Source organism: Leucoraja erinacea, chromosome 24 (assembly GCF_028641065.1).
Source record: "Leucoraja erinacea ecotype New England chromosome 24, Leri_hhj_1, whole genome shotgun sequence".
NCBI lineage: Eukaryota > Metazoa > Chordata > Chondrichthyes > Rajiformes > Rajidae > Leucoraja > Leucoraja erinaceus.
In genome coordinates this window covers 5,459,811-5,748,168 of record NC_073400.1, presented here as the reverse complement: position 1 = coordinate 5,748,168, position 288,358 = coordinate 5,459,811, and the positions used below count along the sequence as shown (strand labels likewise).

Sequence of the window (288,358 nt, the reverse complement as noted above, 5' to 3'; positions counted from 1 at the left end):
GCTTATGAGACCTATTGCTAGTGAATATGGAATCGTATGTTAGGTGGAAACAGATAAAAACTGCTGATTTAATTCTCTGAAAGACATTAAAGAAAAAACTAGTTATTTTAAGGACAATCCAGTAGTTTGTAGATGATTATCTACTCTGTGATGGATCTAACTGAACCCATCATAACGTGGTTCATAATGCAGGACGACTGAGAACTCTCAAACGTTTATTAAGACCGAATAAATACCACAAATAAAATAATACAATAAGATATTATAAACAACTATTTAAAATACTGTGTAATAAAGCAGCCTCTGCAGTTTAACAATTTTACACAGTTTGAACTGTTAACTGTGATTGCAACATCAATTCATGTTGGTAGACACAAAATCCTGGAGTAACTCAGCCAGACAGGCAGCATCTCTGGAAAGAAGGAATGGGTGACTTACGGGTCAAGGTCTTCAGATCAATTCATGTACTAGTGTCTAACCCTCTGAACAGAACACATGCCAGCAAAGTCGCAAACGAGACAGAAGAACCTGCAGATCATGTATTTTGAGATCTTGAGATTTGAGATCACACTCATCTCCCCGCTACCTTCAGGTAGAAGGTACAGGAGCCTGAAGTCTGCAATGACCAGGTTCAGGAATAGCTACTTCCCCACAGCCATCAGGCTATTAAAATCGGATCGGACAAAATTCTGAACATTAATAGCCCATTATCTGTTTATTTGCACTTTATCAATATTTAATCATGTGTGTATATATTTATATAATTGTATATATACACACTGATCTGTTTTGTAGTCAATGCCTACTATGTTCTGTTGTGCTGAAGCAAAGCAAGAATTTCATTGTCCTATCAGGGACACATGACAATAAACTCTCTAGAATCTTGAATTTGTAGCAAGAAAAATGATGGAGGAACTCAGCAGGTCAAGCATATCTATGAAGGGAAAGTAAAGGGTTCTGACACAAAATCCCGACTCAAAACATCACCCATTTGGTATTGTCACGTGTACCGAGATGCAGTGAAAAGCTTTTGTTTGCGTGTTATTCAACCAAATTCGATAATACTATACATGAATACAATCAAGTCATACACAAGTACAACAAATCAAAGAGAAAAGTAAAAGATAAGAGTACAGAACGTAGTTTTCCAGCATTGTGGTGTAACAATTCCAGAGGAAAAAGTCCAGTCTGCAATGAGGTAGGTTGGAAAATCGGTACTGAACTCTAGCTTACAAAAGGACCGCTTGGAAACTTGATAATGAGGGGAAAGAAGCTGTCTGGTGAATCGTGCTTTTAAGCTTTTGCATTTTCTGCCCGACAGAATTGGGGGGAAAAGAGCATCTCTGGAGAGAAGGAATGGGTGACGTTTCGGGTCAAGACCTTTCTTCACTCTCGACCCGAAACAGCACCCGTTCCTTCTCGCCAGAGATGCAGCCTGTTCTGCTGAGTTAGTCCAGCATTTTGTGTCTATCTTCGTTGTATAACCAGCATCTGCAGTTCCTTCTTACACATGAGATCAAACATATCTTTGGCTCTTTGCAGGCTGCCAAACTTTGTCCTGAAGTCGCCTTAATGTTATAATGTAAAACACATTCCCTTGAGAATTTGACTGATGTAGCCCATACTTTGATTGTATCTCAAATGTCCAAAAAACAGGCATGACATAAAAGAAATCAGTGAATTTGTTTATTGTCCCTCAGTGAAACATGATCCTGTTTGATGTTTTGATTATTGTCACAAACTATTATTTTATGGAAAGAGCTCTGGTTTTAATGGCATCTTGAGAAACTGATGAATGGGTTTTGCCCTACCAATGATTTGGACATTAACATATCCAAAGCCTTTGGGGCAGAATCCAGACTTGTTGGAACCAAAGTTGCTATTTGCTGTGAATTTGAGCCTTTTGGCCACAAATGCTACAAGGATTCAGATAAGAAAGCCGTGAATTCACTTCTCAGCTCACCGAGGTTTATTTACCTTAATGCATTTTAACTATCCAGCACCTCTTCTATAGTTTAATTTTAATTTAATTTAGTTTAGAGATAGAGTGTGGAAACAGGCCCTTCAGTCCACCAAGTCCACACTGACCACAATCACCCATAAATTAGCTCTACCCTACAAACTAGGGACAATATACAGAGGCCAATTACCCTACAAACCTGCATGTCTTTGGAATGTGTTTGGAAGTCGAAGTACCGGAGAAAACATGCGGTCACAGGGAGAACGTACAAACTCCGTTCGGACAGAACCCATAGTCACGATCGAACCCAGGTCTCTGGAGTTGTAAGGCAGCAACTCTTTCACTGCTCCAATGTGCCACTCTCCTGCACCACTGTGCTGCCCTCAATGTGGAGGACTGTAATGTAATTTGGACTCTATTCAAGACATCATTATTGAGTTCCATAGAGTTCCCTAGCATCAACGTCTTTCTCCACGGTAAATAAAAATGAAAAATATTCATTCAACATCTTGCCCATTTCCTATGCCTCCACACATAAATTACCTAATTGATCTTTAAGGGGCCTTATTCTCTCCCTAGTTACTCTTTTGATCTTAATATACTTGTAGAATCTCGGTGGATTATCTTATCTGCCAAACTATCTCATGTGCTCTTTATTTTATCTCTGTTTTCCTTCTTAAATGTACTTCTGCACCCTTTATACTCCTCAAGGACTTTACTTGATCCTAGCTACTTACACCAGATATATGCCCACTTGACCATCTCTTGTCATCCAGGTTCCATACTCCTGCCAGTCTTGTCCTTCCTTCTAACAGGAACACGATGGTTCTGAACTTTCGCTGTCTCATGTTTAAACACCTCACGCTTGCCCGACGTCCTTTTACCTACAATCAGCTTCCCCAATCACGTTTTGAATATTCTTATTTAATACCATCAAAATTGGCAGTGCTCCAATTTAGGATTTCAACTTCTGTATATGTCCTATCCTATTCCATAACAATTTAAAAACGAATAGAATGATGGTCACAGATCCCAAAGTTCTCCCCCACTAATACCTGCACTGCCTTATTTCCCAAGATGAGATCAAGTATTGCCTCTTTTTTGGTAGGGCCATCCACATATTGATTCAGAAAATTTTACTGAATGCACTTCATAATTTCTACCTCATGAAAATTCTGTCCTTAGCATAATGGCAGCCCCAGTAGAGGCCTGTAACAAGTAATGTGACAAGAGGGATCTTTTTTCTATCCCTTGAAATTCCCGATATCTCTGGTTACTTTAAATTGCAAAATAAAGTCCAGTACAAAATAATTCCATTATTATTTTCCGAAACTCATGTTCTATTGAACCAATGCTATTTTTTAAATGTCTGTTGAAATGTTTACTGTATATTTTTGCTTTTCTTGCTAGCTTTGTCTTCGACTAGCATTTTTAGTCTATTAATCATTTTTGAAAATCATCTGACTAGCCGCCCATTTAATTTTTTTTTTCTTTAAGTTTGAAGCCATGTTAACCTACACACTTATGCTTGTAGAAAATAAATTGCACTCACAATTGTCTGATGAAACATGTTCAGATTCAAGGGAGGAGAGGTTTGATAAATAAAGAAGAAAACTTTGCAAGAACTTTATGAAGGAGTGGTGAAGTGGAGCTATTTGGATTGTTTCATAAAAGAGCAGAGGCAATGCCAAAAGTTAAATGGCCTGCTTTGTGCTGTGTTTTAATTCTATGGTTTTGTGAAGAACAAAAGTTGTCATTTAATTTAACATTGTATTAAATCAGAGATTATGTATTTTTGTACACATCTTGGTGGATCATTCTGTTTGTTCATTTACTCCTGATGGAAATTATTCCTTGTTTCTGGAATGTTTTGAATGTTTTGTTCAGAATATTATAATGTTATCTCAACCCATTGAGGGAGCAAGGAAATAATTATGACAGATTACTTAGTATCTAAAAGGGAAAATACGTTAATTGTTTGTTTATATATTTTCATTAAATTGATGAAATCTTTCCACTGCAAGAAAAATATTCACCCTTGATTAAATTCTATGTCTAAGTGAACGTCAAAGGTAAAAAAGCTTTAAACCTATTGCAGAATATCCATTAATATTGTGTAGATTTGTATTCTGAAGTGGAAATGCCTAATACTCTCACTGATGCTAAATAAATAATGCACCACAGAGAGAAGTCAGTAAATATATATTAGAGAGTGTGGTGGAATAGACAGTGTGAAGATGATGAGTTTTTTGGATAAATTAGAAGAAAGTAATAGGGTATTGAGGTGTCTGAATAAGGAACTCGACCCAAAACGTCATCTATTCCTTTTCTCCAGAGATGCTGTCTGACCCGTTGAGTTACTCTAGCTTCTTGTGTCTATCTTCTGGTATTGCCTAACCTTCTGTGTTGCCTAACCTGGCTATCACAGCAATCGCATTGCAGCCATCTCATTAGAAACCTGCCTAGAGTCCTTTGTCCTTCCTACAACAGAAACTATTATTAGTTTGCCCTGAAAATTAAGGGGTGTTGCTTGTGCACTACATTACTTCCAGGTATTTAGTACTGTTATATGTTGGAAATCACATGGGCTTCCTTTTAAGTTCTTGCCAGCAGTAAACCCCGAAGCATCTGGTTCTTTGTTCTTTAACAGCAGAGATTTTGATGACATATGGTACTCATGGTGGTGGGTCACCTTGATTATGCTAGTAATATTGATGTTAAAAATTCAAACAAGGGCAGTGTGCAGAAGGTGCTGCCTTTGCACCTATTAAAGACTCAACATTTGTGATTCTGACTTCAGTATTGCATTATTGTATTAAGCCACGGTGTAGAGAGATCAAAATGCAAAATGTGTTCCAGTGAGTACTAGCTGTGACAAAGTAGGCACATTGCTTGATTCTATTGTCAAACAGGATCATAATGTGTTCACAATCATAGATACATATACGCCATGTGCATGGGCGAAATGCTAGGGTTAATACATACTTGACCTAGTTGGGTCCCGTTCCCCCAACGCAATGTTTAACCACTCACCCATAGCCCCCAACTGTGCAGGAGCAGCTGACGTTTTTAAAGTTTAAAATGGCAATAACGTAAAAAATAAGATCAATGTGAATGCATCTCACTCTCCCTCTTCAAAGGACAAAGGACTTTTATTATCACATACCCCAATTGGTGTAGTGATATTTGACGCCATTTGCAGCACAGCCCTCTATTCCCCTCCTCCATTATCCTCCCTTTCCCCAGCCTCCCCCTCCCCTCCTCCATTACCTTGCCATCCCTCTTCCTATCCCTATCCTCCTTCATTCCCCCTCATCCCCAGCACCTTCTTCCTTTCTTCTTCACCCTCCCTCTTTTTTCTCTCCTCCCCCTCTCTCTCCCGCACCTCTCCCTCCCTCTCCTTTCTCCTACCCCCTCAGTCACTCCCTCCATAAGCTATCCCCCCTCCCTACCCCCCTCCTCTCCCTCGATCCCCCATCTCCACCACTCCTCACCTTCCCCCCTATCCAACCCACACACTCTCCCTCCTCACCTCCCCCACTGCCTTCCTCTCCCTCTATACCACATCTCCTACATCCCCCACTCCCCCCTCCTCTCCCTCTATCCCCACTCCCTCCTCACACCTCCCCCACCCCTCCTCTCCCTCAATCCTCCCACCCTCTCTCCTCACCTCCCCAGGATCTCGATGTAAACCACCGCCGGCCCCGTTTTGTCCACCACATCGGCAATGAAGTTGTACTTGAGGCGGGAGCTGTGGGGGGATGTCGACGGGCCGAGCTGCGGCCTAGTCCTTGCCCCAGGTCCCGCTCCTCTACCTCCCCGCAGGCCTGGAGCAGCAGCGTTGCCGCCCCCAGCCACAGTGCCCAGGTCCCAGGTCCCCGGCGTGGCCTCTCCCCACCCTGGACCCACCGTAGCACAGATACCGGGCCCACAGCGCACGCTCGTGGCTGACGGGCCTCCCCAACTGCGCTACGCTGAGAGTTTTAGTAATATAGATATAGAAAAATATAATCTACAAAAGAACAAACTTAAGTACAATTGCCTAGTTGTACATCTGTCCAACACTGGGTCATGGCTGATGATGTTTGCTCATTCATCACTGTCTGTTCATGGAATAAACTGATCATTCATCCTGTTGGTGAATGTAAAATATAATTTCACAACAGTGTATCACAACTCATTTTTTATTTTCATATGCACGTCATAAATGGTAGAGAGACATTCCATTAGCCAAGCCTAGTGAACTTTGCGGTATTCACAAACGGTATAGTACTTGAGTGACAGTTGCTAATCATAGTAGTAGTTGCTGCTGGCACTTGTAGGTATGAGTGAGGCCAACAGCCAAAATAAACTGTTTTGCCACCTCGCACTTGAGCAGAGGCAAGGGATTTATAACTGCCCATCCTTTTGACAGAACAGCTGAAGTTCATTTGTTTGTATTTCGAACAATAGCACTTTCAACATTTTCGTATACCTGCAGTTAGATTGTGTGGAGAGGAATACTGGCTGATTATTTGCCTTTCCCCATTGCAGAGATATTAAACCCAATCGCTGCTTTGACTCTGGTAATGCTCATACACCTGAGTAAGAAAGTCAAGGGTTCAATTCTCACCCTAGAGACTTCAGCGCAATTCTGGGACAGTATTGAAGAAAGCTTGCTCCATTTGAAGAGTAGAAAGTAAATTCAAATGTATTTTAAACCATTCTGTATCATCCCAGGTTTGAGTAAGGGGATATATAAATGAAAATGGTTCCTTTTATTTAAGTGCTGAGAGATGTTAAGACATTACCAGCTAGAGGTGTAGAGTTAGTAATAAAATCTAGGAATGGAAATAAGAAAAGAGAGTGTCAGAGAAGGAAAGAAGAGTGAAATGTAAAGCCAGAGGGAGAGATACCTTTGCTGAATCCAGCAGGAAGGAAGAGAGCATAAGAGGGGTGACACTGACAGGCAGTAGAGGCATTCAGATCTAAACTTACCTGACATGGACAATGTCACTGTTGTTTGCCCAGAGACATGGCTGGTCTGCAGATTGATCAGCATATGCGACCCATTTGAGTTGGTGTCAGGATTCAGGAACAACTGCAGGAAGAACGTGGCCATGCTTTTGGCAACTGACCCGACTGATCTTCCATCCCCTTCACAATCGGGTCTGTCTACATGAAGGTGTTCTGGATCTGATACAAAGGGGCCAACGCATGCAACAAGATTCGGCTGGAGTGGATAGTGGAAATGGTACTCTCTGTCGATAACCAGGAAGAATTTGATCATCAGGTGTGTGGTGCAGTACGTGCTGCTGTCCACGGCGCAGGTGTGGCAAATCCCCACTCCTCTGCCTCAGCTATCACCCGACCCGTCTTCCAGTTCATTTGAGGATCAAAGATGGAGTGGGTCCAATGGGTCGCAACGCACGTCGGCAGACAATGGCAGCAAAAGCGAGCCCAAAGTCACCCTCATCCTGATGGCCACCTCAGATTCAGATTCAGATTCAGATACAATTTTAATTGTCATTGTCAGTGTACAGTGGAGAGACAACGAAATGCATTTAGCATCTCCCTGGAAGAGCGAAATAACAAAGAATTTGAAAAAAAAAAAATAAAAATAAATAAATAATAATAATAATAATAAGTGTCCGGGGGGGGGGGGGGGGGGGGGGGGGGTGGGGGGGGGGGGGGGGGGGGGGGTGGTGATGGGCAGTCACCGAGGTACGTTGTTGAGTAGAGTGACAGCCGCCGGAAAAGAAGCTGTTCCTCGACCTGCTGGTTCGGCAACGGAGAGACCTGTAGCGCCTCCCGGATGGTAGGAGGGTAAACAGTCCATGGTTGGGGTGAAAGCAGTCCTTGGCGATGCTGAGCGCCCTCCACAGACAGCGCTTGCTTTGGACAGACTCAATGGAGGGGAGTAAGGAACCGGTGATGCGTTGGGCAATTTTCACCACCCTCTGCAATGCCTTCCGGTCGGAGACAGAGCAGTTGTCATACCATACTGTGATGCAGTTGGTAAGGATGCTCTCGATGGTGCAGCGGTAGAAGTTCACCAGGATCTGAGGAGACAGATGGACCTTCTTCAGTCTCCTCAGGAAGAAGAGACGCTGATGAGCCTTCTTGATCAGAGTAGAGGTATTGTGGGTCCAAGAGAGGTCATCGGAGATGTTGACTCCCAGGAACCTGAAGCTAGAAACACGTTCCACCTCCGTCCCGTTGATGTGGATGGGGGTGTGCGTGCCGCCTCTGGACTTCCTGAAGTCTACAATGAGCTCCTTGGTCTTCTTGGAGTTAAGGGCCAGGTTGTTGTCAGCGCACCATGCTGCTAAGTGCTGGACCTCCTCCCTGTAGGCCAGCTCATCGTTGTTGCTGATGAGGCCAATCACCGTTGTATCATCTGCATACTTGATGATGCTGTTAGTACCATGTACAGGTGTGCAGTAATAGGTGAAGAGGGAGTAGAGGAGGGGGCTCAGCACACAGCCCTGTGGAACGCCGGTGTTCAGGGTGAGGGTTGAAGAGGTGTGCTTGTCTAACCTCATAGACTGGGGTCTGTTGGTTAGAAAGTCCAGTATCCAGTTGCAGAGGGAGGGGTCGATGCCCAGGTTACCGAGTTTGGTGATCAGTTTTGATGGTATAATGGTGTTGAATGCTGAGCTGTAATTGATGAACAGCATTCATGTGTGGCTGCATCAGGCTGTGCGTAAGCCGAAGCACATGGGCACCAAGTGCCGTTAGGGGACTGTCCCACTTGGGCGACCTAATCGGCGAGTTAAAAAGAGTGTCTTCAACCTTCCAGCTCGAGGGCACTCGCCTGGTAAGCCTGGATCGATCGTCCGCGTTGAAACCGTGAGCTGCATCGACCCACCGCACACAAACACACACACAAACACATCGCGAAGGCCGGGGCCAGGGAAAGATTCTATAGACGCTAAGAATTTCTGAAGAGAATTTGCATTGTTTTTGTGTTGTATATATCTTTTATTCTGAATAAAGTCTATTTTGGGGGGGAAAAGGGGTCCTTCTATTGCGATGGAATACACTGTTGGAGAACATTTCAGATAAAATATTAAACTGAGTTAAGGTGTAAGTGCACGCTAAGGGGCAGTGATGTAAATGATGTATAATTCCATAATCTTTGCCCAAGGTTATGAAAATGTATCCTCTGCATCTGTAAACCAGCATCAATAGCCAAAGTAGGCACATGTTGGAAGTAACTAATACGTTCTGTTAGATAGTCTATGCTTTTACTTTGCACGAAACCTATGACAACAATTTTATTGCTCCCTATTTTTCAGACTCCTAGCTTCATCTTAACATACAGTCAAATTCGAATTCACATTTATTGTCACATGCACCAATTAAGGTACAGTGATATTTGAGTTACCATGCAGTCATACAATTAAAAGAACACAACACAATTAAAAGAACGATAGATCTTAACATATGGGAACTATGGTGAACTTGGGAACTTCACTCACCCCCCTGCAGGAACTATACAACAGGAGGTGCAACTCCAGAGCAAACAAAATCATGGGAGACCCCTTCCACCCCTGCAACGGACTGTTCCAGCTGCTATGGTCAGGCAAACGCCTCCATTGCCATGCGGTGAGAACGGAGAGGTTGAGAAGGAGTTTCTTCCCAGAGGCAATTCGGACTGTAAACGCCTATCTCACCAGGGACTAACTCTACAGAACGTTTTTCCTTCCATTATTTACTATGTAAAAGAATATGTGTGTTATGATTGTGTTTATAATTTGTTTGGTTGTTTTGTTGTTTGTCTTTTGCACAAAAGTCCGCGAGCATTGCCACTTTCATTTCACTGCACATCTCGTATGTGTATGTGACAAATAAGCTTGACTTGACTTGACTTGACTTGAGTTGACATCCACCACAGTGATCGCTGTGATGGAAGGCAATAAAGTTCAGAGTCTTCCTCCTTTTCTTCACCCGTGTATGAGGCCTTGACCTTCTGTAGTCGTGACTACGGACGGCCCGATGTACAGGCCCTCTCGTCAGGATGATCGAAGCTCTGACGTCGGGATGGATGAAACACACTCACGGCTTTGAGTGCCCGAATCGGCACTTTCTTACCGGATACCGCAGCTTCTTGATGTTATAGGCCGCAGGACAGGCCAGCAGTCGGAGCTCTTCTCTGGTGATCCCCTGCAAGGGACCCCTGGCTCCGGGATGGTAAGTCCACGCCACGCCCGCGGCTAGAAGCATCCGCAAATGGCAGCTTCACAATGTTAAAGTCAGCAGGCCGGCGGTCAGAAGCATTTCTTATGGGTCCGCGATGGAAGTCCGCGCCGCGCCTGCTGCTGAAGCTCTGGGCCGTCTCCGGGAAAGGCCGCACCAATCCAATTTGTTAGGCTGCGAGAGAGGCGAAAATGCGACTAGGAGCAAAGTCGCATCTCCTCCGAGGTAAGTGACTGGACAGTCATATAACCACTCCTTGTTTGATGTTCTTTGCCTGGGGCAAGCAATGGCTAAATAGATACAGGTTGAAGGCATTTGTTGAAATGTGTTAGTTTGTTTGTGAAGCCTGGCCTAGCTATGTGGATTGCTCTGGTTCCTCCGTTCAAGAATAAGCATTTACTGCATGCACAGATTGGTGAGCCTGCAATCTCCCATATATTCAACACATAGGCATAAGCTTTGCATACAACATGATTGAATATTTACATTAAAGGCAGATACCCAGAAGCTCAGTTGTCGGGTCTGTGATTGACTTTGTTTTGTTGGTCACCAATGCAGATTTCAGCCTCCAGCACATTGTGACAAAGCTGGAATATATGAGGAATGCAAGGTCATGTAGACTTAAATCTATTCTTTGGTGAATAATGTCCTAATTCAGTTGGAATTCAGAATCAGCTATAACCTTTTTATCCTCTTGGAGAATATCTGAATCCCTTTTCACTGCGCGGTGAAATATTTGTTAAGACAGCCAGTAGGACCCAGTACACGCATGGTACTATTCACCTGCAAGTCGGCAAATTAGGTATGGGCCACCAGATGGAAGCTTCATGCTTATATATATGGGATTGTCAGGGCCTGCGTTCATTAAAGAGCTGGAACATTGCTTCTCCAGGATGTTTCAATGAGCCTCTGTAACATGTTTACCCTTCATTGTCTTTTTAGAAGAAATTCCAAGATGGTAGCTGTTTCTGAGGCTTTGCTCTGGAGAGACCCAAGGTGCTGTGGATAGCTGTTGTGTTTAGTTTGTGTGCCACAATTATGCACTTTTCCCTTTTGTTAGCATGGAAGCTATTAATGAAAGAAGGAAATGCAGCAAAGATAACTTTGCGTTCGAAGTGCCAGATTTGGAAAAAGGTGTGCAATCTTTCTTGAGATCTCTTATATATTGACTCAAAGAATCACCTTGTGTGGCTAACACAGCATCATTTGGATAAATACATGTGCACTTGCTCATAATGGAATATGACTGTTGTTAAGATTGAAAATAATGAAAGGTTTCAAAGGTCTTTTATTGTCACGTGTACCAATTTAGATACAGTGATATGCAAATTACCATACAGCCATACTAAACAAAAGCAATAAAAGACACACAACTACATAAAAGTTAACATAAACATCCACCACTGCGGATTCGCTACATTCCTCACTATGATGGAAGGCTATAAAGTCCAATCTTCTTCCTCTTTATGGAAACCCCTTAAATGATTGTCATTGTTAATTATCAGCAACAAAAATAGTCAACATGGTATATTAAAACATTACAAATTTATGGAAATACATGTGTTAGTGCAAGACTTGGGCTGCAATTGACGACTTTATCAAACTTTATCAAGAGTCCTTTCCCCACACTGAGATGTGTAGAGGAGAGATCTATAAATGTTTCATATGTTTCTGACGTCCCCTCCATATTTTGATAGTGATTTCCGTGCCTGATTGATGGAAAAGGATTAGCCCGGAGCCTCTTGGGCCATTACATGCTGTCAGATTGTGATTACTTTCTCTTCTGTCCACTCTTCAGGGAGCATCCCAGTGATTTATCTATTGTAAAGATCCCCAATCACATTTGAAAGCATTCCTCTGTTCCTCAGGAAGTCTGGAAATACTCAGTCAGAACCAGGCACTTTTAATAAACCCCCTTATGTTCTTCCTCCGGCATAAAAGAGAAGGAGAAAGAGGAGGAAGATTGGTGGACTGAATTAAATAACTGCAGCTCTTGGTGAACCAACTACCTGAGTGCTCTAGTCATAGACAAGAAGGACAGTTGTGGTGGAGTTGGGTATCACAGTGGTAGCTGGTACCAAGAGATTGAAGTGACTCCCAGGAGTGTTGACATGGTGAAGTTAAGGTCTCAGTTGTTTCATGTCTCTCGTTGCCTCTCTGAGCTCAGTAATCTTAGAAGAATCACAGTTTATGCTTTATTGGTGCAGTTTGAAGCTATCCAGCACCTGATAACCAACTCAACGTAAATCATTTTGGAAGCTGCGAGGTATTTCTTTCATTACCATCCCAACAAAAATAGCCATAGTTTGAAGCCAAAGGCTGCTTTTGACTGATGTTTGAGTCAACATGTGCAGCTGGAGAAGACTACAACAAAGAGTTTATGTGTAGCCAGCTGTTCAAGGTCAAGGTTGGATATGACTGATGTTTGACACAATGTGTGGTGCATAAGCAGCCCAAATCCCAAACGTTTCCATAACTTTTCAGCCTCTCAGACAACTGGCCCAAAAATACAAATAAGTGTGAGTTATGCTGATGAATGCTGAAGGCTGTTTTCATACAGGGAGACAAGGCAGAGATCTGTATTGTAGACCTCATCTGATACATGGATTTGAATGTTATGGCTGCTTGACATCAGGTGTTAGAAACATAGAAACATAGAAATTAGGTGCAGGAGTAGGCCATTCGGCCCCTCGAGCCTGCACCGCCATTCAATATGATCATGGCTGATCATCCAACTCAGTATCCCGTACCTGCCTTCTCTCCATACCCCCTGATCCCCTTAGCCACAAGGATTCTAACTCCCTCTTAAATTAGCCAATTTGGCCTCAACTACCCTCTGTGGCAGAGAGTGGAGATTCATACTCTCTGTTGAAAAAATATAATCGGTTTTAAAGGAGTTCACAGTTAGCTGGTGTCCTGGCAGCGGGAACATATTTTTCATCTAGCCTGTCCAACCACTAGAATTTTGTAAGTTTCTATAAGATCCCATATCAATCTTATAAAGTTTAGTGGCATTTGTTTCCAGATGCTGATAAGTGGTTCTCCATTGTTGGTCTATTTTTTTCTTATTGTAACATGGTATGATAGTTATTAAGGTATATAATAAGTTCACAGTTAGGGTGTTGGCAGCACATATTTTTGGCCACTGTAGACACATATCACATATTTAGTATCAATTTCCCTGCTATGTACAAAAGCACAGCATATGTCATTGCTGCTATGACTAAATGCAATCCTCAAACTCGTGCTCGTATTAGCAATTACAAAAACAAAAAATGCTGCAAATGTTCAGCAGGTCCGGCAGCATCTGAAGAGAGAGGCAGAAGCAGATATTTCTTCAAATTTGAAATTGTTCAATGTGAGAAGTGGTTTAGCCAGGCAGAGCTAACTCTACCTAATTGTGAACTGCGTATTTCACTCCATTCCCAATATCTCATCCTTGGGCTGCCTTATGAGTTGTATATCATGTGTACCTATTCTGAAGACCGTCATGAGAGTGCAGAATACATCTAATTTGATTTCTCTCAATTCGCAACTCTCCAAAAATCTTAGCGCTTCTTTGTCCCAGAGTTTCACAGTTCATCCATTAATGGCTGTGCCTTCACTTGTACAGAGCCTAAGAACTGTAATTTCTTCTTTAAATATCTCCCCCATTACGCCTCTTCCCACCTCTTTGAGGAATTCCTTCCATTTTACCTCACAAACCAACTTTTACAGTATTTCCTCCATTGGAAGGAATGACAATTTTACAGTATTTCCAATCTTCATTGGAAATATACTTTGTATCATTTTGCTGGTAAAATACAAATATTGTGCATTGACTAGTCCATTGACTACTAGCCAACCACATTTATTTGTTGCCAGTCATATAATCTCAGGGGGGTGAAAAACACGTTGATGAAAATAATAATTGGAAAAATCCAAGCCCTAAAGTGGCCAGATTCTTCTAATTTTGCACATGATACACTGGGTTAAGTTCTGGTGGCAGCATAGATGTTTACTGGTTATTCTCTGTCTCCTCATCTCTCTCTCTCTCTCTGTCTTACTCGCTTTGCTGTTTCATCCCCCTCTCTTTCAACATCTGTCTTGCATCCACGTAGATAAGAGGAATGATATTTTTCCATTAGCTCCATGTGTAAGTTTCCTCAAAGTCTGACCCACATTAATACTAAAATGTGTGATCTTTGATCAGCAGCACACAGCACCTTGGGGTATAGATCCTCCACCTGCTGCAACATTAATTGGCTGAGTTCCTTTGATTTATTTTGCTTCTTCCTGCTGCCGTCTCAGCTGCAGCTTCCCATTCTGGACTGTTCTTTCTTCCTGCATGACAAAGGAATGCCTTCACTTGTCAGTGTCTGACATTTTCGAAGAGAAAAATCATAAGGCGCTCTGTGGTCAGTAAAATACTCCGAGCGATAGGCAGTCTTGCATCATGCCAAGGACAACAATCATTTGTATGGGTCAGAAGGAACTGTAGATGCTGGTTTAAACCGATGATAGACACAAGACTTCTTCAGGCTGAAGAAGGGCTTCGACCCAAAACGTCACCCATTCCCTTTCTCCAGAGATGTTGCCGGTCCCACTGAGTTACTCCAGCTTTTTGTGCCTATCTTCTGTCATTTGTATGCAACAAGATCCCAGAAACACCAATAAGATAATCGGCAGATGGTTGACTGTTTAGCACAGTCCATGCTAGTCCATTAAAGATCTGCTTTTTCACAGAGTGAATGCAATGACTACTTCCTGGTTGATTGGCAACACACCAGAATTTCAATCAGACTCTTTCCAGTGAGACCTGCACGTGTGTGTGTCTGTGCCAGACGTGTATCACATGATAACCAACTCTGACAACACCTGGGACTAATGTGTTTGCATGTGCAGCACTGGGCTGGGGTTTCACGATAGCAAGAGGAATTAATAATGGCCAAGGTGTCAGGAACATCTCCTCTACAAGTTAAATCATTTCAGGTGATCCATTTGAGAAGCTTGAACATGACATTAAACAGATGTTAGCTCCAAAAGAACAGCATTACCTCATTACAGTGTTAGAAGTTCAGAGGGGATTATGGGCTCACATGGAGTCACACATCACGTAAACAGGCCATTCGGCCCAGTTTGTCGATGCCGACTAATGCGCCCCATCAACACTAGACCCACATGCCTGTGTTTGGCCTATATTGTATTGTATTGTATTGTATTGTATTCAAATTTATTGTCATTGTCTCAATTTGAGACAACGAAATGAATTTCCCTTACAGGCAGTATCATAAAAAAAAATCACAAAAAAATAAATAAATAATAAATAAATAATAAAACATATTAAAAATAAAATTGAATTTAAAAAAAAAAGCAGAAACACAGAAAGTCCACGACACAACATAACATAAATGGCACCAAGGTGAGGATGGCACCATAGTCCAGCCAGCCTCCCCTCCGTACTATCTCTTTCCTATCCAAGTAACTGTCAAAATGTCTTTTAAATGTTGTTATGATTTCTGCCTCAACTACCTCCTCTAGCAGCTCATTCCCTACACCACCACCGTATGTGTGAAAATGTTACCCTATTAAATGTTCCCCTTTTTTCTTAAACATAATTCTTCTGGTTCTTGATTCCCCTACTCTGGTAAAAAAGACCATGTGCACTTTCCCTATCTATTACCCTCATGACCTTCTCCACCTCTATGTTCACCTCTCATCCTCTTGAGCTCCAAAGGTGGTGCAACGTTAGATTTGCTGCCTTCCAGCATCGGTTTCAATCCTGACAATGAGTGCTGTCTGTATGGAGTTTGTACGTTCTCCCTGGGACCGGGTTTGCTCCGGGTGCTCCACTTTCCTCACACATTCCAAAGACGTACATGTTTGCATCGGAAATGTCCTCATTCTTCAGGGAACAGGGGTTCCCGTTCCCTACTATAGATGAGGCTCGCACTCTTCCATACCCCATAACACTGCCCCTCTCCCCCCATAACACTGCTCAAGGGCAGAGTCCCCCTGGTCCTCCCCACCCCACTAACCATCACATCAACAACAAGGAAATTAGGTGCAGAGTCCCGGCCCTTCGATCCTGCACCGCCATTCAATATGATCATGGCTGATCATCCAACTCAGTATCCCGTACCTGCCTTCTCTCCATACCCCCTGATCCCCTTAGCCACAAGGGCCACATCTAACTCCCTCTTAAATATAGCCAATGAAGTGGCCTCAACTACCCTCTGTGAAAAAAGTTCTTCTCATCTCGGTTTTAAAGGATTTCCCCTTTATCCTTAAGCTGTGACCCCTTGTCCTGGACTTCCCTAACATCGGGAACAACAAATAGTCCTCCGTCAGTTTCGCCACCTCCAACGTGACCCCACCACTCGCTGCATCTTCCCATCTCCCCCCCCTGTCTGCCTTCTGCAAAGACCGCTCCCTCCATAACTCCCTTGTCAATTCTTCCCTTCCCTTCCCTCCCACACCACCCCTTTCCCGGGCACTTTCCCTTGCACCCGCAAGAGATGCTACACTTGTCGCTTTACTTCCCCCCTCGACTCCACTCAAGGACCCAAGCAGTCGTTCCAGGTGCGACAGAGGTTCACCTGCATCTCCTCCAACCTCATCTATTGCATCCGCTGCTCTAGATGTCAGCTGATTTACATCGGTGAGACCAATTGTAGGCTTGGCGATCGTTTCGCCGAACACCTCCGCTCGGTCCGCATTAACCAACCTGACCTCCCGGTGGCTCAGCATTTCAACTCCCCCTCCCATTCTGTATCCGACCTCTCTGTCCTGGGCCTCCTCCACGGCCAGAGTGAGCAACACCGGAAATTGGAGGAACAGCACCTCATATTCTGCTTGGGGAGTCTGCACCCTGGTGGCATGAACATTGAATTCTCACAATTCTGTTAGCCCTTGCTGTCTCCTCCCCTTCCTAGCTCTCCCTCAGCCCTCGGGCTCCTCCTCCTCCTTTTTCCTTTCTTTTCCCCCCACCCCCCATCAGTCTGAAGAAGAGTTTCGGCCCGAAATGTTGCTTATTTCCTTCGCTCCATAGATGCTGCTGCACCCGCTGAGTTTCTCCAGTATTTTTGTGTACCTTTGTTTGCAGGTTAATTGGCTTCTGTAAATTGTCCCTAGTGTGTAGGACAGTGTTAGTTTACAGGATGATCACAGGTCTGTGGGCCAACGGCCTGTTTCCACGCTGTATCTCTAAAGTATAAAGAATACAGTCCTAGCCTGCCCAACCTCGCTCCTTAGCTCAGGCCCTCACAAATTCCTTGTAAGTCTCTGCACTCTTTCCATCTTAACAACATCTTTCCTGCAGCAGGGTGACCAAAATTAAACACAATATTCCAACTGTGGCCTCATCAACGCCATGTACAGCTGTAACATAACATCCTCACTTCAATAATCAAAATTCTGAACTAAAAACCGTGACGAAAGCCGCCTTAACCACCTTGTCTATCTGTAACGCCACTTTCAAGGAACTTTGTACTTGCATACCTAGATCCCTCTGCTATATAACACTCCCCAGAGACCTGCCATTTACAGCGAAGGCCCTGCCCTGGTTAGACTTCCCAAAACACAACACCTCACATTTATCTGCATTACATTTTATTAACCATTCCTCTGCCAACTTGCTCAACTGATCGTGATCTGTTGGGCAACTTTGGAAAACTATCTCGCTATCTCTTATACCGCCCAATTTAGTGTAATCTACAAACTTACCAATCATGTCTTGTGTGTTTTTATCTAAATCATTGACATAAACCACAAACAGCAATGGGGCCAGCATTGACCCTGAGGCACACCACTAGTCACAGGTCTCCAGTGAAAGACAATCATTCAACATCATCCCCTGCTTCTTTCCATGAAGCCAATATCCTATCCATTTGGCTAGCTCTCCTCAGATCCAATGCTACGTAATCTTCCAGAGCAGCCTACCATGTACAACCTTGCCAAATCCCTTACGGAAATCTGGTGACAGAGTAATAACAGATCTAGTCTCTTGTGGAATTTGCCTTGGCAAGCAAAGTTTTACTTATAGCAGTAGTGGAGTGCCAATGTAATTCTGACCTCCATAACTGAAGGTAATTATAATAAATAAGTCAAAATCTTGCAGATGCGGAAATTTTGAAGCAAACCAGAATGTTGGAAGTTGTGACGGAAATAAGTGCAGATGCTGGTTTAAATAGAAGATAGACACAAAATGCTGGAGTAACTCAGCGGGACAGGCAGCATCTCTGGAGAGAAGGAGTGGGAGGTTGCTCGCAGGTCCAAGCAGCATCTATTGTTTGGGAAGCAGAGTTAAGGTTCTGGGTCAAAAAACCTTCATCAGAACCAAAATGTCTCCAGCATTTTCACCCCAAAAACGTTGACTCTTGTTTTTCTTTCCACAAATGCTGCATGACCTCCTGAGTGTTTCCAGCATTTTCTGTGATTAGAATAGCAAGGTTTAAATCAGTCCAGTCAATGGAGATTGAAGGCCAGATAGAATCCTACTGAATGGAATGTTGTATTTAATTCAGCACAGAAGTTCTGAATGGCCTTAATACTAAACAGAAACTACAGATGGAAAGCATTAAAATGCCTGAGATGAAATAAGCAAGAAAAATTATTAAAAAGATGCTGCTTATTTGAATAAGTAGTTGAGTCCCATGTGTTAGCAATAGGACCAGTGCTTTTCTTGTTATATATAAATAATCGGCACCTGAGTTTAGGGAGCATAATTTCAAACAGTAGAGACTGGCGACAGGCAAACAGACCCGCCCGCCTGCCCCCTGTGGGCAGTTAATCTAAAGTTAACTATTCTGTTTAGTGTGAGATAAGAGGGACTTGGATATACACATTTATAAATCTCTTAAGGTTACACATCAAGTTAATAAGACAATTAACAAATCTATATAATACACATTTTTACAGTCTTTCAATCTGGGCTTCAAATTGCCGAACCAGGTCATACACCATCAAGTTAACAAGAAAAGCTGGATTAACAAGCATCTATATAAGGAAATAGTTTCGTTTGATCGGGGGGCTGGGTGGGGACAAGAAAGGGAAAAGGAGGAGTAGCCAGAAGGCTGGGGGATGGGAGGAGACAGCAGGGGGGGCTGAGGAAGGGGAGGAGACAGCAAGGACTTTTTCGACATGTCCCCGGGGTCAGACTCCCCAAACGGAATATGGGTGCGTTCAAATTTCCGGTGCCTCGCTGTGGCCATGGAGGAGACCCAGGACCGGATGATTGAAGTGCTGAGCCACCGGGAGGTCAGCTTGGTTATTGCTCTCGGCGAAACGATACCTCCGCTGTTCATATAGATCTGTAGAAATCTGTAGAATGAGAGAGTCCTCTCTCGCAACCATAGCAAATCTGTAAAATGCAAGAGAGTCCTCTGTAGCAAATCAGAATTGTCTCAGAAGTAGAGGCGTTGATATGCTTTCTTGATAATTGCATCATGTGTGCTGGATCCAGGAAAGATCTCCAGATATTTATACGCCCAGGAATTTGAAGCTTTTGGAACAAAACTGAAGGTCAAGGAAATTCATAATAGAACAATGTCTTCCTCTTCAAATGGATTCATAACCAGAGGTTGTTCTTTTAAAAATAATTGGCAGAAGTGTTAGGCATGTGAATGACACTTTATTAGAGCTAGAGGTTTATTAAAATCTGAAATGTATTGCCTGATAGGGAGGTGAAATCCATACAGGGAATATGATCTTGAAAATAACTAATTATTGGGGCTTTGGAGGAAGCAGCTAGGATGTTGGAATAAATTAGGAAATTCCTTTAGTGCAGGGATTTTTGAGGGAAAATCTCTTATTTGGCACCATTCATGGGTTTCCCTACCTTATTTGTCTCATTTACCCCTGGCAACTTTAATAGCACTTAACAATGTTATTTTATTTATTTATGAACAACTAATGATGAACAGATATACCAGAACCAAACACAGTCAGTCAATGAGAAAAAAAGTGTACAAATCCAGAATCAACAAATTCACCCCATGGGTAGGCAAAATCTACCCCCTGGGTAGGTGAAATTTACCCCGGGGGGTAAATTTACCCCCAGGTTGGGAACCCTTGCTCTAAGGCAAAGTAGTCACTCTAATTTAGTATTTTTCTTGTAGGAACAAGGAACTGCAGATGCAGGTTTATGCAAAAGGACACAATGTGCGGGAGGAACGTAGCGATTGAACAACTCCTCGGTGACTGCCATTTATTATTTTTTTTGTTTTTTTAACAAATCGTTTGCTATGCAGATTCAGGTTTATGCTAAAAAGGTTACAACTGTGCGGGACAAACAATTAGCGATCTGTATCTGATCAAGTTTTCTGGGGAACGTGGGTAGGTGACGTTTTGGGTCGGGACCCATTCTTTCTCCAAAGGTCCACTCCTCTTGCTGGCCTTCTATTCTCTCTGGACCTTTTTATTTCCAACTGCCAGCGTAACACCAACTGTTGTGCCTTCCCTACTCCACTCACCCACTACAATCTCAGCCCCTGTGAATGCAGAGCCTGCCACTCACTGTAGCAACAATTCCAACATTGTTATTAAACCTGCTGACCAGGATGGTGCTCTTGTGGTCTGGTAGGCTGAAGCCCCACACCAACTCCGAGACATCTCGTACCTACCCCCTTGACCAGGACCCCAACAGACTAATACCAGACCATCATCTCCCAGACCCTTTATGATTTAATCGCCTCTGGCAATCTCCCCTCCACACTTATCGTTCCCCTGCCCCAACCTTATCATTCCCCAGCCCTGCACTGCCCACTTCCATCTACACCCTCAAAGTATTCAATAATATGCCCTTTGCTGTGATTCTGTGTCTCTTTGAATATTTAAGAAAGAACTGCAGATGCTGGAAAATCGAAGGTAGACAAAAAATGCTGGAGAAACTCAGCGGGTGCAGCAGCATCTATGGAGCGAAGGAAATAGGCAACGTTTCGGGTTGAAACCCTTGGGTTTCAACCCGAAACGTTGCCTATTTCCTTCGGTCCATAGATGCTGCTGCACCCGCTGAGTTTCTCTTTGAATGTTTTTGTTTTGCCATAGTACTGGCATGATTATCTTGGGTGAATGCTTGGTATATATTATCTGTGTATTGTGTTTACAAGCTTGTTGTGGTACTGCATGGGAGAATTTCATTGATCTGTTAACAGTGCATATAACAATTAAACATGCTTGACTCTTGGATGTTTGTGAGAATGAGTGCTCACCTGTATCTATGTATACATGTTATCTATGTGTGCCATTTTATGAGTAGATGTCTCTGCATATATCCTTGCTGTGCATGTGTGCTCGTGTGTGTCGGTATGCTGTAGCAGTTTCAACTACCTTGTACTTTTGGCAAAGCCAAATTAATAATAATTTTAAGAAGGAATACAAAATGAACACTCTCTCAAACCATTCTTCATAGACCTAAGATAATTGGATGAAGAGGAATGGACATCATCTTGGGGTCAACAATTCCCCAGGAACTATCTCTTCTCTGAATGGTTTCTCTCTGCTGCTTCAACGAATTAGAAACTACCAAATACACGGCCGTTGTCGTAGTAACAGGCTCCGTATCACCAGGACCTAAAGCTGAGACTATGAAATCTCTCTCGTTCTCTCTCTGGCCTCGAAATCATTCATTGCAATTTTTTAATAGTTAATACAGCATTGCATGTCACCCTTATACTGTAAAAAAAACTCTACAATGATTGCGATTTTTCACTGCGAAAGGGAATTCTAATGTTCCCTGGTGCTGCGTTTCACTGCTTCACTCTCAGTGAACATTTTCTAAAGGTCCAGCAGATGCTGGCAATTAGTCAGTCAGCTGAGAGCTCATCAGCCAGTAGTAAAGGCCCACACACACAAACTATCACTAGCACTCAATCAGCTGCTGGACAGTATCGATTATGACCACACAGCAAGACCAGTTGTTTCAGGCCATGCTTCCACATTTAATGGGATACACTTGGAGAGGCTGATGGCCATTATCACCCACAGAACATATCCTGTGTTCAAGCTCTCCAGTGCTGGTAATAGGTGGTACTAATGAGAGTCTTTTTGGGAGGTCTCCATTAGGGGAAACTGGTGCAAAAAAAATCAACATCCAAGTCCTCAGAATGTATGTCTTTTTTGTGCTACATCAATAGGACCTTGCCTTAATTTCATTCATACCCGACTAGCACCTTTATATATTTTTCCCACTCATGCACCCACGCTACATTCTTTGTCTTCTTTTCCTTCTGTTTCTTTCCCTTTGCTGGTCTCATCAACAGCCCACGTTTCTCTCTCTCTCTCCCTCCCTCCCTCTCTCTAAAACCCAAAGTGTTGGAAGAATTCAGTAGATCAGGCAACATGTGTGGGAGGAAATGGACAGACAACATTTCGGATCGGGACCAAAACATCATATGTCCATTTCCTCCACAGATGTTTTCTGATCCACTGAATTTCCGCAGCACTTTGTTTTGCTCAGGATTTCAACATCTGCAGTTTCTTGTGACTCACTCTCTCTCTCTCTCTCCCTGTTTCTGCTGTTGTCTATATATTTCTCCATGGTCTCTGAAGCCTCTATCCCTTTCCTGCTCTGCTTCCCCCCTCATTGTGTGCCTCACAACCTTTCCTCATCTCTCTCTATGCTTCTCTTTGTACATCACACTTGCTTTCTCCTCCTATTCATGCCTCGCTCTCACTTCTGACGTCAAGGTTCAGTTTCATCTCGGCTCTTGGGCTTTTTGATCATTTTGATTTCTCAGCACCTAACCCTTCCGCACAACGTTAATGAATCTAAATAAAGGTGGAATGGCGCAAGGACCACGAGTACGATGAGATTATCTGTGCTGATTTTTAGTTCAGTTTCATTTGGGAATGACTCAAGGTCAGGAACCTTTCATTAACTGGTCATGTATGTAATTGGGTGAGTGTAGGTATCGGGTCATCTACATAATAATAGCACTAGCACCTCATTCACTCACACACTCAACGTAGTGAATAGCTATGACCTCCTAGTAAGTGTTCTCTCCCAGACCATTTCCTCTTTGTCTCCCAAAGGTGTAAAATCTGCAATAAGGCTCTTAATGTATTATCTTGCCATTAGCAGGGTCAGGGCCTCTTGTACTGACCTTCAAGGAGAGGGGTGGATGTGAGGGAGGAACTTAGAGAGTTGAAGGGCCGGCAAGCTCGGCTCTTTACCTCTGAATCCTCCAAGATCATCTTCCGATCCAGGGTCCGCCACGTGGAGCAGGATGAGATGTGCTCACGCTTCTACTTCCATAAGGTTCACAGGGGGAGCTCTGTGATCAACAGCCTTAGGGAGGAGGACGGCTCGGTAACATCCTTGCAGACGGACATGCTGAGGATCTGCAAATCCTTTTATACTGATTTGCACGACAGAAAGGCTTGACAGACAGCACCGCCTCCCAGAACTTCCTGTCCTCTTTCACGGAGGTCTTGGAGGACAGCAAGCGGGAGAGTTTGGAACAACCACTGACCCTAGAGGAGCTGACTGGCTCCATCCATTCCTTTGACTCAAGTAAAACTCATGGAAGCGATGGCTTATCGGCCGAGTTGTATTCGGCTCTTGTGGGACTGGCTGGTGAAAGGGAGGGGAGGTACGTCATTGGGGTCATCAGGTGAGCACCCTCCTTCTTTGACATTTCATTGATAAGCCCACAATGTCTCCAGAGGGCTCAATGGTGATACCTGGTGTCCCAGGTACTCTCACCTTCAGTTCCATACCCTCCTGTCTTCATCTTGCAGCCCAATTGTTATGTTTCCTTTTAATCCAAAGCCAATTGCTGCTTTTTTCTGCTGAATTTGACAATTACTTGATTGGAGGGAGCAACCCCTCACCCCCATTTTCTTCAATAGATTGGTCGTAGATGTAGCAACAAATCCCCTGCATCCCATTTCTACAGGGAAAATCTTGGTCTTCCAGCCATTCTGGGCAGCTTCAGTTGCCAGTTCAGAGTACTTGGTCTTTTTCCTCTCATAAGCTTCTTCAACACCATCTCCCCATGGTATTGTCAATTCCACAACGTATGCCAACTTGGCTGTTGTAGACCACAGGACCATGTCTGGCCGGAATGTTGTAGCCACAATGTCTGAGGGAAACACAAGCCTTTTTTTCCCGAGTCCACGTCCATTTTGCAATCCCGAGCAGGCTGCAGAATGCTTGCATCCTTTGATGTTATCTGGCACTGGAGGTTGGCCTGCTGGTACAATTGTCATGGTGGACATTTCCTGCCGATGTTTGTGGGGAAGCATTTGTGATCGTTCGCCTCTGTTCCAGGATTGATGCCAGCTGTCTGAGAACTTGGCTATGCCGCCAACGTAACGCCCCCATAAATCTGTCATTCTCAATCAGACCACACTATCGGCAGAGATGCCTGGGAAGACACCCAAAAAGGAATTTGGAAAAATAAGAGACTAAGTAAGGGTTGAGGTCAGAGAAAATATATGTGAGTACTTTTGTTCAAAAACAGATTAGAAAATTGCCAAATCTAGAAATGGATAGATTGTATGCCAAGTACAGCTAAAAACTCATGGATCTGATACCCAGCAGTTGGCAGTTTTATAAGAGTCAAGAGTCAAGAGTCAAGAGTCAATTTAATTGTCATTTGGACCCCTGGAGGTCCAAACAAAATGCCGTTTTTCTGCAGCCATACAATACAACAAATAGACCCCAGAACATAGCACTGCTATTTCTAAAACATCCATCACATGCTGTGAGGAGGCCAAAAAAAAACTTATCTAGCACTTCCCCCCCCCCGATGTCAAGTCAAAGTCGAGTGGCGATGGCGATTGTCACATCCATTAATCCACGCCGGGTGGTGCGAGGTCGCACACCGGGTTTTTGCGCGCTCGCAAAGTCCCGCGGCCGTTCCAGCCGCGCGGGGCAATGGTGTTAGGCCCCGCTCCAGGAGCTCTTCAACCCCGCAACTCGGGCGGGGGAAGTCGCCGTTGCAGGAGCCCCGAAAATGGCATGAATCAATTAAAATAAATGAAATAGCACTGCTATTTCTAAAAAGTGCTGTGGAATAGCTTCCCTTAAATTGAGTTTTGCTGCACATCTTAATCCAGTTTACCTTTTTGCTTTCTCTTCTTTCTAGTTCTCCATCCACTTTCTTTCTCAGTCAGAAAAGATAGCTACATATTATTGGGTTTTATTTAGTGATTGTAAAACCATCAGGGAACTTGCACAGCAGCTGATAAATGTTGAATAAAGTCACAAAAGAGTCCCACCAATTTATTTTTATGACACTGTCTTTCATATATGGGAATATTAATGAGATAAAACATACAATAACTACAGAAAATTAGCTGATAATTTGAAGATAGGCACAAAATGCAGGACAGGCTGCATCTCGTAAGGTAATTAGTCATGAGTGATAGGAGCTGAATTAGGTCATTCGGCCCATCAAGTCTACTCTGCCATTCAATCATAGCTGATCTATCTCTCCACCCTAACCACATTCTCCTACCTTCTCATAACCCTTGACACCCGTACTAATCAGGAATCTATCTATCTCTGCCTTAACTTGGCATACTGCCTTAACTCTATCTATTGATGGCCTCCACAGCCTTCTGTGGCAGAATTCCACAGATTTACCAGCCTCTGACTAAAGAAATTCCTCCTCATCTCCTTCCTAAAGGAATGTCCTTTAATTCTGAGGCTATGACCTCTAGTCCTAGACTTTAACTAGTGGAAACATCTGGATAGAAGGAATGAGTGACAATTTGGGTCTTCATTTGAAGGCAGCAAAAATTAATTTGTGCAGGTAACAAGTCAAATTTACATTGCTTCCTACTTGCGATGATCTCAGCATCCAAGCAGTGCTAATTGTGTTGTTGGTTAGCTTTTTGCATTAGCAAGGGGTCCAGGTGACTTGCAACAGTTAGAGATAACTTGCACTGATGAACACTAACGTGTATGATGAAGATAAGCAGCTACACTGCTACTGGTACACAATGGAATAAAGATACACACGTCCCCTGCAATACAACATAATGGAAATCCCCCCTTAAAAAATCAACCAAACTAACAAAAAGCTTCAAAAATTCTGGCCCTTATGAAATTTATGTGAAAGAAAGTAAATAAAGAAACACAATTTTTTCCCCCATTTCTGTCTGAAATTTATCTTTTACTTCATTGATGGAATCACCTTGCAAACTGCAGAGCTGAGACTCTCGTTCTAGCATATGTAGATTCTACTATGCTTCAACAACCACAGTTATAGTGCCTCAAGTCATTTGTTAGTCAATGTGTTCCAGGGATGTTTCTGTCAGGAGCAGTGACAATGCGAGTGAAGGTCAAGGGGAAATGGTGCGACTTATATTTGATGCAGATACTCAATGCCGGAAAAACGTGCTGCAATGTAAATTTTCCACATGCTATCCAAGTTCTTGTCTCATCTGTAATGGCTGCTGTTCGTGTGTGATCAGTAATGGCTGCCTATCTTGCTCTGATGAATTTTCAAGTAAACCACCTGAGTGAAAATGAGCCTTGACAACACATCCAGTGCCACCTGCCCTCTTAGCTTCCTCCTGCAGTTCCTTGTTTAGTGGCATCCAGTTTTAATGCCCCCCCTGTTTTTTAGCTTATTTCAAGATAGTGCCAGTTTGTACGATGTGATTTAGCACTAAAGCTAATATAACGCATGGATTTCCAGTAACCATAATAGCTTGTTTTATAATAGGTTGCTTGTTGTCACTATAGGAAAAGCTAGGTCCAGTGATAGATGTAAAATGCTGGAGTGTAACAGCGGATCAGGCAGCCTCTCTGGAGAACATTGATAGGCGATGTTTCGGGTCAGGACCCTTCATCAGACTGATTGTGGGGGGGACTGGAAGTGAGAAGAAAAACAGGACAAATCAGGACTGGCAGCAGATGACCTGAGGCATGGAGGTTCCCTGATAGGCTGATTGTTGGTGATCCCAAGAGGGATACATCATTGTGAAATGTGGAACTGGTTCACTGACTTTTAGTGGGGGAAGGGGGAGAGGAGCATTTGTTGAAGTTACCTAAAATTAGAGAATTCAACATTCGTACTGCTGGGTCAAAACAAATTCCATCAGATCCTGCCGCACTATTTTCGATAGACCTTAAAAGTGCCAAATGGTAATGTAATCAAAACAACATTTGAAAGAAATCAATTAGCAACTAAGCTAGAAGTAGCTGATGAGTCCTTTAAATAGAGTGTATTTTATATGGTGATGGATAGATTGATCTTGTCGCTGGCCGCAGGTTCAGCTGCGCTAATTTGTGTGAACTTTATTGTTGAGATCCAATTTCAACGAGCTGGTGTTAAATCAGTACTCATGATGTTTGACGTCACAGTTTGTTTACTTTCCATATTTCCAATGGGGCTTTGACTTTAAACATGCTGATACCTTTCACAACATGGCATATGATGTAGCTCACATTTCACGTGTGTGTGCTTGTGTGACAAATCTTCCTACATAATGGAAAATAAACAGCAGTGGTGAACTTTTTTGCAAAATGCTTCTCTTTAGTTCACCATCATAGGAACTGCATCAGTTCTAATCCGAAGGTTCGAATATCTCCTCCAATTCTGCATTTTTCCAAAGCTCTAACAATTCACTGAGCTGATAATATATTGGTAGTCATTGAGGGTAATTCTGTGGATGGTCCACTAATTAATGCTCTTCACATAGCACTATGAACAGCTACTGTGTCTCCGTGACAAGAAGGTCTGCTCTTTATAATACTTATTAGCTGTAAATGCTTTACGAAATCCTTTGGTTGTCAAGGAGTTTAATAACACTCTCTAATTTACAGGCTCCTGAGGAACACCTTCGGAGACGGACATCAAGAACCTCAAGGAAGATCATCAACTTGGTGAAAGACGTTCTTTGATCTGCCTGAAATGTGTTGGCCTCCCAGAGCAACAATATGTCATAAGTTCATAAGTGATAAGAGCAGAATTAGGCCATTCAGCCCATCGAGCCTATTCTGCCATTCAATCAAGACTGATCTTTCTTTCACTATCTGTCCCATTCTCCTGCCTTCTCCCCATAACCTTTGACACCCTTGCGAATCAAGAACCTGTTAGTCTCCACTTTAAAAATACCCAAAGCCGTCTGTGGCAACAAATTCCACAGATTCACCACCCGTCGGGGAATGTTGCCAACTAGCCCCTTCCAGACTGCAGTACATGCTGAGGGACGCACACTGAAGCTCGGTGCAGCCAACGCCAAGGCTCTGTGGGGGACGACCACAGTCTAGGGTCCTTCAGCTGCAGGAATTTGGGGGGGACAGAATCCAGTGAGGACGCCCCTGAAACAAGGGAAGTAATATCACCCCTGGGGACAACATGAGAGGCAAGGGTATTGTTTTGTTTCAAGGTAGGTGCAAACACTACTGAGCATAATACTAATGAAGGTACACAAAAAAGCTGGAGAAACTCAGCGGGTGCAGCAGCATCTATGGAGCGAAGGAAATAGGCAACATTTCGGGCCGAAACCCTTCTTCAGACTGATCGGGGGCGGGGACAAGAAAGGAAAAAGGAGGAGGAGCCCGAAGGCTGGGGGATGGGAGGAGGCAGCAGGGGGACTGAGGAAGGGGAGGATACAGCAAGGACTAACAAAATTGGGAGAATTCTATGTTCATGCCCCCAGGGTGCAGACTCCCCAAACGGAATATGAGGTGCTGTTCCTCCAATTTCCGGTGCTGCTCGCTGTGGCCATGGAGGAGACCCAGGACAGAGAGGTCAGAGACAGAGTGGGAGGGGGAGTTGAAGTGCTGAGCCACCGGGAGGTCAGCTTGGTTATTGCGGACCGAGCGAAGGTGTTCGGCGAAACGATCGCCCAACCTCCGCTTGGTCTCACCGATATAGATCAATACTATACTATATATATAATACTAATGAATCTAGACGCTAAGAAAGTCTGAAGAGTTTTTGCAGGTTTGTGTTTTGTATATTTTTTATTCAAGATCTTTCCTCATTTCTCCTTTCTTTAATTTTCTTTGTTTTTCCTACTTATCTTTGTTCCATTTTGTTTTGCATCTTCCATCATTTATTCTCTCCTGCTTTCTTCCCTTGACTTCTCATCCCTTTCCCCAGTTTCTCTGTGACTTAAAATGTATTTGTTTCTAAGATTTTCAACATAAGTTGAAAGTTAATTGAATATTTCCCTTTTCACTGATGCTCCCTGACATTCTGAGTATTCCAAGGTGTTTCCGATTTATGTTACGTTGGTCTTTTTCATAGAGAGGCATGCAACACGGAAACAAGCCCGTGGGGCTTTGGCCTTCTCTGCCATGAATTTCAAAAGCTCACCGAAATACTTCTGAAATATTCAGAGAGTACTTTTCTCAGGCTGCATGTTCCAGACTTCAACTGTACTCAGGATGACAAATTCTTCCTCAAGACATCTCTGAACCTCTTCGCCCTTACTGTAAACCTCTGCTCAGTTCGCAATAACCAACTTGATCTCCCGGTGGCTCAGCACTTCAACTCCCCCTCCCATTCCGAATCCGACCTTTCTGGCCTGGGCCTCAAACCATTGCCAGAGTGAGGCCCAGCACAAATTGGAAGAGCAGCACCTCATTTTTCGCTTGGGTAGTTTACACCCCAGCCATATGAACATTGACTTCTCCAATTTCAGGTAGTCCTTGCTTTCTTCCTCCTTTCAGTCCTCTTCCCAGCTCTCCCACTAGCCTACTGTCTCCGCCTCTTCCTTTCTTGTTACCGCACCCCACGACATCATTCTGAAGAAGGGTCTCAACCCGAAACGTCACCTATTCCTTCTCTATATAGTTTCTCCTCATAACTGAAAAATACGCAGGCAACATCCTAGTGAAATGTGTAGGAAGGAACTGGTTCAAACCGAAGATAGACACAAAATGCTGGAGTTACTCAGCAGGACAGGCAGCATCACTGGGAGAAAAGGAATGTGTGACGTATCTGGTCGAGACTCTTCTTCAGACTAGCTGCTGCAATAACAGCAGAGAATAGGGAGGATTCTGAGGTAAAGATCCGAGCTTGCTGGCCTTAAAGCTCCTCCCTCACATCCACCCCCCTCAACTGCAGAAGGAGCAGTTGACGGATCTGAAGAAGCATTTCGACCCGAAACGTCACCCATTCCTTCTCTCCAGAGATGCTCCCTGTCCTGTTGAGTTACTCCAGCATTATGTGTCTAACATCCTAGTTAGACACACCACTAGATTCGGGACAGTTGCTTCCCAGCTGTGATCAGGCAACTGAAGCATGTAACCAGTAAGCATTCGTATCCTGTTATCTACCTCAGACATGTAGGCCAAGGTCTATCTGTTGCTCAGTACTCCCTAGGGCTCTACCATTCATTAAGTCTATCCTAGCTTTTGCCCTCCCAAAATGCACCTCCTCACAACTTTTAGGATTAAATTTCATTTGCCATCCCTCTGCCCACTCTATCAACTCATTAGTGTCATTCCACAGCCAAAGACTACCCAATTCACTATCAATGCTAGCTTAAAAATATTGCCTTGGAAGATTTTGGCCTCAAAGCTGATCACATCCTGAAAAGCAACTAATCAGCATTAGTAACATTTTGTCAATTGTGTCTTTGAGGAATCATTAATAATGAAACTAAAAGTATTTGGAACAAGCTTGGAAATTATTTTCCGATCATACATTGGCAACAAAACAGCACGGCACTGTGTCAGTGTTTTAAACGTTGCCATAAAGATTGTAATTCCAATGTGAACTTTGCAAGGGTGTTGAAGGATTCTCAGCTGCAATGAAACATCGTGCCAGTTTCAATGCATACTGTTCTATTGATCTATGGAGGATCACACATCTGTTAGCACTTTGCCCTACAGCTGTGACCTCAGAATGTCGAACTTAAAGGGGGCAAATGCACAATGTAAGGATAATAAATGCAACTCGTTTCCAACTTCTGGAGGTTGTTGCTTCTTCAAGAATGGCTGCTGCTACAACAGCAGAGAATTGGATGAGAACTTACAGAATCTCAGTCCAGTTCAGTTTTCATCAAAGACAAAGTGCTGGACTAACTCAGTGGGTCAGGCAGCACCTCTAGACGACATGGATAGGTGACATTTTGGGTCGGGATCCTTCGGATTTTCTGCACCACTGTTATAATTGGTTTATACTTGGTTTATACTCTCTAGTTTAGGAGATTGATTTATAGAAACTTACATGTAAGGCTAGTGTGAAGTCCAGGACAAGACTGGATATGGGGGAAATCACAAAGTTTTTTCACACAGGAGTGGTGACTCTGGAACTCTGTACATTCATTGTCAATTTAAGAGGGAGTAGATGTGGCCCTTGTGGCTAAGGGGATCAAGGGCCAGGTACGGGATACTGAGTTGGATGATCAGCCATGATCATATTGAATGGCGGTGCAGGCTCGAAGGGCCGAATTACTCCTGCAATAATTTCTATGTGAAAAGTGGTACCTGATTTGACTGGATATGTCACAAAGTTTTCATGGTACCTCTGTACATGCAACAATAATAAACCAATGCCATACCATACCAATTACTTGCAATTATTGAAGGGACCTGAACTTTATTTCGCCTTCTTTCACAGTGAGAAATGTTTGAGGAGTCACTGTGGTGAATGTTCATGTTAAAATGTGTGTTATGTTGCTTTTTATTTGTATGAATTACTTGGCAAATGAAATTCCTCGTATGTTGCAAAACATACTTGGCAAATAAAGTACTATTCCAATTCTGAAATAAAGTACTATTCTGATTCTGATTATTTAGGCACCTGCAGTGCTGCATATTTCCTTCCACATCCCATACTTGCATGACCTTCACTCCAACACCCCCTGCCCAGCTTTATTCTTGAGGATTTGTACCCTCTTAGTCTAAAATAGAGAGAACGGAATGCCATGGATTGAACTTCCATCAACAAATTGACTGTAGATGCAAGGAATTGTAGATGCTGGAATCTTGAGCAAAAATAAAAACATCACCTGTTCATTTCACCAACAGACACTGCCTGACCCACTGTGTTCCTCCACAAATTTGTGTCTGGTGTTTGTACAACATTTGTGTTCTATATTGCCAGAGCACCAAACCTTGTTTGGGAAGCATTCACTTTCTCCCGCAGGTCATTACACATCCCGTTTTATTAGTAGGCTACCATGTAACAGGAAGCAACCATAGAGCAGGAGGGAATCTGAAGTCCCATGGACAGTGCACAGATAAAGAGGTGTAACAGGGAAGGGAGACAATCTACCACAGACAGGCCAGAAGAATATCCCTGACATGCGTTCATTCAAAAATTATTCAAGGATATCGCACCCATCAGTGGCTCAGCAGTAGAATTACTGCCTCACAGCACCAGAGACCTGAGCTCGATCCTGACTATAGATGCTGTCCATCCGGAGTTTGTACGTTCTCCCTGTGACCCTGTGTTTTTTTTCTGGGTGCTCCGGTTTCCTTCCACATTCTGAAGATGTGCAGGTTTGTAGGTTAATTGGCTTCGGTAAAAATTGTCAATTGTCCCTAGTTGGCAACTGTAATTAGCTTCTGTAAATGGACCCTAGTGCGTACGATGTGAAACTGGGAAAATATAGAACTAGTCCAGTTGAGTCTTCATCACAGACAAAGTACTGGACTAACTCAGCGGGTCAGGCAGCATCTCTAGAGGACACGGATAGGTGACATTTGGGTCAGAATCCTTCGGTGATCGTCGGTCAGTGTGGACTTGATGGGCCGAAGAGTCTGCTTCCATGCTGCATCTCTAAATCAATCTTCTAGAAAATATGAAATAACAAAAGAAAGTTAAATACGCTTGAAAACAGCGACAACCATTTAATTAAACTTAAACAATGCCAATTACCCAATACTTATCTTTGCCCCTAACACTCATTCCTCTGGTGAATGTAGTTGTCCATCACTTTAACCTGCTGCATGCTCTACAAGAGGATTTTGCAGTGTATGTGCTGGAATATTGCCACAACTTGGCAATCTGCTCCTGGAACACTTTCTTGAAATGCACTTTGACAGTAATCTTGGGCATGCCATGTTTGCACAGAAATTCCCAAAGTTGCTTTCAGTCATGTGGGGATAAGCTGCTGATATTACCTCAGAAAATTGGTGCCACTTTATTATTTTTTTAATTTCCTGCATGCCTGGGTGAACCTAAGAAAATATTTGTCAGTGATCCTCTTCCCGTGCTTTGTTGTCGAACTTCCCACAAGACTTAAACATTCTTCAAACCTACACTCAAGCTGCCTGAAGATTCCCCTGTTTCATTACGCCTCCTTAATCTTGTTAATTATAAGCTTGTATAATTAGTACCTGGAACCAAACATGTGCGCCTCTAATTTGTTCAGACATTTCAGCTTAATAACAATTTATCCCTGAGGCCTATTATCAGCCTCCCACTCCTCTCACACACTTCCACACAGATGAACACACCGGCCCAGCTTTATGAAGGTGACGTTGACCTTTCCTGACTGCCTGTCCCTCCTTGATCAGCACCACCACTACACCCGTTTGAAAACTGAATTCCTTTTTCAGTTTCTACCAACTCTTTGTTAAATTGACTTCCCTCTCTTTTATCTTTTAATTCCATCGTCAGAACTTCTGATTCCTCATCATTAAGAATAGTAGACATTTTGGGGTATGAATGAAGTATTTGATTCATTATTTTCCATTCTTTAAAGATCAACCCAAATGCCGTGAACTCCTCACCATTACTTCTCACTATCCTCCTCTTTCCAGAAATATAACTAACATTCTCTGGTTCCTATTTCAATAACCCATTTAATAACTTCCATATGTTATTAATATGAGTTTTCAGAGTTTTTCTTTGATGGTTCAGAATTAAAAATACTCGCTCTAGACCATGGACGGGGATCAGCAGAGAACTGATCCCTAAACTTCGCTGAGTTAGTTGAAACAGAGGCTTTTTGCTGAAGCTTTTGATCAGCCATCTGTGACAGTCGGGGAGTTAAATTACAGTCTATAGTATCTAATCTATACAAATCTTATTGATCTGGACGTCATTGAAAATTAAAAGGAAACTGCCACGCATATCACCAGCTATTCTTGATTATTAGATGGTTAGTTGAAAATTAACACTTTGTTATTGAGACTTTTATATTTATCGATGGTGATAAATTCACAAGTACTAATTGTTAGTGGAGGAAGGAACTGCAAATGCTGGTTTAAACCGAAGACAAACACAAAAAGCTGGAGTAACTCAGCGGGACAGGCAGCATCTCTAGAGAGAAGAAATGGGTGACGTTTCGGATCGAGACCCTTCTTCAGACTGGTTAGGGATAAGGGAAACAGGAGATATAGACGATGATGTAGAGAGATAAATAACAATGAATGAAAGATATGCAAAAAAGTAACAATGATAAAGGAAACAGGCCATTGATAGCTGCTTGTTGGGTGAAAACGAGTACCAATGGTTAGCTTGTTTTCATCTGGGATTCTAAGTACCAAAGCTGTTGTAACATCACAGCCACAGGAAGTCATTAGCTTCATGTAAGTACAAGCCTCAGTGCCCAGGCCATTGAGCAACCTTAATGTCTCATCTTAAGGACACTGGCTCTAATTTGTCCTTTTTGTCTATTCTTACTACTCTTCCGGGCATTAGTCTTCAGATCTTTTCTTCGACTTGCAATAATAATCTCCCCTCAAAAAATTCCAGCCCTCCAACACCTGTCACCTTTCCTACTCTTCCCAAGGTTGAATAATCTTTCAGCTGCCTCGTGCTGCCTCCTGCAGAACGCCCAGTCAGGCACTTGACACTGCCTCTGAGGAGGAGAAGAAAGCCCACAGTCCCATCGGACACGCACCACGTCCTGTCACACATCTGTTGTACACATTTGCTACCTGCTACCAACTTTGTAACATCAGCTGACTCCAACTCTTCCTCAGTGTATCCTAATACTCCTATTCTGCCAATCCCGAAAGTGGGAAGACGTAATGAATGGTGTTTTGTCCAAGACCTGAGAGCTATTAACAAAATAGTGATCCCCATTGCCCCTTTATGGGGCTGTCCCACTTAGGCGATTTTTCAGGTGACTGCCGGCAACGTGACAGTCACCTGAAAAATCACCTGTGGGACAGTGAGATAGGAGTTTACAGTTCGAATGGCCTCTGGGAAGAAACTCCTTCTCAACCTCTCCGTTCTCACAGCATGGCAACGGAGGCGTTTGTCTGACCGTAGCAGCTGGAACAGTCCGTTGCAGGGGTGGAAGGGATCTCCCATGATTTTATTGGCTCTGGAGTTGCACGTCCTGATGTATAGTTCCTGCAGGGGGGCGAGTGAAGTTCCCATAGTGCGTTCAGCCGAACCCACTACTCTCTGCAGAGCCTTCTTGTCCTGGGCAGAGCAATTCCCAAACCAGATGGTAATATTTCCAGACAAGATGCTTTCCACAGCCGCTGAGTAGAAGCACTGGAGGATCCTCGTAGACACTCTGAATTTCCTCAATTGCCTGAGGTGGTAAAGGCGCTGCCTTGCCTTAGTCACGAGTGCTGCGGCGTGTGACGTCCATGTCATATCCTCAGAGATGTGGACTCCCAGATATTTAAAACAGCTCACCCTATCCACAGTATCCCCATTTATACTCAATGGTGTGTACGTCCTCGGATGATGTGCCCTCCTAAAGTCCACATGTGCCCTCCTAAAGTCCAGGGAACTAGATGCAGCATTGCACTCAGCCGCCTTGCAGACTGTGGTATGGACGGCAGAATGAGACTAGGCGTTTAGAGATCTAAAGAACGCTATGGTTACTGCTCCGGCACTATGATTGCCAAACTATTAAAAGCCCTTTCAACTTTATGTAAATTAATTAAAGGGGTTTGCGACTGGGGTCCATTCCGCTGGTCATTCCGTGTCTTTACCAGCTGTAGTAAATGGCATGCCAGCCTGCTTGCGAGCTGCAGCGGCAACAGCTACGATGACAGAAACATCAAGCCCCATCGTTCTTGATCACACGTGTGTAGGGACTGTTCCTCATGCCATGATGTTATTATTGAACTCTGTAACTACACAGCATTTCACAGCCGCTAGAAAAACAAGATATGAAGTTATCCTTTTATCATATCCAAACTATATTTATCAATGATTACCTGCTATAAATCCAGCTACCTTGTACCACTGCCAGAAGAATGATGTGACCATGATTGTCTGTTGCTTATCTAAGCCACTGCTACTCCCCAGCTGGACTTACAGAGTCATCCAATTGATAATCCTGACTTGGTCCTATGGCTCTTCACACCGACCTAGCGATGACAGGATATGCAGTGGTCACTCCACACCAAGTGTTGGAGGCATATGCTTTAGCCTGCTCAGGCAGAAACGTCTGCTCAGGCAGCTGAGCTGTATGCCCTGACTCGCGCCTGCATATTGGCAAAAGATAAAAGTATTAATATCTACACGGATTCTCGCAATTTGTTTGGGGTTGTACATGACTTTGGGCAGTGATGGGAAAATAGAGGATTCATCACATTAACAGGAAAGACTATTAAGCATGATAAACTGGTCTTAAATTTATTGGATGCTATTCAATTGCCACCGCAAATTGCAGTTATTAAATGCAAAGTTCATACACCATCGGATGATGATGTATCAAAGGGAAGCAGATCAGCTGATTATGTAGCCAAACAGATTGCCCTCAGGCAAACCCCGCAATTACAAGCGGTTAAAATTCAGTCTGCAGCACAAAGCATTGAAGTAGCCCAGTTACAGGATGCCCAGAGCCCAGCATCACTCCAGGAAAATGATTCCTGGAGCAAAGCAGGGTGTTATTAAGGCCCCATTGGCTGGGTCCACCCTGATGGTTGGGTAGTTTGCTCCAGGAGCCTATTTTTGTCCCTGTCACGCCTAGTCATGGACAGGCTCACATGGGAAAAGGGGGTGTAATGTCAATTTCTAACTTTTTCAATGTCCAACTTTCCGTTGCCATTTCTACACGGGAATGTGGGAGTGATCTTACGCAGACAAAAGAACGGATCTTCCAGTCGTTATTTCCAGTTTTATTGGTTCTTTATTGAAGTAGTTGTCGAGACAAAAAGATGAACATACCAGATCCTCGTTATTCTTGTACAAATTGTAGCTTTCTGTTCCTACTATCTTGTAAGAACTGTGTTCTCTCCAACTCCCGTGGCTGGTCTGATCTGGTCACTCCTCTCTAACTGTGATGTATGTAACTCCCATCTACATATCAAATGCCCACCCCCAATCATTCAAAACAATACTGCTGGAAATATGTAGACAAAATAATATAATATGCCAACAGTAATGAGCCTAAGCATGAATGGCTCCTACAGGGGGGATGGCACACGCATTGTCCCAGCAATGGTTTGCACCAGGTGTAACAGTCATAATTGATAAGGTTGCAAGAACACGTCTGGTGTGTCAACAAAATATTAGAGGGAAGACGCCTGCAAAATTTGATCATTTACCACAACCTGAGATGCCTTTTGAGAATTTGCAATCTCTCCATGATATCATTCAATAAAACCTCAAAGCAAATCTGCAAAGTCTCCGCTTTTCATTTTCCATTAATTTCCCTCTAAATTAATTTCTTCCACACTACTCTTCAATACTGCCAAACTCTATCTCACAACAATTGTCTTGGCTGGTTTCCCTAACCACACATCAATTTAAATAAAACCTCCAAATAATGTAAATCTTCCTCAAACCAATTCCAGTTAGTTCTCAAACTGCATCCTCTACTCAGTGTATTGATCATTTAAAAAAATGTCAAACCTCGCTATCCTGCACAGTTGCTCTTTCATAGTTGTGTTACACACTAGTCCCGATGTTTTAATTTTGACCCAGTGGACATGACCTTTCCTCCATTCCAGGACCTTAAGGCCAATGCATGAACTCAAAGTTCATTGTACAATCGCAAATACCTCTCCAATTTCAGCAGAAGTGGGCCAGGGATTCCAAGGGATCAGTGGGGATGTTGTAATTTGTTTTATAAGGAGGCTTTGAGCATATCATTGGATCCCTTACTCTGCCCGCCCTGACTGTTACCATGACAAGGCTTGATGCAGGATATCTGTTTTAAGAATTTAATGTCAGGCATGCAAACCTTGGGAATGAAAATCAAAGAAACTGCAGATGCTGTAATTCTGAACTCAGGAAATGCTGGAAACACTCAGCAGCTCACTATTACCATCGGGCAGGAGGCACTGAAGCCTGAAGTCCCTCACCGTTTGTTTAAGAAGGAACTGCAAATGCTGGGAAATTGAAGGTAGACAAAAATGCTGGAGAAACTCAGCGGGTGAGGCAGCATCTATGGAGATAGGAAATAGGCAACGTTTCGGACCGAAACCCTTCTATTTCTATTTTAAATGGCCTAACCCTTATTCTTAAACTGTGGTCCCTGGTTCTGCACCCCCAACATCGGGAACATGTTTCCTGCCTCTAGAGAGTCAAGAGAGAGTCAATAGTCTATTTAATTGTCATTTGGACCCCTGGAGGTCCAAATGAAATGCTGTTTCTGCAGCCATACATTACACACAAATAGACCCCAGACACAACATAATTACATTTTACATAAACATCCATCACATAGCTGTGATGGAAGGCCAAATAAACTTATCTCTCCACTGCACTCTCTCCCCCCCGATGTCAGAGTCAAAGTCAAAGCCCCCGGCTGGCGATGGCGATTGTCCCGCGGCCATTAAAGCCACGAACGGGTGGTGCGAGGTCGCACACCGGGTCTTGATGTTGGAGCCCCCGGTGTGCGCTCGCAAAGTCCCGCATTCCAAGCCGCGCGGGGCAGTGGTGCTAAGCCCCGCTCCAGGAGCGCTTCGACCCCGCAACTCGGGCGGGAGAAGTCGCCGTTGCAGGAGCCCCGAAAAGCGGTCTCCCTCCAGGGAGCCGCGGGCTCCCGGTGCCGCCGTCCGCAGACCCGCAGCAGCAGCCTCCGACTCAGCAGCAGCAGCAGCAGCGGCAGCGGCAACGCTCCTCCACCGCTCCACCCGCTCCGGTCTCGGCCAGCTCCGCGACGGTGAGGTGAGTCGGCACCTGAGTCCCCGGCTTCTTCCTGTTGGAGGCCGCTCCTCGTTGCGGCCCCAACGACAGCTGAGACCCGACGAGAAAGGGTCGGGTCTCCAGTGCAGGGAGAGATTCAAAAGTTTCCCCCCCCCCCACCCACCCCACCCCCACCCCCCCCCACACACACACCTAAGGGTTTGGACTCTAGCGTGTCCAAACCCTTAATAATGTTATATGTTTCAATAAGATCCCCGCTCATCCTAAATTCCAGTGCATACAAGCCCAGTCTCCATTCTTTCAACATATGACAGTCCAGCCATCCCGGGAATTAACCTTGTGAACCTACGCGGTACTCCCTCAAATGCAAGAATGTCCTTCTTCAAATTTGGAGACCAAAACTGCACACAATACTCCAGGTGTGGTCTCACTAGGGCCCTGTACAACTGTAGAAGGACCTCTTTGCTCCTATACTCAACTCCCCTTGTTATGAAGGCCAACATGCCATTAGCTTTCTTCACTGCCTGCTGTACCTGCATGTTTACTTTCATTGACTGATGAACAACAACCTCCAGATCCCGTTGCACTTCCCCTTTTCCTAACTTGACACCATTCAGATAATAATCTGCTTTCCTGTTCTTGCCACCAAAGTGGATAACCTCACATTGATCCACAAATTGCATCTGCCATGCATCTGCCCACTCACCCAACCTGTCCACGTCACCCTACATCCTCATAGCATCCTCCTCACAGCTCACATTGCCACCCAGTTTTGTGACATCTGCAAATTGGGTCATATGCAAATCGAGAATATACTCCAAAATTGGAACATTGTGGAACCAGAAATATATTTTTCGATTAAGAATATGTCCCAATATACTTATTGAGCCATCTACACTTTTGTTTAAGATACAAAAAGCAGGAATAATTCTGCGGGTCAGGCAGCATAACTGGAGAAAAGGAATAGATGACGTTTCGGCTTAAGACCCTTTTTCAAACTAAGTGGAGAGGGAACCGAGAAACATGGAAAGGTACATATTTAATCAAATTAATGAAAGATATGCAATTAGACAGATTAAAGCCAGCACAATGGTCCATTGTTGGCTGTGGTAGGAAGGTAGCAACGAGTAATACAAATAGTGACACTTAGCAGGACGACAGTGAAACTAATATGACGACTATGGTGGGTGAGGGACGGAGAGAGAGGGAAGCAAGGGTTACTTGAAGTGGGAGAAATAAATATTCATGCCGCTGGGTTGGAAGCTGCCCAAGTGAAATATGAGGTGCTGTTCCTCCAATTTACGTTTGGCTTCACAGACAGTTCCAATTCAAATTCAGCAATTCAAATGAATTACTTGAGTAACGGCCATCGCTGAAAATACATTATGGCTAAGGTACTCTGTGCCTGAACCATGTATGTGTTGACATTTTAAATGGATCAGGATAAACTCATTGTACTAAGTGAAGTATACATTCTTCATATAACAAATAGTTTGCATTTATCAAAATGTATAAATGTCTTAAAAGGCATAAATGTGCATCTACGGGAACTGCATAATTGCAGGATGTATGTTTCTTCAGACCTGGATCCCTGGTTAGAATGATTCTACTTTGTTTTCTGGCAGTTATTGGCTAAATGCATTGTTTCAGTTTAGTTTATTGTCGTGTGCTGAGGTACAGTGAAAAGCTTTTGTTGCGTGCTAACCAGTCAGCAGAAAGACAATACATGATTACAATCCAGCCATTCACAGTGTACAGATACATGATAAAGGAATAACGTTTAGCGCAAGGTAAAACCAGTAAAGTCCAATCAAAGATAGTCCGAGGGTCCCCGATGAGGTAGATAGTAGTTCAGGACTGCACTCTGATTGCGGTAGAATGTTCAGTTGCCTGATAACAGCATTGAAGCCCATTGGGAAGGTCTCATCTTTGAACTGTGGTCTATATTGAATTGGCTGATCTTGGCCAGGGGCAAATCATCTTCTACGATAATTCACAAAACTGGGGCCCAGCAAGAACGCATCCTTAGCCCTATATCATCATCAGCAGCACTCGAAACGAGTATGACTTCTCCTCTCCTCTACATAGGGTTGTCTACTTGTGGGTCTGTAGAGGCCAATCCGCAATCCACACACCTTGGTGCAACGTGGGCAGTGGAGACTGGCAGTGTTTGGTAGTTGTCAAGCCCCCTTCTCTCTCTCTCTCCCCTTACGGTGCTGTCGCTTTGTCTCTGTGACACGGCGTAGCTCAGTTTCATGACGTTCAGCTCCTTCCTGCATGGATTTCCTCCAGGAGCGCCTGTCCAGTGCAGTGTGCTCCCAGTTGCTTGATGTGATGTGGAATTTCTTCAGACTGTTCTTGACGTTGTCCTTGAAGCGTTTCTTTGGCCTGCCGGGGGCTCGCCGACCTTCCTTCATTGAGAGTACAGGATCTGTTTAGGGAGACGTGTGTTGGACATGCAGACGCATCCACATACCTGTATACCATACTCCATATACACTCATGACTCTGCAGCCCAATACCATTCCTACTTAATCTACAAGTTTGCAGATGACACCACCGTAGTGGGCTCGATATTGAATAATGACGAGACAGAATGCAGAAAGGAGATTCAGAACCGTGTAACTTGGTGCCAAAACAACAACCTGTCCCTCAATGTCAGCAAGACATAGGAGCTTGTGATTGAAGTAGTACACACACCCCAGACTACACTGATGGCGCCAAAGTAGGGATGCTCAAATGCTTCAAATTAATAGGAATAAATATCAGCGGCAATTAGCCTTGGACTAACCACATCAAAGCTACAACCAACAAAGCACGAAGATGTCTCCACTTCCTTGGAAGTTTTGGAAATTTGGCATGTCCCCAACATCCCTCACCAACTTCTATAGATGCGCCATAGAAAGCACTTTATCAGGATACATCCCAGCTTGCATTGGGAACAGTTCATCCAAGACGGCAAGAAATTGCAGAGTTGTGGGCGTAGCCCAGACCATCACACAAGCCAGCCTCACTTCCATCGACTATACACTTCATGCTGCCTCAGCAAGGCCGTCAGCATCAAAGATCTTATTGCAAAGCAAGATGGCCCACTCCTACGCAAAATACGTAGTACGGTCATGGGCAGATTCATGGGTGATTATAGGACCCATTTTAGCAACCAGCCTCCGCCATCTTGTTCCGCCATCTTGTTCCGCCATCTTGCTTCCGGCCAAAGATCGGATCTTTGCTTCCGCCTCCGCTCCCGTATCTTCGCAAGTCTTTGACTTGGGCGGGGAGAGAGGGGTGCGCGGCCCGGGGCAGCGGGGAGAGGGGGTGCGCGGCCCGGGGCAGCGGGGAGAGAGGAAGGGAGTAGTGCAAGTGGGGTAGTGGTGGCGCAGGAGGGTTGGGTCGGGCCGGGGGAGGGAGAGAGCAAAGATCTTATAGCGGAGCTCCGCGATAAGATATTTGGGAGAGAGAGGTGGGGTAGGGGCCGGGGTGCAGAGAGCATGGGGAGAGATGTGGGGCTGGGGGCTGGTGGGTTAAGGGACTACAGCATAGGAGGGGGGGAGACATTGTAGTGGGGTGGGGGGGAGGCGAGGGAGTGCCGAGGGGGGGGGGGGGGGGGGGGGGGGGGGTTGAGGGGTGGGGGGGGATAAGGCCTAGTGTGCGTGAAATTGCGGGGAGGTTTACAATGTTTATTATTTAATGTCCCTTGTCTAGTCTGAAATAAAGTTCATCATTGGATATAAAAATCAGACGAAATATAATTGTGTGTGTTATATGATTATATACATTTATATCACATTCATGAATGTGTGTTTATAACCATTTTATTCTTTAACAAGAATTAACAAAAGTATGAACTAACAGAATTATGAATCTAACCCTATATCACACACACAAACTGTTCCCCCGCAACGTTGATTACACTGCGAGTCGGGTCAGGTCGGGTAGGTTCCGGTTACTAAAATGGGCGGGGAAAAATACCCAGGATTCCCTCCGTAGCGTACTACACGTCAGCCCATTGCATTTCGCAGGAGTAGCCTATCTTGCTCCGCTATAGGATCTTTGGTCAGCATAATCAGCGTCCAGTCTCACCTCAGTCACTCCTTCGTGTCTCCCACTCCCATCAGGGAAGAGGCACAGAAGTTTGAAAATGCATACCTCCAGATTCAGGGACTGTTTCTTCCCAGCTGTTATCATGCAACTGAATGGTCTCTCATTAGCAAGAATCAGTCCTGACCTCTTGGAGACCTTCGAGCTATCTTTAATCAGACCAGATAACATGTTTCAATCATGTTGATTGAGGGAAAATTATTGGACAGAACACCTTTATTCTTCGAAATAGTGCAATAGGATCTTTTGCATTCATCTGAAAATTGGACAATTTGCATTCATTTAGGAATTCATCAGATCTTTTTCATTCAACTGAGAATTCAATTAGGATCTTGGTTTAGCATTTCATTCACTAGAGATGATTTCGGATTAAACAGTATTTCTTCAGCATTGTATGGAGAACATTCACCTGGATAACGTGTTCAGAGAGTGTGGAATGGTACTGCTTATTGATGCAGGGGCTAGAGCATTAGTACACAGCCACAGGTAGCACATCATGGCCACCTATCGAGATTACACTCTGGTCAATCCACCTAGATGAAGAATGGTTAGTCGGTAAAGCCAGTTCGATCTAAGGAGCCGTTTCCTCTGTCAGCCTATGATATCAAGAGAGGAAGTGGGAATCTTTAAGGATACGAGAAGCAATATGGGTGGCAGTGGCAGCAAAGCTGGGTGGCAGTGTGAACTGTGAAGAGGATGCTATGAGGATGCAGGGTGACGTGGACAGGTTGGGTGAATGGGCAAATGCATGACAGATGCAGTTTAATGTGGATAAATGTGAGGTTATCCACTTTGGTAGCAAAAACAGGAAGGCAGATTAATATCTGAATGGTGTCGTTGGGAAAATGGGAAGTGCAACAAGATCTGGGGGTCCTGGTTCATCAGTCACTGAAAGTAAGCATGCAGGTACAGCAGGTAGTGAAGAAAGCTAATGGCATGTTGGCCTTCATAACAAGAGGAGTTGAGTATAGGAGTGAAGTGGTCCTTCTGCAGTTGTACAGGGCCCTAGTGAGACCACAACTGGAGTATTGTGTGCAGTTTTGGTCTCCAAATTTGAGGAAGGACATTCTTGCTATTGAGGGAGTGCAGCGTAGGTTTACAAGGTTAATTCCCAGGATGATGGATTGATTAGTAGGACTGGATGTTCCAATCCCTAAGATTTTCCCTACAATTGACATTCTTGGGTATGAACACTAGGTGATTTTGCCACCAAATAGACACATCTTTAGTTGTGTACCTCAACGTCACTGGGTGTTTCGGCCTTTTATCACACGACACCCTCAGTCGAGGCAGGCCCACCGCAGGGTGATCAGCCCTGGGTGTGTGTCTTATTGTTAGCCTCTAGATGGCCACGTGGCAGCCCAGACAGCATCTTTCCTCTTCAGCCACAGCCAGTGACTGCTCCATTCGGCAGCCTTGGCAAGTTCTTTTATTGCCCTCCTTTGTGCCGGTCCTCTGACTCCTACTTCCCTCAGGAGCCTTGCGGTGGAACTGGCTACAAAGCCCCTGCACCCCGCCTCCACTGGCCACACCCTTACACTCCAACCTCTCTCCTCTGCCTCTGCTGCAAGGTCTGAATATCAAAGCTTTTTTCTTTCATAAGCCTCATCCACCGCCTCGTCCCAGGGGACCGTCAGCTCAATGATGGTCACGCCGACAGGAGTTGGACCAGAGAACGAGGTCTGGTCGCAGGTTGGTAACTGCGATTTCAACTGGGAACGAAAGCCTCGGGCCTAGGTCAACACGCATTTCCCAGTCCCTGGCTGTGTTCAGTGGGCATGAGTTGAGAGACGAGGGGTTAGTCCCCCATTTCTCTCCTTCCCGGATGAAGGATGGTATTTGCGGGAATGTTATCTGGGCATTGATAGGCATGGCGTTGGTGGTAACTCTCTTGCACTCGAGTTCAGCTGCCAAACACCTCAGCACCTGGTTGTGTCGCCAGGTGTATCTGCCTTGTGTTAGGCTGGTCTTACAACCGACCAGGATGTGCTTGAGGTTTGCTGGAACTGCACACAGGGGGCAGGCTGGATCCTCTCCCAGCCAAAGATTTAGGTTTGTGGGGGAGGGAAGGACGTCACATCTGGCTCTGATAATGAAGCTCAACTTATTTGACTCCATGCTCCACAGCTCTCTCCATGTGATCTTCCTCCTCTCAACACCATCCCACCTCATCCAGCGGCCTTGTTTGGCTTGGGACATGGCTTTGGCACACCTGGCTGCTTCTTCCTGATGGCGCACCTCCTCCACCACCAGGTGCCGACGTTCAGCTGGAGTAGCCTTTTGCCAGGTAGGTTTCATTGCTCCCAGGCCAAAGCCCCCTCGGCCTTGTTGGACATGGCCCACTATGTCCCGGTGTCGGAGGGCAGATTTTGCATCCAGTGCCACTGCTGCTGGAGTCCATTTCTTCCCTGTTGCTAGGGTTGGAGCGACACCTCTTATTATTGGGTCCCGGGATTCTGTTAGTGTCATGTCCAGCCTCACTTTGGCACATTTGTATTCATCCACCAGGCTTGAGACTGGCAGTGAGAGGGCTCCATTCCCATAGAGCCCTGTGCTGCTGAGGCATCTCGGTAGCCCAAGCCACTTCCTCACGTGAGTTCAACAGTCTCTCCAGCTGGTTGACATGGGATAAAGTGACCTCGTAGATGGTAATTGGCCACATGGGTCGGGGCAGTCGACCGAATTGAAGGCACCAAAGCTTCAGCTTCCCTGGGAGAGCAGTGTTGTTGATTTGCTTGAGGCCACTGATTGTATCCTGCCTGAGTTGTTCCACCTGCTCTGCATCCTTGAGGTATGCGGTGTACCATCGCCCGAGGCTTTTGACAGGCTTCTCCAGGACAGTTGGTATTGTCTTGTTATTGATGCGGAACCTTTCGTCAGTGAGCCGGCCTTTGACGATGGAAATACTGCAGGATTTGCTGGGTTTAATCTCCATCCGTGCCCATTTGATGTTTTCCTGGAGTTTATCCAGCAGGCGTTTGGTGCATGCTTTTGTTGTTGTTATTGTGGTCATGTCATCCATGTACGCACTGATTGGAGGAAGATGCAGCCCACTCTTCAAGCGTTCCCCTCCGACCGCCATTGTGATGCTTGAATGATGAGCTCCATTTCCATGGTGAAAACCAGAGGAGAAATGGTACAGCCTGCCATCATGCCTACCTCAAGGTGCTGCCAGGCGGTGGTGTTGTCCTGTGTTGTGACGCAGAACTGGAGGTCCTGGAAGTAAGCTTTTACCTGCTTTGTGATGACTTCTGGGATCTGGAAGAAGTTTGGGAGTATTGTGTGCAGTTTTGGTCTCCAAATTTGAGGAAGGATATTCTTGCTATTGAGGGAGTGCAGCATAGGTTCACGAGGTTAATTCCCGGGATGATGGTACTTTCATAGGTTGAGAGAATGGAGCGAATGGAGCACTGGAATTTAGAAGGATGAGAGGGGATCTTATTGCCCACCCTCTCATCCTCCCCTTCAATAAGATCCCCTCTCATCCTTCTAAATTCCAGTGCTCCATTCGCTCCATTCTCTCAACCTATGAAAGTACCATCATCCCGGGAATTAACCTCGTATGAGTATAGACGCTGGGATGTAATGTTAAAATTGTACAAGGCATTGGTGAGACCAAATCTGGAGTATGGTGTACAATTTTGGTCGCCCAATTATAGGAAGGATGTCAACAAAATAGAGCGAGTACAGAGGAGATTTACTAGAATGTTGCCTGGGTTTCAACAACTAAGTTACAGAGATAGGTTGAATAAGTTAGGTCTTTATTCTCTGGAGCGCAGAAGGTTAAGGGGGGACTTGATAGAGGTCTTTAAAATGATGAGAGGGATAGACAGAGTTGATGTGGACAAGCTTTTCCCTTTGAGAATAGGGAAGATTCAAACAAGAGGACATGACTTCAGAATTAAGGGACAGAAGTTTAGGGGTAATATGAGGGGGAACTTCTTTACTCAGAGAGTGGTAGCGGTGTGGAATGAGCTTCCAGTGGAAGTGGTGGAGGCAGGTTCATTGGTATAATTTAAAAATAAATTGGATAGGCATATGGATGAGAAGGGAATGGAGGGTTATGGTATGAGTGCAGGCAGGTGGGACTAAGGAGAAAAAAAAGTTGTTCGGCACGGACTTGTAGGGCCGAGATGGCCTGTTTCCGTGCTGTAATTGTTATATGGTTATATGGTTAAATTAATGTGTTCACATGTAAGATAATTAAGGGATTGGACACGCTAGAGGCAGGAAACGTGTTCCCAATGTTGGGGGAGTCCAGAAGTCCACAGTTAAGGGGTAGGCTATTTAGAATGGAGATGAGGAAAAACCTTTTCACCCAGAGAGTTGTGAATGAATCTATGGAATTCTCTGCCTCAGAAGGCAGTGGATGCCAAGTCTCTGAATGCTTTCAAGATAGAGCTCTTAAAGATAGTGGGGTCAAAGGATATGGGGAGAAGGCAGGAACGGGGTACTGATTGTTGATGATCAACCATGATCACAGTGAATGGCGGTGCTGGCTCGGAGGGCCAAATGGACTACTCCTGCACCTATTGTCTATTGTCTAATATGCAGAGAGGGGGATATTGGTGAGGAAGAGAGAAGAAATGTAAAAACTGACAATGTTTTCCCTATCAGTTAAACAAGTACTTAGGTACGTTGGTACTTTGGTTCTGTCTTCACTAAGGAAGACACAACAATCTCCCAGAAATACTAGGGGACCGAGGATCTAGTGGAAGGGAGGAACTGAAGGAAATTCACATTAGTCAGGAAATAGTGTTGGGTAAACTGTTGGGACTGAAGGCAGGTAAATCCCCAGGGCATAATGGTCTGCATCCCAGAGTACTCAAGGAGGTGGCCCTAAAAATCGTAGATGCATTGGTGATCATTTTCCAATGGTCTATAGACTCTGGATCAGTTCCTGTGGACAGGATGACAGCTAATGTAACCCCACTTTTTAAGAAAAACAGTGGAGAGAGAAAACGGAATTATAGACCAGTTAGCTTGAAATCGGTAGTGGGGAAGATGCTTGAGTCGATTATTAAAGATGTTATAGCAGCGCATTTGGAAAGCAGTGACAGGATCGGTCAAAGTCAGCATGGATTAATGAAGGGAAATCATTCTTGACTAATCTTCTGGAATTTTGTGAGGATGTAACAAGTAGAATAGATAAGGGAGAGCCAGTGAATGTGGTGTATCTGGACTTTCAAAAAGCCTTTGACAAGTTCCCACACAAGAGATTAGTGTCCAAAATTAGAGCACAAGGTATTGGGGGATGGGTATTGACATGGATAGAGAACTGATGGGCAGACAGGAAGCAAAGAGTAGGAATTAACAGGCCCTTTTCAGAATGGCAGGCAGTGACTAGTGGGTTGCCGCAAGGCTCAGTGCTGGGACCCCAGTTATTTACAACATATATTAATGATTTAGACTAGGAATTAAATGAAACTTCACCAAGTTTGTGGATGACCCAAAGCTGGGTGGCAGTGTGAGCTGCGAGGAGTTTTCTATGAGGTTGCAGGATGACTTGGATAGGTTGGGTGAGTGGGCGGATGCATGGCAGATGCAGTGTAATGTGGATAAATGTGAGGTTATCCACTTTAGTGGCAAGAACAAGAAGGCAGATTACTATCTCATTGGTGTCAGATTAGGAAAAGGGGAGGTGCAACGAGACCTGGGTGTCCTTGTACATCAGTCACTGAAAGTAAGCATGCAGGTGCAGCATGTTAAATGTTTTCAAGAGAGTTAGATATAGCTCTTAGCGCTAACGGAATCAAGGGAGATGGGGAGAAAGCAGGAATGGGGTAGTGATTTTGGATGATAAGCCATGATCATCTTGAATGGCGATGCTGACTCGAAGGGCCGAATGGCCTCCTCCTGCAGATATTTTCCATGTTTCTATCCATCAATTAGTTCTTCCTCTAAGCCAGGGGTTTCAAACTACTGGCCCGGGGGCAGAATAGACACCCCCTCCCCCCCCCCCCCAGACCAGACACACCTCAGACCAGCCCCCCCCCCCACCCCAGACACGCTCCAGACCAGACACCCCCCCAGACCAGACACCTCTCTATAATGAACATTAACAAATTCAAACTGTGCTCGCAGCTGGCACACAGACATCTAAATGACATGAATATCACAACTGCCCAGAACTGGTCCCTGATGTTGACAGGCTGGTTAAAGCCAAGAGATGTCAGGCGTCTGGAAGCAGCAAGTGAAAAATGAGTGAAACTGTTCGATGCACCGCGACATGTAAGTAAATTCATTATGAAATATTGAGTGTCATAATATTGTGATTCATTCAGTTTCTGACTATTCTATTGTAAATGTAATCACTTCAATACAAATTTGAGGCTAACTGTGTTCTTTGGCTGAGTTTGATTGCAGGAAGCAGGCTAATATAAATTAGGTGCAGTTGTGCAGCTAACATTTACAATTTGTTTTGGTAGGTCTACATTTATGTCTGCTAATGTTCGATTTCAAATGGTTTATTAATGGAAAGGATGTAACTCCCAAAACAATCTGAGCTAAAATAGCATCGTTTTTTTCTCTCTCTCATCACAACTTTCTTGTAGCCTACGAGTTAATATCAATCATAAAAGTAATGCTTGCTAGGCAATCTTCTTCATAAGAAACAACATTCTTAAAGTGAAACACTTTGTAGTTAGAGCAGAGACTGAGGCAGGTTGAAAAAACAAAGGAAACGAAAGCTGTGGGAGTATGCGAGCGTGCGTTCGCACGTATACAACTGATCCAGCCCGCATGAAGTCACATTTTGCCCAATCTGGCCCGTGAACTAAAATGAGCTCTCAGCCTTCTTCCAAGCTCTACGTCATGGAAATAAGTGGTTGTTTTTGCAAAGGCATTTATTATTTTTTCAGTTCACTTAGGTTCCCTCTCATGTCATGATGTTCTATGTGAGCGTATGTACATCTAAACACTAACATCCTGTCATGTCTGGAACAGCATTAAGCATGAACACCTTTACAAATAAATCCCATAGATTGGGATGTTTCAGACACCTGCCTTCTTAGGTGGATGTAAAAGAATGAATGGTATTATTGCAAAGAACATGTGAGATGTTCTGCTGACACGGGCCATTATTTGCTCTTCAGCTACCCTTAATAAAAATGTATCATCTGATTCAGATTCAGATTCAGATTACCTTGTTGCATCTGTTTCCTTACCTTGTGTGTTCGTAGGACTTGATGTGTGTAAATTACCTGCCGTGTTTCCGATGTTACAACGCTGACTGCACTTCAAATGTACTTCATGTGATATCCTAAGGTCACAAAACTGCCCCTATAAATATGCATCATTCAGTGGGGGAGGCAGCAGATGGAGACAATGCAGGTTACATGGTCATACAGTGCATTCCTGGCAGTCAGAAGTGCTTCTAATTGAGTGAAATTTGAATCAATTAGTTTAATTATATTTAATTGCACATTAGTAGTTGATGTATTAGTAACAGCAGACCCAAATTTGTAGTGTGACAGTGACAAATTGGGTTATAACATACGAGTTTTTCTGGGCTTCATAATGTGTGCATTTAAACATCAACACATGATTGATCATCTTATAAGGCACATGGATCGAGCAATTACTGACTTTAAAAGTACAGTGAATATTAAGGCTGATTCACGAAAATTAATATCATGCTTTTATAATAATATATTAAATAGAGAATTACCCCCAACAGAGGCACTAAGAGAAGATTGGGAACATGAACTATTGATAAAGATCCTGAAGGATAGATGGGAAAAGTATCTGATGAACACACATAAGTGTTCCATTTATGCAAGACATCATTTAATTCAATTCAAACTATTACATAGACTATATAATTCAAAAACGAAGTAGAATAAATTTTACCCAAACTTTTCTCCCAGATGCGATAAATGTCTGTTTCAAAATGCTAATATAACACTTTCATTTGTAGGATGTACAAAGTTGAATAAATTTTGGAGCGATATATTTGATATATTTACAAAGCTTTTCAAGTCAAGGATAGAACCTAATACAGAATGGATTATATTTGGAATAATAATAGAAAATATATCAATTTAAATAAAGACCAAAAAGTTTTTTTAAATTATGAGTTAATAATTGGAAATGAATTGATACTTAAATTTTGGAAAAATACAGCCATACCAACTGTTAAAATGTGGATTAGGAATATGACTGACATAGCACGCCTTGAAGAAATGAGACTCCGACTAATAGATAAATATGACCAATTCTTAAGGAGTTGGTCCCCTTTTATCGACTTTTTGGAATCATGTGATGCAGCGGTACCGTAAAGATGACTGACTTCAGGTCAGGTCGTGGATAGATTTACATCTCCGAATAAAGATTTGAAAATTTCTCTTTTAAGGGTCTTTTTCTCCTATTTCTACTTTCCACTTTTTCTTTTCTTATACACACACTTCACGTTTTTCTATTTTCTACTATTTTTTTCCTCTTTTTCTCTTCTCCATTTTCTTCTTCTTGTCTATCTTATTTCCTTTTCAAAAACATAAAACTAGAGGTTGTACATAGAATGTATAATTACGTTTTGACATAGTTGGCACCTAAAATTAGGTCCCACTGTATTGTTTTGTATTGTACTAACTTCAGATAAAATAAACAAAAAAATAAATAAAAATAAAGTACAGTGTTTCACATTACTTTATTTCACCGCCCAGTAATCCCCACACATTAACACAATCCTACGCACCACAGGTCACGGGGAGAACATACAAACTCCGTACAGACAGCACCCGTAGTCGGGGTCGAACCCAGGTCTCCGGCGCTGCGAGAACTGTAAAGCCCTTGTCCCACTTAGGAGACCTAATCAGCAACCTCTGGTGACCTTGCCCGCCACCCAAGGTTTCCATGAGATCACCAGAGGTTTTGGTCACTCTCCCTAATGGTCGAAAGTGGTTTCCGCGTGATCGAGGCTTCATCTAGGTTGCTGCTATTTTTTCATCATGATTAAAACCGGCCTCGACTAAAAATTGGTTGCCGTTTTAAAAATCGATAATTTTTTAGTCGCAGGTCTAGTCGAAGCCGTTCTTCATAGTCGAAGAAGGTTTTCAACATATGCGTGGGAGGTGGTAGGAGGTTGCAGGTCACCTCGACCTTGATTTTATTTTTGGGTGGCGGGCAAGGTCACCAGAGGTTGCTGTTTAGGTCTCCTGTGGGACAGGGGCTTTAGAGGCAACAACTGTACCGCTGCGCTACCGTGCTGCACTTGCTGAATCATAACTTTAAAAAATCCATCGGCCAATTCCTATTGCCTTGCCTTGGCAATTCAAGTTCTTATCTAGTTACTTCTTAAATGTTGTGAGAGTACCTGCTTCAACCTGTTTCTCAGGCGGTGTAGCCAAAATTCCAACCACTTTCTGGGTGAAAGTCTTCTCTCCCCTAAACCTCTTACCCCTAACCTATGCCATGACGAGTTAGAGATACGTAACAACTGTGACTTTGGATTCCTTAGCCAGCGGAAATGCACTGCTGATATCTAACTAGTTGAGGTTCCCTAGAGTTTTGTCTGTTTTATTGAGTTCACTTCAATGGTTTAGCAACTAAACACGTTATTAAAAAAAATAGATACTGATTTCATCAGAGACCTTGTGAACTGTGGCAAAGGATACACCACTAACTCTGAGGCAAAGCTGACAGATAGGCAGGTAGGTGTAGATTCAATAATAATAATAATAATAATATATTTTATTGTCATTGCACATAAGCGCAACGAGATTTGGTATGCAGCTTCCAACCGATGTCATAACATAAATAAATAATAAAATTTGGTTTAGATGTCCCGAGAACATGGATTGTAAAAAGAACAGTAAAACAGTCAAAACAACACAAACAAGGATACAGGATAGCCAAAAAGGAACCAGCACAAAGAGACGCAAATGGGATCTCCCAGTTTGTGAAGCAAGAATAGTCATATAGTCACACAGCATTGAAACAGGTCTTTTGACCCAACTTGCTCATACCAGCCAACATGTCCATCTACACTAATCACCCCTGCCTTTGTTTGGCCCATGTCCCTCTAAACCTGTCCTATCCATGTACCTGCCTAATTGTTTCTTAAACATTGCGATAGTCGCAGCCTTAACTATCTCCTCCGCCAACTTGTTTCCACACACCCACTGCCCTTTGTGTAAAAAAGTTACCCCTCAAATTCCTATTAAATCTTTTCTCCTTCAACTTAAACCTATGTCCTCTAGTCACCTACTCTGGGCAAGATACTCTGTGCGTCTACCCGAACTATTCCTCTCATGATTTTTTCCACCTCAATAAGAGCACCCCTCATCCTCCTGCACTCGAAGGAGTGGAGTCCCAGCCTACTCAACCTCTCCCTATAGCTCAGACCCTCGCATCCTGGCAATATCCCAGAATAATATAGAGTAATTGAATGTCAAACAATACTTTAGTCATGTACTGGAATCCTTTATACATCATTGGAGTTTCTTGATGCTGGATACAGTACAGTTTAAGGAAAGACTACAGGCAAAATTAATAGAGGTCCAGCAAAATGTCATGCAAAAACAATTAAAAAATAATGATGGACCGGGCAGCATCTCTGGCGAAAATGGGATTGGTGATGTTCCGGGTCAAGAGCCTTCTTCAGACTGAGAGTCAGGGGAGACGGAAACTAGAGGAATGAAAAGGTACAAGGAACATATGAATGAACGGTATAAAAAGAACAAATCAAGGCCAGCAATGATGATCAAGGAAAGATGGAGCCCACTATGGTCCATTGTTCACTGTGGAAAAGAATGGTTACAAAGTGAAACCAAGCAGGACGGCAGTGAAACTAGTCGGACGACCAGGGTGGGAGAGGGATGGAGAGAGAGGGAATGTAAGGGTTACTTGAAATTAGGGAAATCAATATTCATACCGTTGTGTTGTAAGTTGCCGAAACAAAATATGAGGTACTGTTCCTCCAATTTGCGTTTGGGCTCACTCTGACAGTGGAGGAGGCCCAGAACAGAAAGGCCAGTGTGGGAATGGGAAGGGGAGTTAAAGTGTTTAGTAAAGGTCCTGTCCCACTTGCATGCGATTGCATGCGTCTGGCGCGACCAAACGTGGTCGCTTGAGGCGTATGGGCCGCGCCTCCCACGAAAATTCTGCATTGAGGGCATACGCAGCGTCTTGACGGCGTACGCCTAGCGCGTGGCGTTGCGCGATGACGTCACAGCCCGGCATGCCATTGCGTGATGACGTCACTGCCCGACGCCGTGCAACGCCCAAATTCAATCGGCCCGCCTCCTGCCCAGCTGTTTGGAAGTATGATGCAAATTACGTCACGCGCGAACTTAGCGCTAACTTAGAGCGAACTCCGCTTCCGTTTTGGTCGTGCCAAACGCATGCAGTCGCATGCAAGTGGGACAGGCCCTTAACTGAGAGATCGTGTAGGCCAAGGCAGGCAGAGTGAAGGTGTTCAGTGAAGCGATCGCCCAGTCTGTGCGTGGTCTCACCGATATATAGGAGTCCACACCTGGAACAGCAGATACAGTAGATGAGGTTGGATCATCGTTGCTGGCTTTGATTTGTTCTTTTCGTGCCTTTCATTAATTTTTTCTTTGTACATTTCCACACCTCGAGTTCCCTCCCTCCTGACTTGCAATCTGAAGAAGGGGTTCCACCAAAAACATCACCTATTCCTTTTCTCCAGAGATGCTGCCTGGCCCGCTGTGTTACTCCAACATTTTGCGTCTATCTTCGGTGTAAACCAGCATAACCCGCTGATATTTGCAGCATTTTCTATTTTTATTTCAAATTTACAGCATTTACAGTTTTTGCTTTAGGACGTGTATCCCATCCATCAATGTTGTGAATAAAATGCCTGCCACTCTCTACAGTCACAAGAAGAATTATCTTAATTTCATAGAATATGGCACCTCAGGAAGTTGGTGTCCCATCTTTTTGAGGGATCCCAACATTCCTGAGAATTGGATAGCAACTGAAGGTTTTCTATTTGTTTCCCTACCATTCTCTTTACAGAAAAATGCTTTCTATCCTGCCCAGTGCACCAATTTCATTGCTTTTTCCATATCCCGCAGTCTCACGAGTTATTCTCACTTTCCCAATTAATGGATAAGTCAGGGTGCAGCTTCTGCACTAATTAAAACTTACCACAGAGCAGTTTGAAGAGCGAGGACTAAAATTCTCAACCTTTTCATTGAAGCAGGAGTCTATTTTCTTGTATTTATGAGCAAAATGAATTTAAATGCACAGGCACTCAGAGTTTTGCTTGCCGTGATCATACTTGATCCACTGACTGTACATAGCTTTTATATCTAGTGGAAAGATTGGACCTCGTGTTTAAGGCAGTGAGATAGTTTGATCCGTTTGATAAGAAACTGTCGAAATCAGCATCAAATTGGCGCGTTCAGCCATTCAACTGAAACAAGGCTAAGCTGGTAGGACACCCGGGAATTAATTAGAATTACACCTCTGCAACTCATTGAGGTTCAAAACTGGGTGAGTGATTAGATCAGAGCCCCTGAATCTAAATCAACCCAAATGAAGGAGAATGCCTGACTAATGTAATTTGTGTTCTGGCCTGGATCTCGCTGTTGTGATCGGGGATTACTGTGAAGCCAATTTATGCTTCAGTTGTACAAAAACCAACAAAAAGATTTCCTTACGAGCACAATTATGTTGATTTTTAATGTGCCTATTCTGATATATATGTTGTGGGGCATTTTGACAAGTGGACCATTTAACAAAATATGTGTAGAATTCTGAGAGGCACGTATAGGGTAGATAGTAGAACACATTTCCTCATAACAGAAGGAGTCTGAAATGAGAGGGCATAAGGGTAAGGGGTAAGAAGTTTAGAGAGGAGTTGAGCAAGAATGTTTTTACCCAGTTGATGCTAGGAATCTGGAAGCACTGCCGGAGGGGATGCGAGAGGCAGAAACTTTCACAACATTTGGAAAATATCTAGGCAAGGACTTGAAGCAACGATGCCGAGATGGCCACAAACCAAACGCTGGTAAATGAGCTTGGTATAAATGGGTAATTGCTGGTTGGCATGGACATGGTGGGCTGAAGGCCCTGTTACTATGGTTGCATAACACTATAACTGTGGATTAACCCATGAAGAGGTAAAACACCATTGTTAGTCAATGAGTAATTGTGATGTGTCGTACTTCCTTCTTTACAACATAATTTATGGCTCAGAAGTGCATAACAATAGTTCATTAAGGGCACATCAGACAACACTGTCTATTATCCATTACTGTTTTATCCAGTTGATTAATCAGCCAAAACACCCCCTGAATAATCTCCTCACCAACTATCTTTGCATCCGACCCTTTGTTCATCCCTACAAGCCTCCTGGCGGGAGACCTGAGTGTGCAGCCATGCTCCTGGCTGAAGCTCGAAACCAGGGAATCCCTCAACAGGAGCCACAGTCTTAGAATAAGGGGGAGGCCATTTAAGGTGAGGTGAGAAAAAAAATTTTCACTCAGAGAGTTGTGAATTTGTGGAATTCCCTGCCACAGATGGAGCTCTAGGGGCTAGTGGAATCAAGGGATATGGGGAGAAGGCAGGCATGGGTTATTGATTGGGGACGATCAGCCATGATCACAATGTGAACCACACACGAGGCTGCGCTGCCCAAAACACGGGCAGTTTAAGTGTGACCGCATTCTGCTGGGCGGGTGGCGGGTGATCCGGTGGTGTACATGGCGAGAAGAAATCCAAAAAACATTCTGATCGTCAGGGTCACCAAATGTAGTGAGGCCAGATGGGTCGAGCAAAATTATTTTTACTTTTAATAAAAACGAACGAAAACCCGTGAAATACGTGTGCCTGACTGCATTAAGCTCCTGTTGCTGGGTGGCGCACTGACTAACTGACAAACCCCAAAAGCCCGCAAAAACCAACATCCCGCGGTCACATGACCGTACCAACCAATGAAAAGGGTTCTGCCCTCTCCACCCCACCACTAGGTGCCGCTACAACAGGCTAAATCCACTGAAAACCAAAGATCCTATACCAAGCAAGATAGACCACTCCTTCTAAATGCAATGGGCTGATGTGTAGTACGAAACGGAGAGGAACGTGGGCCTTTTCTTCATCCATTTCAGTAACCCGACCCGACTCGCAGTGTAATCAGCATTGCGGGGGAACAGTTTGTAAATTATAATTCTGAAAATGAGGAGAAGATTTTTCCCAAATAACTCTTATTTTTACGAGGATGTTTCCGTAACTGGCTTCCATCTCCGCACGAGTATCCTATGGGATCTTTGGTGCGGAGACGGAAGCCGGTTACGGAAATGGGGCCAAAAATTACCCATGAATCCGCCCATACACCGTACTACATCTTTTTCGTCGAGTGATTTATCTTGTTTGCTATGTGATCTTTGCTGAAAACGAATGACTCTTTCAGTGGCCTGTTAAGTAGACCCATTCCAATACCTCTTTCTGGGTTTGGAGGAGCTTGGGTTAGGAACCGGCAAGGTTCTGAAACATCTTCCACACCTGAAGTATCTGTGTTCATCAGTTCCATCCGTTTGAACCTCCCTAATTTCAAATCTTCTGCCGTTCATGCCATCAGCTGAGTAGGTGCTAAGCTCTGAATTCACTGCATGAATCTCGCCACTATTCCGTCTCCATAAAGCCCTCTTTATAACCTATCTCCGTGAGCAAGCTTTCTTCCTTTTTGGTTTACTACTACTTTATGCAGCCTGGTGTATCAAGGCAGTGAAAAGCTTTTGCTAAAGCCCTTATATCAATAAAAGTTGCTGTTATTATAAATAAATTACTGTAAATCCTAACATTTTTGTTGAGTTTTCTCCACTTTCCGTTTGGCCTAATCATAAAGGCATTCCCCACAAACCATTTGTAATTCTCAAAGTGTTCAGGATACTTGCTATGCAGGAAGGACATCAATCATTGAGTGAATGCTTAACGTGTGCATTTGACACTGAATTTTGTGAGTAGTGGATTTTTAATCGAGACGGTGTCTGCATGCGTGTTTACTGTGTGCCTCTGTAATGCTTCCTGCTGCTTCTTCACTGGGTACATGCTGAGTGCCCAGGACAGCTTTCACCTCACATTGGCACTGATGGTACAAGTTTGCAGATTGGCTCTTGATCACTGAGGGGAGTCGATTCAGACAATTTAATGGCATGCTCTCATTCACAACAGGAGGGCCTTGTCCAGTTAGGTTGCCATGGGGAATCTGCAGGTTCCTGTTTAAGCCACTCAGTCTTAAAAGAGAAATTAGATCAAAAGATCACAGCCATGCTCCATCTTGTCAGGTCCAAGCTTTTTTGTTGCTATGCCAGTTTTCCACCTTTCATCTCCTCAAAGGGTCGATCTTGCTGAGATTCAGTCTCGAATTGCTGTCAGCTGATTTCCACTGTCAACCCTAGGGGTCAGGGGAAGTAAAGCACTGAAAGAGATTCCACCTCTACATCAGCCCCTCCAGCATAGACTTTACTCTCGGGCCAGTGTCCGTACACATGTACAGCCCTCCAAGCGACATCAAGAAGTGAGGAGCAATTTGTCTTTGATCCTGAAGACAGACACAAAAAGCTGGAGTAATTCAGGGACAGGCAGCATCACTGGATGGAAGGAATGTGTAGCGTTTCGGGTCGAGATCTATCTTCCGACTTTATCCTGTTGTCGGGGTGAGGGATACTGAACCTTACCTTGAATGCAAGTCAGAGCTGGGTTATCTAGCCAGCCTGACAACTGATGGAGCAGCATAGGAGCATAGGTTGCGAGAGGTCAACAAGTCCCATGATCAATCAGTCTGTGATATTGGCTCCATTTTTCGTTCTCCATTCTCACAGCCTCACCTGCTGAGCTCTCTTCTGCAACATTTTATCTCCTTTGCATTATCACTCTAACTGTTGCCATTAACTTGTCAACCGCTACTTACAGTGCCCTCCATAATGTTTGGGACAAAGACCCATCATCTATTTATTTGCTTCTGTACTCCACAATTTGAGATTTGTAATATAAAAAAATCACAAATGGTTAAAGTGCACATTGTCAGATTTTATTAAAGGCCATTTTGGTTTCACTATGTAGAAATTACAGCTGTGTTTACATAGTCCCCCCATTTCAGGGCACCATAATGTTGGGGACACATGGCTTCACAGGCGTTTGTAATTGCTTAGATGTGTTTAAAAGCCTCCTTAATGCAGGTATAAGAGCATTCTCAGCACCTAGTCTTTCCTCCAGTCTTTCCATCACCTATGGAAACTTTTATTGCTGTTTATCAACAAGAGGACCACAGTTGTGCCAATGAAAGTCAAAGAAGCCATTACGAGACTGGGAAACACGAATAAAACTGTTAGGGACATCAGCCAAACCTTAGGCTTACCAAAATCAACTGTTTGGAACATCATTAAGAAGAGAGTACTGGTGAGCTTACTAATCACAAAGGGATTGACAGGCCTAGGAAGACCTCTACAGCTGATGACTCTCTATAATAACGAAAAATCCCCAAACACCTGTCCCGACAGATCAGAAACATTCTTCAAGAGTCAGGTGTGGATTTGTCAATGACCACTGTTCACAAAACACTTCATCAATGGAAATACAGAGGCTAAATGGCAGGATGCAAACCACTGGTTAGCTGCAAAAATAGGATGGCCAGATTACAGTTTGCCAAGAAGCACTTAAAAGAGCAACCACAATTCTGGAAAAAGAACGTGGACAAATGAGACGAAGATTAATTTATATCAGAGTGATGGCAAGAGCAAATTATGGGGGAGAGAAGGAACTGCCCAAGATCCAAAGCATACCACCTCTTCTGTGAAACACAGTTGTGGGGGTGTTATGGTCTGGGCATGTATGGCTGCTGAAGGTACTGACTCACTTATCTTCATTGATGATACAACTGCTGATGGTAGTAGCATAATGAATTCTGAAGTGTATAGACACATCCTATCTGCTCAAGTTCAAACAAATGCCTCAAAACCCATTGGCCGATGATTCAATCTACAGCAAGACAATGATTCCAAACATACTGCTAAAGCAACAAAGGAGTTTTTCAAAGCTAATAGATGGTAAATTCTTGAGTGGCCAGTCAATCACCCAATCTGAACCCAATTTGAGCATACCTTTTATATGCTGAAGAGAAAACTGAAGGGGACTAGCCCCCAAATCAAGCATAAGCTGCATGGCTGCATTACAGGCCTGGCAGATCTTCACCAGAGAAGACACCAGCAACTGGTGATGTCCATGAAGCAGTCATTGCATACAAAGGATATGCAACAAAATACTAAACATGACTACTTTCATTTACATGACATTGCTGTATCCCAAACATTATGGTACCCTGAAATGGGGGCACTATGTATAAACACTACTGTAATTTCTACATGGTGAAACTAAAAAGTATAAAAATGGCATTCATAAAAATCCTGAACACAGGAAAATTAAGCTGTCAGTATCTTGGCAGCATAGCCTTGAAAAGAACACTGAGCTCTCTAGTTAGATAAGAGACAGAACTTGGATGAGTGACAACTCGAAAGAACATGGAGATCTATGTAATCAGATAAGAGCCAGTACTTGGATGAGTGAAAACTTGAAAGAACTTCCTAGAATATTTTTGAAATAGCTTTTCGGTTTTAACAAATATTAACCTTCGAACATTGAAACAAAACTAGTGCAAAAAACAGGCAAATTACACATCGGGTACACAAATTTAATCCAAGAGGAGTTAGCCAAAGTGGCGCAGCCCCCCTCGTTTCCAAAAAAATCGTGCAAAACATTAGAGGCGTCTCTCTGTATTAAGTTTACATTCCCATCCCTTATCTGACAAAAGCCGTTCTGTTTAAAAGAATATTTGTTTCTGTGGGGACCAATTTGGAGAATTATCAAGCTAGAAAATTCCCCTGGCAGATTTTGTGAACTGGGACTGGGAAGGTTTGCAAAAGTCGTCTTCTGTTGTAGTGAGAATTTAAAATGAACAAAGGGAGTAGTTTAATGTAATGGTAGGCGGGCTAATGTTCAAAATAGGAGTGGTCTGAGCTGTGATTGGCCACCTCCCGCTTCTTCTAAAGATAGGGTCGCCATTGCAGACATAGGGTCTCGATAGGACCTCGAGAGGACTTACTGGTACCGGCAATGTTCTCCGAACTCTTATTAGCGCTTTCTTTCTCTGCCTTAGCCCTTATCTCCTATTACTCTGCCCACTGGCATTCCATCTGAAGTTCTTTCCATTCTTTTAATAGCTGTGTCTTTATTCCACAATTCAATTCCTCTTTTACAGGCGTAATTCATCCAACCACTATCTCGCATCTCCACCCATTTCTTTTCTGCTTCACTCTCTCTCTCTGCCTTCAATAGTCTCCACATTCCATATGCCTCCTACTGGCCAAGACACATTACTCAAATGTTTGGTCAATTTATAATTCAATATTCTATAATCCTTGTGTTTAAGAGGGAACTGCAGATGCTGGAGAATCGAAGGTTACACAAAAAAGCTGGAGAAACTCAGCAGGTGCAGCAGCATCTATGGAGCGAAGGAAATAGGCAACGTTTCGGGCCGAAACCTGAAGAAGGGTTTCGGCCCGAAACGTTGCCTATTTCCTTCGCTCCATAGATGCTGCTGCACCCGCTGAGTTTCTCCAGCTTTTTTGTGTAACCTTCTATAATCCTTGTTGTTCTTATGAAACAAATAACACATGTTGTACAGCCGTCTTTCCGTCACTCATATCCAAATTATTTCCATGTCTATCCAATCTTCCACATCACTTCTTAGTACACAAATTGTAACAAACTTTTTCAGCCTGTTAAGCCCAATCCTTTATTTGTAACAAACCTTTGCAGTCTGTAAAGACCAATCTGGCTACTCTCTCTGGTAACAAATTTGAAAAAGTTACTTTTATAACAACTAAACCAGGTTCGCTTCTTAATAAACAGACACCACACAAACTGTTTGGTAGACCAGTTCAAAACTTTACTTAACATCGGCCGATGGAAGGGAGCGAGAATTCCAGCTAAGTGACCAATGTAGACACTCAACTGTCCCCGGTCCTCTTCTCTGAACAACAGAATTACATTGCCTTAAATAGGGTTTTTTTGTCCCCTTAACACCTTCCACAGACATTAATCATGTCAGAGGTACAGGAAAAGGTTTCCACAGAATGCATCACATCAAAGGCCTTTTGTTTACATGGTACAAGATATACTAAAAACATTGACCATTTGCTTTATCATTTTATTTCCACTTCCCTGGTTTTTCTTTGTCACTTGGTCCCTCATAAACATAGGCCATCTGGTTTATTGCCTCTTGCTTCAAAGATGTGACCACCTATGTCTCTCTTCCTCTATCACCTCCTCCCCCATAAACATTGGTCATTTTATCTCCACTTCCCTGGTTTTTCTTTGTCACTTGGTCCCTCCTAAACATAGGCCATTTTATCTCCACTTCCCTGGTTTTTCTTTGTCACTTGGTCCCTCATAAACATAGGCCATCTGGTTTATTGCCTCTTGCTTCAAAGATGTGACCACCTATGTCTCTCTTCCTCTATCACCTCCTCCCCCATAAACATTGGTCATTTGCTTTATGGCATCTCACTTCAAAGATTTGACTTGCTATGTCTCTCTTTCTTGTTGTCACTTCCTCACTTGGGAGACAATGTTATGGTATTTATTATCCCACACACTGCAACCTTAGACAAGCCTAATTTGACACTAAATATAAACTGTAAGCTAGCCCTGAAACCTATTTTAATTTTTTCCTTATTTTTGTAACTTTATTTGGCTTCATCAAATTCACAACGGTCTTTTCAAGACACATTGTCTTTTCAATACACTTCTTTTCAAGACACCTTGTCTTTCCAATACACATTAGTGACAAAGACTTTGTAGTCTGCCGTGTCCAATCCTTTAATTGTGACAAAACCTCTTTAGTCTGCTGTGCCCAATCCTTTATACATTTCTAATACACAAGGCAATCCTTTACACAAGTGGTCTTGCCTTCGCTGTCTGCTTCTAAGGATCTTGTCTGGAACCAGGCCAACCTCAGACTGAAGAGTTTTTTTTACCGGGGGCTTCTTCAGGAGGCCAGACGCAAAGGGTCCGACTAGAGCTCAGTTTTCTCCCCTTCAGATCCCGGTCAACTTCACCCACTTACTCAGTCATCTGTTGCTGGTCCCAGCGAGATCCTGCCTACTACGCCAAATGTCAAAGTTCCTTTCTTAAAAAGCAGATAGCAACAAAAACTGCTAATGGTAAACCGTGGCAATCTTTAATTGATTCATCAGACGGGAGTGGCAAAGATCTACAATGAGCACAAACGTTGCTCAGTGCTTCTCATACTCCACTCACAGAACAAAGGAAAGTTAGCACAATTATACTTTTTTTTATATCAGTAAAACACTCCTACCAAGTCTGAATATGGCATGACTGAAAGATTCTGTAGCCTTTCACAATATAGGAAAGCTGGGTCCAAATCAAGCTCATCCAATAACAAGTTATTACTTATCTCTGGAGCGTCAGCTATTTTTTTCAACCTTGTCTTCTTTATGACCTTGAATGAAACACATGTTATTACTGCATGCTGCCATTTTAATGTCTTTATGGAAAAGACAACCTGCCCTCCATTTGTGTTCCATATAATTTACAAAGTCATTCAGACTTGGCACCAAGCCATTCTTTTGTCTACTAGATCATGCTTTTGTAGAAGAACGACTATCTTAGATTTGACTCTTAGCTCTTTCACACAGACCACAAAACAAAAGAAACATCTGGATAGAGACAGGGCAATTGAGAGAAATATACTGCATGCAAATGTGAACCAATCTCTTCCTTTCACAAGCAGATTGATAAGGTAGGCGGCATGACTTAGATATCAAATGTGATATTGAGGGATTGAATAATGAAATGTGAAAGATCATGAATAAACTAATCAGACACAGATTATGCTCATAATGATCTGATGATCAGATGATGCCCATGATTTGTGTGGACTGTTTTATTAAAAGAAAACAGAAGAGAGCAAAGGCACTACCTGTACTATATAGAAGTTAAAACGGATAGGAAAGGGACTTGTGGCAAAAGATTGGCAGATTAATAATGTGTTTCCAGTACTGAATAAATGAGACGAGGGATGTGAAAACCAATTAGTTTACCGTTGGCAGTAAGAATAATGAAATTGGTATTCAAAGAAAGAAAATCTGAAAATAAAGTCGGCATCGATTTCAAAAGAATAGTCTTGCCCATCCTTTTGAATTATTTGAAATAAATTAGGGCAGTCAACGCATAATAAAATAGAACTTTATTTATCCCAGGCAAAAAATTGGTCTGCCAACATGGGGATGTGCAGACTAGAGAGGAGAGGGGTGGGGATTGGGGGAATCAGTCTACCCCACGACAGGAGAGGAGTTGTACAGTTTGATGGCCACAGGGAAACAGGATCTCTTGTGCAGGCTCTTGTGCTTCATCTTGGTGGAACCAGTCTGTTGCTGAAGATTATCCTTAGGTTGACCAGTGTGTTAAGGAGTGGGTGAGCTGTATTGTCCAAGATGGTCTGCAGTTTGAGGAGCATCCTCCCCTCCATGACCACCTCTAATGATTGCAATTTCATTCCTAGGATTGTTGTGGGTCTGCACTTTTTTGGGATGGTTATTTTGTTTTTTGTTTAGAAGAAATTACTAAATGCTGCTTCATGCAGGAGGACCGTGGAGGTAAGAGTAGGCAGTATCATCCGTTGAGCACTCAGCTGTTCAATAACTGTTAAATATGCTATATTTAAGAGGGAGTTAGATGTGGCCCTTGTGGCTAAGGGGATCAGGGGGTATGGAGAGAAGGCAGGTACGGGATACTGAGTTGGATGATCAGCCATGATCATATTGAATGGCGGTGCAGGCTCGAAGGGCCGAATGGCCTACTCCTGCACCTAATTTCTATGTTTCTATGTCTAATAAGCACATTTGATCAACGTCACATTTCTGCATGATCATCACAACTCCTAATTACCTCAAAATCCATCACAACCTCCAGCTCTCAGTGGTACGGAATTCCAAAAATAAGCAAACCTCAGTGGTTCCTCTTCATCCCAGACTAAATGATCCTTTCGATCAGTGGGGCACAATTTCTATGAGGCAATCGGAAACACTTTTGCTGAGCTCTGTTTGGTGCATGATTAAAACCCCAGATTTAAACCCAAAGCGCCCACAGTAAATTCAACCCTGAACCCAGTCTGAGACCTTGTATTTTTCTCCCCATACGGACCTGTTCCAGCCTAAATATTTTGCAGAACACCAGTCCTGACACTGAATCAGATGAGTCTCCACCCAAAAACCACTCCAATCTCAGCTGAGTCATGTATCCACCCCCTCATGGCCAAATGTCACCATCTGATCCTGGCACTGAAACTAGTACCAGGGAGAGGGCAATTGCAGGCAGTGTTCCCTGTCCACTCTCAGAGTAAGGCATTGCCACCCCATGTGCATACCCAGCCAAGACTAAAGTTGACATCCAAAATACCTCAGCCACCCCACATGATATTTGCTCAGCAGCTCCCAAGCTAAATGTTTATCTAACACAGAAGCACACTATTGTACTTCCGGTGGCGCTGGTGCCAGCAGCCTCCACCTTCAGCCGGGTATCTTTTTGTTTTTTTTTTTTAGTTATGTTGATGTGTGTTTTTTATGATTTTTTTAATGTCTTTATGTGGGGGAAGAGGGCACAGTGCGGGGGATACCGTCCTGGATTGGCGCGGCCTTTCCTGCCGGGATCGACCGGAGCTCCAGCAGCGGCGGGACAGCGCTGGAACATCACGGGGCTGGCGATGCCTTACCGGGGGTCGCCGTCTGGAGCCCGGAGTACTGGACCTGCTGCACCGACATACTGGAGCTGTGGTTTGCGGAGCTCCCAACGCGGGCGGCGCTGATGGACAGCGCGGGGTCCTGTGACTGCCCGGCTCGACCTGCGGACTCGGGAGCTGCAGACTCCGGCAGCGGGAGGCGGCTGATCAGGAGGTCTGGGCCGCTGAGGAGGAGGATGCTCACCGTCGGGGTTCGGCGTCGGCGTTCCACCAGCCCGGCGTGAGGGCCTGAACATCGGGCCACCCGGGGCGGCGACTGCGGGTGCTCGGAAGGCCCCGACCACGGATGAACACGGAGGGGAGGCTGGCTGGACTATGGTGCCTTCCTCACCTTGGTGCCACTGTGTTGTGTTGTGTCGTGGACTTTCTGTGTTTGTGCTTTTTTTTTAAATTCTATTTTATTTTTTTAATATGTTTTAATATTTATTATTTATTTTTATGATACTGACTGTAAAGGGAAATTCATTTTGTTGTCTCTAATTGAGACAATGACAATAAATTTGAATACAATACAATACAATCTTACACAAAATTAATGTCACACATGTATTTGCTCTTAGCAAGCTCATGTAGGTAGACAGGATGTTCTGGAGCAAGTTTCACCAATGCTCTCCAAATACATTTTGATGAAAGGACACCCAATGACTTTTCCCAGACTGAAGGCAGTTTGTGAATAATCAGGTATTTAACCTGTTTAGAAAGCAATAACAAGCACTCTGAACTCTCAACACGTTCAGCATTTTATTTGCAAATATTCAACTATAAAAATGTAATACAAATTCTATTAACATTTTACTACAGATAATTAATCCTGAGAAGTAGACTGTTTTGGAAACCACAGTTGGTATGTTGGTCAAAAAGGATAAACAACCCAAATTGCTGCAAGTACACAACAGGCAATTATCAAACACATGGGGAGAAGACAGAAAATAAAGTGTTTTTTGGGCCACTTCAAAATTGAGCTTAAGAATACTGTTCTACTCAGTTTAAAACACACATGAAATACAACAAAAACCAAATCCCATTTACATGATTACCATGACTATTGTATAAATGGGAACAATTATTCACTTTGAAGACAAGCACTGAACAATATGCAGTCAGTACTCCCTTGATCATCAGAAGTCCTGTCGAATATTTTCTTTGTTCTCATCCCCTTGCTGTTGTTTCATCTTCTTTATTTCACCTTCGAGCTGGACAATCGCTCTCTCAATCTCGTAGTTCTTGCTAACTAACGCTACCCAGCTGGAACAGAAGAGTGAAGAGAGCTGTTTAATCTTGAAAATTAGATTTCTTGTTACTGTTGGGATAAAGACTGATCGCTCATTTGCTTAGACGATTAATGTATCTGCTCAGAAAACACACCATGGCTCACTTTAATTCCCAGTATTTGCATCAGACATTCTCAATACATGCAAAACCAAATGAACATTTTCAAATATTTGTTTAAAAAAAACAGGTAGTTCTGCTATACTGGAATAATTGCAGCCCAAAGCAACCTCATGTTATTTTCACTACCATTACAAAACCAGTTAGGGCTGTACCATTGCGCAGCAGTAGTTACTGTCTTACAGCGCGTGAGACCTGGGTTCAACCCTAACTTCAGGTGCTCTCTGTACGTAGTTTGTACGTTCTCCCCGTGACCTGTGTGGGTTTTCTCCGGGTGCTCCGGTTTTTCTCCCACACTCCAAAGACGTACAGGTTTTGCAGGTTGATTGGCTTCGGTAAAAGATTGTAAATTGTCCCTTGAGTGTAGTGCTATTGTACGGGGATCACTGGCACGGGCTCGTTGGGCAAAGAAGCTGCCTCCATGCTGTATCTTTAAACTAAACTAATTACAAAACCAATTGTGTCAATGGGGAAAATGAAGGTTAGGGGTTAGAGTTTCAGACTCGCTATAATAAAGTTATTTCCCCCACAGGATTTTCAAAACTAAAGGTTTGTTTAATAGGTACATTTATATTTGTTACAGAAAGCTAAAAATACTAGAGCTGTAGGGCACATTGTTTAATAGAATATCTGTGCACAAGAATCAATAGAAGTGATCCTTGTCAATTTCTATGGCCACCCAGGGCGAAAGTAGCAGCTGCTTTAAGAGACAATGGTGTCTGAATACTACAGGGATGTTATGTAGAAAGTGATTTTCTTAGACTTTATTCCCTCCAAGACAGCTTTGTTTTCTGCTTGTAAATTTCAAAAGTAATTGAAGTGGTTCTCTAGTTCCTGATCCAAATCGTGTGATAACCAATTCAGCTTGCAACAAAGAGATCCCCAATTCATCAATCATGTTTATCCAACTTCCGTAATGAAAGCATGCATTATAGCAGAACTACCTGTACTCAACGCTTGCCTCATTTACTAGACTGCAACATTTCCACACAAGTTAATGACCATGGTGATGATTATCATTATAATTGGCCACAGCCAACTCAATAATAGTATCTACTGTAACCGTTATTCCAAGTGTGGACTCTTATACATCGGCGAGACCAAACGTAGACTGGGTGATTGTGTCGCTGAACACCTTTGTTCGCCTGGGTCTACCTGCTCTCCCAATTGCCAAACACTTTAATTGCCCTTCCCATTCCCACACTGACCTTTCAGTTCTGAGCCTCCTCCTTTTGTCAGTGTGAGATCAAATGCAAATTGGAGGACAGCACCTCATCTTTCGCATAGGCGGCTTACAACCCAGCGGTATGGACATTGATTTCCCTAACTTCAGGAAACCTTTGCATCCTCCCCCTTTCCGTCCCTCCCCCACCCTGGTCATTGCACTAGTTTCACAGTGGTCCTGGTGAATGTAATTGTCTGTAACTCATTTTCACCCGGCCCACAGCTAACAATGGCCTGTTTCCTTTATCATTGGTACTGTTTTGTATATCTTTCATTCATTTGTTCTATATCTCTCGTTTCCCTTTACCCAGACTCTCAGTCTGAAAAAAGGGTCTCGACCTATTCCTTTCGCCAGAGATGATGTCTGACCCACTGAGTTACTCCAGCTTTCTGTGTCTATCTTCGGTTTAAACCCAGCATCTGCAATTCCTTCCTACATAATTATATCTATTTCCCTAAAGATGGGACCTTGTCTGAATTTTTCCACTCTTTCCTAATGTGCGGTTCTTAGCACTGGGCCTATCCGGTTAGAACAGAAAAGAACAGGACGGAAAGTTAGGACCTGTGAAATGCAACTGACCTTTATCACACACTACCAATTGCCAGTGAGCATCTGGGAGCTGATAAACTTAAAAAAACAAACTAGCAACAATAGACAACAAGCCTCTCCTTTAACAAATGCTGTAAAAAGCCGAGACCCTTCACATCACAAGGAAAGTACTTAGCCAAATAAGTCATCTGAAAATGCAAGATGCAGACTGATGGTTATACACTCGTTCCACTCACTTATCACAGCCTTTTAAACATTCTCCTTTAACTGTTGGATTCAATTTGTTTTTAGTTTGCAAACGTCTAAGCTCTTTTTCCTTCAGCAGATCCTCCAGTAACAAGTTCCAAGGTCTTTTTTTAGTTAGGTTTATAGTTCAACATGTGAAGCATGTTTTTATTTCCCATTTTCATTGATCTTTTTCCAACATTCCCCAACATCCAAATGTACTAAATTATGCAAACTGCAGTACCACTGGGAAACAATGCATAAATTAAGCAGATGAGTTGACTGATATCACTCCCATGTATTGTCCAGGTGAAGCTCTGCTGGAATATATCAGACAGAACTCTGGAAAAGTACTACCTTAACTGCCAATGTGCCAATGAACAAGGCAAAGACTCAGCTGGTCCATTATGCCGAGTTGTAGCATGCACAGTCCTGCCAATTGAACTGTGCGGACATTGTTTTGCAGCTAAAAAAATGCATTTCTGCTGTGGCCCAACCACAGGCAGGATGCAGCAAAAATACTTAAATCATCTTTTGGTAATTGATCAGGAGTCTTGTAATTATGTGTTTTCCTCAAATGAGCTCCTTTACACCATTTCCTTCCTGGGTGATGTTTGGGTTGGGACCCTTCTTTAAACAGATTTGGGGGGAGTGGGGGGGAAAGAAAGCAAGCTAAAAGTGACAAAGCAGGTAATAGTTTGATACAAGCGAGGGGGGGCTTTTAAATTGGACAAAAGCTAGAGATGACAAGACAGAAGGTGTGAGACAAAAAATTGAAAGGATGCTAATTGTGAAGCATAGAATTATATAGTTACCTAACATTGGAGAATTCAATGTTCATATCGTTGGTTTGTAAGCTTCAAAGTGGTTCCTCCACTTTGCCTCACTCTGGCAATGCAGGAGGCCCAGGACTGAAAAGTCAATATGGGAATGGGGAGTTAAAATGGTCAGGATCCAGCAGGCCTTGGCAGACCAAGCACTATTTGTAGTTAATATTTTGCTCAATAAGTCAGATTTCATTTATATTCAAAATGATCAGAATAATGACAACACAATCATATAGGTTGTACACATGGAGAATATTCCAGATTTTCTGCAAAAAAAAAAAAGCCTTCCCAATGGCTTAAACTGTCCTCATAATTACAATATGCATGACAAATGCAAATCAAATGTTGTAAATATCCTAATGAGCAATTACTTTGCTAATTTTACCCCAAGGCTTTCCACCATATCCAAGATGAAAATCAAAAGCATCACAGCAAGTGGGGAAACTTCTACATTCATTGTAGCACCCATTAGACTCACGTAACCTCAGGACAAAGTTTAAATAACACCCCATCCACCCAGCTAAATACTGAATCTCCTCCAGCACTGGTGCACCATGATGGCAGAGTGTACACATTCGCAGTGCTACATAATTGATCACCAGGCATAAAATAGACAGTAGGGATAAAATACAATTTTCAAGCTGCCAAGTTGAACTAGAGGTGATGACTCCGGGGTAAATGCTGGGATTTCAACTAGATTCTATGTATTAACGACTTGCCTGAAAAGACCAGCATAATGTTTGCAGACACTGTAACAATAAGCGCAAAAATACATTCCATGAAGAATACAGTGCAGAGGGATTTAGGCGTTTTAAATAGTAGTTAAAAGGATGGTAAATTAATACAAAGTAGACAATGTAAATTAATTCAATGTATTCCACATTAGTGTGAGAAATAGAATTGGATTGAAAGAATGTGATGTTAATTAATTATGGTGTTTGGACAAATCCGGGTGTTCTCATCCGAGAAGGAAAGTTGGTATGTGATCTCAATATGCCTAGTGGCAGAGGGGAATGATGTTAGACGAAGTTAAGAGTAGGAGACTTTCACTAAAGTTATACAGGGCTTTAGTGAGACAATCGCTAATGCAGAACTGTGGTATTTGATCCCTTTGAATGAAGGATACACTTGAACTAAGGCAGTACAGCAAAAGTTAATGGGATGAAGGGGTTGGCCGATGAGAAAGGACTGAGCACAATGGGTCTACGTTCATTGCTGTTTTAAAAGCTGAGATGTGATTCTGTTTAAACATATAATTAATTGCAGCGAGCTTGAGAGAAAGGCAAGTCTAGTCAGGGCATTGATTTAGGATTAAAAAGCAAGAATTTTGGACTAGAAAAGAAGAAAATAAAGGGGATCCTGTACACAAGTGGAATAAAGGTGAATGGTCGGTTCAGCTGTGGCCTCACTGACTGCAGGACCAGGCTTATGGCATTATATGACCAACTCCTGCAGTCAACCTGCATCTTTATTTACACAGTGCATGGTAGAAACTCCGAGGTTTGTAAGACGGCACCATCTAAATCCCCATCACCTGGATGTACTGCTGGCCCCATGGGAGCTGCTAATCATGAATCATCCCTATTTGAAAGTGTTCACTGCAACATGGGCAAAGTTCTGTAACACTCTACATATCACAAAGACTGCAAGAGTTCAAGAAGGTGGCCCATCACCACTGTTGCGTAGGCGAGAACCAAAACACTGGCCTTTGCAGCAACACATAATCAGAATGAGTGAATTAATAAAAGCAACTAGGTACACACAAGATGACAAAGGATTTCAAGAGGTATAATTGTGATGGGGTAGGTATCATTTTACACTCCTCCTTATAATTTTGTGTCAGAGTCATACAACACAGAAATTGCCCCATCAGCCCACAATGTCTACACTGACCATTTGGCCCATCTTTACTAGTCCCATTTACCCACCTTTACTTGCCTATTTAATTTTCTAAATGCCTATTAAACATTATAAATGTATTCTATTCCACCATCACCTCTGACTGTGCATTCCAAATAACAACCATGTACAAATATTTCCCCCCAGATCCACTTTAAAACTTCTTCCTCTCACCTTAAACCAAGCCCTCGTGCTTTTTATACCCACACGCAATGTGCTTTTCAAATATTGTTAGGAAATTATTCTTACACAAATGAAAAAAAGAGGTTCGGTGGTCATTTGCTAAGCTCTGAATTAGTTTGACTTCAACACAATAGATATCATGTATACCATTCCTACAATGGACTAAATTTGGCTGCTTTGGAAAGAACATATGGCAGCAGCTACTGGTTCACTGTGCAGTCCAAAAAGCTTGAGTAGACTGCCTATATTTACCAGCCTGAAAAACAATTTGGGTTTGTTACAACAGAGTAAATGTTATCCACAGAATTGCATCACAAAAAGTTAGTAAGCACAAAAGAGACAGGTCAAAATAAGGTGCGGAAGCAGGTAAATAAGACTGGTTAACACACAACAAAAGCTTTTCACTGTACCTCAGCACACGTGACAATAAACACTAGATCAACCTTAATCTTTTGATTACCACCTGACAGAAAAGGGCATCGGATTCATGAGAAAACAGCATTTTAATGTTATCCAAATCAATGCCTTATCTAAAGTTTGCATCATTGTGAAGGACAATAACCGTACATTGAGAGAGGAATTTGAAGGATTTAGACAAAAGCTCCAAAATTTATCTACACAGTTTATGTAACTTAGCCATTTGGATCCGGTTACAAAATTGCACAATAATAATTCTCACTTATTACCACCTTTACTGTAGCAAGGCATTACAAGACATGTGATAATTAGCAAACAAATTTTTGATGCTGAACCACGCACAAATACTATGTAGATAACCTAGCTTTTGGTTGTTGAGGTGGTGGGAGATGGCATGCAAGAATTATTTTTCACGTGGGTTATAATACAAGAATCATTGAGAAATAATATAAACATGATTTACTATTTGATATACCTTCAATGCAGAATTAACCTTTTGACGTTTGTTGTCCAACTTGGCACAACCTTATCTTACAAGGATCGATTAGTTGGCTAGAACGATCAACGTAGCCAGATGCACAAAGGCCATACATCAGAAAACAGCTCATTAAGAAATTTAGAGCAAAGGTTACCTTGGAGATAGTATTTTTTCTATATTTAGCTAGTTCGTTTCAACCAAATAAATGACACTTTTCTGTCATTTCTCATATTCCCTGAAATTTAAAAAAACAACTGGAGTCACCTACTCAAATTGCTTTCATCCCCATCAACCTTTGTCAATACTCCAACCAACCTCACGTTCCTTATTTTCCAATAACCCAAACATCAACTATCTATGATGAACTTCCTCTGTTCATCAAGATTCCACGTTTCCACTATAGTCCAATCAGAACCCTTTTCATTTCAATAATAAAAACTTGATCTGGCCAGGTTTCTTGTAATCCAACTATCCTTGCCTGTGATAGATACAAAAAGCTGGAGTACATATCCTTGCCTGTGCCCTTGATCCTTTTAATGCAACCACTGTATCCTAGCCTGTCCCTCTTCACTCATTGTCCACCTCATCATATAGCTTCTGCTCTCTCCTACACCCAGGTCCAACTTTCCTGAAATGTAAAAACGTTTTCATCTAATCTATCCAATTATAATGAAAGGTCACTGGCCTGAAATCTGCCAAACTTGCTGCATTTTTCCACTAGTCTATAATTTCAGATGTTATACATCTTCATTATATTGAATTGTCCACAGCCTTTCAATTGTACAATCTGTATCCCCTTCAAATCCAACTGTTAGTACTCCTCTCCCAGTTTCTTACAACCCAAATATCTTTGGTCCAAAAGAAAAAAGAATGCGGAGATGGGGATTAGACCCAAAATAATGAATGTCCATTTTCCTCCACAGAGGACATGATGAGTTCCTCCAGCAGCTCTCCTTTCTCTGCTCTAGGTTCCTGTATCAGCAGTCTAATGTGCCTCCATCTTCTGTCCACATTTTGATTTAATTAGATCCTCTTGTTCCTTTTCCATCCAATGGTCCAACGATCCACTGTTCCCCCATTTCATTGATCAGCTCTATTATTTGGACATTTGGCCTGTCCATTGTTCTGCCTCACATCTTGTCAGGCTAACTATCCTATCAATTATTCCTTTTTCCTTTTGAACTACTCATTTATAATTATATTCCTCAGTCCTTTGATTCAATTATACTTTTCCTCCACACCTCTTCATTTATCATCAACCACCAGTTCCTCTTGATCCAAACATCTATTATCCTAATTCTTTCATTTAACCATCTTGTCCTCTACAGCCTACTAATCTAACTGTCTCTTTGTTGCTTTTGATCTTTTAGTTTCCTTTCCCCTAGTTTCATTCGAATCAGCAGTCCTTGCAGTTTGTTTTAATCTATCTAACCTCTTTCCTCCTTTCCATCCTGGAACCATTTAACTTGCTCTGACCTTTCAATTAATCCCATCACTGCACTATGCACTGGAATCTGCCATTTCACTGCAGCTGCTCTGCACATTCATTGCTGGTTCTCTGTGCACATGGCTCTTGCGCCATTCATTCCACACTGGTAATTCCGTGACCATCTAATTGAACCATCTTGTGGATTTAACTTCCTTTTTCATAAACGTGACTTCTACCACATATTTCTGCTTCCAAAATAAATAAAACACACTTTTTGGAAAAAGAAAATTTTGAAAAAACAACGTCAGAATATCTTTCTTTCACCATTGTATACATCACCACCTTTTTTTTTTTTTTCCTCTGCAATTACTCAAGTACTAATCCTCAAGGATGACAAGTTTTCAATTTACATTACCCAGAGCATTCCAAATGTAAGTCAGCTGAAGATGAATATAGCCACTGCACACCAACACTAAGAGTAAACAGATATTTCTCGCATTAAGCCGTTTTATTCAGCCTGCCAAAGTTATTTTATATGGGATGCAGACTTGCATAGCAGGGCCACATGTAAACAAAAAAAAAGTGATTATTCTCATATTAAAAAAACAGCTATTCATTGTGACTATTGCAGTTTTATCAGGGGCTGCACTGCGGTTGGAGATGTCTGGATTGACTATCCACAGTACTGTAAGGCCAATCGCTCCACTCTCAAACATCCTTGCAGATTTTCATTGTTGCCATTCCAAGGCATCCACACTGGATTCCTTTTTCCCCCAGTGGTGGAATTTCAAGATCCCAGTTTACCAGCAGTTTCTCTAGGAACTCTGGATATAGACGTGTACCAGGATGGCACACTTACAGGCCTAGTATTCTGTCCACCACCAGCAAGACTGCACTAAACGCAGCCCCCTCTTAATCTCCAGGCTCACAAAATTCAGCAAATGAAACAAACCAACTAAAATAGGACACAGAAGTTTGGCCTTCAAGAAGGAAATTGCCTGGGAAAGGATTGCAAAGTCTTCATCCTTCTCCTGCTTTTTCCCCCCCACTGGATTGTGCCATAATGGAGGTTGGGCTTTTGTGGGGCCTTATGCTTGAATTATTCATTTAACTGTTCACTTCTCTCCATGCATGTGAGATAGTTATGCATGGGTTGCAGCAAGCTCTGATTTGGTGGTGGGTGTGTGGGGGGTGGCGTTTAGCATGTGGCGGTATCACAAAATATTGTGGATCACAACGTGTGTGTGTGTGGGTGTGTGTGTGTGTGTGTGTGTGTGTGTGTGTGTGTGTGTGTGTGTGTGTGTGTGTGTGTGTGTGTGTGTGATGTAACCTTGTCTGTAGCAGGATGTTTTCGCTGTTTAGCATATTTGAAGTCCTGTATTGTAATTGCTCCAGTTGGCATCTCATCATTAGGTACGGAAGGTACTGATACTGCCATGGGACGTGTACTCAGCATTGAGCCAGGACTAGTTTAACAGCAATAGCAGAATGAAGGACATGCAGAGCTATAACATTGCAGACCATGCAAGTGGTCCACAGAACATCATGTATGCCCAGAGTTGTGACTGCAGGAAATGTACCAAATCTATCGCATTTAGCATGTGGCGGTATCACAAAATATTGTGGATCACAACCTTCATGTTAAGGCAGAACTTGTTGTTACAAGAAATGCACAGCTCATGCCATGTTCAGATACTGCCAGATAGACCTGCAACTGGTCAAATTTAAGTCAAGATAAATTAGGAACCACCCTACCATCCACTGCATGCTATCTTTCACCATCTAATGCAAATATGGCATGGTATCTCGAAAGACCTGGCCAGCTGCATGAGTGATGATACTATCTTCTTACTTTGTGATCAACACGGATCCCACATTCAGTGTATTCTGGGGAGTCAGTCTGCCCCACGACAGAAGGGGGAGGAGTTGTACAGGTTGATAGCCACAGGGAAAAAGGACTTCTTGTGGCGTTTTTTTTTTTTTTTTTTTTAAGTTTTTTTATATCTTATTTTGCATATTTATAGTTAAAAGTCTCGTTATGTTTGAGGAATTAATTCTTCAGCTCCATACATGGCACAATATCTGTATGCTGTATGAAAGGGGTGTGAACAATAATTGTTTCCTGAATCAATTGATCATGTACAAATCTGGAGTAGGGATTAGCTTTCCTACTGGCAGCTTTCGAACCACGAAATAAGTAAACTTGCAAAAATATGTTAAGACGCATCAGGCTGCCAAAAGTACTCATCACCCTATCAACGTGTACAGCAAATTCTACATTCCAACATTATTTCACTCACTTGGATTCCATTTCTCGAAGTTTACTGCCAGCAGCAAGCTGGTCGTTTTTCCTCAGCCAGTTAAGGTCTTGAATTTGTTTTCTGAATCAAACAGAATTGCACATTAGATGTAAACACAATTAGGAAATTGGTAATGTAGATTAAAGAAAAATGTTCCTCAAAAAAAAGCTGAAAATCAAAGAGGATTTTCAAGTGCTTGTGCATGAAGCTGGCCGGTTTCTTTCCCTTATACAAGGTACATGTTGGTGACACTCAGCATTTATGCTCAAATGTGACCTGTGGCCAAGCTGGCAAGACTCTGGACATGACCTACAATACTTCATGCTAAAGACAACACCTTCAGTACTGAAGATAGACACAAAAAGCTGGAGTAACTCAGCAGGACAGGCAGCATCACTGGAGAGAAGGAATGGGTGACGTTTGGCAGGAACGTCACCCATTCCTTCTCTCCAGAGATGCTGCCTATCCTTTACTCCCACTATTTGTGTTTATCGTCGGTTTAATCAGCGTCTCTAGTTCCTTCTTACACCTTCAGTACTGAAGTGGGAAAAAAAGTTTGTGTACACGATGGAAGGAAAAAAGTTTAAGCACTCCTTTATGAGGTCACTGCCATAAATAATTTCAGAAAGCCTTGTATTTAAAAAAAAATCTTCCCACCGATACTGAGGGCATAAGGGCTTTAGGAAATGTGCCAAGAAACGCATGCAGCTTGCAGACTAGACATCATACCATCTTAGAGAAAAAGAATCAAAAATCAGCCCTTCAGGTGAAAGCACTTCCTCACTCCTGATGAATCAGTCACACCTACAAACAGGTTCAGCAGCGTCTACTTAATTGTTTGAAATTCAGTTCAACTGATGAGATTCAGTTTAGAGAGTCCAAGTTTCAACATTTTGTTCTGGTCAACAAAGAGTTTATTTGCCATGCTGAATTAAAGGATTTACTTTATACAGCTATAAAGGAAATTGAGCAGAAAAGCTCAAAGTTATGTATTCAGTACATTTCACAGTTCACATTCAAAACCAAACATGCCGTACAAATATAGTACCATACAGGCAGGTTTGCAAAGATGTTTAAATGCATTGTTGTTCTGTTTGGTACCATCCCTCACAACGCCTTTCTTAATTATGATTTCAACTTTCCAAGCAATTTTGTCAGCAATGAACAACAAACAGTTTGGGGCTTAGCTACAGGAAGACTTAGAACTCCAGATATAACACAACAATGTGTAGAACACTCCTAAAGCAAGGCATTATCACAATCATTTTTCCAAGGAACAGACGACAAAGTTTCATGCAATACACCCAAGAAGCAGAAGCAGCAGAACATTCTGAAGGACTTTAAACACCAAATGCGATAGCATTTTATAATATCATTAAGATTAAATATGATGGTTATAAAACAATTTAATCCTATATGATTCTGTGGTTTATCCTGCAAGCATCTGCAATCAAATGCCTGCAGCCAGTTCAAAAATATGCACATGCCAAAGATTGCGTTATGGATAGAAGAGATCCACCCTTGCGAGACTGTAAATGTCTTATTTCCATAACCCAAGGGCAAAGAGTCATTCACCATCCCCTTCATTGCAGAAATGAAGAGGACTGATAAATCACACAGGTGCACAGAAGCAGCAACCACACACAAATCAGCACAGCTCAAAATACTCACCTGAGCTTCTGCAGTTCCTTCTGAGCATTTTCAATCATCTGTACCAGATTGCTAATAAGAATGGAAGAAGGGAAGGGAAAGAAGAAACTTAAGACTATGCAAAGTAATTGTTTGATTACCAAATAATTAGTTACGTATTAGGCAAACAGAAATGTCCAGAAATGACCTTAATTCTCTTTCACCTTGGGTACTAACTCTCTTTCCTTGGGAATTGGTTTGAGGGTACAAAGTTTATGACCTCTATATATACTCTCTATCAGAAAGACTACCTTGTTCCACTTTCATATTATTGCTCAACCCTGCTTCTGCTTATCTGCTATTGAAACCTCATTCAAATCATTGGCACCAAGAGTCTCAATCAAGTATGGTTATGTTTTCGGTGCTGTCTGACTATTCTGCATTCCCAAATGGCTAGGCACTGACTTACTAGATAATAATTGGTACATTGGCTCCCTTTCAACTCAGCAAACACCAGTTCCCATGTTCATTTCCACTTACCAGAGCCTTGTTTCCATGTTGTATAACATCTAATAATAAAGTGAATTAGAAGTGTATTATAAGAATAAGTACCAATAGCCCAGAAAATCTGATAGTTTAAGCACTAAAGTCCCAAGAATGCTAGATTGTTGCAGTTTTACTGCACTTTGTACCTTACTCGAGCTCAAAAACATTGCTGCATGCATTCATTTTAACTTCTCAAATGCTTTATTAAAAATGTTTTATTAAAATCATACTAAAGTCAAGTTAAGGATCTTTAACTTAAGTGGAATTTACAAGGAACTGGAATGATTCTAAATAGAGACATCATCCCAAACACATTTCAGCGTTTGGAACAATATTACTGCATTCTCCGTGACTACCTGGTCCACTCATATCACCCCACCTACCTCTTCCTAACAACTAGCACTTTCCCCTGCAACTGTAGGAGGTGCAACATTCCCCACTATGTTTCCTCTTTCATCTGCATTCTGGGATCCGAATAGCTCTTCCAGTTGAGGCAAATATTCATGTACGGCTCCACCAACCTTATCTATTGCATTTGGAACTGATGTGGCCTCCTCGACAAGGGCAAGAACTAGATGAGTAGTTTGCAAAGCACCCATGCTCTATCTATAATAGCCAGTCAGAGCTCCAGTTCCATGCCATTTCAACTCCTCATATTGATCTGTCCGTCCTCAGCCTTCTCCACCACCAGGGTGGGGCTCAATGCATATAGAGGAACAACACCTCACATTCCACCTGGGTAGTCCATAACCCAAATGGCATGAACGTTGAATTTTCACATTTCAGGTAATCCTTACCTCCAATGTGGGACAGGAGCATGAAAACTGACCACCATTTTCAACAACTACTTCTTCCCAGCAACCCTTATGCTCTTGAACACTAAACAACACTAACCTCTGCAACTATGATCTTCTATTGACCATGTCTTTGCTTGCACTGTTGACTTAGGTTTTGCACTATTATGGTTACCTAATTTTACCATTATTAGTTTATTATATTATTATATATTTATGTATGTGCTATTGCATATACAGACTTAGAAACATAGAAATTAGGTGCAGGAGTAGGCCATTCGGCCCTTCGAGCCTGCACCGCCATTCAATATGATCATGGCTGATCATCCAACTCAGTATCCCGTACCTGCCTTCTCTCCATACCCCCTGATCCCCTTAGCCACAAGGGCCACATCTAACTCCCTCTTAAATATAGCCAATGAACTGGCCTCAACTACCCTCTGTGGCAGAGAGTTCCAGAGATTCACCACTCTCTGCGTGAAAAAAGTTCTTCTCATCTCGGTTTTAAAGGATTTCCCCTTTATCCTTAAGCTGTGACCCCTTGTCCCGGACTTCCCTAACATCGGGAACAATCTTCCTGCATCTAGCCTGTCCAACCCTTTAAGAATTTTGTAAGTTTCTATAAGATCCCCTCTCAATCTCCTAAATTCTAGAGAGTATAAACCAAAGTCTATCCAGTCTTTCTTCATAAGACAGTCCTGACATCCCAGGAATCAGTCTGGTGAACCGTCTCTGCACTCCCTCTATGGCAATAATGTCCTTCCTCAGATTTGGGGACCAAAACTGTACGCAATACTCCAGGTGTGGTCTCACCAAGACCATGTACAACTGCAGTAGAACCTCCCTGCTCCTATACTCAAATCCTTTTGCAATGAAAGCTAACATACCATTCGCTTTCTTTACTGCCTGCTGCACCTGCATGCCTACCTTCAATGACTGGTGTACCATGACACCCAGGTCTCGCTGCATCTCCCCCTTTCCCAATCGGCCACCATTTAGATAATAGTCTGCTTTCCCCGTTTTTGCCACCAAATGGATAACCTCACATTTATCCACATTGTACTGCATCTGCCAAACATTTGCCCACTCACCCAGCCTATCCAAGTCACCTTGCAGTCTCCTAGCATCCTCCTCACAGCTAACACTGCCCCCCAGCTTAGTGTCATCCGCAAACTTGGAGATATTGCCTTCAATTCCCTCATCCAGATCCTTAATATATATTGTAAATAGCTGGGGTCCCAGCACTGAGCCTTGCGGTACCCCACTAGTCACTGCCTGCCATCGTGAAAAGGACCCGTTTACTCCTACTCTTTGCTTCCTGTCTGCCAGCCAGTTCTCTATCCACATCAATACTTGTTAAGTTGTAGCGAGTAAGAATTTCATTGTTCTATTGTTGGAACGTATGGCAATTCAACAAGAATCTCGATTGTATTCCCCCCTCTTTGTCATTTCCGATCCAAATTTGGTCCTCCCACATTTGCTGCGTCCCATGTCCCACCCAATCACCCATTTTTATACACGCCCACTCCTCACCCCAACCCAAATCCATTTACCTACTACACAACACGTCTCCCACCAGATCTTCTTGCCCTTTATCTCTCTCCCTTAACTGTTCCCAGTTTCACCGTATCAAATTCTAGCACTGGTAAATTTTGCGTCCCCACATCAACCTTCAGCAGCTGTTTCCACCTTCACCCTCCCATCTACCTTGTTTTCCCTCCTTGCCTGCTTCCACCTTTCACTCGAAGGCAGACACAAAATGCTGGAGTAACTCAGCGGTACAGGCAGCATCTCTGGAGAGAAGGAATGGTTGACGTTTCGGGTCGAGATCCTTCCTCAGAAGAGACCCTTCTTCAGAAAATCCCTCTTCAGAAGAAGGGCCTTGACCCGAAACGTCACCCATTCCTTCTCTCCAGAGATGCTGTCTGTCCTGCTGAGTTACTCCAGCATTTTGTGTCTGCCTTTGATTTAAACCAGCATCTGCAGTTCTTTCCTCCACCTTTCACTCTCCTGCCTATCTTCTGACTTCACCCCTTCCCCACTGGGCTTCATCTGCCCGTTCAGTCACTTACTGAGCCATCTGACCCCTCCCCTCTTTACACTGGCAAGCTTCCCTCTCCACTCCCAGTCCTGATGCAGAATCTCGAGACAAAGAGTTGACAATTTTGTTACACTTCCTCACAGGTCGCTCAAACCAGAAGATTTTGTGCTTCTGATGTCAGTATCTGCCATCTCTCGTCCTCATTTAATCATTATATATTCCTGCATATGTATCCCATTGTTTTTATTTTGAGTAAATATAAATGGGCACATCTAAGAATGTTTGTAACTTCAACTTGAAACGGAACTATGGCTGTAAAGAAATACTGCAGATTTGTCCATCGACATTTTTTTTCCTTCCAAAACACAAACAGGAAGTGCTCAGGTCTGAAAGCACTTGAAGAGCATGTTTCAGGTCAAGGTTTTGTCATGACTAGGTGCAGTTGACGGGTAAACATGCTGAGATGCAGAGCAAGGGAAGGGCAAAGAAAACAAAAGATCTCTGACACAGTTGACAACCAGACTGTTTGAATGACAAAGGGAATGTTTGTGCAAAAATCTCACAACAGGTTTAGGTTTATTATTGACACATGCATCGAGGTACAGTGAAAAGCCTTATTTTGCATGCTATCCAAACAGATAAGACATATCATACAGAGCTGGTCGTAGACTGCCGTAAGCAGGGTTGAAAGGCTAGGTGTATGCCCATCGAGGTTGGCTGCAGAGGTTTTGCAGGGCAAGCGCTCTACAAAGCCTTGAGTGCGCTGGGAATCAACGGAATGGAGAGGAGAAGAGCCATCAAGAACACAACAGAGACAGCGGAGAAGGCCTCCAGATGGCTCTGGATCAGGAGAAGAGGTCCATGGGGAGGAGCGAATGCCACCTGAACACGTCGTGGTCTGATCAACCGCAGCTGGGTCGCCTGGGTGGGGGTGTCTGATGTTGAAAGACTCGAAACACCCAATGACCCCAGCTTACATCACTGATGATTAGTTCAGGAGCATCAATAGATGTATTTTTTATCAATTACATAGGCACAATCAGTTCAAACTCAAGTGCAATAGGTAAGGCAATGGGGAAGATACAGAGTGCAGAATATACAGTGCATTCGCAAAGTATTTAGACCCCTTCACTTCTTCCATATTTTGTTACGTTACAGCCTTATTCTAAAATGGATTAAAAAAATTTTTTATCATCCATCTACACACAATACCCCATAATAAATAAGCAAAAACAGGTGATTAGAAATGTTTGCAAAGTAATTAAAAATAAATAACGGAAATATCACATTTGCATAAGTATTCAGACCCTTTACTCAGCATTTTATTGAGGCACCTTCGGCAGCGTTTACAGCCTCAAGCCTTCTTAGGTATGACACTACTAGCTTGGCACACCTGTATTTGGGTAATTTCTCCCATTCTTCTCTGCAGATCCTCTCAAGCTCTGTCAGGTTGGATGGAGAGCATCGATGCACAGCTATTTTCAGGTCCCTCCAGAGATGTTCGATCGGGTTCAAGTCCGGGCTCTGGCTGGGCCACTCTAGGACATTCACAGACTTGTCACGAAGCCACTCCTGCATTTTCTTGGCTGTGTGCTTAGGTACGTTGTCCTGTTTGAAGGCGAACCTCTGCCCCAGTCTGAGGTCCAGAACGCTCTGGGGCAGGGTTTCATCAGGATCTCTCTGTACTTTGCTCCATTCATCTTTCCCTCGCTCCTGACTAATCTCCCAGTTCCTACCACTGAAAAACATCCCCACAGCATGATGCTGCCACCACCATGCTTCACCGTAGGTATGTTATTGGCCAGGTGGTGAGTGGTGCCTGGTTTTCTCCATTCGTGACGCATGGCATTTAGGCCAAAGAGTTCAATGTTGGTTTCATCAGACCAGAGAATCTTGTTTCTCACGGTCTGAGAGTCCTATAGGTGCCTTTTGGCAAACTCCAAGCGGGCTGTCATGTGCCTTTTATTGAGGAGTAGCTTCTGTCTGGCCACTCTAACATATAGGCCTGATTGGTGGAGTGCTGCAGATACAGTTGTCCTTCTGGAAGGTTCTCCCATCTCCACTGACCAAGGCCCTTCTCCCCCGATTACTCAGTTTGGCCGGGCGGCCAGCTCTATGAAGAGTCCTGGTGGTTCCAAAGTTCTTGCATTTAAGAATGACGGAGGCTACTGTGCTATTAGTGACCTGCAAGGCTGCAGAAATTGTTTTCTATCCTTCCCCAGATCTGTGTCTCGACACAATCCCATCTCGGAGGTCTACGGACATTTCCGTTGGCTTCATCGCTTGCTCTGACTGTCAACTGTGAGACCTTATATAGACAGGCCTGTGCCTTTCCAAATCATGTACAATCAATTTAGTTTAGCACTGGTGGACTCCAATCAAGTTGTAGAAATATCTCAAGAATAATCAATGGAAACAGGAAGCACCCAGTTTTGAGTGTCATAGCAAAGGGTCTGAATATTTATGTAAATGTGATATTTCAGTTGTTTCTTTTTAATTACTTTGCAAAAATTTCCAAACACCTGTTTTCGCTTCTTCATTCTTGGGTATTGTGTGGAGATTGATGATATAAAATTTAAAAATAAGACTGTAACATAACAAAATGTGGAAAAAGTGAAAGGGTCTGAATACTTTCTGAATGCACTGTAGTTCTCAATATTGTATTGGTTTCTTAGAGAAAGTCAGATGTCCTCAATCGGGTACAAGTAAATCAAACACTATCTATGCTTATAGAAGGGCCGTTCAGAAGCCTGACAATGGTGGGAAAGAAGCTGTTCCCGAGTCTGGTGGCGTCAGCTTTCAAGCTTCTGTACCTTCTGCTGGATGGGAGCGGCCAGAAGGAATGACCGGTGTTTGATAAGTCTTTGATTACGTTGGCTGCTTTTCTGATGCTGCGTGAAGTATAGATGGAGTCGACGGTGGGAAGTCTGGTCTGAGTAACGGACTGGGCTACATCTACAACTCTGCAATTTCTTACGGTCTTGGCAAGAGCTACGAAGTAACCCAACAGTAGGTTTTCTATGGGCTTCTGTAGAAGTTTATTAGAGACACTGGAGACATGCCAATAAATATAAAATACTGATCAAAATTACCAAAGGAGCATAAAGGGAATCTGCAAAGAAAATAGAAGTGCTTCTTATCACGTGCTCAATTATTCAGTCTGGAACAATCGAGTCTGTTCCTCAAACCTGTATTGAGCTTTGTGGAAACCATGCAAGAAAGACAAAGACAAATGGGAACAGGAATGAAATGGTGAATTATAGTGATTGGAACCATAACACGCCTAGACTGACAGGACAGTCACATGATGTGGTTTGCTCTCCAGTGTAGAACTAATTCAAAGCAGTATAAATAAATGGATGCATCATGTAAAACAACTGTTTCTGGAAGGTGGGAATAAAATAAAAAAAGACAGGCATCTGCTTTCAGGCAGAATAATTATGTGTTTCTTGCATGGTAGGCAGGTCCAGATGCAACACATGGGATCCAGGGTAAGTACAAAATTGGCTTTGTGATAGTAGACAGTGATAATTCAACTTTTCAGATAGAAGGCCTGGGAAAGTGGAGTGCTGCAGAGATTAGCGTGGAATCCCCTTCTGTTTATCATACGTGTTAACAAATTAGATGAGAATTCTGGTGGCATGATTTTCAAATGACTCCAAAATCATCTAAGATTACAGCTGGGTAGTGATTACCAGAATTAAGATGGCTTATTGCACTTGCACAAAATGCTGGTTAGACAATAATATTGTGTGCCGTTCTGGTCGCCATATCAAAGTCACGATTAAGTGGAGGCAGGTTCGTTTTTATCATTTAAAAATAAATTGGATAGTTATATGGATGGGAAGGGAATGGAGGGTTATGGTCTGAGCGCAGGTATATGGGACTAGGGGAGATTATGTGTTCGGCACGGACTAGAAGGGTCGAGATGGCCTGTTTCCGTGCTGTAATTGTTATATGGTTATATGGTTAAGCTAGAGAGAGTGCATAAAAGACACACAAGACTTCTGCCGGGACTGAGGGCTTAACTTATAAGCAGGAAATGGATAGGGTGGGTCTGTTTACCTTGAAGCAGAGGATGGCAAGGGGTGGCCTGGGGATTTATAAAATTATGGACAGAGTGGGGCATGGATAGGGTAATCAGTCTTTTTCCCAGGGTAGGAGAGGCCAAAACTAGAGAGCATAGATTCAAGATAAAAGGAGAAAGATTTAAAAGGTGATCCAAGGGTCAGGTTTTTCCACCGAGGGTGATGGGTACATAGAACAAGCTGCCTGGGAGATGGCAGGTGCAGGTACATTTATAACGTTGAAAACATATTTGGACAGGTACATGGATTAAAACAGTTTGGCGGGATAAGGGCCAAATGCAGGCAAATGGGATTAATTTAAGATAGGCATCCTGGTCAGACAAGTTAGGCTGAAGGAGATTTTCCTTGCTGTACAACTTGATTCAATTAATGTATTTTAACTTGACTCCAATTTCCTTCTTACAAATGTACGCACTGGATTAATATAGGTTTCACCAAAACTTTCTCCAATTATGCCAAACATGCTATCTTATAAGCAGAAGGTAGACAAAAATGCTGGAGAAACTCAGCAGGTGAGGCAGCATCTATGGAGCGATGGAATAGGTGACGTTTCGGGACGAGACCCTTCTACAGACCTTATAAGCAAACGTGTTTTCTACACAGCTCTTTCATTCTGTTCAAAATCCTGACTGACCATTCTTATATTTTACAAAAATGGGATTTGCTACTGTCACTAAAGGTAATGACACATAGAAAAAAGGAACTGTAGTTGCTCGTTTACAAGATGAAAGACACTAAGGTGCTTGAGTCCAGTCTGGGGAAGGGTCGCAACCTGAAACGTCACCTATCCATGTTCTCCAGAGATGCTGCCTGACCCACCGAGCTGCTCCTGCACTGTGTGTTTTTAAATGTAATAACACTGCAGCTATTCATAAGAGATAGACCAACTCAATGAGCACAGGGATTCAATCTCTTGTCCTTCCTGGTACATTTGATACACCTTTGCACAAAGCAGCAATTTTAACAATTAAGCTCAAAGCAGCAATTTTAACAATTTTTACAAAAACCCTACCTCATACTCAAATCAGCATTGTTTGCAGGCACTGTAATTGTTTACATAAACTACCCAGTAACAACATTTCCCAGCTCCCAACCAGCTTCAGGGTTCTGGTACCACAAGGTGAAATGTGCGGATGCTTGCTAATAATTGCAGAGATTTCAGTTCCCTTCATAGTTCCTCAGAATATGGGGAAGTTTGTTAATGAATGGAGTCTGACCTGAATAACATTCATGCTTGGGTTTGTGTACAGCAACTAAAATTTACACCTCACATTAGGCAATGACCATCACTCCCAATGACATTCAGTAGACCAAATTGAGCTGACTCACAGTTGGGAACTTCAGGGTCCACGCGGGTATTATTTCTGATCAGCACTGGAGTTTCTGATCACAATATTGGGGGATTTACTTACAGGCAATGCCTTCGACTGTCAGATATCTTCCTAATGCTGCAGGATAACATGTAGTGAATAGCTAGTTTAAAATTATTGGAGCGGCAAGTATGGAATTGGGCATTCACAAATCAATGACGTTTTAGAAAGTTAAAAAAAAAAATTATATTACAAGTAGACAAGAAACATTTGTATTGCTACTTAGATTAATAGAATTAAAGCTGAGATCCTAAAATTCCACTACAGGCAAGACAGGCTAAGTGGATTTCTTCTGCGCTACATTTTCTATGGTATGTGCTACTCTATTCCAATCAAACATACGTACTCATTATAGACTTTCCATGCATTTGACCCATGCTGTGACATCAGCTCCAGATTCTCGATTCTCACCGCCTGGTGTTCAAGTTGTGCCATGGAGTTATTCACAGATTCCTGCCAAGCAGTGATATCATTCTTCTGTCCCGAAGATGGAGCAGGCAGTTCGTACCTGTAAAACAATTAAAAAAATACAATGACTGTAAAGGTTTCTTTTCTTTGACGGTTTTCTTCCTCGTCACTGAATACTGGGCATTTTCAGTTGCTGCTGACATATCTCGCAAGTGTCAATTCCCCTTGAGTGTATACATTAAAATGTATACCACCAAATATACCTTTTATGATATAATGAAGTACCCACCAAATCAAATCCCATTCTGGTGACAGAAACACAGTTAACATTTCAAGTCAAAGACCCTTCATCAAAACTAGAATCGAGAAAAAACGTATACTTAAATTCTGGAAAAAGATAACAGTCCCCACAGTGAAGATGTGGATCACAGAAATGACTGAGACACTACATCTAGAAAAAATAAGGCTTGTCTTGAGTGACAAACCAGATCAATTTTTCAAAATATGGTCTCCTTTTATTGAATTTCTTCAACAACACAATGGTTGAACACAAACTCAAAGCCGACGCTAAGGTTGGGTGAGCGGGCATATGGAAGGGCAGTGGGATATATCTCCGCTTCTTTCACTTCTTCGTTAGTTCTGGGGTTTTCATGCTTTCTTTTTTGTGTCTTTCTCGAAATTCTTCTCTTTTTCTTTTCTTTTTTCTTGCCCTTTTTTCCTTTTTCTCTTTTTCCAATTTAGTTATTAGTTTATAAAATGTTAAAACTGAAGCAGTACGAAAATTGTATAACTGTTATGTCGATTACTTTCTCCTTGTACAATTGCTTCTAATAAAACACATTAAAAAAAACTAGAATCGAGAGAAAACAAGTATATTTAAGTTAGAGAGCGAGACTTGAAGAGAACAGAAAAAATGTGTTAATATGTAAATCAAGTTGTTAACACAATTTTTTCACTTTAAAATTCAGATCGGCAGCTTAAGTATTGTTGCTCCTATAATTTTCTTTTAATCAGCCGTTTCTTTAAACCAAGAACTGAAAACTTTACACCAAAGGTAACAGTTGTCTGACTGGACAACATTAATACAATTGCAGCAAATTTCTTTAGTATCCAGCTTTGGTCTAAAACACAGGTTGATCAAGCACCCAGATACCAAAACATTTAAAAATCACAGGCTTCAGCTGAGGCAGTGCCTCCAGTTCCAGGCACCATTTTGGTAACAATATCAAAGCCTTGGAAAGGGTACAAGGGAGATCTATTACAATAGTATCAAGGCTGCAGGACATTTATTACTCAAAGTGAAGTTGAGATTTTTCATGTAATAGAGAAGATAACAGCACGAGCTGAGGGTATCAAAAGCATGAAAAGCTTTGAAAGAATACATAAGCACTTGTTTCTCCAGACAGAAGGCTCATTACCAAGGGGGTCTGATCTCAATTAATGGGGAAACGAGCCTGAAGTGAGAAGAGAATATTTCTTCAGTGAATTAAGAGGATTTGGAATTCACTGACTGGTGATCAAAGTAATTCATAAGGGGACACTAGGCTTGGCTTTGCCATAAGAGCTGGAAAATGCAACCGATTGGCAAATGTTTCAAAGAGCTGGCACACAGGAAGCTAAAATGGCCTCATTTTGCACAAAAAGATGTTATCCGCTTATTCATCCAATCATTCACACATTAGGGATCATAGGGTGAAGTATGGATTTCACAGACTCTTCTGATCAGAATTCAATTCCATGTGAATGAACTTCTTCAAATCATTCTCAGTTATTGTTCTCGATGGTACAAGTTCACACTTTAGTAACGTGCTTTGTTTAGGTCTGTTGTTCACTCACCTCTTCATACTAAGCAGTTCCATTGGCTGGCGAGCTGCAAGACGTTCAAATTCATTCCTCATGATCTCAGTCTATAAAAGGAAGTTAAATAAAATTGATTATCTTTTATGACATGCATAACTATTCTATTCAAAACTATTTCCCTATGGTGTTATATCATTCAGTCATACATAATAAAATGGCAGAATTAACCATTGGTTTGTGACTATTCCAGTTTGTTGTTATATCACATAATTTGCAAGAGCTGGTACATTAGTAAAATATCAAATCAGGATTTTTACTATTTTGATTCCTATACACAACCTGAAGATGTTTCCCTTTTGCCCATCTTGAATCCGTATAATTTTAAAGGTATCTTAAGCAAAAGGGCAGATATAACAGCGAGTTATCTGTCTCCTATGGATTGTTCAAAATATCAGATTACTCAAATTACATTTATTTGATTAACGATTAAATTATTGCTTTTTAAACTGGAGTTACTAACTGCAACAGATACGTGCACATCCTGGCCCACAGGCAAACAATGACAGAACCACACAACCTCTTCTTAACTTTTTCACCCTGGTCATTCCCTCTTCTTCCCTCTGCCAGAAGATACAAAAACATGAAAGCATGTACAGGTGCACAACCTTTTATCCGAAGATCCAAATAACGAAAACCTCCGAATAGCGACATTTTTTCGGTCCTTGAAGAAAGGTCCTTGAAAACGTTCACCGAGGGCGGCCCGCAGAGGTGACAGCGGAACCTCCGGTCGTACCTCGAAGAAAGGGGAACAAAATCCCCATTCATAAATGAGAAGGTGAGGGTATATTGCGCGGGAGGGTTAATAATTGACAATATGCTGCTACCTGCCAGCTGAGTTAAAAAGTTCCCACGGTAGACTCACGATACACAGTGTATCGTGAGTCTTGCGTGGGAACTTTTTAACTCAGCGGGCAGGCAGCAGTAGATTGTCGCTCCCTTCAGTTTCACCCCACCTACACCCCTCTGCTCCCCGGCCATGTGTGTGACCCCTTCCCTCCCCTCTCCAGCTCCCCGCTCATTGCACCGGCGCGGGGGCTTTGTACTGTCTTCACGTCGCGATGCTAGCAGCACAGTGCCAGTCACCGAAGACGTCAGGACCAACGGAACACCGACCCCCAGGCCCACTGCAAGCACGGAGATCCCAGATCAGCAACTCCAGCCCAGCCCCGTTCCAACTCCAGAGGAACACGTTCCCTGTATGGGCAGAAGCTGATGGCGTGCAAGGGGTACGTCTTGTTCTTGGGGTGGCGCAGCTCGGGCTGTGGGCGAACTGCCACTTGTCGCCATAGCGGCCCATCGGGGAGCGGATTCCTCTGGAGTTGGAGGGGGAGGGGGGTATTGTGCTGTTTGATCGCCCCCTACTATTCCAGGGACAGGGAGACAGGACATTCACCGAGGGCGGCCCGCAGAGATGACAGCTGAACCTCCGGTCGGTCCTCGAAGAAAGGGGAACTAAATCCCCATCCATAAAAGAGAAGGTGAGGGTATATTGCGCGGGAGAGTTAATAATTGACAATATGCTGCTACCTGCCCGCTGAGTTAAAAAGTTCCCACGGTAGACACGATACACAGTGTATCATGAGTCTTGCGTGGGAACTTTTTAACTCAGCGTGCAGGCAGCAGCAGATTGTCGCTCCCTTCAGTTTCACCCCACCTACACCCCTCTGCTCCCCGGCCATGTGTGTGACCCCATCCCTCCCCTCTCCAGCTCCCCGCTCAATGCACCGGCGCGGGGGCTTTGTACTGTTTTCACGTCGCCGATGGCAGCAGGCCAGTGCAGTCACCGGAGACATCAGGACCAATTGGACGTCGACCACCAGGCCCACCGCAAGCACGGAGAACCCAGAGACCCACAGCCAGCAGCAGCAGCCCAGCCCCGCTCCAACTACAGAGGAACCTGGGTTGCGGATGACGGGGCGCAGCTCGGGGCGTCGTAGGGGCCCATCGGGGAGCGGGTTCCTGTTGGTCCTGACGTCTCCGGCCACCTGCTATCCTCCGGGAACTGTACCGCCCTTGCAGGAGAGTGGGGTTGTTTGTAGTTGCAGAGGGAGGGGGCAAGAGCGGTACAGTTCCCAGTCTCAGCTCCAGTCCAGGGGGTGGCCGGAGACGTCAGGACCAACGGGACAGCGACCCCCAGGCCCACTGCAAGCACGGAGATCCCAGAGACCCACAGCCAGCAGCAACTCCAGCCCAGCCCCGCTCCAACTCCAGAGGAACACGTAGGGGCAGAAGCGGATGGTGTGCAAGGTACGTCTTTCTTGTTCTTGGGGTGGCGCAGCTCGGGCTGTGGGCAAACTGCCACTTGTCGCCGTAGCGGCCCATCGGGGAGCGGATTCCACTGGAGTTGGAGGGGGAGGGGGTATTGTGCTGTTTGATCGCCCCCTGCTATCCCAGGGACAGGGAGACACAGCGGCTTTTTAGACTGGTGGGCAATCACTTCCAAAGTTCTGCCCACACAGTCAGTACACCTCTCCTACACTGCATTTCATACAAACATTTATTCTGCAAGAAAAAACGACATTGAAGACTCAAACTCGCGACCGAGTAACTGCCGGGATCAAGGCGCAAACTCGCGACCTTGCGGATATGAGCCGAGCACTCTACCACTGAGCCAGCCATTAAAATCTACGCTAAAAAATTTCCATTCCGAAGACCGACAAATTCTGAATTACGAAAAGTGTCTGGTCCCAAGGCTTTCGGATAAAAGGTTGTGCACCTGTACCACCAGATTCTGGAACAGCATTTCCCCTCTTATCAGACAAATGAACAATCCTCCCATACGCATAGGCCCAATCTTCTAACCAACTGCATTGCAGACATTGGGCTATCTGTGTAACTGTATTGCTACAATGTTGTAGCATTCTGGTATTTCACCCTTTGCACCACTGCTTGTACTTGCATATGGCTTGATTAGGTTTAGAGATCGTGTGGAAGCAGGCCCTTCGGCCCACCGAGTCCGTACCAACCAACAATCACCCGTTCACACTAGTTCTACACACTAGTGTCAATTTACAGAATCCATTTAACCTACAAACCTGCACGTCTTTGGAATGTGGGAGGAAACCGAAGCAACTGAAGTAAACCCACGCGGTCACAGGGAGAACGTACAAACTCTGTACAGACATTGCGGTACTAACTCTACCGCTGTGCCATTGCCCCTCCCTGATTGTACTATGTATAGTATGGATATTTGCCAAACAAAAGCTTTTCACTGTATCTGGATACATGTGGTAATAAAACCACAATATTAAAATTGGTACACGTCATATTTATTTTAAGAACTAAACTTCCATTATGCCTACGTTTATGCAAAATCCAACGATGCTCATAAACATCATAACCTGTGGGCACAGAACCACTCTAATTGCAGATGGCAACAGATCTGTGGGGAATTTGAAATACAAGGGACAAGCAAATAATGTTTGATTGGAATGGAAGCAAATTTCTGCTAATAGAGATACCATTTAAAGTAGGACGAAAATCAAATAAGCGCATAGTATGCACTGCTGAGGAAAATAGATTAAATGCTTCCATCCCAGAGACTAGAGTAATAAAATTAAGGTTGGCAATCATTGTTTAACTGAGGGAGTGACATTGTCGGTGACGCCATCTATTGGTGGAGTGGCCAAGATTCACCCAAGTGGATGGAAATAAAATGCCCTCTGGCATGATGTCAAAGAGAAGTCAAGTTATCTGCAATGTCCTAGCTAAAATATATTCCTCAATCAAAGGCACAAATCACCACTTTCTGGTCATTAGTGTATCATCATTCATGAAACATGGCAAGGCTCAAATTTAAATTTAAAAAAAACTGCTGACACTAGAAAACTAAAAATCAAAAAGTGCTGCAAACACTCAGGTCAATGGAAAGAGAAACAGAATTACTATTTACTCTTCCTCAAAACTGGAAGAGAAAAACAAATTTAAGTGGCAGAGAAAGTGGAAGGGGACTGGACCTCAGGGAATACAGGCGCTCCCCAGCTTACGTGCGGTTACATCTGATTTTAAGCTATGGCCAAGAAAGCATTCCAACATCCCTACTTCCTTAGAAGGCTTAGGATGTTTAGCCTAACCCCAACAACCCACCCCAACTTCTAAAGATGCACCATAGAAAACATTTTATCTGGACACATCACGGCCTGGTTTGGGAACAAGATCACAAGAAATTGCGGAGAATTGTGGACGTCGTCCATACCATCACGCAAACCAAACTTCCTCACATTGACTCCATCTATACTTCATGTTGTCTCAGCAAGACTGCCAGCATAATCAAGGAGCAGTCTCACCCCGGCCACTCCCCTTCGTCTCCTCTCCCATCAGACAAGATGTACAGTAGTTTGAATCCGCAATACTTCCAGATTCAGGGACAGTTGCTTCCCTATTGTTATCAAGCAACCAAACTGTCTTCTCATCAGCTAGAGTGTGGTCCCGATGTCCCTCTATCTCATGGAGACATTTGAACTTTCCTTAATCGGACTTTATCTTGCACAAAATGCTGTACCCTTTATCCGTGCACTGTGGATGGCTTGATTTTATTCATATACAGTCTTTTCTTTGACTGGATAACAAGCAAACATTTTTTTTTTGTGTACCTTGGTGCAAGTGATAATAATAAATTAAACTTAAAAAACTGAACTGGAGATAGATGATATCCTGGGATGGGGATTTGCTACAAACAATCAGGAGGGTTTAAACGAATTTGGCGGGGGATGGATCCCTGGGGAGAAAGGAAGCAGATAAATAATTTGGGGCAAACCTAATACTCAACTTTTAGTAGACAAGACAGTCAGAAGAAAGACCAATTGTGTATACAGCATGTATTTCAATATAAGAGGCTTAACAGGCAAGGAGGACAAAGTCAGAGGATGGATTGGTTCAGGGGACAAAGGTGTCATAGCCATAGCAGAAACACGGCTGAGAGAAAGGCAGGACTAGCAGCTCAGCTTTCTAAGCTGAAGACGCTATAGGCCTTGGCTGTACAGGAGAGAGATTGTCTTTTGATGAGGGAGGACATAACGGTGCTTGGAGAAAATAGTCGAGGGAATTATCCAAATGGTTATATTGGTAAAACTTAGAAACAAGATGATGATCTTTGATGGGACCGTATTATTGGTCCCATGCCTATAGTCAGCAGAAAGTATAGAGGAGCAAATGTGTAGGGGGGGGTCGCAGTTAGCTCTAATAATAACTAGACTAAGTGGGACATGTTGGGTCCCAGCATCACATGGGAGGACTGGTCACCAACGCAATATTCCGCCTCTCCACCAATTCCAATATTGCTCGCCAATGGGGGGTGGGGGGGGGAGGGGGGGTCTGTTGCGCTAGTATGGGTGTTGCGGGCCGAAGGTACTGGTTTCCAGAGGGGTAGATAAAGTGGTCAAAAAGGCTTTTGGTACATTGGCCTTCATCAGCCAAAGCATAGAGTATAGAAGTTGGGAGGTCATGTTGCAGTTGTATAAGTCGTTGGTGAGACCGCATCTAGAATATTGTGTTCAGTTCTGGGCATCATGTTATAGGAAAGAGATCGTCAAGCTTGTAAAGGTTTAGAGAAGATTTACGAGGATGTTGCCAGGACTAGAGATTGTGAGTTAGTTTCAGTAGGCTGGCCTTGGAGCGCAGGAGGATGAGGGGTGGTCTTATAGAGGTGTACAAAATCATGAGTGGAATAGATCGGGTAGATACACAGAGTCTCTTGCCCAAAGTGGGCGAATTGAGGACCAGAGGACAGGTTCAAGGTGAAGGGGAAAAGATTTAATAGAAATCTGAGGGGTAACTTTTTCAAACAAAGGGTGGTGGGTGTATGGAACAAGCTGCCAGATGAGGTAGTTGAGGCTTGGATTATCCCACCATTTAAGAAACAGACAGGTACATGAATAGGAAAGATTTGGAGGGATATGGACCAAGCAGGTGGGACTAGTGTAGCTGGGACATGTTGGCCAGTTTGGGCAAGTTGGGCCGAAGGGCCTGTTACCACACTGTATCACACTATAACTCTCTCTCTATGACTCTAAAGATGTTTCTTTAATCAATATATGTACAGAAGAGAGGGCACAGCACGGGACATCATCTTCAGAACAAGGGTGGTGAGTGACTGCATTGTCACTCGGGCTGGAGTTTCAGACCAGTGAGAATAATTCTATTAGTTTTTGAACAGTATTGAAAAAGTTAGCACAAGTCCACAAGCTAAAGTTCTAAATTGGGGCAATGCAAATTTTGGAGTTACAAGGTGGGAACTTGCAGAGATCGCTAGGATGAGACTGTTTGCAGATTAAGGATTGTCTAGTAAGTGGGAAACTTTCAAAAGTGCAATAGCAAGAGTTCAGGGACAACATGTTCCTGTGAGGGTAAAGGACAAGGTTGACAAGTTTAAGGAACCCTGGATGACAAGAAATATTAGGCTCTGGTCAGAAAAAGGAAGCAAACATCAACTTTAGACAGCCAGGATCAGCGAGTCCTTCGACAAGTATAAACATACAAGAGCACTCTTAAGAGGGAAATAAGGAGGGAAAAAACATGAGATGGATCTTGCAAGCAAGATAAAAAGATCCAAGAGATTCATCAAGTATATATTAAGAATAAAAGGGTGGCTAGGGAGAGAACAGGGCCCTTTAAAAATGTGTGGAGCCACAGAAGATGGGCGAGATTTCCAATGAATATTTCGCATCAGTTTTTACTATGAAGATAATGAGAACTAAGGATTAGAGGCAAATGAGGTGTAAACTTTGGGACTATATACCTATTGCCAAAGAGGTGGTATTGGCAGTTTTGAAGCACATTAATGTGGATAACTTTGCGACTCCCAACCATGTCCATCGTCTGACCTGGTGGGAAGCTACGCAGGAAATTGCAGAGGCCCTTCGGAGATATCTGGATCACTTTAGCCACAGGCGACATACTGGAAGACTGGGGGGTGGCTAATGTTCTACATTTACTTAAGAAGCCAGGGAGCTACAGGCAGGTGAGTCTGACATCAGTGGTAGATAACATACTGGAGGGGATTCTGAGAGGCAGAATCTACCAACATTTGGATAGACAAGGAATGATCACAGATAGTCAGCATGGCTTTGTTCATGGTAAATCATGATTCACAAATTGATTTGAGTTTTTTGAAGAGCTAACCAAGAGGACTGATGAGGGCAGGGTGTTGGATGTTGTCTATTTGGAATTTTGCAAGGCCTTTGACAAGGTCCCTTATGGTAGGCTAGTCTGGAAGGTTACATTGCATGGGATTGCAATGTAACCTTCAGTAAAAAAGTATAGTTAAAACATTTGCTATATTTAAGAGGGAGTTAGATGTGGCCTTGTGGCTAAGGTTCCATTGCATGGGATACAAGAAGAGGTAACTAACTAGATACATGATTGGCTTGGCATTAGCAAGCAGAGGGTGAAGATAGAAGGTTGTTTTTCCAGACTGGAGGTCTGTGACAAGTGGTGTGTTACAGGGATTGGTACTCGGTGCATTGCTTGTGTAAATTATTGCATGATAATGCACATGGCATGGTTAGTAGGTTTGCAGATGAAATTATAAAATAAGTGGTATTGAAGATATTTCATCAGTAGGGTAAGTGGGCTGAGGAATGACAAATGATGTTCAGTTCAGATAAGTGCGAGGTATTGCATTTTGGGAAGTTATACATGAGTTGGACTTTCACAGTAAATGGTAGGGCCCTGGTGAGTGTTGAAGAAGAGGGAACAAGTATGTAGTTCCCTGAAAGTGGCATCACAGTTAGATATTGTGGTGAAGATGGCATTTGACATACTGGCCTTCTTCATCAGTTCGGGCACTGATCATAGGAGTTTTGATAAAATGCCATAGTTGTACAAGGTGTTGGCAAGGCGCATTTGGAGCAGTGTACAGTTTTGGTTACCCTGCTATAAGAGAGACATCATTATGGATAAATTGCAGATTTACATAAATATTGTCGAGACTTGAGAGCATGAGTTTTAGGGCAAAGGTTGGACAAGATATAATTTTATTCCTTGAAGCATAGGCGACTGAGGGATGACCTTATTAAAAGGGCATAGATAAGATGAATGCAGTCTTTTTCCCCCAGGGTAAGTGAAATCAAAAACTAGAGGGCATAATTTTAAGGTGAGCGGGGGAAGATTTAAAAGAATCAGATTGGCAACTTCTTCACAGGATGTTGAGCCGTCAGAGAAAGTGGTTGAGATAGGTACAATAACAACGTTTAAAAGACATCTGGACAGGGTACATGGATAGGAGAGTTTAAGATGCAGGTCAAATGCAGGTGATTGAACTAACTTAGATGCATATCTCGGTCACATGGACGCTTTAGGCCAAAGGACCCATTTCCGTGCTGTATTACTCAGACTCACTTCAAATGCTGAATAGTCAGGAGTAGGCAAATAACTCAGGTAATTCTTTGTGGGTCGGTAACGTCTGGTCTCTTCTTCCACAAGAGCAGCTGCCTGAAAGATATGAATAAAACAATGAGATTCTGAATATTAAGGACACTCCCCGACAATTCTAACAGGAATGCAATAGTATAATGTTATAGTAGACTGATGATTAAATTAACACACAGAACAAAGCTGAAATCAAATGTATGCAAACCAAGGCACTATTATTCACTCTATTCAATGGAGCAAATTTCTTGCCTGTGCCAAGTTTGTTCATTTCAGGAAGTGGCAGCTCTACCCAAGATTTTTATTTGGGTATGTGTGAGTGGGAGTTACCGGATAAGGGACATAGGAGTAAATGGGATTTAAAAAAAAACTATTACAAATGATCTATACCCAAAGACTAAACTATCTTTTCTCTTTACAAATGACAATGGATCCCCCATGCATTTTCAACAATTTAGAATACTGTTATATATTTCAGATTGTCGTAGTTGTAGCTTTTTCTTCCCCTTTGTATCTATGAAATATAGTTTGGCCATTAGAGCAGATTAAACATGGACAAGCGAAGGTAAACAAAAATGCTGGAGAAACTCAGCGGGTGAGGCAGCATCTATGGAGCAAAGGAATAGACTCTGAAGAAGAGTTTGAAGAAGGGTCTCGACCCGAAACGTTGCCTATTGAGTAGGAAGGAGGGTTTCGACCCGAAACGTCGCCTATTCCTTTGCTCCATAGATGCTGCCTCACCAGCTGAGTTTCTCCAACATTTTTGTCTATCTTCGATTTTACCAGCATCTGCAGTTCTTTCTTAAACAAACATGGACAAGCAGTTGCTTCCCTGGTGGTTTAGGACATTGAGTGCACTGAGAGTGAGATTTTGCCTTCTTAATTGAAACCAATTTTAGTTTCCAGAGATAGTGATGACATGAATGACATGATGACATGAACTAACTGTTCTGCTGTAAATTGCATAGAAAATACTTTCCAATTCAATTCACCAAAAAATCCCTTAGTTCATAAAAAAAAAAATCTGGGGTTGGTCCTGGTACAAAGACAATTTCAAGCACAAAGACAGTCTGCTCTTTTGGAGAGTAAAACTTCTACCATCACTAATACTAAATTCAACGCCTGGGAAAACCAAGACACAGAAAAGGTATTCTGCTTTATTTAAACAGAAGGTACAGTATAATTGCATACATAAACACAAATGTCAAAATATCTGGCTGGACATTTTTACATTTTAGCTTAGATTTATTATGTTTCCAGTTATTCCATTTTACGTTGAAGTTATTATAATTGGAATTAGGCTGCTATTTTTGTCGTTTCTAAAATTATAACAAGGATAAGTGCACATTGATTTCAACTGTTTTTTTTTATTATTACAATCTAGCCATAATGATCTCATGAGCACAGAACAACTTTGCACATTTTTTGGATAAAACTTCCAAAATTATATCCAGATGACTATAATAAGACAATGTTTATAAATTTGAGTTTGAAATTAACGTTTTGCTTTTTATCTTCAAACATCTATTGATTTACTGTTTAAATGCACATCATTAAATGTCAAAGCAACTGTAATGCCTTTGGGTGAACAGTTAGTGTGACCCTGGCTCTGGAGATGAGGTGATGTAGTTTGAGTAGTTCCCCATTTGTAATACTGATTAGAATATAATATTTGGAACAATATTGTGCCATGAAGCTGATAAGGTTCACTTCTTAATAAACAGACAACTCACAAAAATGTTAGGTTGACCAACTCAAGCTTTACTGATCATTGGCCAGCGGAAGTGACGGGGATACACCAGTCAAGTAAGCAAAAGACACTTGACTTCCCCGTGTGCTCCCACTTCAATGAACAAAGTTTTGCATGGTGTTTTATACTGTGTTGTCACTTAGTCACATTCCAAAGATGTTAGTCATGGTCAAGGATACAGTCAATACACATCACCACATGGCACGTCTGAGCTTGTCTCTTACCAATTAGTAGACACATTTCAAAGGCATCTTATCAGTTGGTACTTCCAAGACATTTCAAAGGCAGCTGTCTCTTATCAGATTATACTTTCGGGACAAGAAATTTCAACGGCCTCGGTCATTGCCTCAATATACCCCAGCCTGAAACAAGCATGGGCTTGACTCTCTCTCTTGGAATACAAGCTACAACCTAGTCAAGTCTTCCACCATGTATCTTTTATATATTTAAAAGCATTTTAAAGCCGACAAAATGCGTTAGAACAATGACACAACCATGACGTAGTGTTGTAGGAAGAGAACTGCAGATGCTGGTTTACATCAAAGATAAACACAAAACACTGGAGTAACTCAGCAGGACAGACAGCGTCTGGATAGAAGGTATGGGTGACATTTCGGGTCAAGGCCCTTCTTGCACCCTGCACAGAGAGTGCGTCTGCAGTAGACTCACTGGTCAGAAACATGCCTTACATTCCATCATAACACAAGAAAGTGAGAAAATAGGAGTCGGGAAGGGGTAGGGTGTCACCTGGTTCCTCAAGCCTCCCTGCAATTTAATATATGACCATAGTTGATGTATCCGAGGCCTCAATTGTTCTTTGTGCCAGATTGCCATTGTTCTTAATCCCCTGATCAAAACTTTATCCAATTTACACTTTAAATATTTCCAATGACCAAGCACAACTCTCTGGGACACCAAATTCTTGAGGTTCACCTCTCTATGAGAAATTTCTAGATACTTTATTTTTAAATCGCATCCCCATTTGCCTGGCTCGAATTGGAGATAGTTCAAATGAGATCATGCAGCAAACATGGAAACAAATTTTTGAGGGCAGTCAATCTGAGGATGATCCTCCAAACTGCCTCCAGATTCAGAATCAAAGCTTTGGTAAAGTTATAAAAGGCTATGTACACATTTCTTTGTTGATGTTCATTGTGGTTTCCTTGGGGTTGTTATACAGCAATTTATGTCGAAAGAACATTGGTTAGGCAGCATTGAGAGTATTGCTTGTAGTTCTGGTTGCCCCATTACAAGAAAGATGTCGAGTTTTGAAGAGGGGTTTACCAGAATGCTACCTGGTTTGAAGGATTTTTGCTACCGGGAGAGTGTGGAAGAAAATATTAATATCCATCCTTACTTAATTTTGATTGGAATTGAACAAGCTAACAAAAGGGTGCTTGGATGCGACAATAGGCAGCTCTCGCTTGACCAGGTGTAGAAGAGGTTTGTGGGAATCAGCAAAGTAAGATTAAACATACTACCTCTTGTCTGGGAATGTGTTGAAGTGTGGATGGTAAATGTAAACATGAAATATTAGAGGAGATAAGGTTTGTTTTTCCTTTGTGAGAAGTTACAGTGGATCACCCACACCCCCTATCGCTAGTAGCATAGAAATTTTATTGTGAATGGGGGGGCTTATGATTGGTTTGGAGAAGGGATGGTGACGCGGGCCGCATAAAAGATGAGATAGAATAATGCCAAGATGTCCTTGTATTGTGTTTGACGTATTAACCATGTTGAACTTGTTGAATAAGATTGACACAAACAAAAATAAATAATTGGTACCCATATAGTTGATAGCATTTTCCGTATAGTAGTATCTAACAATAGTAAAAAGTTGTTTACTGCACGGAATAACTGTCGGCTAATTCTGCTGTGAAGTCAGAGAACTGGTGAGCTATTAACTGCCGCCATCTCTCCATGATGCAATAAAGTCTCTTGAAGCAAACCTGCAAAGTCTCCGCTTTTCATTTTCCTTTAATTTCTCTCTAAATTAATTTCTTCCAGAGGGTGGATAGACTTGGATCATTTTCTCTGGAAAGTCAATGGTTGAGGGGAGATTTGATAGATGTATATACAATTTTGAGAGGCATAGATAGGGTAGACAATCAGAACCTTTTTTTCCCCCCAGGATGGAAATGTCCATCACTAGAGGGCACAGCTATAAGGTAAATAGGGAAAGTTGAATGAATGAACACTTTATTGTACAGTAGAATTCTTTGCTTGCATACCCATGGTGTGCAATAGTCGCCGCTTAAAGGGTGCTTACCAAGTTACTAAGCACCCCCGCGCCCGGTGTGCTTCCCCCTAGCCGGATCCTCCTTTGTTCCTCCCCCCCGCAGCAGCGTAAACGGGTCTGCTTCATCCGTCGGTCTGTGCCCTCAAACCGTCCTACTAAGCACCCCCTCCAGACTTCGTCGTCCCACACTGGTGTTTATGCTCTACTTAAGCCTCCTCTGGCCTTTCCTCAACTAAACCTATCAGCACAAGCCACTTTTGTCTCTCTTCTATGTTTGTCCCCCAAAATATGCCATGCTATTCCTTCCCCAAGATTGTTTCAATTTATCCCCTGAGGTCCAAACGAAATGCCGTTTCTGCAGCCATACATTACAAACAAATAGACCCAAGACACAACATAATTTACACTCCATCACGCTGTGATGGAAGGCCAAAAAAATCTTATCTCTCCCTGCATCTCCCCCCCCCCCCCCCCCAATGTCGGTCCGTCAAAGCCCCCGGCTCGATGGCGATTGTCCCACCCATTAAAGCCACCGTCCGGGTGATGCGAGGTCTTCACTATGTTAGAGCCCCCGGGTGCGCTCGCAGAGTCCCGCGGCCATTCCAAGCTGCGCGGGGCGGGCTGTAAGGCCCCTCCCAGGACCTTCGACCCCCGCAGGCGGGAGAAGTCGCCGTTGTGAGAGCCCTGAAAAGCGTCCCTCCAGGGACTGGCGGCTGTTTATCCGCCAGACCCGCAGTTGCAGCCTCCGAATCTCCGGAGGTCAGGCCGCAGCAGCAGCTGTGCTCCACCACCTCAACCGCTAACTCGGCCACCCGCGACGGTATCAGTCGTCGGCACCAAGCCACTTTTCCTGTTGGAGGCTCTCTTCAGCCCCATGTTTGTCCACAAAGTAAAGGTCGGGTCTCCCGTAAGGAGAGATTTAAAAGTTACCCCTCCCTATTCCCCCCACCCAGTCATCATACATGAAAACATAGACAAAAAATAATAAAAACGCAGACTGGCTGCAGAGGCCGCTGCTGACGAGAGTCGCGCCGCCTACTGTGTAAGTAATTGTAGCAAGCTCCACAATTCTGGGTAAGTAAGTTTCTTATGAATTCCCTATTCAGTTTCTTCACACCTATTTATACTGGCAGCGTTTAATTGTCCTTCACCCCCCACCATCTCCTACAAATGGAAACATTCTCTCTTTCCGCACTATCAATATTTCAAAAGACCCCGATCAGATAATGAGTTAGGTTTATTTTCCTCTTAAGAGACCCAGTGTAGCCTTGCCATGGTCTTATACATGTATAATATGACTTTCCTATTTTTTGATGCAATCCTACAAATCAAGTGACAGGATTCCTTTATGGTCTTACTAAACGTGATACTTTATTTACGGTAGAACTTTATTTATCTCAGGAAGGAAATTGATCTGCCAACTGTCATAAAACACAAAATATATGAAACATAAAATTAAAGTGACGAGTGGGAAAGATTGTGGATGTGCAAAGATTGGGGGTGGGTCAGTCTACCCCACGACAGAAGGGGGAGGAGTTGTACAGTTTGATAGCCACAGGGAAGAAGGATCTCCTGTGGCGTTCTGTTCTACATCTTGCTGGAACCAGTCTCTTGTGGAAGGTACTCCTCAAGTTGATCAGTGTGTCATGGAGGGGGCGAGCTGTATTATCCAAGATGCTCCACACTTTGAGGAGCATCTTTCCCTCTAAGACCGCCTCTCATGAATCCAACTCCTCCCCCAGGATGGAGCCAGTCCTACTGCAGCCTGCGGCCTTCGCCCTGCTGCCCCAGCACACAACAACAAAGAAGATGGCACTGGCTACCAATGATTGGTAGAACCTCGGCAGCATCTTACTGCAGACGTTGAAGGAGCTGAGCCTTCTCAAAAAGTACAGTTGGCTCTGTCCCTTCTTGTACAGAGCCTCCAGCCTTCCTGGACCAGTGCAGTTCACTGTCCGGGGACACTCCAAGGTATTTGTACTCCCTGATGAACTGCACATCCATACCATTGATGGAGACAGGGCACAGGGGTATTCCTCTCCACCCAAAGTCCATCTCTAGCCCCTTAGTCTTGTAGGTGTCCATCTTACAACCTTTGGTGCAGCTTTTGCTTTGTACTTAATCCCTTTATTCCTCCATCCACCCACAGCTTCCAAGTAATTCCCCCAATTTTTCCTGTATGATCTTATTAAAAATTTGTAGTTATGCCTCTGCCATCTATTCCTCTGACTCATTTTTAATCCATGGAAATAATCCAAATGCAGGCTAGGGATTGGGGGTTTACACTTAGAATCAAAATATCAGAAATGAACTGTCTATTAAATTAGGTGAATGAAGCTCAAGACCAATCTAAGAGCTACTGAACAGGCTCAAGGGTTTTAAATAAAAGCATGTTCCATTTTATTAATCTCCTTATGTCTATCCCATCTCTCTGATCTAATCATTGATTCATATCCCTTCATTCCAATTTGCAAAATCTTGTTTCAGATTTTCCCAGCCAGCTGAAACAGAACTGGATTCTATCCTGCTGGAAATAGACACAAAATCCTGGGAAGCAAAGAATAAAAGATCATTTTAAAAATCAAGAGCCACTGATGCCACTTGTGAAAGCCTACACCTGTCACCTGTGTGAAAGGAACCTTTGAGCCTAGATTGGTCGAATCAACCACCACATTGCAACATAATAATCTATATTATAATAGTCTTCGAAGAGAACTTCACCAATATATATTATAATATAGATTATAGTATAATTATATAATCTATATTATTACTATAATCTATATGTCATGGTCTCACTCGAGAAAGAATGTCCAACAACAGCAATGAACTCATTGCACCTACTGAAAATATGTAATCACCTGGAAATGCAACAAAATGATAACATTTTAATTTTAGAAACTGTTTCAAATAGTTGACACAAACACCACAGGAAAAGGAGAAGACAACTTATAAAAGTACTATTTTATGAGGCCAGAACAACAACAGGGGGCAATAGAAAACTCAGCTCTAGATCACACCTTGTTGAATCCTGGCAGATTGACTGCAGAGATTGTCATATGTATACACATGGTTCCGCTCCTTTCATAGAGTACAGAGAAAGGGGAGAGCGTTTCAGTTTCAGCTGTTATATTAAGATCACTGTACCAGAGCCAATAAAATCATGGGAGACCCCTTCCACCCCTGCAACGGACTGTTCCAGCTGCTACGGTCAGGCAAACACCTCCGTTGCCATGCTGTGAGAACGGAGAGGTTGAGGAGGAGTTTCTTCCCAGAGGCCATTAGGACTGTAAACTCCTATCTCACCAGGGACTAACTTTTACTGTACCACTACTGCTTTTTAAAAAAAAATTGCTGTTTTTTCCCTTTTCTTCGTTCCGCCCACAATATTTAATATGTAAAAGAATATGTGAGTGTTCCATTTGTAGTTTGTTTGGTTGTTTGTTTGTTTGTCTGTCTTTTTGCATAAAGTCCGCGAGCATTGCCACTTTTCATTTCACTGCACATCTCGTATGTGTATGTGACGAATAAACTTGACTTAACTTGACTCTCTGAATTTTAGGTAAAAGCTATTCACTCTGAAGAAAGGTTTCGACCTGAAATGTCACCTACTTCTTTTCTCCAGATATGCTTGTAGATTAACCATATTAGTCTGCCTTTACTATATCTATCACCACACATATTATGCATGCTGCACATTCCATATGTAGTCCAGTCCGGATCTTCATCCCTACTATTGATAACAGTACTTCAGAATCTCACGGTCAGACTTGATGCTGACTATGGAAACGATAGCATGTAGTGTTTCCTCCGCTTGTGATACAATAAGGACTATAAGTTGTTACTCCTGTGTATGGGTCTCATTACACAACATGGTGTCAGAATGTTTGGACCCCTTACTCGCCTAGTTTGGTTCCAGTTTGTTTTTTCCATTCTGTTTGTTATTTCGCTATGGCTGCTACGTTTCGTAAGCCTGAACTGCTTGTGTTTGATGGTGACCTCGCTGAGCGTGGGAGCATCTTCGAAGAGGACGTCACCGTATATATCTGTGAAGCACATCATGGGAATGCAATGCCAGACATTTGTGTATTTATTCTCCTCAATTTGGCTTGTTCTGAAGCCATTCGACGTGCATGCCGATTCCACTAGGCTCTCGCCCAGGTAAATCCCACGGGTGTTCAGATCGTCCCAGCGGAAACTTATTAAAATATTTCAGATTTGTGAACAATTTAAATAAATAACTCAAGAATTAATGAATCAAATTTTCAGATAAGGCAATTTTTGACGTCATGGCGTAAATCTCGATCGGAATATGTAAAATTTTCACCGTTAGCGTGTCGTGTTTTCGAGGAGTTGTGAATCACAGACTAACAAACAAATACACAAATAAATTAATACACATGCAAGATCAGAGTTTTATAATTATAGAGATATGGTTCAAGATGAACTTATCCATGATGCAGACCTCACTCTGGAAAGGGCGAAACACCGCACGCAAACACAGCCCGCCACCGCCCGCCCCTGCCCACAGAAAACAGCCCTCACTCTGCTGCTTCAGCTTTATACGTGGCACCTCTGGACCGGCGGCTTCTGTACGTGTTCACGGGCTCAGCCCCGCCTCCGAGGATTTATTCTCCAGCAGGTGCAGGAAGCGGTGTTACATGGCGACTGACAGGCGAGAAGACCAATCTGCTGATCTCACGATTTTTTTAACTTTTGTAATCTTCCACCGATTGGAACAAAACTTGGTGCGCTTGGAGCAGAGGAGAACAGTGAGTACGGCGGCGAAAGAATCCTAGCGATATTGGGTACCGTTTTTGCGCAAATTAAAAAACGAAGATTGGAAGTGGTCAAGATGAGAGTTTTAGTAATAAGATATAGATAGATAGATAGATAGATAGATAGATAGATAGATAGATAGATAGATAGATAGATAGATAGATAGATAGATAGATAGATGTGGGAACTGTGGAGGTTCACATGTTGGCATTTGTGAACTGTGCTCTGCCTATGTGAACTGTGCTTTTCCTATGGAAAAATTTGCCATTATTGCAAACGCAGAAATCACTTCATCTGCTGCTGTCGCTCGTGTGGGAACAGAGTAGAGACAAAGCAATCTGTACACCTGCTACAGCCAGAACCTTCCCACGTAACTCTAACAGAAATCCCTCTGCCTAACAAGGATGTGCTGCCTGCTATCGATGGACTGAGTATCAACATACATTTCTTGTCAGAGTTGTCTTGCAAACACCGAGATCTCATGGTCACCCTCCTCATTAATGGAGCGAATGTTATTGCTAAACTCGATACTGGAACTAGTTGCAACGTTCTAACCTCATGTGAGCTCCAGAGGATGCAGAATGCTCAATTCATCAAACTACAATTGCTGCTACGTTACTCCCTAGAGATGGGGGGGGGGGGGGGGGGGGGGGGGGGTGGGGGGGGGGGCTGTGCTCGTGTGGAAAACAGAGTAGAGGTCACCCTGTTGCTGCCTGCTATCGATGGACTGAGTATCAAAACACCGAGTCGAGTTACAGTGCCATCTAGCGTCGTGTGTATGTAATCTGAGCTTCTTTATTGTCCAAGAGAAATTGACTTCTCTGCTAGGCACTGATGCCTGTAATGATTGAGCTCTAGCGGCTAGTGGAATCAAGGGATATGGGGAGAAGGCAGGCACGGGTTATTGATAGGGGACGATCAGCCATCTTCACAATGAATGGCGGTGCTGGCTCGAAGGGCCGAATGGCCTCCTCCTACACCTATTTTCTATGTTTCTATGACCTAGGCTTGGTCACCTTGGGTACAGAGGTTCATCTACTGTCTTCCGCACATGGCTCCACTGAACAGTTTCTCTCACAATACGGAGATCTCTTCAACGACTAGCTTGGCAAGCTTCCCATCAAGTGCACAATCACGACTGACCCAGAGGTCCTTCCCACTGTGTTCCCCATGCTCTGCGGGATCGCGTCCAAAAATAACTCAACAGGATGGAGACTCTAGGTGTGATTGCTCCTGTTGTTCATCCATCGGACTGGGTCTCAATAGCAGAGGGCATTCGACACTCTTAAACAACAGATGTCTTGTGCCCCCACCCTCACTTACTTCGATGTTAAGCTGCCTGTTGCACTAACTTGCGATGCCTCCCAGCCTGCCTCCAAAACAACGGCGACAGCAACAGACCTGTTGCCTATGCTTCTCGCAATATGACTGACAAGGAACAACATAAGCGCTCAGATTGAAAGGGAGCTGCTTGCGTGGTCTTCTACTGCAAGAAATTCAATGACCTTATCTTTGGAAAAATAGTCACAGTTGAAACCGACCATCAACCACTGATCAGCATTCTGAACAAACTGATACACGTTGCTCCAGCACATCTCCAATGTATGATGTTACAGCTACAGAAGTATGACATTGCTCTGATTTACAAACGTGGCAAAGACATGCATTTGGCTGACACCCTGTCGCGAGTTCCATTTAAAGACCTGCAAGAAACCACCAACAGATGATGACAGCTTCATTGTCATGATGGTCTCCTATGTTCTTTCATCCTGTTTGGAAGGCCTGGCAGCCCAGACTGCTGCTGACGATACCTTACGTTACTCTCCTCTGTCATACAGCACGGGTGGTTGGAGAAGCAATACAGACTACCACTCCAATTCGGCCCTTCTTCTCCATTTGTGACGAACTAGTACTACAAGTTGGTATTATCGTATAGGGCCACAAAGCCGTAGTTCTTGCCTCCCTACACAAAAAATACTTTGATGCCGTCCATGGGGGAGACCCAGCCACAGCGGCCACTATTCCAAGAGCGAAAATCATGTTTTTCTGGCCTGGAATGACTGATTATATACTTGACAAGGTAGAGTCCTGTGCGGTGTGCAACAGTTTGGCACTGCACCAACCAGAGCAGCCACTTCTCCCACACCCGGTTCCTGGCCTCCCATGGTCCACTGTGGCAACTGACATTTTTGATTGGCATGGTAAACAATACTTGGTAAGAAAGTTGGCAGCGCGACTCACCCGTTGCAGCGGCCCCTACAGTCTGTCTTTTTTAAATTTTTTGGCTTGTTACCTGTAGTGTTGGTGTTTTTTTAATACTGGTTTTAAATGTGTATATGTGGAGGGGGGGGAACTTTTAAAATCTCTTCCCTGTTCGGGAGACCCGACCTTTTTCCTGTCGGGTCTCCGTTGTCGTTGGGGCCTAGCACCGTGGAGCGGCCTCCAACCTGAACGACCCGGGGGTTCAGGAGACTGCGGAGCTGCGGACTACTCACCATCGTGGGGCTGGCCGGCCTCGGAGCGTGGGGAGCGGTGGTGACTCGCTGCTGCGACTCGACTCCTGGGGCTCGGAGGCTCCAGCAACGCAGCCACAGGTACGGTGGACTGTGATATCGGGAGCTCGCGGGTCTGGGTGGAGAGACTTCCCGGAGCTCCAGCAACGCGACTTCTCCACCCCGTGTCGCGGGGTTGGAGCAGCCCGGAGCGGGGACGTACATCGCCCGGCACGGCTTCATGGCCATTGGACGTTACAGCGCCCGCCGGGGGCTCCAACACGGTGACTTTTAGACCGGGAGCGGGGCCGTAAATCGCCCGGCACGGCCTAAAATGGCTGTGGGACTTATCATCGCCCGCCTGGGGCTTGGACATCGGGAGAGAAATGGAGAACAGGGGAGAGAAAATACTTTTCCTTTCATCACAGTGGGTTCACTGTGATGGATGTTTGTGTGAATTAAATTGTGTGTATGTCTGTAGGAAATTGCCTTTGTTTGTATGGCTGTGGAAACGGAATTTCGTTTAAGCCTCACTGAGGCTCAAGTGACAATAAATTGTATTGTATTGTATTGGTCTTAGTCGACTCGTACTCCGGATGGTTTGAAATTGATCTACTCCGTAGCCCCACCTCTGCAGCGGTAGTCCAAAGGCTGGCACGCCACTTCTCTGTCCACGGGGCTCTCTATCAACTACTTTCCGACAATGACAGTCAATTTATCAGCCAGTATTCAAAGACTTTGCTAAACGCTGGGACTTTCGTCAGAGCATCAGTAGCCTCGAATACCCAGTCAAACTAGCTGGCTGAACATGCTGTAAGGAGCGCCAAACAGTGATGGAACGATCCCACAGAGCAGGATCTGACATTTTCCTAGACTTGCTTAACATCTCCCGTGACCCTGTACTGGGTTCATCCGCTCAGCGCCTGATGTCAAGACAGACCCGAGCCACACTACCTGTGGCAAAACAGACATTAGAACAGCACATTCGCACATCAACCGAAATCCAGCCCAAGCAATAACAAAAACACGACGTTCAAAAAAGATGCCACGACAAAACGAGCAGACCACTTCCACTACTAGCCAAAGAGACAAGTAGTCCGTCTGCAAACAGAAAAGGGTCATGACCGCCTTGGTGTAATATCTGGAACTGCTCCCGAACCACGTTCATATCTGGTCAATGCCGACGGCGGCATCTACAGACATAATAGGCAGCACATCCTGCCTGTGAATGACCCACCACCACCTCCGTACCATCCCGACCGCACAAGCATACTTCCACCCCATCCAACGTCTCCGGCCCGACCATGCTACCGTTGCCTGCCACTCCTGATCCGATCGTCTCGCCTACGACTCGCCACCTCAACCCCTGCCAAGGTCTCCGGTTTCGTTGCCGGCGATGCTGCTTCATTCTCCTGCTCCTGTTCTACCACCGACCGATCTCATCTCTGGTGAAGGGAGGAAATACAGGACTGTACCTACACATGCAAGTCGCTCCTGCAAACCTAACCCAAAGTGCCAGGATTACGTTTGAACTGCCTTTGGTTCTATTCCCTTCAGTTTCATAATGCTCCGGGCTTGGGGGAGGGACCACGGGGAAATGGAGGAAAGGACTTTGTGCCTTCCCACACAGTGCAAGCTTTGATTCGCTGTGTGGGGATGTTTAACCCAAAGTCTATAGTGTGTTAGTCCTGTTTTTTTTTATTGTATGGCTTATGGGAATTCATTCCTGTGCCATCTGGCACACGTGACAATTAAATTTATCTTGTATCTTGTATCTTGTATGTCCATATATTTTGCATGTGATTATCATATCTATTTTATTATGGGTTAATTCCTTAAGAGGAAGGATGTAGATTAACTAAATTAGTCTGCCTTTACTATATCTATCACCACACATATCATGCATGCTGCACATTCCATATGTAGTCCAGTCCGGATCTTCATCCCTACCCTGGACTATTGATAACAGCATTTCACCATCTCACGATCAGACTTGATGCTGACTACGAAGACGATCACATGTAATGTTTCCTCCGCTTGTGTTACAATAAAGACTACGAGTTGTTACTCCTGTGTATGGGTCTCATTACATAACAATGCTGTTTGATCCAGAGATATTCCAGCTTTTTGTGTCCATCGACAGAATAAAGATTGTTTGTTTGATTCACCTCATTTACAAATTTATTTTTAGAAATGTCCACCATATGCAATGACAATGTGCTCATCAACATATCTACTCCCATAGGAGATTTGGTATGTCGCTGAATGCTCTATCAAACTTCTACAGGTGCAGGGTGGAGAGCATCATGACTGGCTGCATCACAATCTGATTTGGTAACTCAAAAGCCAAGGAATGATGGAGGCAGGAGAGATTGCTAGTCATTAACCGCTCTCCGATCCCCCCACCATCAAAGGAATCTACAGGAGGCCCTGCCTCAAAAAGGAAGCCAATACCAAAGGCCTATACCCCAATGGGCACACGCTCATCTCTTTACTACCATCAGGAAGCAGGTACAGGAGCCTTAACATCCACATTCAAGAACAGCTTCTTGCCAGCAACCACCAGACTCTCACAACACTAACCACTACCTTTGCGACTATGATCTTCTAAGGACTTTTTCGTTGTACTACAAACTTGAGTTTTGCGCTGTTATGGTCTGGTTACCTAGAATTACATTATTAATTTATTATATTATTGAATATTGTATGTTTATTTGTATGTCATTGGCATTAATGGCCCTGTTAAACAGCAGCAAGTCAGAATTGTTCCATTGCCAGTACCTATGGCAATTAAACTCTTGACTCTCTTGACACACGAGACTGTAAATGATGGAATCTAGAGCAATAAACAAAGTGTTGGAGAAACTCAGCGGGCCAGGCAGCATCTGTGGAGAGAGATTGAGAGACGAAACTTCTCCACAAGGTGGTAATTCAATCACATGTAGGAATTAGGAAATGGGAAAAACCACCCGAATTAAAGGATAACCTCTTGTGGCTTTTTAACGCCATTCGTGATCACCCTGTTCGTACGGTCCTTTCCTCTGGCCTCACTCACACACCAGCTCCGGCCAGTTCCAGCGCCACTGACTGACAGTACCGGTTGACCACCTTGTCCCTCTCCCAGCCTCACTCCATCACAACCCCAGTGGGTTTACTTGGCCCGCACATCCCATCGATCATCCAAATCCATATTTCCCCCCTCGGACACTCACCGCTTCCCGGACACCCGGAGCGTCGTAACCCTGATCAAAGTAGGGCAGCGCGTCCACCACAACATCACCGGCGACTGCAAGAGGGCCCGCCATCTTGATCCGCGATCAGCGCACCGCGCCTGCGCGCATTCTCGCGGCAGTGCGCTCTTTGAACCACCGCGCCTGCGCGCACTTCCAACCGCCGCAGACGGCTCCAAAGCGCATGCGGTCGCACGACAACGAGTCACACTGCGTCTGCGCGCACTTCCAATCGCCGCTGGCCCGGTAAACGGAGTGACGCGTAACCGGCCCCAGGCTCCAGAGCGCATGCGCAGTGGCTGTGGCCGCACGACAAATACGCGCCTGCGCGTTGCCCGAGGGTTTTCTCCTATGATCTCTGCGTGCGGTGCGCATGCGTGAAGAGTGCGGGCTCAAAGTAGCGCGTAATGGCGGCGGCGTCTTCAAACTGTGAGTGTTAGCCCACACACCAACGGCTCCTAAATGTCCCAAACCGCCCCACAACATGTGAACAGTTCGACATTGTGGCCGCACAGCGAGCGGCGTGACCATGTAGATGTGGTGTCAACATTAGTGTGGGGTTTTGAGGATGGGACAGGACAGCGCAGCAAGAAGATGTAGATGAAGAAGGGTCTCGACCCCAAACATCACCCATTTCCTCTCTCCAGAGATGCTGCATGTCCCACTGAGTTACTCCAGCATTTTGTGTCCATCTTCGGTGTAAATCAGCATCCTCCCTACCTACACAGCAATAACACGTCCCCTTCTCGCTTTCAAAATAGTGTTTGGGTATCGATTGCATCTACATCGACCAGAGAGGCTGAGTAACATTTCGCTTCAAATACCCATGCACTCTTTATCAGTACTGTATTGCTGCTTGCCTCGTGTCTGGGGGGTATTTGCGCGACTTGAAGGTATACCTGGGGTGTATTTGCGTGACTTAAGTGTCACCAATAACATTAAGCTGGAGTCAAAGACGGTGTGAAACTTAAAAATAGGCTGACTTCACAAAGCGGCAAACTGGAGGCCGCATTTAGTAGATTCAATCCTGACCTCCGATGCTTTCGATGTGGAGTTTACATGTCCTTCCTATAACTACATAGGTTTCACCAAGGCACATCCGTTTACTCCCACATTCCAAAATAATGCATATTGGAATGTTAATTGGTTAATTGATAGTTTACGATTATTTAAATGGTAAATGTAGCTTCAGAAGCGTTTTCATTTTGCATGTTAAAACTCACCTCAGAACCATGGGCGATTTTGCAATTTCACTGACCGGTTTTTCACTTTTAAAACTTTTCATATAACAAATGAATAAAGATAAAAAAAGTCAATAATGCCTTACTTTTGATGAAATGCAGCGAGCAAACGCGATAATTCCCGATATTTTGGATCTTTAAATCTCCACGACAAATGTCCGCTAAGCACTTCTGCTGTTTTTGCACCTTCAGCTCCCTCTTGAATTTACCTTAGTTTCTATCTTTCTTTTGGACTGTAAATTTAGGTAGCTGTGCCTCACGGTCACCCCGACTGGCACAGTAAATTGCAGCTCAAAAACTGTCCGTTTTCGATGTTTTTAACGGGTGTGAAAGTACGTGTTTTCCCATTCACTAACATGTACCGGAAGTCAAGCATGTCCTCCAGTTGAATTTTGCGGTCACGTGGGTGCGGATCTACACTCCAGTTACCTTTCGTGAAATCACCCTATTGAGATTGTATTGATCTTGGCCAAGTTGCAATGCCACCCTTGTTCATATACTCCATTGAAGAAAGACTTTTCCCTACTCTCTATTCCCTTCTTGGCTTTCCTATTGTCGGTGGCCATCTTGGTACCTAGTATAACATAAATGTAACAAATAAAGCTTAAATGAAATGTATCACAAATGACAATTAAATGTATCTTGTATCATAACACACAAAATTAATAAAGGACCAACTATGGTATCATTAATTTTACATCCATATTATAGACTATTTTCAACATTAACAGAATCAGTCTTGGAGCCAACACTGCTGGGAGATGTCATTCTGAACAAGAGACAATTTTGTTCTGCACTCTTAGGGCAAGGACATCAAATGGCCTTGACAGTGTGGGAGATTAGATCACAATGCTGCCATTGAGGTCCATGCCAATAGTCAAATCCAAAATGGCAGACCATTTGCCTGAATAGAAACAGGGAGGCTATGGATGGCAGTCATGTGAGCTTCTGTTCAACATAATAACCAATATTAGGTGGCCTCCACCAACGCTGTGGAGGTTGATATCTCTGTCATTTCCTGTTAAATTACGATTGGGCCCATAACTTCCAGGAATGCAGATACACACCATTTCCCAAATAGGAAAACTAAGCTCCAAACTCTGTGCAAATCTTTGAGAAAGGTTGGACATGGTTCTCAGTGATATCTTTCACAGATTTACTGGCAGACTAAATTCTTAATCACAACAGACATCTTCTGTAGACTATTTATAGTGGTCAGGCTAACAGTGCTGCTGCCTCAATGAGCCAGATACCTAGGTTCAATCCTGACCTCGAGTGCTGTCACTGGAATTTATATGTTCGCCATGTGACTTTAAGAGTTTCACCTGAGTGCTGCTATTTCCCTCTGCATCCCGTAGTAGTTCACAAGTTATAGGAGTAGAATTAGGCTATTCGGCCCATTGAGTTTACTCTGCCATTCAATCATGGTTGATCTCTGACTCCTAACCCATTTTCCTGCCTTCTCCCCATAACTCTTGACACCCATTCTAATCAAGAATGTATCTATCTCTGCATTAAAAAACACCCACTGATTTGGCCTCTACAGCCCTCTGGCAATGAGTTCCACAGATTAACTACACTCTGACTAAAGAAGTTCCTCCTCACCTCCTTTCTAAAAGAGCGCCCTTTAATTCTGAGGATATGACTGCTGATCCTAGACCCACTACCAGTGGAAACATCCTTTCCACGTCCACTGTATGCCTTTCATTATTCTGTAAGTTTCAATGAGGTCCCCCCTCAACTTTCAAAACAGTGCTGTCAAACACTTGGTAGAATCTGGAAGGAGTTGAGAATCTGGAGAGACAAATTGAATTATTGTAGGATTTGTTTAAAATAAATGGACGATAGTTGTAAATATAAGAAACTGCAGGGGCTGGAATCTTGAGCAAAAAACAAAATGCTGGAGGAACTCAGCAGGTCAGGCAGCATCATTGTTGAAAAAGTGTCCTGACCCAAAACATCACATGTCCATTTCCCTCACTCCATTTGTCTGAAGTTGCCTCCCGGCAGGCTACGGAGAAACCTGGCGCGGGGGATACATTGCAACTTTGTAAGTGCCCTCTATGTCATGACTATTTGGGCATGCAAGCCAAGAATTTCACTGACAATAAAGTATTAATTTATTCATTCCCAACTTGAAACGCCCTCCATCCACTTCTCCCATTCCATCAGTGTGCAGAAGGGTCCCTAAACATTGTTCTTTTCCTTCCACAGATATTACCTGACCCGCTGTTCCTCTGGCAGTTTGCTTTTTGGTCAGTGGTCGATGCAGGCTCAATGGGCTAAAGGGCCTGTTTATTTGCTGAATCTCTACGCCTTTATGCCTATTCCATTCCCCTGGCTTGGTTACAGTCCACTGATGTCTCACCATGTGAAATACAATCTTATGGTAGATTAATGTATATGTCAAGTGGAATTACTTTTCCCATCCACAGCCCCTCACAATGCCTCTCTGGATAATTTAAACAAAGATGCACTGCTTATAAGTGCATTGTAATGGTATACCATAATAAAATAGCTGTAAGTATACGTGTGCATGTGAGTGCTCGGGCTTCGTGTGAGGGAGCTGTGCTGACAATGTAAGTAGTAATGGGTGATTCCATTCTTAATTTGACCAAACCAGTGAGGTCATTATACCCTCTCCTGCATTACAAAGGATACAAAGGACATTTATTATCACCAATTGGTGTAATGAAATTTGACTTGCCATTTGCAACACACCAATAAAAATTAGACACAAAATTAAAGAATTTAACAATAAACATAAAAACATCCCCCCACAATGATTCCCACTGTGAGGGAAGGCAGCAAAGTCCAGTCCTATCCCCTGTTCACCCATGGTCGGGCCTATTGAGGTCGCCGCTACGGCAGCCCGATGCTTCAGGCCCTTCTCGCCGGATGATGGAACTCCGGCATCGACAGAACCCTCTCAGCAGCTTGGAATGTCTGGAACGGCCGCTTCCCACCCGGAGACCGCGGCTCCCGAAGTCCACGGGCCGCACTGGTAGGAGCTCCAACACTGGCGATCTCGGCGAGAGATCCCAGGCTCCGCGGTGTTTAAAGTTCAGCACCGCCCCGCAGCTGGATGCTCCACAGACCGCAACTCCGCGATGTTGGAGTCGGCGGTCTCAGCACTCTGGAGCCTACCGCACGGCCACCCGGGTAAGACATCGCCCGCTCCATGATGGTGTTTCAACGCTGTGTCGAAGCTGAAGTCTTGGCCGGTCCCGGCAGGAAACGCCGCTCCAGTTCCGTTGGTAGGCTGCGAGGAAGGGGCGAAGATACGGCTCGGAGAAAAGCCGCATCTCCGACCAGATAGGGACTGAGAAAAACAGTTTCCCCCTTCCCCCCACCCCCACATAAAAGACTAGACCTCCAAAACAAACACTTTTTAACTCACTAAAAAAGAAAAAAAAGGGTGAAAGGACTAACAGCTGTTGGCAGGGCAGCCATACTCGACGGCGCCCCCTACAACATGTCATTAAACTTGGTGTGCAGAAATTAATCTACTAGTTCTTTCTCTTGGTGCTTAATTTCGACATGGGCCTATCCCAATGACCCCTGTTATGAAACATCCCTCTTTGTCCACTTCATCATTCTGGATCTCATTGTTTGCAGCTAAATATCTCTCTGCCATCTCCCCAGTGCCATACATCCTGTAGCCATCAATGCGCACAATGAAACAACGGAATGACTTCCAGTATTGGTGTGAAAGAGGTATCTGCTGACCATTCAAGGGTGGGTTCGTGAAGTTATTTACTGCTCATTCAATGCCACACCTTAAAAGCAGATAAAATGACATGTAAAGTTTTTAAAATTAAAATAATGTTTTAAATTAAGTAGGAAAGATTTGGAGTGATATTTGTGCATTCAAAAGGGATTGGGCCAAATAAGTGCAAGTCCATCTCATTTTATAAGGTAGATGGGAGATTATTTTGGGAGTTGAAGACTGGTCTTAACCCGAAATGTCACTTTCTTTTTCTCCAGAGATGCCTGACCTTCTGAGTTACTCCAGCATTTTGTGTCTACCTTCAATGTAAACCAGCATTTATAGTTCCTTCTTACACATTGACTTCAGGAAGAGTAGCAGTACACACACTGCAGTATACATTAATGGCGCCGAACTAGAGACGGTCGAAAGCTTCAAGTCCTTGGGAATAAATATCACCAGCAATTTGTCCTGTACCAGCCACATCAAAGCCTAGGCCAACAAAGCACACCAACACCTCTATTTCCTTGGAAGACTTAGGAAGTTCGGCTTGTCTGCAACAACCCTCAAGAACATCTGCAGATGCGTCAAAAAAAACATTTTATCGAGATGCATTACAGAATAGTTTCAGCTCCATCAAAGACCAAGAAATTACGGAGAATTGCAGTCACGGTGGCGCAACGGTAGAGTTGCTGCCTTACAGCGAATGCAGCACTGGTGATCCGGTTTCGATCCTGAGTACGGGTACTGTCTGTGCGGAATTTGTATGTTCGTCCCGTGATCTGTTTGGGTTTTCTCCAAAATCTTCGATTTCCTCCCACATTCCAAAGACGTACAGATTAATTGGCTTGGTAAATGTAAAAATTGTCCCTAGTGGGTGTAGGATATTGTTAATGTGCAAGGATCGCTAGTCGGCGCAGACCCAGTGGGCCGAAGGGCCTGTTTCTGCGCGGTATCTCTAAACTAAACTAAAAACCTAGCCCAGGCCATCACGCAAACCAATCTCCCTCCCATTGACTCCATCTACACTTCACGCTGCCTCGGCAAGGCCCCCAGCACAATCAAGGACCAACCTTACCCCAGTCACTCCCTCATCTCCCCCTCCCATCAAGCAAGAGGTACAGAAGTTTTAAAACGCACAGCTGCAGATTTAGGTACAGTCATTTTCCAACTGTTATCAGGCAGCAATAGGTCCTCTCATCAGCTAGAGTGCGGTCCTGATTTCCCATCTACTTCATTGGAGACATTTGAACGATCTTTAATCTGACTTTTCTTGCACTAAACATTGTATCCTTTATCCGAACACTGGCTGATTTGATTTAAATCATGAATAGTCTTTTCTTTGACTGGATAGCACGCAAACAAACGCTTTTCACTGCACCTTGGTACTCATGGCAATAATAAACTAATCTACCCTACTCTACCTAATGAAGATGAGTTGCTTTAGCCAAAGGATCAGCATAGTGAATTTGTGGAATTCATTACCACAGATCGCTGAGGAGGACAAGACATTGGCTATTATTAAAGCAGAGATTGATAGGTTCTCTACCTTTCCTTCATTATCATTGCTTTTTGCATATCTTCCATTCATTTTCCAAAGTACCGTCAACATCTCTTGTTTCCCTTTCCCCCGACTCTCAGTCTGTAGAAGGGTCTCGACCCGAAACATCACCTATTCCTTTACTCCAGAGATGCTGTGTGACCCGCTGAGTTGCTCCAACTTTTTGTGTCTGTCTTTGATTGATAGGTTCTTGATTGGTAAGGGCGTCAAAGATTACAGGGAAAAGGCAGGAGAGTGTTGAGAGGGATAAATAAATCGGCCATGATCGAATGGCGGAGTTGTCTCGATAGGCAAAATGGCCTAATTTTGCTCATATGTCTTATGGAGTTTCATCGTGAACAAGTTTATAAGATGGAGCTATGAGTTCTACAGGGTTATTCCCTGGGACAATTACCAAGATGAACATCACATGCTACTGATAAAATATTCAACCTGAAACAGAGCAAGGGGTTGTCTGCAACCAGCAACCAAAGGTTGCAGCTGGCATATTCTACAACAATGTATTGAGGGATGTGCTGGGTTGCTGAAACTTGGTACACCCTCCTTAAGAGCCCGATTTAAGGTGCTACCATCAGCATACACAAAGGGGCAGGGACCTGTGTAAAGTTGCTTAACAATTATTTACTCGGGAATGTTTGTGCAGGAAAATCTTTGTCACGCTGATGTAATGTACGTAGAGTGGTTATGTTCTGAGAATTTTATGAATAAAGTACATTTCTGAAATCAAAAACTTGATTCCAGAATCTTCTACCTCATTGGTAAGAGTGCTGCTGGGCTAGAAAACAAAGTAACCAGCCAGGATTCAGACCTTCTTCCTTTTACTGTGCGGACAACAGAAAAATAATTGGGAGTGTTGGTTGAGAAAGGGATCTGTAGCAGCCTTGATGAGGGGTCATTCTCCCCACGCTGGTTCAATGGCCAGCTGAGTAGCCTCAAGGGTGATGGTGCAATAGTCATGTTGAAGCTGAAGGCTGGAAAAAATATTAAATTTTGTAAACATTAAATTGCAAATGATGAAATGATAAGAGGCAGATATGAGAAGCTGGACATCTATATATATATGTAAGTGTGTTTCTGCGTTAACCTAGTGCTGGCCTAGTACTGAATAGCTATTCAATACTCAGAGCATGTACATCATCATGTCTTATATCTTTTCCTTGGTTCAAATTCACAACATGGGATACAATTGAATGCCTCATTTGCACGGCTACCTTGAGGGAAAGGAATTCCCAGAGCCCAGAGGATATATTTTATTGTGGACTATATGACATTGTGTGCTGCTAGGATCAGAATGTCTGCCAGGCATAGTGATTCAGGGCATATTATTCAGTGAAAATTTGACCATCAATTTGCATTGGATTGCTTCAAATTGATCCCAGCAGACATGCACCAAGTGCACTGTCAATTTCATGTCAGGTTTTGGCAACCTTTGGGTCCTTTTCTGTCTCTAATTAGCTGCAGAGAGTAAGAACTTACAGTGTTCTCGGCAGCTTACAGCAAGAATAAGGCCATGCCATTAGCAGGCATTCTGGAGGTTGAAGTTCAAAAGAAAGGTTTCAATTCAACTCGGACTGTTCGCTTACAAGAATTATTTTAATCTCTAGAAAAAAATACGTTTACGTTTTGGCTATACGCTTACTCCATATGCTGCATCCCACTAGTTTACTTCAGACACAGGTTTGAATGATACTATGACTGAAAACAGGCATGGATGTGGAGATGAATATTTTAAATGACTTACAGGAGGACATTTCTTATCTGGAAGGTGAAACTTAGAGGACAATAAGAACCCAGTTCTGCAGTGGAAAAAAGGTACAATAGAACTAAGGCAGCAATGCTGAAGCAGGAATAAACTTTGAGCTATTTTACTGTGTTCCAACATCCTTTTAAATCATGGGTTGATTTGTTTCAATGCCATTTAAAGTCCCAACTCTACAAAAAATATTAATGCCCATGCCTAACAACAAATTATAAATCCCAATTTTGTTTTCTATGTATTTACCTTATCAAATTGGATCTGCAGAAAACTTCAAATAAGCCCTTTAGACTAGTCAAATAAAAATATGCCTAGCCTGTGCAACCCGACCCATTAATTTAACTTTTTGCCATGGTGAATATTCTGGTAAACACATACTGCAGTTTTCCAAAGTAAACTGTCATTCCTAGATACAAATGGTTTCTTCAGATAAGATTTTTTTCACATTTGAACATTGCTGTGTTTTGAGGCTTGGACAACAGCTTCACTGAATCCTACTGCTTCTCTGCTGTCAATGAAAGACACTACTGTCACACATGTTAACTCCACTAGCTTTCAGTAGACTTCAGTGATTATGCAGCAATCTGTCAATCAGCCGCGCCCCAAATGAATGTATGCCTTTAAAGAACTGCAAATGAGGGTGCTCAATGCATTTCACTGAAACTGAACAGCAGCAGGTTGTTATTCAGCAAAGATCTAGTGTCATCACTGTTTTTTAAATGCTACTGCCAATTATCAACTGAGCATGTGTTGATACCACTGCACCTGCTATATGTGACCAGTTTAAGTTGCTGTATATAATTTTTAGCCCTGTGCTTTGTACTGTTCCGAACGTCAAATTAATGTATGCACCATTCAGGATTCATTGCGAAGATCTTTTTTTTTACTGTGTTCAGAATGCTTGTGGGATGCGCACAATAGTCATGAGGAGACTATGAATGTGGCTAAACTATGCCAATGTCTCCGGGTGCTTAATCTACAGACTACTATGGGACAGGGATGAAATCTCCTCAAGATATTCCTACTTTGAAGAAGTTCTCCTCTCTCTCCGACGAGAGTTCTACAACACCCTCTCTCACTGATCCCCTTCTGTGGAGTCCGAAGAAGGGTCTCGACCCGAAATGTCACCTGTTCCTTTTCTCCAGAGATTCTGTCTGACCCGCTGAGTTACTGCAGCTTTTTGTGTCTATCTTCTGATCATTAAATACCGTTATCTAGTTAAAGAATAATGGGTTTTAAATATATAATATTTTACTTGAAAGATGAGATGGTGTTCCTTAATATTTCCACAAATGTTCAAGCAAGTCCATACTACACAATTTGGTGAGGTAATGTGGTTTCAATATCACTAAATTTGCATGGGTTGGAGTCAGGATTAATCCATATATACATCAATAAGAAACAATCCTTCATATTACTGTTTTGTTCTTTGATTTTCCTGCCTGGGTGCTAGGGAGCCTTTAATATTGCACTGGCTTTGAAAGTGCTGAATCCCTGCTGCAATTTATATGGCCTTGCTAGTTTGATTCATATTAGTTAGAGTCCTCAAGATCCACAGTACAAGACCAGATCAGACAGAAGACAAGTGAAAGGGAAACATATTAGTTAGATGAATAAACAAGCTGCTGAAGGAACTCAGCAGGTCAGACAGGATCTATGGAAGGAGATGGACAATGTTTCTGATCAGGACCCTTCTTCAATACTAGAGTAGAGGAGATTTATGAAGAAGGATCTCGACCCGAAACGTCACCTATTCCTTTTCTCCGGAGATGCTATTTGATCCACTGAGTTACTCCAGCTTTTTGTGTCTATCTTTGGAGTAGAGGAGAGATATCTAGTAGAAGAAGGTGAGGGGACAGTGTGGGACAAGAGCTGGTAAATGATAGGTGGAGCAAAATACAAAATTCTAGAGGCATTTTGTGGGTTAGGCAACATCTGTGGAGGGAAGTGGATAGATGACATTTTGAGTCTGAAGAAGGGTCCCGGCCCAAAACATCTGTTCATTTTCCTCTACATTTGTCAGGCCTGTTGAGTTCCCCCAGCACTTTATTGTTGCTCAAGATTCCAGTTAATTGCATCTCCAAGTGAAAGGTGGTATTGGTGTATTACTGTAAAAAATACCAGAGTGCAGAAACACGCCATCTTTTATTTAATTGATGACACAATTGTTGTTAAACGAATGACGGATAATGATGAATCGGAGTATAGGAGAGAGTAGTCTGATTGGATAGTGCTAGAACAACCGCCTTGCTCCTGACATTAGTAAAACCAATGAGCTGGATGTCGTCTGAGGAAGAGCCAGGCCGATGATCCATGAATTTGTCTTCATTGACAGGGAGGCAGTAGAGAGAATCAATATCTTCAAGTACCTAGGTGTGCATATCTCTGAAGATGTACCTTTGGTCCAGTACACTGATGCAAAGCTAAAGAGACCCTATCAATGCCGCTACTTCCTTCAAAGATTGGGGAGATGCAGTATCTGATCTCATCTGTCTGTACATGATCCATATCTCTCCATTCCCTGCACTTCCATGTGCCTATCTAAAAGCCTCTAATATTGTTTTTTTTAATTGAACTTATGTTATCTATAAATTGTGTTTATAGAACTGTGATGCTACTGCAAATAGGAATTCCATCATTCAGTTTCTGGTAGATAATTAAACACTCTTGACTTTTAACTCTTGATCCACATTGGTCATTGCAGATAATCTATCAAGGTGTATCCCTGCATTAACAGCGAGGCCCTGCGGAAAGTGAGTGGAAGGGTAGATCAGATCTAACCACTTCGTAGAGATGCTAATGAATGTTTGGAGTCGATTAGTCGGTGGGGTTGCTGACTCCTGTTTGGCAGGTGGGGGATGGAAGGGTGGAGATAACAATGATAACTATCAGTTGGGGGGAGGATCCTCTGTAAACTGTAGGAAGGAACTGTGGATGCAGGCTTACCCCGAAGATACACACAAAATGTTGGAGTAACTCAGCGGGGCAGGCAGCATCTCTGAAGAGAATGAATGGGTGACATTTTGGGTCGACACCCTTCTTCAAAAAACCCGCTGAGTTGCTCCAGCATTTGTGTCAATTCTTTGTAAACTGTTCATTCCACCTAACTGCTATTTGCTAATCAAACCCTCCTCACCTGTATTAACCTATTATAGCTTGCCTGCTCTCTCCCCTTCCACCACCCCACTCCATCCACCTTTTTATATTTTCCCTCTACTCGTTCAGTCTAGACAAAGGGTGTTGGCTGTAAATTTCCCTCCACATTTGTAGCCTGGATTGATAATATAGTACACTAGTTTTAAGAATCAGTCTATCAACTGGGCAATCAGTTGAATATATGGAAGTGAACTGTATATAATCTGTAGCACTAGCTGACCTAAAGCTGGATTTTTTTCATCCTATTCCACTAGTTTTCATCTGCGGGAGAATCTAGGACCAGAGATCATAACCTGATAATTAAAGGACGTTCCTTTAGGAAGGAGATGAGGAGGACTTTCTTTAGTCAAGAGGGTGGTGAATCTGTGGAATTCATTGCCACAGACGGCTGTGGAGGCCAAGTCAATGGATATTTTTAAGGGAGAGATAGATAGATTCTTGATTAGTACAGGTGTCAGGGGTTATGGGGGAGAAGGCAGGAGAATGGGGTTAAGAGGGAGAGATAGATCATCCATGATTGAATGGCAGAGTAGACCTGATGGGCCAAATGGCCTAATTCTGCTCCTTCCACTTATGAACATATTCATTACGGTAGAAATAATTCTTAATTCCTGTCAGTAATGATAGAGCTTCTTTCTTTATGGTCACAAGCTCATTCGTGTACTTTCTGGGCCAATAACACTAAGCGCTCTCCTGCTGTTGGAAAACTTAGGAATTTATTTATGAAAAAATAAATGCTTTAACTGTAATCACTCAGCACTCCCGTATTTGTAACATTTTCTAAATTTACTTAATGTACAGTATTTTCAATGCTACATCTACTGTGCTGAATAAAATTTGATGCAACCTCAGCACTGATCCATATACATAAACAAGATCTCATTGCACTGCAGTGGATTTGACAATTTGTTTGTTAATTACATTGTCAGACTTATGGAGATTCAAGTATAATATGCATCCTATTAGTCACAGTCTCGATATCAGATCTCTATATAAACAGCTACTGAATATATTGTTTCCACAACAATATAATGCTGTTCTTGGTTCCAATTACATATTCAAGTGCACTGGAGTGAACCAAGTACACTTCATGTCCAGAACTTTATGAATTATAAAATGGTGTCAGAATGATGTGTACCCTACCACATGCTGTGCCATAGGTATTAAATTAATTGTTCAGCATGGTGTACACAAATAGTTCATTTCAGTGCACAATTCAGATAGTCTTGCTGGTGCTTCACAATGGCTGGTTTCAATATATACATTGTGTTTAAGAAGGAACTGCAAATGCTGGAAAATCGAAGGTACACAAATTTCGGCCTGAAACGTTGCCTATCTCCTTCGCTCCATAGATGCTGCTGCACCCGCTGAGTTTCTCCAGCATTTTTGTGTACCTTCAATATATACATGCTATGTTCAGCATCATTTTCATCATCATATCTATATATCTATCTATGTATATGCTGTTATTGTCAGAATTTCAGTTGCAAATCTACGTCCCAGATCAAAATCCATGATACAACAGGATACAGGTTGCCTTCTTGTGATGCGAGCCTTGAAGCGCATTTCATACTCAGACGAAAGCAAGTCCCTTTCTCAAACCTCCAGAGCTTCAATTATGTATTCTTATCTAACACCAATTAACATCATCAGAGCTAAAGCTGTTAGAACAAGGTATGCATGTTGGAGTGACCCCCTGCTGTACGTAAAAGAATCAAAATCATTGTAAGATGAAAGAGTTATACATAAATCCCTTCTTGGTTAAAAGTGGAGATCAATGAGCTCTGAAGATCCTTGGTTTTGGCAGGAAGCATGTCACGCTTGAGGGAGTCAAGATGGAAGTGAGGATCTGTGGAAGAAGAGAACAAAGGTAGATAAAAATACATCCTACATTCATACAAGAAATGAGTCATCAAAGAATTAAAAGAGAAGGTACAGAGAATGTTTACAAGGATGTTGCCAGGGCTGGAGGGTCTGAGCTATAGGGAGAGGTTGAGCAGGCGGGACTCTATTCCTTGGAGCGCAGGAGGATGAGGGGTGATTTTGATGGAAAATCATGAGAGGAATAGATCAGGTAGGCCCAGAGTCACTTGCCCAGAGTAAGTGAATCGAGGACCAGCGAACATAGGTTTAATGTGAAGGGGAAAAGATTTTATGGGAATCTGAGGGGTAACGTTTTTGCACAAAGGGTTGTGGGTGTATGGAACAAGCTGCCAGGGGAGGTAGTTGAAACAGGGACTATCCCAACATTTAAGAAACAGTTAAGACAGGTACATGGATAGGACACATTTGGAGGGATGTGACCAAACGCGGGCAGGTGGGACGAGTGGAGCTGGGACATGTTGGCCAGTGTGGGCAAGTTGGGGTGAAGGGCCTGTTTCCATACTGTATCACTCTGACTATATTTCATTAATTCTGAACTGTAATTTGAACGAAAGACAACTTTAAATAGCTATTTAAACCAACCTTATTGATTGGATCATTACAGCCAGGTCCAAGCCAGGTCTCAAATCACCATGGAGATAGAAATATATCCATGTCCTTTTTGAACTCCCATTGTACTTACTTGTACATCTTTGTACAAAACCCTTGTGAATTGATGCATTAACCTGGCATGTACATCAAAGAGGCTGAACTTCAGGAATATTGGATCATGTGTCGAGACTTAATGATGTAAAGTAAAGATTTGTCTGAGATACTAGAAATCTATTACAGTGGAGAGGTACCCTGAACCAACATCTCAAAACGGGGGAAGAGAAACTGTTGAAAGCAGCGGCAGACAAGCGGGCGCGCAGAGAGGAGCGCAGCAACTTCAACAAACCAGAGACCACACACAAATGTGACCTTTGCCACAGAGAATGTCACTCCCACATTGGTCTCTTCAGCCACAAACGACGCTGCTCCAGCCAAGGTTTGGAGCAAGCAGCCAACAACTAGGATGCATCACCCATGGTCAGACTGAGGCGGGCCTACGATTACAACCTAAAGAAGTGCAACCTATAATAATGCACTGTAAATATTCACAACAGGCCAGATTTTGCCGTAAGTGGAAATCGAATGATTCCCACATTTCACAGGCTTTTATTTTCCCATGTGCTTCCTATCAGGATTTGTGTGGAAACGTGCTCTCTGCAGGATTTCCAAATTCATTTTTGGGATCCAAGTGAACAAACAAATGTGTGTCCCAGACCAATTAGAATAATAATTATTGAAAAACATTTTACCAGGATGTGCTAATTATGCGATTAGTTCAGTCAAATCGGAGGATACAAAGGCACCATGGCCACTCCTCTCCTTTCCCATCAGACAAAGAGTATAGAAGTGTGAAAACGCACACCTCCAGATTCAGGGACAGTTTCTTCCCAGCTTTTATCAGTCAACGTAATCATCCTACCTCAACCAGAGAGCAGTGCTGAACGACTATCTTTGATGACCGTCAGGTAATCCTTGATCAGACTTTGCTGGCTTTACCTTGCACTAAACGTTATTCCCTTATCATGCATCTATACACTGTAAATGGCTTGACTGGAATCGTGTATTGTCTTTCTGCTGACTGGACAGCACACAGCAAAAACTTTTCACTGTACCTTGGTACACATGACAATTAACTAAACTGACTGAAAAAAAAAGATCCTGCAAGAGAACGTGTATGGCTAATGTGAATGAGCACATGGTATAGTGTGTGAAAAATGAGTCTCTTTGGTTGAAATAAATTATTTCTTGAATGGTGGGACACTTATAAATGTCCCACAGGATGATCTTGGTAATTTGGTTCACAGAATGTTAATTTGCAAGAAATTAGGAAGACAAATGGAACAAATGTTTGTGGTGACCTCCTCCATTAGAGCTTTTCCATTGCCCAACCAGGTTCAGGCTTTAGGCCGGGCCGGCGGTCAAAGTTTTATACTGTAAAAGTGAGCTCCCCTCCAGGGGAATGGTAAGTCGGTTGCTGAAATTGTTCTTCCCCGGGTAGGGGATTTAGACACCATGCGCCTTCAGACTTTGATCTCCCATCTAATGTGGAAGGATTTCTCTCCGACAGTCGATTGTGAGCTGAAGTTCATCGCAGACACGGTGGAGGCGATCAAAAAAAGTGGCTGACGAAACGGTTTTCCCCCTCATGCTTCAAAGTAAATGTAGTAAAACCATGTGGTTTCAATGAGACACATGAGATTCTGAGAGGAATTGTTTCCTCCAGCTGAAGAATTCAAAACTAGAACATAGAACAGTACAGCACAAGAACAGGCCCTTCAGCCCACAATGTCTGTGCCAAACAGGACGCCAAATTAAACTAATCCCATCTGCCTGCTCATGATCCATTACCTGCATAATCAATGCACGTATTAAAAAGCCTCTCAAACTCCACCATTGTTGCCGCTTGCACCATCATTCCCAGCAGCAGGTTCCAGATACCCAACATCCACCGCATAAAGAAACTTGCCCCGCAAAAAATAGAGGGGGAATAGATGTTTTTTAAATCTGCCATTTAACAGTGAGATGAGAACACCATCTCCACAAAGGTTTGTAAATCTGTGGAATTCTCTATTTCCAGCAGAATGGATTTTAGCTGTTGAGTATTTTCAAGACTGAGAGATTAGATTTTGACCTTTCCATAAATTGCCGGGTGCACCATTTGGGAATAAAAATGGATGAGGCAGGATTATTAAATGATGGGTAAGTTTGACAGTCAGTAAGGCATTCTCTTGATCCAGTTTCTCCTGTTCGCACTCACCTATGACCTCAGTACATCCCTCCTGTGCAGGGAGGATGCTGATCTTAGTGCCTGTCCGCTGAATGAATTGGAGGAGGTTTGCCTGGCGGAGCTCTTTGGTCAGATCTTCCAGTTCACAGTGTTTCCTCTGCATGAGGGAAAAATAAGTTGTTAGTTTAGTTTCGTGATACAGCGAGGAAACAGGCTCTTTGGCTCATCGAGTCCACACCGACCAGCAATCGCCGCGCTCACTAGGGACAATTTTACATTTATGCCAAGCCAATTAACCTACAAACCTATACATCTTTGGAGTGTGGGAGCAAACCAAAGATCTCGGAGAAAACCCAAGCAGGTCACGCAGAACATACAAACTCCGTACAGACAGCACCCGTGTTCAGGAACGAACCCGGGTCTCTAACACTGTAAGACTGTAGCTAGCACTGGGCCACTGTGCCAGAATGAATAGGGTGAGCAAAGTCTCTCATCACCAGAATGGTAGCAGGACTCAGTGTTTTTAACACCAAGATTACAGATAATTTTGTAAAATTTGAGACCACGTAAGGCCCTGTTATGACTAGCACAAAGACAACACGCCCGACATCTTGTAAGTAAGCTTTAATCTGAACAACCCACGGAAACTTCTCGAAGGCCACCTGACCTCAATCACGAGGCACAGGCATTTATATTAAAGGGCACTGGCATTTATATTACATATACATCACATCTCCCCCTTTACTTTAATTACAATTCTCCCCCTTCCCTTAAATTACCTAACATCTCCTCCTTCAATGTTGGTCAAAACTAATAACTTGAACCTTTAATCAATTTAATGTGGATAAAGTACCCCAAATAACACAATGCTCTTCATACTACAAAACTATAAAATAATTGCCCAACAATTTTACATAACAAGTCAAGTTGGGGGTTTTGACAATCGCCCACTTCTCGTGCAAGTCGTATTTCCAACTCGTTCTGTGTGTATTTCTGTTGTGTGCGATTGTGGCTTGGCTCGCTTTGAGCCGATTCCCCCACCACAGAACCTTGTGATGCGGGCTGTGATAGTTCTCTCGAATCTGGGAGACTAGCTCCTTCTGGGAGAGGGGTTCCTTCTTGTGGGAGAATGTTCGCACTTGTCTGCTGCGTGTTGCCAGGGCATGGCTCAGCTGCTTTGTGCGTAGGTCTATGTCCTTCCTGTTTCTCCAGAACTCAGTACCGCTCGGTGTAGAGATGACGTAGCTCCGAGGGGACAGGTTTTCTCTTGCAATAAGGCCACGTTGCCACTTGGTTGGTTTGGCATGAAACATGGTGTTGGTGCTCCAGGCGTGGCAGCGGCTCGGCGTTGCCTTCTCATTGAAGTATGCTGCACAACTGTCCCCATTCACGCATTGACTCAATCACAGCATCAGTCACGGTGTCAATGTAGAAGACATCAACATCGTCGTTCACTGCCTCAGGCAGCGGTGAAGTGTTCATCTGGAACTCAACGTCGCGGACGTCACGGCTCCAGTCCCCGGCCTTTTGTCTGATTAGTCGGTCATATTGTCGGGGACGAGGGCGGCTGTTGGGCGCTCTATTTACCGGGCAGTCGGGGGATCTGGAAAGATGTCCAATCTCTCCGCATGTATAACATCTCATGTACTGAGCAGGGCAGTAGTTGCCTTTATGCCTGCGGGTGCATGAGCGGCAGACGGTATCCTTACCAGAATCACTGATTTCTGTCTGTGGTTGTCTGGGTCGCGAATCCCTGCCTCGGCCCCATGGGCGACTGGCACTGTCCCATTTCACGTAATCAACAGTCTCTTCGGTGTCGATGGCGGTTGGGGCAATCTGCTTCATCTGTTCGGCTGCTGCTTCAGTTATCAGACACATGTCACTGCATTTTTCCAGTGTTAAATCATTGCATTGTAGTAGTTTTTCCCGGAGTGGCTGGCTGGTGATGCCGCAGACAATTCTTTCTCGCAGCAATGAGTCATGGATAATGCCAAACTCGAAATCTTTGGCTAAAGACTTCACTGCAGTCAGGTGGCTGGAGAAGGTCTCCCCTCGCCTCTGATTACGTGTATTTAAAGATATATCTTGAGGCAGTTAAGTTCTTTTTTGGTTCACAGTATGTCTGAAACTTATTCTTCAGCGGTTGTATTTTGTCATTTTCTTCCTGGGCAAACTCAAAGGTCTCATAAATCTCCTGAGCTGCCGGCCCGGCAACGTGGAAGAATGTTGCACAGCGAATTTTATCTGGTTTATTTGTTAGTTCTGTTGCCGCCTTGTAGAGCTGGAATGCCCTTATCCAGTCCTTATAATTCTTGGCCAAATTTCCTTGCATGGAGAGTGGCCCCGGAGGCTTGAGTCCTGCCATTCTTTTCTTTAGTTTGTATCCCACTTCTGACACCATGTAAAGTTTGAGACCACGTAAGGCCCTGTTGTGACTAGCACAAAGACAACACGTCCGACATCTTGTAAGTAAGCTTTAATCTGAACAACCCACGGAAACCTCTCGAAGGTCACCTGACCTCAATCACGAGGCACAGGCATTTATATTAGGGGCACTGGCATTTATATTACATATACATCACAATTTACTTCCTTACATTTTACAAATGGAAAGAGTATTTTGGTTGAATTGTACCCAATGTTATAAGATCTGTTAGAGCAGATGTGGGGAAATTATTTTGTTTGTTGGGAAAGTAAATGAAAGGAAGTCTTGTGTGGCTCTCACACAATCTTGTAGCCTTCACAAACTTTTGTTCTGCTAAAGTATGAACATTACTGTAACAGAAACAAAACAGCCCGTTTTATACAGCAAACTCACACTAACAATGACCTGAAACTGACTGAGGTATAAATATTGCTCATGATATTGAGAGAATTCCCTTCACCACTTTGAAATATATAGGATGTATGTTCTATTAATTCTAAATCAGCACACAGGATTTCATTCTAAACCTTTATCTTCTTCCCCCTTCCCCTTCCTTTTCCCTCCCCCTCTTCCCCACCCCTTTCCACCTCCATTCCCTCTATCCCCTCTCCCTTTTCCCTTCCTCCTTCGCCCATCCCTTACCCCCCCCCCCCCCCCCCCCCCCCCCCCCCAATTTCCCCCCCACTGTCCCCCACAAAAATCTGCTCCTCCAGTAGCGTAGAACTTCCTCAGTTTCAAACCAATTTTGCTCATGCTATCATGGCGAGCTTGTATTCACAGGGTTCTGCAAAGACATGAGAGTGCATCCACTGAGCTCCACCTGGCTCATTTCTTAAATCAGGAACAAGCGAATAAAGTTGTATTAGAGGCAGGCCACTCAGAATGAAAATTGCACTGCACTTCTTCACATAAAGATTAGTGAAAATGTAGGACTCCCTCCACAGAGCTATGAATATCAAGGCTACTTGGAGCTTAGAAACTGAATAAGATTGAAGAAGCCACGACATTTTGAACAAAGAATTTGAATGTGGTTGTTGGTTGGTAAATCAGCCCGGGAGGCTCCATATCCTGGTTTTGTTTCTACATTACAGAACTGAAAGGACAATACTTGATTCTTTCCAATCTAGTTTTCCATTGGAATCTTCTTATGGAGAACATTCCTGGTGATAGGGTAGTGAAGGCAGTCATGATTTACGAGGTCTATCCAAGATCAAAGGGAATGCCACAAATCGCTGGAGTAATTCAGTGGGTCAAGCAGCCTCTCTGGAGAACATAGATAGGTGAGGTCTCAGGAGGGGACCCTTCTTCAGTCTTCAGCAGCAGGAAGAAGGGCCCCGACCCCAAACATCACCTACCTATGTTCTCCAGAGATGCTGCTTGACCCGCTGAGTCACTCCAGCATACTGTGTCCTTCGTTGGTAAGACAGCATCTGCAAATACATTATTAATGGGAATGCAATTGCCCAAATTGCCAGGCTGCTTTACACCAGCTGATTTTCCTTTCCATGGAAATCAGGATATACATATCCCTAAATATGCACTTTTAATAAGTCTGGAGAGTTTGGTCTGGGGTTTGTCAGTTGCTGTGGGAGACTGGTGCACGGACATCCCATCATTCAGGCTTCATTCATGCATTAGCCAAATTAATTTTAATTCTCTGCAAGTAATCCCACCACAGCACATGCTACTCATTGAGATATCTGGATAGACTCATATGATGAAGTACTATAATAACTAGCACAGCAAATAATGACACCACTGAGTTTTTAAAGGTACTAATCTTGCTAAATATTGACCTGAGACACCACATAGCAGATTATTTTACTGAGGTGTAATTATTTAATTCAGGCTTAATGACATAATTCTCTATTGAGTTGTCATCTCAATGACCTTCAGCCTTCAAATAAACTACATCAATTTGCATGTGTGAAAAAAAATCAGAATCCAAATATATATGTTGTAAAATATTCCCCTGAGTTGCAGACAGCAGTATCTGGGAATTTAATCTTTAATTCCCAAGCAATCCAGAACAGTTCCGGTAAGCTAATGTCCTAGTGGTCCACAAACAAGTCAACAATTAACTGCCAAGGTTTCATACACCAGGAAGTTGTTTAGTGCCCTGAGGAATGATTGGAAACAACCTCTTGATAGATCACATTGTCAGCCTTTAACAAAATGTATCCCATATATAGTTACATTTAGAGATGCAGCGTGGAAATAGGCCTTTCGGCCCACCGAGTGCACCGACCAGTAATCCCTGAACAATAACACCTTCCTACACTCTAGGGCAACGTTGCTCAACCGGGGTTCCCCGGAACGCCAGGGGTCAGCGAGTGGTCGCTAGGGGTTCCGAGAAATAGTGATAAATAGGCTAATCATATGTAAATGCATTTTTGAGTCATTTTTGTGTTTAATTTCATGTTCACAATTTTATTATACACGTACGGCATATTTAACTACGCCTATTTAGCAATGTCTATACGCCGCCAGTTTGAAATGGTCATCAGTGGACAGGAGCCGTACGTGACGGATTTGTGTATCATCAAGTGACTCACTCGAGTACAGACACATGCACGGTCTCCATCAGTCCTGTCTGTGCTACCTGGTGTGCAGGTACAGTCCCTCAGTCACCCACGTTATTTAATAATTTTTACCCATCATTTAGGGATGTTATATTAATTTTTTAAATGTAAGTATGTTTATGTGTATTTTTGTTAGTATATCAAAAGTTTATGTATGTTTTTGTTAGTTTATGAAAAGTTTATGTTTTGCCTCAGTTTTGAACAAGCAGTTTGATTTCAGTTTTTTTGCATCGTCAATAAACTTGTGAAAAATGTACGTTATTTTTTGCTTAAACCAGTTATCAGAAAAATATATTATGTTTACCTTATGAACTTTAAGTTTATGAAAGAGAAAGAAAGAGATTAATAAAGATATAGAATAAGTTTTATGTAGGGGTTCTCTGAGAGATGAAAATTATTAAAATGGGTTCCACAAGGGTAAAAAGGTTGAGAAACGCTGCTCTAGGGACAATTTACAATCTTTTCCCAAAACTAATTAGCCTGTAAACCTGTACGTCTTTGGCAGGTGGGGGGAAACCGGAGCACCCGGAGAAAATCCACGCAGCTCACGGGGGAGAATGTACAAACTTCATACAGACAGCTCCCGTAGTCAGGATTGAATCCAGGTCTCTGGCACTGTAAGGCAGCAACTCTACTGCTGCGCCACCTTGCATTAAATCAAATTCAAATTCACATTTATTGTCACCAATTAAGATGCAGTGATATTTGAGTTACCATGCAGCCATACAATTAAAAGAGCACAACACAATTAAAAGAATTATAGAAACTAACATAAACATCCACCACAGTGATCACTGTGATGGAAGGCAATAAAATTCAGTCAGACTTCCTCAAGAGGATTTGAGTACATTTTGCTCCAATTATTTAGAGTCCTACTGCTACTGCACCTGGAATATTGTGTACAAATGTGTTATTGCTGCAATTTATACTTGGTAAATTTAATTCTATTGACGTTCATTAGAAGTGAATGTTGGGAGGTGAGTATCACCGTGTTTGCACCCAGTAAATGGTGAATTTTCCCCTCACTGTTAATGCGTTTAAGGAAGGAACTGCAGATGCTGGTTTAAACCGAAGATAGACACAAAATGCTGGAGTAAGTCAGCGGGTCAGGCAGCATCTCTGGAGAGAAGGAATGGGTCGAGACCCTTCTGCAGACTCAAGAGGATTTGAGTACATTTTGCTCCAATTATTTAGAGTCCTACTGCTACTGCACCTGGAATTTGTTTTCCATGTTTACAGAAAGGTATATTGCAAAAAAGGGAATGCAGCCAAGATTTACAAGGTTGATTCATAGGATGGTGGGTCTGTAATGTGAGATATTAAGCAGAAAGAGATAAAATTCTCTTGAGGTTAGAAGACTAACGTGTGATCTCATTAAAATGTACAATATTCTTGCAAGACTCGATGGAATAGATGTGAAATGGATCTTCCATCTGGTGAGGTGTCTGGTCTTAATATAAAAAGTCAGTCATTCAGGATAGAGAAAATAAAAATAAAGGGTCTCGACCCAAAACTTCACCCATTCGTTCTCTCCTGAGATGCTGCCTGTCCCGCTGAGTTCCTCCAATATTTTGTGTCTATCTACTATTAATGTGTTTAAGATGGATTTTTCTAACATTATAGCTCACACTGCCTCGCAATGTTTCACAAATCTGTATTGTTTCCAACTACCATGAGCTTTACAGATCTCTGAGAAGAGGTATTTACCTGAGAAGAGGCCTCATGTATATCCATTACCACAGCCTAGTATAGGAAGTTTCAAAAAGCACTCACTAGAATTTCTCTGCTGATCTCTTGCTTTTCTGTTCAGAAGCTTGTTAAAATTCACCTCTTTAACCAAATTGTTGTCCTCTCTCCTCTTTTGACTTGGTCAGGATTGTGTAAACATGTTGGTTGATCAAACAATCTGATGAAGGGTCTCGACCTGAAGCGTCACAAATTCCTTTTCTCCTGATATGCTGCCTGACCTGCTGAGTTACTCCATCATATTGTGTCTATCCTGGGTCAAACTTCTGTCTGATTATCCGTGTGTGAGGCACATAAGGGATGTATTTATAATTATGGATAATGGATATCCGGCAACAAAGAAGGATAAGCCAGCAGTAGTATACACTGTGATCTTATGTCATTTCATAACATTGAAACATTGAAAGAACATAAATGTCAGTTGTTGCTATTTATATGAACACAGTGAGGAAGCAGAGGGAAAGAAATAAGGTTACAGTCCATAGACCACAGTACAAATGCCCACCATAAGCTCTATGGGCGTTGGCCATCTCAGCCTTCCACTCAAACTCAGCCAGTTGTAACTGCTAAGGATGAGCTGGGTGGCTAGTGCATGACTTATTGCCCAAGTCAGCAATGGTACAATGGTACAGTAGGGGGTGACAGTGGCTTCAGAGTTACAGACTCGTACAACACGGAAATGGGTTCTCCAGCTCACTGAGTCTAGTTACTCAAAAATTCAACATTAGTCCATCTTATTTTCCCCACCTTCTCATTACTATTCATTTACACGCTCAGTGTGATATACAGTGGACAATTAGCCCACCAATCTGCACACCTTTGGGATGTGGGAGAAAAAGAGCAGCTGCAGGAAGCCAACATGGTTGCAGTGAGGATCTGCAAACCCTGGAGCAGTCTACCAGCTGTGCCACTATGCAGCCCAGTTCCATACCCTGCCGCTCAGGTTTATACCAGTGAGGGCTTGTTTATTGACCACAGCGCCACTCCTTTCAATGTGTGATCAATGATAAGCAAGAATTTGAGTTACTCTATTTTACTTTATTTTTATGCAAACAAAGATCTTCGGAGCAGACTGAGGTAGTGTATCAGGAAATGCCATTGTTGGGAGCCCTCTCGTCTTCAAGGAAGTCTTTGGTGGGTATGGGCTATGTTTGTCCATCTGTATTCATTCTGGGCTAGAAGGCATTGCATGGCAAATGTCGGCTGTTGATGAGTTTAGTTTAGTTAGGAGATACAGCACAGACATAGGCCCTTCGGCCCACTGAGTCCACACCGACCAGCAATCCCCGCACACTAACGCTATCCTACACACATTACGGACAATTTGCAATCGTACTATCCCAATGAACCAAAGTAACCTGTACGTCTTGAGTGTGGGAGGGCACCGGAGATCCCGGAAAAAACCCACACTGGTCACAGAGAGAAAGTACAAACTCCATACAGACAAGCACCCATAGTCAGGATTGAACCCGGGTCTTTGGCGCTGTAAGGCAGCAACTCTACCGCTGTACCACCACGCTGCCCAGTGGAGTTGTACCAGTGGAGCAGAGTATTTCAGAAGAAGAGTCTCGACCCAAAACGTCACTTGCTCCTTTTCTCGAGAGATGCTGCCTGGCCCGCTGAGTTACTCCAGCATTTTGTGTCTATATTCGGTGTAAACCAGCATCTGTACCTCCTTCCCATACAGGGTATTACAAATATCTGAATAGTAGAGTTTAGAGAAGCATTGATGGTAGAAGAGAAATGGACCAGAAAGTGCGTACGGCTTTATCTGAATTCAGAACAAAGCCTTGGCCTCAGTTGTTGCAGTGATTGTTCATCATGTTCATAATAATGGTCTGATTACATTATTATTTAACTAACTGTGAAAATGGCCCCAAATTACAGTAATCACAGCTGTGAATAGGGCCTTTAATGTAATGAGGACCTGAACACACCAGCTTAGACCTAATCAGCTGTCCTTTAATCTCCTTTGTAAATCATGCATTGAATCTGAAAGTTAACTTTCACCCATTACAATGTATAAATATATAATACTAAAGAATCTCATTTCGTGGGCTAATGACATGTCTGTTACTGGGCTCCATATAACATGGAAGAAACCTTTAATGTAACCCTTCATTTTGAAAGGCTTTGTATAATGAACAATCAGTGCCAACTCATTTATTCTGACATCAGGCAGCTGATTAATAACATTATTCCAGTCAGGTAAAGAGTACAGAGATTTACAGGACATTGTGTTCACTTCATCCCCTGACGGGGGAGGGGGAACCAAGATTTGGAACGGCTGGATGACTGACGGACTTGCTGGAAATGTTGCAAGTTTGTGAAACATAGGGAAAGCAGTGTGAGCTTGTTCATCACAGTTGTTTTTACTGAATTTGATGAATGTTTCGGCAATATCCTCCAAGAGTAGCTGACATCACAAAGCTCACAGCCATTGTGCCAATTTGAAGAACAGAAGCTGTCCTTAAGGGCTTGTCCCACTTGCCGACTTTTTCGGCGACTGCCGGCATAATTGACTGACGCATCAGGTCGCCGAAAAATTTGCGGTGTGATGCGGCAGTGACGACATACGACGCGCGATGTTTTTTCAAGTGTCGCAACATTTTTTTTCTCACCGCTGGATTTTGAAATGTTCAAAATCTTTTGGCGACACTGACATGATGCTGGCAGCCACCGAAAAAAATCACCAAGCGGGACAGGCCCTTAACGTTGGCAAATGCAACCAACTTGCGCAAGAGTAACCAACAACATGAGCTTAGTTTAGAGGTACGGCGTGGAAACAGGTTCCTCAGCCCACTTAATCCACTATGACCAACAATCCACACACACTAACACTGTCCTACACACATCAGGGACAATGTACATTTATACCAAGCTAATTAACCTACAAACCTATATGTCTTTGGAGTAAGGGAGGAAACCGCAGATCCAGGAGAAAACCCACGCAGGTTACAGGGAGACCATACAAACTTCATGTAGACAGCTCCAGTAGTCGGAATTGAACCCGGGTCTCTGGCGCTGAAAGGCAGCAACTGTACCACTGCACCACCGCGCCGCCCATAAGAATGGCCGGTTCATTTGGTTTTGGAGGAAGTTTGGCACGCAACAGGACTACAAGACTGTTCTCTCAGCTCCTCATCAACATTAGGTAGTCCAAAATTAACTTTCCCATCAACCTCAACAAAAAGGCAGGCAACTACACATATTTCAACTGGAATATGGCTCTCTGACTGTGCAAGTGTTATGGGGTTGTGGGGGTATGTGGTTGCATTCCAAGAAAATAGTCCATTTTGCCATTTTACTTTAACGTGAAGCTATATAATCTGCGCATGCATCAAGAACTGTTAGTTGAAAATATATATTTTGTATTTATTCATTTACTTTTTTTCTCACAAATCCCATAAGAGCAAATTTCATTTCATATCTTAATTTTTTGGTTACTGATTTGTGATTCTATAAGGGTAATTGTTTGTTACCCAAGCATCCATAACAAGGGGGGCATATACTTGTTGGACCAAATAACCTCCTCCAGTTTCTCATGTGAGAAATATGGGAACATTGTGAAGCAATCAATATACCGCACATGAAGATAAAACTGAACAGAGAGTGGGTGATGACAAAAGATGATCTTATAACATTATCATATCAGTGCTGAGTGCAGTCCGTGGACGCCTTCTGCGCCAGAATCAATTCTTACTATTTTTAGGATGTATTAAAGTAGACAATATGGGAATTTCTGATCAATAAGTGTGTGCTGCAAAATGAAGTCTCATTTTATGAGATTTTCAGGACAGCTTTGAATTTGCAAATGTTAAAAAAAACACGTAATGGACTGCATTAAATGACTTTTGGAGTTTGCTGAAGTGTCAGCTTTGATAGACACAAAATGCGGGAGTAACTCAGCGGGACAGGCAGCATCTCTGGAGAGAAGGAATTGGTTCAAACACGCTTCATTGATGTCATTCTCTGTGGTTCAGCACATTCATAGAAATGTGCCCTAATGCACTGAGGTCAGAGAGTCATAGGGCGATACAGTGTGGAAACAGGCCCTTCGGCCTAACTTGCCCACACTGGCCAACATGTCCTAGCTACACTAGTCCCACCTGCCTGTGTTTGCTCAATATTCCATGGCCAAACGTGGCCTGTCCATGTACCTGTCTAACTGTTTCTTAAATGTTGGGATAGTCCCAGCCTCAACTACCTCTGCTGGCAGCTTGTTCCATACACCCATCACCCTTTGTGTGAAAAAGTTACCCCTCAGATTCCTATTAAATATTTTCCCTTTCACCATAAACCTATGTCCTCGATCCTCCTTGTCTGGGCAAGAGACTCTGTGCATCTACCCGATTTATTCCTCTCATAATTTTATACACCTCTATAAGATCACCCCCTCATCCTCCTGTGCTCCAAGGAATAGTGACCCAGCCTATTCAACCTCTCCCTATAGCTCACACCCTCTAGTCCTGGCAACATCCTCGTAAATCTTCTACGAACCCTTTCAAGCTTGACAATATCTTTCCCATAACATGGTGCCCATAACTGAACACAATACTCTAAATACGGTCCCACCAATGTCTTATACAACTGCAACATGACCTCTCAACTTCTATACTCATTCCTTCCCTAACCCGGATGTGGATGCCCTTCATTTGCTATTTCTTGCTCCTTTGAACGGCATGTCAGCTTGAGGCCACATCTGCCCGATTAGAGAATTCCAATGGCCATTCTCTTTCCCTTTGGCCTCTGTAAATTACCTTTGGTGTAGATCAACTGTCGATCCTGAGAGGAGTTGATGAGAATGTGGTGGAATTAGAAATGGGAGTAATATGGGAATAGTGTACGTTAGTGATGGTGGTTGGTGTGGACTTGAGGACCTGTCCAAGGTGCATCTCTCTATCAACATTTAACAAAAACAGTTTGACATGCTTATGGATAGTAAAGGTTTAGAGGGGTCAAATACAGGTAGATGGGAATAGCTCAGGTACACATCTTGATTGGCATGGAGAACTTGGGTGGAAGGGCCAGCTTCGGTGTTGTACAGCGCTCTGACTCAAAAGGGGCAGATTTGATTTGATTTAATTTATTATCATTGTCTTCAATGAAGAGACAACAAAATTATTTTTCCCTTACAGTCATACAAAAAAATAAAAAATAAAAAAAGCACAAAACACAGAACACAGTAGTCCACAACACAAACATCCCCACAGCAGCACCAAAGTTCCCCACTGTGAGGGAAGGAACCACAGTCCAGTCAACCTTCTCGCCGATGTTCCCCAATGTTCACCCATGGTCGGGGCCTCCCAAGCACCCCGTAGTCGCCGCTACGGGCGGCACGATGTTCAGGCCCTCTAGCCCGGAACCTCTCGTCGGCCACCTTCCACCTGAGTCCCCGGCTCCCGATGTCCACAGGCCGCGCAGGGCGGACATTCGCGCTGGCAACCCTCGGCAAAGGGACCCAGGACTCTGCGATGTTAAAGTCAGCGCCGCCCGCGTTGGGAGCTCCGCACTCACAGCTCCGCGAAGTTGGAGCAGCGGCCCAGGACTCCGGTGCTCAAAATGGCGATCCCAGGAAGGCCTTGCCCGCTCCGCGATGTTTTCAGCGCCTCGCCGCCGCTGCTGAACCTCTGGTCCGGTCCCGGCAGGAAAGGCCGCGCCAATCTAGTTGGTAGGCCGTGGGGGGGGGAGGGCGAGGACGCGACTCGGATAATAGCCGCATCCTCACCAGGAAGCCACTGAAGGACAGTTTCCCCCTTACCCTACCCGCTTCCCCCCCCCACATAAAATACCAAACAAAACCTGAAAAACTAAAAAAACACACTCTAAACATAACAAAATTAAAAAAATACAGCCAGACCATGGGCAGAGGCAGCTAGCAACAGCGCCACCGGATGTCCAGATGTCTCTTATGCTTTCGACATTTGGTCAGACCATGATTAATCTGCTTATATTTTCAGTTCTGCATTCCCATCTTTCACCCCCTTGCTTAGCCGCTATTGCTTCAAAAATATTAAATAACTGCATCCACCACCTTTGTGCTAAAGAGTTCCAACGTTCCACAACTCTTTCGGAGAAACATGTGTGCTTCATCACATGTCTTAAATGGGTGGCACCCTTACTTTGAAACAGTGATCCCTTTGTCTAATTGTGGATGTCCCATGGCATCTCTCAAACAGCATGATGAGGAAGATGATTGCTTACTCACTAACCTGCCCTGAATGGAGAGATGTAGAAAGAGCAAAACAGAGGAAAATGGAAGGCAAAGCATGAAATTGAGACAAGGAGGGAGAAAATAAGGGCTTCCAATTTGATGAAAAGCATTTATGGGAGGATGAATGAAGTAGGCTTTGTCTTGATGCCCCATTAAGAACAATCAGCAGACTGTTGCAGATGAAATAAACACCTTGGACAGCACCTGGAAATGCCAGAATAGGGCACAGTCACAACATAAATAGAAGAAGAGGCCTCGGTGAATCATTTTGATTTAGGAGAAGCCCCCATTTTGTTTATTAGTGAAGAACCCGCATAGAGGATCCGATCTAAACAATAACATCTTGAAAGTTTTTGAATTTTAAAAGGAAGGAATTGATGTTTTGATTATTTAAAAATTAAAACACAGCTTTATTAAAACTTAAAGGATCATTAGCAAGAAACTTGCCATGAACGAAGAGTAATACAGACTGTTGCAAAATCAATGGTTACATTATACAAGCTCTTAATTACTATGGAATAATTGTATATCAGTTTTTGAAGTACACAGGTTCAGTTTTGATATCAACCTGATATAGAGTGGGGTTTGGAAGGGAAAGAGACCAATGTTTAAACTTAGCCCTCAACTATATTGCAGCATATAATGCACAAGGAATCGCATCCAGCGAACAAAATAATCTATATTTCATTGCACTGGATAACTAGACTACAGAAGCCGTCCTCACCTGGGACTTTGCCTGTGGAAGTGGGCCGAGTTTATGCAGGCAGGGAGAGTAGTGTGACTGCAGTTTCAGTCATGAATCACCCTGAGCTGGTTGTTCTGAATTGGGGGCAGAGGTGTTGCCGCCTCTGGGTCAGAGAGGGGTGGATGGGAAATCAAATGGCAACTGAATCAGACCTAGGGAGCTGAACTGAAGGGGTAACAGGTAGGCACTATGGGTGAACTGGCTTGTATTTACTGCACACTCCTGATCCAATTGGTTTAAGGTCAGACAGCACAGAAACAGGATCATCAATCCATTGGCTCTGTGCCTATTTAGACCACGCCAACACTAATTCTATTTATTCTCCCCCACATCCCCAACCATTCCCCCAGATTCTACCACTCTCCTGTGCACTCGGGACAATTTATCATGGCCAAATAACTAGGCAAGCTGCATATCTTGATGGTGTTGTGGGAAACCCACAGAACCCACACACTTGCAAGATTAGCCCCATGTCCCATATCTCATTGTCCCACAAGTATGGTTCCATACACCTACACAATGAGCATCTATAGACAATAGACAATAGCTGCAGGAGTAGGCCATTCGGCCCTTCGAGCCAGCACCGCCATTCAATGTGATCATGGCTGATCATCCCCAATCAATACCCCGTTCCTGCCTTCTCCCCATATCCCCTGACTCCGCTATTTTTAAGACCCTACCTAGCTCTCTCTTGAAAGCATCCAGAGAACCCGCCTCCACCGTCCTCTGAGGCAGAGAATTCCACAGACTCACCACTCACTGTGAGAAAAAGTGTTTCCTCGTCTCCGTCCTAAATGGCTTATTCCTTATTCTTAGACTGTGGCCCCTGGTTCTGGACTCCCCCAATTCTAGCCACTGTCTGTATAAATGTGATCAGTTTCCAGACCACCTGTATCAAGTAGCTAGCTCCCTCCTCTGTTCACTTCTAATAAAGGGTTGTCATTGTTGTCACGGCATCACTTTGTAGTTTCAAAACCCCACCCTGCTTGTAAAGGTCTGAATGACAATAAAGGAATCTAATCTAATCTAATCTAAAAAAGAATGGGTCGACTGGGCTTATATTCACTGGGATTTAGAAGGATGAGTTTCTTATAGAAACATATAAAATTATTAAGGGATTGGACAGGATAGATGCAGGAAAAATGTTCCAGATGTTGGGGAAGTCTAGAACCAGGGGGTCACAGTTTAAGAATAAGGGGTAGGCCATTTAGGACTGAGATAAGGAAAAACATTTTCACCCAGAGAGTTGTGAATCTGTGGAATTCTCAGCCACAGTAGGCAGTGGAGGCCAATTCACTGGAAAGAGAGTTGGATGTGGCTCTTAGGGCTAATGGAATCAAGGGATACGGGGAGAAAGCAGGAACGGGGTACTGATTCTGGATGATCAGCCATGATCATGTTGAATGGCGGTGCTGGCTCGAAGGGCCGAATGGCCTACACCAGCACCTTTTTTCTATGTTTCTGTGCAAATTCCATATATTCAATGTAAGTAGAGTGTTAGCTATGATAGTTTTATATAACATTTTTTTAAGGTGTTTATTGATGATGGTTAAAGCTTTTAAAGCTCTATATTTCATATTTGGGGGGATATGTCAGGTACAAAGGTGAGGACATCAGTGGTAGCCATGCTGTTTTGTTATCTGCAGGAAGTCCATACCTCACTGATAACAAGGACCTGGTATCCATGAACACACATCTTTAGGAGAAGAAGGCAAGAATTCTCTAACACTGTTACCATGGAGAATATACTGAGGGATGGTCCTCCCTGTAATACTGCACAAAGACAAAATGGAAAGTTCGACCAGAAGAAATCCCTGCCATGGTTCTTTGGGGAATTGCTAAGGCGGTGTGAGCCACACAAACACAGGCAGGTCACTGGCACTGCCCCTGCCCCACAGCCTTGCACAGACTGACCTGAATTACATCTTCCACCTTCCCAATGGCCGCCTCCACCAGCCTCGCGTTCTCCTCCAGCTGATCGGCCTCCTGGCATTTTGCCGTTATCTCCTCCTTCGCCTTCACAACCTTGTCCCTCAGGCCAGGGCTGGATTTGACCTGTTCCCGTTCCCTCTGGGACTGGGCAGCCTGCGTGCCGGCCTCCAGGACCTGCGCCTCCAGCAGGCAGTGCCTCAGTTTCTCCTCGCATTCCGCCAGCTTCATCCTCACCTCCTCCATCTGCTCCTTCAGCTCTTCCCCATGGAGCTGCTCAGCTTTTAGCTCGTTCTCCCAGAACTCCACTTCCTCTGCCTCGGTGTTCTTCGTGCTGACCAGATCCTGGAGGTTGATGATCTGCTTGTTCACCTCGGGATGGCCATCCTCCTCCGCCAGGTGCCTGATCTCCGCCTCAGTCGACTCTAGCTCAGCTTGGAGGCTCTGCAGCTTCTCCTTTTGATCGTGGAGCAGCTGATTCAAGTCCTCTCTAGGGGACTGAGCAACACCTGAGGCCTCCTTCCCAGTCTCCGCATCGTTGATGTTGGCCTTGGCCTCCTTGCCCTTCCCGAAGGACTCCAGCCACTCCCGGGCCCCTTCAGCAAAGTTCAGGGACTTTCTCTTGGCTTCTTTCAAGTGGCTGCGTCTGTCGTTTTTATTCCACAGCTGTGCCAGCGTCGGGAGGCTCTGGCGGTGGATGTTTCTCTCGGGCCCTTGGGCCTTCTCTGGAGCGGGTCGCAGGCCAAGAGAGGGGCCAGTGCGATTGAGAATCAGCTGGACATCCTTGGCCTGCTGGCCCCACTTACTGAGCGATGGCAAGAGCTTCTCATCTGGCGTCAAATGCCTTTCTACGTCTCTCCACTTTTCCTTCAGTATGTAACGTCCAGTGCGACCTGTTTATAAGAGTGGAAAACTGTTGATATCATGGTGGGATACCCCTCCCACAGGACCATGGGTTACCCCTAACCATGGGTTACCCCTCCCACAGGACCATGGGATACCCCTCCCACACGACCTATTCAAATATTTACAAAACTATTTAATATGAAATCATTCAAAACAAAACCCACCACCATCATACAAATATTCTTCAATATCAAATATACTATTAAACAACTATTTCCTCACCCTTATTAAGGATGTATTCCACCCCCAGTGTTCCCAGAAATCCCCCAGAGTGCCATGAACAGGGTGTAGTCCCTCTCTAAAACCACCCAGACATAAACGTACCCCGGAAAAGGGGCGGGCAGCCGGCTCCCAGAGAACCATGGAGTAAAAGCATTTTGTTTTTTTTATAATAAAAAAAAATAAAATAAAAAGAGAACCATGGAGTCCCCTTCCCAGAGGACGGTGGGATGTTCCTCCTGGAGGCAAATCTTCCAAAAGACCAGAGGGAAGAGCATTGTTGCATTCACAGTAAAACTCCATTGATCCAGCGTGCTCAGCATACACTGTTGCTGAACCAGCAGATTTTCTGCATAGGAATTATTCCAATTCCAATTCTGACACTCTTTTAATTCACGCTATTAAAAGACATTCAGCAGCAGAATAATAAATTTTCCAGTGGATCTGGTAAGCTTCATTGGAATGGGGGACATGAAGCCAGGACATTCTCAAGGAGGTGGGGAAAACAAAACCAGGTGACTTTTGAGGGAACGTTTACTTTAGTTTAGTTTATTGTCACGTTTACCGAGGTACAGTGAAATGCTTTTGTTGTGTTGTGTGCTAACCAGTTAGTAGAAAGACAATACATGATTACAATCGATCCATTTACAGTGTATAGAAACATGATAAGGGAATAACGTTTAGTGCAAGGTAAAGCCAGCAAAGTTCGAGGGTCACCAAAGAGGTAGATAGTAGTTTAGCACTGCTCTCTGGGTGTGGTAGGATGAGAAGCAGGGTGGGTAGTTGCTGAATCATCAGGGCCCAAACAACCGGATAGTGGAATATTAGTGGAGTTTTATTGTTGAAGCATCTTTTGCAATGCTGAGATGATCCAATATGGCTCATGGAATGTGAGGCACTGTGGAGATGTGCTCAGCTTAGAAAGTTACTCTTTTCTATAATGCAAGACCCTGGCGACAGCAGTGAGATAAATCTGGTCTATGATTTAGTGAGGGGTAGCACTGACCAAGATACCAGAGAAAACTACGCTGTTTTTCCTCAAAGAGTCACGAGTGTTTAATAGTCATGTGTACCAAAGGGTGGAACAACTAAATTCTTACTTGCAGCAGCATAACAGGCCTGTAAACGCAAAAGTATAATAATCAAAATTTAATAAGTTTAATAAGTCGCCGTGGGAATGGTTATGGTCAGCTAAGGGAGTGGCGGGGATCTTATTTAACATTCCATCTGGGTGTAGTGCAGTTTGCCCTCAGTACCCTGTGTCAAACATCAGGTGTGGTAAAGGCAGATAATGTTAGAAACACTCAGCAGGGCAGGCGGCGTATGTGGGAAGAGAAACAGAACCGATGTTTTCAGGTTGAAGACCTCCCCTATCATCAGAACTCAGTGTTCTCATCAGACAGAATGTTCTGACATAAAGTCTGAAGAAAGGTCTCGACCCAAAATGTCTCCTATTCCTTCATGTCAGAACATTCTGTTTGATGAGAACACTGAGTTCTGATGATAGGGGAGGTCTTCAACCTGAAAACATTGGTTCTGTATGTCCTGCTGAGTTACTCCAGCATTTTGTGTCTATCTTCGGTGAAAACCAGCAACTGAATTTTCTTCCTGCTCATGTTTTGGCAAAGATTCTTCAACCTGAAGTGTTAACGTTATTTCATCAGATCTGCCGAATATTTCAAAAAATATTCTGGTTTTATTTCTGTTTCCACCATCTGAGGTTTTTTTATTATGTCCGAGGAGAATCTTGAACTCACACCCGTGAAACTCGCTGAGAAATAAATATCTCGGACAGTAAGTTTAATGGTGCTGGCTAGGGAAACATAGAAACATAGAAAATAGGTGCAGGAGTAGGCCATTCGGCCCTTCGAGCCTGCACCGCCATTCAATATGATCATGGCTGATCATCCAACTCAGTAACCCGTACCTGCCTTCTCTCCATACCCCCTGATCCCTTTAGCCACAAGGGCAACATCTAACTTCCTCTTAAATATAGCCAATGAATTGGCCTCAACTACCTTCTGCGGCAGAGAATTCCAGAGATTCACCACTCTCTGTGTGAAAAAAGTTTTCCTCATCTCGGTCCTAAAAGATTTCCCCCTTATCCTTAAACTGTGACCCCTTGTTCTGGACTTCCCCAACATCGGGAACAATCTTCCTGCATCTAGCCTGTCCAACCCCTTAAGAATATTGTAAGTTTCTATAAAATCTCCCCTCAATCTTCTAAATTCTAGCGAGTACACACCGAGTCTATCCAGTCTTTCCAGGAAAGGGTTGATGGTGGCATTCAGGACACTATTTGTGTGTACAATTGTGATATGGGATCTGTTGTGTCTCAATGAAACAAAAACACAGGTGAATCTAACCTTGTTTAAGTCAGTGAATGTCCCTGCTTTTTTGTGCTCACTGTTTGGGAGCATAGACTTAAAACATAGAAAAATACTGTACATAACAGGCCCTTCGGCCCACAGAGTCTGTGCTGAACAGGATGCTAAGACAAATCTATAATTCTCTTAAACGCCACTATATTATCTGCCGCCATTATCGTATCAGCCTGTACCAGCAGCGCGTTCCAGGTACACACCATCCTCTATTAAAAAAATTTGCACTACACATCTGCTTTACACTTTTCCCCTCTCACCTTAAAGTTATGCCCTTGAGTATTTGATATTTCCATCCTGGGGTTAGGTTCTGACTGTCTACCCCATCTCTGTCTCTCATAATTTCACATACTTCTATCAGGTCTCTCCACAACTTCCGATGTTCCAGAGAAAACAATCTAAATCTGTCCAACCTATCCCCTGTAGCCAATACATCCTAATCCAGGCATCATTCTTGAAAACCTCCTCTGCCTCCACACTCTTTCCCACGTCTCCACATCCTTCCTGTAATGTGATGACCAGAACTGCACACAATACTCCAAATGCAGCCTAACCAAAGCTGCACCACCATGACTTCCTGACTCTTATAATCAATGCTCCAACCAATGAAGACGCACATACATTGTGCCTCATTTACCACTCTATCTGCTTGTGTTGTCACTTTCCAGGATATAAGGACCGCAAGATCCCTCTGTACAACAATGCTGATAAGGGTCATGCCAGCAATGGTATATTTTCCCTTTACAGTTGTCCTCCCAAAGTGCAACACCTCACACTTTCTCGGTTTAAACATCATCTGCCATTTCTCTGCCCATTTCTGTAGCCGACCTACACTGTATACTTTGTAAACCTTCCTCACATTCCGCACCCCAAGCAATCTTTGTGTCATCTGCAAACTTACTAAACAACCCATCAACGTTTACATACAAGTCATTTATATACATATATATATATATCAGATATGTCAGAGTTAGACATTTGGGAGTAATCGATTTGATAGCTATTGTGAACATTTCCTTTATGAATTTCCAGCTCTGCCGCACATTATTTTAGGAATAACCTAAAAGGCAAGCACCACAAGCAGATATAGGATTCACTTGGTCCTTCATATTAGCAGATGAAAGGTCCCATTCAAAATAAACACTGACATTAAATGGTCAACAGAATGCCATAATGGTCCACAAACCTGTCTGTTCCTCATTAATGCTGACTGTAATTCATAATAAGTGGTGATATGCACAATTAATTTCCTAATGGGTTACTGCACTCCAAGATGCACCAGGGATTGTGCGAGTTGCAGTGGCTGTTGGTTCCAGCAGAGGGAGCCCATGCCGCCTTATCTAGTCATAGCGACATTAGATTGGCAACATGGCATTAAGTTCCCTCTTCATGGTTTGCTGACGTACCATGTCTCTATCTGCCAGCAAGTGGAGGCATGTTTAAGAGCGTGAGGCTCCAAGGTGTCCCCTCAACTAGACGAACAGATTAGACCTGTTGCTAATTAAACACCCACTTCAGTTTTGTCTTCTAATAAAGTCAAACTCCTCAAAGAATTGCAGGGCAGGTGAAAGGGGATCAAACCCAATCCCATTCCCCCTTACATCCCTCTCTACCAACAACATCTTCTCTCTTGCCCCCTCCATTGGCGGGGTGAGGGCACAGGCAAGGAACAGCACCTCATATTCCATTTGGGTCGCTTACAAACACAATGGTATGACCATTGAATGCTCCCATTTTAAGTAATAATTCTGCCCCCCTTGAAATGATATAAAAATCTGTCACTACAGTGAAGATTGGTGAAAACAGGGCCGCGACGTGAACGCTCTTTCCTTGACCTCCCCCCGGAGCAGTAAGGCAGCAGCACTAACTGCTGTGCCACAAAGATGCTCACTTGGGGTATCATTTAATTATTCTATTTCTGCCTGCATCGACTCCATGCAGGCAGAGGGTTAGATGTATTTTGATGTGTTAGGAGGCAGGGTCTTGACAAAACTGTTTTTGTTCACCATTTCCAAGTCCACTTCCACTCGGCCAATAGAAGCAGCTTTCTCATCTGATGCTCCCGTAACATGGTTGGAGCTGGGGAAATTGGTGATCCACTGTTGCCCAGTCTACCCGGTGCTGAAGGAGAAGGAAGCCAATGCCCCCTTTCAGGGAGATGGCCAAAGGCAGAGTAATAGATTGCTTGAGCTAAAGTCAGAAGGACCAGCAAACTACTTTCGAGCCGAGGACGAGGCCTGGTTGGAGTCTCGAGGTTGGGCTGGAGTCTCGATCGGAGTGGGGCCAAGGACAGAGCCTCGGGGTGGAGACGGGTCGAAGACAAGATTGGACCGAGAGCGGATGAGCCGCACTTGCATGGAACAAAGGGGGGACCCAGCGGTGGTCGGGGGGGGGGGTCGGCATGGGGGGGGGGGGGGGGGGGCGCGAATAACAATGGTGGAACCCAGCGTGGGGGTGGGGAAGGCCAAGAACAAGGGGGGACCCAGCGTGTGGAGAGGGAGCCGAGAGCTAAGGGGGGACCATTGTGGGGGACGAAGGAGGGTGAGTACTTTTTGTAACTTTGTCAGTGCCTTTGTGGCGACTCTTTCGTCCACTGTGCATGCAAAAACAAAGAATTTCACTGCATCTCGCCAGGTACAGGTGACAATAAAGTATCATCATCATCATGTTTGGAATGCTCCTCAACACATAGACTCACAGCCAATGTTCTCACATATGGGTATCACATATATGTTAGATGAATCAATATTCATACCACTGGATGTGTGAAAAATTCCTTTCCCACAAACATACTCCACAACCACAAATTGCCCGCAGTTAAACTCAAAAATACCGCAGACTGCGGAAATCTAAATAAAAACCGAAAGTGTCAGACTCGCTCAACAGATCAGGCAGCACTTGTGGGAAAGAGGAAAAGAGGTGGCATTTCATGCAGAAGACCCAACATCCGGGCGTTCTTTAACCTGAAAAGTTAACTGCCATTTTACCACCTAAGATGCTGTCTGACTCGCTGGGTGTTTCCAGTATTTACTGTCCTTATTTCTGAGTCGTGTGTGCCATGTAAGTACACATGGGATACGTGCCATTTTAAAGATAGTCCATGATTGTTTTGGCTCTGCAGAACCATTCTGCAGCCCAAGAGAGCCTGCTTATATTTACGTTCTGGTGAATGGCCATTTGATTTTGCCATCAAAGTGACTAGAAATGTATAGACAGGGAACTGCAGATGCTGGTTTGCAAAAAAAGACACAAAGTGCTGGTGCAACTCCACGGGTCAGGCAGCATCTCTGGAGAAATGAATAGCTGATTTCCGGAAGGCCAGACTAGAAAAAAAAACAGGTGTGAGACAAAAGGATTGAGGATTACACAGAAAAGCTGGAGAAACTCAGCGGGTGCAGCAGCATCTATGGAGCGAAGGAAATAGGCAACGTTTCGGGCCGAAACCCTTCCTCAGACTGATCAGGGGTGGGGGTGGGTGGGGACAAGAAAGGGAAAAGGAGGAGTAGCCGGAAGGCTGGAGGGTGGGAGGAGACAGCAGGGGAGCTGAGGAAGGGGAGGAGACAGCAAGGACTAACAGAATTGGGAGAAGTCGATGTTCATGCCCCCGGGATGCAGACTCCCCAAACGGAATATGAGGTGCTGTTGGAGGAACAGCACCTCATATTCCGTTTGGGGAGTCTGCATCCCGGGGGCATGAACATCGACTTCTCCCAATTCTGTTAGTCCTTGCTGTCTCCTCCCCTTCCTCAGCTCCCCTGCTGTCTCCTCCCACCCTCCAGCCTTCCGGCTACTCCTCCTTTTCCCTTTCTTGTCCCCACCCACCCCCACCCCTGATCAGTCTGAGGAAGGGTTTCGGCCCGAAACGTTGCCTATTTCCTTCGCTCCATAGATGCTGCTGCACCCGCTGAGTTTCTCCAGCTTTTCTGTGTAACCTTCGATTCTCCAGCATCTGCAGTTCCCTCTTTAACAAAAGGATTGAGGAGTTGTGAATTGTGAAGCCAGAGGAAGGAATGTAGGGAGAGGGGGAGAGAAGAAATAGGTACGAATCCAGGTGGGGCACAGAAGAGGAGCAGGGGAAGAAAGAGGGGTGAGGGGGCAAAGATAGAAACTAAATGCTGGAGTAACTTAGCGGGACTGACGGCATTTACGGAGAGAAGGAATGGGTGACGATTCGGATCGAGACCCTTCTTCAGACAGAGTCAGGGGAGAGGGAAACCTAGAGGTCAGAAAAGATACAGAACAAATCAGTGCCAGCACTGATGATGCAGAATGGTTCACATTTGGCTGTGGATGAGGTGATAACAGAGGGATATGAACAATGAAAGCAGCAGCCCGACTAGGTTGGGGGATGGCACGGAGAGAGAGGAGAAATCAATATTCATACCACTGGTTGTAAGCTGCCCGAGCTAAATATGATGTCTATTGAGCTAGTAAGAATTTCATTGTTCCATTGCTGGTACAAATCACAATTAAACTCTCTTGAATCTTGAATTGACTCTCATGTGCTGATTCCACCAAGTCTCGCATTGTAGTTGTTTTACTGTAAATTGCTTTAAGTATGTAGGTGAGTGGATGAATGTGGGGGAGTGGATGTGAATGTGCAGAGCATAAAATGGAATCAGGGTGAGTAATGTTTGTTGCAGAGTGAGAATTCACTGTGCCCCATCGTGGATTGTATACCATGTTCGATCCCACCCCATGCATAACTCAAAGCAAACAGGAGTTAAATCCACAGTGAATACAACAGGGCCATCATTTCTGGCTATAATTAACCCCCCAGCTACACTTCCCACGCCACCCGCCTGTAGCCTCTCCTGATGAGGGCGATCCGATATGTTTGCTGTTCAGCTTCTTGTTTGTTTAGTTTAATGTAGTTTAGTTTACCATATAACCATATAACAATTACAGCACGGAAACAGGCCATCTCGGCCCTTCTAGTCCGTGCCGAACACTTATTCTCACCTAGTCCTATCTACCTGCACTCAGACCATAACCCTCCCTTCCTTTCCCGTCCATATACCTATCCAATTCATTTTTAAATGATAAAATCGAAACTGCCTCCACCGCTTCCACTGGAAGCTCATTCCACACAGCCACTCTCTGAGTAAAGAAGTTCCCCTCATGTTACCCCTAAACTTTTGTCCCTTAATTCTCAAATCATGTCCTCTTGTTTGAATCTTCCCTATTCTCAATGGAAAAAGCTTATCCACGTCAACTCTGTCTATCCCTCTCATAATTTTAAAGACCTCTATCAAGCCCCCCCTTAACCTTCTGCGCTCCAAAGAATAAAGACCTATCTTATTCAACTTTTCTCTAACTTAGGTGCTGAAACCCAGGCAACATTCTAGTAAATCTCCTCTGTACTCTCTCTATTTTGTTGATATAGTTTAGAGATACAGCGCTGAAACAGGCCCTTCGGCCCATTAGATCCACGCCGTCCAGCGATCCCCGTATATTAACACTATTCTACACACACTAGGGACAATTGTTACATTTATACTAAGCCAATTAACCTACAAACCCATACGTCTTTGGAGTGTGGGAGGCAACCGAAGATGTCGTAGAAAACCCACGCAGGTCACGGGGAGAACGTACAAAGTCTGTACAGACAGCACCCGTGGTCGGGTTAGAACCCGGGCTTCTGGCGCTGTGAGCACTGTAAGGCAGCAACTCTACCGCTGCGCCACCGTGGTATCTCACGGTACCAGGTGGGAATGCTTTCTCCTTACCCATGGCCTGAGCCAGAGCAATGACAACCTCCTGGCACGTGGTCTTCTCGTTGACGCCACAGACCACTCGCTGAACCCCGTCCACCCACACCTTCAGCTCCATGCTCCAAAGGTCCAGCCGGCCGTGGGACGGGGAGAGGGTGGAGGGAACGAACACCCAACGTCAGACCTTCATGAAGATCTTCAGTCTGTGTATACGATGCCTCACAGTGTGAAGTCAAATCTGGGGGATGAAAAGACAGGCGAGGTCAGAGTTCGAGCTGCTGGAGATGGGGCAGCTTTCAATAATCGAACACACACCTTACATCTAATAAAACACAGGGCACAGAACAACACAGCAAAGGAACAGGCCCTTCAGCCCAACATGCCCATGCCGAACATGATGCCTATTCAATGTAATCACTTCTGCTGCATGTCATTCATATCCCTCTAATCCCTGAATATCCATGTGGCTATCTAAAAGCCTTTTAAACACCACTATCATATCTGCTTTCACTACCTCCCCAGGCAGCAAGTTCCAGGCACACACCAGACTCTGTGTGAAGACTTACCCCGTATAGCTCCTTTAAACTTTCTCCCTCGCGCCTTACAGCAATGCCCTCTAGTCTTTGACATTTACAGCCTGGGGAGGGACTCGAGGTCATAGGTCACCATGAGGATACAGAATGTTAACCCTGAAAGTGGAAGGAGCTGGTCAAATCAGATTGTTTTTGAAGTTATCCATCGATCATTTTATTAGGTCAATGAAGGTCAAAAATCTCTCTGGAGGTAAATGTTGTCTGCGGCATCACTGCCCATGTCATTAGAGGCAACTCCACACTGGGGCAAATGCAAATGCCGCTGAAGGGTCAGGGGTCAAAGTTCCTGCTGGACACTAAGACCTAACTGGGCACAAATTTGCTGCACTCTCACAATCACACAGCAGGAGTTGTTTTCATAATTGTATGCAAGTATTTCTCGCCTCTGGTGGTGCTGAAGATAACCTGCTGCAATGTTACTGCTCCCGTAAATGTATTGATGCCTCCCTGCTGATGAGCTATTGATTCCACACAGCTATGCAGTGTAACTGTATGGGATTGTATATGTCAGGTTCCACATGACCTAACTATTGTTGCCAAGCTGACAACTGATGGTAACTTGACATATGAAGTCCAGTACAACACTGTTAATCTGTCCACCTCGGGCCGTTGCGAGCGGAAGGGAACATGATATGATATGATATGCCATTTATTGTCACTGTACATATACAATGAAATTAAAAGCTGCTCGTACTCAGTGCATACATATAATTTAGTACAAAGAACAAGAAACAGAAAACAAAAACAGAAGGGAGAAGGGGGGGGGGGGGGGGTGATAGGTGCACAATTCTGCGGCGCTATATACATATATACAGATGGAAGTCCGGGTGTTGGGCTGTGAAGTCGGTGCATGTGTGAATTTGAATTAAGAGTAGTTATAATTTTCGGAAAACAACTATTCCTGAGTCTATTTGTCCTGGATTTGATGCACCTATAGCGCCTTCCAGAGGGCAGCAGGTCGAACAGTCCAAACGCAGGATGGGAGCTGTCTATGATGATCTTCTTTGCCCTGCTAAGGCAGCGGGAGGTGTAGATATCCATCAGGGAGGGGAGAGGGCAACCAATGATCTTCTGTGCTGTCCTAGTTACCCTCTGAAGCCTCTCCCTGTCTGCCATGGTGCAGCTGCCATACCATGCTGTAATGCAGTATGTCAGCAGGCTTTCGATGGACGAGCGGTAGAAGGCCTGCAGCAAGTTAGAGTCCAGGTTGTGCTTCCTGAGGACCCTCAGGAAGTGCAGCCGCTGCTGAGCCTTCTTGATGACCGCTGTCGTGTTGTCAGTCCAGGAGATATCAGCAGCGATATGGACGCCGAGAAACCGGAAGGTGTTGACCCTCTCCACACACTCGCCGTTGATGTGTAGGGGGGCTAAGTCGGTGCTGTGCCTCCTGAAGTCGACAATGAGCTCTTTTGTTTTTCTGGTGTTCGTGCCTGCAGCACACGCAGCCGCCGGCCCGCGGCTGAACCCAGGACTCTGGGCACCGCCGCCAGAACGTCGTCCCAGCCACCGGAGCACTGTCCCAACCCCCGGACCGGATCGCCCTCACGTGAGTACCGTTCCACCCTCAGGCTGGGCCACTCCAGCGGGAGTGCCGTTCCACCCTCAGGCTGGGCCACTCCAGCGGGAGTGCCGTTCCTCCCTCGGGCTGGGCCACTCCAGCGGGAGTGCCGTTCCTCCCTCGGGCTGGGCCACTCCAGCGGGAGTGCCGTTCCTCCCTCGGGCTGGGCCACTCCAGCGGGAGTGCCGTTCCTCCCTCGGGCTGGGCCACTCCAGCCCCTCACCATGCCGCTCTCACGGGAGCACCGTTCCATCCAAGGAAAATTTCGTTCAGACCGTAAGGTCTGAATGACAATAAAGGAAATTCAATTCAATACAGAGCCAGATTGTTTTCTGAGCACCAGGTTGTCAACTTCAGGACTTCCTCTCTGTAGGCTGCCTCGTCTCCCTTTGAAATAAGTCCGACTACAGTAGTGTCGTCAGCAAATTTGACGATGCGGTTGTTGTTGTGGGCCGGACTACAGTCGTAGGTGTAGAGACAGTATAAGAGGGGGCTTAGCACACAGCCCTGTGGGGAACCGGTACTCAACCTGCGAGTGGAGGAGAGGTGGGGGCCAAGTCTCACAGTCTGGGGCCGGTTTGTGAGGAAATCCTTAATCCAGGCACATGTGACAGTGGGGAGGCCGAGAGTGACCAGTTTACCAATGAGAATGTCCGGAATGATTGTATTAAAAGCTGAGCTATAATCCACAAAGAGCATCCGGACGTAGCTCTGCCCCTGCTCCAGATGGCTCAGCACAGAGTGGAGAGCTACGGTAATGGCGTCTTCCGTGGATCTGTTTTGGCGATAAGCGAATTGGTGTGGGTCGAAGTCTGGTGGTAGATAGTCGTGTATCAGCAAACTATGAGCCAGATGCCGACTCCCATTGGGATTTCCGAATGATTGGAAAATGGATTATAGGAGTTTTACTGTGCATAGTTTCTATTTATTTGTTGCGGTAAAGGATATTTATTCCCTGTGTAGTTCCAGAGTTGCTGTTTATTCGGCAACGCCCGATTTACTCACGAGGTTCAGATTCAGATTCAATTTTAATTGTCATTGTCAGTGTACAGTACAGAGACAACCAAATGCATTTAGCATCTCCCTGGAAGAGCGACATAGCAAATGATTTGAATAAATAATAATAAGTGTCCGGGGGGGGGTGGTGATTGGCAGTCACCGAGGTACGTTGTTTAGTAGAGTGACAGCCGCCGGGAAGAAGCTGTTCCTCGACCTGCTGGTTCGGCAACGGAGAGACCTGTAGCGCCTCCCGGATGGTAGGAGGTTAAACAGTCCATGGTTGGGGTGAGAGCAGTCCTTGGCGATGCATTTCGGGATGGCATGGTGGCACAGTGGTAGAGTTACTGCCTTACAGACCCTGAGACCTGGGTTCGATCCTTACTACAGGTGCTCTCTGTACGGAGTTTGTACCTTCTCCCCGTGACCTGCGTGGGTTTTCTCCGAGATCTTCGGTTTCCTCCCACACTCCAGAGACCTACAGGTTAGTAGGTTAATTGGCTTGGTATAAATGTAAAATTGTCCCTTGTGTGTGTGGGATAGTGTTAATGTGCAGGGATCGCTGGTCGGCGCGGACTCGGTGGGCCGAAGGGCCTGTTTCCGCGCTGTATCTCTAAACGAATCTCTAAATTAAAAGGTAACTGTGCCAATTCATGTTTGTTCAGCAATATGTGGGTTAAAATCAACATGGTGTCAGGTGGCAAAGGATGATTAGATCCCTGAAGACCTGTATGGAGGACTGAACAGGTCTAAAGGTTACTCCAAATCTCCAAAGAGAGTCATTATTCTTTAACTCTGCCCCAGCTCCCCTCCCTGTCAGGGAATTAATGAACTGCAGATCTGTGCTGACACTGTCTGCCTTCTCCACATGTCCTGTGCAGGAATTAAGCAGACATCTCAAACAAAAAGTGTCCTCTCTCTAATCTGAAATCTCATCAGCCGTACAGATCCTCTTTTAGAGACGTCCATCTTTCAGCAAAGACAGATTAAATTAAAAAAACTAATTACAGCAGCAGCTCGTCCCTGACTTATAATCAAAACAATCAGAGAGACGGAGAGACAGCCTCTTGAAACTGTTCCACCAAATCATTAGATCATTGTTCATTCATCTGATGCAACGGTCAAAACACTAATCTATTCCATAGAACGCACTCTATCGGGGTGCATCACACATTAGTATAACTGCTCTGCCCAAGGCTGCAGTGAGTTGTGAACATAGCCCAGTCCATTCAGTCTCGACCCCCCAACCCGCACCCCTCCCATCGACACCATCTACACTTCACACTGTCTTGCGAAAATAACCAACACAATCAAGGACCATTCAGCTCTCCACCATTCTGTCTTATCCTCTTTCCCTTTGGGCAGGAGTTGCAAAAGCTTAAAAACCTGGACCATCTGATTCAAGAACACGCACAGTGGCGCAGCGGTAGAGTTGCTACCTTACAGTGCCAGAGACCCGCGATTGATCCCGACTGCAGGTGCAGTCTGTATGGAGTTTGTACATCTACGGTGGGTTTTCTACGGGTGCTCCGGTTTCCTCCCACATTTCAAAGACGTGAAGGTTTGTAGGTTAATTGGCTTGTGTAAATTGTCCCTAATGTGTAGGATGGAACTAGATATGAGTGATTGCTAGTTGCGGACTTGGGGGGCTAAAGTCTACGCTGTGTCTTTAAAACTAAACTCAAACTAAAGCAGCTTATTTTCTGCTGTTATCAAATGGATCTGCCATATGCTCATAAGGGCATGAGTAGATTTAGGCCATTTGGCCTATCAAGTCTACTCCGTCATTCAATGGTTGATCTATCTCTCCTTCCTAATCTCATATGCTAAGGATGAATTCCTGTGCTTCCAAGTAATCAATTTGCAGCAGTACTTCCACTTTTGTTCAACTGCATTTTCTCTGAACTTGTAACAATATCTCCTACACTCCATTATTTCTTCGTTTTCATTACCCGATATATTTACGTGAATAACGCACACATCAAAGATTGCCTTTGATTCTCAGTAAGCAGAGCAATAACAAACCAACACAATTTCCCCTCAATTTTCAGTGGATCCCAGCATTTGCAGCCTTTAGAGGGAGTGAATGAGACCTCCATCCCTGTATTGTGCAAAATAATGAGAGCATCCGATGGGCTGGGTGTCACGGTGGGACAGATGGAATAATGCAAGTGCATCCTCAGCTTTTGACTGGGTTTGTTTAAAAGTCAGGGCTTAACTTGTCAACGGACATGCATTGTCTAATGGATGCATGTCCAACAGTGGATTCTGGCTCTCTCCAATATTTAAATCCCTTTTTTTTCTGTCCAGTGCAGGAGACAAAACCATCCTGGATTTAAATCTTTTTTTTTACCCAGCTGTCAAGAGATTAACAAAGAAAGAGCAGATTTGTTTTGTGCAGACTGACCTTTGACTCTCAAAGCTTTTTGTCTCTATGAGGTATAAATTGTAAATAGCTGGGATTATGAGTGTGAAAGAAGACCTACAAATGTAATATAGTGGTTATCCAAAGGCTCTAATCATTTGAACAGGCCCTGTCATCAGCTGCAGGATCTACAACTGGAATCATCCATTGTTTTTATCTGCACTCTGGGCTAAACACTAACATGGAAGTAACCACTGACATAGCTTAGCATCAGGAACGCTAATGATGGAAAATTGCTTCCTTTCGATTTTCTACTGCAAATGAATATTAGGAGTCTTCCTTGCTCTGTCTTGCTGTTTCAGGAGGACTGATACTGTGTGTCTTTCGATGGACTAAAGAGATCAGTAGGTGGTTGAAAGATAGGAGAAATAGATTAAAATGTCAGGCATGAAGTAAACTGACAATTAAAATACATTTGCAGCATAAACCCGGGCAAAGGCGCAAAGAGTGATAAAATAAACTGCGTTACTCCAGCATTTTGTGTCTGTCTCACACATTTCATCTCCCGACAGACAGACACAAAATGCTGGAGTAACACAGTGGGCCAGGCAGCATCTCTGGAGAAAAGGAATGGATGACGTTTTGGGTCGAGACCCTTCGTCAGGTCTGAAATTCACAATCCAGCATCCACAGTATGAGCCACCACAAACTGGAGGGCCAGTCTGATTGAAATAAACATGTACCCAAGAGAAGTCAGTTCAGCTCAAATCAGTAAAGAGTGGTGGATCCCGCACTGCATTTAACATGAAGATGGACACAAGGATAGAAAAGGAATAGGTGACATTTCGGGTCGAGACCCTTCTTCACTCCTGCACAGAAGACCCTTCTTCAGTCTCGACCCAAAGCGTCACCTATTCCATTTCTCCAGAGATGTTGTCTGATCCGCTGAGTTACTCCAGCTTTTTGTGTCTATCTTCAGGATTTAAACCAACATCTGCAGTTCTTCCTACCCTGAAGTTCACATATTCAGTACTGAAATGAGGTCTGCACTCATATCAAATGACCAGCGTTACCCAAATGAAGGTCCCAGTCAATGTATCAAACCTTCAAACTCCTGTGGATTGAACCCTGCCAAATTGTTTCTTATTGTCCGTTAGGCTCATAAAATAACACTGCCTTTCAATCCGTTTCAGGCATTTACAGCTTTACATGGAGAAAGAGATATGTTTTACCAAGGCCAATGTCCATTAACTGATACGTAACCAAACAGCATTTGGCAGCTGGCGCCTGTATCTTAGATACATGCAGGAATTAAAAGGCGGCTGCTCTCAGAGGAACAGATTAAGCACACACACAACCTGTACCCCATGCTTACCATCACTCGTGCTAAATACCAGGGGAAGTCCTAAATTCATCCATGGGAATAGAGTATTTTAAATACCAAACTTGTTTAGAATTGTTACTACCTCAGTGATGCCTTGGTGTAACAATTATTTCTGCTGCCTCACAGTTCCAGTGGCCCAGTTCAATCCTGAGCTCAGGTACTGTCTGTGCAGAGTTTGCAGGTTTTCCTGGTGACCATGTGGGTGTCTGCTAGGCGCTCTGGTTTCCTCACACATCCTAAACATGTGCAGGTGGGTTCCATGGCCGCTGTAAATCATCCCACAGTGTAGATTATTGACAAAAGAAGCAACTGGGCATATGACAGTAGGAGTGCAAAGAAATAAGGTGAGGCGGGAATGCAGTATTGAGAAGGTAGACAAAAATGCTGGAGAAACTCAGCGGGTGAGGCAGCATCTATGGAGCGAAGGAAATAGGCAACGTTTCGGGCCAAAACCCGTCTTCAGACTGAAATTTGGCCCGAAACGTTGCCTATTTCTTTCGCTCCATAGATGCTGCCTCACCCACTGAGCTTCTCGAGCATTTTTGTCTACCTTCGATTTTCCAGCATCTGCAGTTCCTTCTTAAACATGCAGTATTGAGAGCTTAGTTTAGTTTAGAGACACAGTGCAGAAACAGCCCCTTCGACCCACCGAGTCCACACTGACCAGTGATCCCCGCACATTAACACTATCCTACACACACTCGGGACAATTTACATTTATACCAAGTCAATTAACCTACAAATCTGTACGTCTCTGGAGTGTGGGAGGAAACCAAAGATCTCGGAGAAAACCCACGCCGTTACGAGGAGAATGTATAAACTCCGTACAGACAGTACCTGTAGTCAAGATCGAAACCGGGTCTCTGGCGCTGTAAGGCCGCAACTCTAACGCTGCACCACCGTGCCGCCCTTAGCTGGCAGCTTGTACCGATCTGATGGTCACCTTCTGTGCTGCAATAAGTAAAGGGCCTGTCCCACTTGGCCGTCATTTGCGCATCTCGCAGACGGCCCGCAAAGATTTTGTACATCACAAAATTCTGCGACGCCGCACGTCACTGCCTATGTCATCACGCACCATGCGCGCATCATGTGCGTGTCGCGATATGCGCGTTGTGTGTCATGATGCGTAAATTATGTCGCGTAAATTACGCACAAATGACGGCCAAGTGGGACAGGCCCTCAAGACTCATTTGAACTCACCAGAGACACAATTTTGTCTGTAACAAATTTCTCTCATCTACCTCCCTGCATCACACGGCTGAACGGTCGGTCCAATGCTCAGACATCCCTTTGTTGCAACTCAAATGCAGGAAGAGATTCACAATCCTTGTGAGGTTTTCTTTTCTTTAAAGGGCTCTGCCTATTTTTTAGACAGCTTCAAATGGGTTGCACCAAAACATCTGAAACAGAACCATTGTCAACATGGTAAAGAATGTTGAAATTTAAGGGAAATTTTAAGGAGCGCGTGAGATAAAGTATCAAAAACTCTGCAAACATTTGGCAACTTGGATGCTTTGTCGAGTCAAAATAAGATATTAACTGAACCGTGCTTGGCAAGGGTAAAGAAATCCAAGGTGCTGGATATAATGAGTGCTGAAGTCAATGCAACAGCTTGTATTTATGCAAATCCTTTTAACATGGTAAAATGGATCCATGGAGTGACATCAAACAGAATTGAACATTGAGCTATGTTTGGAGAGATTAGGGCAATTGACAAAAAGCTTAGATGGAGGCAGGCTTTCTGGAGAATAGAGAGATAAAGGGAAAGAAGTTAAGGAGGGAATCACAAACGCCATGGGAGAGAGTTAAAGGAGATTGCAGCATCAAGGAGTGCAAATCAATACATTTTAAACCTGATATTTTTCTTGACGTATCACAACTCTGTGCACAAAGGGGATTGTGGAGTACAAGGCTGGATCTGGACAGGAAAGAGTTGGATCAGTGGTTATGAATGTACCTATTTGATGTTTCTATAGATTCTATGCTTTATAGATAGAGCTCTTGGGGCTTGTGGAATAAAGGGATAGGGGAGAAGGCAGGCAGGCACGGGTTATTGAATAGGGACGATCAGAGTGAATGGCGGTGCTGGCTCGAAAGGCCGAATGGCCTCCTCCTGCACCTATTTTCTATGTTTCTATGATGAATGTCAATGCTGGTGCTGTGTGAGAAACTGGCTTCCTTGGCTGCACTGTATCACCCTTCTCACTGCTCATTGTCCTGGCTTACCTGATGAGCATTTATTTATCTGAGTGTACCTTGGCCGTGGTGCACCATCGTGATGGATGTCTTTCTCTTTCATCCACTCCCTGCACACTGAGAGGCAATTTACAGAGGCCAATTAACCTACAAAATCCAACACTTCTTTGGGATGGAGGAACAAACCGGAATAAACCCACATGGTCACAGGGAGAACGTAGAAACTTGCACCCAAGGTCAGGATTGACCGCAGGCCTCTGTCTTCTGGTTCCTCATCTACTTGCCAGTGAAACTAGTTTCTCCTCATTCTTTCACAGGCTGTCATCAACATACATAAATGTATACAAAAGATATGCAGTCTCAGACTGAAGAAGGGTCTCGACCCGAAACGTCACCTTTTCCTTTTCTGCAGAGATGCTGTCCGACCCGCTGAGTTACTCCAGCTTTTTGTGTCAATCTTCAGTTTTAACCAGCATCTGCAGTTCCTTCCTACACATTTAGTCTGAGGAAGGATGTGTTGGCATCGGAGAGGATCCGGAGGAGATTTACGAGAATGATCCCAGGAATTAGTGGGTTAACAAATGATGAGCGTTTGATGATTCTGGGCTTGTACTCGCTGGAGTTTAGAAAGATGATGGGGGAGCTCATTGAGACCTACAGAATAGTGAAAGGCCTGGATAGAGTGAATGTAGAGAGAATATTTCCACTAGTGGTACAGTCTAGGACCAGAGACCATAGCCTCAGAATAAAAGTACCTGTACGTACCTTTAGAAAGGAGATGAGAAGGAATTTCTTTAGTCAGATGGTGATGAATCTGTCTTATTCATTACCACAGAGCTGTGGAGGTCAAGTCAATGAAGGTGGAGATTGACATATGCTTGATTAGTATGGGTGCCAGGGGTTATGGGGAGAAGGCAGGAGAATGGGGTTGATGGGAAAGATAGATCAGCCATTTTGAGTGGCGGAATATATTTGGTGGGCCAAATGGCCTAATTCTGCTCCTAGAATTTATGAATTTATAATCCATGAATTTTAATTTAACAATTGATGCAGCATATTTTTATGTACATTTTGTATGTTGATGAAAACCTGTGAAAGAGAAAGCGAGGAGAAACTGGATTCACTGGCAAGTTGATGAGGAAGTAGAGGATAGCTTTAGGATAATCTACAAAATGACACAGTGAGGTGCAATGATCTGTAATGTCCTGCGTAGAAGGGTGGTGGAAGCAGATTCTTTATTAACTTTCAGGAAAGGTTGATGTGAATATGAATGAATACCTCTGCCATCACAAGCCACCTATCCTTCAGAAAATATAGACCTATGATTCAGTTAATGGCAATGTCTCGGATTTGGTAGCTAAAATGAAAGTGCACTGTTTTAGCAAGAACAAGGACAAGATTCTTCCTTCTTCCGCCCTATGTTGTGTCTCTGTAACTTTGCCGCATGCTAAAATGACAGGCCAGCATACAGGTGATGCAGCGGTAGAGTTCCTGCCTTACAGCGCCAGAGACCCGGGTTCGATCCTGACTACAGGCGCTGGTCTGTACGGAGTTTCTACGTTCTCCCCGTGACCTGCGTGGGTTTTCTCCTAGATCTTCGGTTTCCTCCCACGCTCCGAAGACCAACAGGTTTGTCGGTTAATTGGCTTGGTGTAAATGTAAAATTGTCCCTGGTGTGTGTAGGATAGCGTTTATGTGTGGGGATTGCTTGTCAGTACGGACTTGGTGGGATGAAGGGCTTGTTTCCGTACTGAATCTCTAAACTAAACTAAAGTAACCATACAAATACTGGCATTGGATGTGAATTGTGGAATGGTTTCTGTAATGGAGACGCACCTTTCTTCTATCCTACCACCACCTTTACAGGCTGAGTCGCACCGATTCCACATAATGGTGGATGACCTCTCTCCTGAATTCCCCTCATCTGCAGTCCAGGCAAGAATATATGCAGTTTATAGATTAGATTGGATTGGAAGAAAACAGCATGGAAACAAACCCATCGCTTCTCTGAGTCCACATCAACCAGTGGTCACCTGTTCACAGTTCCATGTTATTCCACTTTCTCATCCACTCCCTACACATTCGGGGGAATTTAGAGGCCAATTAACCTATAAACCCGCACGTCTTTGGGATGTAGGAGGAATCCAGAGCACCAGGATGAAACCCACGCGGTCACAGCGAGAGCATGCAATCTCCATACAGACAGCACCCGTGGTCAGGATCGAACCCAGATCTCTGGCCACTGTGCCGCCTACTGGTTGTACATTTTACAATTGCTCAGTGGCCACGATGTGCAAAAAGGATTCCATGTTGTAACTGGGCCTTTAAATGAACGGCACACGCATGGCGGTGTTAAAGGTGGACCTGCAGTCTGCAATCTATAGCAGTGTCAGCAGACATACATGTCCATGCTGGAGGTAGACAAGAATGCTGGAGAAACTCAGTGAGTGAAGCAGCATCTATGGAGCGAAGGAAATAGGCGACGTTTCGGGTCGAGACCCTATGTCCATGGTGGAGGTGCCTTCAGATTAAAGGATCTGATCACCTGTGGCTTTTTAAGGTCACATTGTCATGGGTGTTACCAGAGCCTTGATTTTATCAAAAGAGAATTTGCATTTACACATTAATGCAGTATTTCTGAAATGAGTGGGCTGTTGTAATGGTAAAACCCCTAAATTTGAGATTCCGATCAACAGGATCTACCAGCATTTGGCAAGGCAAGGACTGATTAGGGATAGTCGGTAAAGCTTTGTGGGTGGAGAAACTGTGTCTCACCAATTTGATTGAGTGTTTTAAAGAGGTAATCAATGTGATTGATGAGCACAATGTATTTGACATTGTCCACGTGGCCTTTGACAATGTACCACATGGTAGGCTGCTCTGGAAGATTAAATCACATAGGATCCAAGTGAACTAATCCATTGGATACATGAGGCCCTCACTCGTGTCTCCTCGGTACCCCACAGTTCCGCCCTTGCTCCCCCTAGTCCTTTCCTTCCACCCCATCAGCCATCGCATACAACACATAATCCTCCGAAATTTCCACGACCTCCAACGGGATCCCACCACTAGCCACATTTTCCCATCTCCACCCCTATCCGCCTTCTGCCGAGACCGTTCCCGCCGCTACTCCCTGGTTTACTCATCCCTGCCCACCCAAACACCCCTTCCCCAGGTACCTTCTCCAGCAACCGTAAAAGATGCCACACCTCTCGCTATACCTCCTCCCTCCACTCTGTCCAGGGACCACGTCAGTCCTTTCGGGTTAGGCAGAGGCTCACCTGCACCTCCTCCAACCTGATCTAATGTGTACCCATTGTTCAAGATGTGGACTCTTATGCATCGGCGAGACCAAACACAGACTGGACGATCATTTCGCGGAACATCTTTGCTCAGCCCGCCTGAACCAACCTGATCTCCCGGTTGCTGAGCACTTTAATTCTCCTTCCCATTCCTACACAGACCTTTTTGTCCTCAGTATCCTCCATTGTCAGAGTGAGGCTAAACGCAAATTGGAGGAACAGCATCTCATATTTTGCTTGAGCCGCTTACAGCCCAGTGGATAGACACAGAAAGCTGGAGTAACTCAGCGGGACAGCCGGCATCTCTGGAGACCCTTCTGAGGGTCGCGGCCTGAAACGTCATTCATTCCTTCTCTCCAGAGATGCTGCCTGTCCCGCTGAGTTACTCCAGCTATCTTCGATTTCAACCAGCATCTGCAGTTCCTCCTTACAGCCCAGTGGTATGAATATTGATTTCTCTCACTTCACGTAGCCCTGGCATTCCCTCTCAGTCCATCCCTCCCCCACCCATCGCACTAGCTTCTCATTTTCCCCCTACAAACAGCTCACAATGGCCTGTTTCCTTTATCATCATTAGTTTTTTGCATATCTTTCATTCATTGTTCTTTACCTCTCCACATCACTGTCTATATCTCTCGTTTCTTATAGAAAGGATGTCATTAAACTGGAAAGGGCACAAAAAAGTTTCAAGAGGGTGTTACCAGGTCCGGATAGCTTGAGTTACACAGAGAGGTTTGATGGGCTAAGTTTTCCCACCTACTGCGCAGGAGGCTAAGGGGTGACCTTATGGGGAAGTATAAAATCATAAGGGGGATAAATAGCCACAATCTTTTCCCCTAGGTAGGGGATTCTAAAAATAGAGAGCAAAGGTTTAAGGTGAGAGTGAAAGGATTTAAAAAGAGCATTTTTTTCATTTGTGGGGTACATAGACCGAGCTGCCAGAGGAAGTGGTAGATGTTTTAGTTTTTTTAAAGTTTTGATGCAGTGTGGAATCCGTGCTGACCAGCGATCCCCGCACACTAACACTATCCTACACTCACTAGGGACCATTTACAATTACAAACATTGACCACCTACAAACCTGTAAGTCTTTGGAGTGTGCGAGGAAACCGGATCACCCGGGTAAAACCCACGCGGTCACAGGGAGAACGTACAAACTCCATACACACAGCACCCAGCTAGTGCGACTTGGGTGGGGGAGGGATAGAGGGAGAGGGAATGCCAGGGCTACGTGAAGTGAGAGAAATCGATTTCAAGAGGATTTCATAGCAAGAGGATTTGAGGATTTGAGTATAGGAGCAGGGAGTTTCTACTGCAGTTGTACAGGGTCTTGGTGAGACCACACCTGGAGTATTGCGTGCAGTTTTGGTCTCCAAATCTGAGGAAGGACATTATTGCCATAGAGGGAGTGCAGAGAAGGTTCACCAGACTGATTCCTGGGATGTCAGGACTGTCTTATGAAGAAAGACTGGATAGACTTGGTTTATACTCTCTAGAATTTAGGAGATTGAGAGGGGATCTTATAGAAACTTACAAAATTCTTAAGGGGTTGGAACAGGCTAGATGCAGGAAGAGTGCTCCCGGTGTTGGAGAAGTCCAGGAAACGGGGTCGCAGCTTAAGGATAAGGGTGAAATCCTTTAAAACCGAGATGAGGAGAACTTTTTTCACACAGAGAGTGGTGAATCTCTGGAACTCTCTGCCGCAGAGGGTAGTCGAGGCCAGTTCATTGGCTATATTTAAGAGGGAGTTAGATGTGGCCCTTGTGGCTAAGGGGATCAGAGGGTACAGGTACGGGATACTGAGTTGGATGATCAGCCATGATCATATTGAATGGCGGTGCAGGCTCGAAGGGCTGAATGGCCTACTCCTGCACCTAATTTCTATGTTTCTATGTTTCTATGATATTCATACCACTGGCACTGTAAGGCAGCAACTCCACCACTGCATCACCATATCACCCTGGATACAATTGGTACAATGACAACATTTAATTAGGACTCTTGGAGAGTTACATGGTTAGGAAAGGTTTGAAGAGATGCGAGCCAGGCACAGGCAACTTGGGTACACAAAATTGCTGGAGAAACTCAGCGGGTGCAGCAGCATCTATGGAGCGAAGAAAATAGGCGACGTTTCGGGTCGAAACACGACCACAGACAACTTGGACTAGCTCGGTTAAGCAACTCGCTCAGCAGGGACGGGTTAGGCCAAACGGTGCAGCTGACCGCACGAGGTGGAGAGGTAGCCTGAACCAACATCTCAAAACGGGGAAGAGAAACTGTTGAACGCAGCGGCAGACAAGAGGGCGCGCTGAAAGGAGCGCAGCAATTTCAACAAACCAGAGACCACACACACAAATGTGACCTTTGCCACAGAGAATGTCACTCCCACATTGGTGTCTTCAGCCACAAACGACGCTGCTCCAGCTGAGGTTGGAGCAAGCAGCCAACAACTAGGATGCATCATCCATGGTCAGTCATGACCTAGTGGGGCCCTGACCCTGAAGCTCTGACCCTGTAGCCACAAAACAGATTACAAATACTGATGTTGAAGCATGTCAATCAACATGTCTTAAGAAGGGTCTCGACCTGAAGCATCCCGCATTCCCCCACAGATGCTGCCTGTCCCGTTGAGTTACTCCAGCTTCGGATTAAACCAACATGTCTTAATTTTCTGAAGAAGTGGCCTGACCCAAACGTCATCTATGCATGTTCTCTGGAGATGCTGAGTTACACCAGCTCATTGTGTCGTAATTGATCCATTCAGCATGGTCCCCCTGGCCCTCGCATTATTGCAACTAATTGATCCCGGCTTTTTGCCTCCACCGAGCTATCTTTAACTTGTCATGTGTAAACTTCTCAGACTAAAGTACTTCCTCAGATCCGACAGAAACCATTACTAATTAAGGTTCTGGAGCTGTATTTGTTTGTTCTATTTAATTTGTACATTAGTATTCTGCATTATCCTTTCTCCATATCCTATAGTATGCTGACCCCTGATTTCCAAGCTGGCAGTGGTTCAGATAACGGACAGCCTCACCTGGTCCAGGAACACCACTGGGACCGTCAAACGGGCCCATCAGCGACTGCACTTCCTGAGGAAACTAAAACAGGCCTCACTCCCCACCAACATCCTCAGGACTTTCTACAGGGGCACGGTGGAGTCTGTACTCACGTACTGCATAAATACGTGGTACTCCACCTGCAACTGTTCGGACAGGAAGGCTGCAGAGGGTAGTGAGGGGAGCAGAGAGGATCATTGGCGTCTCCCTACCCTCGGTACAAGAACTGTTCCAGAGCCGCTGTCTGAAGAAAGCACAGAGAATTGCCAAGGAAAAACTGCACCCCCTCCACGCACACCTGGATCTCCTGCCATCAGCAAGAGATATCGTAGCATCAAAGCCGGACACGAGGCTGCTAAACAGCTTCTACCACAGGCTTGAGGCTGCTAAACAGTCACTCTGCACCCACAGTCACTTGACTTGACTCTGCGGCTGGCACGGACACTTTAATACTGGCACTGGCCACTCAAATCAGCGGCCCCGGACATCTTTATGATTGATTTATTGAATTTTAACATTGTGTTTTTTTTACCTGCTTTTAACTATTTATACTGTTCCATCAGGGACTGGATTGTTTTTAGTGTTATTATGTGTGAAGTGTTTAAATTTCATGTGCGATGCTCTGCTATTCACTGGGAAACGTCTTTTCATTTTGCACTGTAACAACTGTTGCTTGCAAGATGACAATAAAGGTTGATTGAGAGACACAGCCCCATGGTGCATGGGACATGGGGCTCAATTCTGACATGAAGTGTTGTCTATGCAGCACATTTCCTCTGAGACTGGGTGGGCTTCTTTCAGGTGCTCCAGTTTTCCTTCCTACATATCTCCAGTTTTCTCCCTCATCCCAAGGATGTGTGTGTGGGTTGGTTGTTAATTGGCCTCTGTCAATTGCCCCTAGTTTGTAGGAGTACATCTGGGAGGAATTAGTGAGAATGTAGAAGGATTAAAAAATGTAGAATCAGTGTAAGTGTGTGATTGGTGGTCAGCGTGGACCTGGTGCACAGAAAGAGCCTGAATCCATCCACGATTTCTCCATGACTCGGCCATCCACCACCGCTGCCTCTCTCCTCCCTTAAATTGGTGGGGACCAGGATTGGGGAACTGTTCAGGAAACAGCAGAAGTAACTGCGAGCGTTGGAAATCAGAAGTGAAACTTATATTGAAGATAGACACAAAATGCCGGAGTCACTCAGCGGGGCGGGCAGCATCTCCGGAGAGAAGGGATGGGTGACGTTTCGGGTCGAGACCCTTCTTCAGACTGAGAGTCGCGGTGGGGAGAAAAGAAACATATATTGATGGACACATTCAGCATCAGAGAATGACAAGCTAATGGGGTGGAAGATTGCAACCTCCACGTGGTCCGCCCTGTTTCGACTAATGCAATCAACTCGACGTGCACAAACGGAAGATCAAATAGAACAAGTTGTCCTACAACTTTAGGCTGTGCACGCCACACAAAAGAAGAAGAAGACAAGCTACTATAGCACAATAGCAGGTTGTTTGGCCAACTCGCTAATTTTGTTGCTCAAAGAGTCTTTATCTTCATCATTAACTGTTGTTCTCCTTGGACTCAAAGACTTGTCATCTTTATCGTAAACTGTGGTCCCCATTTGCACAGATGCTGCCTGATTTGTTGTGTGTTTCCAGTAATTTCAGTTTTTATTATAATGTTAGTCAGTCTACTTGGCCAAATGCATTTAGATGAAAAGGAAATACAATTGAAATGCCCATAAACCTAAACAAATGATTGCAATGTCCATGAAATGGAAACTCTCAGGCTTTTGTTTGGCGGGGGGGGGGGGGGGGGGGGGGGGGGGGGGGGGGGGGGGGGGGGGGGGGGGGGGGGGGGAGGGGCAGGCCAGGCCATACTAATGGCCACAAGAATTCAATTGATTAATTTACAACAGAAGATTAAAGTGAGCATATTTGTTTGCCAGCCTGTAGGATGGAATTACAATTGTATGATAGTTTGCTAGATATGAATTATAATGATCTGAAGCCAAGGATGGTAAATGTAAAAACTACAGCATGTGACCCGTTTAAACAACAAAAAATAAAACCCTGACCAGTGATTAACTGTTCACTTTTACTGTGAGCCACATGACTGGAACTGCTGACACGCAAGACTGATTGGGAGAGAATGAAGGGTGTGTCACAATCTGTTTGATTTGGCTGTTGTTGATACTTTCCAACTAACAACCCATCAGGATGTTGATAACACGCTGGGCTGAACAACGAAAGAGGATGTTTAGGGTTGATAAATATTCTTATTTGAAGGACAGTTGTAGATAATCTTGGTGAATGGAAGAGATAACATACAAAGTGAAATACTTCATAAAGATACTGTGCATGGGTTGGATCCACACAAGTGTTGGTATCAAGATACGATTTTGTACATTAGGTTCTAGGAGCAGAGATTGTGAATGGGGGGCGTGATGGGGCTCTCACTGGGGGTGCGGGTCTGCGGGTAGGAACTAGTATTGGGATTATTGCTCTAGTATTGGCATTATTCATGTGTGGATCTTTTGTTTATTATATATTATCTATGTATAGTTGCAGGCATTTAATGCACCTGTAAATACAAATCTCATTGTTCTGTTGTGGGTACATATGACAATTAAATGCTCTCAGCTCTTATATTAAAGGCAAATCATATTTACACTTTCCTTACAGGGAGCCCACCTTAAACCACCCTTCAATATTGGACTGGGACCTGACCAGGCAGGATCGCTCCATGTAACTCTGAAACAGACCACACTTTACATTGTGAAGATCTGCTTATATGCAGGGCACCTGAGGACAGTGCGGTCCGCCAAGCGTTGATGAAAGTCTCAGGCGTGATGCCCAGCTGTGCAGTAGTTGCTGGCAGGTGCCAATGTCCATGTCTGTGCTCCCCACCACATGTATACATGTTGGACAAATGGGGAATTCAGAAGGAAGATTTCAGACGTACAGGCAGTCTCCAAATTTCCATTACTTTTCACATTTTTCTGCACGATCTAAATTCAGGACAATGGTGTACTATTCCCTACAGTGCATACAGAGTCCGCCATTTCTTCCACTACAAACTTGACCTCATTGGCGGTGATGAGCTTCATACAAGGCCCCGTAAAATGCAAAACCTTTCTATAAGCCTTTTATGTCCACATTTACCGAGCCTGCATTTGACTCTGCCAAGAGAGCAGATTGTTCATTTGCTGTACAGGGCGGAGATTTATTTATGAAGCCTACCATTGCTCACTGGGGATGTGGTTTTTGTCAGGCTACATAATAAGCCTGTGTGCCAAATTACTGCTAGTATGTGGATAATGGACGCAATCTGTGCAATAGAGGCTTGGTGTGTAAACCAGCAGCGACTACCTACCAGATATTCCATCAACTTCTTTATTGGGGATTGTAAACTGAAGAACTGGTCTCTGAAGAACTAATTGTCAACAAAATAGAGAGAGTACAGAGGAGATTTACTAGAATGTTGCCTGGGTTTCAGCAACTAAGTTACAGAGAAAGGTTGAACAAGTTAGGGCTTTATTCTTTGGAGCGCAGAAGGTTAAGGGGGGACTTGATAGAGGTCTTTAAAATGATGAGAGGGATAGACAGAGTTGACATGGATAAGCTTTTCCCACTGAGAGTAGGGAAGATTCAAACAAGGGGCATGACTTGAGAATTAAGGGACAGAAGTTTAGGGGTAAGATGAGGGGGAACTTCTTTACTCAGAGAGTGGTGGCTGTGTGGAATGAGCTTCCAGTGAAGGTGGTGGAGGCAGGCTCGTTTTTATCATTTAAAAATAAATTGGATAGTTATATGGACGGGAAAGGTATGAAGGGTTATGGTCTGAACACAGGTGTATGGGACTAGGGGAGAATACGTATTCGGCACGGACTAGAAGGGTCGAGATGGCCTGTTTCCGTGCTGTAATTGTTATATGGTTATATGGTTAATTGATGTGAATGTCACTTCTTTGTAGCACCTGAATGGTAAATTGCAAAAACAAAATTCTCCACAGAGTGGATTAGGGTGAGAAACTAGTAGAAGAATTTTTTTTTTTTATGTTATTTATTGGAGAGAGCAAGGCAACTAGTTGGCACTGTTTAATCATAGAGACTACATCAATGCCAATCCCACCAATTAAATTGTTGTTTTTATCTCCACGGACACCACCGGTCCTCCTGAACATTTGATGCTTTTATTCTATAGTTCTACATAATCCATTTTAATCAAAGCTGATCTATCTCTTCCTCCTAACCCCATTCTCCTGCTTTCTCCCCATAACCCCTGACACCCATACTAATCACAAATCAATCTATCTATCTCTGCCTTAAAAATATCCATTGATAGTGTTCTGTGGCAAGGAATTACACAAAATCACCACCCTCTGATTAAATAACTTTCTCCTCATCTCCTTCCGAAAGGAACATCCTTTAATTCTGAGGCTATGACCTCTGGTCCTAGACCCTCCCACTAGTGGAAACATCCATTTCACATCCACTTTATCCAAGCCTTTCACTATTTGGTATGTTTCAATGAGGTCCCCCTCATTCTTATAAACTCCAGCGAGTACAGGCCCAGTGCCGTCAAACGCTCATCAGATTGAACCCATTGATTCCTGGGATCATTTTTGTAAACCTCCTCTCTGGATCCTCTCCAGAGCCAACAAGCCCTCCACCATCTGGCCCCCCCATATCTCACTGACCTCCTCTCCCCCTACTCAGATCCACATCAGCCGGTCTCCTCTCCATCCACAAATCCAACCTCCGCAGTTTTGGGGACAGAGCCTTCTCCAGGGCAGCTCCCAGGCTCTGGAACTCCCTCCCCCAACTGATCCGCAATTCCGTGTCCCTCACCATCTTCCAGTCCCGCCTCAAGACCCATCTGTTCACCTCTGCCTATCCTTAGCCCCACGCCCCCCTCCCTTTTCATCTGTGCTTGAATTGCCTCATATTGTGTTTTGAATTGAATTCTGTCTTTAATTTGTGTACTAGTCATGTCTCTACTATTTATTTCATTCCCCTTACATGTTTTTCCTCTACTTGCTAAATTTTTGTAAGGTGTCCTTGAGACTCTTGAAAGGCGCCCATAAATAAAATGTATTATTATTATTATTATTATCCTTCCTCAGATGTGGTGCCCAAAATGCAGCCTGACCATGATGTGATCATCTGTGGGATCATGGTCGAAGGGGAGGTATGAGGAGGTGTCGGAGAGTTGGTGTCCATCAGGCCCCAGCACTGTAGAGGTCCACACATCAGAGAATGTTATACTCAGTGGAATGTCCACAGCAGTGCTCATTCTTCTACCATTAGGGATTAGCTCTAGTTCTTCCCTAAGTTCCTGCCTTTAATCATCCACAGCCGCCTGCTCCCCACAACCTAAATGCCTTCCTGTACCCTACCCAGTCTCCACCTGGGCAAGTGTTCTAACACATTGAGGGAGGTGAGCCCTGTAAACATTGTAGACTTGCATGGGGTTAGAAGGGTGGCCATGGTGCCCCTGCCTCTGTCATTTCTCACTTAAATCAACACGAGTTTAGGGTGTAATTACTCAAATGCCAGAAACAGAGTTTGCCTTATCTTATACACAAAGTATAGCCATCAAACATCACAAACCTTTCAATGATACGTGTACAAGGACACCCAGGTCCCTTCAAACAACAACAGTTTTCAATTCCTCATCACTTAAGAAATTCTCTGCTTTCATTTCCTTCCATGGGGAGCTGAGTGTGCTAAAGAATGTTGCCAGCTGGTGCATTTAGTGCTGACCCTTTGCATTTTGTTTCTTCCATTGGTCATGCCTGGCCCACCTAGGCCAAGGTGTAAAGAGGGTCTATTTTAACTTCCTTCTCTGGTTCTGGATGACCTTCATTGTTCTAGCTTTTCAGTAAACCACGCCACTTCTCCCAATAAGAACAGGCAACGTCTCCAGAAGAATTTACCATTTCATCAACAAATCGCTGTTCCTTTGTTGTGGCTAAGCCTAAACCCTGGGATTTCCTTCCGAACAACACTGCAGAAGGAATGCAATGATTCAAGATGATGGTTCCTTACCAACATCAGAAGGCTATTTGGGATGGGCAATATATGCAAGTTGTGTAAGCAATATCTAAATCCTAAAAGTGAAGTGGAAATAAAGGATGAAGGGCATTCAATGTGAATACATGCTTAGTGGCGAGGTATTATCTGCTCACAGCCTATGAATATACAGGCAGTGTTGGTTCCTCCGTTTTAACCCTCAATTGTTTGTTAATGAGGAAAGAAAAATAACATCCAGCTGGATCTGCCCATTTAAACCAATATCCACCTTGTTCTTAAATAGTAAACACAAAAGCTGGAATAACTCAGCGGGCCAGGTAGCATCTCTGGAGAGATGGAATTGGTGACTTTTCGGGTCGAGACCCTTGTTCAGACTGAAGAAGGGTCTCGACCCATTCATCCCCTCCAGAGATGCTGCCTGACCCGCTGAGTTACTCCAGCATTTTGTGTCTATCTTCGGTTTAAAGCAGCATCTGCAGCAGCTTGCTACACATTTGCTCTGAAATAGACGGGCAATCCCATCACGTGCCCACTTGCTTTTCTCCGTTTGTCGGAGGTTGACTATTCGTCACCTCCCCTTCCCAATGATGTCGCACGGGATTCAGTCTGTGCCCCTTCACTCCCAAACAGCGCGGCGACATTCAGTCCGCCCCCTCCCATTTCTCCTTCATGTCAGTCTGTGAGGCTGCCAGTACATCAGTACCTCCCCAACAATCAACTTGAGCTTCACATTATGGCCCAGCATATTCCATTACCCGACCCATACAGACACCAGTTAGCCACATCACACTTGCACCCCAACAGTTCCCTTTCAACCTCGCTAAACCTTTTATAAGAAAATTAACTCTTAAACACTTTGAAGTGATCCATATATTCACAACATTTTGAATTGTATTGCATTGTAAAATGTACTCTCAATCAAAAACCTCATTCACTCCAAATACTTGTAAATCACTATGATGCTGATCAGCAAGAACAGACTTTAAAAAACGTGCCTTCTGTACTTACCGGTGTGGTTGGGAGTCCCAGGAGATATATATTTTTTACAATGTCAGACTATCCAGCCAGTGAACAGATAGACAATCTTGAAGGACTGCCTCTATGAGGATGCCGTGATTGCGTGATTGCAGGTGCTTCCAAGTGTTCCACACTGACTCCTGCCATGTATTGTTGCATGCAGCAGTAAGAATCCTAGGCTGCAGCTCTGTGAGCAGACACCAGCCTCCTCGCTTGTTTAAGAGCCTTTGCTATCGCCACAACTCTCCCGCTCCTATGAGGCAAGGTGGCTCCTTTGGAGAAAAAGGGGAACTATCTGAACTGATTGCCTGTTGTGTCTGTGGCTCGGGCCGAGGTGGTTTGCTGGCTTCAAGCCAGTTACGCGCATTCAATCCTGTGACAGTGGTGGGTTGGCCCACAAGAATAATTAGCAGGAATTACAGATTGAGAGAGCTTTCTACTGCAGCCTAAACAGAAGTAAACGGGCCTTAACCCATTAAGCACTCTGACTGTGCTTTATCAGTAAAATGCTAGTTGCATTCATTAACCCTCTCACTCCCAGTCCATCCAGCCACACTCCACTATAGAAAGGTTAAAAAATGGCTGATAGACACAAAATGCTGGAATAACTCAGCGGGACAGGCAGCATCTCTATAGAGAAGGAATGGGTGACGTTTCGGGTCGAGACCCTTCTTTAGACTGAATACTTGGCTAGTCAGCTTGCCTGCAGGGTGGATGTTTCTGCTGGTCGGGGTGTCTGAGGCTAAGGAGGGGCAGCTTTAGAATAAAATGTAGGCTGTTTGTTTAGGACTAATGTGAGGAGAAGTTTCTCCATGGGGACACGAGATCACAGATCCTAGGACGTCGAACGCAAAATTGAACTGCTGGAAAAATAGCACCAGGTTCGGCAGCATCTGTGGAGGGAAATGGACAGGGGATATTTTGGGCTGAGACCCTTCTTCAGACAGAGAGGTTTTTTCATGTTGAAGGTGGTGAACCTTTTGAAATCTCTACCCTGGAGACCTATTAAAGCGTATTCATTGTGTTCATTGTGAACAGAGATTGATAGATTTCGGGACTTTAATGGAATCATGAGAAGTGGGGATCGGGGTGGAAAATAGCTAAATTGAAAAAAAAAACTTGCAAATGCTGGAAATCCAAAGTAAGTAAATTCTGATGAAGTGCCTTTGGCCTGAACCATGGACTCTATTTCACTTCCCACAGATGTGATCTGAGCTGATTAGCGATTGCAACATTTTCTGTTATTTTGCTGCAATGGGTAGTGCTGCTGAGATAAATCAGCCCTGATCCTGGTGAATAGTGGAGCAGGCTCGAAGGCACGGGAGTGGCATTTAATACTCCTGTTCCTATTTCTCATGTTCTTGTGCAAAACACAAAGTGTTAGAGGAACTCAGTGGGACAGGGAGCAACCGTGGAGAGAGTGGACTGACAATATTTTGGGTCAGAACCTTTCTTCGGACTGGAAAGGTTTAGAGGAATCATAAGGACATAAGTGATAGGAGCAGAATTAGGCCGTTTGGCCCATCAAGTCTACTCCGCCATTCAATCATGGCTGATCTACCTCTCCCTCCTAAGCCAATTCTCCTGCCTTCTCCCATAACCCCTGATACCAAACTAATCAAGAATCTATCCATCCCTGCCTTAAAACTGTCAATTGACTTGGTCTCCACAGTTCCTGTGGTAAAGAATTCCACAGATTCACCACCAGAATATGGGTCAAACACAGGCAAATGGATTAACACGATAGGTATCCTGGACAGCATAAGTGAGTTGGGCTGAAGGGCCTGCTTCTGTGCTGCAAATGAATCTATGAATCTAGAGACAACATTGGAGTCAGGCTGAGTGAATTGCTCCGCTGTTCAAAGGGTTGAGATATTTGCAAGTACCCATAACCCCACCCCCAATGCACACATACCCAAAGCAGAGAAAGAAGGTTAACGGCTCCATTTGCACCTATTCAAATGCAAATTCCTAAATGATTCATATTAAAGCACTACTTAGCAATTCAATAGCTGCAGTTTACATCCACAATCTAGTCTGTGGAAAATCTGAGTATTTTTATGGGAATTAGTGTTTGTTCATTCTTCCCCATATAGCACTAGTGATCTTCCTTTGATGTCAATTCCCCCAATTGAAGAATGCTAATCTGTGTTTAAACAGATTGCTAGATAAGAGAATGCACAGAAAAGATGGTATTCCTTTCATTCCTGTGTTAACGGAAATGGCTGTCCAATTATTCCCCCAATCTTCATTCTTCCCCTCGCTACTTTGCAGAAATTATTTCCTTTATGATAAGCATCAAATTCTCTCAATTTTTTACAATTGAATCAGCTTTCGCCCCTACATTCGGTACTTTGCAGGTTAGTAACAAGGTTGACATTCTGGTGTAGCAGTTAGTATTGCTGCCTCACAGCTCCAGCCTCCCAGGTTCAATAGCAATCTCAGGTGCTGTCTGTGTGGAGTTTGCACGTTTTCGGCAGGTGACGTAGGTTGTCGCCGGTGCTGACTTTGTTTATATTTTCTTGTTAAAGTATGATTCCATTTCAAATTTTATGTCGAAGACGGGTCCAGTCACCGTTTTTTCGGCTACCTGCTACGACTATGACAGTCACCGGCACTCGCCTAAAAATAGCCTAAGTGGAACAGGCCCTTTAATGGCTTGATTGTAATCATGTATTGTCCTTCTGTTGACTGATTAGCACATAACAAAAGCTTTTCATTGTACACGTGACAATAAACTAAATTGACTGACTCCTTCAGTTTCCCCTCACGTCCCCAAGGCATGCTAGGTGATAGTGAAAGAAGAAACTGCAGGTGCTGGTTTACGCCAAAGATAGACACATAATGCTAGAGTAACTCAGCGGGACAGGCAGCATCTCTGGAGAAAATGAATGGGTGATTTCAGTCTGAAGAAAGGTCTCGACCCGAAACATCACCCATTCCTTCACTCCAGAGATGCTGCCTGACCAACTGAATTACTCCAGCATTTTGTGTCTATCTGAGGTGATGGGCTAATTGGCTACTGCCATTAATGTAGGCGGGTGGAAGTTGGATGAGGGGTGGGTGTGGAGAGTTCATGGAGACGCAAGAAGAAAACCTACACGGATGTAGATGGTAGAGGTAGAGTTAGTGTATCTTTGCTGTGCGACTCGATATCTCGAGTGTTTTATTGCCAAATGTTCAAAAACAGGAAAATGAAATTCTTACAGCAGCAAGACAAGTATGTAAATATAATAGATGCAAAAAACTGGAGTAACTCAGCGGGTCAGGCAGCATCTCTGGAGAAAAGGAATAGGTGGTGTTTCGGGTCGAGACACTTATAACCATATAACCATATAACAATTCCAGCATGGAAACAGGCCATCTCGACCCTTCTAGTCCGTGCTGAACACGTATTCTCCACTAGTCCCATATACCTGCGTTCAGACCATAACCCTCCATACCTTTCCCGTCCATATAACTATCCAATTTATTTTTAAATGATAAAAACAAACCTGCCTCCACCACCTTCACTGGAAGCTCATTCCACACAGCCACCACTCTCTGAGTAAAGAAGTTCCCCCTCATGTTACCCCTAAACTTCTGTGCCTTAATTCTCAAGTCATGTCCCCTTGTTTGAATCTTCCCTACTCTCAGTGGGAAAAGCTTATCCACGTCAACTCTGTCTATCCCTCTCATCATTTTAATGACCTCTATCAAGTCCCCCCTTAACCTTCTGCGCTCCAAAGAATAAAGCCCTAACTTGTTCAACCTTTCTCTGTAACTTAGTTGCTGAAACCCAGGCAACATTCTAGTAAATCTATCTTCAGGCGGTTTAAAAAAAAACTGCTGTCGAGGAAGAAAAGGAGGGCTTTAAGGCCTTCCTGGTGGGGGGTGGAGGTGAAGAGTGACTGAACATTCATAGTAAAGATGAGGGAGTGGTGGCTCGGAAAGCGGAAGTCATTAAAGAGTCGAAAGGCATGTGAGATATCTTGGGCATAGGTTGGGAGAGATTGGACCAGGGGGGATAGGATGGAGTCGAGGCAATTATTTCATGTCTGACAGGAGCAGGCAGAAACAATGGGTCTGCCGGGGCAGTTCTGTTTATGGATTTTGGGGAGAAGGTAAGACCATTTAAAATAAACTGCAGTTGAGGAAGAAATGGAGGGTGCAGTCTGAAGAAGAGTCTCGACCTGAAACGTCACCTATTCCTTTTATCCAGAGATGCTTTCTGACCCACTGTTACTTAAGATTTTTGTGTCTACCGTCAGTTTAAACCAGCATCTGCAGTTCCTTCCTACACAACTCTAACAACTCTTCTCTTCCCATCAGAACTGCCCCCTCCATCGACTCTTTTAAGTCGAGACTTAAAACTCATCTTTACTCTCAAGCCTTTCTTGATGTCCTCTGAGGGAGGGCTATATGTATGTATTTATGTATGTACTTAATCTATAAACCACTGTTGTATAACGTTGGTACCTCCACCAATGTGCAGCACTTTGGTCAACGAGAGTTGTTTTTTAAATGTGCTATAGAAATAAAAGTGACTTGACTTGATTTCTCATCGCTTTTATTTTTATTCTTTACTCTTTCAGTGTCACATCATTACCATTATTTCATTGAACAATTGAGCAAAGAATCATTATTTTTGTGTAGGAGTGAACTGCAGATGATATTTTAGCAGATGCAAGAGGAGGAAATTATGGACAATTATGGGATTAGACCTTACAGATGTGGCTTTACAAGGAGATTTGTGGCATTTTAACATCATAGTCATACAGTACTGAAAGAGGCCCTTCGGCACAACAAGTCTATACTGTCCAACAAACACCCATCTACACTAATCCTGTTTTATTCACCTTTCCCCACCCCCTCCACCCCACGTTCCCATTAACATGGAAAAATGTTCCCAATTTTGGGCGAGTCCAGAAACGAGGGGCCACAGTCTTAGAATAAAGGGGAGGCCATTTAAGACTGAGGTGAGAAAATACTTTTTTACCCAGAGAGTTGTGAATTTGTGGAATTCCCTGCCACAGAGGGCAGTGGAGGTCAAGTCACGGGATGGATTTAAGAGAGAATTAGATAGAGCTCTAGGGGCTAGTGGAATCAAGGGATTTGGGGAGAAGGCAGGCATGGGTTATTGATTGGGGACGATCAGCCATGATCACAATGAATGGCGGTGCTGGCTCGAAGTGTCGAATGGCCTCCTTCTGCACCTATTTTCTATGTTTCTATGTAACATTTCTTAGATTCAGTCACTCACCTTTTCACCAGAGATTATTCATTGTAGCCAAATAATCAACCAACCTGTAAGTCTTCGGGATGTGGGAGGAAACTGGAGCACCTGGAGGAAACCCATGAGGTTGCTGGGAGAACGTATAAACTCCACGCAGACAGCACCGGGCGGAGGATTGAACCCGGGTGGCTGGAGTTGGGAGGCAGAGACTCCACCAACTACCCTATTGTGCTACACCTTGTAGTGCTGTGAATTTATTTGGCCCATCTACCTCAAGTGCAATGTGTTCACGTGATGGTTGATATGGGACAAAGGAGAGTTATCAGCAGAAGTCCATCTTAAAATATTTGCCTTCACAGATGACTTGAAAAACTGACATTGTTTACTTTTAGAATACTATGGAATCATAGTCACAGAGTGATATAAATAGGCCCTTCTGTCCAGTATATCTATACTGACTCTTTTGCCCATCTAAATTAATCCCATTTATCCACATTAGGACCATTGGTTTTTATGCCTTGCCCATTTAATTGTATCTGATTGCACTATCTCCTTTGGATTTAGAGGTACTGTCGGAAAAGGTGCTTATAGGACTGAATTTCCTGCTGAGTTGGGCTAATTTACATTGACATATTGGAGGAGTTCCAGAGAGTTAGACTATGAATGATTGGAATTAATTTAGATATCAGGGAGTTTTTTTGCAGGGGGATAGTGAGCTTCTAAAAGCTCTGTGTGTGTGTGTGTGTGTGTGTGTGTGTGTGTGTGTGTGTGTGTGTGTGTGTGTGTGTGTGTGGTGTGTGTGTGTGTGTGTGTGTGTGTGTGTGTGTGTGTGTGTGTGTGTGTGTGTGTGTGTGTGTGTGTGTGTGTACGTGTGCACGTGTGTACGTACGTGTGTGTGTGTGTGTGTGTGTGTGTGTGTGTGTGTGTGTGTGTGTGTGTGTGTGTGTGTGCGTGTGTGCATTTGTGTGTCAGCTATGTGTGTGCGTGTGTGCGCATGTGTGTGTGAGCACGAGCATGTGTGTGTGCGTGCGTGTGTGTGTCTGAGTATGTGTCAGCTGTGTGCTTACACATGTGTCAGCTGTGTGCGCACACGTGTATGAGCGTGTGCGTGTGTGTGTTTCTGTGTGTGTGTCAGCTGTGTGCGCACACATGTGTGTGTGACCGTGCGCGTGTGTGTGTGTTTGGTGACACTCTGCCTGCTTACAGGTAACTGGCCCTATTTTTGGCTGGGCCAGTGATCACTAACATACAAGGTCAATTAATGAATACCTGAAGACCACGCAGCCAACATGATCTCCTGGACTAGGTCTAATTACATAAGGTGATGGCGAAGAATATTTTCTCTCACTTGGCACTGGTTTTCCTTTTCATATTTTTATTTTGCTTCTCGCCTGTGTTTCATGGAAGCTGAGGGAGGGGGGAGGGGACGTGGTTACATGCGTGCGGGCTAGAAATGTCTAGGTATGAAGCCACAAACATCGTAAGACAGACCTTGCCTGAGTGAGCAACACCGGAAATTGGAGGAACAGCACCTCATATTCCGCCTGGGTTGCTTGCGTCCGGTTGGCATGAACGTTGAATTCTCCCAATTTTGCTAGCCCTTGATGTCTCCTCCACTTCCTTAACCCTCGAGCTGTCTCCTCCCATCCCCCCGCCCTCGGGCTCATCCTCCTCCCTTTTTCCTTCCTTCCCCCATCAGTCTGAAGAAGGGTTTTGGCCCGAAACGCCGCCTATTTCCTTCGCTCCATAGATGCTGCTGCACCCGCTGAGTTTCTCCAGCATTTTTGTGTACCCCCCATTCTTTGGGTTGGGTTTGGGGTATGAGGATAATGGGAGGGGGGAGGGGGAAAATGTAGGGAGGGGTTGTCGATCATGTCTGAAAAACGATCTCAACCCGAAATGTCACCCATTCCTTCTGTCCAGAGATGCTGCATGTCCCGCTGAGTTACTCCAGCATTTTGTGTCTAACTTCAACCATTTGTTTAGCCCCTGGGGAAATAAGCGGCAGTGACAATAATTACTGCAGGTTCTCCTCACCATTTCTCCAGACCACACATAGGCTGAGTAGACCGTTGCTCCCCCATTGACTGACTGGCCTCCTTTCTTACAGCAATTCCACACTGGATTTCTGCAATGCGTCTTTCAGTCAGCCGTTATCTTTTGCCTTGATCTATTTGCAATGTAGTGTCTGCAGTTCCAGTTTAATGCACCTTGGACTGGAGAGAAGAGAAGATTAATGAACATTAAAAAAAAACACAGTTGCTGGAGATTTGATGTAAAAACAGAAATTGCTTCCAATAATAATCAGCGGGCCAGACTACATCTGTGGGGCGAGAAACAGATTTTATGCCTAATATCAAAGATTAAGACTAATCCTCGGGTTTTTGACGAAGCATTGCCTATGTTTCTGATAGATATGAGCCAAACATGGGCAAATGGGATCAGCTCAGATGGGGCATTGTGGTTGGCAAGGACCAGTTTCTTCCCAGCTGTTATCAGGCAACTGAACCATCCTACAGCAACTAGAGAGTAGTCCTACTATCTACCTCATTGGTGACCCTCGGACTATCTTTGATCGGAGTTTACTGGCTTTATCTTGTAGTAAACGTTATTCCCTTATCATGTATCTGCACACTGTGAATGGCTCGATTGTAACCATGTATTGTCTTTCTGCTGACTGGTTGGCACGCAACAAACGCTTTTCACTGTACCTCAGTACACGTGACAATAAACTAAGCTATGTACATTTATGACTACAAACTACAAGAATCAGAGATTTTATTTCATCAAGATTTCTTTTTTGGACAATATTTCACCTTGTCCTTGAAATGTACAGACTTTGTCTCAACCAATACAATGCAGCTGAGGTAAACTCACTGTTGAAACACAGTAATTGAAAGTAAAACTATGAATTCCTTACTGTACCTTTCTAATCAGAAAAGTCAAAGGAGAATTATGGTACAATAAAAACAGAAAATACTAGAAATGCTCAACAGGTCAGGCAGCATCTGTGGAAAGAGAAGCATGGGTTTGTGTTTCAGCAGAACTGGGAAAGAGTCACTGCATTGTAGGGCATTTGATGGGGTTTAGAACAATGAGGGGGGACCAGATCTAAATGCACCAAAGAGTGAAAGGCTTGGATAAAGCGGATGTGGAGAGGATGTTTCCACTAGTGGGAGAGTCTAGGACTAGAGATCATAGCCTCAGAATTAAAGGACGTTCCTTTAGGAAGCAGATGAGGAGAAATTTATTTCACCAGATGGTGGTAAATCTGTGGAATTCTTTGCTACAGAAGGCCGTGGAGGCCAAGTCAATGAATATTTTTAAGGCAGAGATAGATAGATTCTTGATTAGTATGGGTGTCAAGGGTTATGGGGAGAAGGAGAGAGAGATAGATCAGCCACGATTGAATGGCGGAGTAGACTTGATGAGCTGAATGGCCTAATTCTTCCTATCCCTTACGTCCTTATGATTCCTCTGAACCGAAGAACGGTTCCAACCCAAAATATTGTCAGTCCACTCCCTGTCCCACTTTGTTTTTTGCGCAAGAACATGAGAAATAGGAACAGGAGTATTGAATGCTACCTCCGGGCCTTCAAGCCTGCTCTACTATTCACCAGGATCAAGTTCACATTTAGTTAGTTCACATTTATTGTCACATGCACCAATTAAGGTACAGCGATATTTGAGTTACCATACAGCCACACAAGTAAAAAATAACACAATACATGATAGAGTTTAACATAAACAGTGGAATCAGCATTCCTCACTGTGATGGAAGGTGATAAAGTTCAATCTTCCTCCTTTGTTCACCCTCGGTCCGTCCGGGGCCTTAAGGCAGAGATAGCTAGATTCTTGATTAGTACAGGTGTCAGCAGTTATTAGTACAGGTGTCAGCAGGCAGGAGAATTGGGTTAGGAGGGAGAGATAGATCAGACATGATTGAATGGCGGAGTAGACTTGATGGCCTAATTCTGCTCCTATCACTTACGACCTTACGACCGTAAAGGACTGGGGGAAGGGTGGGTTAGTCAGAGGGGTTATCTCCAACAATGTGAGGCCAGGGTTGCTGTGGGGAAATCCTGTAGCTGAAATCATCTGGTTGATAGCTTAATTTTCAAAGTTACGGTGAATTTATAACAAGATGAAGCTCCTGTAACGTACCTCAGCACTGCTGACTGTTCAGATGCACAGATGGTGAGGTTGAGTGATGTGAGTATTCCACAGAGCGTGATGCTACCACAGTGAACTGGTTACCAACACTTACCCTCTAAACTGGAGAAATAGCCACGTATGTACATAATGGATGAGGCTGGGGACCTCCCAATAAGAAATTATCACACCACGTTTTTTTTCATTTAAAATGCAGTAATTAATATGGATCTTTAATTTTCTTCTCAAAAAAGGAGAAATGATTATGCTATAATTAGCTCTCTGTCATCCCTTACACTGAGAATACACGAACAGCTTGGAAAACGAAATAAGAGATATTGGATTACAATGTTGACAGTCAGAATACTTATCTAAGAAAACACTGTGACAAATGGCTGATGAATGTGAGAATTTTTCCCACACAGTGTTGTGCTCATTTGCCAACCTTTACTCATGCTGAACAAAAATGGCACTTGCCTTGTAATTAGTCATTAAGGAGCGATCGGAACAACGATTAATGCCTTTCGTGAGGTAATGAATGAAAATTAATGACCGTAATTTGACATCATTGTGAATTGGAAAGTGTCCCCCATTGAGTATTGTCAAGCTGTTTCTACCAAAACACCATTGTCAACTGCGTTACCTCACATCTCCCAACTCAATAGCATATGTCAGTTAATCAGGATGTGGATGGGAATGGTGCCTTTGTTTTCATGTTTGATCTCTGCTCCCATTAACCACGGTTGCTACACTTCCTTACTGAGGCCCACTCTTCTGTGTGTGAGTCAGCACCCAACTATCTCGAATGGGTATATTGACCTCATGAAAACTACAGCACAGATTCAGGATATCAGAAGATAGACACAAAAAGCTGGAGTAACTCGACAGCGTCTCAACCCGAAACATCACCTATTCCTTTTCTCCAAAGATGCTGTCTGACCCGCTGAGTTACTCCAAATCTTAGTGTCAATCTTCGGTTTAAACCAGCATCTGCAGTTCCTTCCTACGCATTCAGGATATCAGAAGATATACACAAAAAGCTGGAGTAACTCAGCGGGTCAGACAGCACCTCTGGAGAAAAGGAATAAGTGACGTTTCGGGTCGAGATCCTTCTTCAGACTGCATCTGCAGTTCCTTCCTACGCAAAATTATTTTTATGTGACTTTCGCAAACAGCATTAGGGAGAATCCACATATCATATTAATGCTATTAAAAGAGTGATGGCATTTCTAGCCCCTTTATCCCTTGTCTGGAAATCCTTCAGTTGTCAAATCCGCAGTCACGCATCAGTTTTGGTATTGCAATTCCCTCCTTCAACTGAGATGTAATTGATTGTATACAAGGGGCCAAAGTTGGGATCTGTCTGATTTACGAGACCCTAAGTGAAACAGTTAATTGCTGGACTCATTGGTCAGAGTCGCTGTTATCGTTTATCCAGATGAAACAGGATAATGGCATCAAGAAGTGGAATATAACATCGAGTGCTGCTGGAAGGTCATCAACTTGGTGAAAGACGCTCTTTGGTCTGCCCGAACTTTGTTGACCTCCCAGCAGAGCGCGATGTCTGTCGGGGAATGTTGCCGACTGGCCCGCTGCAGACTGCAGGAGTACGTGCTGAGGGACGCACTGAAGCTCGGTGCAGCCAACGCCAAGGCTCTGTGGGGGAGGACCAGTCTAAGGTCCTTCTGCTGCTGGACATGGGGGGCAGGGTGTGGTGGAGACGCCCCTCAAAATAAGGGAAGGGATTTCACGCCAGGGGGGGCCACATGAGTTGCAAGGGCGTAGGATAAAATTGTGTGACTTGTGTAAACACTATTGAATGTATGTATGGCCTCCGAGATTGTCGGAAGATTTTTTTGCACAGTTCCTGTATTGTACATATTTTTTTTACTTGAGTTAAGTTTATTTTGATTATATTATAAAAAAAATAACTGGTGCAGTGCATCAGATGTAACTCTGACTGATCTCTGGGTGGAACAGGATGTATTATTGCCCAGACATAGGAAGTCAAACATTAGTGCTAATTTCTGCAATCCCATGTTGACTCGCGCTACTGCTGAGCCTTGTGATGTGAAAAGCTATAATGCAGAGGCCAGCAATGTCCGAACCCAGTCCCTACTGACAAAGGACCATGTGCTCCCCTCACCCACTCAAAAAAAAACAAAGCAAAACCCATTAAGCTTTGTCAAAAGATGGAAATTTCCAGTGGAGAGATAAAGCCAACCAAATCTGTTTCATCTCTCTGCTGTGAACAAAACATCACCATTTTTCAAATCCTATTTGGCTGATGCTTTGTCAATGAAAGACAATAACCATTCAAAGAGGTGTAGCAGCCCACTTGTGCAGTAAGTGAGGTTAGTAATTCAGCACACAAGCCCTGCACGGTGTCAGTGAGTCATGCAGATGGAGCAGGAAGCTGCACTGGGCCACATTTGCTCAAACCTAATGGGCCTGTCCTGCTTAAGGGCCTGTCCCACTGTACGAGGTAATTCAAGAGTTCTCCCGAGTTCTCCCCTGATTCGAGCTTATGTAATGCACGTAGCGGGTACGTAGGAACCCGCTACGTACATGTAATCGAGAGAGGCCGAAGGTAGTCGAAGGTAGTCGTAGATAGTCTTCATCATAGTCGAAGGGAGGTCAAAGGAGGTCGTCTTCACTCTCCATTATTCGGTGTCCAATTTTCCTGAAGTTAGTCCTAGCTAGTCATAGCTAGTTGAAGCTAGTCTTCAACATAATCGAAGGAGGTCTTAAACATGTCATTTTTTCAAACTCTTCTAAACTCGCCCATTAGGTCGCCCAAGTGGGGCAGCCCCTTTATCCTAATCTGAAAGAAGTCTCTGGTGAACTCTTTTGCCATAGACTCACAACAATCTACTTTTCATTTCCATTTGGACCTAAATCAGCCTTTGTCAACCTTTCAGATAGAAACATAGAAAATAGGTGCAGGAGCAGGCCATTCGACCCTTCGAGCCTGCACCGCCATTCAATATGATCATGGCTGATCATCCAACTCAGTATCCTGTACCTGCCTTCTCTCCATACTCCCTGATCCCTTTAGCCACAAGGGCCACATCTTACTCCCTCTTAAATATAGCCAATGAACTGGCCTCAACTACCTTCTGTGGCAGAGAATTCCAGAGATTCACCACTGTCTGTGTGAAAAATGTTTTCCTCATCTCGGTCCTAAAAGATTTCCCCCTTTTCCTTAAACTGTGACCCCTTGTTCTGGACTTCCCCAACATCGGAAACAATCTTCCTGCATCTAGCCTGTCCAACCCTTAAGAATTTTGTAAGTTTCTATAAGATCCCCCCTCAATCTTCTAAATTCTAGCGAGTACAAGCCGAGTCTATCCAGTCTTTCTTCATATGAAAGTCCTGCCATCCCAGGAATCAGTCTGGTGAACCTTCTCTGTACTCCCTCTATGGCAAGAATGTCTTTCCTCAGATTAGGAGACCAAAACTGTATGCAATACTCCAGCTGTGGTCTCACCAAGACCCTGTACAACTGCAGTAAAACCTCCCTGCTCCTATACTCAAATCCTTTTGCTATGAATGCTAACATACCATTTGCCTTCTTCACTGCCTGCCGCACCTGCATGCCTACTTTTAATGACTGGTGTACCATGACACCCAGGTCTCGTTGCATCACCCCCTTTCCTAATCGGCCACCATTCAGATAATAGTCTATTTTCCTGTTTTTGCCACCAAAGTGGATAACCTCACATTTATCCACATTATACTGCATCTGCCATGCATTTGCCCACTCACCCAGCCTATCCAAGTCACCTTGCAGCCTCCTAGCATCCTCCACACAGCTAACACTGCCCCCCAGCTTTGCGTCATCCCCAAACTTGAAGATGTTGCATTCAATTCCCTCGTCCAAATCATTAATATAAATCGTAAATAGCTGGGGTCCCAGCACTGAGCCTTGCGGTACCCCACTAGTCACTGCCTGCCATTGTGAAAAGGACCCGTTTACTCCTACTCTTTGCTTCCTGTCTGCCAGCCAGTTCTCTATTCACATCAATACTGAACCTCCAATACCGTATGCTTTATGTTTGTATACTAATCTCTTATGTGGGACCTTATCGCAAGCCTTCTGAAAGTCCAGATATAACACATCCACTGGTTCTCCCTTATCCACTCTACTAGTTACATCCTCGAAAAATTCTATAAGATTCGTCAGACATGATTTACCTTTCATAAATGCATGGTGACTTTGTCCAATGATTTCACCACTTTCCAAATGTGCTGCTATCCCATCTTTAATAACTGATTCTAGCAGCTTCCCCCACTACCGACGTTAGACGAACTGGTCTGTAATTCCCCGTTTTCTCTCTCCCTCCCTTTTTAAAAAGTGGGGTTACATTAGCTACCCTCCAATCCTCAGGAACTACTCCAGAATCTAAAGAGTTTTGAAAAATTATCACTAATGCATCCACTATTTCTGGGGCTACTTCCTTACGTACTCTGCGATGCAGCCTATCTGGCCCTGGGGATTTATCGGCCTTTAATCCATTCAATTTACCTAACACCACTTCCCGGCTAACCTGGATTTCACTCAGTTCCTCCATCTCATTTGACCCCCGGTCCTCTGCTATTTCCGGCAGATTATTTATGTCTTCCTTAGTGAAGGCAGAACCAAAGTAGTTATTCAATTGGTCTGCCATGATCAATTCACCTGTTTCTGACTGCAAGGGACCTACATTTGTTTTAACTAATCTTTTTCTCTTCACATATCTATAGAAGCTTTTGCAGCCAGTTTTTATGTTCCCTGCCAGTTTTCTTTCATAATCTATTTCCCTTTCCTAATTAAGCCCTTTGTCCTCCTCTGCTGGACTCTGAATTTTTCCCAGTCCTCTGGTAGGCTGCTTTTTCTGGCTAATTTGTACGCTTCATCTTTTGTATTGATACTATCCCTGATTTCCCTTGTTATCCACAGATGCACTACCTTCCCTGATTTATTTTTTTGCCAAAATGGGATGAACAATTGTTGTAGTTCATCCATGCAGTCTTTAAATGCCTTCCATTGCATATCCACCGTCAACGTCTCATACCCTCAAAGTTACCTTTCTTTAAGTTCAGGACCCTTGTTTCTGAATTAACAATGTCACTCTCCATCCTAATGAAGAACTCAACCATATTATGGTCAAGGTCATTATCTTGCCCAAGGGGCCACGCACAACAAGACTGCCAACTAACCCTTCCTCATTATTCAATACCCAATCTAGAATAACGTATTCTCTCAAGTCAAGTCAAGTTTATTCATCACATACACATACGAGATGTGCAGTGAAATGAAAAGTGGCAATGCTCGCGGACTTTGTGCAAAAAGACAGACAGACAAACAACCAAACAAACTATAAACGCAATCATAAACACACACATATTCTTTTACATATTAAATATTGGAAGGAAAAACGTTCAGTAAAGTTAGTCCCTGGTGAGATTTACAGTCAGAATGGCATCTGGGAAGAAACTCCTTGTCAACCTCTCCGTTCTCACAGCCTGGCAACGGAGGCGTTTGCCTGACCGTAGCAGCTGGAACAGTCTGTTGCAGGGGTGGAAGGGGTCTCCCATGATTTTATTGGCTCTGGAGTTGCACCTCCTGATGTATAGATCCTACAGGGGGGCGAGTGAAGTTCCCATAGTGCGTTCGGCCGAACGCACTATTCTCTGCAGAGCCTTGTTGTCCTGGGCAGAGCAATTCCCAAACCAGATGGTAATATTTCCGGACAAGATGCTTTCCACAGCCGCTGAGTAGAAGCACTGGAGGATCCTCGGAGACACTCTGAATTTCCTCAATTGCCCGAGGTGGTAAAGGCGCTGCCTTGCCTTACTCACGAGTGCTGCGGCGTGTGATGTCCATGTCATATCCTCAGAGATGTGGACTCCCAGATATTTAAAACAGCTCACCCTATCCACAGGATCCCCATTTATCCTCAATGGTGTGTACGTCCTCGGATGATGTGCCCTCCTAAAGTCCACGATCAGCTCCTTCATTTTTTTGATGTTAAAGAGGAGGCTTTTATCCTGGCACCAGTGCTAGATCAGCCACCTCCTCCCAGTAGGCCTTCTCATGATTGTCTGAGATCAGGCCCACCACCACAGTGTCATCAGCAAACTTAATTATTGAGTTGGAGCTGAACCTAGCCACACAGTCATGTGTGTACAGGGAGTACAATAGGGGGCTGAGGACGCAACCCTGGGGCGATCCTGTGCTCAGGGTGAGGGACTTTGATGTATTCCCTCCCATCTCGTTGGTTCCTCTACATGTTGGTTTAGAAAACTATCCTGCATACATTCCAAGAAATCCTCTTCCTCAGCACCCTTGCCAATTTGATTCACCCAATCTATATGTAGATTGAAGTCACCCATTATAACTGTTGCACGCATTTCTAATTTCCTGTTTGATGTCATCCCCAACTCCACTACTACTGTTAGGTGGCCTGTACACAACTCCCACTAGCGTTTTCTGCCCCTTGGTGTTTCGCAGCTCTACCCATATCGATTCCACATCCTCCAAGCTAATGTCCTTCCTTTCTATTGCGTTAATCTGCTCTCTAACCAGCAACGCTACCCCACCTCCTTTCCCTTTCTGTCTATCCCTCCTGAATATTGAATATCCCTGGATGTTCAGCTCCCAGCCTTGGTCACCCTGGAGCCATGTCTCCGTGACCCCAACTATATCATAGTCATTAATAGCTATCTGCACATTCAACTCATCCACCTTATTACGAATGCTCCTTGCATTGAGACACAAAGCCTTCAGGCTTGTTTTTACAACACTCTTACCCCTTATACAATTATGTTGAAAAGTGGCCCTTTTTGATTTTTGTCCGGGATTTGTCTGCTTGCCACTTTTACTTTTCACCTTGCTACCTATTGCTTCTACCCTCATTTTACACACCTCTGTCTCTATGCTCACACATTTAAGAAACCCTTTCCCTTTAACTCCATCCTCAATGATCCCATTCGACACCCCACCCCCCTTACTCAGTTTAAAACCACCCGTGTAGCAGTGGCAAACCTGCCTGCCAGAATGCTGGTCCCCCACCTGTTAAGATGCAATCTGTCCCTTTTGTACATTTCCCCCTTCCTCCAAAACAGATCCCAGTGATCTAACAATCTAAATCCCTGCCCTGTGCACCAGTTCCTCAGCCACACATTCAGGTCCCGTATCTCCCTGTTCCTGCTCTCGCCAGCACGAGGAACTGGAAGCAAACCGGAGATAACAACCCTGGAGGTCCTGCTTTTCAGCATTTTTCCGAGCTCTCTAAAGTCACGCTGCAGAATATTCATCCCCTTCTTTCCGACATCATTTGTGCCGACATGCACTACCACTTCCGGATGTTCACCTTCGCCCTTGAGGATTTTCTGCACTCTGTCCGAGACATCCTGGATCCTGGCACCAGGAAGGCAGCACACCATCCTCGCATCTCGTCTGTTGCCGCAGAAACCCCTGTCCGTACCTCTCACAATGGAGTCTCCCACTACAATGGCGTTGCCTGACTTTGGCCTTTTTGGTTTTGGCTCAACAGCCCTATTCGCATCGCAAGCCAGTACGCCGTACATTGTAAAATGATGCAGATGGTGCATACAGGATCACAATAGATAGACACAAAATGTGAGAGGAACAGGCAGCATCTCTGCGTAGAAGGAATGGGTGCTGTTTCGGGTCAAGACATTTCTTCAGACTGAGACTTCACAATAGCTTGTGTTAAAAACTCCTCATCCCTCTTCACGTTTTAGCACAACTATCACAACGTTTTTGACTACTCTTCCTGCCAGAAAATAATTTCCTCTTACTTTGTCATTTTATTTCAACCTTCTGCTGCACTGTGAATAATCCACCATCTCTCTCATCTCCTCGTTGCACTGTTCACTTGTCCCGGGTCTAATTGCAGTCTATCTCTGTTGTGCCACCTCCAAGTTTTCTAAGGTCTGTTGCCAAGCACAGTGGACATAGCAGCTGAAACCATTGAGTGATTTAAACGGATTCAGCCATCTCTTGATTTTATACTCTTGTCTCCTTCTATCCCTTGCTAAAGGACGCTACCACTCATAGCTGAGATTCATGAGCTCAGCATAAAGCAGTTTGTGAGACGAGGGCTCTGCCCTCAACAAAGCTGTGATAATGGGGCATTCTCAGCACTTTGGTGGTGCTGAGCTGGCAGATTTCCCCAACCTTTCCTGCTTGCTTTCACGGGGAGGACAGTGGAGGTCGGCATTGCTGCTGTCATTGCAGGAGAGTTTCCTTGACAGTATTTCATGTTTCGGAAGGATCTGCAGATGCTGCTATAAGCTGACGATAGACACAAAAAGCTGGACTAAAACAGCGGGCCAGGCAGCATCTCTGGAGAAAAGGAATAGATGGCGTTTCGGGTCGAGACCCTTCGTCTGAAGAAGAGACGTCATCACCGACTCCTTTTCTCCAGAGATGCTGTCTGACCTACTGAGTTACTCCAGCATTTTGTGTCTACCTTTAGTTTTTCATGTTTACCACGTCATTTAGATGACACCGAATTACAAGAAAGACTCCACTGTCTGGTGGCAAGTTTACACTGTACTTACTCCACAAGCATCACATTAGTCAATACATGACTACAGTAAGTCAGACACCAAGCTGCATCTTTCCCTAACAGTAGAACGATACAATTTATCCATTCAGGTCAAGCTGGACCTATGGTTGCTGATTTCTGACCTGTAAGGAGTTTTGCTAAACACCATGGAGACTTTCGGTCACCAGAACTGCATTGTCAATGCAACCTCAACATAAACTGAAGTATTGGACTACAATTACACGTCTGAAAGAAACGGTTGCTCTTTTGTTAGAAAGCTCCCAAAGCACTTCATATAAAACTACAGAATTAATTGCTCTGAACCAGAAGGTCTTTTGTTAGGTAATTAATACAATTTTGTGTAGTGACATCCTATAAAATGCAATGAGTAGGGACATTAAATGGGCCGTGATTTGTCTTTTGTCAGAACAATGGCAAGATTAATGGCGTTCACCATTACCACTTGGAATAATGGCGCAATGTCTCCAGAGGACGATGGCAAAGGTTGGTGGTTTGTTAAATTGCTGAACGAGATAGCTTGCTGTGTAGGAAGGAGCTGCAGATGCTGGTTTACACTGAGGACAGGCACAAAATGCTGGAGTAACTCAGCGGGACAGGCAGCATCTCTGGATAGAAGGAATGGGAGACGTTTCAGGTCGACACCCTTCTTCAGATTGAGAGTCTGACAGACTGGCTCTCAATATCAGTAAGACCAATGAACTGATTGTGGACTTTGGAAGAGGAAGGATGAGGACCCACAATCCTGTTTATATCAACGGGATGAAGGTGGAGAGTCAAAAACCTCAAATACCTGGGCGTACATGTTTCCAATGATCTTTCCTGGACCCAGCACACTGATACTGAGAAGATTACAGAGATTTGGTATGTCAGAGAGGACTCTCTTGAATTTCTACGGGTGCACAGTAGAGAGCATGCTGACTGGTTGCATCATGGCCTGGTTCAACAACTTGAATGCCCAGGAGTGAAGAAGCCTGCAAAAAGGTGGTGAACACTACCCGGTCCATCACCGCTCTGACCTCCCCAACATCAAAGGGATTTACCGGAGTCGCTGCCTCAAAAAGGCAGCCAGGAGACCTACAACACCCTGGCCACACGCTCATTTCACCACTGCCATCGGGAAGAAGGTACTGGAGCCTGAAAACTGTAGCGTCCAGGTTCAGGAACAGCTGCTTACCTACAACCATTCGGCTATTAAACACTATAATCTCAAATAAGCTCTGAACTACATAGACTATTATTGCTATTATTGCACTATTATTGTTGTTTTGTGTGTGTTTTTGTGTGCATATGTATGTGTATGTGTATATGTATATGTGTATGTATATGTGTATGTATATGTACATGTATATGTATATGTGTATATATATATATATATGTATATGTATATATATGTATATATATATATATATGTGTGTGTGTGTGTATTTGTTAGTATGTGTATTTATACACACACTGAACTTTTTTTGTCTCGTTTATCATATTGTTTACAGTGTACTATGTTTAATATTCTGTTGTGCTGCCGCAAGTAAGAATCTCATTGTCAAACACTCTTGACTCTCTCTCTCTCTCTCTCTTGACTTGAGTCTGCTGTGTGGCTCAGTAAGGAAATGCATCAATGGACATGAGGTTTGTGCGGTAGGAACAAAATAAACTCATCACCACAGGTCAGGATTTATTTTTTATAACTGTAGCTTTTGAATGATGTGGTGAATATTAATAGCTGCTAGATAAATTCTCTGGCACTGATAACTCACTGTGCAACTTGTAACTTGTGTCCCTTCAAAAATGTTGTTGAGATTTTAATTATTTCCAGCTGGCCTCTTTTTCTCCCTCATAATCCAGCCTTTCATTCCCTTTCGCTTTGTCTCTCTACACCGGGTGCGATAGTCACTCCACTTCAACAGGCTTCCCACCGGGATGGTGCTAATCTGCAGGATGAAAGGAGAAATGGTGAGCCTTCAGCACCTCCACTCCAGAAGCACAGTGATTGTTACTGTACGAGACAATGGTCAGTGTCCGTGCACATTCGATGATTGAGCTCCAATTCATCACTGGCTTCTTCACTGAATGATACAAGAGGATGGAGTCCACTGCAAACGTCCGCTAGACAAAGGTTTCTCTGTCCTCATGTGCTTGGCTGACATGGAGAATCCTTCAATGAGTCTCATATAAAAGATGGATCCTGACCAGCTCATCGATATTCCTGATTCCTGACAGCGAAAACAGGAGAAAAAAAAGTTCTGAGCAGATTCAATCTCGACACCCAAAAACAGTAGAGGGCAAGGCTCCTAAGCACTTCCCCACATCACCGATTGCCCCATGTGTGGCAGAGTTTGTGGATCGTGAATAAGACCCTTGCTCCACCTCACAGCAGCTAGACTTGTACTGGAGTCAACTTATCCTCCAAACTGAAGGAGAGCGTATGAAAATCACAAACACTCGCTCTAATTCACACTTTCTTTTCAGTCTTTGCACTATTCCTTTCAAAGTCTTCCAATCTGATCATTTAGGAGCTACACGCGGTCTCCGGTGGGGAAGAGCCGATCCTGGACTTACCTTGACTTTGACTTTGTCCCTTATCATCTGGACGCCCGCAGCAACGGCTGCGGAGGTGGAGGTCCCGACCACGGGGGGAAAATGGAGGAGGTCTGACCAAGCTCTGTGCCTTCCACCAGTGATGAATGCTGTGGGGGATGTTTGTGTAAAATGTTTATTGTGGTTGTGTGTTCTTTATTACTGTATCGCTGCTGGCAACCCAATTACCACCGACCCTGGTTGTGTGGCAAATAAAATTCTTTCTTTCTATCTATCTATCTATCTATCTATCTATCTATCTATCTATCTATCTATCTATCTATCTATCTATCTATCTATCTATCTATCTATCTATTGCACTCAGCTCCCACTACTGCACAATCAAGAATGAAAAGGATCGAAACAAGTCTAATTTATGGGTGAGGGCAAAGCATTACTTTCCTGTAGCATCTTCTGACCCTAGACGGCCTGTCCCACTTACGTGATTTTTTTCAGCAACTGCCGGCACCCATCATAGTCGCAGCAGATCGCCGAAAATCCAGCGGTGACCAGAAAAAGGTACGACTCTTTGGGCGACTACTCATGACCATACAGGCATCACCCCGCGACATGTCACCTGTCTGGTCGCGAGTAGTACCTTTTTCTGGTTGTCGCTGGATTTTCAACGTTGAATATGTTCGGCGACCTGCTGCGACTATGACGGGTGCCGGCAGTCGCCAAAAATATCTCATAAGTGGGACATGCCCTTATCTCTTTTTGTGGTTGTGATTGAGGGAATAGTCGTGGCTTGAGTTCCAAGAGGTGCCCTTCTGCATGTCCTCCGTCCACCCTGGCAAGTGAATGCAGCCTCAGTTTAACCTTTTGGGCAAGTGTGTAGCACCACCTTGAGTGTCAGCCGGGATCACAAGCTGTGCCGTCTCTGTGGAGTTTGCACGTTTTTCCATATAGATGTGCTTGTATTTTCAACTGTAAATCACCCCGAATAGAGGTCGGTGGCAGTTGAATTGAGGGAGTTGATGGTCATCTGAAAGAGAATAGGTCGCAAGTAAGAAGTGGGGAGATGGAGTTGATGGGTTGTACAGAGAGCTGGGATTGGCTTGAGGGCCCAATGGGCATCTTCCATGTCTTGTGAAGATATGTTGGCCAGGCCAGTGAAAATTACCAGCAAATCCACTGAAACATGTTGGTAAATCCATCATAACAAGTAAAGTTGAACAAAGCCAGCACTGGACATTTGGACATTTGCTGATTTCAGGCACAAAGGTGGCACGGTGATGCAGCGGTTAAGTTGCTGCCTTACAGCGCCAGAGACCCGAGTTCAATCCTAACTGTTGGAGCTGTCTGTACGGAGTTTGTACGTTCTTCCCGTGACCTGCGTAGATTTTTTTCCGGGTGCTCTGGTTTCCTCTCACACTCCACAGACATACAGGTCTGTACGTTAATTGGCTTGGTAAAATTGTAAATTGTCCCTAATGTGTGTAGGTTAGTGTCAATGTGCGGGAACGCTGGTCGGCCTGGACTCAGTGGGCTCTGTATCTCTCAACTTAGCTAAACAGTAGGAGGTTTTCTTTTCCTGATATTTCCATCAGTTGCCCCTGATGCACAGGTTGGTGGCATTTACTGGCTGGGTGAACCATTCAATGGTGACACATCTCAGTGCGAGTAGTCTACTGTCACTCCATGTCTCGTTAACAGGATCAGTGACTATTTGGGGGGCTAATGAGAAGGGAAAGGTTATTATTAAGACCTAGCACCTTCCCAAGGAAAACCACATTGACAAAATAACTCAATCCGTGGTGGAACTCTATGGACTTAGCTGCATCTATGGGGAAAATGGACAGTTGATGTTTTTCCTTCATTGGTCCAGATGAAAGGTCCCATCCCAAAACATCAACCATCCATTTCCTTCCACAGATGCTGCTTGATTCATTGAGTTCCTCCAGCAGATTGTTGCTCCAGATTCCAGAACCTGCAGAGTCTTGCATGGAGAAAATAAAGGGGCTGTCCCACTTGGGCGACCTAATTGGCGAGTTTAGAGGAATTTGAAAAAATAACATGTTGAAGACCTCCTTCAACGATGTAGGAGACCTCCTTCAACCTCCTTCGACTCTGTTGAAGACTACCTTCGACTACCTTCGATTACCTACGACTAACATCTCGACTTACTACGACCTACTACGACTAAACCTACGAGTAAAAAAAGTATCGATTTTTTCCACGGCGACCTTTTTGTACTTGTGGCCATTTTTTAACATATTGAAAAAAACGCCGCGACCTAGCTGACACCACTCTCGGGCATGAAGGAGAGTTACGAAGACCTCCTATGACCTCATGTCGACAATGCTGCGAGTATGAGTCGTGGGCAAACTCGCCAAACTCGCGGATTAAGTCGTCCAAGTGGGACAGGCCCTTAACTCAGCACATTTCAAAAGGTTTTAATAACCCTCAGCTGAGCACATAGGATGGAATGTTTCTGGCTTTGATAATGCAGGTGGCATTACCTCCATTCTACCGTGTTGCTGCCTATGCACCATTTTTTTAAACTGCATTTTCCCTGTAGCTATAACACTATATTCTCTCTTTTGTACCTTCTGATGTGCTCATGCATGGAATGGTTTTTGCAGGAAGGAACTGCAGATGCTGGCTTACACCGAAGATAGACACAAAAGGCTGGAGTAACTCAGCGGGACAGACAGCATCTCTGGAGAGAAGGAATGGGTGACGTTTCAGGTCTGAAGAAGGGTTTCGACCCGAAACATCACCCATTCCTACTCTCCAGAGACGCTGCCTGTGTTACTCCAGCATTTTGTGTCCATCCATGGTATGAAGTGCCTGGATAGAATGCAAAATAAAGTATTTCACTGTATGTCGGTAAACGTGATAACAATAATCCAATACCATGCCAATATCAATACCCTAACAGTCCCATACTAAAGCAGTGTGCAGTTGTTTAGTATCTTTTAGTCTTTGCCGTGGGAATGTAAAGATTAGTTTGAGGCTCTTACATTGAACTGGATGGCTAAATACAGCTATCTAACCTGCTGCAAGCTCGTACAACATGCAATTGTGAGAATGCTTCTTTGTGGAAGGATACAATGACAAGAAAGAGTGTTCTTGCATGGGATACCTGACTGGCATGAGTCCCTGTGCAGTCTGGCAACTGGCACAATCCCAAGGCTCGCTCTGCTTTGCATCGGAAATGGTTTGACGGCCTGGACCAGCCCTGAGACAGCTGCCTTGTGTTGCGTCTCTGTCAGGGCCGGCCATTGAGCTCCTGACAGCAGACAAGCCGGAGTTCAGGAAGCCGACTTTTGTTCTTATGTTCGGCACGTCGATCAGGAGCTTCTTTGTCAGGGTAGAGTGTCACGGTGGGAACTGGTGAGTGGGAATGAGTCTCTCGTCTGGTCCAGGGGCAATCCTTCCCATTGCCTCCTACAATGCTGAACCTTTGAAGCAAGGCTCAGTGGAGAGGCTGCGGCTTTGACTTGTTTTGCTGAGGTTATGAGAGCGTAACAAGGGCCAAATCTCCCGTCAATCGTGGCGAGCCTGACAGGCAGCTCTCTCTGGCAACCAACAATCTGTTTGTTCCTCGAATCTCCCTGGGGTATCTGGTATTCACTCAGCAAACCCTGCATTTTACTTCCTTGACAGGCTAATCTGATCAGATGAATTTAATACCAACGTCGGGTCATGGAAATTCTCGCAGCGCATCAAGAGATTAAACTAAAAGAAGTGAATTCTATTTCCAGTCCACTGGTGTACGGTGGTTTTGCATGGGTAAGGTTCACTGCATCATTCCACTCAGCTTGCTGTGAGCGCTCCTCCCACACCCATGGGCTCCATCACTCAGGATAACTAGTGCAGAAATGTCATGGGAAAAGCATCACCTCCAACTCTCAGACTGGTCCGAGCCCGACCCATCAACTCAGCATCCCTGGCGAAGACCATCAAAGCTGCAGCAGGAGTTATGGTAGCTCCACGCAACCTTAACGCATCCTGAGCACAGAGGATGAATATGTGTTGGGAGGGACTGCAGTTGCTGGTTTAAACCGAAGACAGACACGAAAAACTGGAGTAACTCATCGGGAGAGGCGGCATCTCTGGAGAGAAGGAATGGGTGGCGTTTCGGGACGAGACCTTTCTTCAGGTTCTGCATGTCCCACTGAGTTACTCCAGCCTTGTGTGTCTAACAGAGGATGAATAATTATTTTCAGGGTCTTTGAATCTGAAGGTTATGGGTTGAAGTGGGTGTCAGAAATCCCATGGGAAGAGCAGCTGAGTTCGCCCAACATTCCTCCCTCAACCAACACTGAAACCAAGAATGGCCTTTGGCCTGGTGTGTTAATCCTGTTTCTATTCCTACTCGTGCTGCCTGACCTGTTGAATGCCTTCTGCTGTTATTATGTCATTACTCATTCTCTTGTTTTATTGATCTGTGAATATTAACCTTGTCACAGGTCTTCCACCAGTTCACCACTCCCCCATGCAAGTGTAAATATTCAATATTGTATTGTTTTCTGTTGGATACATTTAGTTTGCTATTCCCCTCTCAGTGCATCTCTGGAGAATATGGTTGGGGGACATTTCAGGTCGGGACCCTTCCTCAGACTGATGTTTAGGGTCGAGTCCCTTCTTCAGACTAATGCACTAAATGCACCTCACTTGATCCCTGCCAGTTCCATGATTAGAACCAGACTGGAATTAGGGCTCTATCTTTGAACTCCATGGGCAAAGGCTCAGCTCAAGGGGCGGCACGGTGACCCAGCGGTAGAGCTGCTACCTTACAGCACCAGAGACCCAGGTTCGATCCTAGCTATTGGTACTGTCTGTATGGAGTTTGCAAGTTCTCCCGTGACTGAATGGGTTTTCCCCGGGTGCTCCGGTTTCCTCCCACATTCCAAAGACGGACAAGTCAAGTCAAGTCACTTTTATTTCTATAGCACATTTAAAAAACAACTCACGTTGGCCAAAGTGCTTTACATTGGTGGAGGTACTAACGTTATACAACATTGGTTCATAGATGAAGTACATACATAAGTATATACATATAGCCCTCACTCATAGGATGGCGAGAAAGGGTTTGTAGGTTTGTAGGTTATTGGCTTTGGTAAAAATGGTAAATTGTGAAGGATAATGCTAGTGCATGGGGATCGCTGGTCGTCGCGGACTCGATGGGCCGAAGGACCTGTTTCGACGCTGTATCTCTAAACTAAACTAAACTAAATATACATATTTTAAATAATGTATATTGTCTATCTTATTGGTATATTGTCTGTCTGTGTTATAAATATTACTTGCACATTTGGAGTATGGGGAAACGCAATTTCAATCCAATTTATTTGAATTGACAATAAAGTTTACTTTGAACTTTGAACTTTGAACTAATCACTGCAGCAAGAGACCAGTTATCCATGCAGTGAGGACGACTTATACATTGACAAATAGTAAGAGGGAAGTGAGAAGTATCATGGAGGATGCCGTGTCACCTATCCTTATTGAGCAACAAGTGTTTAAGGCCAAGTTACGGCCAGGTTTAAGGCCAAGACTCTACATTTTTAAGAACTTTGAAATGTGAAAGGATACAAGTGGAAATATCAGATTCAGATTCAGATTCAGATTCAATTTTAATTGTCATTGTCAGTGTACAGTACAACATTTTACTGATCTGTATGCAAAAAAGGAGGTTTAGTTCAGTTTAGTTTATTGCCACATTTACCGAGGTACAGTGTAAAGCTTTTGTTGCGTGCTAACCAGTGAGCAGAAGGACAAACCATGATCACAATGGAGCCATTTACAGTGTGCAGTCACCATAGGGAATAACGTTTAGTGCAGGTAAAGAGTGACAGCCGCCGGGGTCAAAGAATAGCTGTTCCTCGACCTGCTGGTTCGGCAACGGAGAGACCTGTAGCGCCTCCCGGATGGTAGGAGGGTTTCAACAGTCCATGGTTGGGGTGAGAGCAGTCCTTGGCGATGCTGAGCGCCCTCCGCAGACAGCGCTTGCTTTGGACAGACTCAATGGAGGGGAGCGAGGAACCGGTGATGCGTTGGGCAATTTTCACCACCCTCTGCAATGCCTTCCGGTCGGAGACAGAGCAGTTGCCAAATATGGTGACTCTTCTACACTGCCTCAGTGTCATCTACTATTCTCAAACTCTTGTACTTACCTATGATTGTCTTAAGTACGACAACATTTTACTGATCTGTATGCAAAAAAAAGGTTTAGTTTGGGAGTTTCGTTTTCATGCCCCGGGGGTTACCGAGGTACATATGTAAAGCTTTTCCAATTTCCGGTGCGTGCTGTGGCATGGAGCAGAAGGACAGAGAGGTCAAACCATGGGGATCACAATGCGAGCCATTTACAGTGTTCTTGCAGTACACGATAAGGGCGATAACGTTTAGTGCAAGGTAAATCCACCAAAGCCCGATCAAGGATGGTCCGAGGGTCACCAAGAGGTAGATAGTCGTTCAGCAATGCTCTCTGGTTGTGGTATGAGGATTTAGTTGCCTGATATCAGCTGGGAAGAAACTGTCCTTGAATACTGGAGGTGTGCGTTTTCACATTTCTATACCTTTGGCCCGATGGGAGAGGGGAGAAGAGGGAGTGGCCAGGGTGCGACTCGTCCCTTAATTATGGTGCTGGCCTTGCTGAGGCAGCGCAAGGTGTAAATGGAGTCAATGAAAGGGAGGTTAGTGTGTATGTGATGGTCACTGATACTATTGTAATTAAAATGTACAGTTTAGCGATTCATTGCATAAACACAATTAAGTTCCACATTGACTAGCTGTTGATTACACTTTGTCGTATTAATGTCAGTCTATTATCTCTGTTGGTTATTTCTGCAATAAAGCTCACCACCTCCTTAATGTTGTTTATTTAGTTTAGTTCTGCTGAGGCTGTTTCTATTATTAGTACGTACTGCTAAAGCACAGGTTTTGTAAGTGTGTAGGAAGGAACTGCAGATGCTGGTTTATGCTGAAGATAGACACAAAGTGCTGGAGTAACTCAGCGGGACAGGCAGCATCTCTGGAGAGAAGGAATGGGTGACGTTTCGGGTCGTGACCCTTCTTTAGCCCGAGGGTCAGGGGAGAGGGAGGCACAGAGATAAGGAAGTGTAAGGTGTGAAAACGAGACATCAGATAGGACGAAGGTCAAGGCAAATGTAGAATAGATCATTGATAGCTTGGGGATGGTGACAACGAAGGGTACAAAGATAAAATGTAATCAAAGGGACAGTCAGACTGGTCAGAGAACTGTGATGGGGGAGGGATTGAGAAAGAGGGAAAGAAAGGGTTACTTGAAATTGGAGAAGTCGATATTCATACCGCTGGGTTGTAAGCTGCCCTAGCAAAATATGAGGTGCTGTTCCTCCAATTTGCATTGGGCCTCACTCTGACAGTGGAGAAGGCCCAGGACAGAAGGTTCAGTGTGGGAATGGGAGGGGGGTTTAAAGTGTTGAGCAACCGGGAGATCAGGTGGGTCTGGGCAGACTGCTCTGCGGAAAGTGGAAGATAATGCGCTGTATGCGACGGCTGATAGGGTGAAAGGTGAGGACTAGTTTTGCAGAGAGTTTTGTAATTGTGATGTGAATGCACCAGTTTCCCTCGTGTACGTTGCCCCTTTCCTTTGAAATGGACTTGGAGAAACTGCATCATCACTTCATGTTAATTGCTTGCTGTAAACTCTGAAGCTGTTTCAGCCTGAAGAATGTGCACTCCTTGATGTCCAAAGTCGTGCCAAGGGAAGCAGAAGAAGGAAAACTGGTCAGAAACTCAAAGAAGGAAATAGTAAGAGAGATGACTAAAAGAGGGGAATGCGTTGGGAAGGTCAAGGTTCCAAGGTTTTGGGACTAGTTGAAGTCACAACATTGGGAGTGGGGAGGAAGACATGTGCAAGATAATGGAGTCATAGAGTCATGGGGCACAGAAACACAGAGACAGTTTGGTTCAGTTTGACTTTCTGTAAAGATTGTATTTATGTAAAGCATTGTTTGACTTTGGTTGGACAGCATGCAAAACAAAGCTTCTCACTACTTTTTCACATGTGACAATAATAAACGTTAACCAGTAGGAAGGAACTGCAGATGCTGGTTTAAACCGAAGATAGACACAAAAAGCTGTCTGAAGAATGGTCTCGACCCGAAACGTCACTCATTCCTTCTCTCCAGAGATGCTGCCTGTCCTGCTGAGTTACTCCAGCTTTTTGTGTCTATAAACCTAAACCTATCCACTCTTTCCCACAGCACAAATGCTCTGAAATGTATAGAACTTCCTCAGCAGTGAGGCTTGTCAGTGAGTGTTGCCAGAGTCAATCTGTGTCCTTATACACAAATTCACTGTTGTTTGCGATTGTAGAAGCTGATCAGTGATCTCAAGATCAGTGGGTGAGTAGATTCAGCCAGTGAATGGGTGGGTGATCCAGCATCAGGGTAATCTGTAGATAGACACAAAAAGCTGGAGTAACTCAGCGGATCTGACAGCATCGCTGGAGAAAATGAATAGGTGACGTTTCGGGTCGAGACCCTTCTTCAGATTGTAATCTGTGGTGCTCTGATTTGAGATCCAGGACAGTGACTTTCCCCAGTAAGCTAACACGATTAATTTCTTTACATTCACTAAGCTCCAATGGCATTAAGAACCTATGAACATTATAAAACTGGTCCTAAAAACAAAGTGTGCTGCCAATCTTCATCACGATCTTGACCTAAAACGTCTCCCTGGAGATCCAAAGTACAGTACTTCTATATATTTTTTCAGATTTCCAAAGTTTTTTTGTTGGAGTATCGAGCTCTGATAAATTGAAAGTAATTATTCTAATACAGAATAATTAATGAGTCAACTCAGCTGGACAGGCAGAGTGTGAAGAAGGGTCTCGACCTGAAACGTCACCCATCCCTTCACTCCAGAGATGCTGCCTGTCCCATTGGTAGAGTGTTAAATTTGTTCATGATACATGTATTTTATTTCTATTTATTTCTAATGCACACTGAATGGACACTGGTTGAGCAACGTTTTTTTGTTTCCTCTGGGTATGTGAATACTCAGGAAATGACAATAAAGATATACAATACAATACAATACAATTGAGTTACTCCAGCATCTTCGGTTTCAACCAGCATCTGCAGTTCCTCCCTACACATTAATGAGTCAACAATTGATTGGGTGTTAAAGAGCGGTGGACAAACGTGATGAATGTAAAACTTGACCTGGTGCGAATTCCATGATTCCTTTTATTTATACCAAAGTAAAAGTGCGCAAAGGTGCACATTGGGAAGTGGGGGTCAAGGTTCAACAGGCTTGTCAGATTTACACCCAGTTCTTTCTTTCATTGCAGATGTGAAGTTATTTCTGGACTCAAAAGTCTTTTTCTCTAAAGCGCCTACACTTTAAAATAAAGTTTCATTTGAGGAGCTGGAGTGAAGATTCAACAAATTGGTTCATAACTGATATAAGTTATTTTTTCAGTTTTTAGTAGTACCATATTTTAAGTTTTGTTTCATATTTTGTATGAATATAGATTTCTCTAACTTCAAGTAACCCTTGCATTCACTCTCTCTCCATCCCTCCCCCACCCTATTCGTACCAGCCTCAAAGTCGGCTTGTTGAGTCACATTGTGTGTACTCGTTCCTCACCTAGCACACAGCTAATAATGGCCTGTTTCCTTTATCATCATTACTTTTTTTCATATGTTTCATTCATTTGTTCTACATCTCACTACATCACCGTCTATATCTGTTTCCCTTTCCCAGTCTGGAGAATGGTGTTGACCCGTTACATCACCAATTCCTTTTCTCCAGAGATGCTGTCTGACCCGCTGAGTTATTCCAGCCTATTGTGTCCATATTCATATGTCAAGTCCAGTTGTTTCACTCCCTGTCTCGAGGATATGATCAAGGAGGAGCTCATAAGAAGATGGGACTTTGCTGCCCCTTGCTGGCCATGTTGCAGAACTGCAGTGTTATGAATGATGGGGCAGGACCAAGATGTTTGCATTCGGACCTCATACTGTTGAGCATTCATTTTCCAGTGAGCGGTGCAGTGATGGCTCAGTGAGTTTAGGCACTGTCCAGTATAAGACAAAGTCTTAAGGGTCTGTCCCACTTGGGCGACCTAATCCGCGAGTTATGGCGAGTTTGCCCTCAACTCATACTCGCCGCATGAGATCGTAGGAGGTCTTCGTAACTCTCCTTCATACATGGTCTCCTTGTACTCGAGGCCTCAGCTAGGTTGCGGCATTTAAAAAAATGTTAAAAAGTGCCCGTGAGTAAAAAAAGGTTGCCATGGAAAAAATCCATACGTTTTTTACTCGTAGGATAAGTCGTAGTAGGTCGTAGTAGGTCGTAGTAGGTCGACATGTTTGTCGTAGGTAATCGCGGTCCCTTTGCACCTCCAATTTCTGGATTCTCACCCCATTTATAAAATAGTCTACGCCTTTATTCCTACTATCAAAATGCATGACTCCACTTTACTACACTATATTTCATCTGCCACATCTCTGCGCGCTCTCCGAACCCGTCCGACTTTCTGTGGAGTCCCTGCTTTCTCTACACTACCTGCCCCTCCACATATTTTGCATCGTCCGCAAACTTCACCACAAAGCCTTCAACCTCCCCCCCGTCCAAATCATTAATATATAACGTGAAGAGTAGCGGCCCCAGCACCGATCCTTGCGGAACTCCGCTCTTTGCCTTCTGCTATCCAGCCAACCTTCTATCCATGCTAGTATCTGCCCTTTGACACTGTGGGCTCTCATCTTCCTTACCAGCCTCACGTGCGGCACCTTATGAAAGACTTTATGAAAATCTAAGTAAACAATATCTACTGACTCTCCTTTGTCTGTCCTGCTATTTATTTATTCAAAGAATTCCAGATAATTTGCCAAGCAAGACCTCCTTCACAAAGCCATGGTGACTTTAGCCTATTTTATTGTGAACATCTAGGTACTCAGTAACCTCATCCTTTGTAATGGACTCTAAAATCTTACCAACCACCAAAGTCAGGCTATCCAAACTACAGATGCCATTATTCTCACCTGTGCAGCGAGGTAATATTGGCAATTTTCCAATCATCTGGAACTACTCCTAACTCTAGTGATTCTTGAAATATCACTATCAATGCTTCCACAATCTCTAAAGCCACCTCTGTCAGAACCCTAGGGTGCAGTCTGGGCGTGCACATCTCTGAAGATCTTTCCTGGTCCGAGAACACTAATGCAATTATCAAGAAAGCTCATCAGCGCCTCTACTTCCTGAAAAGATTACGGAGAGTCGGTTTGTCAAGGAGGATTCTCTCCAACTTCTACAGGTGCACAGTAGAGAGCATGCTGACCGGTTGCATCATGGCTTGGTTCGGCAATTTGAGCGCCCTGGAGAGGAAAAGACTACAAAAAGTAGTAAATACTGCCCAGTCCATCATCGGCTCTGACCTTCCTTCCATCGAGGGGATTTATCGCAGTCGCTGCCTCAAAAAGGCTGGCAGTATCATCAAAGACCCACACCATCCTGGCCACACACTCATCTCCCTGCTACCTTCAGGTAGAAGGTACAGGTGCCTTAAGACTGCAACAACCAGGTTCAGGAATAGCTACTTCCCCACAGCCATCAGGCTATTAAACCTGGCTCGGCCAAAACTCTGATTATTAATAACCACTTTCTGTTATTTGCACTTTATTAGTTTATTTATTCATGTGTGTATATATTTATATCATGGTATATGGACACACTTATCTGTTTTGTAGTAAATGCCTACTATGTTCTGTGTGCTTAAGCAAAGCAAGAATTTCATTGTCCTATACAGGGACACATGACAATAAACTCACTTGAACTTGAACAGTCCATCTGGCCCAGGTGACATCCGCCTTCAGCCCTTTCAGTTTCACAAGCACCTTCTCTCTGGTAATAGCACCTCCACTAACTTCCACCCCCTGACTCTCTTAAATTTCAGGCACGTTGCTGGTGTCATCCACGGTGAAGACTGATGCAATAAAGTTATTCAACTCCCCTGCCATTTCTTTATTCCCCATTATCACTTCTCCTGCATCATTCGCCAGTGGTCCGAAGTCCACTCTAGCCTCTTTCTTGCTCTATATATAACTGAAGAAACTCTTGAGATCCTCTACATGTGCAGGCATGTACTGAGAAATAGTAAGATTAAAAGAGAACTTATCAGTTCGAAGTTTGATCGTTATTTTCTGAGGAGTACATTGAGGGAATACGTGAAGAACCCCGCCAGGACGCATGAGTGTCATTCTTCAAAGCAGCGGTGTGAAATCACAGATAATTGTAATGACTGAACATAGTAAGATTAGAGAAGAAGATACCAGTTGAGTATATGATCAAGGGTGGGAGCGGAGGGCATGTATTCCCTCAACGTAACTCCTCATAAAATAACGATCAAACTTCGAACTGGTAAGTTCTCGTTTAATCTTACTATTTTACTTTGGAGTCACATGAGTGACCACGTGAAGATTTCAAAGCTCTGTGATTTCATGCCGTGGAAACGGGTCCATGCATCACATCTGCCTTAATGACTGTGGGAGGAATTGTGTTAACATGATTTAGACATTAATCCGACATTGAAATCCATGATAAATTTATTAACACCAAATTATAGCCCCTATTTATTGGGGTGAAATTATATTACAGAACTTAAAATTGTTTCAGCAAACTTCCAGGTTTAATTACTGGTTTATGATAAAATAGTTGGAATGTTTTTTTCTCTTGACCATCCTGCTGGCTTGAGGATTTGGTTCATCGGTACATCCAACTGCATATCTGCCGATGTAGCTACAGCCCTGGTGGAATGAGATTTTAAAATGTTAGTATCCACCCCAGCCTTTATTTGAACCTGTTTCAGCCATCTTGAGATGGTCTGGACCGTCACTTTTTTGTGTGGTTGCTTGTGGCTGATTAGAAGTGCCATCTTATTGCCTCTGATGATTTTCGTGTTCTCCATATATAACAACAAATGTCTTACTATACAGAGACGATCATCTGTCGGGTAAGACCTAAATTCTATATTGAGGCCTGCTAACCCCTGTCTGTTCTGCTTGACTAATTCATAAATATGAAACGTTATATTCCCAGATGAAGAAGTCATGTTGTCCAGTCTTAATTTATGTAACGACTATACCCTTTGTGCCGTGACCAAAGCCATCAGCATGACTGTTTTCAGTGTCAGTCTTTGTAGGGACAGAGCTGTTGCTGGAGAGCAATATTTGAGAGTACCTGGTTCTTAGGGGATTGATATTAAAAATTCCCCTCATAAGTTTTGTTACCAAGGGGTGAGTCCCAACAGAATGATGCTCTGTTCCTTGCCATAGAAATGTTGACAGGGCACTTCTGGCGCAGTTGATGGCACTATAACTGAGTCCCTCGTCATAATGGAGGTCTGCCAGGAATTCCAGAACAGACGGGATGTTCATTGATCTGTAGGTGATGTTTCTGTGACAATATATCTCCCATTTCCTGATATATACCAGATACTGTTTTTTGGTGGACTGTCTGTGGGCCGCTGAAATAATGTTCACTGTTCGGTCTGTCAGTCCCAGCTGCAGTAGAGGTATTTTTAGACTCTACAAATTAATAAGTTCATATAGTTATGACATGGGTGGCTATCACTTGTTACGGGATGAACCAATAAATCTGGTCTATTCAGGATGGTGACACATGGTTCTAATACCATGTCGAGTATCACAGGGAACCATGGTTGAGTAGGCCAATCGGGTACTACCAAAATACCAGACTCAGAGTCTTGCTGTATTTCCCTTAATACCCAAATATTTCTCTGGATACACCATTGCCAAATTGTATTGGCCAGATTGTCACATGATGTCGATTTGTTTCCACCCATGTGGTCGATATATGCTACCATGGTGGTATTGTCTATCTGTAATCTAACATGCTGGTGATAGAACCCAGAACAATATGACTTTAGGCCATGGAATGCACCCAACATTTCCAGGTAGTTTATGCCCAGTGTTTGTAATAATGATGCCTCCTGTGCATTCCATCTACCTCCACAGCTGGAGATGGAATTGGTAGCACCCCAACCAAGTGCACTGGCATCAGTTTGTAGCACCATAGAAGGGTTGCTGATAATGATTGGATTGGAACAATGCCGAATGTTATCTTTCCACCATTTTAGTTCCATTATAGCTTCGATTGGTGTCTTCATTGGTCTGTCAAAATGACCAGCATTGATTTTGAATGCTCGTATTTTTGCCCTCTGTAAATTTTGGTAATGTAAAGGTCCGAATTGTGTGGCTGGAAAAGCAGCCACCATTTTTCCAATTACACTTGCTACCAATCTGATGGACGGTTTACTGATGTCAATTAGGTTATTGCAAGCCTCTATTAAGACTTTAGCCTTTCCCTTTGGCAAAGTCACCGACATGTGAACTGAGTCAATGGTGAACCCCAAATAATCCATTGTGGTGGAAGGCGTTAATTTAGATTTAACGGGATGGATAATAAACCCCAGTTTTTCAAATAATTGTTTTGTGGCTGTTACAGTTTGTTTGGCCAATTCCAAAGTTTTGCCCACAATAAGTATGTCATCTAGATATGCCATGACCATGTGATTTCGTTTCCGCAGAAACGCTAGGGCTGGTTTCAAAATTTTTGTGAACAGCCTGGGGGCTGATGTTAACCCATTTGGCAGCGGTCTATACTGCCAGTGCTGTCCCACCCAGTTGAATTTGAAGTAACATCTGTGGTCACCTCATATAGGCACTGAATAGTAAGCATCTTTTAAATCTGATTTTTCTTTACCTGAAAGTACGAGGGTTATATTTGTGTATAAATTCTATGATGTATCCCTGGATACTGCTTAAAATATGTCGGTAGTTAAAATACTCCATGCATCCAGAAAGAAGTGTAATCTCCCCCCAACCTCCATACTCCCTGCAATTTGTAGGGAACCAGACCCACCTACCTCCATGGTTACCAGTGGCAGGTTTACTTTTTTTTTGTAAATCCTTCATGGAGGTTGAGGCGCCGGTGTCTGGGTTTGTGGTTGGGTTGGTGTTGGGGGTTTGCATATCTTCCAAAAAGGCCGGTCTGGGGCATGGCCTAAAAAAGACCGATGTTCGGTGTACCTGGCCTTTGAGCTTTCACCAGTTTGTCTTGTTCTACTGGTGGGTGCATAAGGGTGCTGTTTATGGCCGTAGTAGGTTCTTGATGATGTTGCTTTTATGAGCCCCAGGGTTTTTGCCTCCTCATCAAGCTCCTTGACTTGCTTGGATAGGTTACCTCCAAATAGTAAAATTGGGGGTTTTGTGTTTCCAGGTTTGCACAGACATTCGAATTTCGGGTTTAAAGCAGGTCGGATGGCACTCTTCCTGATGCTGTTTATTTCATATTGTGTATTGCAAAGCAGTGCCGGTGCATCCTGTTGATCCTGCGACATCTCCTTTTCATCTACTGTGCGGGCGAAAGCTGTTATTCCCGCTGTTAGGAGCTTTAGTACTTTTTGAAGTTTGACATCCATGCCTCTAACTCCTGCTCCGACATGTTTCCATATGCAATTATTTACGATGGGAACATTCAGGGATATACAGTTTCCTGGTGCCAAGTGTCTTGCCGTGGTGTCCATCACAGCCTGTTCCTGTAGCTGCTTAAATGACATATAATCAATACTGGCAGCTAGTTTTTGTTCCTTCCTGCACCCCTTGCACACTTGATTTCTGTTCTGCAAACCCCTCTTCAGGATCAGCCCAGAATTGACCCCCAGTACTCCCCTCTGACGAGGGAGATGCACTGTGCAGCACCACAAGAGGTGCTGCTGTGGGTGTGATAAATTGCCCACAGTGACTGGACTCCATCTCCCGGAGCCTGTCACGTTGGAGCATCTGCTCCACCAGCCGCTCCATCCGGCTCCAGCGCTCACGGTCGCTGGCCACTCGCAGCTGCTCGAAGTCGGACTCATCCGAGTCAACGACTTTGTTGGTTTTTTGTTTTGCCTTACCGCCCGGCCGCGGTGTAGATCTGGCCGGTGCGGGGGCGAAGTCGGGCACAGCTGTTCCCATTACGGGTGATTCATGTGCCGCTGGCCGCTGCTGGCTGCCCGCAACTCCGCGGTCCTCCCTCGCCAGCTTTGTCGCAGCCCTCGTTGTTTTCTTGGACTTGTCCATTGACTCCCCACCTGTAAAACAGTATGGGAACAACAAAAAAGACCGCAGAGTATCTCTTACCTGCAGGTTCCGGCTTTTAAACTTGCCGCTGCGGGGGAACGTCGTTCCACCCCGCCTGACTGTTTCGCAATGCGTGTAGCGATATGACACGCATGCGTCCTGGCGGGGTTCTTCACGTAGTCACTCACGTGACTCTGAAGTAAAATCACACTCATATTGCCGCAACAGTAACAACTTGCAGCATCACACATACTGAAACATTGAGAACCAGAGCACATGTTTGTTATCTCACTCCCACACACCCGTTGCCACCCACACAATCACCTACACACACATTTCATGTACAGTATGACAAATGAGATCAGAGCCAAGGCCAGTTTCCCCTGAGAGGCAGCTCTGCTTGTCAGCCCAAGACTGATGGGACACAGAGAGCCAAAGTTCAACTGTCGGCTCCGGAAGCATATGGACAACTGACCAGGTTTAGAATGATTTCCATAGTACAATATTGCTGTGGGCTATGTTATTTCAAAAATAAATTTTATTCATAAAAAACATGCAGAAAATACAACAGAATCAGTGTATTTCTTTCTTCATGTTCACTCAAAGGGGGAACCTGGAGTGGAGGCGTCTATAATATTAATGTAAAGAGGTGCCTTTTCTTTAATGCAGCATCAATGGGCCAAAGGGCCTGTTTCTATGCTTATATGACTGTGACTGGCACTTCCAAAACTAATTTTATACCTATCCAGAACTGTATATCCTGCCTCCTGATGTTGTCCTTGATTTTCTTCCCTGAGTGTTTTTGCTCCTTCTCTTGATAATGAATAAAATTGTCAATAATTCTATATCTCAGAGTAACCTGGCCACTCCTTATGTAGTAAAGATTGCCTGTTGACCTGCTGGACAGTGGTGGGAAATGGCTCAATACTTCCCTTATATCATTGTGGAAGAAAAATTAATATCCTTCCTTAATTAATTTTGATTGGAATTGAACTTGGTAATGAAAAGGTGTATTGGAGGTGGCAATTGGAAATCTCTCATGACCAGGTGTAGAAGAAATCCGTGGGAAACGACAAAGGAGATGAGATGTTTTTACCTCCTGTCTGGGAATGTGTAGAAGGGTGGATGGTAAATGTAAACATGAAATAGTACAACTGATAAGGTAGCTAGTTTACATTTCTGTAAAGAGTTACAGTGGATCACTTGCGCCCCCTACCGCTAGTAGCTTAGATACGTTGCATAAATGGGAGGGCTTATGTTTGGCTTGGAATAGTGTCAAGAAGCCTTTGTATTGTGTTTGAATTGTATTAATATCTGTTGTTGATAAAGGTTAACATAAGCGAAAAGTATTTAAGAAGGAACTGCAGATGCTGGAAAATCGGGCCGAAATGTTGCCTATTTCCTTCGCTCCATAGATGCTGCTGCACCCGCTGAGTTTCTCCAGCACTTTTGTCTACCTAAGCGAAAAGAATGTTATGACTAATTAAATAATTGGTACCCATGTAGTTGATAGAATATTTTCGTAGAATAGTATCTAACGTAAGTAAACAAAAGTTGTTTACTGCACAGTATAACTGTCGGCTAATTCTACAGTGAAGTCAGAGAACTGGTGGCAGTTCTCTTAATGATATCATGCAATAAAATCTTGAAGAAAATAATTTTCCATTAATTTCCCTCTTAATTAATTTCTTCCCCACCCACATAACTCAGGCTTTAACTCAGGGGTTTGTCCACTCTGGTGGTGGTTGTTCAGAGATTTCCTAGGACAACTCCCAGGAATTACGATTAACTTGTGTAAAAGCTGGAGTAGTTCAGCGGAACAGCAGCATCTCTGGAGAGAAGGAATGGGTGACGTTTCGGGTCGAGACCCTTCTTCAGACTGGTTAGCGCAACAAGTGATATAGATATTGATGTGGAGAGATAAAGAACAATGAATGAAAGATATGCAAAAAAGTAACAATGATAAAGGAAACAGGCCATTGATAGATGTCTGTAGGGCGAAGATGAGAAGCTAGTGCGACTTGGATGGGGGAGGGATAGAGAGAGAGGGAATGTCGGGGCTACCATTGGGTTGTAAACTGCCCAAGCAAAATATGAGATGCTGTTCCTCCAATTTGCATTTAGCCTCACTCTGACCAACATTGTGGACACTGCAGTGAATAGGACTTGGGCCTGTCATTCTCAAAATTCTTCCCTCGGTTGCCTTGGTGACGAACAAAATGTTTCCTGATTAAAATTTGCTTTAATGAAACCATTTGACTGGAGCCAGGAGCCTCTCCACCAGCCAGTCACCCCAGCCGATTTATTGTGTTCTACGCCTTCCTCCTTCACAGCACGTACCTCACTTGCCCTGATCTTGCGACATTTGACTCTTCCTCCATGCGAACAGGCTGTGGTAACATGACACAGATTCTCCATTTGACCACCACTAAGCGGTTCACTTTCTCTTGCATCTTAAAATATATTTGTGGTTTATTGGGACAGGAAGATGTTGCACATATTGTGTTGCCCAGTTCCCCATACAGATCCACCCACTAAGCCTCTGATCAAAGGATTTAACCCATTTAAACACTTCAGTGTTAAGTATAATTTTCCTGTGCTATAAACTTCAAAAAGACGCATCAGGAGGGCACCTGATTTGGCCAACATTTGGTTAACATTAGACATAGAATTTCCTCTGGTTTAGTGAACAAAATTACACCATGCATTTTGAAGCAAACAATAAATGCCTTAAAATACTTTCAACATAAGTGAAGATAGACACAAAAAGCTGGAGTTACTCAGCGGGCCAGATAGCATCTCTGGAGAAAAGGAATAGGTGACGTTATGGGTTGAGACCCTTCTTCCAGACCCCAAATCTGAGGAAGGACATTATTGCCATAGAGGGAGTGCAGAGAAGGTTCACCAGACTGATTCCTGGGATGTCAGGACTGTCTTATGAAGAAAAGACTGGATAGACTTGGTTTATACTCTCTAGAATTTAGGAGATTGAGAGGGGATCTTATAGAAACTTACAAAATTCTTAAGGTGCTGGACAGGCTAGATGCAGGAAGATTGTTCCCGATGTTGGGGAAGTCCAGGACAAGGGGGCACAGCTTAAGGATAAGGGGGAAATCCTTTAAAACCGAGATGAGAAGAACTTTTTTCACACAGAGAGTGGTGAATCTCTGGAACTCTCTGCCACACAGGGTAGTTGAGGCCAGTTCATTGGCTATATTTAAGAGGGAGTTAGATGTGGCCCTTGTGGCTAAGGGGATCAGGGGGTATGGAGAGAAGGCAGGTACGGGATACTGAGTTGGATGATCAGCCATGATCATATTGAATGGCGGTGCAGGCTCGAAGGGCCGAATGGCCTACTCCTGCACCTAATTTCTATGTTTCTATGTTTCTATGTTTTTTTCAGACTGAGAGTCAGGGGAAAGGGAAACAGGAAGATACCAGCATCTGCAGTTCCCTCCTTGAACATGAGTGAGCTGCATGTGAAACAACAGCACAAGACATCACTAACCAAACCTTCGATATGAACAAGCACCATCCCAATTAGACATCTCCCTAGATCAAGCTCACCCACAGATGTCTTCCAAAATTCCAGAAAGTTTCTGAAGAAACACGATTGCCTTGATTCTAGACTTTCAATAGCATCATTTGCATTAAGCTTCACTTTCAAAATTATCGGCAGAAATTTGTGCTGGACTTCCTATTTTGTTCTTTTAAGACATAGTAAAAATTGGAATGAAAATTAACCCAGTTAGAGGTACTGAAATACATTATGTCTTATATGTTGAAATATACAAAACTGCAAGAATTTGCAGAGTTATAGCCATAGCCCAGTTCCTCATACAGACAAGATTTCCCACCATTGACTCCATCTACACCACGCTGCCTTGGAAAAGCGGTCAACATAATGGAAAACCTGTCCCATTCCTGCATCTACCTGCTCCTATCCAGCAGAAGGTACTGAAGCCTAGAAACGGGCACTACCAGACTCAGGAACAGCTTCTTCCCCACCATTATCAGGCTTCTGAATGGTTCGTCCATGGAGCTAAGGTACTGTCTGATTCAGTTCTACCCCATTGAGGACATTGGACTTTGTCTATGGAACTGATGCACTACAGTGCTGAAAACCCCAAACACTGTATCTTCTTCACCTTTGCTCTGTCTATTGCACATGCATTTTATTTTATTGTATCCATGTATGGTATATCTGATCTCAGCTAGAATGCAAAACAATGCTTTTCACTGAACCTTGGTACAAGACAATAATAAACCTACATCTCAGAGGCAAAACTCTACACCAGTTTGCTAATGACATTTCAGAAGTGTTAATACCTTTCCAGAGGAACATTTGTGTTACTGATTTAGCCAGTCCGACAATGAGAGGGCCAATTTCACTGTCAGATTATGGCCTGGTTCTTGTAGAATGAAGTGGCAGTGATGTGTGGATGAATGCATTTGCTGAACTGCAGTTGACAGGAGCTGAAATTTCAGCCGTTGTAGATCATTCACTGTGTTCATAGTCTATGTTGAACTATTGCAGACACCGTACCTGGAGGAAGTTGTCCTGCGCATGGGGGTTACTCAGCGAGGTGGGGGTGGTAACATGGGTTTTGGGGTCTGCGGCCATACCTGTTACATTGCATCCTCGATATTCATTAAACCAGGTTTGAAACCAAATAACGACATTATTTATGCAACCACAAACATGGTGTCAGAAGTTTTATTCTGGAACTTTCACAGACGGTATTTTTCTTCGACCGGGATTAGTTTTTTTCAAGCCAGGACAACTAACTAAGCCTGCTAGGCCGCGCAGCTGGCAGATAAACATGGCTGAAGGATTCCGAAGACCGGACCCACTCGTCTTTGACGGTAACGTCGGCGAAAACTGGCGTATTTTTTAACAAGAATATGATATTTTCATCGCGGCGGCACACTATGACAAGCCAGCCTGCACTCAAGTGTACATTCTCCTCAATCTAGTGGAACCAGAGGCCATTGAACGTGAAGTGAGGGAGCATGGCGAGGGAGGAGAATCCAAAGAGGATCCTCAATGCCTCAAGAAGAAATTTCAGTAGCTATGCAACCCTCAAACCAATGTTACTTTGGAAAGACTCAAGTTCAGCACACGGAATCAAAAGGCTGGTGAGACAATTGAAGCATATGTCAGTGATTTTTAACCTCGGACGATTATGCATTATTATTATTATATATTATTATTATTATTATTATTAGTATTATTATTATTATTATTATTAATCCTCTGCCTCAGATGGCCATGGAGGCCAATTAACCATATAACCATATAACAATTACAGCACGGAAACAGGCCATCTCGGCCCTACAAATTTGATTAACGATTTGATAAACAATTTGATCTCTTCACCTCTGCCTATCCTTAGCCCCACGTCCCCGTCCCTTTTCATCTGTGCATGAATTGCCTCGTATTGTTTTTTGAATTGAATTCTGTCTTTAATTTGTGTACTAGTCATGTCTCTACTATTTATTTCATTCCCCTTACATGTTTTTCTTCTACCTGCTAAATTTTTGTAAGGTGTCCTTGAGACTCTTGAAAGGCGCCCATAAATAAAATGTATTATTATTATTATTATTATTATTATTATTATTATTATTATTATTATTATTATTATTATTTATTATTAAGAATAAGGGGTAGGCCATTTTGAATGGAAATGAGGAAAAACATTTTCACCCAGAGAGTTGTGAATCTGTGGAATTCTCTGCCTCAGAAGGCCATGGAGGCCAATTCTCTGGATACTTTAAAGATAGCAAAGGAATATGGGGAGGTGGAAGGAATGGGGTACTGATTGTGAATGAGGCCTTTACTCAAGTCCATATACAACTTCCATGATTTACCCTCGTCACAGTAACCTCTTCAAAAAATTCAAGAAGATTAGTCAAACATGACCTTCCAGGCACAAATCCATGTTGACTGTTCCTAATCAGACCCTGTTTATCTAGATGCTTGTGGCGGCTCCTAAGGGTCGTCCCATTATACTGCGGCTCACCGGCCCGGACTGGATGGACGAGTTGCCGTGGGTCATGCTGGGCATCCGGACCGCTCCCAAAGAGGACTTGGCCTCATCATCGGCGGAGCTGGTGTACGGGTCGACAATCACAGTGCCCGGGGATGATCATGTTGAATGGCAGTGCTGGCTCGAAGGGCCGAATAGCCTACTGCACCTATTGTCTATTGTCAGATCAAAGAAAATATAGAATAGATCATTGTTAGCGAGGAGAAGGTGACAAGCAGAGATATAACGTAATCTGAGGATCAGTAAGACTGGTCAGAAGACTGGGATGGGGGAAGGATGGAGAGAGAGGGAAAGCAAGGGTTACTTGAAGTTAGAGAAGTCAATATTCATACCGCTGGGGGTGTAAGCTGCCCAAGCAAAATATATGAGGTGCTGTTCCTCCAATTTGCGCTGACAATGGAGGAGTCCCAGGACAGAGCTGCCAGAGGATGTTGTGGAGGCCGATACTGTTACAACATTTGAAGGACACTTGGCCAACTACTGTACATGGACAGTAAAGATTTGGAGAGATAATTGCTAGGCACAGGCAAATGGCACTAATTTGGCAAGCCAACTTGGTCAGCACGGATGGGTTGGGCCGAATGGCCTGTTTCTAAGTTGTAAATGTAACCATTAATGTTATACTGAGTGCATTCTGTCTTCAATTACTGAATACAGGGAAAACACCACGCACACTAAACAGGTAAATACTATTAATCAAATTTATTGTTAAACAATGAACACATTATTCAATGATCTAATTAATACAACAAATGCAAACAGTTGCCCAGGTAACTCATGTGACATGTGTAATTCTGTAAATACCTGCATAGTTGGATGTTGATGTAATATCTTTTATTCTCTCTGTTCCTTTCAGGAAAAGTACAGCCCAGTTGATTGATGTTGGAGTAGGTTGATGGGCCTAATTTATCTCCTCTCACTTATGACCTTATGACAAAAACCTGGACCCCCTCTTAGTCTGATGAAGGGTCTCGACCCGAAATGACAACTATTCCTTTTCTCCAGGGATGCTGCCCTACCCGCTGAGTTACTCCAGCTTAATGTGTTTATCTTCCCTGCTAATATCTGGGCAGGGCCATGGTTGATACAGGAGGTTAAATCATGCTTCTTCCTACACTACATAATAAAACCATCCTTCAAACAGCTTTGAAATAAAACATGGGATTTTGCAGCTGATGACCTGGAGATATCCAGCAGAGCTTGCTATTTTTCATTGCCAAAATTATTGAATATGGAATTCAGTGCCACAGGCGGTTGTAGAGGCCAAGTCATTTGGTATTTTTAAATTAACGATTCTTGATTAGTAATGCCCCTGTCCCACTTAGGAAACCTGAACGGAAAACTCTGGCGACTTTGCGCCCCACCCAAGGTTTTCGTGCGGTTCCCAGAGGTTGCAGGTGGTTGCCGGAGGTTGCAGGTAGTGGAAGCAGGTAGGGAGACTGACAAGAACCTCCGGGAACCGCACGGAAACCTTGGGTGGGGCGCAAAGTCTCCAGAGGTTTCCGTACAGGTTTCCTAAGTGGGACAGGGGCATAAGGTGTCAAAGGTTGCGGGGGGAAGGTAGGAGAATGGGGTTGAGAAGGGAAAATAGATCAGCCATGTTTGAATAGCAAAGTAGACTCAATGGGCTGAATGGCTCAATTCTACTCCTGTCTTATTGTTTATGGTCGATTTTTGAGCCCCAACTGTTTTTCACTGTGCTCACTTTTCACGTGGTAATAAACTAAACTAAACTAAACAGAGGAGCTTCATTGTAAAAGTGATTTAAAAAAAAAAGGTTTAATTGATTCATCAAAGGACTAGAAAGTTGTGCAATATCCTCTCCCATGTGAAATTAGTCATTGCCCTTGCTATGTTGTACACTGGCAAATTTAGGCTCCAATACTTTTACAAAATTTGCTTGCCAGCCCTTCAGTATATCCCTGGGATACCTTGAAACCTGAACTTTAATTTCCAGATTGCTTTGACACAACTCCAGAAGAAAAAATATATGGCTAATGAAAACTATAACCCAAAATAACATGCATGTTAATAAATGTTGTACCCTTTATCCTGTATCTGGGTACTTGAGGCAGTAGGAGTGTATTCATGTATAGTCTTCTCTTTGACTAGATAGCATGCAAACAAATGCTTTTTGCTGTACCTCGGTACATGTGACAATTATAAACTAAACATTCATTTGAACCTGACACTGGCATATTCGGATGGATGTTCAGGATCATGGACTATCGTGGACGGGCACTCAACCCCAAATTCCACCTTGCCGTAAATCACCGAGGAAGCATTTACAGAATTGCCATTTGGGTGCTCCGAGCCTGTGCCCTTTGTGTCTTGTGCTTGGGCTTTCTGGACAGTAGCGTACACAATGCCATCCTCCCTTTGTGTAATAGTTGCATTTTCAAAACCGCGGGTTGGTCTTTCTGAGTTCTGCAATGGAATCAAAGAGGTGTGTGTTTCAATCCAAGAGGTAGAATTAGTGACAACTGTAGTAAAAAACGTCTGGAGATAAATCAACAGGAAACAGTAAACCCATCAGAAGACCAAGAAGGGTCTCGAGTCGAGACGTCACCCATTCCTTCTCTCCAGAGGTGCTGCCCATCCCGCTGAGTTATTCCAGCATTTTGTGTCTATCTTTGGTTTAAACCAGCATCTGTAGTTCCTTCTTACACAACCCATCAATATCCACATCAGCCTTAGATATAACATCTTTAAGATGCAAAAGGAGGCATCAGTAGAATAATAGAGAGAAGTAGACCAGGTATTAGGTGTCGCAAAAAATTAACTTGGTCAAACATTTGAGAATTTCCTCATGATCTTTGGTACTTATATGTTGACCACTTCTTATATTTCCCAATCCAACAGGCAGTTCCATTGAAGCCATTGATGGGGGAAAGGCAGCATGGGTGGCCAATATTCCAGCAACCATTCAGCACCAGCAACTATGATGAACTTTGATTCCAAAGATTAAGGAGGGAGGTGATGTACCAAGCGAATAAGGAGCAAATGGCATAGAAACCCTCTGTGATTTATTTTGTCGTGACCTATTTTTCACACATTGCACAATTGCCTGGTGATTATGATCTTGTGCTCCTTTCCTGTGTACTAATCGGCTGCCACTAGATTGTGCATACATTCAAGTTCTTTCTTCCTACTTTAAAATGAGGGTCCCCAATCTCCAACCTTGTGGGACTTTCTCTCAGAGGTGAACGCTTCTAGTTCATGGTGCAAGCTTCAATCGTGGCCCATCAAGATCATCTGACTAAGGTCATGGAAGTGACACACTTGTGTTTATGCAACATCTTTCACAATATCAGTCACATCCCAAGCTGCCAACAAGGCAGTTTCAAAATCTAAACACTGTTGAAGTGAAAGAAGTCCCAGTCTAATCTGCTTCTGATTCAAACAGCAAAGTAGTCCTCATCCTCACCCCAACTACCCTGGCATGGAGTTACGCAGTGCAGAAACAAGTCATTAACACCAAACTGACCATCAAGTACTCATTTACACTAATCAATAATCCTCTTTTATTCTTGTCCTTTTACATACCGACCAGACCAGATCAGGATAGGACGCGTCCTTCCCTGAAGGATCAGTCCAATTTTTATGCAACAATATCCCAAACTTTGGTGCTCACTGATACCAACACTAGAACCATGCTGTTCAATTGTAGACACAAGGAACTGTAGACGTTGGAGCCTTGCGTAAAACACAAAGTGCTGCAGTAACTTTTACGTTCTTTTAAAATTAAAGGTCTTTTAAGTTCCTGGGAACCATCATCGCCAAGGACCTTAAGTGGGAGGCTACCATCGACTCCACAGTCAAAAAGGCACAACATAGAAACATAGAAATTATGTGCAGGAGTAGGCCATTCGGCCCTTTGAGCCTGCACCGCCATTCAATATGATCATGGCTGATCATCCAACAGTGTATGTACTACCTACAGCAGCTGAGGAAGCACAATCTGCCACAGGTAATGATGGTCCAATTTTACACGGCCATCGTAGAGTCTGTTCTCACTTTCTCCATCATGGTCTGGTTTGGCTCAGCCACCAAGCACAACACCTGGAGGCTGCAGCGAATCGTCTGATCAGCAGAGAAGGTTATTGGCTGCAACCTTCCCCCCATCAATGAACTGTACACTGCAAGGGCCAGGAAGCGAGCGGGCAAGATCATCTCTGACCCCTCTCACCCTGGCCACAAACTCTTTGAATCACTTCCCTCTGGAAGGCGACTCCGGACTGTCAAAGCTGTCACAGCCAGACATAAAAACAGTTTTTATCCACGAGTAGTTGCTCTACTCAACAGCCAAAATCTGTAGCCTCCCTTTGATCTGGTATTTTGTTGGTTCACATCCTTGATCAATGGTGTTTTTTCATTAATGTTTTATTATTATTAATGTTTAGTGTTTTCTGAGTCATTCGTAACTGTCATTGTACGTCATGTTGTTACTTGTGGGTGGAGCACCAAGGCAAATTCCTTGTATGTGAATACTTGGCCAATAAACTCACTTACTTACTTACTTAACTCAGCAGGAGATCAAGAGAAGATAAATAAAAAATGGGGTGTGAGTGCTATCTAAAATTGAAGAATTCAATTCAGAAAATATGGGAAGGGGAGTTAAAATGGTTCACAGCTGGAAGGTCCTTCTGGCCTTGGTGGAGCGAACGTAACTATTCAGTGAAAAGGTCATCTGATCTACGCTTAGTCTTGCTGATGTAAACAAGGCTACATCAGGAGCAAAGAATGCATTCGAGGAATTGCATCTGACTCGCATGGAAGCACAGCTGGGGTCCCGGGATGGAGGAGGTCTCGGGGCAGGTGTTGTTCTACGCATCAAGTTGCCAATGAAGCGCTCGGACATTCATTCACTGGGTTATTGTCCAGGTCATACTAATTGTACCATCAACCCCAGAAAGACATTTGCCGCCCGGTCCCTCGAGTTGTACTAACCATTTCTGTTCTAGGAAACCATCTTGGAGACACCCAACAAATTCTGACGTGTCCAAATCTTTTGCGCTAAGTAGCCAATTTCAAGCTCTCAAGGAAACGTGTAGCGGAGGGGCCTATTCGAAGTGGACAGAGACTGTGTTGAGGCATAGTGCTTTGCTGCGGGGAAATGCTGAGGCTTTGGCTCAAGAGGCTTCGGCGAGAAAGCTGAGCGGAGGTTACGGTGTGAATATTGACTTCTCTAACTTCAAGTAATGCCCTTGTCCCACTTAGGAAACCTGAACGGTAACCTCTGGAGACTTTGCGCCCCACCCAAGGTTTCCGTGCAGTTCCCAGAGGTTGCAGGTGGTTGCCGGAGGTTGCAGGTAGTGGAAGCAGGTAGGGAGACTGACAAAAACCTCCGGGAACCGCACGGAAACATTGGGTGGGGCGCAAAGTCTCCAGAGGTTACCGTTCAGGTTTCCTAAGTGGGACAGGGGCATAGCCCTTGCTTTCTCTCCTAGTTCTCGGACCAGTCTGTCTGTCCCCCTAATGACATTTTATCTCTGTACGTTCCGTTGTCACCTTCTCCTAACATCATCCCCTTTGATGTCTCGCTTTCACACCTTACACTTTCTTATCTCTGTGGCTCCCTCTCCCCTGACTCTCAGTCTCGACCCAAAATGTCAACTATTCCTTCTATCCAGAGACGCTGCCTGTCCTGCTGAGTTACTCCTGCATGATTTTGTGTCTATCTTTGTGTCCAAGATGGCTGTCGGAAGGGAGAGTGTACGCTGGTGCGGTTTAACTGCCGCTGCTCTCTCTTCACATTGTGTTTTTGATTTTTTTGTCTTTGGATCGAATTCTGTCTTTAATTTGTGTATTGGTGATGTCTTTATTATTTATTTTACTCCGATTATATGTTTTTTACTCTTGTTAAATTATGTAAGGTGTCCTTGAGACTTTTGAAAGCCGCCCATAAATAAAATGTATTATTATTATTACTGAAGGTTTTTCCTTCCATTATTTATTATGTAAAAGAATATGTGTGTTATGATTGTATTTATAGTTTGTTTGGTTGTTTGTCTTTTTGCACAAAAGTCCGCGAGCATTGCCACTTTCATTTCACTGCACATCTCGTATGTGTTGTGACAAATAAACTTGACTTGACTTGACTTGACTTCACGTTTTCACTCAGAAACAGCTAACAATGGCCTGTTTCCTTTATCACCATTACCTTTTTTTGCATATCTTTCATTCATTGTTATTTATCTCTATACACCATCTATATATTTCATTTCCCTAATCCCGAACCAGTCTGAAGAAGAGTCTCGACCTGAAACATCATCCATTCCTTCTCTCCAGAGATGTTGCCTGTCCCATTGAGTTACTTTGAGAATTGAGTTACATTGAGCATTTTGTGTCTACGGTCTAATTTTGTGTCTATCTTTGGTTTAAACCAGCATCTGCAGTTCCTTCCTATACAACTCAGAGCCTGGATCAGTACTCGCGGCTATGATGTTGTGATGACAATTACAGAGCCTTTGTTGCGGGAGAGACAAAACTGGCAGTTCATTGTTCCAGGGTTTCAATGCTTCAGTTGCAATAGAGAGGGAGATAAAAGAAATCGAGGAGTTGCTCTACTGATTAGGGGGGATGTCACAGTGGGACTCAGAGATGATACAGCAGAGGGTTTGTCCACTGAAGCGATATGGGGAGAGCTCAAAAATAAGGAAGGTGCAATCACTTTAATGGGATTATACTCTTGGCCTCCAAAACAGGAACAGATGTGTGGACATATTACCGAAAAATGCAAAAGCAACAGGGTTGTTGTAATGGGTGACTTTAACTTCCCCATTCTTGACACCTTCCTGGAGTCCCAACCTGTTACCTGGGGAGTAAGTACCTAGAGAGGGTATAGACATAGAAACATAGAAAATAGGTGCAGGAGTAGGCCATTCGGCCCTTTGAGCCTGCACTGTCATTCAATATGATCATGGCTGATCATCCAACTCAGTATCCTGTATCTGCCTTCTCTCCATACCCCCTGATCCCTTTAGCCACAAGGGCCACATCTAACTCCCTCTTAAATATAGCCAATGAACTGGCCTCAACTACCTTCTGTGGCAGAGAATTCCACAGATTCACCACTCTCTGTGTGAAAAATGTGTTTCTCATCTCGGTCCTAAAAGACTGTCCCCTTATCCTTAAACTGTGACCCCTTGTTCTGGACTTCCCCAACATCGGGAACAATCTTCCTGCATCAAGCCTGTCCAACCCCTTAAAAATGTTGTAAGTTTCTATAAGATCCCCCCTCAATCTTCTAAATTCTAGCGAGTACAAGCCGAATCTATCCAGTCTTTCTTCATATGAAAGTCCTGCCATCCCAGGAATCAGTCTAGTGAACCTTCTCTGTACTCTCTCTATGGCAAGAATGTCTTTCCTCAGATTAGGAGACCAAAACTGTATGCAATATTCCAGGTGTGGTCTCACCAAGATCCTGTACAACTGCAGTTGAACCTCCCTGCTCCTATACTCAAATCCTTTTGCTATGAATGCTAACATACCATTCGCTTTCTTCACTGCCTGCTGCACCTGCATGCCGACTTTCAATGACTGGTGTACCATGACACCCAAGTCTCGTTGTATCTCCCCTTTTCCTAATCGGCCACCATTCAGATAAAGTCTACTTTCCTGTTTTTGCCACCAAAGTGGATAACCTCACATTATACTGCATCTGCCGTACATTTGCCCACTCACCCAACCTATCCAAGTCACCTTGCAGCCTCCTAGCATCCTCCTCACAGCTACACCGCCCCCCAGCTTCGTGCCATCCACAAACCTGGAGATGTTGCATTCAATTCCCTCATCCAGATCACTAATATATATTGTAAATAGCTGGGGTCCCAGCACTGAGCCTTGTGGTACCCCACTAGTCACTGCCTGCCATTCTGAAAAAGACCCGTTTACTCCTACTCTTTGCTTCCTGTCTGCCAGCCAGTTCTCCATCCACATCAATATTGAATCCCCAATACCGTGTGCTTTAAGTTTGTATACTAATCTCTTATGTGGGACCTTGTCGAAAGCCTTCTGGAAGTCCAGATATAACACATCCACTGGTTCTCCTTATCTCTACTAGTTACATCCTCGAAAAATTCTATGATTCGTCAGCCATGATTTTCCTTTCATAAATCCATGCTGACTTTGTCCAATGATTTCACCACTTTCCAAATGTGCTGCTATCCCATCTTTAATAACTGACTCTAGCATTTTCCCCACTACCAATGTTAGACTAACTGGTCTGTAATTCCCTGTTTTCTCTCTCCCTCCCTTTTTAAAAAAGTGGGGTTACATTAGCTACCCTCCAATCCTCAGGAACTACTTCAGAATCTAAAGAGTTTTGAAAAAAATATCACTAATGCATCCGCTATTTCTGGGGCTACTTCCTTAAGTTGGGGTTACTTCCTTAAGTTTAGCTTTCAATTGATTGATCTACTGAGATTGTCCCCTTTAAACAATCAAACACTAAACAAAAATAAATTTGTTATACCTCCTCTTCCTTTATTCGGCCTCTCTGTGAAGTAGCCGGGTCCTTGCCTGTGAAAGAAAAAGACAGAGCTTGACATGTTGCTCTTGCATCGTGAAAGGAGGCAGTAATGTAACCATTAGCAACGTTTCACATCTCATCAAAATGACATGTCACAGGTGAATGCACAGATATGATGTCAAATAAAGATCCCAAGCAACTTCACAATGTTTATAAGGTTGAGTTTAGTTTGGTATAGAGATACAGCACGGAAACAGGCCCTTCGGCCCACCGAGTCTGCGCCAACTAGCGATTCCTGCACAGTAACACTTTCCTACACACAGGGACAATTTCTAATCTTTACCAAAGGCAATTAACCTACAAACCTCTACATCTGTGGAATGTGGGAGGAAACCGAAGCACCCGGGGAAACTCGCATAAAACACATTGCCAAAGGATTTCAATTTTGTACATGCTAGTGAAAAAGCAGCACTTGTGCCTGTCTTGCACCATTGCATTGCGAGTGCCTGTAATTTCCATGCAGTCACAGGGAGAATGGACAAACTCCGTACAGACAGCACCTGTAGTCAGCATTGAACCCGGGTCTCTTTTGCTGTAAGGCCTTACACTACCACTGTGACACTGTGCCGCATATCTTGGATAAATCTTCATTCTTGGTGGGGAGTTACACTCCAAGTTACCTCAGGCTGGGAATAGGGTTTTGAGAACTGGATTTCCCCAGGAAGAGGCCTTTGCCTTTTGTCTCACCACCACTGAAGTCATCCACACTCATTTTCTTGGTGAGATAAACTCGATGAGCTATAAAACTGTTTGGTGAATTAAACCTGCGCTGTTGATAGGCACATTGTATTAAAATTAACCCCAATGCCATTATTTGCCTCTTTTGCCTCTTTTGCCATATTTCTCACCTCTGGAGCAATTAAATATGAGTCCAAGTCTCCCTCTGTGATACTTAGCCCCAGGAAATAGCAGTCACTCACAATGCAATAGTGCTGTACAGGCACAAGTGCTGCTTTTTCATTAACATCATCTCAGACAAATATTAAACACACGACTGCATTGCTTCAGTTCTCCGTTTGTCATGATGAACATTCATTCCTTAGAGACATGACTAACATTGAAATCCAATTACTCACCACATTTGGCAATGTGTTTATGAGGAAATATCAGCTTATGCAGTTCCTGTTTAATCAGCAGTGAGTTCACGGATTGCAACAAACTTTTGAAGTGAACAGAAGGCATCTAAAGGGCCTGTCCCACGTAGGCAACTGTCACAGTTGTAGCAGGTCACTGAAAATGCGGCGACTGGACTCCCCCTACGACAATGTCTACGACAAGCTACGACAACCTATCACGTAGACTTCTTCTTCTTGCGTATGGCGTGCACAGCCTAAAGTTGTAGGACAACTTGTTCTATTTGTTCTTATTTGATTGTGCACGCCGTGTTGATTGCATTCGTCGAAACAGGGCGGACCACGTGACGGTTGCAATCTCCCACCCCGTCACTTAGTCGACATCAAGCTACCGACAACCGGCGACCCATTAGGACATCCACCTACGACCACACAGGTGACAACCTACGACAACCGAAGTTAACCCACATCCACCCGAGATAAGCTACGACAAACAACGACCCTGTCAGCGACAACTGAAGACAACTGAAGACAATTCAGTCGCTGGTACCTGCCGCCGGTTGACGTTAGTTGACGTAGGTAGTCGCCAATATAATTCGCCAAAGTCAGCACCCGGCAACATCCAATGTCACCTGGCGACAATCTACATCATCCTGGCGACAACCTATGACAGCACCTGTTACAGCAGGAGTAGACAAGCTACGTCAAGCTCACAGTCGCCAAAAGGTTTTGAACATTTCAAAATCCAGCGGCAACCAGAGAAACGTTACGACTCTTTAGGCGACTTGAGGAGACTACTGACGACCATGTGGGTAGTCTCCTCCACGAGACTATTCACCCCGCTACCATGTGGTGACAGCCTAGACGCCTGTAGTCGCCAAAAAAATCGCCTAAGTGGGACAGGGGCTTGTAACTCTGAATAAGTGTAAGTCTTCTCAGGTTGTTGCTGTTCAAAGGATAACGAGGGACTTACTCAGATGTTGTCTCTTCTTATGGATGAAATACAGACAGAGAGCAAGGAGCAAAAGCAGCGCCACGAAGGAAACAGATCCCGCTGTTATATATTTCACATAACCTGGTGGCAGAAAGAAAATATTTCAATGATGGCATTGTAAGAAAATGCAAAAATAAAGACAGGAGGACAACAGGATTCCCTTGAAACTGCTTCCCCATGCATAATATTGTGGCTAATTCATCCTTCATATCTCATCCCCACATCCCTGGATCCCCTCGTGACCAACAGTTGAGGAATCTGGATACATTCAATGGTCGAGAATTTACCAGGAAGATATTATAATGCTTTACAACTGCAGTGCGGAGAAACTTCACCCCATTTCATTCCTAAATGGCCGCGCCCAACTCCGGACATTTTAGTTTAGTTTAGTTTAGTTTAACTGAGAGAAACAGGCCCCTCGGCCCAACGAGTCCGCACCGACCAGCAATCCTCGCACATCAACACTACCCTACACACACTAGGGACAACTTTTACATTTACACCGAGCCAATTAACCTACAAACCTGTACATCTGGAGTGTGGGCGGAAACCGAAGATCTCAGAGAAAACCCATGCAGGTCAGGGGGAGAACGTACAAACTCCGTACAGACAGCACCCTAGGTCAGGATCAGACCCGGGTCTCTAGCACTGTGAGGCAGTAGCTCTACCGCTGCACCACCGTGCCGCCCATGAGATGGGTTTGAGGAATTGACTAGGATTGATCCTTAGTTATTAATTGCTCAGTCAATGGAAGCAATTTACCCTGCTATGGGGTAAGAGTGTCATAGCATTTACCCTGTTGTAGTGTAAGTGTTTCCCACCATGCATCCTGTCACAAGGCAGCAATTTCCCAGCATTTATTCTTTTATCGAGTAACAGTCAATCAAGATTTACCCCATTAGGGTTACAAGTCTTCCATCATTTACCTTGTCGTGGATTAAGTCCCTCTGCAATGATCCTGCCAAAGGGTCAGAACCTCCCAGTAGGAAAAAGCAACAAGCTCCCAACACTTACCCTGCCACCCCTTCCTTGTTCACTCTTTGCTAGCCGCGGATTTGGAAATGGTACTTTATACATCCAAGACAAAGACATTAATTTATATCAAGAAAAGCACTGGTTCCTGTACTAATTCCTATGGAAGGCCGCTGTATAATTTCCTCCAGTCTGTTGAACAATTGTTCACTGAGATTGTTTCCTGCTCCAATACCAATTTTGGAATTGCCTTTCACTGCCTTTCACTGGCCCTCAATTTTGCAGACAAAGTTTATTATGTGACTATTAATTAGCCACCCTTTGAAAATCCATATATAAAACATCCACTTCAGTTAACTTCTCTGTTACCTCATCAAGTAACCCAAATCAGATTACTTCAAGAAAACTTCAACTAACCCTTGCATCCCCTCTCTGTCCGTCCAGCCCCCACCCAAGTCGTTGTACTAGTTTCAAAGTCGCCTTGTTGAGTCTCATTGTCTTTATCTCATTTTCACCTAGTTCACAGCTAACAATGGCCTGTTTCCTTTTTTTACATATCTTTCATTAATTTGTTCGGTACAGGTATCTCTCTTCTTTCCAGTTCCCCTGACTCTCAGTCTGAAGAAAGGTCTCAACCTGAAACGTCACCTAGTCCGTTTCTCTAGAGTTGCTGTCCGACCCGCTGAGTTACTCCAGCTTTTTGTGTCTATCTTTTGTGTCTACCTTGTGTCTAAAGGTAGAATTTGCCTTTGACAAATCCGTACCAATGTTCCTTCATTAAATCACATACGTGAATAAATACAATTGAGCATTTCTGAGTACCCTGGCCCAGAAGATGAGAACAAACCATTAGCTTGACCTGATTCCACTTCCTACGCATCCTTTGATAGATCACAAGCCCAGGCCATGGGTCATAGATAGTAACGACTGTGAACCTCTGTGTAGGAGCAAGAGTACGTCAATATATTCACTGCAGCAAAAAGCCTATCCTTGCAACATATAAATAAATAGTTGGTCTATTTTCCCACACTGCTCTTGACCCCACAACTTACCACACTAGAGATATCTCTCTCTCCATTCTCAGACCCCATCTGAAACCAACCTCCCAATGTGCCCATGTCAATATTGCAGCCTGGCTCTGCAGTAACATGGTGTGGTTCTCAAATAGACCATGGGACAGGTGGTCCTTGTATACTGTTGAATTGAACCCTGGAAGGAAACCTACTTGTTTGGGCCACTGTTGCTGTTGTCATCGTCGTTGTTGCAAGTGTAGTGGGTGGCTCCGTGGTTGTTGTTGGCTTTGGCTTTGTCTTTGATGACCAGTGACCTACAACAGGAAAAGTGTTGCCAAGTCTATTAATTGTTTGCTGACTGCCACCTTTTATGTTCGGCAAAACATGCATAATAAATGTTTTGATAATTGTACTAAAGCTAACTTGGTCCATCCTATATTAATCACTGAGGCCAGTGATGAGGTTTGCGGTCTGAGCTGACAGTGGAGGTCGGGTGTGGAGTGCATGTTGAGGGGATGATATTGATGGGATGGTGCTGAAGGAGAGGAGGCAATGAGTCAATTTGAATGGATGTCTGTGATGGAGTATGAGGGTATAATTATTAAGACCTGGTTCTTCAGGGAGTGTCCCAACAGTGTGTGTTCTTCAGAACACCATTCCAAAAGGAGAAAAAAGATACTGAATAATGTCATGGAATTAATGTCCGATATGCTCAGGTGATTTGCACAGGCAATTGCTCTGTCACATTTCCAGAGTGAAGGTGTTAGACCTGGAAATGTAATTGCATATCACTTGAAGTAACAAAAATAATGTTTTAGATACACGGGGGAAACACAGAAGCATGCATTCTCGCTGGAGTTTAGATGGATGATGAGGGACCTCAATGAAACTTACCGAATAGGCCTGGAGAGAGTGGATGTGGAGTAGATGTTTCCACTAGTGGGAGAGTCTAGGACCAGAGGTCATAGCCTCAGAATTAAAGGACATTTCTTTAGGAAGGAGATGAGGAGGAATTTCTTTAATCAGAGGGTGGGGAATCTGTGGAATTCATTGCCACAGAAGGCTGTGGAGAACGTCAAAGGATACTTATAAGGCAGAGATAGGTAGATAGATAGATTCTTGATTAGTAAGGGTGTCAGGGGTTATGGGGAGAAGGCAGGAGAATTGGGGTTAAGAGGGAATGACAGATCAGCCATGATTGAATGGAGGAGTAGTCCTGATGGGCCAAATGGCCTAATTATTCTAAAATCACTTATGAACATGAACTATGCATCTGAATTTCAAGGCCAGACATTTTTACAAGTAACTAATCAGAATTGCTGCAGCAATTGTATGTAGAGCCTAAAGGTGGACTCATGGTGTCCCTTACCCATGTCCTTTCTTCTTCTTCAATGCAACAGAGTTTCACAATATAACAGAATCTCCCTTTAACCTTCAACACGATGCTGGTGATCTGAAATAGAACCAGAAGAAAAAGCAGATCAAAAATCATTTCGTGGAAACAAAAGGAAAGTTAATCTTTTTGATCAATGATTTTTCATCAGAACTGGGAAAGATTGGAAATAGAATGAGACACATAGCGCTGGAGGAACCCAGTGTGTCAGTCAACATCTGTGGAGGGGAATGAATTGACGATGTTTGGGGTTGGGACCCTTTTTCCCGACTCGAGACATTGTCTGTGTATTTACCTCCACAGTTAACGTCTGATCCACCGAGTCCCTGCAGCAGTTTGTTTTTTTTTGCTCAAGATCCCAGCAGCCTCTCGTGGCTTGAGACTTAGATACAAAGAAAGAGGAAGGAGATGGCTGCGATTGAGTGAAATCCAGCAGAGAGTGAACAGCTCAAGTGGTGGGGGTGGTGGGACCAGCTGAGAGATGGTGGTAAAGATATGTCTATTTCCAGCATTGCTTGTTTCATTTCCGCACTGCTCCTTGCTACCCGTGTTGCATTTTAGCCAATGTCTCATGTGGTCACAGCTTTGAGCTTCGTTTAAAACATTTACTTTTGTGCTGCCTTCTTACTTTTCTTTGGAAAAACCACCAAGAACATCTCTCTTTAAAATGCACACATTTTCATTGGTGGATCAGCAGCGGGGAGATGAGCAACTTCAAATTCCTGGTCATTAACATGTTGGATGCCTTGCACTGGACAATAGACATTAGGCAATAGAGAATAGGTGCAGGAGTAGGCCATTCGGCCCTTCAAGCCAGCACCGCCATTCATTGTGGACATATGAAGAAGGCACGCCAGCACCTTTACTTTCTTAGAGGTTTAAAGATATTTGGGATCTCACCAAAAACACCAAGAAACCTCTAAAGATGCACTGTAGAGAGTCTTCTGACTGGTTGCATCATGGCTTGGTTTGGCAACTCCATCTGATTGGAATGGAGTACAAAGGTGGTGGACTCAGCCCAGCCTATGGACATAGCATTGCCCATCATCAAACATGGCTCCATGAGACACTGCCTCTATAAGGTGGCATCTATCATCAAGGATCTCCACCATCCAAACCATGTCCTCTTCTGTCTCCTATCATCAGACAGCAGGGTCGGAAATCTGAAGGTTCACATCACTATGGCAACAGATGACTATACACACCACTTGCACTATCATGAACTTTGTTTTTTGTGTTTTGAACAAGGGTCATAGAGGCATACAGCATGGAAACAGGCCCTTTGGCCCAACACATCCATGCCAAACAAGATGCCCCCATCCAGCTGGTCCCATTTGTCCTTGTTTGGCCCATATTCCTCTAAACCTTTCCCATCATGCACCTGCCCAAATGTCTGCCACAAGTGACAGACTATTGTTCATCAACTACAGATCATCGCTTAACACCGTGATCCTGTCCAAAGTTGTTACCAAGTTCAGGGACCCAGATCCCTGTGCAACTGCATCCTCAACATCCTCATCAACAGACCATAATTGGTACAGAATGGCAACTATACTCCTTCCTCGATAACTATCAGTTCGGGAGCACGTCAGGGCTGTGTACTCCTCAATCCTCTCTGTTCCTCCAGGGATACATTTGATGCTAGTCATCTTTACCTGATCCATGCCTCCTCCAACATCTAGGCTTCCTTATCCCTACCTGCCTTGCCCTTCACTCTAACAAGGAATATGAACGTCCTGCACTCGCACCAACACACTTTTTAAGGCATCCCACTTTCAGCATGTACCTTCGCTTTACTCCAGCTAACTTTTGCAAGTTGTAGAATTATTGTTAAACACTTGTAGAATTCCAGTGTGATTTATGTAAAGTTGATGTTTCTATGTGCTGCCAGTCTTTGTGTCTGTAACGTTGCTGCAAGCAAGATTTTCATTGTACCTGGACCTTACAGAACTTGTGCATATGACAACAAATTACACGCGACACATTAAAGAACACACTCTAGATAGCAAAGCCTTTGACAAACCCAATCTTTTATTTGTTCATTAAACTATATTTTCCAATTAATCTGCTTCGTGATGCCACTATTCCCTCTCCGGCTAAAAAGCTAGAGTTGCTTCTGGATCTAAATACAATAGATATAGCATCAAACAAGCGGCGATGTTGTCATTCTGAGAGCCCTGTCTCACGGTACGAGTTCATTCAAAGAGTTCTCCCGAGTTTGCCCTGATTCGAACTCGGAGATTTACGGTAATGGCCACTCGTCGGTACTCGGGGCTCTCGTGGATAATTTTTCAACATGTTGAAAAACCTTCACGAGTCTTCCCGTGCTTACCTGCCATTAGTGAGTCTTCCCGAGTACCTGCCGTTGGCGCTACGAGCCGCTAAGAGACTTCCCCGAGCTCCGACGTACCTGCTACGTTCATTCTCTGTGCTTATCACGAGTTTGACTTTTTAAAAACTCGGTAGAGCTCTTGGAATGAACTTGTACCGTGAGACAGGGCTTTGACCTAGAATCAAAAGACATTTGAACAGATACATGGATAGGAAGAGTTTAGACAGATAAGGTCCAAGTGTAGGAACAAGCCCAGAACATCACTTGATCAGCATGTTTCTGTTTCTGTGCCTTATAACCCAACGACTCTTTGACTCTGATCATTGAACAGCTTTGCACGAACATCCTTTACATCTATCACTTCTAGCTCACACCCTGCATTTGTTTTGTGAACCATTGGTACACAATTCCAACAGCTTTACAAAGTTTACAGCGAGTTTAAGGGCGTTGCCACCTTTACAAGTCCGTTAAGGTAGACTGGACCCATCATTCATCAATGTAGCAATTCATAATTCCTGAGGCATCTCCTACCCCAAAATGGTTGATAATGTTCATGTTAATACAGAAATATAAGGCATTGCAGGTGCTAGAATCCTGAGCTACAAACAAAACAAAATGTTGGAGGAACTGTCCGAAGAAGATTCCAACCCGTAACAACATGCAATAATTTCCCTCCACTGATACTGCCTGACCCAGAAGTTACTCCAGCACTTTGACGTTTTGTTCCATATTAATATAGGCATGGCAGCCACCTTTAAATTCTCCATTATCTTGGTAGCAAAAGCTTGATTTGGATTTTGAAAGTTATTTTAAATTTTCAGTACCTGTACAATTGCGAATGATCAAGATTCCAAACCGTCGATCTCACAGCGAGCTGGCGTTTCTATTGTAAAATAAGGAAGTTGATTACACGCGTTCGTCTGTTTTGCAATGTTACCTCACATTTATAACTTCCCTTGTCTCACTGGATTATTCAAAATGTTTTGTGAAAAATAACGTTGACTTTTGACACGGCCTGATTTGGATGTTAATTGAACGATTCTATGAAGGCTGAGTTCTAGACACCGTTACAAATCCACTGACCCTGTAGGTTGTGTAGGAAGGAACTGCAGATGCTGGTTTAAAGGGTCTCGACCCGAAACGTCACCCATTCCTTCTCTCCAGAGATGCTATCTGTCCCGCTGAGTTACTCCAGCATTTTGTGTCGACCCTATGGGCTGTGCAGTTATTTCCCATCCCAACCTCCCAGTTTCTATCTAGACTACCAGTGCTGTTCGACCGTGCAGTTTCCCTCTGGTGCTCCAGTTTCCTCCCATGTCCCTAAAATCTGTAGGCTGTTAGGTTAATTGGCGGCTATAAAGTACCCTTAACGTAAGTCCCTGAATGGAGAATGAGGGAAAGGTGTGAAAGAACATGTGTGTGAGAACAAGGTTATAAGGAAATAAATTGTGGAATTTAGTTCATGGAATTGAGAGCCGGCATTGATTCTTTCCATCTCATAAGGAATATGAAATATTACTAAACTCTGTTGAGCTTGCATTGCAATCAACTTCATCACCACTCACGTCATTCTCCAGCAGTAGTCCTTCAGGATGTCCTGTTGCCGCCACAGTTCCTATATAAATGCAAACCTTTATGTCTTTTTAATAATTAATCTTATGGCTTATGTAGGATTATTTAAAAATGATACAATGTTTCAGAGAAGTGGCAGCTCGGAGGTTATTCAGCGTGTTGCACATGAATCTTTCTCTGCCACATTGTATCTAATCACAACGCTGTCTAAATATATTCCCCCCCTCGTATTTACCCAGCTTTCCGCAACAATCTAAAAACAATGAGTCGGTCATGACCAGCTGCATCTCTACGTGGTGCGGCAGCTGTACAGCTGCGGACTGGAAGTGCCTTCAAAGAGTGGTGAGGACAGCGGAAAAAATCATTGGGACTTCTCTTCCTTCCATCATGGACATGGGGTACAAGCGCTGTCTGACAAGAGCTAAGGGCATTACCAGAGCCCCCACACACCCACAATATGGACTGTTTACACTGCTTAACTCTGGGAGGAGGTACCGCAGCATGAAGAGCGGGACAACCAAGTTCTGCAACAGCTTCATCCCCCAGGCCATAAGATTACTGAACAATCAACAAACCGAGGCTAGAACTTTTTAAATATCGACACTTTTTAAAAACTTTTTATATATATTTATTTTACAGAACCATGCACATGAGGCATTTTTATGGACGCACCTAGAACTTTTAACTATTACCTGATTTTGGAGAGTAAAATGCAACAAAATTCCGTTCAAGGTGCACTGTGTCTAGGTGTATATCTGAATGACAATAAAGTTTTCATTCATTCATTCATGATAAGAGATTGCCGCCGCTGGAATCTGCAATTTAAAAAAATGCTGGAAGAACTCAGTGGGTCAGGCAGCATTAGTGGAGGGGGTGGATTGTTGCCTTTTGGCGACCAGACCCTTCTTCTGGATTAAAACACAAGTGCTGGAGGAATTCAGGCACTATCTCTGGAGGGAATAGACTGACGACATCAGGAGAAGTCAAGCTACGCTCGTTGGCGTCAAACCCACTGTTGCCGACTGTCTCCGAAAATGTTTCAACATGTTGAATATCCAGCGGCGACCAGAAAGACACTACGAGTCTTTGGGCGACTGAGGAGACTACTCACAAACATACAGGCGACACCCCCGTGACCAAGAGAGAGTTAGATTTAGCTGAACAGGGGACTGATTTTGGTTGATCATATTGAATGGCGGTACTCCTGCACCTATTTCCTATGTTTCTATGTTTCTATGATCACATTGAATGGTGATGCTGGCTCGAAGGTCCGATTGGCCGACAATCGCGCCTATTTTCTATGTTTCTATGTATACTGCATCCGCAGTGTAGTGCTCCCTCAGTTGGCCATAACAGGACGTGGAATGAATGCAGCCTAGTTGAATTAGTATGGCCAAGCATGATGGCCAGCATGTGTGCAATGGGGAAAGGGTCCCTTGCTGTGTTCTGTCACTATGGAGTAGAGGTGGCTGTGGTGACCTGATGGAGATATGTGAAATTGTGGCGTATAAATGGGACACGTAATTAATGTATTTTTCCCTTGCTGGTGTTTCTTAGACAAGAATGCATTGGCTCAAGATAAGAAGTAGGATATTTAGAATGGATCTGAAGGGAAATTGTCTCTACACAGGTGTCAGTGGAGTGTGGACAGTGCTTCCTGAAGAGGAGTTGGAGGCAGAAACTCAGGACATTTAAGAAGCATCTGGACAAGTACTTGAATTGCCAAGACATAGAAAGCGACAGACCTACTGCTAGTAATGAGTGTGGATGTGTAAAATGGGCAGCATGGACATAGTGGGCAGAAGGGCCTGTTCCTGCAGTGAATGACAGTAAAATAATTGTTAGGTTTTAGTTTAGAGATACAGTGTGGAAACAGGCCCTTTGGCCCACCGAGTCCTCACCGACCAGCAATCCCCATACATTAACACTATCCTACAGACACACAAGGGACAATTTACATTTATACCAAGCCAATTAATCTACAAACCTGTACGTCTTTGGAGTGTGGGAGGAAACCGAAGATCTCGGAGAAAACCCACGCAGGTCACGGGGAGAACGTACCAACTCCGTACAGACAGCAACCGTAGCCAGGATCGAACCTGGGTCTCTGGCGCTGTAAAGGGCTTGTCCCACTTTCATGACCTAATTCACGACCTCGGCCAGGTTTGCCCTTGACTCATACTCGCAGCATGGTCATCACCACCATCATCTCAAGGCAACAGGGAATCACCATTAATGGAGGCCAGGGAAAAATATGAATGGGAAACTGCTGAGAAGTAATGCTGAGATATAACGTTGAGGTGAAGTGGAAAAGAGAGCTAAAGAGGGGGGGAGAGAGAGAGATGCAGGATAAAATGAGAGACTGTGGCTGCATCTTAATAGCACATATAAAAAGAAAACAAAAGATGAAAAAATAAGAATGAGATAGGGAGATTGGATAGGGACAGAGCATGATGAGACAGAGCTATTGATATTATGTTACTGAGCACAGCAGTACTAGTTAGAATGAGTGAGATTGTGAACCAGACGGTGAATAAGACGTCAGGCAAGTCTATAGTCAGGATGGAACTGCAGATGCTGGTTTATGTCGAGTTATGCTTGTAATAAGGCTCGTACCACGACGTAAACAGAGTATATCTTTATTTAACAACTCTGTACAACAGCAGCAACAGCAACAGCCTCATGTGCCAGCCCAGGCAACTCCCCCTGCCCACACCCCAGGGTTCCAGTCACATCCGGTTACTGGAGCCTGGCTTCTGTCACACAGGGTCCTAGTGCCCGTCTGCCCAGCCTTACACTATTATTGCATAATACCACAGTTTACACCGAAGATAGACCACACATGTGAAAGCCCAGGAATTTCAAGCTGCTATCGCTGTCTATTGCGACTCACCAATGAAAACTGGCCCGAGTTCTCCTGACCTCTCCATTCTGTAGTCAATGATTAGTTCTTTGGTTTTGTTGACGTTTTGTGAGTGGTTGTTGTGGCGGCACCACTCAACCAGGCCTTTACTATCTCAGTCTGAAGAGGGGTCTCGACCTGAAACATCACCAATCCCTTCTCTCCAGAGATGCTGCCTGTCCCGCTGAGTTACTCCAGCATTTTGTGCCTATCTTCAGTTCTATATCTCTGTCAGACACTGTGATGTAGCCAACAGCAAATGTGTCATTGTTTACTTTATGAATGGCATTGCAGCTGTGCTTGGCTGCACGTGCTCAGCTCATATGCATAGAGAGAGCCGAGCAGGAGACTAAGCAGGCAAACCTTGAGGTGCACATCCAGAAATGCTGTCTGACCCGCTGAGTTACTCCAGCTTTTTGTGTCTATCTTCAGTTTAAACCAGCATTTGCAGCTCCTTCCTATACAATCTTGAGGTGCACCCATGCCAAAGGTTACCAATCCACACAGTAAGGTTTGCCAGTGAGGAAGTCAAGGATCCAGTTGCAAAGGAAGAAACAAAGGTTTGCAGATGCAGGTTTAAAGTGAAGATAGGCACAAAATGCTGGAGTAACTCAGTGGGACAGGCAGCATCTCTGGAGAGAAAGAAGGGTGATGTTTCGGGTCGAGACCCTTCTTCAGACTTGAGAGTAGGACTAGGTGACTTTTCAGGTCGAGACCCTTATTTTGATGGTTCAGAACAGCATGGAGAGTCAATGAGATAACATCTGCTATTGACCTGTTGTGGCAATAGATATGAGTAAAAAGTGAATATATGCATAGAATGGAAAATGTTTCTTTGTTGTTTGTGTGCATTCAATTTTACTTTCCGACGAATGTGGAAATGGACTGTGCAGAAACACATTTATAAGGGACCTACTTGAAGAAAGAACTTTATTGATATAGATTGACTCATATGGCCGAATTTATTTGTTGGCTCGTATGTAGGAAGGAGCTGCAAATGCTGGTTTACACCGAAGATGGACATAAAATGCTGGAATAACTCAGGCAGCATCTCGGGAGAGAAGGAATAGAATAGAATAGAATAGAATAGAATGCCTTTTATTGTCATTCAAACAGACAAGGTTTGAACGAAATTCAATTCCTAGAGTCATGACACTACAAAAAAAAAACAAGACACACACTTAACACAATTTACACAAACATCCATCACAGTGAATCTCCAACACCTCCTCACTGTGATGGAAGGCAAAAGTCTTATCTCTACCCTTTGTTCTTCTCCCCCGGTCCAGCAGTCCAACTGCAGCATCGAGGCGACTGGGGCTCACGATATTAAAGCCCCCGGCGGGCGATGGTAAGTCCCGCGGCCATTTAAGGGGTGACGTTTCAGGTTGAGACCCTTCCTTAACCCAAAGCGTCACCCAAACCTTCCATCCAGATATGCTGCCTGTCCCGCTGAGTTACTTTTGCATTTTGTGTCTATTATTTGTTGGCTCATTGGGACAAAGTTGATTCGTGATTAATCTTCATCTCTTCTGCTGTTGCTTTCTTCAAACACACAGAAAATCTTCCTTAAATGGAGGTAAGAGGGGAAATTCCAGCCGGCTAAAAGAGAAAAAAGAAATGAGAAAGAATGAGAAGTGAAAGAACAAAGAAAATATGAAGAAAATGAAAGAGAAAATAAAGAAAAACATAGAAAGGAATGAAAGGAGAGATAAGAGAGAAATATCGGGGGGGAGATGAGAGAATGATAAGGGATCAGAGAATCAGAGCAAGAAAGGCATAACATACATTGAAATAAAGAGGAGATACTGGTTTGAGTTGCTAATGGATCCAATACCAGCACGTACCTGCTGGTGGTGCTGTTGAACCGTGTGAAGTAACCGTGCTCAGTAGCATCACCAACCGCAGCAAAGTGGTATTGCAGCCCAACGCAGCAACGGTGTTGAGAGGGAGTCTCGTGTGGAGGCAAGAATATCCAAACCATGGTAAGTCACATAACCAGGGATGTGTGCAGGAATTTTGATCTTGCCACTTTTGAAGGGGAAGTATTATATGAGCGTGTCCCTAGTGAATATTGGGAGGTCCTGTGTGCTGGCTTGACCTCCCCTTCCATCTCAGCATGTCTCTGCACTGCAATATTCATCATCAAGTTTGCAGCTCACAGGAACAATTCCAGCCCTACACTGAGTTCAAGAAACCCAGGAATTGTTTTTTCAGGTTGAGTGTAGGAACAATGAGGTAGCAAGCAGGAGAAATTCTGCAGCACTTTGATATTTTCGAAGACATTATCTTGGTGATATGCTTGACAATTGGACACTGTACACTCATGGAGCACTGACACTGTCAAAAAGAACAGGGGCAACAGATAATTTCTAATTTGTGGAAGGACATCCTTGCTATTGAGGCAGTGCAGCGTAGGAACACGGGTTAATCCCTGGGATGGTGGGACTGTCATATGAGGAAAGATTGGAAAGACTGGACTTGTATTCATTGGAATTTAGAAGGATGAGAAGGGATCTTATAGAAACATTTAAAATTATAAAAGGACTGGACAAGCTAGATGCAGGAAAAATGTTCCCAATGTTGGGGGAGCCCAGAACCAGGGGCCACAGTCTAAGAATAAAGAGAAGGCCATTTAAAACTGAGATGAGAACAAACTTTTTCACCCAGAGAGTTGTGAATTTGTGGAATTCTCTGCCACAGAAGGCAGTGGAGGCCAATTTGCTGGATGAATTTAAAAGAGAGTTAGATAGAGCTCTTGGGGCTAGCGGAATCAAGGGATATGGGGAGAAGATATGCCCCCTCCCATTGGTACAGAACATTTGCATTTTTCAGCTTGAAATTGTGCAATATGGTGCATACTGTAGCGAGTCTTATAACTTACACTTGAATGCAATATATATGAGTTGGCAGCCCTACCCTTACTTAACCTAACCCCGATTGAGATAATAATCTGCCCCCTTGTTTTTGCCACCAAAGTGGATAACCTCACATTTATCTATATTATATAACATGTAGGTAGCTGTTTATTGCATACAGAGCTATTTATTGTACTTAGCATAAGTTGGTATATTCAGTTAGATAGTTAGATAATGCTTTGGCTTTGGGCTTGGTTTTCTTAATTGAGTGCTTACCCTTGAGTTATAGCACAAGTACTTTGTGGTTTAATTATATTTGCATGTCCCCATACAATTTGAGTGACAACATCTACCATTCAAAATTACAATATTGACATGGAGTCATAGAAAGATGCACCATGGAGAAAAGACCCTTCGGCCTACCGAGTCTGTACTAACCATCAACCGCCATTTACTCTCGCCCTTCATTGAATCCATTTGTGTTAAATTTATGCACCTTAGGATGTTTTTTTAGGAATACTGTACAAGTCATTCCTTTCTTTCCATGTTTCAGAGAAAGATTCAATAAAATAAAATTAAAAGGTAAAGATTTTATTGCTTAAAGTGGAGCTATTTCTAGTTTGAGTTGGCTACTATCTGATTATTGGCTGTGCTGGAGTTTTCCTATAAATCTCCACTGGTAAGCAAGCTAACAAACTCCCGGTTGTTGACCTTCAAACGATGACAGAGGATCGAGAATGTTGCAAAATGAATTCTTGTTCAACTCGCATGTTTACTTTCAAGGAAGAAGTGCAAAAGTAGAAGTTAATTTGGGGAAATTGATCAATAATGAACTAGTGCTTACCGCTGTACCATAGAGAGTATCCTGACCACATGCTTCACGGTATGGTACAGCAGCTGCACTGCTGCAGACAGGAAGGCACTACAACGGGTGGTGAAAACCGCGCAGCACATCATCGGTGCCCCGCTCCCTGTCATGGATGCCCTCCACCAAAAACGGTGTCTGAGACGGGCTGGGAAGATCATCAAAGACCCCTCACACCCCAACCATGGACTGTTTGCCCTCCTCCCATCAGGGAGGCGGTACAGGAGCCTCAGGTCACGTACTAGTAGTATGAGGAACAGCTTCTACAACAACACAATCACACTGCTGAACTCGGAGTCCCGCCGATAGATTTCTCCGGTCCCTCCGTCCCCATTGTTTAATTATTCTGTATTTTTTGATTATTCTGTATCTTCTCTCTTTCTATTTTCTTTTTAAATTTCTTTAAGCACAACTACTACGGACTGACGCAAAACTGCATTTCGTTGTACTCATACTTGTATTTGTGCGATGACATTAAAGTTGAATTTAATTGAATTGAAATGCACCGTGTCTCTTGCCCAGAGTAGGTGAATCGAGGACCAGAGGACATAGATTTAAGGTGAAGGGGAAAAGATTTAAAAGGAATCTGAGGGGTAACCTTTTCACTCAAAGGGTGGTGGTTGTATGGAACAAGCTGCCAGCGGAGGTAGTTGAGGCAGGGACTATCCCAACTTTTGAGAAACAATAGGATGGTAATTAGGGAAAGTAACGGATCTGCTTGATTCATGTGGGAGTTTGGGAAAGTTCTTCAAAGAGATGTTCTACTTTATCCCTAACATCAGGTAAAAACCAGATACAACTATCAGTTAAAAATCTACCAATGAGTCAGAGTGGTTAGCATTTCTAAAGTTATTTATTATCATTTTTAGAATGTCCCGAACTCCTTCACAACCAACAAAGTACTTTTGATGTGCAGGCATTGTTGTAGTTAGGGAATTCAGCAAAGCAAGCTCCAACACCAGTGACTAATGGGAAGTTGAAAGGCCTAAAGGTGGACAAGTCAGCTGGACCTGATGGACTACACCCCAAGGTTCTGATAGAGGTAGCTGTCGAGATTGTGGAGGCATTAGTAGTGATCTTTCAAGAATCACTTAAATGAGAAATGGTTTCATAGGAGTGGAAAATGGCATTGAAATCTCCACTGCAAAAGAAAGACAGTTATAGGTCAGTTAGTTTGATTTCTGTGGTGGGTATCATTTTAGAGTCCATAATTAAGGATGAGGTTTCAGGGTACAAATCAGCACATGATAAAATAGGCTAAAGTTCGAATGCTTTTGTTAAGGGGAGATCTTGCCTGACAAATCTGTTGGATGGTTTTGAGGAGGTAACAGGCAGGGTGGACAAAGGAGAGTTAGTGGATGTTGTTTACTTGTATTTTAGACAATAGGTGCAGGAGTAGGCCATTTGGTCCTTCAAGCCAGCACCGCCATTCAATGTGATCATGGCTGACCTTGCTCTTTTGAATTGGAATATGGCCATTCTGACATTTTGTCAGTAGGGAGAGATGTAACAGCTGACCTGGATAGGTTGCTGTGGGATGAAAAAAATGATGTTCACATCAAGGTGGAGTCGCAAGTGGAGTCACACCCTGGTCACTCCCTCCTTCCCCTCTCTCCCATCAGGTAACAAGTATAGGTGTGAAAACACGCACTTCCAGACTCAGGGGCAGTTTCTTCCCAGTTGTAATCAGGCAACTGAATCATCCTACCACAACCTGAGAGCAGTCCTGAACTATTATCTACCTCATTGTTGATCCTCGGACCATCCTTGTTTGGACTTTGCTGGCTTTACTAAATGTTATTCCCTTATCATACTGTATATCTATACACTGTAAATGGCTCGATTGTAATCATGTGTATTGTCTTTCTGCTGACTGGTTAGTACACAACAAAAGCTTTTCACTGTACCTCGGTACACGTGACGATAAACTAAAACTTCCAAGTTCTCCTTCCCAACTATGTGGCGAATGCTGGGTCTCTGATGAGATCACACCGTTTGGTTCTGGCTGGGGTTTGAGCCATTGGGCTTTAAGTGGGTGTTACAGTGCTAAAGAACCTCTGCACATCAAGGCTAAACCTCCTGCACTCTTCTCACCAGGGACTAACTCACCAGGGACTAACTCTACTGAACGTTTTTCCTTCCATTATTTATTATGTAAAAGAATATGTGTGTTATGATCGTGTTTATAGGTTGTTTGGTTGTTTGGTTGTTCGTCTTTTGCACAAAGTCCGCGAGCATTGCCACTTTCATTTCACTGCACATCTCGTATGTGTATGTGACAATTAAACTTGACTTGACTTGACTTGACTCTTAATTCACCATCTGACTTTTAGATCCAAGGTTTGCTGCTGAGCTTCTGTTTGACTCCTTTCTTTTCTCTTGAGGAAAAGTGGAGCTTCCACTCCAGGATCATTTTATGTTGCAATTCATTAGTTCCTCATTCTCTTGGTCATTCACGTCCAGCTATCTGGTTCTTCGTTTAAATTAAGGGGCACGATTGTGTGGCCAAATTCACCCTAACTCCATCTACAAGTTTGCAGATGACACCACTGCAGTGGGTCGTATCCCGAACAATAACGAGATGGAGTACAGGAAGGAGATAGAGAATTTAATAACATGGTGTCAAAACAACAACCTCTGCCTCAATGTCAAAGTTGACAGAGCTAGTTATTGACTTCAGGGACCAAGGTGCTGCACACACCCCAATGGTTCTGAAGTGGAGATGGCCGAGAGCATCAAGTTCCTAGGTGTAAATATCACCACCTATTTTCACTAGACCAAGCATATTGAAGCTATGGACAAGAAACACCTACCTCTACTTCCTCCGTAGACTAAAGATGTTTGACATGTCTCCATGGACGTTCTTTTAGGAAGGAGATGAGGAGAAATGTCTTGTCAGAGGGTGGTGAATCTGTGGAATTCTTTGCCACAGAAGGCTGAGGAGGCCAAGTCAGTGGACATATTTAAGGCAGATATAGAAAAAGCCTTGATCAGTACAGGTGTCAGAGGTCATGGGGAAAAGACAGGAGAATGGGGTTAGGAGAGATAGATCAGCCATGATTGAATGGCAGAGTAGACTTGATGGGGCAAATTACCTATTTCTACTCATATAAAGATATTATAGCAGCGCATTTGGAAAGCAGTGACAGGATCGGTCAAAGTCAGTATGGATTTATGAAAGGGAAATAGAAACATAGAAATTAGGTGCAGGAGTAGACCATTCGGCCCTTCAAGCCATTCAATATGATCATGGCTGATCATCCAACTCAGTATCCTGTACCTGCCTTCTCTCCATACCCCCTGATCCCTTTAGCCACAAGGGTCACATCTACCTCCCTCTTAAATACAGCCAATGAACTGGCCTCAACTACCTTCTGTGGCAGAGAATTCCAGAGATTCACCACTCTCTGTGTGAAAAATGTTTTTCTCATCTCGGTCCTAAAAGATTTCCCCCTCATCCTTAAACTGTGACCCCTTGTTCTGGACTTCCCCAACATCGGGAACAATCTTCCTGCATCTAGCCTGTCCAACCCCGTAAGAATTTTGTAAGTTTCTTACAAATCATGCTTAATCTTCTAGATTGTTTTGAGGATGTAACAAGTAGAATGGATAAGGGAGAGCCAGTGGATGTGGTGCATTTGGACTTTGAAAAGGTCCCACACAAGATATTAGTGTGCAAAATTAGAGCACATGGTATTGGGGGTAGGGCATTGACATGAATAGAGAACTGGTTGGCAGACAGGAAGCAAAGAGTAGGAATTAACGAGTCCTTTTCAGAATAGCAGGCAGTGACTAGTGGAGTGCCGCAAGGATCAGTGCTGGGTCCCCAGTTATTTACAATATATATTAACGATTTAGACGAAGGAATTCAATGTGACATCTCCAAGTTTGCAGATGACAAAAAGCTGGGTGGCAGTGTGAGCTGTGATGATGATGCTATGAGGCTGCAGGGTGACTTGGATAGGTTGGGTGAGTGGGCAGATGCATGGCAGATGCAGTGTAATGTGGATAAATGTGAGGTTATCCACTTTGGTGGCAAGAACAGAAAGGCAGATTATTATCTGAATGGTGTCAGATTAGGAAAAGGGGAGGTGCAACGAGACCTGGGTGTGTTTGTACATCGGTCACTGAAAGTAAGCATGCAGGAGCAGCAGGCAGTGAAGAAAGCTAATGGCATATTTGCCTTCATTGCAAGGGGATTTGAGTTTAGGAGCAAGGAGGTCCCATTGCAGTTGTACAGGGCCCTGGTGAGAGTGCACCTGGAGTATTGCGTGCAATTTTGGTCACCTAATTTGAGGAAGGACATTATTGCCATTGAGGAAGTGCAGCGTAGGTTCACCAGGTTAATTCCCGGGATAGCGGGACTGACATATGATGAAAGAATGGGTAGACTGTGCTTGTATTCAGTTGAATGTAGAAGGATGAGAGGGGATCACAGAAACAAAAAATTCTTAAAGCATTGGACAGGCTAGATGCAGGAAAAATGTTCCTAATGTTGGGGGAGTCCAGAACCAGGCGTCACAGTTTAAGAATAAGGGGTAGGCCATTCACCCAAAGAGAATCTGTGGAATTGTCTGCCAAGGAAGGCAATTGAGGCCAATTCACTTGATGTTTTAGTTAGATTTAGCTCTTAGGGCTAAAGGAATCAAGGGATATGGGGAAAAAGCAGGAACAGGGGACTGATTTTAGATGAGCAGCCATGATCATATTGAATGGCGGTGCTGGCTCATAGGGCTGAATGGCCTACTCCTGCACCTATTTTTCCATGTTTCTATCACTTATGACAAAACCCCTTCCAACCTCTACAGATGCACCATAGAAAGCATATGACATGCCTGATATCACAAGGAACTGCAGAGAGTTGTGGATGTAGCACAATCCATCACATACACACACATTACCACCCCTCTCTCCCCCCCCCCCCCCCCCCCCCCCCCCCCCCCCCTCCCCCCCCCCCCCCCCCCCCCCCACACTTCCAGCAGCCTCGGAAAGCAGCCAACATAATCAACAGGAGACAGCAAGGACCAATTTTGTTAGTCCTTGCTGTCTCCTCCCCTTCCTCAGCCCCCCTGCTGTCTCCTCCCATCCCCCAGCCTTCGGGCTCCTCCTCCTTTTCCCTTTCTTGTCCCCGCCCACCCCCGCCCCCGATCAGTCTGAAGAAGGGTTTCGGCCCGAAACGTTGCCTATTTCCTTCGCTCCATAGATGCTGCTGCACCCGCTGAGTTTCTCCAGCTTTCTTGTGTAACCTTCAATTCTCCAGCATCTGCAGTTCCCTCTTAAACAACATAATCAACATCCTGGTCATTCTCTTTTCTCCCCTCTCCCATCAGGCAGAAAATGCCAAAGCATGAAATCACATGTCACCACATTCAGAAGCAGCTTCTTCCCCACTGTTATCAGACAGCTGAACTATCCTTCCATAAGCTAGGGTGTAGCCCTGATCTTCCAACCTACTTATTTATGGACCTTGCACTTTTCCTCTGGAGCTGTAACGCTATAATGCAGTTACACTATATTCTGCACTCTGGATTTTTCTCTTTGCACTGCCTGTTGTCGTTGTGTATGACTTAATTGTACTCATGTCGACTTATGATTTGTCTGGATAGCATATAAACCAAACTTCCCACTGTACACGTGACAATTCTAAACCAATACCAGTATTAGGATTATGGAATGGCCTTCAACAGGTGCCCATTATGATAGGCCTCAGCATAGCCCATAAGCAGTGGACATTTTACAGCTCCTGTAGTTTGGAGGTTGAACGGTTGGTTTGACGACCATGCTTAAAAAGCATTTGATTGTGTACACGTAGGCATGTCTGCAAGATTATATAATCAACGCAAAACCATCATTCCATACATTTACCGTAGTTCACTTTCTTATGATAGAACATGAAATCGTAGATTTATTTTCACCAATTTTTTCCAAAATCTAGCATATTTTTTCAGTTTTTATTTCAATCCGTACCCATTTTAAAATGCTACAGATCAAATGAACTGATCAGACAGAGCCAAAGAAATACAAATAAAATAGTACATTCTTTCATATTTTTATGCCATGACCAAGATCTTTCCAGACAATTGTACTTCTGGTTAAGAAGGAACTGCAGATGCTGGAAAATCGAAGGTAGACAAAAATGCTGGAGAAACTCAGCGGGTGAGGCAGCATCTATGGAGCGAAGGAAATAGGCAACGTTTCGGGTCAAAACCTTTCTTCAGAATGTACTTCTGGAATGTAATGCCGTAGTATTGTTGGGAAGGTGTAAACTGAGGATCCAAAAAGAGTAATGTGTTCATTCACCAAATCCATATTTGTGATTGATTGAGAAATGAACATGAAGGACTACGATATCCTTTGTGATAGAGCAATCTCTCCAGATGATAGACAGATCAGGTGTTGCTTCAACATCCCCTGTGGTAGAAGACATGTCTAAATCCATGGGGCCCCTTTGGTGTACATCACATTAATCTCTCTGCCCTCATCTTGGGAACGTTTATTACGCAAAGAGTGGCAGATGCTTCAAATGTGCTGCCAGGGGTAGAATTAAAGCAAATACCATAGTGGCATTTAAGAGGCTTTTTGAGAAACACATGAATGTGCAGGGAATGGTGGTGCATGGATCATGCTCAAGCAGAAGGGATTAATTTAATTTGGCATCATGTTTGGCACAGGGCATTGTTTGCTGAAGGGGCTGTTCCTGTGCTATACAGTTCTGTGTTCTATATTCCACCTCTGGACTGAGACTGGAACCCACAATCCCCTAATACAGACGAGAGTTTGTTACCCACTCAGAGAATTAGAGTAGAAGTGTAATAAAGGAGACGTCACAATGATATATTGGATGAAGACTAGACAAGACAATATATATTAAAAAAATACTTCAGTTAATTGGATAAATACATCTGCAAATTCATCAACTGATTGGTATAGGAATTCCTCAATTCTGAGGCTGCTTAAGGGGATGAGATAAGGATGTTCCCACATGGTAAAATTAACATCCATCAGAAAAGAGATTCACACAAACAAAGTTAAAGAAAAAAATTAGATTTGACCTAATAGCCTCCCTGTCGGATTGCAACCTTGTCGTGGTCGGGGAGCTTGTGTATCTCAGTGACCCCTAGAGCTATGCCAGCTGGAGATTTGTCTCCTGTTAGGGTCTCCCATGCTGGACAGGTCGAAGGGTAGAGGTGAGATGAAGAGCGATCCACTGGTCCTCCAGGTTGGAGGTTGAGCACAGGGCTAACAACCCTGCCTCGTAAAACAAATATGTTACGGAAACAGCAACTGAAGGGATCAACACTGATGGGCTTCCAAGGGCTATCGAAAACAATGGACCTGACCTAGGGTAATGTCCAGAAGCTAGCCCAGAACAGACAGGAGTGGAGGACCTTTGTTGCTGCCCTATGTGCCAGGAGTAATAGGCAGTAAGTAAGTGAAGTAAGTGACCTAATAGCATAAATAGACGATGAATATTGAATGTGCAGGGCGGAGATGAAAAAGTGAAAGATAATTAGATACATTCATCATGAGGGGAATTGATAGTGTGAATGCACAGAGTCTTGTACTTAGGTTAACAGAATCAAAACAAGAGGACATAGTTTAAGGTGAGAGCGGCAAGATTTAATACGAATCTGAGGGGCAACCTTTTCACAGAGGGAGTGGGGTATATGGAACGAGTTGCTAGAGGAGGTAGTTGATGCAGATATTATAACAACATTTGAAAGACACTTGGACACATGGATAGGAAAGGTTTAGAGAGATATGGGCTAAAGATGGGTAAGTGGAGTTCGCCTAGATGGACACTTTGGTCAGCATTGACGATTTGGGCCGAGGACCCTGTTTCCGAGCTGTACGGCTCTCTGACTCTTTGACATTCATTTCATTTTGCCTAACTAGGCTATTATATGTCTGACCCACTGAGTTAATGGCCTGTCCCACTTACGTGTCCTTAGCACACAAATTACGCGACCTCGTGGTCGCGTTGAGGCGTACGGGCATCGTAAGGCCGCGCGGGACCGGTCCCACTTAGAAGCGCGGAGGGGTATGTAGTTGTGCGCGTCCGGATCCGCCCCGACTTTTACTCCCAGAGCGGGGCCAAGAAAATTGAAGATAGACACAAAATACAGGAGTAACTCAGCTGGACCAGCAGCATCTCTGGAGAGAAGCAATGGGTGACGTTTCAGGTCAAGACCCTTCTTTTCAGACTGAAGAATAGTCTCGACACAAAACGTCACCCATTGCTTCTCTCCAGAGTTGCTGCCGGTCCCGCTGAGTTACTCCAGCTTTGTGTCCGTCTTCAAATGATATCACGCGCTCCAGACGGCTGTGCATGTAATCGCGCCCGACCTTCGCAGGACCATCGCGGCTCAACGCGACCACGAGGTCGCGTAATTTGCGTGCCAAGGATACATAAGTGGGACAGGCCCTTCACTCCAGCATTTTGTGTCTATCTTCAGTTTAAACCCGCGTCTGCAGTTCCTTCCTACATATTACATTTTGTTGTACCAGAGCTCTGTTTCTTAATTACATTAAATGCAAATCTTTCATTCACCTTGCCTTTATTTTAAGATTCATGCCATTTGCTTCTGAAAAGTAATATATTTTTGATGCAAAATATCAAGCATTTGACAGTGATATAGTGTGATAAGGCCAGATATTATTTGCTCCTATTTCAACATATCCATATTCATTCTCACAGTAATAATGGCCTATGGGGGGTGATTATTCTTCTCCACACAAATCTCTCACTTCCATGAGTTCATCCAGCCATATCAAGGTAACCCTCCCTTGTATTCCTTGGAACATCTAGCTTCCTTCAAATGGATCTATGCCTATTAATATCAGCTACTCTATGCTAAAGTGAGGTCTACGTTCTAAATATCTCGAATATAATCTTTCCAGAATTCCCTAGATAAAGAAATACTTTTCTAACAATACATTAACTTTCCTTCCTTTGCTCTACCAGTTATAGTATTCTAAAACATGGAGACTTGTTTCAATAACCTTTGTTCAGTTGTCAGCTGGTTTCCATTAGGGCTCCGTTTGAAATATGCAGTTAGCCGAAGGGCTTGTCATAACAAATACCTGCTTCATTGAAACCTTGTTTTGTCACAACATTGCTTTGTTGTGTGCATTCTCAGGGGAACCTGGGAACATGGGTATGCTGCAGCAATGAAGGGCAATTTGCTCCATCTATTTCATGCTGAGATTGATTTTACACAGTCATTTTCTCGTTACCTTCACTGCATCCTCGATATTCTTCACTGGATAATTATCCAGGACCTATCAGGGTCGTAACAGAGGCACAGTTAGCCCCTTCCCATTGGTACGGAACATTTGCATTTTTCAGCTTGACGTTGTGCAATATGGTGCATACTGTAGCGAATCTTATAACTTACACTTGAATGCAATATATATGCTTTAATTTGGATTGGAGCGTTTTTGAAAGGGGGGAGGCTGGGTGATCACTGATCACTGGCCTCGGGGGTACCCGGTGAGGGAGTGGAGCAACCGAGTGGGGAGAGGGTGTGGAAGAAGGGTAGGAACTTTTTGAAATTTGATGTATTAAAATCATGTTTTAGTGCACTGTAGAAGTATGATTTCAATGTTTTTTGTATGAAGTATTTTTAAGAGGTAACTTTTTAAGGGGTAACTTTATCCACACAAAGGGTGATGGGTGTATGGAACAAGCTGCCAGAGGAGGTAGTTGAGGCAGGGACCATCCCAACATTTAAGAAAAAGTTAGACTGATACATGGATAGGACAGGTTTGGAGGTATGGACCAAAAGCAGGTGGCGTAGCTGGGACATGTTGGCGGGTGTGGGCAAGTTGCGCCGAAGGGCCTGTTTTCACACTGTATCACTCTATGACTACATTATACCTCCACCATGCATGAATGCTTCAAAATCAAGTGATCGAGTTTTATTGCCATATACTCAAGCATAGAAACATAGAAAATAGGTGCAGGAATAGGCCATTCGGCCCTTCGAGCCAGCACTGCCATTCAATATGATCATGGCTATTCATCTAAAATCAGTACCTCTTTCCTGTTTTTTCCCCATTTCCCTTGATGTCGTTAGCCCCAAGAACTAAATGTAACTCTATCTTGAAAACATCCAGTGAATTGGCCTGCACTGCCTTCTGTGGCAGAGAATTCCACAGATTCACAACTCTCTACGTGAAGTTTGTCCTCATCTCAGTCCTAACTGCCCCCCCCACAACATTTAACCATATAACCATATAACCATATAACAATTACATCACAGAAACAGGCCATCTCGGCCCTACAAGTCCTGCCAAACAAAAAATTTTTCCCCTTAGTCCCACCTGCCTGCACTCATACCATAACCCTCCATTCCCTTCTCATCCATATGCCTATCCAATTTATTTTTAAATGATACCAATGAACCTGCCTCCACCACTTCCACTGGAAGCTCATTCCACACCGCTACCACTCTCTGAGTAAAGAAGTTCCCCCTCATATTACCCCTAAACTTCTGTCCCTTAATTCTGAAGTCATGTCCTCTTGTTTGAATCTTCCCTATTCTCAAAGGGAAAAGCTTGTCCACATCAACTCTGTCTATCCCTCTCATCATTTTAAAGACCTCTATCAGGTCCCCCCCTTAACCTTCTGCGCTCCAGAGAATAAAGACCTAACTTATTCAACCTATCTCTGTAACTTAGTTTCTTACCACTGAGCGTGAGAAATTTCTGATGAACGTGAGTGGGCGTGAGAGTTTGCTTGAGGGCGTGAGTCTCACGCTCAAAGCGTGAGAGTTGGCAGCCCTGTAGATTCATCATGACCCCAACGTCTTAATATACAATCCAAAGTCCTTCAAACCTTATTTTCTGTCCTTAAGATCTTGTAGCCCTGTCACTTTACCAGCAATGGATTTCATCCCCTCAGCCTCTGACCTCCACTTCTCCACTGCTCTCCAGCCCATATGCTCATCCCGTTTCCTAAAAAGTATGAAAGAAGTAGAAGGTAGACAAAAATGCTGGAGAAACTCAGCGTGTGAGGCAGCATCTATGGAGCGAAGGAAATAGGCGACGTTTCGGATCGAGACCCTTCTTCAGACTGATGTTGGGAGGGGGGGGGGCAGGAAAAAGAAAGGAAGAGGCGGAGACAGTGGGCTGTGGGAGAAGCTGGGAACTGGAGGGGAAAGAGGAAGAATGCAGGGACTACCTGAAATTGGAAAAGTCAATGTTCATACCACTGGGATGTAAACTGCCCAAGCGAAATATGAGGTGCTGTTTCTCCAATTTACGGTTGGCCTCACTCTGGCCATGGAAGAGGCCCAGTACAGAAAGGTCGGATTTGGAATGGGAGGGGCAGTTGAAGTGCTGAGCCACCGGGAGATCAGGTTGGTTATTGCGAACCGAACTCAGGTGTTGGGCGAAGCGATCGCCAAGCCCACGCTTGGTCTCACCGATGGAGAGCAGCTGACAGCTAGAGCAGCGAATGCAATAGATGAGGATGGAGGAGGTGCAGGTGAACCTCTGCTGCACCTGGAAAAGTTGCTTAGGTCCTTGGATGGAGTTGAGGGGGGCGGTAAAACGACAAGTGTAGCATTTCCTGCGGTTGCAAGGGAAAGTACTAGGGGAGGGGGTGGTTTGGGTGGGAAGGGACGAATTGACCAGGGAGTTATGGAGGGAGCGATCTCTGCGGAAAGCCGAAAGGGGAGGAGATGGAAAGATATGGCCAGTGGAGGGATCCCGTTGGAGGTGGCAAAATGTCGGAGGATTATCGTGACGGCCGGTAGGGTGGAAGGTGAGGACACGGGGGACTCTGCCCTTGTTACGAGTGGGGGGGATGCTGAGTGAGAGCAGAGTTACGGGGTATAGAAGAGACCCTTTGAGAGCCTCATCTATAGTAGAAGAGGGGAATCCCCGTTCCTTAAAGAATGAGGACATCTCCGATGCCCTGGTTTGGAACAACTCATCCTGGGTGCAGATGCGGCGTAGACGGAAGAATTGGGAGTAGGGGATGGAGTCTTTAAAGGAAGCAGGGTGGAAAGAAGTGTAGTCCAGATAGCCATGGGAGTCAGTATGTTTATAGTAGATGTCGGTCAGTAGTCTGTCACCTGTGATGGAGATATTGAAGTCTAGAAACGGTAGGGAAATGTCGGAAATGGTCCAGGTGTATTTGAGTGCCGGATGGAAGTTAGTGGCAAAATGGATGAAGTCAGTGAGTTGTGTGTGGGTGCAGGAGGTAGCACCAATGCAGTCGTCGATGTAGCGGCGGTAGAGGTCGGGGATAGGGCCACGGTACGTCTCGAACAAGGATTGTTTGACGCACCCTACAAAGAGGCAGGCATATCTTGGGCCCATGCGCGTGCCCATAGCTACACCTTGGATTTGGAGGGAATGGAAGGAGTCAATCAAAAAATTGTTGAGGGTTAGGACCAGCTCCGCTTGGCGGAGGAGAGTATCAGTAGACAGTATCAGGGATTGGTTGGTTCCGTGGTCGAGGAAGAAACTGAGAATTTAAGACCCTCCTGGTGGGGGGTGGAGGGGTAGAGTGACTTGACGTCCATGTTGAAGATGAGGGAATGGGGGCCTAGAAAACGGAAGTCCTGGAGGAGACGAAGAGCGTGTGAGGTGTCTTGAACATAGGTAGGGAGGGATTTAACCAGGGGGGGAGTCGAGGTATGTGGAAATAAGTCCGGAGGGACACGAACAGGCAGAAACAATGGGAAATCTGTAGAAGTAGTCCATTTGGTCATTTAGTAAGATTGTAGCCCATATATCTTCTCTGCATTCCTATCCAATTCCCAGATTGCTTGGCATCATACAACACAAAAACATGCCCTTCAGCCCAACTTGACTATGCTGACTAAAGCGCCCCATCTACGCTCATCTCACCCAACTGCATTTGGCCCATATCCCTCTAAATCTTTCCTATCCATAGGTTCCCTTTGTATCCACAGATCAACTGGTCCAAGCCTTGAAATTACACAACAATGGATTAATTACAACACACTGGTGCAGCAGTGCCCAATGATTCATAATCAATTACGCGGAGAAATTTACCTTCTCATTATTAATTAATTAGCTGTTCTCCTGAACCAATCAATTTCAAATATGTACTCCAAAAGCAAGTAAAAACATCCTCAAAGGATCATTTTCATCGAATGGTTGAAAACATTTGCTACATGGATTCCTGGGGAGAGTGATGTGAGGAAAGATTGAGGAGACCTAGTCCCTCCCTTGAGTTTAGAAGAATGTGAGGTGATCAGATGGAAACATAACATTCTTGTAGGCTGAAGTGAATATAAAGCTTAAATTATTTTTGTATTAAATTTTCATATGGACTGGTTCAGTCAGGTACCTTGAGCATTTGATAAACTATAGTGATATCTCTTCTCAAGCACAGGGAGTATATCTCGTATACTTTCCTTCTAGTGGGATAATCTCCTTATCCCAGGAATCAGTCATGTGAACCTTGCAATCAGTCTTTTGTACCATCTCTACCTGATAGAAGTATATAAAATCCTGAATAGCAAGAACCTTTTACGACCAGGGTGGAAACGCGGGGCAGCACGTGGGCGCAGCGGTAGAGTTGCTGCCTTACAGCGCTTGCAACGCCGGAGACCCCAGTTCGATCCTGACTACGGGTGCCGCCTGTACGGAGCTTGTACGCTCCCCCCGTGACCGGGTGGGTTTTCTCCGAGATCTCTGGTATCCTCCCGCACTCCAAAGATGTACAGGTATGTAGGTTAATTGGCTTGGTGATGTTGTAAATTGTCCCTAGTGTGTGTAGGATAGTGTTAATGCGCGGGGATCACTGGTCGGCGCGGACTCGGTGGGCCGAAGGCCCTGTTTCCGTGCTGAATCTCTAAACTAAACTAAACTAGAGGGCATAGATTTGAGGTGAGAGGGGCAAAGTCGAATGGAGTTGCCAGGAGTGTTGATGGAGGCAGATACAATAGAAGCTTTTTGACAGACATATGGATATGCAAGGAATGGAGGAAAATGGATCACGGGCAGGCAGAGAAGATTAGTTTAACTTGGCATCATGTTCAGCATGGACATTGTGGGTCATAGCTCTGTTCCTGTGCTGTACTGTTATTTCAGAATAGTGTGGGGAAAGTCCTTTAGTCTTTGGAGTATTTACATCCCGTCACTAGATGATGAAGCATGATTTCCACATGCCACTGTGTTTTCCCAATGTCCTCATTATACGTATCCCTCGAACAACAAACTTAAAAAAACAGGACAATGGTTTTGACATCTAAGGGCTGTTGCTGAATATGCATTGATTGCTCTGTTGCCAATGCTGCAGCAGTATCAACACTAACCCACTGGCTGCAGAGGGTTTGGGTTTGTGTGAGGTGCTCTGGGAAATAATGTCTTTCTTTCGGTCAGGATTAGCGCATGACTTGTTGCCATGCCCTTTCTGTAGGTTTTACAGGCAATATCTTAATTAGATCTCCAAGCTGAAGAAGCAGTTGGGTTGTTTAAATCAGCTACTGGATAAAGATTACTACTGAAAATGGACACTGCCTAAGACTCAATTGCCACTTGATCCTTTTGGATGGCACCCGTTCGCCTTGATCAAATCCACACTGATGGCCCATTCATTGCAAGGAGTTCAGTCTAATGTTAATCCCTTTAAGGGTGACCACCAGAGTCGAGGGAATTGGCATTGAAAGACTCCCAGGTTCCCATCAGTTCATGTATAAGTGAGGTTTCAGGCACATCCTGGCAAAGCGTATGTGTAAGTATATGCCCGCATGCAAGCTTTTGTGAGTTGGCCCAGGTCTTAATATTTATATGTGAATGCGTGTGTGTGTGGGTGTGAACTTCATATATGTTTGGCGGGGAGAGGACGCTAGCCTGATCCATTGGCTGCAAAGGCTTCCACGACAGCACATCTGCTTCAACGAACACCAGCGTAGAAACTGGGTAGCTATTTGGGGTCAGGTTGCTCAGAAGTGATGGATGGAGATGAAAACTCATCAGGTCAGTGGAACTCTGGGCTCTGACCTTCCTTGTTAGTGTAATCACTATCAGACAAGGTAATCAACTTACTGAAGCACCACAAACTCCCAGTTAACTTTTCTCTCTCCACCTTGTTAAATACTTGCCTGCTTTGGGGAAAAAAACATTCATTTCCCCAGCTGGACTGCATTAGTCTCTGATTGTTTCATTCCTCCTCAAATATAGACTTGGTGTAATGGTATCCAGCAGTCAAGCAAACACATTTTGTAAATTACAATAGCCGTTACATGGAGAAATATTTTTGTCATATTGGGATTATCCATTGATTTTGATTTGGAGAGAACCCTAATGTTGGAGAGAAAAGAATCCATTCAGTCTCTCAAGCATGTTGGCCCTCTCTCACTCTTCCCCTCTCCTCTTGATGTTAGTTACCTTCCTTTCCCACTCTCGTCCCTGATACAGGGTCTTAACTCGAAACGCCGACAGCTCAAGCTAGAGAGGGTACAGAGAAGATTTACGAGGATGTTTCCCGGATTAGAGGGTCTGAGCTATAGGGAGAGGTTGAGTAGGCAGTCCTTGAAGTACAGGGGGGTGAAGGGTGATCTATTCCTTGGAGTGCAGGAGCATGAGAGGTGGTCTCATAGAAGTGTATAAAATCATGAGAGGAATAGATCGGGGAGATGCACAGTCTTTTGCCCAGAGTAGGTGAATCGAGGACCAGAGGACATAGGTTTTGAGGTGATGGGAAAAAGATTTAATAGGAATCTGATGAGTAACTTTTACACACAAAGGATGGTGGGTGTATCGAACGAGCTGCAAGAGGAGGTAGTTGAGGCAGGGACGATCCCAACGTTTCAGAAACAGTTAGAAGGTACATGGATAGGACAGGTTTGGAAGAATATCGGCCAAACATGGGCAGGTGGGACTTGTGTCGCTGGGACACGTTGGCTGGTGTGGGCAAGTTGGGCCAAAGGACCTGTTTCCACACTATATGTCTATGACTCTCTTTCCCCCCTGTATATGCTTCTGAGTTCCTCTTGCAGATTGTATTTTGTTGCATTTTTTTCCATCAACTACCTATGCTGGGAAAAGACTAAGATTTTAGATGCCTACCAGGAGATGGTTGCAAAATTATAAGGCTTGGAGCTCTGATATTAACATTATGAGCTCTTGGTTTTTAGAATTTAAAAAAGGAACCCTCAGTAATGAATGAAAGAGAAGCAGCCGACAAAACCACACCCAGTCCTTGCGCCCACGTTGGTATCACATAAAATAAAAGTTTTGGCTTTGTTTTTTGAAAGAAAAGAATGAGTAAATAGCCATTTGAAAGATCCGTGAGATACAGATCACTTTTCTAACAGTTGGATGAAGAAAATCTCCTGGCACCGTTTTCAAAGAAGACTTGATATCTGCTGGACTTTAAACCCTCAATCAACAAGATGATAAAAAAAAATTATCTATTCATTGATTGTTGACTTCAATCAGAAGAGGAAAGCCTGGGATCCGTATGCCTATCTTCAGCAATGGGGTTATAGTGGAGAGAGTCGACAGTTTCATGTTCCTGGGTGTGCATATCTCTGAAGATCTGTCCTGGGCCCAGCACACTGATGCAATCACAAAGAAAGCTCGTCATTGCATCTACTTAGAAGATGAAGGAGATTTGGCACGCTATCATCTCGCTTCCACCATCGTGAAGAAGGTAAAACAGCCTGAAAAACGTGATCTTGACGTTCAAGAACAACTTCTCCCCAGCAACTATCATGCTCTGGAACACTGCAGAACACAAACCACTACCTCACCAACTATAATCTACTATGGCTGCACTGTGGACTGTAGTTTTGCACGGTTATGGTCCTAGTATTACTGATTATTAGTTTATTATATTTTTGATTATTGTTTATTTATTCATGTTCTTTGGCCTATAAAGTCACAGCCAGATAAACCTATTGCAATGTTCCAGAAAAGTTTAGACAGGTACATGGATAGGGCGGGTTTCGAGGGATATGGGCCAAATGCAGGCAGGTGGGACTAGTGTCGCTAGGACATGCTGGTCAGTGTGGGCAAGTTAGGCCTGTTTCAATGCTGTCACTTTATGACTCTAAGTAAGAATTTCATTGTTCTATTGCTGGTACCCACAAATAAACACTCTTGACACTTAACTGGTATTTTTGGGAACTTGCTTGGTAAAAATATTTGGGAGCCTGCTATGTAAAAGTTTAATGTCACATTGCATGTACTTTATTGGCTATGTACATGTACTTAATTGGCTCTGAAGGCTTTAGGGCAAAAGATGCTCTCTATATCTAATTCCTTTCCCTTCTTCACATGATGATGATAGAGTGGCAGATTTTTAAAAATGTTTTTCATCACTCCCTTGCGCTGGTGTGTTGAAGAACTATTGATGACCTAGGAAATTGTAGGAGCAACACGAGAGAGATATGATAAAGACATTGAAAAATGTATTTCTTTCTATTTTCTTGAGCCGTTTTGCTTTATAAGTTTTAGCAATATTAGAGACGGGGAGAAAAAAGGTACTTAACCAACAGTTAGGAATTGTCCAATCAGTTAATAATAAATTGATCATGAGCGCCATGGCACCGGATGGACATATCAGTTTAGAGAGGAAGTTATATGTGGAAACCAGCACTAATATATCCGCCCAGTCAATATCCCTATCCCGAGCCCTGAAATTCCTTCACTAAACCTCTCCACCTCTCCCCCATCTAATTTAAAACGCCACTTAGATCATTTGCACCTTGATTATGAACAAGCTTTAGCTGCTTTAGGAACAGTTGACCATGTCCAAAAAGGTATATACATGCTTCAGAATTTATTGCAGTGGGTGTTTGGAGCTTGCTTATGGAAGTATAAATGTGCAGGGTCGCAGGTGTTTGTGGGAGAGTTGGGAGGGAGGTACATGCAGGTGAAAATCTTGATTTATTTCTATAGATTTTATTGATTTGGAAATGCTGACCTGTAATTCACTCCCTTCCTGTTACGGCCAAAGAGTGAAGAATGTGAGAGAAGGCCGTCATAATCAGTGTGTAGGAAGGAATGGCAGATGCTGGTTAAAACCGAAGATAGACACAAAATGCGGGACTTATTCAACGGGACAGGCAGCGTCTCTCGAGAGAAGAAATGGGTGATGTTTCGGGTCGAGATCCTTCTTCAGACTAGAGTCAGTGAAAAGGGAAACAAGAGATAGAGACGGTGATGTAGAGAGAGAGATAGAACAAATGAATGAAAGATGTGCAAAAAATTAACAATGATAAAGGAAACAGGACATTGTTAGCTGTTTGCCAGGACAGAATGAGAAACTGGTGTGACTTGGGATGGAGAGAGAGGGAATGCAGGGGGTACTTGATGTTAGAGAGATCATGACTCATACACCTGGGTTGAAAGCTGCCCAAGCGAAATATGAGATGCTATTCCTCCAATTTGCATTTAGCCTCACTCTGACCGTCTATATCTCTAGTTTCCCTTTCTCCTTACTCTAGTCTGAAGCAAAGATCTTAGAGGGAAGCAAGATAGGTTACTCTCACGCAAACGTGAGGTACGCTCATGGGCGGTTTCATGGGTGATTACAGGACACATTTTAGCAAGCTGACTCCGCCATCTTGTTCCGCCATCTTGCTCCGCTTTCTTGCTCCCGCCTTCTTGCTTCCGGCCAAAGATTGGATCCGCAGCGGGGAGAAGGAGTGCAAGGCCCGGGGCAGCGGGGAGAGAGAGTGCGGGGCCCGGGGCAGCGGGGAGAGAGTGCAGGGCCCGGGGCAGCGGGGAGAGAGAGTGCGGGGCCCGGGGCAGTGGGGAGAGAGAGTGCGGGGCAGCGGGGAGAGAGAGTGCGGGGCAGCGGGGAGAAGAGAGTGCGGGGCAGCGGGGAGAAGGAGTGCGGGGCCCGGGGCAGCGGGGAGAGAGAGTGCGGGGTCCGGGGCAGCGGGGAGAGAGTAGTGCGGGACCCGGGGCAGCGAGGAGAGAGAGTGCGGGACCCGGGGCAGCGAGGAGAAGGAGCGGGGAGAGAGAGTGCGGGGCCTGGGGCAGCGGGGAGAGAGAGTGCAGGGCAGCGGGGAGAGAGAGTGCCCCAAGACAATGTTTCTTATTTACAATGTTTCTTATTTAATGTCCCTTGTCTAGTCTGAAATAAAGTTCATTATTGGTTTAGAAGAAATATAATTGTGTGTGTTATATACATTTATATAATTTTCACGTATGTGTGTTTATAAACATTTTATTCCTTAACAAGAATCAACAGAATTATGAACTAACAGAATTATGAATCTAACCCTATAATGACGCACAAAAAGTCCCCCCCTGTCAATCACCGTGCGAGTTGGGTCGGTTCCGGTTACTACAAAATCAACTCAAACACTGTTTGTGAGCCATTTAAAAAGAAATGATTTAAAAAACATTAAAAAAGACAATTACCAGAATCAAATTTTATTCTTGACAAGAAGTTTGAACTGACAGATTTATGAATCTGACCCACACAAACTGTTGCCCCGCAACATCGATTACAGTGCGAGTCGGGTCGGGTTAGGTAGGCTCAGGTTGCTAAAATGGGCGTGGAAAAATGCCCATGATCCCCTCCATAGCGTACTACACGTCAGTCCATTGCATTTAGCAGGAGTAGCCTATCTTGCTCCGCTATAAGATCTTTGGTCTGAAGAAGGGTCTTGACCCAAAATGTCACCCATTCCTTCTCTCCAGAGAGGCTGCCTGCCCCGCTGAGTTACTACAGCATATTGTGTCCACTGCCATAATCACACCAACATATTCAAACAGCATGAAACAACAATCACAATCTAGCAGCCAAACTATATGTTTAGTTTAGTCTAGAGATACAATGTGGGAACAGGCCCTTCGACCCACCAAGTCCGTACCGACCAGCGATCCCCGCACATTAACACTATCCTACACACACTAGGGACAATCTACACACACACCAAGCCAATTAACCTACATACCTGTACGTCTTTGGAGTGTGTGAGGAAACCGAAGATCTCGGAGAAAACCCACAGGGAGAGGAGAACGCACAAACTCCGTACAGACAGCACCCGTAGTCGGGATCGAACCCAGGTCTCCGGCACTGCAAGCGCTGTAAGGCAGCAACTCTACTGCTGCACCACCGTGGCTGCCCAAATATGCTAGTTATGAGGAGAAAATATTTTCATTTTGTGCACTAATCGATTAAATTTCCCACATCCTTTAAATTTACATGGGCCACTGGAAAATGGGTCAATACTATAGAAGAACAAGTGAAAAAGGAATGAAAATTGTTTTGTGGTATTAATAGGAGTGACATCCAATGCATTGAGGTCCCGAGAGTGTTGAATTTTCAGAGTTTTACTGCCTATCTACCCAAAATAAACAATGCAGTTACCTGCTTTGATGATGTACCTAGTTTATTGTGACAGTGAATCGAACAAAGTCCAATTCTTGTCTCGGTTTCACTCCTTGCCATCTTTTACAGCCCGTCCCTCACAGCTGAACTGCTCGTTCGGTTTGAGGCTGGGGTTAATGGAACTGTGCACACCTGATTGTCCCACTCCTTTAAAGTCTGGACCAGTGAAGTTGCAGCTATTGTGCTTTCACGGCTGGGGAATAATTTATGGTGAAGATCATTTTCAACTTTGATCTGGTTCCCTCAGATGTGAATGTGCCTGCTTGAATGATCTCATTTCTCCATGCAACATATACATCCACGTGATCATAATCAGTATCCTGTGAATCAAAATGCAAAGTCCATGTGAATCCTCAACTATGATTTGTTTGGTCAGGGCCAAGCACTAGAAACAACCAACAGGCCAGTTAGTCAGCGCCTGTGGAAAAACTTCATGTCACACACCCTTCATCAGAATTGGGAAAGAGAGAAATAAGTTATCTTTGAGCTGCAGAAGGAGTGGGGAGGAACGGATAGGACAAAGGGATTTACTTTGACAGTGTGAGGTAAGATTTGTTGACGGGATGAGCTGTAGGTGAAGATTAAGTTTAGGTTTATTATTGTCACAGGTACATTGCAAAAGCCTGTTTTGCATGCTATCAAAACAGATTAAATATACTGCGTATAGATACAATTAAGTCAAATTGCAGTGTAATAGATAGAGCAAAGGGGAAGATACAGAATGCAGAATATAGTTCTAAGCATTTGAGTGCATCAGTTGCATAGAGCCATCTGATTGATGGTTTAATAAGCATTGCAAAAGTGCAAAATACAGGTTTATAGGAATTGTCTCATTAATAGAGAGAAACACGGAGCGATATTATAAATGGATGATCTAAAGCAGAACTGGCCTGTCTTGATACCTAGAGAAAGAGAGTCACGTGAAGTTATAACAGTTGATGCTGAGTCTGGAAGACTATAAAATCCCTGTCCCACGGTACGCGTTCATTCCAAGAGCTCTCCCGAGTTTGCCCTGATTCGAACTCGGAGATTTACGGTAACGGCCACTCGTCGGTACTCGGGGCTCTCGTGGACATTTTTCATCATGTTGAAAAATCTTCACGAGTCTTCCCGAGCTTACCTGCCATTAGCGAGTCTTCCCGAGTACCTGCCATTAGCGCTGAGACGTCCCCAAACCCCGACGTAACCGCTACGTTCATTCTCCGTGCTTACCCCAAGTTTGATTTTGTTTTTAAACTCGGGAGAGCTCTTGGAATGAACTCGCACCGTGGGACAGGGCTATAATGTTCCCAGACAGAAGATGAGGAAGGTAAGCCTTACAGTGAGTCGTTTAAAAAGAGTGCAGGAGGCAACAGGCAAATCATTCAGAGGAAGACGGGAACACACGAAGTCCAACGTTCCCCCTTCTGACTGAACGCAGCTGCACAACAAACCAGTCACCCAACCTGCTTTCCTTTCTAGCCAAAATTGCTGGAGAAACTCAGCGGGTGCGGCAGCAATTTTGTCTACCTTCGATTTTCCAGCATCTGCAGTTCCTTCTTGAACTGCTTTCCTGTCTCTATTGTAGAGGAGACCAGTTGCATGAGCACTGAATGCAGTACACTAAACTGGATGAAGTGCAAGCAGTGGCGTAGGGTGGGTTTTGAGCGCCTGGGGCAGTTTAAAGTTTTGTGCCTCTTCATTAGCGGGGAGGGGGGGGGGGGGGGAGAAGGGAAGGGGAAGGGGAGGGAACACATTTTTGGTCTCTTCCTTCGGGGGATGCGACTTCTTTTGTCGTATTCTCCGCCTGCGCCGAGTCCCAATGGCGGAGCTGGCGGCGTCGGAGCTGGGGCAGAGGCAGCGGTGGCTGGGACAGTGGCAGCGGCGACCAGAACTCGGAGCTGGGACGGCGGCAGCAGCAGCGACAGCGGCGGCCTGGCCTCGGAGCGGGGACAGCGAGCCCCGCGCTGTTTTTATACTCACAGCTCCAGGTAACCCCTCCTCGCTCCAACGGCTCCCCAGGCCTCTTAATTTTATTAAAAAATTTTATCCAACAATTTTTTTGCTCCCCTAAAAATTTAGCGCCCGGGGCAACCGCCCCTCTGGCCCCCCCATGCTACGCCACTGAGTGCAAGTGCAATTTGTTGCTTCTCCTAGAAACACAGTTTAGTTCCTTGGATGGTGGAAATGTTAGAGTTTAAAGGCCACGTGTTGTATGTCCTGTGATTTCATAGGAAATTGCAATGGAGGACTCGTGGCTGGTGCAGATGGAAAATTATAAAAACGTAAATGAAGGCGATGGAAAGGTTGAAGGCGGTGGAAAGGTTGAAGGCGGTGGAAAGGTTGAAGGCGGTGGAAAGGTTGAAGGCGGTGGAAAGGTTGAAGGTGGTGGAAAGGTTGAAGGCGGTGGAAAGGTTGAAGGCAGTGGAAAGGTTGAAGGCGGTGGAAAGGTTGAAGGCGGTGGAAAGTTGAAGGCGGTGGAAAGGTTGAAGGCGGTGGGAAGTGCAAATCTTCATAATCATAATCATACTTTGTTAGCCAAGTGTGTTTTGCAACATTCAAGGAATTTGATTTGCTATATAGTCATACCAATAAAAAGCAACATGACACACAAAATACACTTTAACATAAACCTCCACCACAGTGACTCCTCCACATTCCTCATTGTGATGGAAGGCGAAAAAAAAAGTTCAATCTCTTCCCTTCTTTGTTCTCCCGCGGTCGGGGGCCTCGAGCCTTCCGTTGACGGGACGATCTTGGCTCCCGTAGTCGGTGGTCAGGCCCTCAGCATCGGGGCGATCAAGCTCCTGCATCGGGGGGGAAGTCAGCTCCCCGCACCGGGCGATCGATCCGGGGTCGGGGCTGGTCAAACCTTCTATGACTTGATCTGTTGAATGTGGAGGTTAGTGAGGTTCAAAATGAAGGCCAGGAAAACTCTGTCCAGGAGAAGGTGTGAGAGCAGCATTATTGGAAATGGACCCAATGGAGTCAAGGGCTCAGTCAGTTATGGTGGAGGGGAACATGTGATTGAGGAAGAAGGAGGCCATTACATAGACACCTTTGTGGAAAACCACATCACCAGCGCAAACACAGTGAAGACCGAGAACTGAGCAAATGGAATGGAATCCTTTTAGGAGGCAGGAGTCAAGTAAACTTTCTCCCAGCTGTTGGTCTGTGATATGAGGAGAGCTGAACAGTTTAGGTCTCTATTCTCCAGAGTTTAGAAGACCAAGAGGTGACCTCATTTAAATGTATAAAATTATTCGAGGACTTGACAGAGTAGATACGAGGTGGATGTTTACTCTTGTTAAGCAACCTGGAACCACAGCCCACAATCTTAAAGCAAACGGTTGGCAAACAACATGTGCTCTGAAATCAACCAGATCGATCTTCATTCAACCTTGTCATCAGCTATCAAAATACCATTTATACACTAAGTGACAAACAACATCCACAATTTCTGTCACTCTTCTCACCCAGCACACAGCTAACAATGGCCTGTTTCCTTTATCATCATTACTTTTTTGCATATCTTTAATTCATATGTTCTATATCTCTCTACATCACCATCTGTATCTCTCGTATTCCTCTCCCCTGACTCTGAAGAGGGCTCTCGACCCGAAACGTCACTTATTCCTTTGCTCCAGAGATGCTGTCTGACCCGCTGAGATACTCCAGCCCTTTGTGCCTATTCACAATTCAGCAGCCAAACTAAAACCATGGGAGAAGTATTTTTTTATCTTCTTTGTGCCTATCCGTTAGCTTTGTGACAATAATAGAATCACCCCATTAATTAAGGGGCCTCACAATGTGGAAATGTAGGTACAAAGACCAAAACACTACAATACTCCAAGCAGCTACCCATGGCAGCTTAGATCACATTGGATCCTGGGTGAACTAGCCAATGGATTAATAAATTAATTGGTGGTAGGAGATAAAGGATGGTAATGGAGAATTATTTTTCAGATTGAAGACCTGACCTGTCATGTGCTACAAGGATTAGTGCAAGACCCACTACTGTTTATCCACACTATATTAACAATATAGATGAGAATAGTAAGATTAAACGAGAACTTACCAGTTTGAAGTTTGATCTGTATTTTATGAGGAGGAACGTTGAGGGAATACATGAAGAAGCCCGCCCACAGCGCATGCGTGTCATCCTTCAAAGCAGTGGTGTGAGGTCACAGATACCCAATATTGACCTAAAATAGCAAGATTACAAAGAGATACCAGCTCCAGATTTGACCCTATGAGGGTGGGAGCGGAGGGCATGTATTCCCTCAACGTTCCTCCTCATAAAATACAGATCAAACTTCAAACTGGTAAGTTCTCGTTTAATCTTACTATTTTACTTCGGAGTCACGTGAGGGACTCCATGAAGATTTCAAAGCTCTGTGACCTCACGCCCTGGAAATCCGAGTCCATGCTTCACAACTGCCTTGGTAGTTTGGGAGAAATTGTTAATGATTTCAAAAACCAGAAACTTAATGCAAATTGTATAACGTAACAATAAATCATATTTATTAAATCAAATCATAACCCTTATTCCTCAGGGATAAATTATAACACGGAACTTAAAAGTTTCCCCGAAAACGACTCTATACCACTTAGTGGTTTATTATAGAATCTTTGAAATGTCCTCTCCGACGACCATCCTGCCGTCCTGAGGATTTGGTCCATGGAGACCTCAAGGCGTTTTGCTGCGGATGTAGCTGCCGCCCTGGTGGAGTGAGATTTAAAAATATTAGTGTCCACTCCTGCCTTGTTTAAACCATATTTAATCCATCTAGAAATAGTCTGAGTAGACACCCTTTTATAAGGTTTCCTATAGCTGATTAACAGCCCCATTTCTTTGCCTCTAACGGCCTTAGTCCGTTCAATATACAATAAAATATGTGTCATTACACAGAGACGTTCGTCCTGAGGGTAAGCCAGAAATTCAAGGACTTGTCCTGCTGATCCTGGTCTGTTCTGTTTAACCAACTCCTGTATAACAAAGACCAACCGTCCTGCCATCTTAGAGAAACTATCCAGTCTCAACTTTTGCAGTGACTGGACCCTCTGTGCTGTAACCAACGCCATCAGCATAACCATTTTCCGAGTTAACATGTCCATCGTCAATGCTGTGGCCGGCGACCAAGTTCTAAGCAAGTTGAGGACCACTCCTGCATCCCAGATCTGGGTATACCTAGGTTTCGGAGGTCTGGTGTTAAAGATTCCTCTCAACAATTTTATTACCAGTGGATGAGACCCCACTGACAGGTGATCTGATCCTTGCCACAAAAAGGTAGATAAAGCACTTCTCGCACTATTAATAGTGCTATAACCAAGTCCTTCGTAGTGCAGACTAGTGAGGAACTCTAGCACTGCCGGCACATTCTTATCCCTGTGGTCCAGATGATTATAACAACAGTAATTAATCCATTTTTTAATGTGACATAAGTATTGTTTCTGAGTTGACTTTCTTTGGGCTGCAGTAATCATATCCACCGTTCTACTGGATAGCCCCATGTCTCGTAGAGGTTCCTTCAAAGTCTACAAGCCAACAAATTAATATTTTTATAACACGGATGGCTATCGTAGGTTACTGGATGCACCAGCAACTTATTACTATGTTTCAAGTGCATACATGGTTCCAAAACCATATCCTGTATCACCGAGAACCATGGTTGTGTAGGCCAATCAGGTACTATGAGAATCCCAGATGCCGAATCCTGTTGAATTTTCCTTAGTACCCGATTGATGAGGCAGAAAGGAGGAAATGCATATATGAACCATTTCCCCCAGTGCAGAGAAAACGCGTCTGTAGCTTCTGCCCCAGGATCTGGTTCCCATGATACATACCTTGATAACTGGTGGTTTAACCTGGATGCAAAAAGATCAATATCCGGTCTTCCATACTTTTCTATGATTACCCCGAAGACCTTTTTATTCAACATCCATTCTGTATTTTTATTAAACTTTCGTGACCTGGCGTCCGCCACTGAATTTAGTACCCCTGGTAGGTACGTAGCCGATAACCAAATATCTCTTTGGATACACCATTGCCAAATTAAATTAGCCAACTTGTCACAAGATATTGATATATTTCCACCCATATGATTTATATATGCCACCACCGTGGTATTGTCTATCTGCAACCTAACATGCTGCTGGCTCATTCCTGAGCAAAAAGACTTTAGGCCCATGAAATGCACTCAGCATTTCCAAATAATTTATACCCATGGTGTTTAGTAGGTTAGCTTCTTGAATATTCCATCTCCCTCCACAGCTGGAGATGGTATCCGTAGCACCCCAACCAATTGCACTGGCATCTGTTTGTAATACCATAGACGGGTTATCAATAACTATTGGGTTGGAGCCATACTTAACATTGTGTTCCCACCATTGTAGTTCTTTTATAGCGTCAATTGTTAGCTCCATTGGCCTATCAAAATGGCCTCTATTCTTTTTAAGTGCTCTAATTTTGTCTCTCTGTAAGTTTTGGTAATGTAATGGTCCAAATTGTATGGCAGGAAAAGTAGCCACAATCTTCCCAATCATCCTGGCTACCCGTCTAATGGATGGCTTAACAGTATTAATAAGCTCTAAACAATCACTTTGTATTTCTGTGGCTTTCCCTAGAGGTAAAGTCACTAGCATATCAATTGAGTTAATGGTGAACCCCAGGTAATCCATATTAGTTGATGGTGTTAAATTGGACTTAATTGGATGGATAATGAACCCCAGGTGTTGAAACAATTGCTTGGTGGCCTCCACTGCCTGACATGCCAATTCATAAGTTTTCCCCACTATAAGGATATCATCCAAATATGCCATTACTCTATGATTTTGTTGTCGCAGCAGTGCCAAGGCTGGTTTTAGAATTTTTTGTAAACAACCTGGGCGCAGACGTAAGTCCATTTGGCAAAGCCTTATACTGCCAAAGCTGTCCCATCCAATTAAATTTCAAAAACCTCCTGTGTCTATATCTAATGGGTATTGTATAATAAGCATCCTTAAGGTCAATACTTGCCATAAAATAGCCTTTAGACACTAAGTCTATAGCAGTGCTAAACGTATCCATTTTAAAATGAACATATTGCACAAAATCATTAAGTGTTGACAAATCAATAATAACTCGACAACCCCCATCTTTCTTATTCCTAATGAATATGTTGGATACAAACTCCTGTTTTTCAGGTTTGGTTTGTTCAATGACTCCTTGATTAAATAACCTTTTTATTTCTATGTGAGCTTTTGCTTGTTCTAATTTAGTAAGTATATATTTCCTGACCGGTGCATGTTGTACTGGAGGGTTATGTTCATGTATAAACTCTATGAGATATCCCTTAATACTGCTAAGGATAAATCTGTCCTGAGTTATACTGCACCATGCTTGCAAATGAAATTGCAATACCCCTCCAACCTCCGTGCTCCCTACAACTTTCGGAGCCGCAGATTCACCTACCTCCATGGTTATCGGTGACAATTTATTTATTTTCTTGGTTTGGTGCGCTGATGTGGAGGCCCTTGCTGTTGGGTATACGATGGCTGCTGATGTACTGGCTTCCTCATTTTCCACTGCGGACGTCCCGGGCCAAACCCTAAAAAAGGACGCTGTTGCCGCTGTGGGCTCCTCTCTTTCCAATTCCTGGTGGTATTAAATTGGCCACCCTTTCTAGGACGCCCATAGGGTTGATACCTTCTACCTAGGTACCCCTTCGCTGCCCTTATCAGCCCCAAAGTCCTGGCCTCCTCATCCAACTCTTTGACCTGCTTAGACAAGTCTCCACCAAATAGAAGCGTTTGAGGTTTAATATCCCTCTCCTTGCACAAGACCGCGAATTTAGGGTCAAGTACCGGCTGAATAGCTTCCTTCCTTAAGTTATTCAATACAAACTGCACATTACACAGTAATGCTAATGCATCCTTTTGGTCGCTATTCATTTCCACATTCTCAAAGGAACGGGCCAGAGCTGTGAGCCCCGCTGTGAGACTCTTGAGGGCGCTTTGGACCTTAAGATCCTGATTTCTGATACCGCCCCCCACATGCTTCCAAATACACTTGTTAACACTGGCTACATGCAGCGCATTACAATTCTTAGGTGGTAAATGCCTAGCCAATACTTCAGCCATCGTATTAGCCTGCAACTGGTGTGTGGACATGTATTCGATACTTGCAGCCATCCTTTCCTCGAGCTCCTTGCCGGTCTGCTGCTGCTGAAAATAGTGTCCCACCATATCCAGTAAATTATGCTCCCTCCCTTCAATGGGAGAAGCCGAATCCACCTCTTGCTCCGATTGTGAGCTCATCAGACTTTCAATATCCCCCTCAGAGGAGTCTGAGATATCTTGCAGCCCTTTAAGGGAACCTGCTGTGGGGCTTACATAGTGCCCACTGTGGCTATCGTGCCTCTCACGGAGCCTGCCACTCAGGACAATTTCGTCCAGCAGCCGCTCCAGCCGACTTTCGCGCTCTCGGGCGCTGGTCGATCGCGGGTGCTTCCCGGGCCGCTCCAACCGACTTCCGTGCACTCGGGCACTAGTCGCTCGCGGTACCCGTTGCCGGTCCCCATGCCTTCCTGCACTGGTCGCTCCCGGCCGCTCCGTGCTATCCTGCCGCGCTTCCCGACCCCGGTACTCACGAGCACCTGTCGCCGGCGGCTGGACATCCATCCACTGATAGCGGCTTTCCAGCTCCGTAGGGCTGGCCGCTCCTGGCTGCTCCATATCCCGCAGCTGCTCATCAGTTCCCCTGAACTGGTAAGGACTGTCTCCACCACCCGAATTAAGGTGATGGGACTTTCGTTTTGCCTTCCCGCCCGGTCTAGCAATCGATGTAGCCGGCGCGGGGCTCAAGTCGGGCATCACAGGTTCCTCCATGGATAACACCTGTGGCAACGGCTGCTGCTGCTGCCGGTCCCCGGCTCCTTCCCGACTCATTTGCTGCTTCCTCACCGACTTTCTTGTAGGCACTCTGTCCATTCCTAAAACAAGTTAGAAATGCAGAGTCACTTACCTGCCGTTCGTCGGCTTTTATTCTCCCATTCACGGGGACGTCCTCCCCAGGTGCGACTCGTTCATGCGTTGTTTGCGATATGACACGCATGCGCTGTGGGCGGGCTTCTTCATGGAGTCCCTCACGTGACTCCGAAGTAAAATTCAGTGGGCATGGTTAGTACATTTGTAGATAGCATCAAAATTGATGGTGCAGTGGACAGCGGAGATGGTTATCTTAAGATTACAACACAATCTAGATCAACTAGATTAGTGGGTCAAGGAATGGCAGATGGAATTTAACTCTGACACGTGCAAAGTGTTGCAATTTGACGCAGGAGCTTCGATCGCCCTGATGGATGGTTTGACTGAACAAAGAGGAAGAAGATTGGACTTTTTTGCCTTCCATCATAGTGAGGAATGTGGTGAATCCACTGTGGTGGATGTTTATGTTAACTTTTATGTAGTTGTGTGTCTTGTTGCTTTTTTTGCTTTTGCTGTTTGGTAATTCACATATCCTTGTACCTTAATTGGTACATGTGACAATAAATGATCTTTGAAACCTTTGAAATTGGTAAGTTAAACCAAGTAAATGACAGGGTCGTGGAGAATATTGCACAGAACAGAGTTTCAAATGGTAACTAGGTGGACCATAAATAGTGGTACCAGATTCAGATTCAGTGTACAGTACAGAGACAACAAAATGCAGTTAGCATCTCCCTAGAAGAGCGACATAGAATATGAGCAATAAATAAATATATTTACGTGCATACAGCCGTTGAGTAATGGTACAGTGTTGAGTAATGTAACAGCCGCAGGGAAGAAGCTGTTCCTTGACCTGCTGGTCCGGCAACGGAGAGACCTGTAGCGCCTCCCGGATGGTAGGAGGGTAAACAGTCTGTGGTTGGGGTGAGAGCAGTCCTTGGCGATGCTGAGCGCCCTTTGCAGACATTGATTGCTTTGGACAGACTCAATGGAGGGGAGTGAGGAACCGGTGATGCGTTGGGCAATTTTCACCACCCTCCGCAGTGCTTTCCGGTCGGAGGCAGAGCAGTTGCCATACCATACAGTGATACAGTTGGTAAGGATGCTCTCGATGGTGCAGCGATAGACGTTCACCAGAATCTGAGGAGACAGATGGACCTTCTTCAGTCTCCTCAGGAAGAAGAGACGCTGGTGAGCCTTCTTGACCAGAGTTGAGGTATTGTGGGTCCAAGAGAGGTCATCGGAGATGTTGACCCCCAGAAACCTGAAGCTGGAAACACGTTCCACCTCCGTCCCGTTAATGTGGATGGGGGTGTGTGTGCCGCCCCTAGACTTTCTGAAATGAAATGAAATGAAATGAAATGAAATGATTCAATTTATTGTCATTGTCAGTGTACAGTACAGAGACAACGAAATGCATTTTTAGCATCTCCCTTGAAAGGGAGACACAGGGCGTCGCGGTGTGCCCGCGCCTGCCGCCGTAACATTCCATTACAGGCAAAGGTGGGTGAAGTGTCTTGCCCAAGGACACAACGACAGTATGCACTCCAAGCGGGATTTGAACCGGCTACCTTCCGGTCGCCAGCCGAACTCTTAGCCCATTGTGCTATCTGTCGTCCTGAAGTCTATAATGAGCTCCTTGGTCTTTTTGGAGTTAAGGGCCAGGTTGTTGTCAGCGCACCATGCAGCTAGGAGCTGGACCTCCTCCCTACCAGTACCAGTACCAATACATAATTTATTTGTAGAGGCACCACTTGCAGACAGGATGAAGAAGAAAGCTTTTAGCTCAGATGCCTTCAACAATCAGAGCATTGAATACAAATATTTGGACATCATATTACAGCTGTACAAGATATTGGTGAGACAGCACTTGGAATATTGCGTGCAGTGCTTGTCACTGAGCTTTAGTCATTAAGCTGGAAAGGGTGCAACAATGATTACCAGGAAGGCCAATGTTAAGTTCAAAGGAGAGACTGGGTCTGCTGGGTCTATTACTCCCTGGAGTACAGGAGGTTGAGAGGTGACCCTTTACAAGTACTGTCTGTAGAATCATGATGGACATAGATAAGGTGGATGGTCACAATCATTTTTTCAGTGTAGCGGGGTGGGTCTACATATAGAGGGTGAGGTGAGGGGGAAGATTTTAAAATGACCTTATGGGTATTCTTTTCACACAGAGAGTGGTGGGATTAAGAAACGAGCTGCCAGAGAAAATAAACTTACAAAGTTCAGAATACATTTGGACAGATACATGGATAGAAAATGTTTTGAGGGTTATGGCCCAAATACCAGCAAATAGGACATGTTGAGGCCAGCGATTTTGTTGTTGTGGACAAGTTGGACCAAAGGGTCTGTTTCCGTGCTCTATAATTCTCCAGTTCTATAACTCTATCATCACCACCATGTACAATTTCAGTGTAATATCCTTACCTTTGTACTCCGATACCTTTTGAATAAATGCCAACATGTTCCTTACGTTCCAAATCACTCGCTATACCTGCATGTTTACTTTCCCCAAATCACAAACTGGCGCACTTAGATTCTTCTGTACTTGAACCTTTATCAGTTTCTCACTGTTCAAAATATATTCTGTTTTCTTCCAATTCTTCCTACTTTTGGGATTAACGTCAAATTTTCCTGAAGTATGCTCCTGCTACCACCTTCTCTTTCTAATTTGACACCATATTTTCTAAATGGTGTCAAGTTGGGAAAAGGGGAAGTATAACGGGATCTGGGTAAGCAATGAAAGTAAGCATGCAGGTATAGCAGTCAGTGAAGAAAGCAAATGGCATGTTGGCCTTCATACCAAGAGGAGTTGAGTATAGGAGCAAAGAGGTCCTTCAGCAGTTGTACAGGGCCCTAGTGAGACCACAGCTGGAGCATTGTGTGCAGTTTTGGTCCCCTAATTTGAGGAAGGACATTCTTGCTATTGAGGGAGTACAGCGTAGGTTTACAAGGTTAATTCCTGGGATGGCGGGACTGCCATATGCTGAGAGAATGGAGTGGCTGGGCTTGTACACTCTGGAATTTAGAACGATGAGAGGAGGTCTTATTGAAACATATAAGATTATAAGACACTCTGGCACACTGTGAATATTTTATATAATGTATATGTCCATTGTCTATCTTTATTGGTATATAGTCTGTCTGTGTTATAAATGTTACTTGCACATTTGGAGTATGGGGAAACGCAATTTCAATCCTCTGTGTAACTACTTGTTGCATTATTTGAATTGACAATAAAGTTTACTTTGACTTTGACTTTATTAAGGGTTTGGACATGCTAGAGGCAGGAAACATGTTGCCGATGTTGGGGGAGTCCAGAACCAGGGGCCACAGTTTAAGAATAAGGGGTAAGCCATTTAGAACGGAGTTGAGGAAACACTTTTTCACACAGAGAGTTGTGAGTCTGTGGAATTCTCTGCCTCAGAAGGCAGTGGAGGCCGGTTCTCTGGATACTTTCAAGAGAGAGCTAGATAGGGCTCTTAAAGATAGCAGATTCAGGGGATATGGGGAGAAGGCAGGAACGGGGTACTGATTGTGGATGATCAACCATGATCACATTAAATGGCGGTGCTGGCTCGAGGGGCCGAATGGCCTACTCCTGCACCTTTTGTCTATTGTCTATTGTCTATTCACTCACTTGAACTGTCCACACCCTTTGTGAATTCTTCTCACAGGCCATTTTCCCATCTCAGCAAACTTGGAAAAGTTATGCTCATTCCATTAATGTAGATTCAGAACAGATACAATACCAGTGCAGATTTCTGAAAACCTGTGACAGATCATATTTCCTTTCTAATCAATCTTCCATCCATTGTAATATGCTGCCTGCAGACTATGTGAGCCCTCATTTTATGTAATAATCTTTTATGTGATAATGTTACACTGTATCTCTTTGAAAATCACTACCCATCATGTTCATGGTTTTTCTGTCTTCCTTGGTTGTTTCATCCCCAAAACATAATTGACAAAGACAGTTTTTTCTTTAATAAAACGATGTTAACTGCCCATGCATGTCATTACTTAAATGTGGATTCCACACTTTCCTGACAATTGGTGGGAAGTTGAATGGTTTATAGTTTGATATTTTCCCTTTCCTTTCCTTTCTGAAACACAATGTTGAATTTGCCAGCTATTGGTTCGACAAAAAGATAGACACAAAATTGGAGTAACTCAGCGGGACAGGCAGCATCTCTGGAGAGAAGGAATGGGTGACGTTTTGGGTCGACACCCTTCTTCAGACTGTCTGGAGAAGGGTCTTAACCTGAAATGTTACCCATTCCTTTTCTCCAGAGATGCTGCCAGTCCCGCTGAGTTACTCCAACATTTTGTGCCTATCTTCGGTGTAAAAAGCAAGCTTTTGCAGTTCCTTCCTACACAGAACTATTTCTGAATCTGTTTCTGAATATGTATAGTATCATAGAATTGTACAGTGTGGAGTCAGACCATTCGGCCCAACTCGTCCACACATCAATATTACCCCCATCTCCCAACACTTGGTCCATAGCTCCCTGGGTGATGCAAGTGGCCATCTGGACACTTCTTAAATGTGCTCATTGACTCATCTTCAAGCATTCTCTCAGGCAGTGCATTCAAAATATCTGGCACTGTCTTGGTGAAGAAAGTCCACTTCATAACCCTAGTAAATCTCTTCCTCCTTAGTCTAAACCTACAGAAGGTCCACTAATTATATCTACCTCTGATTTGGGAATTGGTTTCCTGCACTCTACCCTGTCTTTATGCCTCATCATTTTATTTTGGATACCTCATTAAGGCTCTCAAAATGCATCACCTCACATTTGCCTGGATTAAACTCCTCCTGCCATTTTTCAGTTCATTTAAACCAAAACATCAGTAGCTCTCTGTACATTACCTTCCACACTGTCAAAAACTCCACAAATCTTCATGCAATTCACAAACGTACTGATCTTGCCTTCCATATCCTCCTCCATGTAATTTGCATATGTTTCAAACAGCTAGAGTCCCAGTACGAAATCTTGTTGCACACCGCCGGTAAATGCTTCCATTCGCAATGATCACAATTTACCATCACTCTAAGCCTCCTCGTGCCAAGCCAATGTTGGACCCAATTTAGATTACACTTTTCAAAGAATTGGTTAGACATGATCAGCCCTTGACAAAGCCATGGTGGGAGTCCATGACTAGTCCCAGTGTTTCATTGTGATCATTAATCCCCTTCCGTAGAATCATTTCCAGCACCTTTCATAGCACCAATGATAAACTCATAGGTTTATAGTTACCAGGCTTTTCCCTGCTGTCTCTCTTGAGAACAAGCCTGCATTTTCTGTCAGTTGATACCCCACTCGTGTCAGGTGAAGGATTTAAAAATATCACCCAGGGTGGCAGCAATCTCTTTTCCTTGCCTCCCACAGCAGCCTTGGTGAAATCTCACCCCGGTCCTGGGAATGTATCCATCTTTAAGCCTGCCAAGACATCAAGTACCTCCTCTGATGTATGGAGACCTAAGCCTCTCGACCTACGAGTAGATTACCTGCACCCTCTCTTCCATCATCATCACTGCCAGCACAGGTTTAGGAAGCAGCAATCCGTCCTCGGGCACTTACTCACAAAGTAAAACAATGCAGGACCATGGGGGCAAAGCAGGATGGAGATGAGCTGCAGGAAGGAACTGCAGATGTTGGTTTAAATCGAAGATAGACACAAAATGCTGGAGTAACTCAGCAGGACAGGCAGTATCTCTGGCAGAGAAGGAATGGGTGACATTTTGGGTCGAGACCCTTCTTCAGACTGATGTCAGGGGAGTGGGCTGTAGAGAGATAGAATGTAGTCAGAGACAGTAAGACTGGTGGGAGAACTAGGGAGGGGATGGGTAGAGAATTGAAAGCAAGGACTACTTGAAGTTATAGAAGTCAATGTTCACACCGTTGGGGTGTAAGCTACCCAAGCGAAATATGAGGTGCTGTTCCTCCAATTTGCACTGGGCCTCACCCTGATAATGGAAGAGGTCCAGGACACAAAGGTCAGTGTGGGAATGGGAGGGGGAGTTAAATTGTTGAGCAACCGGGAGATCAGGTTGGTTTAGGCGGACTGAGCTGCCGCTGGGCTGGAATGGACACAATGGGCTGAATGGTCTTATTTTGTGTTGACCTCTGCTACGAATATGCAGAATGCAACAAGCAACAATAATTCTGGATCGCTGTGCTGAACGTGCCGCTGGGCCCCACCAGATGTATTCAGGCATCTCAAGTCAGACTTCAAAGTACTATTGCGTGCCCTATTAAAATTCCTGCACTCCCCTGAGCCTCATTATATTTCTTCTATATTACTGGAGTCATAAATCCATGACTGCAGGGAATATCCCTAATTACCAACCAACAACATAGCTCTGAATCTTCATGAGGGATGATTGTGGATTGATGCATGACAAAAGCATAACGACAGCTACCTGGGGTGCGAGCATTAACAGCATAGTAAATAACTGGTACCCTGCACTCGCTGGCGGTTTTAAGACATAAAACCTCTTTTGTTCAATTGAGATGAGAGGCTTCCAAAGCCAATTTCCCCTTGCACCTGGTAATCCTACCACTCTGTGGCATTGCACTGCTCCCTCCCCAGGTGACATTATCCCCCGGAGATGGTTAATATTGCAACCCACCAACACCAAATGAATCGACCATCAGTCATCTTGGCTCTGCTTAACAAACACAATCATACGGCCAGCGTCTACCTGTAGGGACACAATAACTCTGTAAGATCAAGGCAGTGGTCACATTCACTTCTCCCCTGGTGCATGGGGGTGACTAGTTGTCTTCCCAATGCAATAAAGTTGATGGTTTAACTGGACACTTGATCTTCTTAAAAAGTAAGGGGAACTGAGATGAACCTTTTAAAAACCCCCAAGAATTTAAGGGTCAGTTAGCAAGAAGGCATACTGTATACTCGAGGTGAGTGGCAAACAACTAAAGGGCCTGTCCCACTTACGCGTCCTTGGCACGCAAATGACGCAACCTCATAGTCGCGTTGAGGCACACGGGCATCGTGTGGCCGCACGGGGCCGGTCCCACTGAGAAGCGCGGAGGGGTTTGGAGTTGTGCGCGACATCGCGCTGGGCTCCAAAAGTTTTGTAGTGAACGAAATCTTCGCATGCCAACGGCCTGTCGCGGAACTGACGGCCAAAGTGGGACAGGCCCAAGACCCTGGCGCGACGCAACGTCTCACCTTCAACAGCAGCAGAAGCAGGCAAACGATCACCGAGCTCGGCCTGGGGCTCACGGCCGTTGCAGTTCGGATCTGCCCCCACTTCTACTCCCAGAGCAGGGACCAAGAAAATTGAAGATGGACATAAAATGCTGGAGTAACTCAGCGGGACCGGCAGCATCTCTGGAGTGAAGCAATGGGTGAAGTTTCGGGTCAAGGCCCTTCTTTTCACACTGAAGAAGAGTCTCGACACAAATCGTCACCCATTGCTTCTCTCCAGAGATGCTGCCGGTCCCGCTGAGTTACTCCAGCTTTGAGTCCATCTTCAAATGACGTCACGCACTACAGACGGCTGTGTGTACGCATGTAATCGCGCACGACCTTCGTGAGACCATCGCGGCTAATTTGCGTGCCAAGGACACGTAAGTGGACAGGGGCTTAAAGCTGCACAAGAAACACTTTATTATGTTTAGCGTTTGGAATACACTCCCTGGTAGTGTGATCAAAGCTGACATGATAGAAATGTGTAAAAAAGGAATGGATCGATAACTGAGGGTTAAAAATTCCAGGGTCACGAGGATGGTTTGGGGAATGTAACTGACTAGAATATTCTTCAAAAATAACAGGAATACTGTATGGGCTGAGAGGCTATGCAGTTCAACAGCGGTGTCAGGTAAAGATATCTGCGGAAAGCCTTCTACAATAAAATTGAAACAATGTATTTTGAGATGTTCTTGTAAGTATATATTTGTATATATCCCCAGATTACAACTGAGGAAGCGATGATTCTCCCTTAAACTTTCCCCTGTTCTGGCTTTTCTCTGCATGCCTTCTTGGACAGAGAGCCCAGTCCAGCTTATCAATAGACACCTTGATTTCAAGTGCTTAATTTCTCCTGTTTTCCCAATTTGTCCTGTGGTATCTTTTCCATTAGTATTTGATTAACACTAAATATTAGTGATAGAAACATGGAAAACATGGAAAAATAGGTGCAGGAGTAGGTCATGCGGCCCTTCTAGCTATGGCTGATCATCTAAAATCAGTACACCGTTCCTGTTTCCCCATATCCCTTGATTCCTTTAGCCCTCGGAGGAAAATCTAACTCTCTCTTAGAAACATAGAAACATAGAAATTAGGTGCAGGAGTAGGCCATTCGGCCCTTCGAGCCTGCACCGCCATTCAATATGATCATGGCTGATCATCCAACTCAGTATCCCGTACCTGCCTTCTCTCCATACCCCCTGATCCCCTTAGCCACAAGGGCCACATCTAACTCCCTCTTAAATATAGCTTGAAAGCATCCACTGAATTGGCCTACACTGCCATATGTGGCAGAGAATTCCACAGAGTCATAACTCTCTGGGTAAAGATGTTTTTCCTCATCTCAGTCCTAAATGGCCTACACCTTATTCTTAAACTGTGACCTGGACCCCCGCAACATCTGGACCATTTTATCTTCATCTAGCCTGTCCAATAATTTAAGAATTGTTTGGTGCATCCAGAAAAAAATTGAAGAGGAGCATGTGGATATGGTGTGCAACATAACAACAAGCTATTTGTCCCACTGCCTCACTGATCATGAGAGGAATAGATCAGGTAGATGCACAGAGTCTCTTGCCCAGAGTAGGTGAATCGAGGACCCGAGGACATAGGTTTAAGGTGAAGGGGAAAAGATTTAATAGGAATCTGAGGGGTAACCTTTTCACACAAAGGGTGGTGGATGTATGGAACAAGCTGCCAGAGGAGGTGGTTGAGGCTGGGACTGTCCCAACATTTAAGAAACAGCTAGACAAGTACATGGATAGGACAGGTTTGGAGGGATATGGACCAAACGCAGGCAGGTGGGACTAGTGTAGCTGGTACATGTTGCCCGGTGTGGACGTTGGGTCGTAGGGCCTGTTTCTACACTGTATCACTCTATGACCCTATGACAGGTCACAAATGAGCCTCTTCTCCTTTTTCATCTAACCCTATCTCTATTATTTGACTAAGTTGCCCCAATTAGTAGCAAACTCTTTATTGTAACAACTTCTAGGTAACAAAAGTTTATTTTGAATTCTCCATTGAATTTATTCGTGCCAGCCTTATATTTGCTATCATTAATTTTGGGCTCCTTCATAAATGTATGTACTTTTGTGATGCAAATCCTATCCAATGGGTTCATAATCATAAAAGGAGTAAGAAACTCAAGTTTTTTTTAATCTGTGACAATCTAGGCAGGGATTTGAACAACCAAGTGTTACACTTTTGCTTGCTAGTTTGTTAATTATTGTTGCTAACTCAAAAAGTTATGGATTTCAGTCCCATTCCAGAGACTCGAGGTCATAATCTCGACTGACACTCCCAGATGAGTACTTAGGAAAGGCCGAACTGTTGGATATTCATAAATAAACCTTAACAGAAGTAATATAGCATGTGGGAAGAATTGTTTACCCACAGCATGAAAATCAGCCATGAATAGCACAATCAATGTTTGAGTAATAATATTGCATAAAATAAAAATAAAATCTCAACAATATTTATTCTTTTGGTAAACATTATTCTGAGTCCAGTAAACTTGTGTTGATGTTTACAGTGTGGCGCGGCGATAAGCCCGAAGTGAAGGCGAGGAGCCAGGTATTTTGGGAGGAATTTTATTAACTGTTGTTCTCTTGTCCAGACGGGTCTGCAAGAGAACAATCATGCCTAAACCCCTGCCCTTTATCCCTGTAGCTGAGGGCCGCCCCCGGACAAGTTCATTCCCCGTGCCGAGGGGTTCGATAGAGGAATGGGCAGACCCTTGGTGGCCGCCACAGGACCCCACCCCCACTCCCCCCCCCCCCCCCCCCCCCCCCCCCCCCCCCCCCCAGAACAGGAGGCACGAAACGAACCGGCGGGCGTACAACCCAGCCGGACCGCGTACGGAAGTCGGCCGACAGAGAGGGTCCGGTGGAGGGACAGGTGGAGGGACAGGTGGGAGGAACCGCGAAGGGGGGCAACCTCGCAGCCGAGGCTGGGCAGCCAGCACCGGCTTGTCATTGTCCAAATGTGCTGGCTTTAACCAGTCAACCAGCCCCCACCCCATGTCCAACACAAAGGTTGTCTGTCCGTGCACCACGGGCCCTCGTACGGCCTCTGGAGTGGCGTCCGGTGGGCGGCACGATCCAGGAAAACATAGGAGCAGTCCCGGGGGATGGGACGTCGGCACGGGCGCGAGCCTGCCAACTCGCTCGCGAACGCGCTTTATGAGGGTGGTTCCTGCTGCCCCGGCGCCGATGGCATGAATTCCCTGGGCACCGTGAGTGGCGACCTGTAAACGAGCTCTGCTGAAGATGAGGCCAAGTCCTCCTTAGGCGAGTTCGGATGCCCAGCAAGACCCATGGCAGCTCGTCCATCCAGTCCGGGCCGGAGAGTCGCGCCTTCAGCGCTGCCTTGAGCTGCCGGTAGAACCTCTCCACCAAGCCGTTTGCCTGTGGGTGATAGGCCGTGGTGTGGTGCAACTGCACACCCAACAAGTGAGCCATGGCCAACCACAGCTCAGAGGTGAACTGTAGACCCGGTCCATCACAAGTGCACGTAGCTGTCGAAGTATCCGCCAGCGGTATGGCCTCCGGCCACCGCGTGAAGCGGTCCACCATCGTGAGGAGGTGGGTGATACCCTGGGATGGCGGGAGAGGCCCCACAATGTCCACGTGGAAGTGGTCGAACCGCTGGTGTGGTATACTGAACTCCTGGAGGGGCGCCCGGACGTGGCGCTGGATTTTTGCCGTCTGCAGGTGCGGGTCCATTGGCCAACCTGCTTGCGCAGATGGTGCCACATGAACCGAGCAACCACAAGTGCCATCGTCACCCGGATGGATGGGTGAGCCAGCCCGTGGATCACGTCGAAAACCCTCTAGCGCCAGGCGGCAGGGACGATGGGGCGTGGCTGACCGGACGACACATCGCACAGGATTGTTGCTCCTCCAGGGCAGATAGGGACATCCTCAAGGCGAAGGCCGGAGATGGCAGTCCGGTAGGCGGGCATCTCACCGTCCGTGAGCTGAGCCTCCGCCCGGGCAGAATAGTCAATTCCGGGCGCCATCTCAAAAACGGCGTCGACGGCGGGGCGGGGCGGGACATCGTGTCGGCCACCCGGTTCTCCTTCCCCCCGATGAAACGGATGGAGATGGTATACTCCGAGATGTATGCCAACTGCCGCTGCTGCCATGCGGACCAGAGGTCGGAAACCTTTGCCAGGGCGAAGGTGAGCGGCTTGTGGTCCGTATAAGCGGTGAATGGGCGGCCCTCCAGGAAGTAGCGGAAATGGCGCACCACCAGGTACAGAGCCAGGAGCCCGCGGTCAAATGCGTTGTACTTCCTCTGGGCGTTGTTGAGGTGCCGGCTGAAGGAGGCCAGGGGGCGCCAACCCTCGTCCGTCAGTTGTTCCAGCACGACACAAACCGCCGACTCCGAGGCTTTATTAGTTGTTGTTCTCTTGTCCAGTTGGGTCTGCAAGAGAACAATCGCGCCTAAACCCCTGCCCTTTATCCCTCTAGCTAAGGGCCGCCCCCGAACTAGTGCCGAGGGGTTCGATGGTGGAATGGGCCAACCCTTGGGAGCCGCCACAATAGCCTCTTTCATGGGAAAACTTGGAAGAATATATTGAATTCAGTGATTGCACTACAATAATATAGCGTAGGTACACAAAAATGCTGGAGAAACTCAGTGGGTGCAGCAGCATCTATGGAGCAAAAGAAATAGGCAACGTTTCGGGCCGAAACCCTTCTTCAGACTGATAGGTGGTGGCAGGGAGAAGGAAGGAAGAAGGAGGAGGAGGAGCCCGAGGGCTGAGGAATGGGAGGAGACAGCAAGGGCTAACAAAATTGGGAGAATTCAATGTTCATGCCCGCAGGATGCAGACTCCCCAAGTGCTGTTCCTCCAATTTCCGGTGTTGCTCACTCTGGCCATGGAGGAGACCCAGGACAGAGAGGTCGGACGGGGAGTGGGAGGGGGAGTTGAAGTGCTGAGCCACCGGGAGGTCAGCTTGGTTATTGCGGACCGATCAGAGGTGTTCGGCGAAACGATCGCCCAACCTTCGCTTAGTCTCACCGATGTAGATCAGCTGACATCTAGAGCAGCAGATGCAGTAGATGAGGTTGGAGGAGATACAGGTGAACCTCTGTCGCACCTGGAACGACTGCTTGGGTCCTTGAATGGAGTCGAGGGGGGAGGTAAAGGGACAGGTGTTGCATATCTTGCGGTTGCAATGGAAAGTGTCCGGGGAGGGGGTGGTACGGGAGGGAAGGGAAGAATTGACAAGGGAGTTGCGCAGGGAGCGGTCTTTGCGGAAGGCAGACATGGGGGGAGATGGGAAGATGTGACGAGTGGTGGGGTCACGTTGGAGGTGGCAAAACTGACGGAGGATTACATGTTGTATGTGACGGCTAGTGGGGTGAAAGGTGAGGACTAGGGGGCTCTGCCCTTGTTGTGAGTGCGGGGATGGGGAGATAGGGCAGTGTTGCGGGGTATGGAAGAGACCCTGGTGCGAGCCTCATGTATGGTGGAGGAGGGGAACCCCCGTTCCCTGATGAATGAGGACATTTCAGATGCCCTGGTGTGGAACGCCTCATCCTGGGAGCAGATGCGGCGTAGGCGGAGGAATTGGGAGTAGGGATTGGAGTCCTTACAGGAAGCAGGGTGGGAAGAAGTGTAGTCCAGATAGCCATTGGAGTCAGTGGGTTTATAATAATAATAATAATAACTTTATTTATAAAGCGCTTTTAGACAACATCAGTTACCACAAAGTGCTGTACATGGGAAGTCAACAAAAAGTTATTACAAACTACTAAAACCATTAAGACGACAGGACTATAAAAACAGTAAAAATTAAAAGACATTAAAAGCACTAAAACAGGAACAATGTCTCAGCCAGTGTCGAAAGCCAGTGAATAAAAGTGAGTTTTTAGGGAGGATTTAAAGATGGACAGTGAAGGGGCCTGTCTGATCTGCAGCGGCAAGGTGTTCCAGCGTGCCGGGGCAGCAACAGAAAAGGCTCTATCCCCTCTGAGCTTCCGCTTAGACCTTGGTACCTCAAGGAGCAGCTGATCCGCTGACCTGAGGCACCGGGCAGGAGCATATAGGTGGAGAAGCTCAGAGAGGTAAGGCGGGGCGAGGCCCATTCAATGATTTAAAAACAAATAAAAGAATTTTAAAATGAACTCGAAAGTGCACTGGGAGCCAGTGAAGGGAGGCCAAAATTGGCGTAATGTGCTCCCTCTTTCGAGTTCCGGTTAAAAGGCGAGCGGCAGCATTTTGGACCAACTGGAGACGAGCCAACGAAGCACGTGAGACTCCAGAGTAGAGCGCGTTACAGTAATCCAGCCGAGATGTAATAAAGGCATGGATTACTGTTTCAAAATGCTGCCGCTCGAGAATGGGCTTCACCTTTGCCAGCTTCCTTAGGTGAAAGAAGCTGGACTTAACCACTGCGCCTATTTGTTTATCTAATTTAAAATCACCGTCCATCATAAAACCCAGGTTTAAAACTGTTGGCTTTATGAACACTGCCAGTGGACCCAAGTCAACAGAGGGAGGTTCACGGCAGCCATTAGGGGATGTCGGTCAGAAGTCTATCAACTGCGATGGAGATAGTGAGGTCAAGGAATGGTAGGGAAGTGTCGGAAATAGTCCAGGTGTATTTGAGTGCCGGATGGAAATTGGTGGTGAAGTGGATGAAGTCAGTCAGTTGTGTGTGGGTGCAGGAGGTGGCACCAAAGCAGTCGTCGATGTAACAGAGGTAGAGGTCGGGGATGGGGCCCTGGTACGTATTGAACAAGGATTGTTCGACGTACCCGACAAAGAGGCAGGCGTAGCTGGGGCCCATGCGTGTGCCCATAGCTACGCCTTGTATTTGGGCGTCATCAATGCAGAAAAATCCCAGAAGGTATTTTTGAACAAATAAGCATTTAACAAGAAAAATGGTTAGAAGTTTTAAGATGCAAAGGGGGAGAGTGAAGGAGATCCCTTGTGGAACTTTTGGTATGTATCAGCAGAATTCAGCCCGTTGTTCTGAAAGATGTCCAATAAGTTGCATCGCCACATTGTAGGTCTGTGGAGTTTCTATCATGATGCTTCTCTGACTGAACATGTACCTGGGGGTGTCAATTTATGATATCCCATTTCCTTCCATTCTGTCCCCAATCTCTTGACATTGGGCAGTCAACATGTCACACTGAAGAAGGGTTTCGGCCCGAAACGTTGCCTATTTCCTTCGCTCCATAGATGCTGCTGCACCCGCTGAGTTTCTCCAGCACTTTTGTCTACCAACATATCACACTGTCTCTCCGTTCACATAGGAACTCATCCAAGTCATCACTATCCAATTGAGTAATCACTAATCATCAAACCAGCCTCAGTCTCTCAGTCTCACCCGAAACGTCACCCATGCCTTCTACCCAGAGATGCTGCCCGTCCCGCTGAGTTACTTCACCATTTTGTGCCTATCTTCGGTGTAAACCAGCATCTGCAGTTCCTTCCTGCACACTCAGTCTCTCAACATCAATATTTTTAAAATTAGTCATCGAAGGTTTACCAAGAAATTGAATGGAGAATTGTTGGGGTTTTTTCCATGCTTCTAAAGTTACAATCGCAATGAGGGCAGCCAGAAAGATTGACAGTCTCATAATTACAAGTTATACCTCCAAGCACTGTTTCAAGGCCAAATGTCTCAAAGCCAAGTGTTTCTAGTGACAGTCTGTTGTAAGAAATGGTCCAGGCTGTTAATCTCCTCTTCAGCTCATATTAGAAAGGAATTTGATACAGAAGATATACCGTTTTAAATGCCAGTATGGAGACTAGCTTGGCTTAAAGGCCAATTTCTTTAGAGTTTTAGTTTTAGTTTTATAGATACTGCATGGAAGCAAGTCTTTCGGCCCACCGAGTCCATGCTGACCATCAATCACCCGTGCACTCTAGTTCTATGTTATGATAGATCTCTGTTGATCCACCGGTCAAATGATTCTGATGTCTCCAGTCCTCTCATGGAGATGCCTGCAAATCAATAGGGGCTTGGGGCCGGAGGTTGGTGTTAACACGGTAAACAGTCTGGGGCCACTTTGAAGCAGGTGGAGGAACGATGGCAATTCTCAGCCCATGCATAATATTTTGAGCTCATAAAAATGAAAGGAGAAGGTTTTCACCCCTGAAGTTACTTTGGAATAAATTAGCACCTAATTTTACATGTGAGCTCATTCAGCTTTCATGTGTAAAATGGAAACCGGTGATCTGGAGAAAAGGCAAGATTCTGAATATTCAGAAACATTATATCAGAACATCGTGGGAGATGCCATTTTATTAATGCATGTGAACAATCAGTACATACCCTATCAAAGTGCAGTGTTGGCCAGATTAATATCTTTGTTTCAAAAGCGAGGAGGTGAAAAGGGGACAAAAAACACACCACATTAACCTCCTGCTGATATTTACAACCATGGCATGGGTGCTTAGAAATTGTACCCTTGTATGAGAGCTCCCAGAGGCAGCCAGCATAATTCCCGAGGCATTAATCATTATAGAGGAACTTACACTCTACAATAGGTTAGCTGCTTGGTCTGTGGGTTGACTGGTCAGATGCATGGTAGAGGCAAAGTGCATAACAATATGCAAAGGCAAAGTTGGTTCAATTTAAATTAAACGGAATCAGGAAAAGCAAGGGAAAATCACTAAATGGATGACGTTTTCAGTAGATAGCAAGGGCATTGATAATTGTTTAATATTGGCACGTGTACGGAGATACCGTGAAGAATTTTTTTCCGTGACATCGA

At 44.2% G+C, this 288,358-nt stretch overlaps 2 protein-coding genes and 1 long non-coding RNA gene across 8 annotated transcripts; 1 reads left to right on the top strand and 2 right to left on the bottom strand.

Annotated features, from left to right (window-relative positions):
* Nucleotides 1–66,657: 66,657 nt before the first annotated feature.
* bcas2 (BCAS2 pre-mRNA processing factor) lies at nucleotides 66,658–112,668 on the bottom strand. 5 transcript variants are annotated; one of them, XR_008725377.1, is made up of 8 exons: nucleotides 112,432–112,668; nucleotides 97,930–98,022; nucleotides 89,569–89,639; nucleotides 87,671–87,832; nucleotides 78,528–78,578; nucleotides 76,857–76,937; nucleotides 70,139–70,234; nucleotides 66,658–67,180 (listed from the first exon to the last, which is right to left on the bottom strand). XR_008725377.1 is itself a non-coding variant. In XM_055654422.1 (7 exons), the coding sequence occupies exons 1-7, from the start codon at nucleotides 112,522–112,524 to the stop codon at nucleotides 67,054–67,056; spliced, it is 678 nt and encodes a 225-aa protein (XP_055510397.1). In that variant the 5' UTR covers nucleotides 112,525–112,647; the 3' UTR covers nucleotides 66,658–67,053. The 5 variants fall into 5 exon arrangements, 4 of the variants coding, with proteins under 4 accessions (XP_055510397.1, XP_055510398.1, XP_055510399.1 ...); XM_055654422.1 differs by lacking the exon at nucleotides 70,139–70,234 and having other exon boundaries at nucleotides 112,432–112,647; XM_055654423.1 differs by lacking the exons at nucleotides 70,139–70,234; nucleotides 78,528–78,578 and having other exon boundaries at nucleotides 112,432–112,659.
* Nucleotides 112,669–112,775: 107 nt separating this feature from the next.
* Nucleotides 112,776–119,690, top strand: LOC129708593 (uncharacterized). The gene is made up of 3 exons (XR_008725376.1): nucleotides 112,776–113,342; nucleotides 117,336–117,428; nucleotides 117,678–119,690. It is a non-coding gene; the product is annotated as an uncharacterized LOC129708593 (long non-coding RNA).
* Nucleotides 119,691–124,045: 4,355 nt separating this feature from the next.
* Nucleotides 124,046–176,658, bottom strand: LOC129708592 (ras association domain-containing protein 8-like). Of its 2 annotated transcripts, XM_055654420.1 has the most exons (5): nucleotides 175,926–176,658; nucleotides 153,451–153,673; nucleotides 144,201–145,108; nucleotides 128,605–128,731; nucleotides 124,047–125,721 (listed from the first exon to the last, which is right to left on the bottom strand). In XM_055654420.1, exons 2-5 carry the CDS (start codon nucleotides 153,551–153,553, stop codon nucleotides 125,612–125,614), a joined length of 1,248 nt encoding a protein of 415 aa, XP_055510395.1. In that variant the 5' UTR covers nucleotides 153,554–153,673; nucleotides 175,926–176,658; the 3' UTR covers nucleotides 124,047–125,611. The 2 variants fall into 2 exon arrangements, with proteins under 2 accessions (XP_055510396.1, XP_055510395.1); XM_055654421.1 differs by lacking the exon at nucleotides 175,926–176,658 and having other exon boundaries at nucleotides 124,046–125,721; nucleotides 153,451–153,606.
* Nucleotides 176,659–288,358: the final 111,700 nt, after the last annotated feature.

Excerpts from the sequence above, each read along its gene's own strand:
- bcas2 (XM_055654422.1), bottom strand. The coding sequence starts at position 112,524 with ATGGCGGGCCCTCTTGCAGTCGCCGGTGATGTTGTGGTGGACGCGCTG. Across the intron at positions 98,023-112,431 it reads CTCCGGGTGTCCGGGAAGCG|GCAGCTGCTCTTGTGGAAGA; the intron begins GTGAGTGTCCGA and ends CATATCTTTCAG. Across the intron at positions 78,579-87,670 it reads GCATGGAAAGTCTATAATGA|CAATCTGGTACAGATGATTG; the intron begins GTACGTATGTTT and ends CATTCTTATTAG.
- LOC129708592 (XM_055654420.1), bottom strand. The coding sequence starts at position 153,553 with ATGGAGCTGAAGGTGTGGGTGGACGGGGTTCAGCGAGTGGTCTGTGGC. Across the intron at positions 145,109-153,450 it reads TGCTCTGGCTCAGGCCATGG|GTCGCACTGGACGTTACATA; the intron begins GTAAGGAGAAAG and ends TCTTATAAACAG. Across the intron at positions 125,722-128,604 it reads GGGATGTACTGAGGTCATAG|ATCCTCACTTCCATCTTGAC; the intron begins GTGAGTGCGAAC and ends CTTCTTCCACAG.